Below are 288,358 nucleotides of genomic sequence, written 5' to 3'. Positions count from 1 at the left end.
CAATAACTATAATATATATATAATATAACATAACAATAATTACATGTAAGCGTAAACATTAGATAAGACAACAACTTAAATATTAACATTAACCCCAATAAATAATCCTAAAATAATATAACAATAGTAAGGTATCAGGTATCAGGTCACAGATTCACGGGTGTGTGTGTGTGTGTGTGTGTGTGTGTGTTAACTTCTGTTAGGTCAAAAAGGCATGTTTTCATCACATAGAACATTATTGAGGTCCTTTCTGAAATGAACCTCTGGTCGCCGTAAAAAAGTCCAAGTGCGGAGCGATTTTATTTCCTAGGATTTGGACTCTGTTCATCGTGCTGTGGCATTCGTAATTACTGCTCAGACTTCTTTTCTCGAATAAGTCCCTAGACCTAGTTCCACTGAAGCAGCGTAATCCTATGTGGCCAAGGATGGCTGGACAATCCACCAGTCCTGTTATGACCCCGTATATGAACAGTGCATCCTGAGAGTTCCTCCTGCACTGAAGGGAGTGAAGACCCAGCAGCCCTTTTATTTCGTTAAGGGGGACAAGCCTAAAGGGAAAACCCATTCGACACCCAACAAGCCGCAGGAAATCTGTTTTGGACGTTCTCCATCTGCTTCACGAGGCCCACTTGGTTGGGTGTCCACACCACGCTACAGTACTCAAGGATGGGTCTGACGTTGGCACAATACAACACCATCAAAGTCCGCAAGTCAGTCATAAATCTGGAGGTTCGACTCAACAGCCCCAGCGATCTTGAAGCCCTCAGACAAATGTCATTAACATGGTGTGTTGATCTTAAATCGTGGGTAAAAACCACCCCAAGGTCCCTGACGTCAGCACGACGAACCAATACTTTTCCCCGTCAAGTAATAGTCATGGTTAATCGGGTTCTTATTTTGTAATAAGTAACGACTGAACATTTGTCGATGTTTATCTTCATGCTGTTTTGCTGACACCATTCCTCGACAGCCGTCAGATCTCTCTGGAGATCCGCGCTATCACTCTGGGCTCTGATGTGATGGAAGATCTTGACATCGTTTTGTTAAAACGTACAAAATAGTAATGTGCTATTATCTGCGTTTTATTGCGCAACTTTTTAAAAGTTCATTTCAAAACAATTTTTCTATTGCTGTTTATTCTTTAAAAGAAACTTTATTTTGTTGTGTTTAATGATTTTAAGGGATCACTGGAAGTCCGAGATCTAGGAGTTAACTAAAGGATTTAATAAGAAGTCGATCATGTGTTGTGTCGCCTTGTAAGTATTTTATTTAAAGAATTGTTGTCTTACAAAGATTTTAGACCCCTTTTATTTTTATTTCAACAGCGATTCCCGGTTCTAATATTGTACGATTCCGATACTAGTAGGTTGTTACTTACCCTTTTATTGTAGTAGATGCTCAAACTGATTGCCTGTTACTTCCTGACAGTAGTATAGTCTGTTAAACAAATTCACTCCTGACACGGGTTAGGATTTCTGGTGTTACCTTCCTGCAGGCCTCAGTAATTCTGTTCCGAAGATCATCCACACATGCGACTGGTGTACAATAAATCACAGACTTCAAGTGTCCCCACAAAAAAAATCCAGTGGGTTCAAGTCAGGGGACCGTGCCGGCCATTCTATTGCCCCGCGTCGTCCTATCCACTTCTCACGAAAATGTACATTAAGGTAACCACGAACATTAACATCGTAGTGTGGAGGAGCACCGTCCTGCTGGAACCTTACTTCTTCTCGATTAAACTCCCCACCATTAGTGCGAATTGTATTTTCTATTAATGGATGAATATTATTTTGGAGCATATGTAAATAACTTTCTCCATTTAAAATTTCCGTCAATAAACAGTGGTCCAATCACGTGGTTACCAAAGAGACCTGCCCAAACATTTACTTTCTGTGGATACTGGGTATGATGTTCTCTGTGAACATGGGGATTAGAGTTATCCCATTATCGGCAGTTGTTTCTATTCACTAAACCATTTACGTAAAATGTACTCTCTTCACTAAAGCAGATATTATTTACGGTTGTTGGATTTGCTATAATTAGTCTATCCATAGTTTCACAGAACTGCAAACTTCTGTCCGGGTCATCTTCATTTAATGCGTGATGTAGCATAATTTTGTAGGGATGAAATTTGTGCTTCTTCAGGGTAGTTATTGCTTAGCGTTGTGATACCCCGATATTGTCTGCTATTTGTCTCGAAGAGGTTTGAGGATTTTCCACAACTGTACAAAGAACCTCAAAATCAACTTCTTCTGACAAAGGAGGACGGCCTGAACGTTTTGCATCAGTAACGCTACCAGTCTCTCTAAATTTTGTTATTAACTGCCTTAAATAGGTTCTGCTAACAGGTCTTTCTGGATGGTTTTCATTAAATCGTCTCATTGTTTCGTGGTAATTATTCCCACTATGTCAAAGATTATATTTAAAAATGCAGACCACAGATTCTGTACAAAATTATTATTAACAAAATTAAGAATGATCCTTTTTTTAATTCAGATTGTAGCACCGTTTCCAGCGTTAAAAGGCAATGTTAAACGACACATCACATGACCGTCTTCTTATTAAATCCTTTAGTTAACTCCTAGATCTCGGACTTCCAGTGATCCCTTAAAATCATTAAACACAACAAAATAAAGTTTCTTTTAAAGAATAAACAGCAATAGAAAAATTGTTTTGAAATGAACTTTTAAAAAGTTGCGCGATAAAACGCAGATAATAGCACATTACTATTTTGTACGTTTTAACACCCTGTAATTTTCATTAGGATGAACCTTTTGAGGTCCGGTTTGCGGCATTGTATTCTACTTACAGAGACCTTTAATTTGATGTGCATATCAACCTATGCTTACATTTAAGAATCTCGGCTTACTCCTCGTGGACCGTCCCCCATTGGAGGTGGAGAGTCAATGAACCCATGAAAAACAAGATATTTAGGTCTAACGAATATGTACGGAGTTTAAACCTCCTAACTTATACGGTAAAAAAAAATAGGGGGAAGGGACTTAAAACTCACCCTGTACAATATTACACACCTTAGGAAAAATGTTGTCATCCATTTCGAGTTCTGTAAAAGAGTCCAAATTAAACTTTCAATACTAGACCCGGTGGTATTCTCAGGAATGTTTAAAGGGGAACGTTGTCTGACAGCGACTCTGTCAAGGATCTCACTAACTACTGGTAGCGACGGCACATAATTAGTGCGCTCATTAGTTACTGCTGTTACCGTGTTGTGGCGGAGTTGGTGTCAATCAACCGCTTGAAACACCTCGAGGTGAGGTGGCGCATTTGTTCAGTCTTCTCAGAATGTACCAAACAGTAATAAGGTGAAAGTGTGAAAATAATTATTTTACATACATCCGTACTGAGATTATAAGTTTAGATAATTATATACTTAGTGATAGATAATTTGTCGAACTAATATCAGCATCGAATTGAGGGTTTTAATTAATATGGTAAAAATCCTAAGCAGTTATTACAAATTTATAACCCTAATTTAAGTAATTGAGTCTGTGTCAGCGTCAGATGCAAACGCTGAACTACGAGTAAGTTGAACTGGAGCTTAATACACAATAGATATTTATAAGTAGATTCAATGAAAAGTACAAATAAAAGTTACAGAGGTTAAATACTACAGTTCTTCGCAACAAAGTAGTCCAATATTATTTGGCTCGGTTATGTTATATCGTTGCTGATCATCGGCAATTTCCATTATCGCCATATTGTCCTTAAAAATTAATAAAAACAGTGATATACATAAATTTGTAGACGGTAAAATCTGGTGTTCGTTTATTAAAACATAAACAGACAGATCACTAATTTTCTAAACACGAAAATCCGAAAATAGCATAGATTGCAGGCGTAAAGGGGAAATCCAGATGAACTGTTATAGTCTAAAAATCTTAAGAAACACAATAATGAGTTTTTCATACAAATTAACCAATATCCATTTCAATCACCCAACATAATTTCATACAAAGAACTAATCTTATTATTTAACGCCCTAAGGCACCAGTACGTATAAACTGTATTGTATGACAAATAAAAATCATATCTGCCTTGGTCATACGTTTCAATTACATTGTTTTTAGAAAACTATAATTACAATTGATCCTCAAGTAAATGCTGATACATTTCTCTGTAACTTAAAATGATACAGAGATTCAAGCATATAAGTATAAAATGTACTGGTCTTGCTAATAAAACATTAAAAATGTTGAGTAGTTTTATCTTCTCAGTTTATTACTTTCAGTGTCATAAACAGCAAGTTGAGTAAACCTGTGTTGAAACTCTGTAATTGAATTTCCATGGAAGTTTTTATAACAGTCGATGCTCTGATAACTTTATGGCTAATAAATACAACTATTAATTTTACTGTGTTTTCTGTGGCATAGTCGATATAATAAAATATCTCTTTTGCTGGTCGTATCTCTGAATCGCAATGGGAAATGAGTGACCATCAATATAAAGTGAAGATTTGTGTAATAACAATATATACTTTTTCTTCAAAAAAGGAGTTAACGAAATATATTTGTATTCAAACCTGTAATAATAAAACAACTTCAAACAAAACAAAGCTCCATCACGTAAAAGCTACATAATTTGTAACGTTAACCCATAATAGTATAGTCAACATTCTCTGCTTCATCTCTATTTTTAATATTTGTGAGAAGGGCATAGACATCATGACGATCATGGTGATTGCAGTCAGAAGTCGTAAATTCATACTTATTTCCGGTCATTAGTGAAAAAACGATCATTAATCTTTTCCATCTTACTTTAATGAAAGTTTTATTGTTCCGTAAAATATTCACGGATTTTAATTATATTCATAACGTAGCTTGCACTTTTATATTCAGTTTAGCACTGAATGAAAATTGAATTGAAAATTTAATGCGTTGATAATTAAAAATCTTAGTATAAAATAAAAATGTTTAAATGTGTTAAAATTTAAATTTGGATTGAAATTACTTGGGTATATAAATTAAATTATATAATTAGCTCTTAAATATTTTTATTAATTAAATTAAACTTGTCATGTAAAGTATTTGTCAGGGAGCCCAATCTTAATCAACAGGTCTTGATAAATTTTAATCTATGTTATAATCTAACTTCCTAGGACAAATAAATGTCTTCGTAAATTTTCTTGTTAGCCGACATCATCCATGTCCCTGGAGTTTATCCCCGATATCGTAGACCCTAAGCAGAAACAAAGCCAAATTTCACAGTGTAACTTTACAATTGGCTTAATCCTTAATATTTACACATTTATTTATATTACTGATTGGCTACGTTTTAAAGCACGCAAATTTACACTGCCAACGTTAAGAATTATTAGTATATGTCTAATTCTACGAGGGAAATCGTATTTTTGTAAGCATGAACCTGTTAAAAATAAGAACTTAAAATTGACACGCTTATTTTATCCGCCTTAAGTCACTGCCATTTATACCTAATCAGCTTAACCTACAACAGTGCTTTTCTGTACTATATTCATTTCAGTATGTACTTTAAAATTTTTTATTAGTGCATAATCTAAAAGTTTGTTATAAAATTTTATGCATACTGGTTCTGATTTCGGCACAGTTTCCTAGCAAATAAGAAATTTCGCGTATTTCTAAGAAAGGCAAAATCTCTCACTCTGTGTTAACTTGCTGTTTTTTCGTTCCAACAAAGCTACCGGACAATATTATCTAATAATTGGTATTCCATAATAAATAAAAATCATAAATAATATTTTATTAATTATTAGGCAATTATTAAAAATCTGCTCCTAGATATATTTTTTAATACCTTCTACTGATCGTAAAATGTTTAATGGCTACTGAAGGGTCTCTGTTACTAAGCCAGTTTATCAAAATAGAGTGTTCCCTAACTTGTGACACAGTAAATAAGGAAACCACCAGATAACTTTTATAAAAATGGAATATTTTGCCATTTTCACTTAATTTACTTAAACAATATATCATTAGATTTCAAATAAAGTTTTCAAAAATCTATTTATTTAAATATCAGTTTGTTTTAAGTTTAAAGTTTTAACTTAATTTAAGTTTTAAAACTTTAAGTTTTAACTTACTTGGTTTCAGTAAGTTTTAAAACAGCCACCATCATAAAATGTATAAATATAACATTTTCATTATTTACATTAATTAAGTTTGTATAAATAGCAATAGCCTTATATAATTTTTTTTCAATAAACATTGAATCGCAAAAAGTACTTGCTCCGCTGGGACTCGAACCCGGATCTCTCACTTTCCGGGTGAATGTGCTACCATTACACCACAGAGCCCTCACTTTTTACGATACAATTATTTTGTATTTTGGCCGTTTCTGTCACATATGCGTTTTAAATAACTAAACTTAACATATGATCGGAAAGACCAAATACCGGTCAAACGACTTTTTGTTTACATTAATCAAGTTTGTATAAATGGCAATTATCCTTATATAATTTTTTTCAATAAACATTGAATAGCAAAAAGTACTTGCTCCGCCGGGACTCGAACCCGGATCTCTCAAATTGCCGGGTGAATGTGCTACTATTACACCACAGAGCCTTCACTTTTTACGATACAATTATTTTGCATTCATTTTGTAATGAAAATAAAACAAGTAAAAATCCACTATGGCGATCGCTAAATTTAGTAAAGAGGAACGATCCCTTATAATATTTTTAATATATATTCTTAGAAAAAAGAAATGGTGTCATTAAATAGGTTTATAACGTATAAGTAATGTTTTCTATGATAGCTGTCAGTTCTTTCAAGGTACTGCAGAAAGTGTGTTCTTGAAGCCAGTCCTGCAATCAACGTTCAAAACAGGTAAACGTCTAAGAAGGGTTCAAAAACATCCTGTCCCGACAAAAAACTAACTCCTGGTAATGTTTTACAATCTGGATATGTCACTTACAATCGTGGAATTGATTTAACAAAAGATTACATCGACTGAAGTAAAAAAAAACTGAACTACTAATTTATACAAAGCAACGAGTCAGCCAATCTTACGTAAGAGTAGCTCTATACCCTGCAGTATACCAGCTGTAAACAGAGTAAGTCAGACATTGCACAAGTTTATCCAATGTTATCATGTCAACACCTTTAGTGCCAGATTTACGTTACTGCTGTAGTAAAGCAAACAATTTTTAACTTGGTTACGACTCGTATGCAACTCGTATTCCAGTGCAACTGTAACGGTTCCGTCGAAGATGGTTACAATTGTAACAGTTTTATATGCTTAACTTACGGTAGTAGTTTTATATATTAGAGTTGAGTTTGATAACCCTTCTTACTGTCTCAATACTAAAGTTCATATTTGGACGACACTATTTATTTGCACGAGTTTGAATCTGTAACAGTAAAAAAATTCATCATCTACCCTATGAAAATTAACTTCATTTAGTGTCATAGGGGGTTTGTTATGAATAATACTATACCATGCTCCTAGTAATATCAAAAATAAATACATTTAGTTAAATATTTGGGTATAAATATTTAAATTTAATTGAACCACTGATTTATTCTATGACTTTATCATTGGGCTACCTATGTTAGTATGTCCCATGTTAAAAGGTCAAAAGATTTTACTCAGTTTTTTACAAATAGATTTAATATGCAATTTCATCGTTGAAACTGTGGTTACCCATTCGTATGGGTATTGTTAAATCATTGTGAACATTGTTAAATCGTTTTAAACAATGTTCACTAACGCTCAGCGAAACCCATGGATGTCATGCACTTTTATCAAACTCGATGCTGCCTATATACAAAATAAAGATAACTGCACAATTTTAAGTAAAAATATTAATACGTTCTCAAGATCTAGTCTGGAGTTACCGACATAAATAAAATTGTTAACACGCCCGAGTGGTAGGCTTCGCTTAATAATCAGCCAACTATTTCAAAATAAATAAGAAGATTTAGAGTGTACTTTAAACTTCAAATAAGTCTTCTTTTGAATACAGTTGGAAATATTGTAATTGTCCTATCCAACCACCAAAAGAAAACATTTAAATTATACTAAGGGGTTTTTCAAAGGTATTACATATTTAATGACGATGTAAAGATTTATCAAAGTAATACAAAAGGTTTTATAGTATTATCTCATTTTGATGGATCTCAGATGGGATAAGTCATAGACCTAAGCGTTACATAAAGTATTACCTAATTATTTAAGTGGTTAATATATTCAGGTATATATTCCAATCCCACGTCTTTTTCTTTAACTCATGGGCTGTTAAATCAATCTGGAGAGGTCAGATTCCACAAGTCTTTTGATCTGGCAGTTCAAGTTTATTTCAGGATCATACGTGAGGAAATATACCAAGTTAATATGTTCTGGTGATGGTCCTACTCTCATTTTATCAGTAATGCACTAAATGATACACTAGCATGAATCAGGATGTCTTCATTCACGGTTATAAATACATTTTCACATTTAATACTTTTAAATAAACATTCAAGATCATAACATTAGGTTATAGTAGGATCAGGAATCGTAAGCAGTTTGTAGATTGATAATATAATGGTAATTCGATACATTTCCTACAACACGCAGGGAGAATATGCTAGTATTGATAGACGTGATTTACTCTATCTATTATAATAAATGTTATACTAAAAATTTACTAAGTTTACTTAAAAGTTACAAAGAATCAGTTCCGATCAACTAAATTGTTCGGGTGGCTTCTTAGAGAGAAGGGTGTTCTTATACATTTACATATTTTTAATTATTATGATTGGCTTAGCAAACACATTTTCTACTATTTTGTGAATAAAAATGGATAGCATTTCTTTTGTAGAGAAATATAGAGGATTTAACATAGTTATATCTAAAGAATATATTTAAAACGACTTAATCAAATTTAATATAAATATTTGCATTATAATCTACATTTTCTTTGATTTCTTAAAATTTTTTTACTATTGTAGACTGTCCTTAATACGAACATTTACGGTTTATCTTTTTGAAATACGATGATATGTATGAAATGTTTTTACTTATCCTTTTAACTATTGTTCTATTTTTTTAAATGAAATTAATCTGTAATAAGACTGTTCTTTCTTGCCAATAATAGTCATATTCTATTGAAAATTTATCATAAATCCAGAATAATTTAAGAACATTAAGAATAGCCACCCTTTCTAATTGAAAATGATGCATGACCTTAGCAAAGTGGCAGCCAGCATCATGCAGCATCATACCGAGGTCGATAAACATCGTTTAACTGATGCAAAACTACCCCGTATAAAAATAAAATATTTTTTTTAATTAGAATATAATTTACAAAGGGAAGATTTTCCGACTATATTTACTTCAAAGAGCCAAAACTGTACAATAAATCTTAAGCGTAGGATTATACACCAGATTCGTAATAGATTTGACCAAATAATGTTACTCTTGTTACAAAAAACAACGCAGTTACTAACAGTAAATTAGAATTTATTTTTCAACTCTTAAAACAATCCTTAGAATATAAGCCTCTTGTTGGATCAAAACCGTATAAAACTATTGGTAACACAATTCAAATATTGTTTGAAAATTATGTTCGAAACCCGCCATCTGCAGAGGTACCATGAGCGGGAATGTCGGGGATTATATCTATATTCATATCTTGAAAGAAGGGGAGTGGTACTTTGTGTTCTACTGGAGAGACAATTCATACTTGTAGTTACTGATGTGTTACTGATGTTTTGTTCCCCGGAAATTCATAGAGTTACCCAGATATAAATGACACGTGGGTTTTTGCTATAACATTTGAAGGTTTAAACTTAAATTTAAACTTCAATTAGTAGATATGAGGCGTAAAACATGTATTTACATGCTCTTAATTAGTGACGACAACTAAATAAAAATATTTTACCTGTTTAAAAAATTTACATTCATTGAATTTTACGTACAGAAAGAATTGAATAATAAGGCTTACGAGATTAAGATCGCATTAGTTTCATTATTTATAATGTACCATGCACTATGAACCGGCTGATGTACATTCAACAGTGTTATGGTATGTTCTGGAATACATTAGAGCTTATCTGCATTGCCCTGCCCAAACATGAAAGCTAAAAAAGAGACAGAATATGGTATTAATGCTGTACCTTGTACCAGTAATTACACTGGAATCATATAATTTATATATGATGCCTCATATTTGTTTGACTAAATTCCTTTTAAATTATAGCTGGAACGAGTTCTTGGTGAAAAAACAATATATTGCATATTATGAAAATAATTTCGAAACAAATTAAAATTCATCTTAATTTATCTTATTTTTTGAGTGTTTGCGAAGCTTATCTACAAGAGAGTTTGAAAGATTTAATTTAAAAAAATGTGCTTGTCCTTAATATTTTAGTCCCCCCTTTAACGTCCGTTTTTATTTTTATTATTATTTGATAGTACTTGTGTGATATTACCCTTTATTAACCAGTGTTGAAGATATTTAACTTGGTGATTGTGTATTTATTCCTTAAGTAACGTTTGTAAGTTTGGTTTTGTTTAGATTAAGGCTGTGGAAATATTATAATGTATTGTGAGCAAGGGCTGCTGCTGTGAAAGGATTTAATAATAGGTTAGATTGGCAATGCAAGACCCTCAAATGAACCAACACATATTTTATTTTGTAATAGCATCTCATTATATTGATTAACATTTTATATAACAATGGATATGATCAACCGTCATATTGAGCACAAAATGTAATAACTTAATACTTTGAACACATGATTAATATTAAATTATTCATTACAATTTATGTTTAATTTAATTAACATAGTCATATAAAATTTCTTTTTGAAATATTAATTAAGATCTAAGTAATAGATTTATCAACTGGGGTTGAGTGAGAATAGTAAAACTCGTTAACAGGGTTTGTAACCTCTTTTGTGTGCTTTGAATTTCAAATTACCATATGGCTTACACGTGCGGTCCTGAATCACGTCATCGTTTACATTAATAAGGCATTGAAAGACATAAAACTTAACTATGCAAAATATTAAGTAGATCACATAAATGGTATCCTCAAGAATTGCACGATGATCTGAACATGTAAGCGATGTCTTTGGCAGGTAATCTGAACATGGTAAGTAAACCCGAATTATGTAAGATTTACTGTGAAGAACATTGGTTTCCTTGGCCATATAATAAGTAAAATCACTATTAAAAACATCCTGTAAGAACTTTTAGAATGGGGGAAAAAAGGTAACCACCAATATAAGCTAATAGTGTGAGCATTTTTATTGGAGCGGTTAGTTATTTTGCGAAAGTTATTCCACATTATGCGACGACTGAAAGCCTGCTTAAATTAACTCAGAAAGATGAATAGGAAGTTCAAGTAGGTAAAGGGAGTGCCCAAAGGAGTTTGAGAGTTTTAAAATGAGTGTATTGACTCCGCCGGTTTTAACCATACCATATTAGAATAAACTGAAGTAAGTCATAAAGACACACGATGCTGTTTGATGCAGGAGGTGGAAGAAATGAATAGGCAGAATTTAATGAACGCAGTGCAAAGGACTTTGTGTAGTTAAAGGAAGCCTTGTCACTCGTACATAATGTAAATAAGTTTAGGTTTTAGAGGGTAACACGGCTTACATTAATCACTCACATCAACACACTCACATGGGTACTGAGTACCATAATATACCTCAACTATTTTTACCAAGATTTCCGTAGTGTTTTATGTTATTCATAGGTATAAGTTTGTTTAGTAAGTTTATGGGTTGAAGATTTGTTACTCGAGGATTATTTTTATATATTTGGTGTCAGGTTATAATGAACAGCAAATTGAAATATCATAATAGAATTTTAAAATGTACATTTTCAATCAAATTGTAATTAGAAATCTCTAACGTATGTATTTCTTAATCATTTAACGGTATTAGTAGTTACCTTTTTAGAATTAATATTATCATTCACGTTCATTAGACCCAGGAGGAAAGGAATTCAAATTTGGGTAAAAATTCCTTTCCTAGTAAACATGTTCTTTAGCATTATGGGGGAACACATCTTATCATGCTGCTAAACAAAAGAAACAACCCGAAGAAGAAAATAAAATACATGTGCAAGAAATACCTACTTCTAAATCAATACACATTTGAATTTTCAGAAAAGTTAATAATCAATATAGGTCATTCATTACTCGGATCAATAAATACTTGCACTATAGTTCCGTGCAATGATTGAATGCAGACTGCAATCTGTGCAGTACCTGGATATTGCATTCAAGACTGAACGTGTGCACCATACTTATGCATAGTTGTGCTCGGGAACGTTGCCTTTATTCTACCTTCATTCATCCCAAATACTCCGTATTTCAATGCCTTTGTACGCTGGAACAACAATTGCCTAGTTATTGTGCGAACACTAATCTAACCCGGTGACATGACTTGCACACAGGCTAGCTGATTACGTTATACAGACTAGAAGCCAAGAGTCAAATAATGCAACCCGGCGACTTAATAATAATAGCCAAATAATAATAGCACTTTAACTACTTTAGAGCAGTGCGGAAGACATGTTCAACTCGTTAAAAGAAATTAAACCAGAAAAAGAGTCTGATGTAGTTAAAAGACAACAACAGTTTTCTCAAAAGTAACAAAAAGGTTTTATGTTAGCTTTTTTCACGTAGCATTCATTGCTATACCAACCAGATGATATTAAAATGTGAATTGTGAATCGTTGTCTGAGTAATACACGTACGGATCACCTGTTACAAAATAAAAGCAAACACTATCATAACAGGGACAATAGGATTTTCAGACTTTTGCCATCGTTATATGTTAAAACAGATATAACACAACGTTTCGAGAATTTTGATCTACTCTCAAACGTTGTCTTATATCTTTTTTAATTTATAGCAAGGGTAAAAGTCCGAACTTTTATTTAGTCAAACCTTACATCGTCAATAACAAAAATTTTAACAAAGGACGATCATAACATTGTTATTTTCAGAACCCTATACAAGAGGCTCGACATAGCTGTAAGAGCTTTAGTTTGAACCTTTGACACTTCTGTTGGAATGAACTTGTTATAACACCCTTCTCAAGTGCAACAGCAAGTGAAAGCTGGTAAAGGTCACAGGGTATTGATTCGTGGCTCTAATTTACACTTTAACGACTTCGAAAGCTCGGTCGTCAGTATTGGTTCTCAACCTATAATAACGTTAAACATTAAATTATTCGGGTGCGCTTGGCTTTATAATAGTTATAAGTTATATTTAAGATGTGTGATTATTAGAATATTAAGTTATTTTTCTGAAATTTTATTGTTTTCTCGAGTTACATTTTTCCAATAATAAAAGTGTTTGGATGTGAATTAAAATTAAATGAAAGCAAAAATAATTTCGACATTTCATTTGGATAAAGAATAGTCTTAGAAGGTAGAAATGTAATAGAATTTGCATGCAGAATTTAATGATAAGGTAAGAGTACGCCACACCTCGTGTGGGGCTTATATATCGGGCTTGGCTAAGATATATATATATATATATATATCTATATATATACAACCGCATGTGTAACTGACTGACTGACTGACTCACTCACTCACGTATACTAATTCTAACCTACTTCCAGATGAGTTAGAGACTTGAAATTTGGTACACAGATAGCTTTCCACGTGTAAGCCACCAGGAAAATCCCGAATAAGTGAGAATTTTGTGGGGGGGGGGGGGGGTGGGGGGGGGGGGGGGTGGGGGGGGGGGGGGGTGGGGGGGGGGGGGGGTGGGGGGGGGGGGGGGTGGGGGGGGGGGGGGGTGGCTATTCATTAACAATTTTTTTATTTTATGCCAAATATAATGCCTATGTTTAAGTTGTAAAAAAGAAAAATTGATTTTATATTATTTGTTTTTTTTTTATTTTCGTGCTATGAATAAGTAAGAGTCAGCGGCTCTTCGTATATCAGACAAATTTTTCTATCATGATCCATCACATTGGATGTATAAAAAGATTAACCAATAAATATAAAAGGAAACCTTAAGAAGTAATCGACCAGTATCTCCATTGCCGTACATCACTCTATGAAGATGGGAGTAAATTAATTTAGTACACGAACAAGACAAATATGACTGTCATGGATTCAAATATGGTAGAATAATTTGAGTTAAAATCAAAGAATTTTTAAAATTATAGTGATATATAAAAACTCAGAAGAACTTAGTCGTAATTATTGACTTACTTTTAGCGTAGAATGGAGAGTATTATATATGAAATGAGTCAGAAATATCGAATTTCTCAAACTTGGAATGACTCCTGAACATCTTAACAAAATTCTATTGCAACCCGTTCAGTCCCTAACCATATTATCAAATTTGTAATGTGGAGAATGTCACCCAATACAATGAAAGCGAGCTCAAGTGAAGAGAAAGTCTATTCGGCCAATACTGAATAGACATACAGCATCGTTTAGAAAAGAAATTACAAAGTAGTGGTTCTAATATTCTTATTGAACTATAAAAATACCCATTGACTATTATAGTAGATTTTTCAACCTCATTGAGATGATGGAATGTCCCTTGATTCAGAACGGTATGACTTCTAAAGTGAAGGACGAATTCCAAAATGGGTATTAAGATCCACCAATGTCCAGGAGGGTGAATTTTGTCATTATCGTTTTATTTGAACATGTTTCGATTATTTTCAACATGCTAAGAGTAAGAATGTGTTTGCACGCATTCCCACGTTTATAACCCCGTAGTGATTGTTTAAATGGTCTTTCATACCAAATGTAAATCTCTAATTTAAAAGTATAAATGTTTTTTAAACTGTACGAGACATATAAAAGTTCAAATCCTTTTACATCAAGAATAAAATAAATGTGAAAATAAGGTACAATTATTATATTTGAACTTCATCTCAAAGTATAATGCATTGGGTAAGCACAGTATATCCCAGGCTTCACTGAGGCTTAAACTTGTATTGTTTTTAATATGGGAAAGTACCAGTATAATATAATAAGGGAAAATTTTGTACTTAAAAGGCTATACCTGTTTTGAGATTCTATATTTTTTTTAATGGACTAGAACTATTCAGCTTATGGAGAAAATATTAAACAAAACACCATTACAAACAAGTGATTTCAACATGTTACAATGGATTAGTTTTAGATATGTGACTGTATCATTTAAATTTCAAATGTAATTTTCTGTGATGAAATCAAGGCAAAACAAAAAATAAACGTGTTACAGAAATAAAAAAATAAAATATTTCTATAGTGTTTCCTTCCAAAATATGTTATTTTTTACAATTAAAACAGCTCAAAGTATCGTGTTTTTTGAATAAAAGTACTTTTATGCATTAGGCATAATGTTTTACCGTTATGTCTGACTGTAGTATTATAGGTTAGATTGACATTCAAACACAATTCAAACACTCAGTACTCTAAAATTTCTATGAATTCCCTTCCCTACTGCCATTCCGCTCAATCTCCACTCAATAGCTTCCTCTAGATTTCTCAATAGCTCGATATGTTAATACCAATAAAATACTAACGAGCATTAACAACAATGGTATGATTATGTTAATTGTTTCAATTGACTTCTGACCAGTGTCAGCCAATCATAGAAATATCTCATCCTTTAATGTTCCGCCGGGATTGCCTGGAATGTGGCCTATTGATGTTTCTAAACTATAACTGATTGAAGGAAATATTCGGCCCATAGAAGAAAGAATAGATTTGTTGAGACGAAATAGTATTGGATGTTCAACTGTTTCACGTTTTCCTTGTCTGAACAGATGTTTAAGTTGCTGGTAAACAACCTGGTCAGTACTAACTATCTACAGAGAGTTTACAAAATTCCATGACTGATATTACTAATGTTACGAAAATGAGATGAGAACTAAAATATAGGAATCAATTTTTGGTTTAATATTAATAAATGGTTTTAAAACCAAATAATAATAAACCCAGTATATATAGAAAATTTAAATGTCAAAACAGCTGATGCCTTTCATTTAACAATAACGTTTGTTGCTTCCAGCTTGTGCAAGAATATCTAAAAAAATGTAATATAAATTGAAAAATAGTATACATATATATAACTTGCAAATTTTTAATAACTATATTGCTTTTTTCGTTTTAGAGTGGGTTTTTTAAGCAAAGCACTAACTTTAAGTATGTCTTTACGGGCCAGGGCTTGGGATACAAACATCCTTCTAATTGTGTCAATAAAACATTGTTTCTGTAACAGGGCTCTTTCCCTATTGTGTAATTGATTTATAATACATTTTTTTTGCACTCAAACCATCACGCCTCAAGATTCTGATTGTTTCTGTCATTTATCATCCTTTATATGGCGGCTTTTAATCTGCTCATGCTAGAAATGGTTCATTCTATGCGCTAATTGAATGCAATTCCATTTCACCTTCCGCTTATTGTAGCGTGTGAAATCTGATTCTGTCACATATTTGACTCCTGGAAGTCGACGACAAGAATGTTAAAACTAACTCTATCCATATATTCAACATTAGAGACCCATTGATAGACCACAAAGTAAAATCTACAGGAATTGGTGTTCTTATTGTTTCATCAGGTGCTCAATTCAGTGCACTATAAGATGATGATTGACATGATCTTATAACCAAACAGGGTAACCGGGTTTTCCACACATAAATTAGCTATGGTCTAATTTCAGACGCTGACTGATCGAAAGGTAAAATGGGGTTGAACTCATTAATCGCATTGAATAAACTCTAACATTCACACTTTTTAATTGAAATTAGTCTTGTTATTCGTAAAATTACTTCACTGTAAATTATGATACAACTTTTTTTAATAGTATCACAAATTAGAAACATCTATGTTGAAGTTCACACAATCAATTTAGAAGTTTTGGCATCTACAATTTTTAAAGGTCAATGGTACATATTCTTCATTTTTATTTTGGTTTTTATCAAATATCATAAAAACGGTTTTTGAAATCTTTTATATTTCACATATGTATTTTTATGTTTAATTATATATGTTCAATATGAAATATTCAGTTTAATACATAATGTAAAACTTACCACTTATGTTGCACATTGTAAAACGTATAATAATGCATAATAAATAATATTCTTGTTAGGTTAAATACGATATTTTTAGATAATTATTAAATATCATGAATACCGGTTAAATGTGTACAAACAAATCGTACTAGTTTAAGGCTAAAGGACCATCACGATGTGAAAGTTTGCAATGAGTTATTCATGCAAGCCAGTACTAAGTTTGGGTTTACTGGTCCTGCAGATATTCGTGCTAAACGTCTTATTGTGAAAGTTAGATTGAATTCATTTTACGTGTGTCTTTCGGCAATGTGCAAATATTGGTAGTAGTTTCAAAAGAATTGTTTTGTTGTTCCACATATGGAGTTACGACTTCATATTTTAGGTAATTATTTAAATTTGCGGTATAAATGTTTTATGTATAAAGTCCTTTTCTACCAGTCTTAATAAGTAGGTTGGTTTTGTGACAACTAAAGTATTATTGTTCCGGCCGCTATACTGGGATGAAATGGCGTATCAAGTGGGCCAATTAAATCAGCTGAGATACTGAATGATAATGAATATTTGCATCATTATTGCTATTCATGTATATATAAAAAATTACAAATAATACCACTCATTTGTGACATGCTTGAAACTTGCTTGGCTTGTGTAATCGTACCTTTAAAGTGGTCGTGCTCGATCAAGCATTGACTTTTTTCTTTGAAACAAGCACGGTTGGAATTTTAATAAAAATAATTCCAATTGTTGGTGTCTATTTCATTGTTATAACTATACTGTTTCTTTTTTCATTTTAATTTTAAATCTTAAACAGACGCCATTTTGTTAATATTAAAGGTAAGAACACAGTTTATTTTCTTTCCTTTTATATTTCTGTGTGCGAAATCGGGGCTCTTTAAATAGTTTTAGATATAATAATCTTCCTAGAAAAAATAGCGGGTAGCGGCTAAACAATACATTTTTTATCATTTCATACCATTTATTTGCCTACGTTTTTTCTACATTTATTTTCAAATGATAACTAAGACCACCCACAAAAGTGTGTGACACCCTTTTGTAAACACCCTGCATATGCTAGATAATGCATAAATCCTGAATTTTATGTATAAACGTTTTGACGGGCTAGTGTTGGACTCTTGGAGTCATGTAGACATTTTTGGATAGTGCTGCCACCTGGCCAATTAAAATAAATATATTTTGAATACAAAATCTACCTCAAAGTGAGGAATATAAATGTCGGGCCTTTTTGCAATGCCAACGCAATTACGTAAATTATACACGTTTTATAGATTCAGTGGAAATGTGTACAAGAAATATTGAAATATCCAATATTAATATATGTATGTATCAATATGGCAATGATAAATTTAATATTTTTTCCTACAAAAGTGTGAATAAAAAATAACAGTGTCACTTTTTCATCAGAAAGAAAACGTTGTCAGCACGGGAGAACCAGAGGGTATCAAAGATCTCTGGACAGGCAAGGAATATTCCTTCCGTGACACACGCAAAAAGTTTCATCCTAATTATAATTTTAATAAACATATTGCGGTATTCTGAATCGCACAACATCTTAATAACAATTATTTCTACTCGAATATTTACAGTACAAGAACGTTGGTTATTAATTTTCTAATGTTGTTATACCTTTAAAACAGCTGCTAATGAGTTTAGTTCCATTTCACCAACTGCATAGTGCAGTGTGTGAAATTTAAAAATGTAGCAGATTTCCCTGCTGGAACATCATGTTCCACATCGTTCTGAAGAGATAAAAAACCAAGAGACGACGAAGACGTTAATTTTCCATCGTTTGGTCGACTGGTTTACCCAGCAGCCGTCCACTGTAATATAGATCAAGAGGCGTTCTCATTTTCTCAACTGGTGCACAAATTACACTTTACTAAGCGGGAGGAGAAATGGAGCATAACTAAAAAATTCGCCCTTACGACTATGAATACGTTAAAGAACAGCTATTTTGCTTTAGGCAACATCCCTAAGGCAACTCAAGCAACCCTAGTAACAGGAATTACTTTGCATCCAAAAGGAGTCACACGGTGTTCATAGCATGTGGTGTGAGAATATACCCACCCGAGCTTATAAAGCGTTGATTTAGCATTCTAAACATAGACACTTTTCAATAGACAGTCATTCTGAACTATCGAACTTAACACCTTTAGAGTTTAGTTCGATAGTTCAATAATTAGTGTATTGTTTTTATTAAGTGCATGTTTTAGAAGTAACACACAACAGCCACAGTTACATTTGCTAATACTATGTATAGTTGCACTTTTGAATTTGTCTTGTAGTTGTAGTTGTAAAACTGAAAGTAAATAAAGGAAAGCGTTCACTTTGAACAGTTTTCTCACTTTTCTAATTTTTAGGTATATTTCATAGGCATCTGCCAATTACAATTGCTATCGTAATGGAATTTCTAGGGACTTTTTTTGTTATTTTCTCCCATAAAGACCTTTAGAATAAAAACAAACATAATGAAAAAAATTATATATCATAATTTTTTAAATATCCTGATTCACTTGATACAAAGGCATTACTTGCTTACAGCTTGGATGGGTTCGTTAGTCAGTCTTAACCAATGATAAGTTTCAAAATGGCGGTCATACCTTTGAGCAAAGATATTAACTGTAATAATTCCCAACAAAGACCTATTGTAATACGTTATTATAAAAAACACTATTATACATTCATATTTTATGACTGTTAAGGTTTCAGTATGGTGGGAATTTAAAGTTATAGAAGTATAAAATTGAAATGTTTTAATTAATATATTTAGAAACATAATCTAAAATTAACTGGCTCCTTTTTTATAGTTAAACATATTTGATAACAATTCTTGGTTATGTTTGTCTGTAAGGTTTCAAGGTTATAGACATTCTAAACATTACGATTATATTAACATGCAAACATTAAAGTATATTGTCACTCATCCTTGTTGTGCTTATAAACGTCTAAATTAATAGTGCATCATTAGTTAGACATTTTGTGATAACAGCCTAATGTGAAAACTCCGTATGACCTGGAAAAGATGTTTTAATTTAAAAGATTTGGGATACTATACACGCCATTATTATTAGCATTTCTATATCTAGTGGATATTCCCTCGATATGCAAAGTCTCCTTTACCAAAAAATGGGCATACAATAACCGTGGTCTTAAACAACAGTGAACAAGTCTACAAAGAAAGAGGGTGAAAAAATCGAATGCTTAACACGACACATAAAACCAAGAAAGCCCGGACTCGTCCACACTTAATATTCCGCTGTTCGCTCAGACTGTGCCCTTGTTCACTGCCACTTAAAGCGGGTTTTACTGTCGACACGACGAGAGGACAAATTAGCCCTTTAACTCGTTCTCTGATGCAGTTAGTCGCTGGGATAACATTGTTTTTACTCGGCCAACTCCAACTAATTCGTTTTACTCCAATCGTTGGGAAATTAGTTTATCAAAACTGCGCGCGTAGTTTGCTGCATCATAACAACGTTTTAAACCATGCAGATTAATTTTTGGTTTCCCACCGAATAATTTATCTAATGCAGTTAACTTTTTAGTACCCAAATCCCACTAAATGGAAACCATACTAGACTCTAGAACCCGTTTTAAGTTATTTTCCAACCGCTATATCAATCTAAGCTATTTAAACTGTTACGCAACTTTAGTAGAGGTGTTATGTTACTCCTCTAATTACTCCTGTTACTCCTGTAATTTCTAAAATTTTGGCACAAACGTTATATTAAAAATTACTTCAAAAAGTTGCCGACTTGATAGAAAATATGTTTTGAGGTTAAGTATTGCATACTTGCACGTTTCTGGTTTTGCTCTCATTACCTTAAAGATACATTCTTACAATACAGTGATTTTTTTAAAGCCTATATAATTTCTTACTGTAACACATTCATGAAGGAAAGAACCATATGCGTTGAATTAGACAAAGCAAATCCAAAACTAAATATAAAACACGCAATATTTTTGAGCATAAACATTTTAAAACATAAATTATATCACAATTCGTATCTTGCAAATGGTGGTAACCCTTATACAGTATGTAGGCTAATGACGAACGAAATTCTAACTTGGGTCAGACAAATTAGACACTTCTTGGAATGCTCAGAATTTGTTCCAGAAAGTGAGTCACAATTTAGGTCAAAATAGTTTATAAGATACTTGTTTCATTCTGTTAATTTAAAAATCTGCAACTAAAATAAACTTAGTTGTATTAAAATTCTACTTAGTAGACTGCTTTAAGCTAGCACAGATTTATAAGGTTTAAAAGCTCAACATTTTCTCGTGGAAGATTCCTTAGTTTCTGAGTGTTTTATACCTTCTGAACCACCCAAAGTGTCAGCTCCCTCCAAAAAGTTTTCTATATACGCCGGTGGTTCATACTAAGGACTTTAATAAAAGATCTTATGACAAAATTTGCTCTTATGCCAGTCATCTCTTATATTTACTTCTGGAAAAGTGGATATGGATTTCAGGTACTTGTGTATGTCACACTTCCGCAGAGGAAATAAAGTGATGGTACATCCAGTGGAAAAGTTAGTTCGGACTATGATGCAGATCGTTTGTTCCAACTGGAACTAATAAATCTAGTAACTGGTAACAGTGCGCCAAGTGACAGTTTGTATAAATATTAAGAGTAATAATCCAACTAACATATCGTATCGTCATGTTTTGAATATTTCTCGAAAACATTTAATTCAAGTGTAAACTGGGAAGTTAATAATTACGGTCTCCAGGCTTTGGGTGTTGTGGTCACCAATTGAAACAAATACAGATGTAGAAGTGGAGGACTAATTATTTCATTAAACGAAGACCTCTGTTCCACTCATATTGTAGCTATGGCGTGAAGGGATGAATCATTGCGAATTTTGAGTTTGGCTCCAGATCATCTTTCTTTTAGTGCGGCGTATGGAATTTGACGCTGTTACAGACCTGACTCCTGAGATCTGGAGTCATATTCGTCTGAACGAGTCTGAAAAAGAGTCGGAAAGGAAAAGGCTCAAAATTGACTCTACATAGTTTCAACATAAAAGACAACCAGACTACAAAATATAGTGTAATCTAAGCGAAGAGGTTTTGTCTCATCAGGTGCACAATTGAGAGCAATACGATGTATTAGGCAAAATTAATTTCTAGGTACGGTGTTTTCTACATACATTGTAACTATGGTGAGAATGGTTGGATCAATGTGAATATGGAGTTTAGTTCCTGTTCACCTTCCTCTCAATGCATTGTCTGAAATTTGACATCGTCACATACTTGACTTCTGAAACCTGGAGGAGGTGAACTCTGAGATCTAAGATGAAGGTGAACTAGAGCTAAACTCAACATTCACATTCTGTTCCACTATTCTACCAATACCTAAAAGCTAATAGCTTCCGTCTGTATGAACTCCTTCCAGTCCTGCCTCTGCTGCTGAGCTAAAAGACGAGCTATTTTTAAACAATTATTCCGAACTATTCACAAATCCCCATGGAAGCTTCATCAAACGAACAAATCGCTTTCCATGTTCAAAGTATTCCAATGTGTGCCGGTCCAGTGGTTTAGTACAATCGCCTGTTTGTGCCGATCCAATGTCAAAGATCGCGATTTAGGTCGCAGGATATATCCAAACACCCCATTATATGGCGTGGAATGTGTTTGGTACCAATTGACGATGATTTAAACTGTTATTGATAGACAAAGATTTATTGGATAGTTCAGTTAAAGCTCGTTATAATCCAGTTTGGCCTACTTTCAAACCCATTCTGGTAACTAAACAAATGATTGTTTTTAACGATTCGTGCAGCTGATGTACGCATTACTAGGAGAGACCCCTGACAGCTTAGCAGACCTATCCGTCACGTGAGCACCTATACGCTACGCTTATTGATCTTTTCGGTCTGGTATCTCAAAGTGCGTTACGTCTACCACGTAACTTTGATTTAGAGGAATAATTAACCTGTGAAATAATAAGATGTTCATACAATAACTGTTACAAATAAAATTAAATACATTTCATTCCAAACCAACAAATTCGGGGACACAGTGTTTTCTCTTAAGCAGCCAATATATACGAATAAATAATATCTAATTGTATAGTTAGTTATATATAATTGGTGTGAAGATTATCCATTGATTACCTGAATTCAGGTAGTCACTGAATTAATATATAAATATATCTTAAACAACTTTCCGACGCCAATTTCACAGAATTAACTCTGAAAATAGAATAAACGTAACAACAATTCAATTTATACGTGTTCTAGATGCTATTTATTCATAAAAGTACGCTTAATATACAACACCTGTTATATTCATACATAATATACATATTAACACAGTATCATAAATGTATCTCTAGCGAAGGGTACTATTCCAACTTTTCATACTTTTAACAAGTTTTTCAAGGCAAACAAGTATAATAGGATTTTGGACGATGTCAAATATACTAACGATATCATATGTCCGAAATCACCATTCTTTCAAATTCGGGCAGTTGACTCTTTTTATATTAGATATTTTACTCTTAAATATGTCTCATTAACAAAAAGTGTACCTACATGTAAACATCAGTAGCTTAGTACATTACTAGAAACATTAGTTTCAAGTATTTCATGTCAAATTCAGTGTAATCAAGACAGAGCATTTTACTACACGTACAAGATAAAAATCTGGTATTATAGAGGTATATGTAATAATTTTGTATTATTATTTTACTTGAAGCAGAAATAAATATATTCTATGTAGTGTATATATTTTGATGTATATAAAATCGTACATAAAATACTCGAATATATAATCTGAAAGATTTATTTAATTAAATCTTCACTATCCAAAAATAATTAAACTTGCATACTCGTACTTAACTTAAAGCTGCAATAAAACTTGTATAAAGAAGTTCCAAGATCGGTAAATATATGGTTAGTGCATAAGTACTATTAAATAGAATTTACAAGCTGTCATTTAAATGGCGGAAACTTTTCATAGTTTTCTTTAAGATTTATACTTCAAAGATCAGAATGGTGTTAAATTTAAAAAGAGACTCTATATATCATAAATAAAATAAGTATATTTCACCTAAACAATGATTTGCACCGCATACTAACGTCAAATATATAATATTTTTCTTACAAGTTATGAATTTGCTCGTATACCAAAATCAGTTTTCTGTTAAAACGCTGTAATTTTCTCCAAGGTTTGCCTGTAATATCATTTTGAAATAGTGAGCAGTCATGCGCTGGAGTGTAAATAATATTGGAGGTATTAAAGGTGAGTTCTCGGAAGAAGCGAGATGAAATACGGGCTCTTGCTTTAATTTTAACCAGCAATTATGAAGCTCTGATACCCTAGGCAATGCAATCGTCAAAGTCCCGATCTGTGAATTCATCATCTCATGGCTAGGTTGTTGTAATATTTTTTTAATTATCAACAAAGCTAATATCAATATAATAAAGCTTCATATATTTAGTCCTTCAATTATATTTTGTATTATGAGAAATGTTTAGCTCCAAAAATATTGGTATGTACTAAACTGCATTTTCTTATTTAATATCAAGAATTGTAATAGAAATGTAAATACAATTTTTTTAACACAATACAATTTTTGTGTCACCGGACAATAACGTTGATTTACAACAGAATCCGTCAAAGACAAATTTCATAATAGATTAATTTCGTTCAAAAACATAAGTTAAAGAATATTGACAATTCTGTCCCAAAAATATATTTTTATATTTTGTAGTGTTATCAGAATAATATTAAAATATTTAGTGTCCATTCAAATGTTATCATAACGATGAAGTTTATTCCTTTACTTTATTATAACAGACAGTAACTGTACGCTATTTAACCCCGTGTATTATAACAGACATTAATTGTACGCTAATTAAATATGTGTATTATAAAAGACATTAATTGTACGATCGCTTAACCACGAGTATTATAACAGACAGTAATTGTACGATCGCTTAACCACGTGTATTTTTTAGAAAGTATTAATAGTATGCTAGTTAACCACGTGTATTATAACAGACAGTAATTGTACGCTAATTAAATATGTGTATTATAAAAGACATTAATTGTACGATCGCTTAACCACGTGTATTATAACAGACAGTAATTGTACGATCGCTTAACCACGTGTATTTAATAGAAATTATTAATAGTATGCTAGTTAACCACGTGTATTATAACAGACAGTAATTGTACGCTAATTAAATATGTGTATTATAAAAGACATTAATTGTACGATCGCTTAACCACGTGTATTATAACAGACAGTAATTGTACGCTAATTCAATATGTGTATTATAACATACAGTAATTGTACGATCGCTTAACCACGTGTATTGTAAAATACATTATTTGTACGATCGCTTAACCACGTGTAATATAACAGAAATTAATTTTATGATAGTTAACTACGTGTATTATAACATACATTAATTTTACGATAGATTAAGCACGTGTATTATAGCTAACCAGTAATTATACGATAGTTTAATCACATGAATTGTGCTTATACAGCAGTTGTACGATATTTACCACATTTATTGAAACTAGACAATTGAGTGATTGTTTAACTACATGTAGTAAAGTTAGACAAGAACTGTATGATTCTTTATCTGCTTTATTTTTCTTTAGTAGTCGTATAATAGAACGTATTATAACTATAAATCACTCGTTTCATAGTTTAAATAATCCAAACATTAATTTAACAGCATATAAGTCACCAGCGCTCATTTGAACAAACTTATAAATCATAGTAATAAAGGATCAGTTTTATCTGTAATTGTGATCTTTTGATGGGAAATGCATTAGAGCTTTTCCTTGGATCTAGAGAAATTCATATATCAATTCACATGGGATTTTCTATTATGATTTATTGCATAGAAGTATAGAGAGTTATATGGTTTTACGATGGCCCTGTCAAGTCCTTAATAAGGAGCAGGAGCACATGTTCGAAATCAATAACATAGATTATGGTCCATCCTATCGACATCTATTGTTTCAAACTGGGGGGAAACGAGAATATTTTGGTTTAGGGTGTGTAGTAGTGAATCCACTTTTCACTCACATACAGAGTCTTCCAAAAGTCAGTGGCCCTTGGGGAGCGGGTCCCAACTCAACATTTTCTAATGGCAAATCCCCCACATGGCAAACTTCATTTTCCACCACTTAGCGGCTGCATTCTTGGAACTTTAGATTTTTTTCCAATGATTTGTCACATGAAGGTGGGTTGTCACTTGACAATATTGAGTTTGGGGCCTCGAAGGGGCCCGCCTCCTAACTGTTTGATACGCTAAAAAGTCGGGCTCATTAACCTAGACAGGTTCCCAAATTTCTATTATAGGTTGTCATACCATCTATTAATGACAGGGATGGCCTCCGACTTTGGGTTGACCTAGAATAGTTATAGCTAAAAACTGTCACAAAAGAACTTCACACGAATTCATCGTTTCATCTCAATTTTTAAAATTCATCTAACTTAAACAATGAATAACAGTATTACAATTTTTCGCAAAAGATAGAACTGCGAATTCGAGCCACTTAGTAATATGATTAGTGAAAGATCTCATTGAGGAGCAAAGGAGGTAGTGTATATAAATCATTTTATCCGATCAACTAAATCTCTATTACGGTTTATAATGCTGAAACAATAGCTCTCGAGATTTGGCACGAGGTAAACACGGCACTACTTAGAATACAAAGCATCGCCGGGCCATGACGCGCTGTTTTCAAGCGGAGTTGCCTTCTCCATTTCAGCCACTCGTAAATGTCGTGTAGACCAAACACACAATGGAAGCGTGACCGAGCGGAGGCTCCGCGTGTGAAAACACGCACAAGACGACATAGGACACACGCACATGCGCGAGCACTCTGAATGGAATGTGCCAGTCAAGGTCTAAAGGTTTAGCTAGCTCTAGCATTACTTGACACCTGTGACTGGGCAGAGTGACAGTTACCAGCTAGCAGTTTAGATTACACTGTCGCTTCTGTCACTAATTCTCACCCATCACTTTGGTACAGTCACGAGTATCTGCATTGTGTCTTTTTAATACGAAAACCAATTTTAAACATTAAAATACAGATTGTCCCACGAAGAGATTTAAACGTTTCATATTATATTACTTGCCCATTTATGCATCGAACATTTTCAAAACCTACACAATTAATAAAGTAGGACTTTAAATATTCTGTGAAAATAAAAGCTCCCTAAAAATTCATTTGTTAAGCGCTGTTATCAGTGTGGTCGCTGCGGATAGATTGCAGTTTGAATTATTTGTGGAATGGAATTGTAGGTTTTTTTAATAGACTATGTTCTAATTTTCTGATTGAAATACTTTATTTCTCTAGAATATGACAATACATAATTTTATAAAACTTAAAATACTGTCGTTTTACTGTGTTTAAAGATTTGTTTTTTAAAATTCCACAATTTTGTTTCAACAATTGCTAGAGAGCTGAAAGTTTCACAGAATATTTTCAAATCCTTCTTAATAAATTATTTAGAGTTTGAAAATGTTTGGTGCATAAATGAGCAAGTAAATTGAAATACAACGTTTAAACCTCTTCGTGGTACACCCGGCAATGTGCTTTCTAAATACTGGAAAAGACTATAGCATTGTTGAACGAGATAAATCAAGAAGTACTCAATTTTTAACCTAATATATTGTGCCTGTAAGGAACTAAAGGAATCTTCTTAGTAATTATTCAACATTTAAAATAATATCTTTAGCCTTTTATATCGTGATTTTAAGCTCATAGATGTCTGACTCGGGCTCTACAGTCCAAAGCTTTTATTATCATATTTGGAATTTAATTTTAAAATGTACTAAAACTACATTCTGTACCGAATAAACTAATAATTATCTAAGTTTGATTCTCCATACCATTCTACTTCCTAATGGTTTATATCTTTCAGTTGAATCTATTGTGGGTACAGTAAAAACCCGACTTGTTACTGAAATATAGACAGCTTTATGAATGTCCAGGAGCGGCACATCACTAACAGTAAATATCGAGATATTGGGGTTGCAAGTGTAGATTGATAGGTCTAGGCTACTGCGGGGGATGACTGTTTGAGTTGGCTCCTTAAGTGTTAAAGGCTGTAGATAGCCTGGACCTAATGGCATGTTACCCTCTCTCTGCCTGCTATGACTGGAGAGGCTGATACAGAGCTGAAGTAAAATCTCCTTCTTCCATGGAGATATGACAGAGATTAATGTCTAAAATCCTTCCTGGTGGATTTTGACAGTAGGCGGCCTTTGCTGGGTGCAAACCTTGGATATCCTGAAACTCCAAAAGCAACTTAAAGGTCCTAGGAGTATGTACAATTTCTCAGCGTATTGACTTAAGAGAAAAAGTCTTATACTAATATAGTTTAGAACATTATATACAATTTTCGGTTGTATGTATCCGAATGAATACGGTAATCAATATGAATTACCATTATAAAAATATGGTAATCCATATTGATACCTAAGGAAGACACTCTGGTATTGATTACTATCTACCTATAGGCATCATGGGAGCACACTGTACAGGCAGATGTGAGTTATCATGGTGTACAACAACTCTTTTAAACATTAATCTCAATAATAAAACCTGTACAGCAGAGTAACTGTGGTTTATAGAACTGACACTCTACCTGTGCTTGTACAGACCAGAACAAGTCTATTTACACTAGGTATGCAAAGGTGATCTGTTGAAAAATATACATTTTCATTATGTGTATTCATGAGTTTCATGAATAATTAAGGAACAAAAAGGTTTTGATATTGAATCATTATAACATCATTTAGACTTTCTCAAAATAGCTGCAGACGTTAGCCAGAGTATCTGCCATATTTCAAAGTTATAATTTTACATAATACACATATGCATTTATTGCACTCCATTATCTTACATACTTGGATCTTATGTCTGAAAATCTGGATCAGTACTGTGACACGGATGGATTTCCATGAGTTTTCCTAAAGAGCGTTTTCCCTTGGGAATTGGAAGAATTGTGTTTAAAAAATGTCCCTTCTCCAAACTTTTTTCCTGAGGGTTCTTCTCTCTCTCTCTCTCTCTCTCTTACATGCATACAAACAGCCATTGTCAAGTCGAGTAACAACTGAAAAATGTGGAGTGTGCTCTAGATTGCGACACTCACAGTGATAAAGAAGTCATAACTGTATTAGTGTAGTTGTATCTTCACTTTAATTACAGCTTAACATTGAGGTTTAGGGGAAGAAAGCTATAAATAAGGGATAGTTAATAAGTACTTATGGAACACTCTAAAGGTATTAATAACTAAAAGTAATAAAAAGTAGCAATTATAGTACTTTTAACCACCCCACTTGATAATATAAAAATTATGAAACCGAGTAGAGAAACAACAAATTATCTACATTTGTTTCCAGAACCCATTTAAAATATGGGTGTTGCCACTAGCCCACATTTGGTAGTTAATAAATGTTTTGTCCCTAAATAACTTTAATTGTTTCGTTGAGACCTGGTTACAGTAACTGGTTACACCTAATAACCTGCAATAAATTTAAAATATTACGGTTAATTTTATTAAACTGAATGCCATTTGAGTTCACATAAAAACATAAAAAATGTATTCTCGTAAAGTATTCGTAAAATCCTTGTGTTTTAAAATATTCTAATATTTTTATGTATTTAATGTCAATATGTTTTAATGAGCGCCATCCTAAAATGGGATGGTGTGAGATAGATTTTCATTACACATGTTTTAAAACGACATTATTAGTGTTAACATGCATCGAAAATTTAGTGAACAATTTTGAAAAATCCCACTGTAATTAAAAATATGTTTACTATAACTGTAGAAATGATCCATTAAAATATCCAACAAGAGTTCTGAAACAAACTGTACAGCGATATTGCTTTTAGAAAGGAAGACATCTTAAATAGAAATTGGTATTATTAATTTGTCCGAGACGAGACCACACTAACTTATAAACAAGTGATTATTGTTTGGTAAATGTACTTTCCACTAGACTGAGCTGGCGATTTGTGATTAACCAAATGGAGTTAGTCGCACAACGAAGTGAAACGATTCCAAGTTTCAGGAGTTGTAATTATGTTTTAAGTTTATTCCAAGTTTCGCGGCAATTCAATTTATCGCCATTCCCCACAACTTTGCGGAGGGTGGAGGATTTTGGAGGGATTTGCCTTCATTTGAAACAACTTCCAACTTGGATAAGCAGAGGCGTGGAAACTCGATCCCGTCCTGTCATGAATGGGGGAGGGGTTCTTGTAATTTGATTACTCAAACTGATTAAACTACAATTATCTTAGCAAATAAAACACAATGTGACAGTTTTTTTTAATTACAGCTTAATCGATGTTTATTGGCTGAGTGTTAGCGAAGCCTAACACTCGAGGGGTTAGAGAAATTATAGTTACATATATCTCGAGGACAAACTAACAAGTAGCTTCATTACGGCATTGACAACGTTAATTTCGTGATGTTGCATGTCATACTATGAAATTTGGCTGAGAAGTAGTGTACATTTTTACATTGTTCTCATGGGTACCTATGATGACGGAGAAAACAAACAGAGTATAGTCATAGGTCATTTTAACATATTCGATAATAAAATATGAATCATACGTGAAATTATAGACTTATAATCTCAGCGAAGCCTGTTACGCAACACGCTGACTTTAACCTGTCTCTTTATTTTAGAAGTTATCCTGTACTGTCGACTCAAATGTGAGTTGGAACGGGGCAGGGATGTCCACCAGTACGAGACTAGAGGCAGGGACAACTTCCGACTCGATCAGCACAGAACGACGGCTTATGGACGCTTACCGTCCCAAGTTGGTGTCAGGCTAATCAACAGGCTCCCTGAGGGTATTAAAAACATAAACGATCCCAATCAATTTAAAGCTCGACTAAAACACTTCCTGGTGTCAAAGGCATTTTACTCTGTTGATGAGTTCATAATGGGCCGCTGGGATGAAAACTTTAGAAATTAATGAAGTTATTCAAGATTATTAACACATAACCCGGTTCTGATATAGATAAATGAAGACCGAATGATATCTTTACGACATGCTGTGTGCTTTATGACATACTGTGTTCCATTTTATGACGCATGCAATGCAATTGTAAATATTGTTAATGCAATAAAGAGTATTATTATTATTTATTAGTACGTAATGTGGCGTGTTCTAATCTTGTTACTTAACAAAATCTTTAATACTTGAAACTAAATTACAATAATTTTTAATATTCATACTTAAAAGAAATAATATTCATAATTTCTGTTTTAATTCAAGTTATAATTATTGTAAATAATAAGTGTAGGGTACTTGGTTAACTTTTAGACGAAGCACACAAAAAATGCACTGAACAATTCATCCATAAACATGTCTCATCAAATACATATGACAATCCTTTAATAAATTCGTTAGATATATGCTGTGGTAGATATTTTAAATATTGTTACTAGTGAAAAACTTTTTTTGAGATCTTAACTATGATGCCCCAATATTTAATTTAAAAAAATCAAACAAAATAAAAATAACACCGTTTTGAATATTAAAAATGTGAATTAATACTACAGCTTTAGATTTTTATCTTTGTATATTTAATCCACATTTTATTTGCATTACTGGATTGCTGTAGATACACTCGTACTTATACTTCAACAGCCAATATTATGTCATCAACGAACTGATGTATCAGCAAAACATACAGTTGATCTCAACATACTCAACAATAAGCCAAGCCTTCAACATTTCGTATGTTCTTAAATGTGGATTAGGTGGAAACAGAATTACACATTTGTTACTGAGGTGTAAAGGAGCCTTTTTTACGGTCAAGGAACGTGTGAATATTCTTCTTGAAATAAATTCAAACTTTTTTGACAAGAAGTGGAGAAACTTCTCTTGCACTCTTAAAAGGTCTTTAGCATTTGCTTCCGGAATGACAGGATATTCAGGATGGGTGAGGTTGGAGCTAGGGGCCGCCTCCATTTGACATCCATGATGGGGATTGCGGGCTCAATATCTCAGTCTTGGCAGAAGGGGACAGTTATCTCTGTTCAGCCTCTTCCAGTCTAAGCAGGCACTCCCTCTTCTCCAGACAAGCTACCCTTTAACACTAGGAGAACTCCCACACACTAACATCCATCTCCCGCAGTAGACTACACCTATCGATCTACACTTTCACCCATTTACGGTTAATTTCCATAAAATATGTTAGTACAAAAAGAAAATATTTTGTTTCGGATGTTACTTACAATAATAGCTGTCCTTACATAAATACGACAGCGATTCCTTCAAGAGACCTACGTAACTGATATTCAATGAATTTTCTGTTTTCTTGCAATAAATGAATGGTACGCACCTCCTTACTATCAGTTACGTAAGCCCATGGGGTCAGTATCAACCCTCTCATAGTACAACGGTCTGTTAGAGTAGGTCAGTATATCTGCTCCATATTCTTTATATATATATATATATATATATATATATATATATATATATATATATATGTTAAAGAAGCACTTACAACTGAACATCTAATGCTAACTACCGCATGTGCTTATTCCAAAGAGCAATATATTTCACATTAGCGGATCAATTGAAATTGGTGTCAAATCTGTCAATGCCCCGCCAGTTTGTAAAACTAGGTCACACTTGCTGTGGAAGAATCAGGACCGACTCGTCCATGTAGGCAAGATTGGCGGCAGTGTGTGACGTAAATTTCAGTATTCTTTATCCTGCACTTTAAAAAAGTGGACGTATTTTTTCGCCTAAGACACCAAAAGCCCTAGAACCAGAGCTGGAAAGAAGGAACTGTTTTAGGTCAGTAACGTGACCCCTACACGTTCCTCCCGCCACAATATGCTTTCTTAATGTCTTCTAGCTAAAGATGTAATAGGTTATATCCTATCGTCAATTCAATCCAAATTCATGTGGTCTTAATGATTATGGTGACGTTTCGAAAGTTAACCTTCATCGTCAGACCTCAGTAGCTGTGGTGGTGGATGGCTTTGTCATATAATTAAAATTACACAGCACAACACAGTAACACAGTATACATTTATGATTAAATAAATACCACATTCACAAACACAATCGCGAGCGATATTTCCTGCAGGCTACAGCGCGGTAACGACAGGTGGACGACTGGAGTTAGGTAATGCCAATTTTTGGTTCTGTCCCATGTGTGGTGATATCACTTCGATCAGTCATGTTGATAACCTATTATATTTTAATTTTTTAGTCATTAAAATCGATCCTGGGCTAACCACAATGAATTATAGTCCTCTAGCTGTCTTAGATATTCGAGAAACTAGGGAACACATAGTTTTCTTTATCTAACAAGTGTACAAGATGTGTAACATTTATCACCTCCATTGAGTCACCGGTTTTATTGCTCTTATCATTGTCTGTTTACCTTACTTTAGGTTCTGTGTTCTAGTTATTCTTTCATAGTGAATATAAACTTGATTATTTCTCTATTGCAACACAACTTTTGAGGTTTGATAAACATTAGGCCTATAAGTATTCAAGATAATTTTGATTGTTGGAATATAAGTTAATTTGACATTTAAAAGAAACATGAACTTTATTTAAACCAAAAAAGACGTATAGTAAAGATCTCAAATTTTGCCAACTCTACTATCTAAACTTTAAAACAGAAAACAAATTTTTATTCCAAAACTTTTTATTAACTGTTTCAACATGTCTACATTTTTCTAACTTTTTTTAGTTATAGTTTTGATATTTTTCATACAAACAGACGATATATACAATAGACGTAGAACAGACGTAAATATACGATATAATATCGATGAAATACACAAAAACTGAGTACATTGTTATACTTTACACATACAGATTATAACATCAAAGTCTTTAAGTTCACACTCTGTAGAAACATTGCTTACGCAATTATTTTGTTAAAATAACTCAGCTTCGGTATGGAGATACGTTTTCAGTCAACAGATGTTAGACCATAACTGACAATTATTAAAAGTTTAAGAAGAGAAACTTTATAAATAATCAAGAAACTATAAAACCGTGTCTAATTGTCAGTAGTCGGTTAAGCTTCAGCTAATCACGATAAAACTTTATAAATAATCAAGAAACTATAAAACCGTGTTTAATTGTCAGTAGTCGGTTAAGCTTCAGCTAATCACGATAAATCTTTATAATTAATCAAGAAACTATAAAACCGTGTTTAATTGTCAGTAGTCGGTTAAGCTTCAGCTAATCACGATAAACCACCTCCTAGTATAAGAGCCTCTCGCTTAAGTACTGTGGCTCTTTAAGAATAAGAGCTTTGTGAATCATGCAGCATGTCTGCATTCTGCATACCTCTTCCATGGATTGTATTTTGGCAGTCTTTTTAAATGAGAATACATTGTCAAAGTGTTATAAATTGAAAATGAATCTCATGATGTTTGAAGTTTATTTATATATTGCCTTGACATGCTGCTTCGGTATGCGGAGTACCATTAGCAATGAATTGACAAAAATAATGAATGCATTAGCTGAAACTTTTTATTCTCAGCCAGCAGCGTTCTGAATACATACAGACCCCCTCAGCCTGCCAAGAACACGTTGGGAAACGTGGGTGACATAGTCAGATCACGGTCAAGCACGACACCGAGAGTCTTCACTTATCACAGACAATTAAGCTCTCGCCATGAAGCACGACCGCAATCCCACTCTTGTCAAGGGCACGAACCACATCGTGTTGTGCTACATAAAGGACTGTGCATTTGCTCGCGTTGAATTTCCGACCACTTTTAACTGACCGATCTTGGGTTAGGTGATGTATGACAGGTTCATAACTAAGAATTCACGAGAGCTTCAGGAGTCAGGTACATAGATATCCAAGAAACAGAGGAAGATTGCTTTCCAATGGCGCAGTGTCGCTAGACGTACAGCGCTTATTGCAAGATGACCGAATCAAGCAACGTCGAGCTTGGCTGTGCTTAGACCTCTGAGCGATGCTGTCCTTGCAAGCGGCCCCCCTAAATGGTAGTGATTCGGAAGGCACATTTAAGCCGTTGGTCTCCAGGTGAATTGTTAGGGATGGCTTATTAGCCCTCTCTGAACCTGGTAGAATAAGACATTCTTTGACTTTTGACTTTGAAACTGACTACAGTTACTGTAGTGTTCTGAGATTGGTGATCCAAGGTCGAAGTCAAGCACGAAACGCTTCTACATACACTGTCACTATTCTCGAAGCAACCCGATCAATTTGAATGTGAAATAATATTCTAGTTTGCCTTGATTTAACTGATCTAAAAGTACCTAACACTTATATTAATTCAACATCACCATAAAATTACTACCGTTGGGTAGTTACTACTAGCATTAAGATGGTACAGTTTGGTACAGGATGGTGCAATTTCGGGTTTGGAAGATAATTTTTATGTTAAATTCATATCCCTTTAGGATAATTTCCCTGTATGCAAAAAGAAACCAAAAAATGTATTAATCACTCTTTGTGAAATTACGGAGATTTCAGTAGAAAATTTAGGCAATCTTCATCATTTTTATCAGGGCCTTATTAGATGATTTGCTATGTTGTTTACTTTAAATATTTATAATATCACATGAATCTACAAAATATTTTTACTTTTTCTGTATTCAGGGAATTCATCTTAAAGTGATATGATAAATTCATACGTAAAATATTTTTCCAAGGCCATCATCGATTGCGAAATCTTGTAAATATGCCCTTATAGTAATATTCAAGATGTGTGTTTTACGAGACGTGTGTCTGTCTATCAACTTTTCAAATCACACAGTTTAACTAATACTCTTCAACACTGGACGCAAACCAATTTATCTTCAACTGTGACTATTCAAATATATTTTTGAGTGACTTTATTAAAGGCCCATCAGGGCCTTATTAACACCGTGTCGTTGGCCGTCCATCTTCGCGATAACTCTTAAAAGAAAGATTACGGAATCTTGAAACTTAATACTTAGGTTCCTCTTGGTTCAAGGGATATCTCTATTAATTTAGGACAGTCAGTTTGTCAGTCTATCGTTGTTTGTGGAGGTCTTTCGATATCAATTGTATTGGGTTATTTTAGAAAGTATTTAGGATTTTATAAAGCCTGTGGTCTCCGAGTTATGTGTTAGAGAGGGCTTTTTAGCCCAAACTTCGCCTAGTAAACTTTATTTTTATGATTCTCTTAAAATAGAAGGAACTACATAATGTAAGATGTCATTGTACTTTAAATGTTACTCAACGCAAGTTATTTGTATAGATATAAATATTTATTATTTTAGTCTCAACAGCAACTTGAGCAACGACATTAATAGTTTAAATAATATACCCGCAAATAGTTTAAAACATGCTTGAACTGTTAAGTACTTTATATTTAACACAACTTTTGTACACCGCATAGTGGACAGTCAGTGTATTATACTACAATACACACATTTCCTATATATAAATACGTTGAATACTTTTACTATTAAATTATCTTCAATAACTATTTAAATAATATCAAACTTTATACATTTAACTACTACATCATTCTAATTTATTTAAATTGGATCTGAAGAAAACTTCTGTTTCTACAAACTTAATCTTATACTCACAAAGTTGAGGGAAGGCCAGGGATTTATTTCCAGATGGTACTCCAAGACTCGTCAAGTTTTTGCTTGTGTTGACACAAAACTTTTTAGACAGCTCAGCTGCTGGATTTGTAAGTTCCTGTTTCATCTCTTTTTCTCTAAGGAATTCTGATAATGTAACACTCAAACATATCTTAGAATATTATTGTATAATGCAGTATTTTAACCACACTAAAAGTTAACACATACAATATTTAATGCAACGTTTCTTATCATCTAATATGGAGTTCCTAATTTAATTACCAACAAAATGTAAATAAAATAGTGCTTTCTCTGTTTTTAGAAACACAATTTATTTTATTTTAATTCTATGCTACATACTGTTAAAAAGGTCAAAAAATGTGTAAATAAAAATTACAGAAATCCCTTTACAACCGAATAGACATAGCATAAAAACAAGGCAGTCAAAAAAAATTACCTAAAAGTTGAAAATAAAATTGGTACAAAATAACTAATTAGTACCAACAGTAAATTAACGTCCAACAGGTCAAATTTGGTACTTTATACAAAATTAGTGTAACACTACGAGGGATGGACTAATAAGCCTGCACTCGTTATTCGGTTATTTTTATTGAATGTTCGATTGTTTTATTAAATGAATAGTTAGATTTTACAATTTATTTAACCTAACATATGACTTAAACTTATTAATAAATACAATAACGTTAAATATAAACAATAAACAGCAATAATTTGAAAATGGCTATTAATGTGAGATTGAAAGTTCTTCGCAAATGGTCAGAGAAGAGTAAGTGTGGAATACCCACAATCTCTCAGCATACTATTTTTTAGATTTTTTTGTACCACAGGTAAGTGAGCCTTTCATTTCTCTGTTTCACATAAGTGGTTGATCACCGCTATCGGGATAAGCTGTAAATATAGTAAAGTATATCTGATATGTAGGTTCAAGCTAAATTTGGTTTTGTCATTATTTAATGTTTTATTAAAAGATTGTTTTATTATAGTTTGTTGTTCTTGTGTTTATTTTATTCTAATCCTTTTTCCAAGGATTTAATAATCCAAATTTAATATTCAAGTTGAATAATATATCGAATAAATCGATAAAAACAATCGAGTAACGACTGTAGTCCGATTATTAGTTTTCCCTAAGAAATTTTCGTAGAATCGAATCTTTTCCTGAATATGTAAAGTACTTATTCCGGAAAGGAGGAATCTCGGTTACCCTTCCCACCCCACCCGTGGGCCACGGCTTCTACTAAGACGGAAATCGACGTTGAGTCAGACAGGATATTAGGCAGGCAAAATATCTAGGTAGCTTCAACCAATAAATCCTTAGAAGAGAAATATCAAGTCCTGAAGTAAATAGACGTTACGTTCATATGGTCCAATGACCAAACCATAGTATGGATGTTAACGAGTTTCATTGAAAGCGGAACCTAAAAACAGTGGGAAAGGCAAAGATGGTTTCCGGAGGGGGAGGAGAGTAATGTTGAGGTGCACACGTGTGTGCAAATTCTTTTCTTAGAATATAAGTAACTAAGTATTATTTGGGTTGAGCATTGAATCCCAGTAATTGTAAATATATAGGTGCTCTATAAAATATATCATTAATTGAAGAAAGGTTTGATTTATTGATCTCTCAAAGGTACGTATTACTCAATTCATGTGCGCGCGCATGTGTGTATGTGTATGTAATCATGTGTTCTGTGTAAACATTGTTGTATAACAGCACAACCATGTGTTTAATTAATTTAACCACTATTTTCAGTTTATTTATAATATGGTCTAGAAAGCACAGAGTAAGCTTGGTAGTAACAAAACTTCTTATTTCAACCTTTTCTCCAACCGTTGTTGATATGAGCACTGAATAAATTAATATCCTGATAAAGAAATAAAACATTTAAAAAAAAATGTACTTTTTATTTTATATTTCAGCAAATATTAAGCATGCGGTCCTTGCTAATGTAATTCAAATACTAAGGACAATGTTGTTATCTAACTTTTACTATAAAATTTAAATGCTCATAAAACCCACGTTTGTTGTTCTTTGACAAAACAAGGTTTCTAGGACTTGTGTATGAATATGTTTTTTCTTGTCCAATGAAACTCAACAAAGGCACAAAACTTTCTAAGATTGGAGTAAATTACAATGACCATAAATACATATACATTTTTTGACAAATCTTCTTAATCGCGGCAACAGGGCAAAACTCAATTTGGAAATATAATTAATCCTAGCCATAAGTGTTCATAAGAAACTGCTTGCGAAGCCGCAGGTAACTACTAGTTTCTTTATGTTTTAATACACAGGAAAGACCGCTGCAACAGTATGATGATAAACGTTCCTGGCATCTCTGTCTCTGTTTATAAAACTGTGATATCTTAACTCTTTGAGCAGGATATATGTCATTGACTTGAACTTCAGATCTAACATATGATATTTTTGTACTGGAAGAGATTGTATATATGGAAAAATCTTTCTGAGATAAATGTATCTTTACAATTACTGCTCGAATGTTGCTTGCACGTTGAATATCAAAATCAACCGAAAAATCTCAAAGATTTCGAGAGTAACTAAATTGTTGAGAAAATTCAGACACTAAATGACGATTAAAATGGACAATTCATTTCCATATGTCACTTTACTGGACATGTTAGAAAGCTGTATGGACTGTAAGGTTAATATAACCTTGAGAAGTTGTGATATTTCAAAGGCTTCTTGGAAACTCATCAAAAACAATTGTTTAAGTTATAATGAAATTAAAATTTATCTATCATATACAAAATTCAACACAAAAGTGTTGACCAGTAGTTACTGTTAATAAATGTATCCAATAAGTATTCATTTTTTAGCATGTTTCATCCATTTTTTAGAAAATTTACAATTTATAAAACCTCAAACTTATGGAAGGTACGTTGGGAAACTATGTCAATGTCTTGTTGTGCATTAAAATATTGAGAAGGAGATGAAGGCATATGTTATAAATATTTAGAAGTAGAAAAACACTTGAGAGCTCATTGGGGTAACAGCTCTATTACTGGTTCAAGCGTTATTGAAACTATTCGAGAAATTTGTACAGTTGAGATATAAACTGAAACTTTATCGTTTCTATTTAATGTTATCTATCTACATTTTCAGAATGATTCTCTTAAAATCAATTACCAATTACAATCATTACAGCTTCATACAAAATTAATGAATATCTCAAAAAAAAAAAAAAAAAAAAAAAAAAAAAAAAAAAAAAAAAAAAAAAAAAAAAAATCAGGTTGATTAGGTTTGTGATGCATGTGCTCGCATCACATACCAACGTACAGAAATAGCCTAATACGTCCATACTGCAAAGTGAGACTTTTACGGTATACAGGTATGTTGTAATTTTTATTCATCCTTTTAATCATTCCTGAAGAGGGGAATGATTTTTGTCTGTACGACTACTTGTATCCAACAAAACATGACCATTCCGTATAGTTTATGGACCTGTATTTTTTTAGATTACTTTCATTCAGTTACGTCATTGTTTGAAACTGTGATACAATGATTATTATTCTAATTAAGATAACAGTTAATATACAAAACTATACATCAGATTTAATGTATATTTTATACAAATTTCTCTTATGTATTAAAATATATGAAGCGAAATAAATGCGTATTAATAGTGAAGAATGTTGTGATTGTGTCACATAGCAAGCCGGACACTCCACCTTGGGTGACCTTGACACAAGTATCTGTTATCAGCCACGCGCATGGGTGTGCTTCGACTGTCAGGTGTCTGTTATCTTGCATGCAAGCACTTGCATACTTGAGGCCAACAGGGGTTGACGATGCATCTGCACTTGCCTGTGCACGCATGTATAATGACAGTATTTCCGGCAAGGGAACGGATGCTACCTTATGCAATGATGTTTATACATGATAGATATTACAATATGTTATATTTCCAACAGTTGCATCATTTCCACCGGTCTTCACAAACTATAGCCGTGGATTGAATTAACGAACAACGCTGCACTAAAAAGCAGAATAAATATATTAAGTAATATTTCTTCTATAGTAATAGAAATTCTTATTGTAGGCCTAGAATATAAACTACTAACATTCTTTTTCAAGGCGATGCCAAAATTAATTAATGCCTTAGAAAAAATTTGTTTAGGCTGAGCTTTAGCGAAACATTTCACTCATGGGGTTGCAAAAAAATTATTGATGTCTATTGCTTTATGTTGCTGAATGGGAATTGGCTGAGCGTTAGCAAATATTTTTACAGTGGACTTATGCGTAACTATATTAGCGATAAAGTAACGATAATATAATACAATTTGTAAGAGATTCAAACATATGACATATTAACACGTGTACTCGTAGCTTAAGTATCCTAGCACATATATAATTTTAGTGACATGGTGAGCGTAATTAAAGCCCATCATACAGTCGGTCAGCGCAATTTATCTTTTGACTGCTGGGCGCTGCTAAAATGTCTGTAGTGTATTGTTGAATAAATGTATGTCCGCATGATATTTCAAAATTTAAATGCGCTAGAAATTAGAAATTTAGTATGCAACCTCAGCCAAGCCAGTTACTAGACATGGTGTGTTGTACTCCTACCATAATTATTTAATAATTTCTGATTGAGTAAAGGTTTCTGTGGGTTATTCGGGAAATTCGGCGTCCCTATTTTGACTGTCCACACAACTGCCTTTTTACTATGTGGGATTTACACAACTCCATTGGCTATTTTGTAAATAATGTGACAGAATCCAGTAACATAGGGTGCTAAAACAAAAATGAAGAGGGTTTACGATGAGCAGATGTTTTGTTAAAAGATAAGTAAAGTTATATTACAATGCAATTGTCAACTAAATAATACTTTAACAAGAGTTAAAGTCCTGTAAGTATTCATATGTGTTTTTACGATTCCTATAGAGGAACGATACTGAAGTTTTTTCGGAACATCATAGCGAAGAACGAGTGCACTGGTGAGTTAGTAGATCCCTTCCATAAACAAGGAAGATTCCATGTAAACGTCATGTGCCGTATATACAAGGTTCCATAGAGACAATTCAATATGTACAGTTCAAATCCTTGTAATTCACGATTTTGCAATATACAGTGTGACTGCTAAGCGTGTCAGGCTACTCTAGTTGTACCTATATATCTTGTTGGCTGAGCGCCAGCGAAGCTTATCAAATTAGTGGCAGGAAAAATTTAATTCCTGCCTTCTGTCTGTCCGATAAATTTAAATTGTTCATGAAGCTTCACCTACTGATCATTGTTCACGGGACAGGGGACTCCATTGGATTTGGCTGAGCGTTAGCGAACATGTTTACATTGGACTTATGGGTAAACATAATGGCAACGAGAAAATCACGAGTGAATATATTTTTAAAACAAACTGAATACACGCTTATGGCATTTTAACATGTGGCACATGTAGTACAATGCAATTAGCCATAGACTACAACTTCCACGTCATAGGTCAGTGAAGTCTATTGCGTAACAGGTGATGTGGCGTACTCCTTTCTTGCTATTATGAAATCTCATGCGGTGATTCCTATATTGTGAACGTAACATAATATTTAGGAAATTTTATGTTAATAAATAAAACAAAAACATGGCACTATGATTCAAGATATGCATTTTAAACCTTTAGCGTAATAATAACATTTACAAACTTTACCAAATAATTTGAAGTAAACAATTTGAAATGGGTTCAGAAAACCAATTTAAATTATAAGGAGTGTCTACCAGACGATAAAATTCCAATTTATTATTTTCCGGCTTAAACACAGCAAAGTTGGCAGTTTAAAAAGCTAAAGTAGGTATCTTGCGTATATTTCCGTAAAGAAATGTTCATTAATATATATTTTAGTAGTATGAAGTAGAATAAATAAATATAATGACAAAGCTCTCTAAATACATTAAAGTAACTTGGATCCTTACAGAACATTTATTATTTAGAATTTTAAAATTTAAAATTAAGTTTTGCAACATTCGGCAATGATTTATTTTGAAGATACCTTTGTGAGAATAAGCAGAAGGCTCAGCAGGGATCTTGGACACTTCTCTACATTTAAATTGTCAACATTGTTTTAATTGACGGAAAATCCATTTTTACAAGTTGCAAATATAGTAAAGATTGCATAAATTCAAATTTGTAATGAATATTCAACATATTGTCCTATATTTTACTGAAACACGTCAATTACGTTAAACGGATTTTGGCTGAATATGTTTCGGGAACTTTGAACTATAGATAATATAGGTTATAGCTTAAAATGAATCTAAATTCGTAATAATTTAAGCCTATCAGGACTGAAAATTTTCAAAATTGACACAATAATTATTTTTACACTTAAGTGTTTTTAACTTCGTCTTAGCAAACTCGTTCGTTTTTTCAGTGACGCCTTACAAATAATTTCAAATACGTCCTGAAATTTAGATAATAGTTATCCTGAGACAATTTAATGTTACTGATTATTTACCCAGCAATCCTTTTTAACGCACTGACAACCCATTACACAATTCACACTTTCACACATATACGAGTAGTAACTGTGGTGGGAGTGGTTGAATTAACGTAAATGTAGAGTTTAGCTCTATTTCACCTTCTTATTATTGCATCATCTGAAATTTGACACTGTCACATACTTGACTCCTGGAATCAGTTGTAAACATGATGAGAAAATGAGAATACCTATTTATTTCGTAGTCTAGGCGTCTCTGATGACGAAAAGAGGTAAATAGTTTATTTTGGGCTTAGTTTTGCAAACTTCCTTTGGATCTCTTCAGAAGAACATGACCCTAGATTCCAGGACTCGAGTATGGACTCAAGAGGCGCTAAGGGGAAGGTGAAATGGAGCTAAAATCAACAATCACATTCACACTTTTACATAAACGGTGCAGCAACGGAAGCACTGATACAAAACAATTCAAATGCCTTATTATGACAAGTAGAAGTTGACATCACAACAAACATCTCGTGTTTACAACTCAATGCACACTATCTCTAAAATAAGCACTTAATAAAGCAGGCAGACTGATTACTGCAGCACTAAAGAAGACAATGTTTCCGCTCGTAGCAACCAACCACTGACAACTTATTATAATGTGAGAGGATATCGATGACAAGTTTTTGTTCATATCTTTGACTTCTGAGTGTCGAAGTATATATATATATATATATATATATATATATATATATACACTCTATATATATATATATTGAGTGTTGTAAATTGTTCACTTCAACCAAGTTCGTAGTCTACTAATTAGGTTAGTTATCCACCCGAAGAAGAGATGAGATTGCAGATATCGAAACGTTGTATTTCACTTAACGATAGAAAAGGAATGAAAAATATGTCACCTTTACAAACCATTTAAACTTAAGCAAAGCATACTAACTTTAGTTTGTAAAGTATACTGATGAACTTATAAATATTTACTATACACTGCGTACATTTTAACTAATGGCTGTGGATCGGGTTCGATTTGAATAAGTTGGTTTTACGATCAAATGTATTTAGTATTTAGTTAAAATAAGTTTATATCAAATTACAGTTGTACCAATAACAGTTTATTTTTAGAATAAATCAATCTATGCACTTGATACTATATATTCTTTCCGACTACTTTTTTGCTTCAGCAAAAAAGAGACATTTAAACACTGTTCTTGATATTCTATATAGAAAGTCGTGTATAGGTTAAAAATTAGGTCATGAGAATTTCACGAAGCTTAAACGTGTAAAGCCTGGGAGACGGTGTTTATTTTAGACGGGATTATTAAAATACTACGTTACAAATATTCCAATACCTGACACCTTTATGGCTTAATTTAATTAAAAAAAGTTAAAAACAAACAACACCATACTACGTTAACTTATTTATTACGTTTACACCATACCCGAAACATACAACATTGATGAGCAATATATTGGTAAAAACGTGCTGATTTAATAAAATTGGTTGTGTAGTTATTAAATTGTAAGATTTCTCAGATATAATCATGTCTCATAAAAAAATTGAAGCAGTATAAATCTGGAAGTTGTGTAAAATAGACCGCGGTAAGAACAGAGCTAAAGTACAGTGACACTTTTCACTAAGAAATATTTTCACAACACGGAGTCGACGTTATAAAGGTTTAGTAGAAGCTGTGACAACGAGGCTTAAGGTTGCTGTAGCGCCATTATCCAAAACCATAAATATCTTGAAGACTTTATAAGGCAAAATTCCAGGGCTCTGTGAGTTGGTTTGTGTTACGTCAAGATAAGAGCATTCTTCTGTTATCACGCTGTTCACTCTTACACAGGAATGTGGGGAATTTACCACCTCAACATGAAACACTTGTTTTTCTCGCCGTTATCTCTACCTTTATATCCCCATTGTTAAAATTCCACCGATTGCATTGCTCTTCAAAAATGACGCAATGTTTAAAAGTTTTGTAAGAGTTTAAACATGCCTTGGACATGTTTAGGATTACTTGGAACCATAAACAGTTTCGCCGGGAACAGGAAGTTCGGTCTATTTCGCAATTTACTAGGAGTTAGCTCATAGATTCTTCCCGTAACAGGGCGAGCGTCATATTTGATTCCGAGAAATCTTTTAGACTTACCGATCATGTTGGTTGTTAACCACGATTAAGACTTGCAACGATTCGTTAAAAATGTCTCCGTATAGTAAAAATATACAGGCAGAATTTTTCGGAACTCCAAAATAGTCATAAAGGTCTACATTTTGTTCAGGATCTCTCAATTGCCTTAGTGTAATGAACAAATTTCTTTGATATAATCATAATTGTGCTTCAATAAATAATAAATAACGTAACCATTGACGTAAACAGTTGTTTTCTTGATTTTTTCCATCAATAAAAAAGATTAAATAGCTACTGTTTTTTGCATAATTTAATTATTTAATAACTAATTTCATTCCCCATATGATTCTCTAACAATAAATTTTAAGTAATATGCACTTTAATATGCTATTCTTACTTGAGCATTTAAAGGCGTACTTGAGGCTATTTTGGTGTTTGTTGGTGTTCAAGAAAAGTTTTGAAAAATTTAAAGTATTATTTGAACCAGTGTAATGTATTGCAATGTTATCATGTCACAGTCATCGATATTCTCGACAGGTGGTAAACCATGAAAGCCTGAATGTCCAAAATTTAATCAACTAAAACACAAGTTAGATAGCTTTACAACTTTAATTTAGGCTATACTAATTTCATTTTCCACTCCATCATCTAATTTCCCCATTGAGACCTTTACATTAATATCTTAATTAATTACTATACTATTAATTAGATTAATACGACATTCCAGCACTTTCATTTCAATGTAATTTTATGTCATTAGATGCGCATTATCAGTCAAGATGAAGCTCAAATTTGTTTCTATTGGATTCATGAGTATGAATTCCGTTTTAAGGACACGTTTTGAACGTACATATACAGTTTTTTTGTATAGCTGGATTAGTTCTTTTTGTATGCTTGTGAAAAATTCTATTTGTATTCATATTTAAATCTCATTATTTTCAAAAATAAAGCAGGTTATTTGATTCGCTTCCACTTTATGTATTTCTTGATTTATCTCTGGAATTTAGTTTAAACAGTTAAGTTACAATGAGACCGTTTAAATCGTAGTTTGGTTTGAATTACGAAAAAGATACAGTGTTAAACAGTACGCACACTAAATGCGACGAATTTAACCATAAAAATTACTTCCTGATGAATAATTCTGTATGGAAGTAAGACTTCACTTATTTGTTATTTAAATTCTTAAAAATTACTCTTTGAGATCTTGAACGAAAATCAGCAAATGAAATCGTAATCTGTACACCTTACTAATATTTCAATGATCGCGTAAAATACCATAGAAAATCATTTACTCGGATCTTACGCACGGGCTTGCCTATGTGGGTACTTTTTTCCTATATTTTAAGAAATATTTAAGTTTTAATCATATTTAAAACACATTATAATATAAATTAGTCTATTAGGGTATTTTAATTTCTGGATTTGGAAGATTTATTTAAAATTGATAACTCAACAGCTGTGACTTGTGAATTTACTTCTACTAAGACAATAACAGTCACATATCTGTTATAATTTAACGAAAACCAATCAATTTATAGACCAATATAAGTATAAAAAAATAGCTGTTATTACTGCATTATGATAAACAAGTCTGTTTCAGAAGAGTACCATTATAAAATAACTAATCGTAACTATTGTAAAAGATTCAGTGTAACAACGTTTGTAAGAAATTTAAATTTGTCTAGCAAAGCTAAAATGAGAGCAGTACATGTTTATCCGAAGATTCGCTGAACACAAAAGTTAAAGGATGCAAACAACTGTGATTTAATTTCCAAGGTACCAGAATTAGATTTTTACCTTGTAAAAGTCCTGCATACATAATCCATTATACATTCCCGACCCGTTCCGAACTACCTAGTTAATATTCCCTCAAAAGAAACCTTCAAGGCCCCAACTTAGGTTAACACGCACGCTAGCTCAAACTAAGTTATAAAGAGACTCAGAATTTATAAAGTTTCTCACTGAGTTTACCATGCACTTGGAGCTTCTTAAAGTTCTGCACCGGCAACTTATTGAAACTTTGCTAACTCACTGAGGTAAGTGCACCTACGACATGAGATCACGGATAATCTCATTTTGATTACTATATTAGGAAGTTTAATCGATACAAAACTTTGTTTTCGTAAAATTTTAAACATTTTTATCAAAGTATTTACAGTTGTATTCTCATAATTCCAGAATTACGCTTCATTATAAACCTGCTTTAGCGGGTGGCAATGGGTGAAGGCCAATAAGAATAGGGTTAAACTGTACGCCCTTTTTTTAGTCGTAGAATTACGATATATCTCATTTAAAGATATGATTGATAAGAAATTAATAGCTTATATGTAGTTATTGGTTGTTTAGAAAACAACCTACACATACTGAAAACTATTTTTAGTTGAACTTAAATAAGTAAAGCTACAAATCTTCTAAGAGCGAATTGATCATACATTTAAAATGAGTCTTCTCCTGTAACTCTATGACGAAAAATAGGGGCTTTTAAGTGTTTAACATTGTCCTTATAGGGTAAATTCAACTTTCACTACACCTGACTGGCTGTGAAGAGGATTCGCATTACCTAGCCCATAATAATAATATTATGTAACTTTTCTCATTGACTACAGTACTAATGACAATAAATGTTTATCAGTTCTAGAAATCTCAGTTACAGTTTATAAAGGGGTTACCTAAAATATGCCATTATTGAAATATAAATAAACTCTTTTACTGATCACCAACTGCTTCAATCAGCACTTTTCCATATCGAAAAATGGTGCCTTATGAACGCTATGGTCCTTAATATATCTAAATGCGCTGTGATGACCTTTTCAAGATCTTTTACACCCTGTCTCTTCAACTACTCTCTTTACAACACCGTTCTTCATCGAGTAGATAAAATAAAGGACCTTGGCGTCATCACAACACCAACTCTTCACCCTGCTGAGCACATCCAATACATCTGTAATAGAGCAAACTCAACTCTTGGATTTATCTTCCGCTCTACTCGTAACCTTTCAGTAGACGCCCTGCTGATCCTCTACAAAGCACTTGTTCGTCCTCTCCTGGAATACAACTCTTCCATCTGGTCACCTTCCCAAGAAGGACTCAAAACACAACTTGAAAGAGTTCAGCATCGTCTTGTCAGAACAGCTGGGTTCAGAGATGGCCACCACTACATGAATGTTCCAATTGCTGGTTATCAACTACAGCATGGCCTTGCTCCTCTTGAGGCTCGTAGAAAGATACATGATCTTATCTTTCTCCACAAGATCATCATCGGAAGCATTGATTGCCCGCAACTACTCAACAAAATCTACTTCCATGTTCCTGGGCATACGAGACTGCGAGACACCTTTGCAAGACTGTACTACTCAACGACCTACCAACAACAGAGTACGATACCTCGACTTCTACGCAGCGGAAATGAGATGGGACATCTTGTTGACTTCTTCTCCACCAGCCCTGCTAGATTTCGAGAAGAAATCATCAAATTAGTATATGGCACTCTATAATTCTGTTTCAACTATACCTTTTTTTCTGTTTTTACTCGCCTTTTTTTAGTAGTACTTTGTTATATATTATAGTCTTTGCATTGAAATTGTTCGATATTGTTGTTGTATTTTATAGTTTATTGATTATTTCATGTACATGTATGTAATGGTATTGTAAAAGTGGCGATTGCCGTGGAAATAAATAAAATAAAATAAAACAAGTTTAAATATCCGGGGGAGAAAGAGAATCTTTGGCACAAAGCAAATAACAATGACTTTTATCTCCTATTTCTTCTGGGAACAACGCGCAGCCCCTGTAGCACTGGTGGTCATAAACACTGTCCTGCAAGTTGTAGCCCTTGAAAGATTGTATATTTTTACCACCAACAAAAACTCCTACAAGCTTTACATCGCGTCTCCTGTATCATCCAAAAATTATAGATTATAGAAATTAAATCACGATTTGTATAAAAATAACTTTACAAAATATCCTGACTCGATATGAGAGGATAATAACAACTTGGACGATTGCAATAGTTATATTTACTAAAAGTACAATACCCCGTTTCTAGAATATAAATCTACCCTCTTCTATAGGTGACTAGACCCTAAAATGCCACCTTAATTGAAATTCGGGGCGTATACTATATTATAAAAGTGGAATAATGTTTTTAATCTTATACTTAAAACGAGTGCACTCGTATGAGCACTTCGGGTTCCAATGAATTATATTTCTGACGCAAATTTTAAGTTTGCCTTGTTGCCACCGCCAAGAAAATGTTTTTCAAAGTGTATATTTATGGCCATTTGCAATTTATTCCAGTCCTAGTATATTTTTGTGTTATAGTTTGTTTTACCTTGTGTTCCTGATCAAGAATAAATATACTTGCAGATCTGAGGAGCTTACTTCTGTTAAAAGACAATTAAGTTGTGTTTTTTAACATTCGTTTCATTTATAGTAAAAGTGAGATATTATAACTGAGTAACTCACACATACACGGATACCGTTAGATATTAATATAATTACTCAATATTTCCAGACAATCGACTCAATTAACGAATATTACACGATTCATTTATTGTTATTATTGAGTAAACTCATGATGTAATCAATATCGTGCACATCCCTTCAGTCTGGCAGGTTGTATACGAGTCATATACAGGGTGTAAAAGAAGACCCGCACACGCTTGATAACTCCCGAACGATTACAGGTAAAGCAAAAAATCTACTATTTAAAGTAACTACAACCTTTTTACCATGTCATGGAGATGGCTCGCAAGGAGTCAAAAGGAAAATCTTTAATAAGAGCACAGGTCGAGTAGTACTTCAAATTAAAGGTCTCTATTAGTAGGGTGCAACGCCGTAAATCCGACCTGAAACGGTTCAATCTTAATACATAGTACACTATACTACATCTCATATATACTACATATCACTATACTACATCTTAATAATGTAGTATAGTGATATGTGCAATAAGTATATACCAAGTTTTATTGCTTTACCTGTAATAGTTAGGTAATTATCAAGTCCGTGCGGGACTTTTTACACCCTGTATAATGTAGGAACAGTCATAGTCTTTATCTTTTTCAATATTCGTTCATGTCACGTTTAGAAACTGCATGAAACAAAACTGAATGAAAAGACCACTTTATATAGTTTCATAGAATTTTGTAGATAAACGTAAAATGCAGGATGTTTTGTAGTCTGGGTGGAGCTCAACTTTATCTAATCCCAACTAAGTAAGGAATCTTGTTTGTTGACTTTCTATCACAGACGAGGATTGTCTTCTACGGCAATTTCCTAAGAGTTATTGAGACAGGTGTCAGTCACTGACGGTTCTGCCTGCTCTCCAACGCCTGGTGCAAACATGCTCGGATGTTTGATTTGTTCGTCTCTGGAGAGCAGCACAAACACTGTCTCACTCATTCCTCCAGATAAGATTATCCATTTCGTTATCGCTCTTAGCCGCACGCGCCAAAACTATTCTCTCATACATATACGTACCTGCCTTTTCACTCTTATACATTGTTTAGTAACATTGGTTTTGAGGATTGGTTCACTTGGAAATGCTCGGTTGGAATTCAGTGATCTCCGTTTACAAAAGGCAAAGTCCTGAATCACTAATTATTACTTCTCCAAGTTTCCAATATCTAAGGCAGTTGAAATTTGTCAGATGTAACTGTATACCTCATGCTTTAAACATAAAACTTAGCATTTTCATAAAGATCGAACATCGATGCCTCGTTCTCTTAACAGAAAATAACAAAAGCATTTTCATGAAGGTCAACCACCTACAAGGATTAAAATAGAGTGCAAACCTAGGAAAACTACATTTTTTCAATTTGTAGATGTCTAAGAAAGATCAAATTCGACACATATAGACCTTATGCTCTGAAAATACTAAAGCATTCTCATGAGAAACCACTCATAGGAAAGCAACGGAAGTAGATTTAAAGGTTTGGAACCTTTTTGGTTGAAATAAGTTAAAAAGACCTTTGTATGTGTACATTTTCATGATCGGGGCAATAAGACAAATTATGCTTTGGAACCGCAAATACAGTAAACCGTAAGAGAAGGTAATCAGTCCGAATGGGCACTTTGTCCAGTGTAGAACGATTTTGGGAACGATTTTTAACAAGGCATTTGTCTATATTTGAAAAGCGTATAGACTAAAAACTATAAATTTGTTGGAATTCCGGCCTAGAAATTTTATATTCAATTGTCTTTTAAATGTAACTATCATGGAAATATATTGGATATTCAGTGCTATATACCATATATTTGAAGTTCCTTGAACAGTATCACAGAAGCAACACTGGCGAGGAATTACTTAAGCCAAATATGTTAATTTATAGGCGACAGACCATGTGTCAGTGAGTGTTAAGTGATACGTGGAGTGGCATTGTTGAGGGATTTGCATGCGCTCAGATAACATAATATCTGTATAATAAGTCATTGAGGCTGGTTCTGTATCATAAACCCATTATTAAGGCCGGTCGTAACACTGTGCATTGTGTTTCTTTGTTCGCGTTCAAGTGGCGTGAGATCCTGTCGTCTCGGAGGTACAGTAAATTATTACTTTACTTAAGATTTTATTTCACGTGAGATCAAATCATCTCGGAGGATCACGATTACTTTGAGTGAGATCGCATCATCTCGGAGGCGCACAATCATTTAGCATGAAACCATAGTGACAGAAATAAACGATAATTTTGCGTGAGATCGTATCGTCTCGGAGGTGCACGATTACTCAGAGTGAGATCCTATCATCACCGAGGGACACGATTACGTGGCGTGTGATCGAATCATCTTGGAGGGACACGATTACTTGGCGTGTGATCGAATCATCTCGGAGGGACACGATTACGTGGCGTGTGATCGTATCATCTCGGCAGGACAGGATTACTCAGCGTGAGATCGTATCATCACGGAGGGACACAATTACCTAGCGGAAAATCGTATCATTTCGGAGGGACACAACCATTTGGCATGAGACTACAGTAAAGTAAATGCACGATCATTTTGCGTGATTGTATCGTCTCGGAGTTACCCGATCATTTGTAGTAGCATATCGTAGCAAAGTAGTATCATGTCGTCACTGGGGTTCTGGATCCTTTATCACCTGAATATTTAGGCGGTATATAGAATTTTTTACATGTTCTTGGCCACAGACTCGGACAAAACAGCCCGTAAATGTTTATATACTTCAACTCATCATAACCAAAAAGTGTATGTGAGCTTAATGGTTTCAATGAAATATGAGTCACAGATGGTTAAAATATGTGTGTGTACCAAGCACATTCTTTGATCAATTTCATCAACCATTTCCATCATTTGTCTTATATTGTCAGTTTACATCTGAATCGTTGCAACAATAAAATGTGTAGTTACTGATAGTTAGCTGTGTATTTTCACACTGAAAGGTATTTTACTTGTTAGACACAATTATCATGAAACAAATTAGAATACAAAATTGAGGCACGCCAAGCCCTGACAGACAGAGATGTGCTGTTATGGTTACCGACTCAGTTTTTGTACACGACCAAAAAGCGATCTTATAAACCTGCTCGAAGAGTTTACTCTTTTTCAATTGTTTCTAATTTCGATAACAAGATGCAATTCAAGAGATATCCGTTCTGTGAATCCCACTTTAAATATACTTTCTATGTACAGTGTTTATCCCTCTTGTAGAGATTAAGTGAACAAGGTAAGTTATCACCTTGGGTGTTGATCACTAGTGGACGGAATCATGTCAGTTCAAAAACAGTTAGTCGTATTAAAGTTTAGTTTCCCAGGTTAATTTTACAAAATTACAAGGACATAACTGTTTGTTAAGACCTAGTTTACGCAATCTAGTGTTGCCCACTCTAATAACTGTCAATATCAAACACCATAGGCATGAAAAAGCACTATGTAACGCGTAGGCTAAATATTGACAGTGAATTCATGTGTTACAACGGCATAATACAACGTTTCGAGGATTGAAATCAATACTCTTCGTCAGGTGAGGAGGACTCCAAGTAGCTCTTGGGTATGTTTGATACCTTTTCTTTTCCTTCTATCCTTGTTTTATTTTTGTATTTATTAAGACCTCTCCACCAGACTAAGAGGTTTGATTCCAATTCTCGAAACGTTCTTATACATTTTTTAACATACAACGATGGAAAATGTCCGTAATCCTGTTATCCTTTCAAACTTTCCATCGTCAATAAAGAAATGTAAGCAAAGAAGTGATATCATAAAGGACGACGTGATTTACATAATAGGACGACTTAACTTGTGGAGTTGGAATAAATACAGTAAACACGCGTTAATTAATTAACATAAATAATACAGTTTTCAACTACCTTAAAGACGAATGCCTCCCCAAACCCAGAGGTTCATCTACGGACAAAACCAGTTTATTGAAAAATTTGATTCAAATTTTGTATTTCCTTCTCTAATCGGTCAGTAAGCTTGCAGTGTTCATTTTTAGCGTTACGCATCCAGTGTAATGCCTAATCTTAAGATGTTAGTTATGTAAGCAATGTGGAAGCGGTGTGGACTTCAGTGGTAAACAATTGGTATGGTTCCGTAAATATTAACCGTAGAAAACAATTAGGTTTATAGTTGTGACAGGGTAGTATTAACTAATATGATTAATGATCGTTTAAACAGCAGAAACGTGATCTGAGTAAGCTTAATCAGCAATAATGTGCCTTTATGATTTACCCTAACATAAATAAATAAACAGACGAGGCAAAGTCTGCATATATCTCTATTCGAACTTATTGGTGGTAATTAAAATAAATAATTTTCGGGTATGAAGCGTGAGTAGGTGAGGGGACGCTGCCATTGCAACAGAGCGGCGGTCATCTTGAAATCCGCCATCTTGGATTTTAGTTAAAAATTTTTAAATAGGAAGGTGGTAATGTAGCACATAATTCTAAACTTCCTTGTTTTAAGGAATGCAAACGTAAAATTTTGATTTTGTGAGATTTACGACTTGTTAAGTTTACCCGGAAGGGTAACGATAAATTCTCGAAACACCCCTCTAAAAGTCGAACGCTTCGAGGAATCATTGTGGCAGCTAGTCTGGAATGTCTGTGCGTAAGGATGCAACATTTAGGAGCAATGGTGACAGCGGCTGCTATCTTAAAATCTCCCGTTTTAAATTTGGGTGAAATTTTTAAAACGGGAAAAACTGCGTCATTGTGAGGAATACAATCGTGATTTTTTTAAAGATGACTTAATTTGAGTTGGAGTTATGGCCTGTTAAATTCCGCAGGTTGGACTTTAATAGGCCATAACTCCTGCAATAACAAAGACACTTTAATACAGATTTTACTTTTGTGTTCCTTAGAATGAGGGAGTTCCAAATTATCTGTCATTTTACACCCTTCCCACTTCAAAGTTTCTATCAAAATAAAAATGGCCGCTGCGGTCATAATGCTTCCTAAAGGCTGAGTCCCCACATACATACCAGACCCAATACGATTTCTTATACCGCCCAAATTAAGAGAGATGTATTTTGACTTTTTTCTTATTCTGTATTACATTTTAAAGAACCACACTGTCTTTCGCAAAACTGACTAAAATTAAATAATTACGATTGTAGGCAAACTTCCTCCATCAATAAAAATTATTTCAATTTCTTCCAGACTAATGAAATAAACAAAAATGTCTTGGAAGAAACTTACTTAAACAGCTCAGATGTGCAAATGTTATAATTGGCACAAAGAATGCTCCACTTGTGAGCCAGAGTGTACTTTGGACTGGTTTACTTAGCAGTCTGTGCTCACTGCTCACGACAGGCCCTTGTCAACTGTTGACACTGCTGACGCTATGACGTCATGGATGAATGCAACACAATAGTTGCCTATGCAATTCCAATGTAACTCACATTCCACTTCCATTTATGCATACGTTTACTGGGCTAGCGGTTTTACTCAGTACTCCAATCCATGTTATAATTTAATTCAAATCTGGCTTTGTGAACTGTCTAGGATGACTTCATTAACTAGGTTTAAATTTAGTAATAAACAAACGTTGTATTTTTTGTGGCCTTGTAAAATAAGATACACTTAATGCTGAATAGAATAGTTCCTGTGAAAATAAAAAATAAAATCCTACATTGAAAAAAGACAACTGTAGAGCCAACTTGTTGCACTATTGACTATCGTCTCACAAGTCATTTTAAGTAATGAAATATAACTTTTATACAACTAAGTTTATAGTTTAAGCACATAATTGGACTGAATTTCGAACAGTTCTTTTATTCATTATACACACAACTTGGAAATTGCGGGGTACAATCAATTTCGGGTTTAGGAAACATGATTTATATTAAATTAAATTTTCTATATTATATATTATATTATATCTTCTTTATTTTTTATCACTTAAAGTGACATGACAAGCATTAAAACTATGAAATATATAAGTTTGTAGTGGGGCCAAATAAGGCTGAAGAAAAGAATGTGCGGTATTTAAATTTTAAGTTATACCTTTAGAAAGCGATATAAAAACTCATTTATGACTTAAGGAAATTATATGTTTTTAGTAAAACATAATTTAAAAGAATTACAAATTCTAATTAATTTTTAAGTGACGAAATCGATTTTTTATCAGATTTAAGCAGATTTTGTTATTGTTTTTATACCATACTATAAAAACTTAAAAATTTTACCTTAATAATTATTGCTAGCGTATTCTATAAATTATGTAAAGGCCTATAAGTTTAAGTAGTTTCCGATGCCGCTGTGATGACTACTACATTGATATTCTGTTGGAAGATTACATCGAGTTCCCTAACTTACGTTAAACATGCACGCTGGGTTGAAGGGAACTAAGTTAAAAAAACTCGATTTCATAAAACTTTCTTTACCGAGTTAGCGAAGTAGCTCCTTACAGTTTCAGTTGGGCCAACTGAACAGACTGAAAACTCGCAGTTTGCTCTGCTGCCTCGGATCGTCGACGCAGTAAAAACGTTAGCAAATAAATCCAGAATGTTTCCTTGTTTTTCTTTGGAAGTTCGGCGAGCATCTTTCGACAAATTACGAAGCGTTCGTTCGGTCTCTATACGAGTTTAGAAGACGATTTGAAAAGACGTTCAATCATGTTTGAAATGCACGGTGTTTTAATCAATCAATAGGCATTGTACTGCGCGGGCGGGCTTGATAAGAATGGTAATCTGGTCGGAAAGAGCGAGGCGCCGACGACTTTGAACTTGACACTGGATCTATTATTTCTGTGGGTGAGGCGACGATGTCCGGCGGGCTGCCTATAGACGCCTCGCCGCGCCGCACCATCAGCTGACTGCCTCCTACCAGCCGTCTTCCCTCTCTCTCGCTCATTCTCTCTCCCCAGACTGCCAGTCGAGTGCGAGAGTTCGAGCCGGCAGGTCTGCATCACGCCTCCGACCGTTGTGTGCGCGCCAGTACGCGAACCGTTACTATCCTGCAGCTGTCACAGTTCTGGTTCTGTTGTCCTCGGTCTGGCGAGATGTAAAGTGATTGTGCTAGATGCGTCCCGCAGTCCCCCCGGCCCCGGAGTCTTGTTGCGAATGTTCCGTTCTGTTCTCCTCTCTCCGACACGGTTCAGTCTGCCAGATGATCTGTAGTGTTGTGTGATCCCGGTATTCCAGTGTTGTGTTGTGTTCTAGTGATGCCGGTATCCCGGCCGCCATTTTGCTGACACCTGAACCGCGCAAGTAAACAGTGACGTCATTGTGGCCTAATATCTTCCAATATGGCTACTTTTCGCCGCCCAGCTCTCAGCGCCACCTGTATCCTCCTTTTCTTGGCGATCCCAGTCAAACCAGGTATGTAGCCTGTACCTGACCTTTCACAGCCTTCACCGCACGGTTCTCTTTGCCGCTTACTTCTCTCCAGTGTCCTTGTTATATTTTAATTTTTAACTGAGAAACTCCAGTTTTAATTAAACATGACAGCAAGGAATGATTCGTATAAGTTTTGTTACAAAATACGGTTCAGTACACAACAAACTGGCACTATCATGCTTGAATGTTATTTAAATTCAATTCCAAAACTGTAATTTTTCAATCTTAACAATGTGGTAAATACAACTAGTACGTTAACAAATAATGGAAGTCTTTCATCGGGACACTAGATCGCAGTTATGTTCTATTTGTTATCCCGTTATGTAAACGTTTATTTTGTAAACCGAGTTATCAGCAAAACGTTTATCTCTGTTTAAACCCATTGCTAACAGCCAATTCTGATAACATCTCAAGGTCCCTTGTACCTACCAATGTTGTAAAACATTGTCTTTGCTGATCCGCTAACAGGAAGGTTTCCTAGAGTGATGATAATAAACTGCATGTTTATAAAACATCAGCATCTTTGAACACTTTCCTACCAGATAATATTTTGGTAACAAATTGCATTTAAACAGCAACCAAACTTCATAGATTTATTTATACACGGCCAATGCAATTAATAAAATCAGTTTAAGGCCAGATCGTACAAGTAGATGAGGCTAAGCTAGGTATAAGTACAAAGTAATATAAAGCATAATAAATAATTGCTTTGGTATGCAGAATTGAGTGAATAAATGCCATAGAATACAATAAAAGGTAAATGCAAACTATAAAATAGCCTACAATACAAATAATTGAGATAAAAGCATGCAATGTATAATACAACACAATTAATATAGTTCAGTGATTAGTACAAAGAGAATTAAATGAAGAGAGAAGTTAAACAATTAATTACAAAGTACGAATGACTAAGTGATGCAAATTATTAAAATGTATGGAAAACGGGTCTTCAAAATGATAACAAATTGCGACTAGTACTGACCCAATTACATGTTAATTATGTACAAGATCAAGATAAATAATTTAATAACAATAATGTATAACTCAAAACAATTATACACAATAACATACATATGTTATTTTCATGGGATCATACATATTTTATTTTGAGTACTAGTTAGAATAACTAGACTTAATTGGGATTAAAAACTTTTATTTTTACTGTTCAGTGAAATGTTGCAGCAATGAAGAATTAGAGTAATGCATGTGCAAAATTAATGGCGTTTGGTTCAGTATATATTTTATTAGGTTTTAACCTTGTCCAAAGGGAAGAAACTAAAGCATCTTCTTATGGCAGAAACTGTGATATAATAGAATATTTAGTCTAGCCTTTAAAATAGTTTTCGGTATAATAGTTTTGGATTTTACTGAAACTTTCGAAGCAGGCAATAAAATGTAAACATGCATGTAGGCTACATAAATACGAGGGAAAAATGCAAATTTTGTACGGTTAAATATACTTGTGAACACAGAAGTTTTCCGTAACACACTATAGGTTGATTAAAAAAGGTTTTTAATCGTTGTTGTGTGCCCCTATAGATGTTTTGAAATAAGGATCAATTTTTAAATTTTGTAAACAATATTATTATACGTTTTTAAATGTCACTATGAACAAAATCTGAAACATTTTTGTAGACATAAATGTTACTTTATTAAGTATCGTAAAGTTTTGTAAAAATTGGGGTCTCTCTTGCTCTATTACCTATAAATATGATGCAGAGTCATGGCAAATATAATGCTTGTTATTGCTAGAAACATCAGGTTGGAAATTAAAGGTAATTCTGTATATATGTATATATTCAACAATTTATTTATAGCGAACGATTACTGTAATTAAATATTAAGGACCTGGTATCGACCCTAATTGGAACCTTTTGGGAGAATCACCATTCGATAGCAAATTAGCTATAGGAAAAAATAAAGTCTTGCATGAGAAGAATTATTGGCGTGATCATTACAATAGGTGAAGATGCTAAGCTGGGACGTGATATTGCTGAGCGCGTAGCACCAGCACGACGCGACGTTACACTACGCGACAAGCTTGATTAATCGGCTTAGCCAAGGAACTGGCAGTGTTGAGGTGAAGCCAGCCCTTCTTACTTAATCGCGTTAATTACAATTCGTACGCTTTGAGCTGCACGTTTAGCAGCTCCGTAGAAATATCTTTTGTTGAAATAAGTCTTTTAACGTCTTCATTGGTAGTTTGGCTATTATACGAAGCATCTCTATCCTTGTTGTCTGTCATTACGTGATAAAGTAGATACATACATTCGTACGTATTATAAATATAAAACGTTGAAGTTTTAAACCTTTAAGAGCGCTCACGTGATCTGAGCTTGAATTTGGGTACTATTTCGAGGGATGTTGGATGATCTGGCACGTGACCATACTTAGGGAAATACCGTTCCGATCAGAATGTCCCTCACAAATATTGCCGGCTTTTGTACTGCCATCCTGCAGTTCTGACGATAAAAGAGAAAATTCCCTCGAGAAGGTAATTTTTCGTGCCTAATGACTTTTCATATTAATTAAAATTTATGGAGGATATCTCCATAGTTATACTCCTTCACCAGCTTCCTAAAACACCTTTAAAAATAATAATATCAACAGATGATAATTACGATGAATTTAAGAATTGACTTTCTCTCCACCAAAACTGAGTGCAGGAGGATGACAACTGAAAAGAAGTTTAAGTAGAATGAGCAATCGAGAAACATCTATTAAGGTCTTAACGAAACAAAATCAACGACACAAAAGAACCATTACTCCTCCAGAAATCGGTGCCATTTAAATAAAAAAATATTGAATTTAACAACAAGCTAATAAGAAAGGAGGCAACTTATAAATCATAATAACTATTATGTGGAAGAGAGTTCGATATTCGGAGCTCGATATTGGTACCAATTCAAAAAAAGTTGTTCTACGTGTGAAATTCGGAATGGATATTGAAATGCTTGGATGATTCAAAAGTTAAAACATTCAACCAGGACGAAAGTAATTGTATGGTTCATAAGCCGATTTACACCCGAATGTTTTGTTATATCAAGGTCAAAGCATTATCCTAACTGAAGTGATAGTAAAATATATTAACCATCTTCCGAAGTACAGAATAGGTTAGGCAAGGTCTAGGCGTTATTGATTGTGCTGCTCGGAACAAGTCTACAAGATGCAAATGGCTGGACGGGACCTACACTCGACCCGTGGCCACTTTCCTCGCCCTAGTTTCTGAGCTGGCCTCCTCTTATGCAACTGGCAGTACCTACTCGTGTATTTATTACCTTGTGACCTTTCCACCGCGTATCTGCTGTGTCGCTGGTCCACAACAGATTCGACGCAGCGGGACTCTGTTCCACCCGTGGCCACTTTCCTCGCCCTAGTTTCTGAGCTGGCCTCCTCTTGTGAAACTGGCGGTGGCTACTCTCGTATTTATTACCTTGTGACCTTTCCACTGCCTATCTGATGTGTCGTTGTTCCGCCACAGATTTCACGCAGCGGGACTCTGTTCAATGCATTGTCAATTTCCTCGCCCGGAGTTTGCGTCCCTTAATGTATGGTGTTGATAAATGATGCCTTTGTTTCGTAGTTTTCGTAGGGATTATACTTCTACTATATCAGTGTTTTTCCGAGTGTTCTTTTTCTGTCTTTGCCGTCTTAGGTCGTCCCGACATCAATATCAGTCTGAACATGTCGTGACATTGTCAGCACTGCGTTGCCTACAGCGGTGCAACGGCAGCAGATTTGCCAAACATGACACCAGTCACTATATTTGGATACAGATGGCTGTCAATAGTTTGGTCGTCCCGACATCAATATCAGTATGAACATGTCGTGACATTGTCAGCACTGCGTTGCCTACAGCGGTGCAACTGAAGCAGATTTGCATAACATGACATCAGTCACTATATTTTGATACTGACGCTTGTCAATAGTTAGGTCGTCCTGACATCAATATCAGTGTGAACATGTCGTGACATTGTCAGCACTGCGTTGCCTACAGCGGTGCAACTGAAGCAGATTTGCCAAACATGAAATCAGTCACTATATTTGGATACAGACGCTTGTCAATAGTTAGGTCGTCCTGACATCAATATCAGTGTGAACATGTCGTGACATTGTCAGCACTGCGTTGCCTACAGCGGTGCAACGGCAGCAGATTTGCCAAACATGACATCAGTCACCATATTTGGATACAGATGGCTGTCAATAGTTTGGTCGTCCCGACATCAATATCAGTATGAACATGTCGTGACATTGTCAGCACTGCGTTGCCTACAGCGGTGCAACTGAAGCAGATTTGCATAACATGACATCAGTCCCTATATTTTGTGAACATGTCAATATCAGTGTGAACATGTCATGACATTGTCAGTACAGTGTTGCCGACAGCGGTGGAACTGCAGCAGATTTCCCTAACATTACATCAGTCACTATATTTGGATACTGACGCCTGTCAATAGTTTGGCCGTGCCCGCATCAATGTTAGTGTTAACATGTCGTGGCATTGTCAGCACAGTGTTGCGAACCTGTAGCGACAGGGGTTAAACTACAGCAACTTAGTTTTGATATATTTCGACCTATCCCCACATCAATATCAATGTGAGTAACTCGTAAGACATCGTTAATACAGTGTTGCCAACATTTTGTAGTACGTCATTAGCCAATAATCATGGTTATTCTGGATCATTTTATCAGTGAGAAGATATTCCTTCTGCCAATATATGTGACTTTATACAGTTAGCCATTCATTTATACCTACTGTAATATGTGCATTAGAAACTATAAAAGACATGTCAGTTTGGATTAAGTAAATAAATATAATTATAAGTAAGATATAAAGTATGTAATTAGATAAGTGTTGTTTACAGTTTATTTTAATAGTCATTAGTTTACTAATCTATTGTAATGTATGATTATTGCGTAAGTAATGGATTGTAATAATTTATTCTGTACAATTGTCGCTTGTTTGTATACAAACAAATAATTAACAATTTGCAGCACTTACGTTGATTAAATGCTGGTTTAATTTACATAATGTTATACATTATCTATTAGGTTCTTTTAAGATGCTTATATGCTAGACAATAAATAATTATCCTAGTCACTTACCCGATACATTAACAGTATATGGCTAAACAACAAAACCCTAAACAACTATATAAACTATAAATTGTACTCACCTTTTCCAAAATATCAATAAAATCCTGCCTCTTCCTTTTTTTTTAAAACAAGTAACATTTCGATTTGCAAAAAATTAATTACCTTAATTAATTAAATGGGAACGAATTTAGCTTCCGATCTGTTTCATATTTACTTTTTAATAAAATTGTAAATACAATACACGCAAGAGTAGTTTTTGGGTTATTCTTGTTTGGTAATTTTATTAATATTGAAGGTTCGTTACACTATTATGTTTAAATCTGTAAATATACAATTATAATTTAGTATGATGGTGTACGTGAGGGTACGGTGTGTTTCTATGCCAACAGTTATCTATGTGAGTTCAGTGCCTCTGGTACTTGTGGTGTCGCACAAAGAAATCGAGATAAAAGCTATAAAAGACCTTTGAAAGCAAACAATATGTTCAGTATGTTTTCCCCACAACATTCATTCAAAGCCAACTAAGAGACCAGCCTGTGGGATATCTTTATCCAGAATACGAATACTATCGTGTATTATTGGCTTACCGGTTTTATGGATATTTTGTATCCTTAATTTTTTAATGTTAAGGATCCAACAGAACCTCCATTCATCCGTCTTTCCGTCCGGTCTATGCGCGATAACTCTTGATAAAACAATGTACAGATTTAAAACTTGTAACATTGGTTCTTCGGGGTTCAAGGAAGTACTCTATTACTTTTGAGGTCAAAAGGTCCAAGGGCAGTCCATTCATCTGTATGACTTTTCCGTCTCCCTGTCTGTGCGATAGGATAGTCACAGACTCTCAAAAATTGGTAAATAATAAAAAAATAATTATTTCGCATATTCAAACACTGACTTTTCCAGAAATAAAATAAGAACCGAACGAAGTTAATTGGTTTTTACAAAGTTTCCTTCACTTATTATTAGATTTTTCACCGACCGAAACTCACCATGGGAAAAAGCTGATATTTCTATGTAACAGAAACTAATTCACACATAATATTCCTACACCTTTGTTGTGAGAAAAGTAATATCGTTTGGAGTGATAACGGTCTGTGTACTTTTATAATAATTATTATTGTGTTGATGACATTTATTGGAAAAAACTTCCCAATCTTTTTGGTATTGTACCCTTGTTTTGTACAAAGTTACAAAGCTGAAGTTATTTTTCGATTACTTTTTTATTGATAGATGGACTTATTATGGTGTGTTATGCATTTTTGTAAGCGATTAATTTTTATAAATTTAGTTATGAAATATCTCAAAAACAAAATATACATACTGCTTGTGTATGTAATTTCATATTATCTATTCCTCTTAAACGGGCAACACCATGCAATGTTTAAATGTCCCAGGTTAAGTGTTAGAGAGGGCTTCTTAGCCCTAACTTCGCCTGGTAAAATAAGACATTCTTTACTTTTTTAATCTGTCAAATGTACGCAATGAGATAAATGCATGATTTTAGATTTTTTTCATATTTTTCTCAGCGTTCAAATATTAACAGGGAAAAACGGAAATTTCCTCTAGAAACCAAAACTAATTAAAATATAGCCTCTTCTTTGTATAATTTTTTGTGAGAGAAAGTAATAAACCAAGCGATAATTGTCGGTTTACTTGCCTTGCCTCGTAATAATTGTAATTACAATGTAAAATTAATTTTACTCTCATTAGAATTTCCTGAGGACGTTTTCGTTTTGAAATAAGATGATTACATTCCTGCAAACACAATTTTGAACTTAAAGTGTGAATGTTTACTTAACAATTATAAAATATTGCTGCTCGTGGCTACGTTACTCAATTAATTGGGCCTACGTACGTCAAAGGGTAATTAAAAAGCGTATAGAAAATATATGGAATTAAAGTGTTTTAGTAAGAAACAAAGTCATCCAAACGATAGAAATAATTTCGCATTTATTACTCCAGATAATGTACAGAAAATGGAGAATCTCACGCCCTTTAAACAGACACTAACTAATAAAGTAAATCGGTTTGGTTTATTTTACAAGGTTTAATCTTGTGGAAGAATGAATTCCATCACGCTATTTCTTTAAGAGCCGGCTTTTATAAAATGATGAGTTACTTTCCCATGACAGCAGTGTTAAACCTCATGCAGTTGACGTCCTAATTTTTAGTTGTAAAATTATTGGAGGCGGCTCATTTTAAAGAGAACGTTAATACACATCCAAACGCTTTGTGTTTTTTTTTATTATTGGTTTATTTGGGATAAATCTCAAACGTTGTATATCCATCGTGTATGCATTACCAATTATACACATCCAAAGAAAACCTTTTTTTGATAAATATTAATTATATCGTTAGATGAGTCACCGCATATAACGTTACGGTCAAAAATAAGGTCGTAAAACTGCCTCAGGTTTAACATTGTTCTTATAAGAGAAAACTCAAGGTTATTGTGTTTGTTCTGCAGCCGGTTCCATTGAAATTACCTTTATTTTTTATGCACGAGCCTAACATAATTTAACATAAAATCTAATAATGTTTAAAAGATTAATTTATCCCCCCCCCCCACAATTATAACAGATGTCAAACAAAATTAATAATTCCTTTTAAATATTTTATTAACGAAATTCGCTTTAATTAATGTACTGATTTGTGTTACGAAGACAAGAAAGCTGTTAATAACATAATTAATTTAAATGTTGAGTTTAACTCTAACACTTTTAAGAACTACCACATGTGTTTCCTGCTACTCCATTCCTTCTCCATTAGACTGATTTAGTGAAAAGACTTAAAATTAGCCACTGGCGAAATTTGTTGTTTTCCATTCAAAACTATGCTGGGACACCAACAGTACAACATTTAGGCTCTATGAGCCACAGAGTTAGTGTTTCTCTTTGTATTAATTTGTTATGTAATCTCTTTGGCGAAGAGGAACAATACTTGGCGAAACCATAGCTTTTTGAACTTATCACCTTTCACCTTTGATAGACTTTCAACTTGGTAGAGATTCTTATTTTGCGAGAAAACTCTTTTTATCTAATCCAAATTTGGTTTTTAAACAGAAATATTTCATTAATGAAATTTCCAAAATTTTTTGAACTTTATTAAATTTATTCTAAAATGCAAAAGTAGGCGGCACGAAAATACCACCCTGAGTGAATTACTTTACTATTCTACTTACTAGTTGCCAAATCGCCATTGAAACAAGGTTCATTTAAACCATTCAAATATTTTAATTCTCTATTCTTATATTTTAGAGTTGAACAGAACCCCCTCCTTAAAACATTACTTGATTAATTTAGTACAATTAGATATAAAAAAATAAAACTGAAAGAAAATATTCACTATCCATTGTGAAGAAAACATAACCAAAGTAAATATTTACTCCTTTAGCATAAGTATTCTAGTAACCAGCTTTTAAGTATAGGAGTAGATATAATAATAGATAATTTATAGCGTTAATATCTTGACCTTTTATGAAATGTTTATAGCACTTCCAAATAAGAAATTTCAATTAAACCTCAGATAACGAACATACCAATGTGCTATGAAGGGTAAATTAGGTTGGCCTACGAAAGATAGAATATTGTCAACGGGTTGATATAACGATGTCATTACCTGGAACAGATGTTGAGAGGCAATCGGGAATGTTTAATCAGCCATCAAAACGGCCTATAACGTGGAGAAAGTGCGGATTAAGGATTGGGTTTACGACATTGTGCTATAATTTTTAAATAACAAGCCATAAAGTTGTTTCAAGGCCCAATAATTTACGCAGTTTACAAGCCGCCATAAATTCTCTGGCGATTACGCGCTTGAGTACTTGAAGTTGGTGTAGGCCTGCGGGTATTTTGAAACCTTAATCCCTGGGCAAATATCCATAAATAGAGGCTTGACGGGCCTCAGTCCCTTAAGAACACAAAAGATAACGAAGTGGTTTTGCCTTGTGTTCGTCTTTCTTTTGTACTGCACCTGCTAGGAACTCGCACTAGTTTTGCGAACTACTATGTTACTCTGACAGTTATTTCCAATCTTTAGAAAATATACAAAGATTTTATTCATAATAAGTCCTTCAATGTATAGATGAAAACGTAAATTTTGTGACAGTTCAATTAGAAATACGGATTCCTACTACTTTTGTAAAAAAAATAAACAATTATCCATAGGCGCAAAAATAACGAAGTTGTGAATGGCCGCAATATTGGAACGAAACAGCAAAGCAATCTGGCTATAAACTTAGAAGAGATAGTTTTAAGATGAATTTTAGTACTGTACCAAGTTTCACAAACATGTACACTTTTTTGGGGGACATGTACTGGGTGAGTGGTTTGGACCCTGAATGTCACGTTTAGTTAAGTCGTGTAGAAATATCCTGTAAGTGAGGAATTTCAAATGGGCCGATTTTTAATAAGCAATCCACCTGCAATGGCTGCTATTATTTTGGAACAACTTATTACTCTACAATAGTAAATTGCTCTATAATTTATTTTCTAACCATTGGAACCTCTGGATTAATTGAATGATACGGAAAGTCTGGGATGATATTTTACAGCTGGATTTTACTTACATTCACGTGATTACCTCCTGAGATAATATTTCATTAAACGCGCTTGCGACAGTTAATTATTTTATCCGGTGGATAGCATCTGCGAGAATGTTACTAATTGATTTTATACATATGTTATGTACATATCGATTGTATAACATTAATGGAAACTCTCAGATGATTACTTGTTATGCACAAAATACCATGGCCATGGCAATATTTGAACTCCCTTGAGTCTTTAGGTTTTGTCGTTTTTTGTAGTTTTTTTTAGTTTCTTAGTACAATATATTGAGAAATGCACTTAGTCCTAAAAGGACCATTTCAATGCTTCCAGAGTGGCAGGATATGCTGAATGGTTAAGGTTAGGGTAGGGAAAATTTCCTGTTGAGATCCACGAGAAAGGATTTTTTTAGATGCGGTGGTTGGAATCATCGAGGATGTTACTTATCGATTTTATACATATGTTTGTACTTATCGATTGTATAACATTACTGCAAGCCCCCAGATTATTACTTGTTATGCACAAAATATCATGGATATGCCGAGATTTCAACTCCTTTGAGTCTTTTGTTTTTGTGTTCTCTTAGGACACAATATTGAGAAATGCACTTAGTCCTAAAAGGACCTTTTCGCTGCTTCCTGTCAAGATCCATGAGGAAGGAGTTTTTGCATCAATCTCAGTCATCTCTCATTGGAAGAAGGAGTTTTTGCATCAATCTCACTCATGTCTCATTGGAAGAAGGAGTTTTTGCATCAATCTCAGTCATCTCTCATTGGAAGAAGGAGTTTTTGCATCAATCTCAGTCATCTCTCATTGGAAGAAGGAGTTTTTGCATCAATCTCACTCATGTCTCATTGAAAGAATGAGGTTTTGCATCAATCTCAGTCATGTCTCATTGGAAGAAGGAGTTTCTGCATCAATCTCACTCATGTCTCATTGAAAGAATGAGGTTCTCCATCAATCTCAGTCATGTCTCATTGGAAGAAGGAGTTTCTGCATCAATCTCACTCATCTCTCATTGGAAGAAGGAGTTTTTGCATCAATCTCAGTCATGTCTCATTGGAAGAAGGAGAAGCCAGCTCTGTGCCAGCCCTTCAAGGTCAAAGCAGGCTGGGGTAGCACGCCCTTGTGTTTAGTAGGGAACCCACCAAATCCAATAGTCATCTCACGCAGTAGACTAGACATATCGATCTACCCTTGCACTCCAATATCTCGACAATGCGGTTAGTGATGTGACGCTCCCGGGCAATCATAATGTGCCCAGATTGAAGTAACACATCGGTATTTCTGGATCCAGTGTAGGTTCACTCAATACTCAATATTCAGATCTGAATTGTTAATAAATTAATATTTTTGCATAAACAGTCTAAAAAGACCTGGAAAATGAGACTTTTGTCCGTGTAGCGCAGTGTAGCGGGTACGGCGGTTATCGCAAGATAACCAGATCAAGCAACGTCGAGGGTGGCCACTGCTTGGACAGGTGACCGCTGAGCGATCCTGTCCTTGCAAGCGGCCCGCCTGCCCGGCCATTGGTGGTGGTTCGGAAGTCACCTTTAAGCCGTTGGTCCCCAGGTTAAGTGTTAGAGAGGGCTTCTTAGCCCTAAGTTCGCCTGGTAAAATAAGACAGTCTTTACTTTACTTTTTTTTTACTTTTGAGTATTTATTTAGAGTTTAAAAGTTTGGAAATATTTATAGTTTTATGGTAAAGGGAGTCATTTCCATTAGAATTTTCTTTTGAATAATGGTATTTTATTAAAAGAACGATATATTTTATTCAACTGAAATTGTTGGTTTTACTAATAGTTGTGTGTATTAAGAATAGGTAATTCCTATAATACCTCTAACCAAATATGCACTACTCAGAAGGGATCACTTCTGGCTGGTTTAAACCTTCCAGTTCAACCTATCACTGGGCACAGCAAAAATCGGTGTGCACTTAAATCTGGGCAAAGTTGTGGATGTCCAGGAGCGAGATTCTGAGGTTAAGGGCAGTTCGATAGGTTTAGTCTACTGCAGGGGATGACTGTTTGAGTAGGTGAGGTTTGTCCCTAACCTCAGACATTCTTGCTAGCCTCAACAAGGGTGTGCCACCCCTGCCTACTTTGACTGGGGAGGCTGTTTCAGAGCTGCCTCCCCTTCTTTCGTGGAGACATGACTTTTAAGATTTAGTGCCCTAATTCTTCCTCGTGGGTCTCGATAGGAGGCGGCCCCTACCCCCCTAACCTGGATATCGTGTCACTCCGGAAGCAGTGCTAAGGTTCTTACAGGACTAAGTGCGATTTATAATCTTCTTGTCCTGAGAGAACAAAAAACCCCAAATATGCTTTTGGCTCATTCTTCCGTTGAAACATTTTATACTGCCTTAAGACTGTAATTAAGTATTTTGGAGGTATATGTTTTTTGTATTTTATTTACCAATTATTACAATAAAATGATGCAACAAAATATTATAATACATACATTTAAATATCATAAACGTTTAAAATATAAATTTTTATAATATTCAAGAATTATAATAATTTGATAACTTTTTAAAATGATACACAAATATTGATACGAATATGGGTACGAAGTTTTTGCCAGTAGATAATAAAAACATACTTTATAATCTGTATCGGTTTTTAACGACATATATTCATTCATACAGTACACAAATGTTTCGGCGATATGCTTTTGAACAAGAACATATTAAACTCTGCACTTGTTTGAAATGTTATACTAAATGTCGATGAGCGATGTGCTATTGTAATAAATATAAATTCTCAAAACCCGGCTTGCGTCGTCTGGTTAAACATATAAACAACTCAGAAAAATCTATTTTTGGTAAATCTGAACAACATCAGTTTGAAATACAGGGTGCAGTGTTGGTTATAGTTATGTGTATGTTGCTAATTTTCGCATGACAATCCGCAAAAATATAACGAAACATGAGTGCATTGTCTTGTTGCGCTTCCCATTAAAAATTGAAATGAATTTCACACGATAATTTATATTGTGTATACGTCTCGAATAACAATTTTGAGCTATTTACTTTGGGGCTGTTCATGAGACCCAAGTAAAATAACTCAATAAATAAAAAACCTTTTCTTTGTGGATCCAAAGTTTTTTTAATCTTATGCCTTACCGAATAAAAGAAATGTCAAAATAGTAAACATGTTGAGAATAACTTTTTAAATTTTAGCATAGTAATTTCTACAGTTTAAATTTAATTTGTTCATTTTTAGTAACTAATTAAAACGTTGTATTTAGAATAACTGTTTATTTTGGGGTGTGGACATTGCGGATTAACCGTACGATTTATTTATACATAATTAATTTATACATTACTGGTTCTGCTAAGTTATACAACTTGTCAGCAGAGTCCAATACACAATGTAAATAGTTAAACAATCCAAATAAGTTTGTATTTATTAACATTATTTCATTATCACTTTATTTATTGTCCCTACTTAAAGTCTATGGCACTGGATGGGCTTAAAATAACAATTAAAATAGTGGCTAATAAAGATAACTACCGCAACCAAAAAAATATTAACATATCGTCAAAAATATAACTACTTCATATAACTATCATTTACTACTTAATATTCGAACACTATATAATTAAGTAAAAGTTTCATTAGAGCTAGCCACGCTTACTGGATACCGTGGCTAGTAATTCCTACCAGTACTGATGTTAACTTTTGTTGCTGTACATGTTCTGGAATAAAGTATGTTCTATTCTACTGAGATATTATTATTAAACTAGGAAAATTATGTTCTCATCATTACAGCACTGAAATTACGTAAACGCCCTCAAGAATCACTGTAATTTTCGGGTTAATATCACTCATCTGATGATTGCCTAATAACCTCTAGAAAACCGCAGAGAACAGCGTTACGCAATCACGGTGTGTCGGGGAGCAAAATGTACAGTCATTTGTAATACTCGGCGACCGCAAGAACATTAAAGTGTCTAAATTTGTGCAATAAATAACAAAAACAATTACACATAACGGGCGTTTAACAATCCACGTTATTATGGCGACGGTTAGGCGAGCTTTTAATCAAGCTGGGCCATTTAGTAAGGAATTCTAGCCGGAGAATTGCAATTTTAATGTTCCACTGAAAATCTCTACTGGATTTTCATTGGTGAATAAAAGCAGCTATAATTTCTTCCGGACATTTTGTTTAGTGCAATTTCTGCACGTTTTATGGGTGTCAGCCGGTGATAGTTTTAGTATTGGAATTTATATTTACAGACTAATAAACACGATAGATAAACTATAAAAACGGATTTAAAATAAGATAATTGGTTTTTGTTGATGCCTTTTACAGCATTTGCCATTCTATGACAGATCATAAAAAATATTTACTATTGGTATTTTATTTTCATGGTAGGCTACCGATTTTTAAATCGCCTAAAGTTAACTGCCCAGTATGTTTGACCATTAAAGAGGTTTAGAATTCACATTCAAAGTGTTGTTATTACATCCTTCTGACATTCTAAAACTATATTAGAATTATCGTGTCCAATAATTAACAGAATTGATGCATTACAATCTTTGACTTCATGCCCACATTCTTTAACTAGCGCAATTGCAGTTTCAAGGGTTTTAGTGTATGTATCAGGACATGGCCACAACATTACGGAAGGAAAATGTCGTAGATTTGTATAACAAAACATATATGTAGCCTTCTATTGACAAGAACTTAGCATTAAATCCAATAACTTTATTTAAAAACTAAACGCTTTCGGCGTTCGGTATCTTTAAGCTGAAGCTCAAATACGCAAACCAAGAACGTAGCTAGCGAGGGTTCCAAAAGGTCAAGACCTCCCCCCAAATTTTCAATTTTCAGTTATTATTTTACTAAACGATTATTATCATTTCAATAAATCAGTATTACTGACATGTTCTGCTGAAAGGTCGTTCTCAACACAGATACGGATCAAGAACTTTTTAAGGAACAAAAACTTACTTTCTGTCTACTTTAGGAAAATATCAGTTACCTTGACCCCCCCCCCCTAAATCGTATCCTAACTACGTTCTTGTGGCTATCCTCAGGAAGAGTTGCGAATGTTGGTGTGCTGGACACCGTGCATGTGAGAGGTAGCATGGCAAATTCGCCTAAATTATACAACAACAGGCCACCTCTACCTAGGGTCTCCGACAACCTAAGGCAGCGTCGTGTACATTGTCTGTGTATTCATGACAATTTGTGATTAAATTTGAAACAATTCACACAAGCTCTGAATTACATTAGATTTAAACGTTAGAAAAAATAAACTTATTCATCTTTAAAATTTATCAACTCATTATGGTTTTTATAGTGGTTCAGGACTAAATAAATTTGTATTAGCAACCCAACTTTAATACCGAACGAAACTTTGTAACGAGGTGGTCGGACTCATGGGTTAAATTGGAACTTTTTATGCAATATCAGGGTGGTAGTGAATTAGACTTGTACATTTATTGCTTTAGCCCACTTTTTTTATTTACTATTTAAACATAATTATGAATACTATAATAATATATTGTAAATTCATTTATTAAGTTTTGTTTAGCGCGTTTCTTGGTCATAAAATATTTTTTCCACTTCATGAAATTTGTTGTACACTTTCCATATATTCTCTATATTTAATATATGATATTGAAAAGGACCTGGAAAATTCACCCTCTTTCTTGAAAAAATTTAGATAGGCAAGTAGATACAATGGCATCGCAATGATATTCTTACAGTTGGTTATTGACGATGGATGATTTAAAAGAAGAATATGATTTGGACAAAAAATATACCACTATATTTTAAGGAATAAAATCCAGTTTTGGCTAACGCTAAAGAAGAATCTTAGTCCTTAAAGGGTTGGGGCAATGTAATGGTCCTTAAATTGTACTTAAGGAGTAACCCTTAAAGTTAACAAATTTAAACAATTAAAACGTTCTAAACTGTCTGAAAATTGCATTTTCAAGCTGTTTTGAAAAGGACAAAATTATTATATAAAAGTGTCCTTGTTTAATTTGTTGCTTCATTTAAACAATAGTGTGTGCAATGTTAATTTGATTTGATTTGATTTACTCACGAATAACAATAAAATACTACATACTGATTATAATTATAAATTACTTATTAATTACCAGAAAACGCAAATATTTTCCTACTCGGGTGCTATTATTATTGATTAAATAAAAAGAAGTATAATCGTTATCAAAGTAGTTATTCGCACTCGACACCGGAGTTGCCTTCAGGACCGAATGCATGTCAGTAGTTAGGGCGATGAACCTGAGGTCAACTGTAGCGAATCCCTTTCAATAACTTATTTATGATCGCCAGCCCTTAGGCTATAAGGACAAAGTAACTGCCGTTTTTTGTCCCTCTATTGTATCTGTCGGTATCACAGTGGCACAAATTCAGAAACATAGTCCATTTGGTGCCAGTTTTTTTTAAAGTGAGGGCACGTGAAAAATTCATAAAAGAGTTAATAGTTTGTGACATTGAAGTACTAAATAGATTTTTAACCGAAATACAAGTGAAGAGTAGGGAATAATGTGTGAAGAAAATGTTGCGTTGTTATTGCTGCTCTGTTTTTAGCCAATATGCCACCATAACAAATGGTCATTAGTGGGGTCGTACAATTTTACATAGATTTCGAACCACGGAAAATTCGGTCTCACAATGTTCGGTGGGCAAATGCAATTCAGATTCCGTGTCAACTACCGCACGTGCACTTGGGCATCTTTGTAAGTTCTCTTCCCATCGAAGGGAATACACAAACTATTGAACCGTAACTATGAACCATGGTCACAATCCAATCTCTTAGTATCCGGCTTACAGGGTCGTGCCAACCGTCCACCCCCGCCATCGGCTCCAGTCTGATGCAGTCAAGTTAATTACAACTCTGTTTACAACTTCCAGAGTGATTTCCATAAAGTTAATCAACAATATTAATAACTAATTTGATCACGAATGATCAAACATTCTACGCGAGCATCTAACGGAAAAAAACATTTATAACCGATTGTACTTTAGGAAATAAATTTTTAACCAAAGACACAAATTCTCATTATCTTCATAAAAATGTTTTAAAAAATGGTCGATTTTCATACACCCCTCCAGATAGCTTGTATTTTAAAATATAATATTAATATTAGCTATAAATATAAAAATAATTTTTACGGTTAGGTTTTTTTTTTAATTGTATCAACCACAGTCAGACGACCCGCACACTAAGAATATTTTTCATTCGATTTGCTGCAAAAACCTATCGTAAGATAGTTCCAGCTGTTTGTGTAAATTTATATACAAAATAATTTTATTGCAATTTTTATCATCGTAGCACTTGTAGAAGATTCTGATAAACTTCACCGAACAAAACCTCCAGAGCCCAAAATCATCTCCGTTCAGAACTTGTCAAATCACAACTGCATAAGAGAAAAAAATAAGTGTTCTGGTTGGCTTATAACATATTTTTAACCAACCATTGTAGATTTTTTTTCTATTTCGTGAGGTTTTTAAGATATCCATTAGATGTAAATCGCCTAAAACCTTTCTATAACCCAGCTCTCGCGCTGGCGATGGAAATACTGAGGCAGTTCAAACTCGCTACAAAAATGTATCTTATAAATATTAATTAAAGTTCGTTTGCCAGCATTTTCGTAATTTCGTTTCATTACGACAGAAGTACAAGCTAAAAACTTAGTTATATATGAAGCTACAGAAGGAATAAAAGTGTTTAGGAATGTTAATAACATTTTCTAAGCTTTTTGTTGTAAACTCATTTTGGATCCAAAATTTACAAAGTCTGCCTTCTTCATCCGACTAAGCTGAACCACTTTAACATTTTTGTTGAATGCATAAATTTCGTACAATCATAAAAAATATCGTTAACTACACTTTTTAATTTGTATTTAGTGATATATTTCTTCATAAGTAGGATAATTATTATAGGATCTAATTACTGCTTATGTGAAATATAAATTAGAGGAACAACGGCGCAGTTTCACTGTTAACAGCTTTCCCTAGAAGAAGCAAAGAAGCTTGTGTTAAGTCTGCTGAATATGGATGTTGTGGCGAAGAGGATTTGAAGCACTCGCGGGAACTGGAAGGTGAGGTAATGGAATCAAATACAACTTTCCCGTTTTAAATTCGTAACTTTCCTTCAAATGGGAACTGGAATTACTTCAACTTATAATTGATAAATTATTCAATTATAGAAATACAATATTCAGTGACCTCAATGTTTTTGGTCTATTGATTTCTATTGATTCGGCTCAAAGTTCTTTCATTGGTAGGAGTCATTAACCATACAGCATTAGCCTTAAAATTAAATACTTTCCAAATCACATTTCATCAAAGCAAATATTGTTCGTGAATAGACCACGTGTTCCAGGAACAGAAAGTCAATGTATATTGTATAAATACAGAACTTAATTGTTAATGTAAAACTTGTGTTACATATGACAAGTTTTGTGATGCATTGTAATTTGTTTGGGCAATAAAAGACTTAAAAGAGTTAGAGGAAGTTCCTAAGAAAAAAGTTTATAATCATTCACCCTATTTTTTTGGAAGTAGTCGAAATGGGTGGGTGGAGGGGGCGGGTTATCCAACTTGACAGACTTAAAATAAACCTTCATAAAATAAAATAGAGGATAAAACAGCGTCAGTAAGCCAAATAAAGATGGAAACATTTTTTTGAAATAGCGACTTTTAGTCTAGATGTGTCTACACATAACGCAGCTATGTTATTTCAATATCTATATGTGTCTGCACATAACGATTTCAATATAAATATTGATTTTAACTTTCAGTTAACTTTCCTCTAAGTTTAGCATTTGTAATCTGCCACTGTCATAGACTTGATTCTAGGAATTTGGAGTCATTTTCATCTGAAGAAAACATGAAAAATAGTTGGCGTCGAAGAAGCTCAGAATGAACTCTTTATGTCGTTTCGAGCCTAGCCTACAAAGTGTAGTATAATCTAGGTTGAGAGTTATTCTCATTGTCATTGCACAACCCTTTCGCCAACTTTTTTTGATATCTTCAGACGAATATGATTCCAGTTTCCAGGATTCAAATCTAGAACAGATTCAGCTTACAGACGCACCACTGTGAAGAAGGTGAACAAATGATCTCTACTATTACTACTATAAATACGGATATAACTACTATTCACGTATTAAATCGGTTAAAATAGCCGATGGTTGGTTTTAAGTGCATTGATATTTTTAAACCTTTTGCCAACGTCCCATTTTGACCCTGACTAAATTTTTGACCCTGACTGGTGGTCGACGAGATTCCTCCATCACGTTCGTGCTAATAAAATGCAAATTGCCTCTCGGCTCCTGGGCTATAAAGAATTACGACTACACAATAAAAGCACGAGGACCAAACAGACCACAGCCTTTCACAAAGAGATCGATCGTGCCCTTGTGTGGACAGACGTGTAGATTGTTTAGCAAAAGGCAGTTTTAAACTCGAGGATATAAAAAGTGATCCGCGTAAATGACGAAAATAAACTCCAAAATGACGTTTCTGCCCATTAAAAATGTAGACGCCTCTCGTCTATCTGCGACAGTAATGTCCAGTTTTACTGCTACCCGAATTGATGGCAGTGACACGTTCAGTACGTGTGCTATGTGCTCATGGACAGCCAATTAGTCTTGTACTGACTCTAACTGCCAGGCCATGTCACATACGTCATCTTTTGTGTAGAGGCTGACGAATTGCACATTTTTATGGCACAATGAAATATAATAACGTGTAGCAGTGGAGTGTTCACGTACAGATAGCTTGATATAAATGGGCGTAAAAGTGTGAAGTTTAAGAGCCGGCTGCAGTATAATGATCTTGAGTTTTGTCCATAAGAACAACGTTAGACCTCATTGCAGTTTTACACCCTCATTTTCGTCCTAGAATTATGAGGATGTCTCATTATAAATATATAATGAATAAACATCCACACGCCTTTTAGTTTTTATAAATATTGGTATGTGATATTCCGAAAAAAAAAATGTTTTTCATCATTAAAATGTTAAAAAAGTGTTAAAAAAACAAAAAAGCGTTTGAATATGTATTTTTTAAATGAGACATACGCCATAATGCTACGATAAAAATAAGGGCATAACATTGCATGAGGATTAACATTATAATTATAGGAAAAGTCTCAAAGTCATTTTACTTTATTACTGTATTTTATCTCATGAGGTAAAATCAAAGACTTTTTATTGTAGCCACGTCTTAAGTTGCTGCAATCTGTTTCCAGTTGGAAGGATTGTTTTGTATTTTTGTAGGACACTTTCTGTCAAAGATCCGTAAGATACTATTTTTAGACAGGAAAATTATATTTTTTTTTATCATTTTACAAGGAGTATTTAGAATTTGTAAAAGAATATGGGATATCTGAGAATCGGGCCTAAAAACAAATGGTTGAAGTTAAGTATATTATTTTTTTCCAGTATATGAAAAAGGTTTCTTATGATTCACCTATTTTTAAGAACAAATTTAAGATCCTTAAGGTAAACATAATTTTTCGATTAAATTTCCTTGGCTGTATATAGTTAACCAGTTTTATTTTCTCGCATTTTAAATTAGTAATAAATTTCATGTCACTCCGTGAAGCTATATATATTCTAGCCTAATTACAAAGATTCTAAAATATTTCAGTTTAAATACGCGTAATTCCTTAGATTTAATTTCCTTAAAAATAATTCATAAAATTTGCATAGTTGGCTGAAAATTAATTTTCATGATTTTTTTTGGCTTTTATCTCCCAACGTGGATTCATTGGTTTCTAAGTTATTTCCTGCTGCTTAATTTTGAAAAAGGATAGCTAATTATTAAATCTATTAAAAAATATTCAAGCGGTAGGTGTTTAGAATATATAATTAAATATGTAAAGTTTTAATTAACATTTAACATATTTTATTGTTTGCTCCTAACATAAACTTGTAAAATCAGGTACCGATCTAACTATGAATTTAATGTTTTCAATATTTGGCTATATGATAGTGTATATTACTTTATACAATAATGATTGTGCAATCAGTTCAAGAATCATACCATCTAGATATATTCACCATTATCCGAAACAACGACCACGTGGGAAGTTGACTGTAGTTTTCCAATTATACGCAACTTTGTTGTTTGAAAAGGGTCGAGGGTCGGCCTGATATCGAGGTTTTACAACCTACATTCTCGTAAAACACATCGACAGAGAAGTAGTTCACTGCACCTGTGCTAGAGTCTTCTGTGACGTCAACTGATTTTTTTTATCACTCATGAAAGTAAGCAGAACTTTTACCATGTGGACTGTATGGTAATGACAATGACGAGAATTTAAACATCTAGGAATAACATTTGAAGAATATTTAAACGTTTGTTATTTGGAAAGTTCCAAAGTAAAAACCTAGTATATTCCCTACAAGATACCAACCATATCCTTTAATTTTAATGAATGATTTGGAATATATTCCATTTACTGTTTATGTTATCACGTTACACCGTGATAATGAATAATAGTTTTTCTTTAAGTAAATCGTTTCTAAATGCAATTTGATCTTCGATTTTAGCTTTTAAAATAATCAATAAATGTTAAAAATTAAACTCTTTATACAAAATTATTATGAATATTAGTAATTCGATTGAAGATCGCCTGCTGCAGCGTTAAGTGCCTCAGGGAGCACTCGGAATCTGACAGCAACCAGCGATATGGACCTCCAGACCTCTTAGAATTCTCAGTGATTTAGACTTTCGTACCTCTTGGGACATGCAACATGTTGAAAATTTTAGCCTCTGGAAGTACCCGGTCTCTTACAAATCACAGTGATTTGGACCCCGTACCTCTTGGAACTCCCCACTCGAGGGAGTTAAACCTCGGAAGGCAACCGTTCTCTGATAGCTCCCAGCGATTTGGACCTTCTATACCTACGTTCCAAGAACAAGTAGAATGTAAGACCGTTAAACCTCGGGAATCACACGGTTTGTGACAGCTCCCAGTGATTTGGACTTCTGTATCTTTTGTAACACACAACCTGTGAGAGTTTTCAACCTCCGGAAGCATCCCCCCCTCCTCTGAAAGCTTTCAGCCTCTGTACGTATCCGGTCTCTGGCAGCTCCCAGCGTTTTAGACCTTCTGGTCTCTTTACTCACCGTCTGCAAGAGGTTTCAGCTTCTGTTATTACCGCATGTGGGAGCTTTCAGCCTCCGAAAGTACCCGGTCTCTAGTAGATTCAAACTCATTGGTAGCTACCGCTGTCTGAAAGATAACAAGCATCAACTACAATACGTAACTGCTAACAATACAAGTAACTATGGTAACCATCAAACTACCAACAATAACTACCAATAGTAACTAACTGCTGTGAAACTGTGAAACGTTCCACTGATTGGAGCAACTCCACTGGCATTGGTGGCTTGTAAAGTTCGGCACTTTGTACCGTTTACAACTGTCTGGTGACATTGTCGCGTCGGAGTTATGGGACAGCTAATTACGGCAGGTGCTAAAACTGGGCTGGCCTGCAGTAAACTGTGTTATGGCACAGTGAATTTATCGCTCCGGTCCACGTAAGTAGGGCAGATAAACCGCCACGTGGGGAGCTAACAGTTTATAATTGGTCTACGTATGATTCTCTCACTTTCCTCATACACTCCTTTCTGAGCTATGAGACGTTGTTCATCTTGTAATTGTATTGTCAAAAACTAGTGATGTTTAGTTAAGATGGAGCAATCGGCATTCGCTCGAATTGTGTCTTTTAATAATTAAAAACTTTTTTATCACAGCCATTTATATCCCGTCCATAAGGACAGAAAAAGCATATTTTTGTCATTCCACTATTATTTGTAGTTGCAAATGTGACACTATTTAAAGTTGTACTTTATGATCCAGGCAAAAAGAAACACAACTGAAGATAAATAAATATAAATATGTGTGCGTATGTGTGTGTGTGTATAATATATAAATAAATAAATATATATATACAGGGTGATTCATGAAGTTCTCCCCCCACTTCTACAGCACATTGTACTAGTAAAAATAATGAAAAAATTTTATATAAACATAGGTCCGAAAACGCTTCGTTAGCGAGTTACAGCTAGCGAAAGATTTCGCCTGAATTCCTGGGTAAAGAGTAAAATAAACCCATACTGAACTTTTGGAAAGGTTAATTAAGTAAGAAATATCGTGGATTCTTATGTATTTTTACCTGATAAAGCTAATAAAATAGGTTTCAGAACTGTACCTGTAGTAGTTTTTGAGGGATTCAGGGTTAAATGCAAAAAAACAGAATACCATTGTTGATCAGCTGTTATTCGTGCGTTACCAACTTAGAAATTAATAAAACAAAAACTGCCTTTCGATGATTAGTAAACAATAATGGGAAAATGTTTACTTTATTTATTTTCGAACATTTGATGTAAATAAAAAAAAAAACAACGTAATAAAACATGATATTTTTATTTACAAACAAATTTATTTTACAGTTAATCTTGTTTTCTCAATTTATCTCATCATTAAGGAACAAACATTTTGTTTTATTTTAACTAAATACCGTACGGCATTTCTTTACAGCTAGTAATGTATTATACTGAATAAAATCGATTTTTTGGTACTTATTTCTGTTTTATTTTAGACTTTGATTATATCAATTTTTTCAGAATTAAATTCTCTACAATTAATGTCTGTTGATTTTATGTATTTATTACCAATTTAACAAAGTTATTGTACATCAAACTTAAAAAAACATTGTTTCGTGCCCCAATTTTTTGCATTTAACCCTGAATCCATCAAAAACTACTACAGGTACAGTTCTGAAACCTATTTTATTAGCTTTATCAGGTAAAAATACATAAGAATCCACGATATTTCTTACTTAATTAACCTTTCCAAAAGTTCAGTATGGCTTTATTTTACTCTTTACCCAGGAATTCAGGCGAAATCTTTCGCTAGCTGTAACTCGCTAACGAAGCGTTTTCGGACCTATGTTTATATAACATTTTTTCATTATTTTTACTAGTACAATGTGCTGTAGAAGTGGGGGGAGAACTTCATGAATCACCCTGTATATATATAAATTATGCGTTTTAATACCTTCTTCCCATTTTTGCCACTTTTACCGCAGATATCGACTCCGTACTACCGCTGTTTATTGTTGGTTATCAAATACCGTTACTTCATTTTGATCAAGTTTTATTATTGCCCGTCATCTTGGACCCACGATATCGTAATTTAAAAAAGTTTTTTTTTAATGCAAGGTGTTGTGATAAATGATGTCAGTCTAATTTTTATTAATAATATGTCGCAACGCGTTTTGTAATTTTTTTTTCGTTCTTACATTCTTAATATTTCTACAGTGTGTACTTCAAACTGTACTCTAATAAGTTGTTGATAAGTTATAATTATTTTTATTTCAGTTGTCATTTAGCATAAATTGCTGTACTACTAACCAACAGTTTTTTATAATTCCTAAAAGTACCAATTTCTTAAGAACGAACAAAAATTAACGTAGCATCTTTTTTAGTGAAACACAGTATTTTGAAATCGTAATTGATCAATCATAATTGAAATAATAAATAAACCTTTAAAATAGAACAATATGTTTTAATTCAAATATGGCGGATTAAAGATGGCCGTCCCATCGACTAATTCAAATTAGTCTGAAATTCCCATTTTAAATACTATAATTCTCTGTGACATAAAAAAATATGTTTTGTATTTTATATCTTCAGAAAAGTCATGTGGTCGCGACTCTGAAATTAAAGAGAAATTCACCCACTAAAAAAATGGTAATAAAAAAGTAAAACTAAGTTGCATAGCTTCAAATAATTATTTACTGACTTGGGGTTTTACTTATTTAGTTTCTTCGTTGTTGCAGTAGTGTACGTGTTATGGAATAGTGGGGTTAACTTTCTACAACAACATTATCTTAATAGTTGATTTCCTTTTAATGTAGTAAAATCTAGAGTTCAGTTATATTCATTACTTTATATTTACGAACAAATTACTTGTAACATAAATTATTATAAATTTATGACAAATCCACCAACAACTAATGCGTAAATACGCAATTGTTAAATTAAACCACACTAATACGTTCCGAAATAATAGACTATAAGAACATGAAAATAATGCTTTCAAATTATAAAACAGATGCCTACAAAAGGTGTAATTGAATTGCATAAAATTACGGCCTAAAGGATGTAGTAAAATTAGTAAATGGTGCAATAGACCATTACTCTTTGAACCCAAAGCCACACGGAAGAATTGTTGTGTTTCCTGTGTCCATTAGATTAAGCGGAATACTGAATAATTCGTTCATACATGACTATTTCTCAAACTGCTATTAAAGTCAGAGATTACTGACGTTTACAGTTCAGAAGATTTACGAATGCAGCATTTAATCTGTGCGGACTAAAATTCACAAGATAACTGAGTACGTAGTTTTTTTTACAAAAACTAATTCAGACTTTAAATAAACACTTCAATGTGTGTAAATTTAAAAATATTAAAGTGTACTACAGTTATTTTGTCAAAAATTTTCGTCTATCTTTATTTATTCTTTCCATAAATCAATTTATAAAATTTATTTCTGGTTATGGTGTTTCAAAGATTTATTCATATTCGATGTATATGTAAAATTATATTTAGTATAACATTAAATTGTTTGTATTTTTATCCGTGCAATCAAAATCGGCAAGGAATTGAAAAGATTTGCACTATTAAAAAACTGTAGTGATTAAAAATAACAATTACGCAGTTGTAGTTCCTTAAACAAGTGTATATCTAAGATTGGAAATTAAGTTTCAGAAAGAAATGTGTGATACGTGTGTTATACAGCTAAAATTCACGGTGTAAATTACACTACAGACTTCCCCAGGATTCGTAAATTTGCCATTTCCCAGAAGTTAAACGTTATTCTAATATATGTTTCTTGTATATGAAAGTTTCTCTATAATAAACATGGATGTTAGATCGACGTGCGCGAAATACCTTGGGCACAGACGCACAGTTCACGAGAGATCTTGAGTACAGATAATAAGTTCAGGTGAATCTTGATCATATTTGAACAGTTTACGAGAGATCTTACACACCGACGAACAGTTCACGAGAGATCTTGAGTACAGACGATCAGTTCAGGTGAATCTTGAGCATATTTGAACAGTTTACGAGGAATCTTACACACAGACGAACAGTTCACGAGAGATCTTGAGTACAGTTCAGGTGATTTCTTGAGCATATTTAAACAGTTTACGAGGAATCTTACACACCGACGAACAGTTCACGATAGATCTGTACAGGACAGATCTTGAGCATATTTGAACAGTTAATGAGGAATCATACACACAGACGAACAGTTCACTAGAGATTTTTGAGTACAGTTCAGGTGATTTCTTGAGCATATTTGAACAGTTTACGAGGAATCTTACACACTGACGAACAGTTCACGAGAGATCTGTTCAGGACAGATCTTGAGCATATTTGAACAGTTAACGAGGAATCATACACACACAGACGAACAGTTGACTAGAGATTTTGAGTACAGTTCAGGTGATTTCTTGAGCATATTTGAACAGTTTACGAGGAATCTTACACACAGACGAACAGTTCACGAGAGATTTTGAGTACAGTTCAGGTGATTTCTTGAGCATATTTGAACAGTTTACGAGGAATTTTACACACAGACGAACACTTCACGAGAGATCTTGAGTACAGACGATCAGTTCAGGTGAGTCTTGAGCATATTTGAACAGTTTACGAGGAATCTTACACACAGACGAACAGTTCACGAGAGATCTTGAGCACAGACGAACACTTCACGAGAGATCGTGAGTACAGACGATCAGTTCAGGTAAATATAAAGACCAAGAAGAGAATTTTACAGAAGAAAACAATTGAAGACTTTGATAACAATGAATGGAATAGAAACACATTCTGACTCGCGCGTGACGCAAGACCCACGCGAGAGGTTGGCCCTAGTAGCGATAACAGCCGCCAATCTTTTATGGCGAATTCCAGATTTCTTATCAACATACTCGTACCAAGTATCGGCACGCTGCCGACGCGTCATCTCTGAAACATCCCAGGTCATATCTTAGTCATATTTGAAACTTAGTCATCCCATCTTGAAAAATAGTTACGTATATACTGACTGGCCTGATTGTGCCAAAAAGCCGGTTTGATTTGATAGAATATTCCTTAATCTAATAATTCAGTGTTATTTAACTTGTACCGAAAACATTTAATAAAACTACATTAATTGAATGCACAAAGTAAACTACTATTTTTACATTTTGTAAATTGGAAACAGATTTCTACAGAAATCTTGATCCATTGCGTAACCAAGCATATGTTCCAAAATAACCCAGCAATAACCTAGTTCTCCGACTTGCCCAATAACACATCTTATAGCGAACAGTTGTGTTATGTGATTTATTTATAGTAATGTTGTTTATTTTGCTTTTTCAGTTGCACCCTTAGTTCCAATATATCTTGTCTGTGTTTGAAAATAACAGGTAAGGAGTACGCCAAACCTTGTTGCGTAACAAGTTTCGTGGTTATGTGTGTTTTATGAACGCATCCTCGTCGGATACAGTGAAGTATATTGAAATTTAATTTAGAGGGGGTGTAACACTGGGTAATTTAGGAGGTATAAAATATTCTAAAAACATAGGGGCTCGGGAATTTTCTCTCGGAAAATTCTTGAGCTCTAAAACCCCATGTGTTTTAGCTTAAATCAAACTAAAGGGTGCAATATAATATTCGTATGATTTTATTATTTTCGGGGGGGGGGGGGGTACTTGAGACCCTTGAGGCCCCCCCATAAATACGCTCGTGTGGAATATGGTCCACCTCATTGTCGAAAAAGCAGCGTAGACCTATCTACCTCTAAAAATTACTACGTTACCTTTGTTCATATCAGAAGGGCTGTTGTTCCCCAAACCCTCCCCCCCCCTAAACTATTCCTAGGCAATGGGCTTATTCTTCACGACATCCTGGCGATATAAAGGACATCCGATAAAGGAACATTGATCCTGCCTACTTATATATTAAGTTTCGTCAAAACTTCAATCGCATAACTTCACTCTCGATATATCCCTCTCAGTTCGCTAACGCTCAGCCAAATCCTCTGAAAGATAATTTACCATCATCTAAATCGATTTTGTCTATTTAGAAATGAAGTTTAAGTTGACTTTCAATTCTATATCTCAATTAAATATCGAGATATCCCCTTTAGTACGCCCCGTTACGCTCAACCGAATCTCGTGAAGTTACCTTCACTATCGTCAGAATCGATGTTGCTCATTAGAATTGAGTTTCATGCACAATTTGAAGTCCGTACCTCCATAGCTTGCGAGATATCGTGTGGAAAAACAGACAGCCAAAAGTGAAATTTTTCCAGCTACCAAGAAGTAATGTGCGTACCCTTGAAGATTTCGGGCCCCTTGAAGTAAGTACATCCACTGAAAATAAATCCATATTGCCCATGTAGGAATGAAGTTGGATAAATTACATATCGAGATGTTTCCCTGAGTAGACTTCGCTTACTCTTAACGAAATCACATAGAGGTATATGCACTATCATCGAACTCGATGTCCCTTAATAGCATGAAAGTTTCACCCTAAGTTTGATATCTGTACCCCAATGGTTTTTAAGATATCGAACAGACAAACAGACAGACAGATGTAAAAACTTTCCAGCTCCCAAATGATTTTGCTAACACTCAGCCAATTTATTTTAAGGTTATGGACGTACCCTTGAAGATTTCGGTACATACACTGAAGGGAAATCCATCTTGTCTATGTGGAAATGAAATTCGGATAAATTATATATCGTTATATTTCCCTTAGTAGACTTCGCTAACGCTTTTATTATTTCTACAAAATTAGATTGTGTTTAGTAAAAAGGCAATTCGTGGCGAAGATCCGTACATACCATTGAACTGCCTTGAATTGACTAATCACAGGTTAGATGCCAAGGGCTACAGGTGACATTTACCTACACTTGGAATTGAGCGGTGAATGGACAGTGATATATAAATGTAATGTCATGGTTGGTTGCGAAAGAGTGAGTGAATTTGCATCCTCTCTGGAGCTCTTGTCGTAAAAACACCTACTACAAAATGAGGTGTTTATTTTGGAAGGCGATACCATATGGCAAGTCTGCCCTTACATCCTAAACCTTTGCCTAAAACTCAAAATCTTTTACATGTCAGCATAAACGAGTGGCCTTTAAAATTTTAGTGGATTTCATAGATTTTAAGTCATAGTAGGAAGCCATAGTTTCGGAAAATAGCGGACTACAGAGGTCGTTGTCCTTGTTTTAAAATTAATGACAGCTCAGCGAACACTGGAGTGAGGTGACGGCTTCTCTTCACACGGCTGCCCGGCACTGGCCATTCTGTGTGCTGTTCATACTCCCTTCTTACCTAAAGGCACTGGATTCCACATGAATTAGCACGTGTAATGTGGATTTTTTAGATATGTAAAAATTTTAAAGCAAACCCCATTAATTTTTTTATTCAGTGCCTAATTTTCTTGGACCTTACAATAAATATGTCTTTTTGTTATTAATTATTTTAATTTAAACATATTACGCGGATGAGAAATGTTATTTTCCGTCCGGTTTTATATATTATAACATCCAGTATTGATATTTTTCCACTTTCAAACTGTTGTAATCATAATTTCCCACAGTCTTGCGGGAGTCAAGATACTCGAAAAGTTTATGATATTTTGTATTGATAAGCACTGAAAAATTTACAACTAAAATAAGAATTGAATTTAACTCTTTTGTGTTTCAATACATTTCATTGTTTTAAATATTGTTTGTAGCATCAATTTAAATCCCTTTCCGTAGAAAATAAGCAAAAAAAAGTAATTAAACTTATAATATTTACCAATAACCAATTCATGGTTACAAGAGATTGAGGGTAAAAATGCAATACAAATTTTATTAACTCTCAATTAATTGGGTTAAGTTAATAAAAAATCTTATTTCTCAGAAACAAAACTAAAATAAGATGTAGATTGCGTATGTCAAGCTTACATTTAAATGTATATTAAATGATGATGTATTTTAATTAGGTCTTTTTATTATTTTAATCAAATCATATACTTTGTAAATATTCTAAATCATAAAAAATTTTACTTCCTGTGTGTCATGGAATCCGCTGATGAGTCACAGCTGGCAGATATCGGGGTCCATTACTAATAAGAGTGTGTGTCATAGAAAATATCTATAATCCTTTAGGGATCACGGTCCTTGGATGTATTATGGGTTTTTATGTAGCTGATAATACTCGTACATCATATGGTATAACAAATAATAGGATACTTTGGTGTCATACGGAGTCCACTGTTTACTCTGTCGTTATTACGCGATATAATTAGGTTTAGAGTAGGTTATCATAAATTTATTTGGTACTAGTAGTACCAAAGTTAAAGTTAACCTTTACGAGCTCTACCGATATCTGAGTTTTATTTAAGTACAATCTTGAGGGATGTTTTTTTCTCGGCGCCACCGAAGTCAGCACTGATGGCCTGGGGCATTTCGGATCGGTACTTTTCCCGACCTTAAGTCATGGGCCAGATTCCACAACCTGATCTGAAAAGTACCAATCGGAAATGCCCCTGGCCACTAATGCGGGCTCGGGTGCTTAGATCACGTGAGCGCTCTTGAAGGTTAAATTTAAATTTTCCTATTTAGAACGTACGTATCTATCGAATTACATTGCCTAATAACAAGTAGTAGATAGGGACAGAGTGACCTCCGAATAATACTAATGTACCAATAATAATTATAATCCGGTTAGCATTATTTCGGTAGTTGAGATAGGAACAACGCACGGGGTTCCAATTGATTCTCGCGACGAGATAATTAGCTTTTATTGCGATGGAACCGTTCAGGGACAGAACTAATCCAGCTAGGCCCGCCGCGCCTCCCCCACTAAACGACTGCGACATGATTAACGGCTCGCCTAACTGCCACAATAACGATGCGCGATTGTTAAACGCTCGTTACGTGTAATTGTTTCGGTAATTAATTGCCCGCGTTTTGTCAATTTAATATTCCTGCGGACGCTGTTAATTGGGAACGGCATCGGATTGTGTTGTTTAATAGTGGCAGTTAAAAAAAAGTATGTTGGATTTGATTTCGTGAAAAATTCCATAAAACACGTGTTTATTTTATAAAGCAGTATGAGCTGTATTCGCAATAAATGATTTCACTTCATGATTATTTCTTCAGGACAGCTCATGGAGTTGTTAATTTTTCAATTACGGAAATTTATGATGACGCCATATCAATTATTTAACTTTATAATGATCTTATCACTTCTTAAAAACATTAATTAATTACAAAAGTATATTTAAATTTGAAAATTTGTATTTATTTACGAATGATAGTAATCACTTCTTTGTTTGAAGTTTATCACTGACGATGGAAGGTTTGAAAGGATAAAAGGATAACGGGAAATGTCCGAAATCCTGTATCCTTTCAAACAAATAACGTTATTTAATGAGGCGAATAAGATTTACAGAAACACATAAAACAATTTTCTAATATAATACATTGTTTGGCTGTTCACATCCACTTCTAGATATACAAATTACGAGTCCCATCAAATTTTGTGAATCTGTTTGTCACCTCAAAATAATTTCTGGTTATACAGCTATTTTGTACTTCGTCCAATTCCTCACGCCAATATATGTTCAAAACATCCGAAGAATGTAAGTCACGTTGATTTCAATATTCCATATTGCAAAGAGAGGCCTTTGAATAACAACCGCCCTACTTGAATGTATTTATTAAAGTTAAACGAAGCGTGTAGGAAGGATAACAGGATTTCATATATTTGCCATCGTTATAAATATGCTTCGTCTTTGTTATGTGCTGTATTGCCTTCCGTCCCGTTCTTTTTAGGGTTATTTGACATAAAAATCACGTCATATATACTTACTTGTGTTAAATCTGGAAATTTGAAGTGCAACTGATGAGATAAACTGGGGTATATTTGGGATGATTGGATACAAATTTTAATTCTAATTTTGTTCTGTTCATACACTTTCGATCAAAGAAACTCTTAATTTAAAGAATGCAATAAATCGTTGTAGGGTTTCTAGTGGCAGATCTAAAAACGAAATAATGTGCGATAAAATCGTGGTTCACTCCCCAAACTACTCTATCACATGAGTTGGAAAAAGAATAATATAAAAGATATTTTTTATTCTTCCACAATTTTAATTTATTGCAAAAGCGCTTTCGCCGGCTAAAGCATCATCAGTTAGTTAATGTTTACAGGTAAACATTTGTATACAATAGAAATAAAAAAACATACGATAAAATAAAATAAAATTAAAAACTAATTGTGAAGGAAAAAAACTAATACATTATAGAAGAATTATGTAGAAAAATATGGTTTTCATTCATAATTTTGGAATGGATTTCTTCTTTTACTAATGATAGAAAAATGTCAATAAAATTTACGGGAAGTGGGGAGATTCCACAAAAAAAATTCAAAGCAGAAAAGAATATGTGAATTTCATAGAAATAGAACCGTAGATCAACATGTACATGTAGAACAAATGAGGAACAAAGAGCAGCAAAGCGAGTGACGCTCACACTGCGATAAGCCTTGAGAAAGCAAAGTGAAACCTAAAACCGCCGTGTCAGCTGTGAGCAGACGCCGACCAAACAAAACAAAGTTCAGGCTGAGGCACGGTACAGCACGTTCACTGGCTAGCTCGAGTCACGTACTTGTTACGCGATATATGAGCTGTACTATCCGGTCTCCACGCTCCGACTAGTTTTGGGGGTGTGATGAGATTATTGTTTTTATAAAATACAGACTGACGCACGATACAGCACGTTCACCGGCTAGCTCGAGTCACGTACTTGTTACGCGATATATGAGCTGTACTATCCGGTCTCCACGCTCCGACTAGTTTTGGGGGTGTGATGAGATTAACGTTTTTCCAAAATACAGACTGACACACGATACAGCACGTTCACTGGCTTGCTCAAGTCACGTACACGTTACACGATACATGGGTGTAGTCTCTACGCTCCGACTAGTTTTGGGGGTGGGATGAGATTATCATTTTTATAAAATACAGATTGACGCACGATACAGCACGTTCATTAGCTAGCTCGAGTCACGTACACGTTACACGATACATGGGTGTAGTCTCTACGCTCCGACTAGTTTTGGGGGTGGGATGAGATTATCATTTTTATGAAATACAGATTGACGCACGATACAGCACGTTCACTGGCTAGCTCGAGTCACGTACACGTTACACGATACATGAGCTGTGTAGTCCGGTCTCCACGCTCCGACTAGTTTTGGGGGTGGGATGAGATTATCATTTTTATGAAATACAGATTGACGCACGATACAGCACGTATATTGGATAGCTCGAGACACGTACACGTTACACGATACATGGGTGTAGTGTCTACGCTCCGACTAGTTTTGGGGGTGGGATGAGATTATCATTTTTATGAAATACAGATTGACGCACGATACAGCAGGTTCACTGGCTAGCTCAAGTCACGTACACGTTACACGATACATGGGTGTAGTCTCTACGCTCCGACTAGTTTTGGGGGTGGGATGAGATTATCATTTTTATGAAATACAGATTGACGCACGATACAGCACGTTCACTGGCTAGCTCAAGTCACGTACACGTTACACGATTACATGGGTGTAGTCTCTACGCTCCGACTAGTTTTTGGGGTGGGATGAGATTATCATTTTTATGAAATACAGACTGACACACGATACAGCACGTTCACTGGCTAGCTCAAGTCACGTACACGTTACACGATACATGGGTGTAGTCTCTACGCTCCGACTAGTTTTGGGGGTGGGATGAGATTATCATTTTTATGAAATACAGATTGACGCACGATACAGCACGTATATTGGATAGCTCGAGACACGTACACGTTACACGATACATGGGTGTAGTGAAAGGGTTAGCGCACATTTTAGCGGGCTTCCCTTTTACTTTATGAAAAAAATAAATAGTGCTCTTCTTTGGACCGAGAAAATCCTATGTATCATGATTTAAATCTCTGGGAACTATCTATAAAATGTTATCACACAGATGGATAGGCAGACCTATAGACATACAAACAGACTGCTCTCTGGACAACACAATCTATAGAGGAATTCTATTGGACCGAAAGCTACCCATTTACCAAGTTTTAAGTCCTTAAACCTTTCTATTACTTGCTATTTCACAGACAAACTTGTAACTCTACAATTAATAGCATTCGTCCTTGAAGCAGGACGATCCCATGTACCAAGTTTCCAAACTTTGCTATCAGGAGTTATAGGACAGACGGACGGAACCTTCAAGATTTCAATTACGTCCTGTCGGGTCGATAGTAATAAACTTGAACTTAGTTACAGGTTTTGCGGTCAAATGCATTAAGATTGTAGAATAAAAGATTAGTAGGAGTAAATTAATTTTTGTAAACGGGATTCTTTCCATATAGAATACGTACAATGTGTAGCTTTACATTGCACCGCACCACTGTTACAGTCTGTTACAGTTCAAGAGTGTATGTTACCCCTCTCATAAGGGCCGCAGGGTAGTTTTTCATATTTATGTTCTCTCCGACGCTTTCAAACCACCTGCTACTCGACTTCGTATTGACGGGTCTTATATGTTGTAGAGTCATAGAGTCTTCCATATGCCTGTTACGCAAAGAATGGTCATCTGGATAACACTTTTGTTTACAACCGTGGTTGGCTTGTTCCCACTTGTCAACCAACATTCATAAATTGACCAATACGATTTTTCACTAGGAAATTAAAAAAGCTGTGTATCACTATGTGTACTAGAAATCACTTTAGAGTGAGTGGAAATACGTTTATTAGTATTTAATACATAATACTAAAGCTCATCTTTAGTAAAAGATTTCTAAACGTGATTAAAACACTGATTGTTACCATAATAGGATTGTATGTAGAGTTGCACTACAAATTAATGTTGAAAATGTTTGAGTACATTTTATAATGACATTGGTTATCCAACCAAACTTAGTATTTTTGCTGTAGGGGATATAATAACTTATAAGGTCTAAAACGATGAGTAACAATAAGGATGGTTAGGAGTAGAAAATGCATGTGGAGGAGACAGAAAAGGTCTACATGCCCAATTTCAGAAAAATAAATGTTCTCTGCAAATAATTTAATAGACTTTTTAAAATGTGACTTATCGCTAAAGCATACAAACAAATACAAACACATATGCTCTTACTTACACTAGTTTAGGAAGAACGTAGAAATGTTTTCCATAAATGTTTAAATTTTTTATAGGGCTCATTGAAAGTGTAGCCTGTAAGAAGAGTATAGGCACGTGGAAGTGCGGGAAGTAACTGAAGAAGGGCGCGACCCATGCAGTAAATAACGTAAATAAAAAGCAACGTACCGTGTAACCGCGACCAAGCACCAACAGAGTGTGTCTACGACGTACGCTGCCCATGTCTACACTACGCTGCCCATGTCTACACTACGCTGCCCATGTCTACACTACGCTGCCCATGTCTACACTACGCTGCCCATGTCTACACTACGCTGCCCATGTCTACACTACGCTGCCCATGTCTACACTACGCTGCCCATGTCTACACTACGCTGCCCATGTCTACACTACGCTGCCCATGTCTACACTACGCTGCCCATGTCTACACTACGCTGACCCTGTTGTTGTTACCGGTTTATAGGCGTGTTTAGCCACCACAGTATTATTTTTATCCGTATCAGTTTATTTTGAACCCGTGAGTTCAACTATTCCTTCGGTTTTAGACGTAAGGAAACTCAGATCTCTCCATATTTGTTACAAATATATTATTTACCAATTAAAAATGAGCTTTCAGAATAAAACAAAAATGAATTTAGTGTGAATAACTGAAACGTTAGGACCATAAGTTCCTTTATTCGTATATTTATTGCAACTTAAGAATAATTGAAGGATAGATTAGGAAACTTTTTTAATCATAAACATGTTAGACTTTTCAAATAAAAAATGTATGTTAAAACTGTAAAACACGTTGTTTGGTTTTCAGTATTCTCAAGTAAAAGAAAACTTCAATATATTCACAAAGTGTGATGTGCATTCTTAAGCAATGACAGACTGACTCGGACGCTACTGGGCATGTGAAGTCAGATTTTAATACATTGTCGTCTTTTCCTTCCAGTTAATGTCGAACAGTATACAGAGGGTTATGAACATCATTTAACAATTTTATTGAATCTCGGAATTTAAATATTTAAATTCTCTTATTTGTTTCTATGGTTATTTATTTCATTGCATTAAAACACTATAAATGAAGGATCCTATGAAATTTGAAAATTGTCTTTTATGATATGAAACCAGATTTACCAATAAACGCAGGTGTAGAAGTTTTTATAGCGTAAGTATTATTAATTTTAAATGTTCTTCACCGACAAGACGCCAATTTTCCGAGTACCTATTGCGCGTCATGTTTAGATCTAGCACAAATAGGGCCATCACTGTTCTGTGCTAGATCATCTGTTCTTGACTTCAGCTGCGAGGTAGCTTTCGTGGAACAAATAGCTCATTGTTACTCATTGGCAAATCAGAACCGTTCCTATAAAATGGTGTAGTTGTCGCTGGTGAAATAAGCATGTACCCAAAGATTTTTATCTACGATAGCCTTTCTGCGTTAATTTATTATGCATTAGGTAAGATCTACCTAAGACTTGTCCTACCGAAGACAAGGTATGATCTACCGTACTCATACCCTTTACAACCCGAGAGCAGGAAAGAAGACGGTTGGGGTCCAGCCAATACAGTGGCGTTGTGTGTCGTTGCTGTTGCCATATCGCCTCACACCTTGCAAAAACATCTCACAATAGCCTTGGTTTATAGTGTTAGATAAAACCACTTAGCTTCTTTCACAATTCCTTCATTCGATCCAACATGATAAATGATGAGACCCCTTCCATTTCCTTCCCAATTAAAGTATTTTATAATCAATATAAAATACAAACGTATTAGAATATTTGTGGATTGTCGTTCTGTTAAATTTAATACAGATATTATTTGTTTAACAATTAATAATTTATATATCCTTATAGTATTTTCTCAAATTTGCAATTCGCATGCCTCTTAAGATTAGCTAATAGAAATATAAATATAAATTACATACAGCCAACAATAAAATATCATTAGAAATGTCTGCGAGATACCTTATTTTACTTGATTAAGACCAGCTCTTATATTTTTCTAAGAGCTTAAGCTAACTATAGCGGACGTTACTGAATCAAGGCCTGTGTCTGTCCGGTATAAGGACAGTGTCGCACCGCCGTATGACTCTTGATTGGATGAGGCTGTGATGAGCAGTAGGAGCCACGTTCTTAACTGTCTTCTTTGCTGCACTCTCGTATAGTGTGTACGGTACTTGTAGAATAGTTTACATAACCATTTTTATAAATTAAGGTTTTTTTATTACTCCCGCATGAAAAGTTTTACTTTTTGATTGTCCAGAAAAAACACACCCTTAAAAGCTCGCATTCCTCCATTCTTTATTTGAAGATTTGGCCCCCGGAGGCGCCGGATCTTGGATCTGAGGTAGATATAGCACAGGTTAATAATATACTGTCTTTCCCCGTTGCAATTTGTATCAGTACTGTCGATCTTGTCCTGCATCAACTCTCCTCTTTATTCTGTTTAATAATATCCTCGCACAGGCCCAAAAGGGACAGAATGGATATAAAATGGATTGTACTTTCCGGTGGATTTTTTTGCTTGTAAAATGACCTAAAGATATATCAAGTTCTTCCATGCTGGAAATTTTGAAGGGCCGTGATTATGTAATAAAATTACTGTGGAATTCTGGGTAAATATTTTCCATAATTTTTGGAGTCTAAATGTGGACCATTCAGTATAGTATAACTAATATATTTAAAGCTAGTTATTGTAAAGCTATGTAAGTGAACCGTTTGCAGAATTAGTACACGTGTGTAAATATCAACATTAATTACGGAATTATACATAGAATATCAATTATGATATTTACTCACGTGTGTTTACTCTGTTAACGGTTAGAGCCGCAAATTTTCTCTTCTCAAATATACATAATTGTATTGTTCTGTTTTCAGACAGTGATCTGTTAAGGAAAGCTAAAAAATTTTTTAGTCAGATTTTTAAACAATTCAAAGTTACTCTCAACACGTTTATGATAATTTTTTCTATGTTATTCAAGGCGTGTACACAATTTTTAACGTTTTGGGACTAAATTAATATTTAATATGCTATCAATTTCACGGCTCATAGGAAAAATTACATTAATTGCTTAATTTAGTGGTCGAATTTGTACATGAATGGAAACACAAAATCATAATAAAAAAATTTTAATATTTCAGCGTTCCTTTTCAGTTTTCCATGAAGCTTTCAAGGGTTGTGGGAGATGAGTCATACTGATTTCTAGTAAAAAAAACTGTTTTTTAGTGAATTTACTTTAAATATTGAGTTTCTAGGTCCGCAAAAGTACTTCCAAACATGTTTAATCGTCTAGAGCTCAATATTCTATAATTTTAAAAACTGTTATATTTTCGAGAAGGATAAAATATTGTTACAACAAGTGAATGTTTCTAACAGTAGAGTTGTTCTGAATGAATCCTTCTCAAATTTCCTTTACTAATTTTAAACAAACCCCTCTAAAACGCTTTTATCCTTATCACATTTTACAGTTTAACAATATTTTCCAAATAATAAAAAAGTAGAGGTTTGTGTAAAATTCCAAGTAAATAAGTCAAAATGTACATATGTCTCAAGGCATAATAGTGTAAAAAAGTAAGTATAGAGCTTTCAAAATTCACTCAAAACTTTTTCTAGTTGATGAGATCGGTGCTTATGTCACCTTCATGGAGCTGCTACGATAAAAATAACTTAGTTTCTTTACTGGAATTCATTAAATGTGTGTGTTTCAAGTAGGAGTGTATTGCATGATATGGTAGTCGGACTTGTAATTGCAAACGTTATAAATGTCAGCAGTTTAAGGGGGCTATGACTCATCTCAGCGCGGTGTGGCGACACGTCGAGACGAGGGTGGAGAGGTAATGCCAGTATATTAAAAGATTGTCACTCCCACGGCTCATATATCACGGCCAGGGTCACAGTTACAGAGGAGCTGGTATATTTCTGTCACTTCAAGAAACACTGAGCCTCCATCGCGTCCCACTGAGCCTTCGTCGGCGCCCTTTACCTTTCCAACTGTGATCCTAAAATTTATCTTTGTATTCCGTCGTGAAACATTGCCTAACCATTTCCATAGAACTTCTAAAAACAACGTCTTTAATAAGCAGCAAATTTGAATTCACCAAATAAATATTGATCAGGAATCAGAGAAATTCAGTGGTTAGGTAGATTCACGAGTTGGAACTATATTTTAACTTTGCAATAATATTGTAACAAAACTAAATATTTTGATACATAATCTAACCATTTCTTAAGAACTGCTAAAACAGTGTCTTTAATCAGCAGCAAATTTGAATGCACCAAATAAATATTGATCAGGAATCAGAGAAATTCAATGGTTATGTAGAATCATTCAAGTTAGAAGTATATTTTAATTTTGCAATAATATTGTAACAAAAGTCAAGATTCTTTTGAGTGCCTTTATATTTAGTTTTACACCGGATTTTCACGGAATAACACCAGAGATTTTTAGAGGATAAAAATGTGTGACGTAATAAAAACGTTCCATTAAACAATATTCAATCGAACAATTCGATGGTGAAACGGAACACTTTTGCGTAGCGGAGTTTCAGCCCCGACGAACAGATCCCTATCTTCCACTTGGTCAACTCCGACGCGGAACTTTCCCAGATGTTTTATCGAAACCTTGTTCTCCATTCAGGGGTTTAGCAAAGTACGAGTAAATATCTCTCAGCCTTTTATTTTACAAAATAAATTTTTTTACACACCATCACCACTTAGTTTTAGTAAGTAATAGAACACGCCCATAGTTAAACAATAAAATGTTACATCGTCCATATATCAGACTGATTAATGTTAAAATATAGGCATGATATTTAGTATATAGGTATATCTTATGCCCTGGAGGCGAACTAAGGAAGGATCTTTCTCTCGGACATCAGAGCTCCGCTCCACTAGGCTCTAAAATTCCGAAAGTTCTTATAAGACATACATTGTTTGCAAACACATCTTAGTATTGAAAGAGCCTGTTATTCTGTATAAACATTATGATATGCCATTATAACCTTATTTTAAATTAATTTAACTTCCATTTCCTAATTGTTGTACATTTACAGTATTTTTGTTTGTTGCTCAGGCAGTTATTCTCAATTCACTAACTGACTATCCGCTGTTTTGTTGTAACGTATACTAACCAATTTAATGTCAGCTGAGTTCTTAATGATTTACACTTGTTTGTGAGTACGTCGCTGGCACGACTGCGAAGGCTGTTTGGACATATCCAACCAATTATCTACCTCTGTTTCTGAGTACGTCGTTTGCTCATCTGCGAAGGCTGTTTGGACATATCCAACCAATTATCTACGTCTGTTTCTGAGTACGTCGTTTGCTCGTCTGCGAAGGCTGTTTGGACATATCAACCAATTATCTTCATCCGTTTCTGAATACCTCGTTGGCTCGTCTGCGAAGGCTGTTTGGACATATCCAACCAATTATCTACCTCTGTTTCTGAGTACGTCGTTTGCTCATCTGCGAAGGCTGTTTGGACATATCCAACCAATTATCTACGTCTGTTTCTGAGTACCTCGTTGGCTCGTCTGCGAAGGCTGTTTGGACATATCAACCAATTATCCTCATCCGTTTCTGAATACCTCGTTGGCTCGTCTACGAAGGCTGTTTGGATATATCCAACCAATTTTCTACACTCGTTTTTAAGTACGTCGTTGGCTCGTCTGTGGGGACTGTATGGACATATCTATGTATAAATATTAGAGTATATAAATAGACGATTTTGGGAACAAGAGTTTATTCTAGCACATCACCAGGCGCGAAGCCTGAATCTACTAAAAGTCCAAATGTGCAGATTAGAGACTCCTCTTGGTTTAAAGGAACCATATGTTTATATTGTTTACTTGTTATTATTGTTTATTGTTTAGATTGTTAGCTTCCAGATACAGGTTGAAACCAGATCACAGTGATCCTACGGATCAAATGGAACTTGATATCGGATATGAATAAATTTAGTAAACCTAAATTTAGTATTCCTAGTCTAACTTCTAACGTTAACAAGGACACTACATTGCAACATATTAATCATAACTTAATACGTTTGCTTGAAATGTATCTAACGTTTATTCGTATTTTTTTTCTAAACGTTAAATAATTATATTTTGTACCACATTTGTAAAACTTAATATGGAATAAAACATTTAAATTGGTACGCTTTTAAAACGTTACTGGTGCTGAAATGTTACACGCGTTGGAAGGAATTCAAACAGAACTCATTGTATTTGTTCTTTTTTTTTTCATTAAATGGAATCCAATCCAATGAACCGCAAATTGAGGTCGCCCGTTTCGCATGAGCGGGGCCGTATTGGACAACCGTACTTAATGGAGCACTTATGTTTTAAGGCTTAACTAAGGCTAACTTATTTTGTACAATTTTAATTTTATTTCATATGGATGATTCACATTTAAATCGGCAAAAAAGTAATTAATATACGTAATAACTTTATAGTTTTTGTTGCGCATTTCTCTTGTAGGTATCCTCAACGAAAGGGTATACGTAGCCTTAACCATAAACAATGCCAATAAAACCAAACATACCGCGGTACACTGCTGCGACCCTACAGTGTGTGTTTTTATATTTTTTTCTGTCACCGTATATGAATCTCTTTCTATTGATCGCCACACTGTTAGATTTCACGTATATTTTCAAAATGTTGTTTTCAATTAGTAAGTTAGTTAATAATTTGAATATTTGTTAAGAATTTCAGTTAATAATAATATATCTATAATCTATAATATATATATATATATATATATATATATATATATATCTAATAGATATATCTATTAGATATAATAATATATCTAATAGATAATATATATCTAATATATATCTAACTATGAATATTTGAAAAGATAAAACAACTTCAGGCTTATGTCATCGTTATATGTTACAAAAATATGTAACACAACGTTTCGAAAACAGAAATCTACCCTCTTCTTCAAGTACGTTATAATTATTATTGAGATAATATCCCCCCCCCAATATATTTAAAAGTCCTCTCACGGAATCTGAACTTAATCCTCTGCTTTAATTAATGCAATGTAATTGCTTTGTAGGCCTACTATATGGGGATACAGATAAAATGACCGCTTTTATCCGTCCAACCAAATCATCTGAATTATTCCTACTTATTTAAAAATAAATTTCAAAGTGGACTAGTAAGGTAGTAAGTTGGAACAAAATTACTAAAAAGTTAAATAGGAAATGAATTATGTCTTCTGAAAGTTTATTTTTACTAAGATTAGCAGTGAGCTATTTAAATCAATTATGTTTTAATTTAATAGCTTTCCTTGGGGTGCCAGGGATAAAATGAATGATTTAGAATAGAGATAAGGAAGAGAAGTAGAAAGTGTTTGTATTTTATTCTATTGTACTTCTACCTATAAGACACTATGAATGGAAGTAATTGTTAAAATTTTATAAATGCGACTTAGATGTACAATTCAAGTGCTGTGGATATTTCCCTTAGGTACAGTAGAATAATATATAATTCAAATTAATTTATTTTATTTCGAGATGCAGAGAAAATTTTTTAAGATAGTATGATGAAAAATTCAGATAGGAGTCCCGCAACAAAAGAGAAATTGTGTCCGGCAATTGTGTGATGACACAGCCAAATTCTATGGTTGAGCATGCACCGTCATAGGACTCAGTGTTGCCTTTGTTGAAATGATGTTATGTGCAAAATTTCGTCTACAGGTACTTGCTGTTAATTTTCACAATATCGTGCGGACACACAGAAAAAATTTGCCCTACCCCTTGTGAGATAGTCTTCGTTAACGCTCAGCCAATTAAAATTCAAGGTAAATTAGTTTCAATATACACTAATATAATGTAAAAATATGTGTTAATAATTAATTCCGCGATATGACATTGTTTTAAAGTGAGAGGGAGGGTTGTGGGTACTGACTGTAACATGTGTAATTCGCTGTTATAGTAACTGGAACAGTTTCAGCCAATGGATAAAGGGAAATGTCAACTAGTTGTTGATCGCGTGCAGCTCGGTTGTAACGAATAACAGTTTTAATCAACTCTTTTGTAAAAACAATGTTCACGCTGGTGTTTTTAGTTGGGGTCGAACAAGAATTCGGCCAATATCACTTATTGTTGTAACATAATATTGTATAAAATATAACTTTTAAATCGACTATAAATTCTGAAATGTTATTAAATGCTGTTTTATATGTTGCAGGTAAGGATGAGAACGTCTTGTTGGCCAGTTCGAGTAAGTTATGGTTATTTACTTATTTAGTAATTTTAAGTAAGTAATTCTATAAGAGTAAATACTGAATAGAAGTAAAAGGGTTTCTTAATTGTTTTCTTTACTATCTAGCTAGCATAGTTAAAACTTAACCCTCAACTTTGGATGTATCATTTTAGATACATAATCCTGGCTGTGACTACCCTCTGTCGTGTGGCGCCCTCAGTATCAACTGACAAATAACCTGTTAAGGACCGAAGAGGTCCTTCTTAAAATAACGTCTCTCTCTGTAAAAGTCAAAAAATGAAAAATTAAAGATAAAAATGCTCTGTAACAGTTAACCTGGGCACCAATTGCTTATAGGCTACTTCTGTACCACCACTAATGACCGAGCAGGCGGGCTGTTTCCAAGAACGGAATCGCTTAGTGGTCACCTATCCAAGAAGCAGCAACGCTCGACGTTGCTTGATTCTGTTATCTCGCGATAACCGCTGTACTCACTACACTGCGTCTGGCTGTCTGACTGTTTGTCTCTGCGATAAGTATATAAGTAATAATAGAAAGGGCTTAAATACTTATTATGTAAGTTCCTCTTAGTCCAAGGTAGAAATTCTATTGATTTTGGTATCAAATGGTCAAAGAGCTGCAAAATATTCACTAGAAAGGTGATATAAATATCCAATCACATGGATACGAGACAACGTTGAATATACATGTTTCTAAAGAAAATAAGTACAATTTGCAATTTAGTCTATTAAAATGTGTTTAGTTGGTTAGGCATAAAAAGACAGAACATTTTAACTTGACGAGAAATGTCGCCTGTATAGCACGGTAAAACGATAAAAGATGTTCCACCTTTTACTGTGAGCTTTCTTTACGTTTATCAGTGTTTACAAATTAGTCATTTATATCGGTTTAAACTAGTTTTCAAAAATAACTACTTTTGCCTCATAACGGCTTTTAAAATATGCTTTATACTAGTACGACTGGACTGTTTCTATCAGCGCTTAAGATTGCAACATTCCAATCCTTTAATTGAGTGCAAATTTCGTAAGGGCCATCCCCACCTTAGCGTAGTGATGTATTCCAGGATTTGGAAGATTGAGGTGTTAAGGTGTGACTTCTGCATTCTCAGGTCGTATGCAAGTCTGCGTGCCTTTCCCTGCCATTACGGGTATTTTTAGAGACTGGAGTGTCCGGGTTGACAAAGGGGCGTCAATCTCGCCTCGGACACCGTGGGACTGAAGAATTGGCCTTGTCAAACAGCCAATACTATCACACCTATACCCGAGAGGTTCAGAAACCTCGGATTGTCTGGCAACTGGGCAGTTTAACAGTGATCCATCTCATAGACTTAACAGGACTACGCAGGGCATCTCACTCTCATTCTACAGATTATTCATCTCGCATTAGTCAATGCTTTTGTCGTCCGTCGTATTTGATCTTTAAAAGGGTCCTTTGGGATTCAAAAACCGAAAATCATCATTTCCGCGAAAGTGGCGATGGCCGAGTGGTTAGACGTTGGACTTTAGGTCCGAGTTTGCATATCGCAGTTTCAAATCCTGTGATGTCGTGACAAAAGTGGACTGAGACATAACCGGACATGTGGTGTTCTGTACTATAAGCGACCAGAGAGGAGTCTGGGCTAGATTGACACTTGAGGACATCTCAGGAAAGGTGAGAGGCACCCGGAAGGAGGCTTGATTATCAATATGCTAATTTTATGCACTTATGTATAACATTTGGTTTGTAAAACTTATTCCTAAAAAAGTTACGTTTGCAAATAAAAATCATTTATTTTTCATGGTAATCGAACACCATAACTTATAACGTATTATAGTTATAATTTTCCAAACAATCCTGAAGTATTTCAAATACAATAGGTGTGTGAAATTTAAAAACTATGGCAGGTAAGTCCAGTACTTTGACTACTCTTTATTTACGAATCATTGTTAACGTGTTAACATTCTTCAGACTACAAAAATGATAACACCCACTGAATTATGTTTTAAATTAACGTGTGTGTGTGCGTGCGTGCGCGTGCGTGCGTGTGCGTGCGTGCGTGTGTGTGTGTGTGTGTGTGTGTGTGTGTGTGTGTGTGTGTGTGATTTTAGTCAAAATTACATAGTGACATTCAGAGTGATAACGAAACGAGGTATATTCAGTGTTCGTTTTCTTTTACTATGTGAAATATTTACTAAAACTTGTTAGGAAAGTTCGGATACACCCTGTCTCTTTCTGAAATAATATTAATGAGTGGTTAAATATTTTAATAATTTTTGTCAAACTTACATAGAGACATCCAGAGTGATAACGAAACGAGGTATATTCATATTAGTCTTCTTTTAATATGTGGAATATTAACTGAACTTTGTTAGGGCAGTTCGGAAACACCCTGTATAATCTGTCTTTCTATAATTATTTCATGTTTTGGAATGGAGAGATTTTAGAGCCTAGCAGACAGACAGACATACGAACTTTTATTTTAACCGTTATTCCGTGTTTACATATTTTAATAAATTTTACGTTGTATAGGCCTACCACAAATACCATATTTTTGACGTACAGGTATATTTTATGGCTCGCGTCGCACCCAAGATACAGTGCCTTGCAGGTCGCGTTCGGCGGCAATATAACCGAGGAATGGCGCGGACTTCGCCGTAAATAATGCGCATAAAACCCAACGCTCCGTGAAACCGCAGCGAGAGTACAAGGCTACACGGTCTGGCTACGTGAGACATCTGTCCCTCTACAAACACGCCTCTTTGTTCAAATATAAATACACCACCAATTTCCGATTGTGATGGGTTCACAATTTCAATTTATTTATGGAATTTTTATTATTTAAAGTAGGTAAATTCATTTATTGCAGACATATTTCAGAGTTGAAATCTGAAACTTTAAATTGTGTTTTGGGCTCTTTTTATTCCGTTATAACTTATCAGTGGCTTTATCACACTGTAAGCTGTATTTCACCATGAATGGTCAATATATTTGGTCATAACCGTACTGGATTAGTTCTTTTGAAAGTGTGTAAAATCCGACTAACAAAATCAGAATGTTAGAATGTTTTGGAAACCTTGTTTAAAAAAGTTTCAATAATTGACATGTTTTGTTTGGAAAAAGTCTCTAACATACAAAAATTAACATCGATTTAGTGAATAATAATTATGAGTTATTTACCAGCTGTGCCCGTTCAATATTCTGACACCTTAGGACTAGGTTCGGATTAGGTTTATATGACTATGTTTAGAGATCCAAATCAATTACGCCACGCTTATGAGGTATTTTATGCATAATTTATTATAATTAATATATTACACATGCAAAATGTTTCACTTCACTGACCTTAGTAATTCGTATCGTATATGGGTATCTCCTAGTTGAAACATTCATTACACAAAATTGAAATTTTAACGTATAAAATTATCTTCAGTTAACGGATATAAATAAAAAAAGACCCGTATTACATATCCGCTTATATAGGTGAGTAGAGGGAAATGGACTTTAACCAATCAAGATCCTCCCACTTTCTAGTGATAGCCGACATGTAGAGATTTTTTTAACCACTTTTTTCAAACACCCTGTGGCAAAACTTGCTACAACTGAGGAAATGCTGTTTTGGGGATTTCCTTAAAACAAGCAGAGGGCGAGAAGTAAAACTGCCAGTTATACAAATCCGCTTAATTATGGGTGGCAGAGCAGTATTGTGATTGGGCGAAACTTAACCAATCGAGATCTTCCGACTTGCCATTGTCACTCAACGAGTACAAATCTATAAAGCGAAACTTTCAGAGATAACGACAGCAGACCAGTTAAGTGTTCATACAGCCTTGATGCAGTTTGTAATATTTGGCGAAATTAAGGTCTTACTTAAAACAAGCACTATGCTTAAAGTCACACTAAGTGCAATTTTAAGTTTCTGAAAATCTCTAAAAAGTTGTTTACGTATCGGTCTCAAATAACTATTCTATTTAGAATGAATCGTGCCGTTTACTCGATTAATTTTGAGTGACATTATATAAAACAAGATGTCTTTGATATGCACACTTGGCCTCTATGCCATAAAATTAGGAGGCAATGCCGAAGTGTTTTCTAATAACTGTTAAGGCACGCCTCTTTAAATTGCCTCTTCTGTCGTCTATCAATACAACTGAGTAAACCATAGCGTTGTATTTTCCCGCACTTGCCCTACTTTCCTACTGCTGACAGGGACGTTATTGGCCGGTCTTACACCTCAACCGAGTTTACTAACAGAACTGATAAATTAAACAAATAAGGTCACACATGGTATGGGTTTTGTACACGATATTGCGTTTTGTTGCCCCATGGGCAACAGAGGCTTGTGTGTGGTGACGAGTATATTTCTTCCGATTGTCATACAATACAAATTTGTTTCGTAAATATAATTATCAAAACTAAATAAAGAATGAATTAACTAATTGTTATTTGCATTTTACATTATTATCAGAAATATTAGTATAGGCTAGTATAAAGATGAGAGTAGCGACTCAGCGTGTTCAGCGCCGACCTCCAACTGCTAGATAGAGACATGATTTTTTTATGCGGACAGCGAGACCTGTAGGTTCCCTATGTGATTCGAAATGTTTCTGAGGAGGAAGTTTGCAATTTAATATGGATTGAGGGAGCTATATGATTTTACTTGTATTTAATTGGGCGTCAAATAAATTTAACTGCGTATTAAACTGGCTAGTATATCAGTTGTTTAACCAGCAACAGCCTAGTTATGGTCATAGTTGTACGTGAAGTACGTACATAGAGTATTGTCATTATCAGCACTAAGTCTTATTATTGCCGTTGTAATGGATTCAAACAAAATAAAATTTTTTCTATTAATTTCAGACACACTTTTAAAGACAGCCAATTAAACATTATAGACATTAAGACGACATGTTATCTTGGATAATACGAGGCAAGTATAATGGTCATCCAATTCTATGGAAATATCTAAAATACTATAAATATTTTAATTGGGTCGTCTAGTTTCAAAATTGTACAGATAGAGTTTTATAAATATTAATATTAACAAAAATAAATAAATTTACTATTCGTTGGGACATAACAATATTTTGTACTACAAGCTCTTAGGATAGACACAACATAGGATTTGTTCCAACCCTTTGCATGTGAAAATGCTTTTTATCAAAGACTGCTTATCCAACGTGTTTTCATGCATCCCACTTTCAAATTTATTGCGCTTTTTATATAGGTATATCAAAAGAAGTTTTCTGCGTAAGCTATGTTAGACAAAATAGCACTATTAATGAGATAGTAAGATCTTACTAGGAGCTAAAAACTAACAAGCTAAGAAATGTCTTACAAACAAAATTGTAGTAATAGAATGTTAAAGAAATTACTTCATTGAACCAAATTGCGAAATAATTTCTACTTGCAATGTTTAATAACATCTTTTTCGAAGAACAAACAGTGCTTTTAGACTTCTTTCCAACCATAGTGCTTTCCTGATCATATAATTACGGTGTTACCGCACAATCAATAACCATGCAGCACAAACAAAAATCAGTTTTTTTATAGCAGATCATATAGACACAGATAAATGATCAAGCTAAGTTTAAACTCGTTATGTGCCAAATATTTAAAGAAAATACTTTTTTTATCTACCTGGTTTTGCAACAAAGCTTTGTGATCTATCTGCTTTTACTCAAACTGATATCTACTCTATCTGGAATTGCAACTGACCCCAACTTGTTTCGCCATTTAAATGAAGGAAGTATAGAACGTTTTAAATGTTTTAGTCTTTCATCATGTAAATATTAATGCCAAAAATGAGAATAATAATCTTATAACCTGAAAAAAGTTATCTATCTGGCTTTGAAACCAGAGGACTCAGATGTATGTACCTTTTATCAAGTTCCAAAATTACTGCATCAACCAGTTCATGATTACAGTTTCTTAAGCATTTCTCAACAATTTAAATTACGTATCTAGGATACGTAAAAGCGAATAGAAACAAAATTCGTCTAGTATATCTAAACCAGATTAGTCTTCGAAAGTCAGTAAAAAAATAAAAAAATATAGATTATTCCTAATAATTAATAAACATAAAAAATTAAAATAAATATTATTTTTAATACTAAAAATTCACAATAGAAATGTATTGAAATACTAATAAACACTTGCTTTAAAAATGTATTTTGTCAAAATATAAACCGAGCCTTGCCCAGTAAAGAAACTTTCTCGTAGTATGGTGGTGAAACCCAGGTGTGGTCCCCGTATATCAAATATATGCAGGACAGTTTTTGCTGCCATTTCGTGTCACATTACATATGAATTCTCCTCGCCTCTACTGTAATTCTTTTTTCTTCTCACCATGCACCAGATGTGATAAAGTGATATATTTAAATGACCACAAGATCCGTCTTATACATTTTATAATATATTTGCTATATGAAAATGTTTCAACTTTATATTGCACATTTAAAAGAGGTAAAATGATGTCTAAAATAATATGTTAAAACTTAAAGAATTCTAAATTATTAGTTTTTTTCATTATTAATTTGTTAGTATTTATAACACTATAATGCTTAATGTGTAGTTATAATATGTCAGGGTGTAATATAACTAATACTTACTAGTAAAAATTAAAAAGTGAAAAGAATATTTTAGGCAAATGTGGTGAGAACCGCTAAAAGTAATAGAAAAGGTTATATATGAAGTATTTTTTATTTATTTTACATCAGAAAGCAAAAAGCATTTAATAATACAAACGGTATAAATATTCACAAAATGTCTCATGCACATCGTAGAGTGCAGTTGGCGGCTCACTCGTTGTTTATTATTCAATTATTATTTATGTGGCACTTTCTTCCGTAATATTTCACTATGCGTTATGTATACCGTTTATAGTTCATTTTATCATAATACAGAAAACGAAAATTAATGTTTCACAATAAATTACAATGTTAATGTTGAGTTTAGCTTCAGTTTAAGTTCCTCTTAGTGCAGCTCCTGGAATCTAGAATAATGTTTTTCTAAAGAGATTCGAAAAAAAATTGGTGGCGAAGGAGCTCAAATCGAACTTATTAAATGTTTTCTAAATTTGACACAACTAGACTACAAAATATTCATAATTTTTATCACTCTTCAATAATAGGATTTCGGATATTTACTATTCTGTGTTACTATTCTAGAAAAGTATATTAGAACCTGTTTAGGTTTTACTTCCTTACTCAAACTTTGCTTATGTATGCCCAAACTTTATCGTTTATTGAAAGTTGTAACTAAGAATAGTTAAATATTAAAACAGAGAAAGTAACATGCCGTCGCTGGTAGCTGAGTGCTTAGCATATCAGCTTTGCAAACCCTGAGTCCATGGCTCATATTCTGTTTCGAGCACTGTTTTTCATATGCTAAATTATCAAAAGAAATCGTGTACACTTTACGTAAAGTAAATGTGATTAAGTTTTCCAAAGTAATGCTTCCGATCGTCTCCAGAAAAAATACAGAAATAAGGAGAGATATTTATGTCCAGCTGTAGTGACTAATGTTTACTCCAGTAATGCTACAAATTTTAAACCAAGTTGATAGACAATTTATTTATTCAGTTTCAACGCAGGATTACATGTGAGTGTTGAGTTTAGCTCCAGTTCACTTTCCCTTTAATGCAGCGTCTGAAATCTGACGCTGCTACAAACTTGACTACCGTAATGTGGAATAATGTTCGTCAGAATAAATCCGAAAAAAATTCGGTGACAATAAAGCTCAAAATGAAGTCTACATTGTTTCGATATCAGACACACCTAGACTACAAAATATTAATATTTCTTTCATTACCCTTCAATAACAGTATTTCTGACATTTGCCATTGTTCTATGATAGTACAAAAGTGTAATGATAAAAAATGGTAGAAATCCTATAAACAATACTTTAAACAAATAACACTTCTCTAGACACTTAATTTTTGAAACAAAGATTTAAAAAAAAATAATAACCACGATATCATGACCACTATGTGCTTGTCAGCCTCTAATAATGCGATTTTACCTAAGTAAACGAATATTTAAAGAGCAGTATGTAAATCCATAGCTCAGACCGAGTTCCAGTAAACATGAACTGTTCAAAATAAGTCACAACAAAGTTTTTGTGTATTCCAACTTAGTTTATTTTTGGGTATAATTAAAGATTGAAAGGGTAACTAGATCTAACATCTAATTTAACACAAAATTATAGCTATCCAGCATCAATCAAATTTCCTAAAACGGATTGTATAAATTTATACAGAAAGCAATTAATAAATAACAGAAACTTTAATGTCTAAGTTTACTGTTATAAGTGTCGGCGATATTTTGGTGAGATTTGTATTTTTTTTTTTTTCTAAGGAGAAGCCAGTCCCCTTTTATGCCTTATTCTGCCCGTCCCTCATGGGCCACTGGACTGTGCCAGGATGTTATCAAACAGAATAAGGGGGAGAGTCGATACAGTACAAGGTCGATGGTACTGATAAAAAGTGCAATGATCACAGACAGGATTCGGACCTGCGCTATCTCTAACTCATACTCAAAAGTCCAACGTCTTATACCGCTCGGCCATCGGCACTCCCTGTGCGTTAAGAGATTACTATGATATTATGTTTGCTATGTTGTAACTAAAGGCCATGTCACAGTGCCATGGCGTCGCGTCCGTCCATCTATAGTATATGAACGTCCGCGTATGCCGCGACGGTCTCGAATCCCGTCAAACTACCAGACACGCATCTGCGTCCGCGGCCAACGCCACGTCTTTCTAGGAGGGTGGAAGCTCAGTACACAATAAAACGTCGTCTGTGTCGGTATTTTGTAGTGAACTAGGAGACCCTACTTAACGTACAACAGTTCCTTGGCTGGGTGATTCCAGCAGCGATAATAGCAGCAGTGGTGACGATTTGGTGTTATTATATTCAGTGGCACAAAGAGATCACTGGGTACATCCTATCAATAAAAAACGAAGGATGTTTGGCGAGTACCGTCATTTAATGCATGACCTTGAAGCCGATGATGACAAATTTCGTACTTATTTTAGGCTAAACAAGGAACAGTTTGACGAAGTTTTAGATTTAAGTGATCAAGGTGCTTTATGCGCATGCGTGAGCCATCGTAGCTTAGCCGACGTCGGCCAAGAATCGCTCCAGCCGCATATCCCAGCAGACGGCGGTCGACGCGACGAACGTTGCGCCACGTCGGTTATGTCAGTGTGACTTGTCCTATTTGACAACATGGTTAGCGATTATTTTAAAAATTCCTCCGCAGACGGACGGACGCGACGCCACGGCAGTGTGACATGGCCTTAAGGCTGATACTGTTATGAAAGAGAAATATTCATTAGGCGTAAAGCTGAACAATAATGTATGCGAGCTAGATATAAAATGAAAAAGTTAGTTGGTTAGTTTCGTAAGTTCACATTTACAAGTTCTACAAAGTTGGATTTTTACATTCGCAGGATAACTGGACATCTTAATAAAATGCTTGGAAGTCGGTTCACTCTCCAAAGTACTGAAAGAAACGAGAGATCATTTAATACAATCATTTCTTTAGATTTATTTCATCATTGTTTTTAACCAGACAAGAAATTCGAAAAATGCGATTATTTAAACAATTTTTAAATACATTTGTTTATTAAGTGCGAAAAAAATTTCTTTTAATGTATTTGTAAATTATTTTTTAAATTATTACTTTAGTCCCGCCTACAAAACCTGGAAACCTCATGTTCGCCGTTTCTTAAAATGTTGCTTGGATTCAAAATGTTTCTTAAAGAAATTTCGAATGTTTTTCAACTGAAACTGCAGTAGTTATACTTTATTTACTAAATCAACCTTTGGAAAGCCAAGCGGCAATGGAATAATTTGGTAACTATTTCTTAAATCAAATCAAATTAAACTTATTATTGTTCTTCTTATTATTGTTTTAATAAGAAGTTAATTAATATTAAAACTCTAGCCAGTCTGAGCAAATGTTAAGTCAATTACTATTCTCATTCGATTGTGCTCAAAACCACTTTCAGTGAAAAAAAAAACATTACTATAAAAGTAATCTTATTTAGTTTTAAAAATAGTGTTAACTGGTACATACCCTAACTGTTTTAGGATTTTACAAATTTTTTCGAAATTTTAGAAATTTACTTGATTGGTGATTTGGATCACAATACTTGATTTATAGCGGACAGAATAGTTGTGATAATTTAAATTAATATATAAGATATCTCAATATTGGTTAAAGTATACACTGGTATAAGATAAATAAAGAGGTGTGGTAAAGTCAATAGTTTCTCATAAAGAAAAATCATCTTGCAGCTCTCCCTCAAACCACTACTCCACGAACAGGCCTCTGGTTTGATTGGTTTTTGTAAAATTCCAGAGAAAACAGAGGACCAGGGAAATAAAGAAATTCAAATTAAATAACAGAAATTTAGTAACCGACATATTAATGAATACGCTGAAGGTGATATATAGGCTATAGTGGCGGTAAATGCCCGTCTTCATTGTGGCAGACCACTGGAGGTGCACAGTGTACAACCTCCGCCGAAGCGGTGTGCCGTGTGCTGTGTACACAGATATGGCCTTGTGTGTGTTGTAAATTACGCCAGCGACCTACACTGTGCGCTGTTTGTGTTGTGAAACTGGGCCACACAAGGGAACACACAAGGTGTCGCTGCGAGGTTCAAGTACGTGGTAATGATAGTAGATGCCGGTGTTCATTGTGGCAGGGCACTGGAAGTGCACAGTGTAACACTTCCGCCACACCGTGCCGAGTCCAGCGGTGTGCCGTGTGCTGTGTACACAGATATGGCCTTGTGTGTGTTGTAAATTACGCCAGCGACCTACACTGTGCGCTGTTTGTGTTGTGAAACTGGGCCACACAAGGGAACACACAAGGTGTCGCTCTGAGACCCAAGTACGCTGTGATGGCATTAGATGCCGCTGTACAATGTGGTAGGGCACTGGTGATGTCTCAAGTACGTCAATTAATTATGCTACCAGCTAGAAATAACTGAAACCAAGAGAACAAGCTATTACATAATACATTACAGAATAATTATTTCAATACATCACAGATCAATGCAATTTTGTGAAGCTACTTAAGTTGGATGATATAATGCATCACATTTATATTCGAATTAAAATAAACAACGTCCAAAACGGGCCTATATTCCTTACTCTCAAGGAACAAGAGGCATAATAGGTGTGATATCAAAGAGAGATAACAACAAACATTTATTTTGAAGGAGACTCGAAGATGGAAGAACTATCTGAGGTCACTGAGACGATTCTATTGCATATGCCAGGAACCTTACGGTATTCCATGTACTTTTGGAAAATGGTCGTATTTGTTTTGTAAAAGAGGAACCTGGTAAATACTAAAGAAAATTATTTCAATAATGAAGACAGCGTTAGAATATTTAAAACCTAATTTCCTGTTGTAACTGATCGCTGGTTGGTCAAATTGGTCGTTGACTGGCCAATCACAATAACGCTTTGCAGATCATTGTTTATTGTGAGGAGTAAATGTGTCAGATTTAAAGTTTGTTAGCAATTTACAGGTATGACGTGAAGACTTAGCTAATATTCAAATTTGCAACTGCCAACGTCTCGCTCACTAATTATTGTTATTCTGATAGTTTCAAATTATTCCATTAAATGGCGTGAATTTGTTTTGAGATTTGAGCAAATATGTGTATATTTTATGGCCAGAATAGGAATATATATGTACATATGTTAATGCGTCATCATTAATATGAATATTTAATAATACGGTATAATTGAGAGATAATAAACATACTTGTATTCTTTGTTGAAAGTTTCTATTGGAGATAGAGGATTTGAATGGATAAATAGAATTTCGAACATTTGCCATTGTTTTGCGATATTTTTATAATTAAGCATATTAAGTTTAATCTATTAGCGAACGAGAGAGATCAGCTGTTGTCCCTCAAATTTCAAGTCAACATTTATCACGACCAAACACCCTGAGCCCGCGCCGCTCAGCTGTTAGTGGGGTTGTATCTCTTGAATACCGGTTTACCGGAATACCCTCTTTCGACACGACCTACCTTTCGTTTGTTTGTCCTGTGTCTATGTGTCTCCTACACATATTCACTTCTGTTTTCATTATCCCATCTCACCCTCTCTAGCTCACGAATCTCCTTTATTATTTTACCTATTTGTTATTTCTTGTTTAAGCTTTATATGCCTCGTTGTGCGTGATAAAGTGTATGTTCTCCCGCGAATGTGGATTGGCCTTCAGTAAGAACCTCTGGAGTTCACCCTGATCTTTTCTCTGGTCTCGATTTCTTCAGAATTCGTGCGTGCGCCTTGCCCAGGGATTCCTCCTGTGGCGGTACTCGTGAAAGACATCTTATCTTGGTGAGTGACTTCTTTGGCACGTTCCATGAAAATTCCTAGCCTCAATCTGTCTCGTTTAGAATTGTGGCAAGCTGGAAACCCCGACTGATTCTCCGAACGTAATTTAAAAGTAATTATTATCAAATAGTTCATTCATTTTTATTCGACAAGAACAGGAGTATCGTCCCGCGGTAATGATGGACGATGTTCTCTTGGAAAAGGCCGAATCGGTTAAGTTCCTTGGAATGTACCTTGATCGACAACTGACATGGGACTTTCAAATTGACAGCATCTGCTCCAAGGTTGCTTCTGGCATTTATGTTTTGCGTAACCGTGCAAAATTCTGTTCTATTGATGTATTAAAAACTGCCTACTTTGGCCTATCCATATTTGTCTTACGGTTTGAGATTGTGGGGCAGCTGTTCTAAATACAAATTCGAAAGAGTATTTATAGCTCAAAAGAAAGCTATCAGAATTATTTACAAATTGAATTTCAGAGAGTCGTGCAAAGATACCTTCAGAGAGATATACTCGACGTCGTTCTATACTGTCGACTTAAATGCGAGTTGATACAAGGCAGTGACGTCCACCAATACGAGACAGGAGGCAGGGACAACTTTCGGATTGTACAACATAGAACGAGTGCATTTGAACACTTGCCGTCCCAAGTTGGTGTGAAACTGATAAACAAGCTGCCTGAGGGAATAAAACATCTCATTGATTCTAAACTATTCAAATCTCGATTAAAACAACTCCTGGTGTCAAAGGCGTTTTACTCCGTTGAAAAGTTCATGTTCAGTGCTGGGATGAAAATTATTGAAAACTATTGAAAACAAGAATAAAATTAAACCCCCAGTTCTGTTATATAATTAAGTAGCAATAAGTGCAATGGAACTGTATATTATTATGAATGTACTTGACGCATGCATGCAATGTAATAATTGTTGACGCAATAAAGATTATTATTATTATTATTCTTTTCCCTAATACGACATTGTTTGGCTCTCCGGACGGGATACCTCACTTTCTTGAACCAAACAGCCATCTTTAAATGTTACAAACATATGACACTACGTTTCGGTCATTGAAATCTACCGTCTTTCTCAGGTGTCAAATACATAAATACAGAAAGTTATACATAAACAAAAAATTAATAACTAATAAGTTTGGTGATGAACTACACAGATTAAACTACCTTACATTTAAATTAAATTGCTAAAAAAACAAGTTAATTTCACTTGTTGTTGTAAGTGGATTTTTTCACTTATTGCTTGTTTGTCAAACAAGCAATAAGTGATTGAAACAATAACAGGTTGTAGTCCAGACATGTGTGAATGAAACTAATCAATGCAACAGTACAGAACTAAGAGTACTAGACAACACATGTCACTCGCACCAAGAAGGTGAAAGATTTGGGGAGAAAATCAATGTCGGCATTTCCTGTGGTTTCACGGTGCGTCATCGTAAAGAAAAAAAACGAATGAGATTGCGACTTTGTTTTAGTTTTGCTTCTCAAAGTCATTATGCTGTGTTAAAATGGATTGTTGGAATATGTATTTTTTTATTTGTAAGTTAATTTTACACAATATTGACATACATAGCTTTGAATAACCTCCGGCGTTTGTGCTATAAATAGTGTCGCTGATTATTCTTTGACAAACAAAACCAGAAACTAATGCAATGTGTTGATGACACGTTTCAATTAACGGTTGATTAAACTTGGTTAATTAAGTCATTGTTTTCTGGCATTTCACCGTCTAAACATGCTCAATCGTGGTTTCGGAAATGCACAAATATAGAGTAATTATCATTTGTCAGGTAGTACGAGTATAATTATGACAATATTACTAAAGGATTCTGTGACATGACCATTATCGTTGCTCTTCAGGTGTATGTAATTATTTATTGGGAAAATAAGTGATATATTAAGAAATAACATTGGATGGCTGGTTTTTGGAGTACTTTCTCCCGATAGTGATTAGCTTTAGAATTTAAAGTCATAACATTCACGATTGGTTCGTGGACTCGTACGTGACAAAACCAACTTTGAAAGGCCTCTGGCGTTTCTTGCCTTGCGGCTTTATAGCCATTGTCACTTCCTGGTGAATTGAATGCAGGAATAATCTTTAAAAGTAAGTCAAGTAAAAATGTCTTATTTTACCAGGCGAAGTTATGGCTAAGAACTCATCTCTAACATTTAAACTGGGGACAAACGGCTAAAGGTGACTTCCGAACTACCACCAATGGCCGGGCAGGCTGGCTGCTTGCAAGGACAGGATCGCTCAGCGGTCACCCATCCAAGCAGCAGCCACTCTCGAAGTTGCTACATCCGGTTATCTTGAGATAACCGTTACATGTAAACCTTAGATGCACATTCCGTGGAATTCGTGAATTCATATAAACCTTAATTTGGATGAGGAAAATTGTATTGGGACATTTTGAAACGTAGGGATTTGATAAGAAAGATCATAGGAATGAATAATGGCACCTGGTCTATGTATTAGTTACGTTCATCCGACGTATCAAATAGTTGTATATTGTACTTTTAGTTTGAATAATTGCCGATTACAAGTTAAAGAAACGTATGGTACATAATATTAAAAAGCAACCCCTATATGAGCTGTAAGAGATTATCCAATCTTTAAATACGTAACCAGTTTCGTTCCTAGATGTTTCTTGCGCAATAAAATGGCGAAGTATAGTTGCAATCTATCTTTCTTACTAGTGTCTGAAGGCACTTTTGTTTCATTTGAATTTTTAATGTGAGGAAACAGTAATCAAGTTTGTTTATCGGCTATAAAACCCTCATATACGTCACTTGAAGGACGTTGAGTGATGTCATTTTTTCAATCAATGAAACTGACCTGATAAATAGCTAATTTTCGATAACATTATAGCCTTGGTGATAACAGTCGTGCAGTAAGTGAATTGACCTTTCCAATCACCGCCTCAAAGACCGCACCGCCAGTTAATTCATGGAGATAAACTGAATGGATAAACCTGTTTAAATACCCCAGTACTAGGAATTACTCATCGTAGTTTCTAAATGACGTTATGCTTCGAGGATGTCGCAATCTTAATTTGCTGTTAATTATATACCATGGAATATTTCCACTTAATTTGTGGTTGATTCCTATAATGTCACAGCGTCGACCTCGTTGTGACTTATAAGCCGAAGATGAGGAATTACGGACCGATCATATGCTCCAGAACACGTTATGAATGATTCTTTTTGCTATCGCGTCTTAAGTACATCGCCCAGGACGTCAAGAGTCAATTCCTTGACGTATTATACAGACACTGCTAAGTAAAGTGTTTTTATATCATAATTATTGATGTAACCAGTTAACTAAACTTTTAACACATAACTTACATTCTTGAATTACTCGCGATTAGGTCGTTTATGGTGGAATCTGATTAAAATATTGAATTCCAGGGGTACTGTACTTATTTCAAACAGTTTTTACGCGTTTTATCGTTAAATGTTTATCGACTTAGGCTACTTTAAAAATAAAATTATGCACATGGAATTGTCCTTGTATTGAAACTAAACCAACGATGTAGATAACTTGATTCCGAGAAATTTCCCCTGATGCAGTCTAACGAAACTTTGGGGGGGCTGGATTCATCAATTCATCAGCGCTGTGAGCTAAAAAATTACGAGTATTTATTTTACGACTTGTTGAAATGTAATACGTCTGTTTATAAAATTACTCAACAAGTTTGTTAACGGCTAGCACAGTTTTAGAAACATGTATGTAGCTAAAATATTAATATGATATATTCCATTGATTGTTTTTGATTCTACGCCACCGTCTTTAAAAAGTTTGTAGCCTATATTGAGCGCAGATGCTGCTTTCGAAATCCATAAGGTTAAATAATTAAAAACTTTTATAAATAATATGATTAATTTATATAGAACTTCATAAAAATGTTTACCAACAGTAAATAACTCTTCTTTGGCCACTTGCATTGTAAAATACCCGCATCAAAATGTTTTTAGCACTACATTTAATTTAATTTTACCAAAATATGTTTCAAGATATTTGTTACAGTAGCTACGTATCTTCATATAGTAGCTACGTATCTTCATATAGTAGCTACGTATCTTCATATAGTAATAAAATTGAAATCATATGATAACCTCAAGGGTAGTACCTGTAAATATTCGCCAATAGGGCGTTTGGAATAAATATTCTGTTGACATTTAACCTTACATAAGGATTGTTAGTTTCTCTGACGGCTTAGTAGGACAAACCAATATTAGTAAGCTTAGTAGGTAGTAAAACAATATTTTTGTACTACTCATTTATTATTCATCCTCTCGGAAGGATGCCAACAATATATTTTACAGAAGGACTTCACATCATTTCGACCATCTTGATGAAACAATATTAAATGCGTAGTTTGGACAATTTTGAGAAAGGTAAGACGTACAATGTTTTGGATATCGGTATTAAATAGATCATGTTATTTTAAAAAATTGTATGCTATGACTAAACCACAATGTCGTGTAAATTGTTTTTGAATCAATAATTTTTGTAAAGCTTATTTAATTAAAGTACTTATACTTGTTTTTAGAATGTACCACAGTGAAAAACGTTATTATAGTGTTTTATAGGAATAAAAGTACTATGAAGTTAGATTTGTACGTCTATTTAATATCCCTGCATACATCGTGGGATTAAAGGATGAGGAGTAAGGAATTCCGAAGGTTAAAAAAACATAGTGTTTTATGCACTGTGTTAATATGCAGGCAGCAGAAAGTAACTCATTCAAAATTATTGAAGTTTATAAACAGTAAACGTTTAATTTTTATAATAGTGTAGCTCGATAAGTAAATGCAACGTTTGTTGTTGTTTTACAGTTGTGTATTGCGCAATACAACATTGGCACGTCCGTACGAAAATAACGTCCGTGACGATGATAGAGCGATATTGTCACGGAATCGGGAAATGGGTGGTCACGGAACGGCCGGAAACGGAATACCACATCGATGTCCGGTTTGGGCGCTGGTCACGTGGTTACTGTGTGTGTGCCGACAAACTGATAAATGTTTTGTCAATATCTGCCGACACACTATAATATTTACACTCTATTTTATATCAATTTCTTCCTTGCACTTGGTATTAATAGATATAATTTATAATTGATAAAGGATTTGACAGTTTGTTTTGCTATATTGCAATCATTATAAATTGTAATAACATGAAATTAATTGTTATTACTATTATTAGCCCATTCAGTGATCGTTGCTGACTCACGAAATGACTAGAGTTTGACTTAAAAATTTTAATTTCTGTCTGTCTGTTTGTCCGCTCGATATCTTGGGTACAACAAAACCTATAGGCGTGAAATTTTGCATAAATCTTCTCTTTGCATATAAGCGACATCGAGTACAATGATGGTGCATGTCATTCTCTGAAATCTGGCTTAGTGTAATTGAACCTTACGACGGTCTTACGTGTACTCAAGTATAAATAATTCTGTAAACAGAGTACAATAATATCATATTGTAACTTGTGACATAGTAATACATTCAGTCTATTGATGATTTCAATGATGTGGTCTTAAAATGTTGTACCTCAACGAAGCCTGTTAGGTATTATGTGATATGGCGTAATCCGCTTAATTAACAAGTATGTTTTGTATTAGTGGATGAATTAGAGTATATGTGCATAATTTGAACAGTAGATATCCATTGCGAGGCTTAAATATTTTTAAAATATTTAATGGTTTAAGCAGCGTTTTGATGTGGTGTGAACCGGAAATGTTATTAACGACACTTTCTTCTGAGAACACATCAAATATAGTTCTTGGAAATATAAGGTCATTATTTATTCTTATTATATGACATGTATTTAATAATGCAAATGTTTCTTGAACAATAACTATATTGGCGTAAACCTTCGAAGACTGAACATCTTCATTCTCAGCCTAAGAATTGCTCTTTCATTAGTTGGTGACGGTGGTTGAAATGCTATTTTCGTGTTTGACGGCTGCTATTAAGTTTCTAACAATCCAACAACATTAACTATAAAATAATATAAATTGCCTCAAATGTTTTTGGTAGGTCCCCTTTTTAACTCCTACCAAAGTTATCGTGGGTGACGATCGATTTTTATCGTAGGCAATCTTTACCCATAACGTTGCTATGGTGGGAAGGGTTGGTTCAATGTGAATGTAGAGTTTATTTCCAGTTCAACTTTCTCTTAGCGCAGCCCATAGAGTCTGACACTGTCACAGACTTGCGTTTTCAGTAATGTCAGATTTCACGCCGCACTATGAAGAAGGTGCACTGGAGGTGCACTCATAATTCTGAATCTCTACCGAGTTCACAGAAAAACTGGGTTGTATGCCTACACAATGGAAATTGGTTTACTCCTGGAATGGTGCATTAAAACGTAAAGAGGAAGTAAATAAACGCTAATATGCAGAAGCCATAGTACTTTAGGTATAATTACGTAAAATACGAGTTCCCACTATCATGTGGGTTAAGAGGATGACTTGTATGAGTTTCTTTATTTCCATCCTTTACATTGGAACTTTCCGTGCACTACATACATTAATACATTAGTAGTGGAAATATGTGAGTTATTTTATGATTTGTGTTGCTTGTTTTTCAGAGACGAGTAATCAACCGATTTCTAATTCGTGTTTAGTTTAGCATTCCTTAACACAACTTAATTACTTTGTTGGTTAATTTTGAGTACGTATTTGTAAGCAAGCCTTACTGAGCTCGGTGCAGTTTCAAGAATAATTAAACTGAAATTGCACCAGCTAGACTAATTAATTGTCTAGAATTAAATATCCTATACCACGGCGAAGCATCCAGTTAAATCAGTTTTATTTGCACATGTGCTTTTAGTTTATAAACAGTTATTAATCTGCATCAAATAAGTGTTGTCATTTCGTACATATCAAAACTTTTACAATTTATGATACCAATACAAAATGACGTACTATGTAGAAATTGAAGCTTTGTTATAGTTATTCAGAAATATAACTTTCGTTCTGAAGTGTTTTTTGGTGCAACATGTCGAATTTATTATAAAATATAATAGTGTATTTATAAAATTTTGTCACTATTCAAAAGTATTCAAGTATGAAAAGTCTATTCCTTGAATATAATTAATGAGTAGTACATAACTTTGATATTTGAGGAAAATATATACATTTTTATACTAAACAGTGTTTAAATAAGAACTAACAAGGTAATAGGAATTAAACATTACTTTTGTTTAATCGTATTGCTATAGTTACTTTTAATTGAAAATTCAAAACCTCTATCACTGTATATTAATGTTTATAAGGCAATATGTTGGTTTATAGATTTATTTAAAAAACTTTTCCTACATGTAGCAATTTTAATGTTTTATTCTCACGTTATCCTAAGAGTTACGTCATTATTATCCTATCTTATATTATGCTAGCAGTTACCTCCCGGCTTCGTTCGCGATTTAGTAGGCTTTGCACGTGTATGAGAACTTCTGATTCGAGTGAATTATAATTTCGAAGCCAGTATTGAGTTTGCCTTGCGATGAAGAATATTTGCCAAACAGTGTATTTTTATAGCCATCTTAATTCCCACCGGCCTTAGTATCTTTTCTTCTGCACTTGGGTTTTCCTTGTTTCCAAGAAATTATCCAAATAAGATGGATTGTATAACAGTATTTACATCTATCAAAGTTATCAGGGTTATGGGCTAATGTCGATAGATTACATTTACATTACATTTTATGATAACACGGAGATAACGTAGTTATGGTGGGAAGGTTTGTTTCGATGGGAGTTTTGAGTTTACCTTCAGATAACGTTCTTCTTTTGCATGTTTTGGAATCTAACACTTTCACAGACTTTACTCCTGGAATCTGGAGTTGTGTTCGTCTAAAGAGGTCCGAAAAAAGGCGGCGACGAAGAAGCTCAAAATGAACACCTTACATTGTCTTGACATCAGAGACACCTAGACTTCACGGTCTAAGTCAAGAGATGTTCTTATCAGGTGCACAATGAGAACTTTTTTTGGATCTGTGACGGTGTCAGATTCCAGACACTGCACTAAGATGAAGGTGTACTAGAGCTAAATTCAACATGCACTACAGTGTTATCTAAATATCACAGCCGTCGCTGAAGAAGTGAAGAGTCTAAGGTAAAGTAAACGGTCGGTTATTAAACAATAAATTAATGTGCAGATTATTAAACAGATGAACAATTAACAAGTTATTAAACCGTTCCGATATTGTTCAGCACATCTCCAGAGATCATATTAAATTCTGCTCGTCTCTTACATTTACGCTGGACGCATAATTCAACGCGATATTTAATGGTATCTCTTGAAAATTAATTGCGAGAACGTGCAAGCCAGTTATCTGGTAGATACAGATGGTCTATCTAGCTGATGATATATCGTTCAAATGCCACGGCCGCTGTAAATAATTACTGAGTAGTTGTAATCATTTTAACCAGCTGTTAACTACTCGTAGTGTTTGTTCAAAGTGCATTTAATTACGTATTTATAACTGCATAGGAATATATTTTCGGGGGTCTTTTCTAATATGTCCCCGCATTCACAAAGATCGAAATTAAATATCAGTGATAAACGCGCGCCGCTTGATCCGGGCTTGGACTTTGCAAGCTCGAGTTATTTTTTTTTTTTTGTAAAAGAGCAAGCAGCGCGAAGCGCTGCGCAGCGGGCAAGCATCGCGTGATATAACCCATTCTGAAAATTTTGTTGATCCTACAACAGGAGCACACACACAGAGAATCGAATCGCTCTGGGCGTCGGCAAAACGGCGTAATAGGAACGAATGCGGTACAAGTCGCAACTTGCTAAACTCATACTTGTGTGAGTTTCTGTGGAAACATCGCCACCAAAACACAGATTTGTTCGAACAAATCCTGGAGGACATTAAAGCGTTCTGGCCACCAGAATAGTATATTATTTTAAACATCTTTCATTACTAATTTGTGTTTTTTCGTACAAATTAATAAACTCGTTTTTCAATTGTTTTTAACCTGTCATAACCTCACTAATATTCCTATTTCGTTTTGCATATATAATGTTTAAGACTGTGCAATTGCTCTTTTAGTTGTGAGATATTCTTTAATTTTAAGCCCTTTAAGATTATTTCTCATACGGTAAAGAAGGGAAAAACCTTTATTTTGTATTTCCTTGAAGAGTCACGTGCGTTTATAGTTTAAAGCAATATACAACCAAATAACGAACCAATTAACAACAGCACGAAAATTGTTTAGGGTACATACGAGTACATTAGGTAGAGTGTAAGGTAGGAACATGATTTCAATCATTTATGACGCAAGGAAATAAAAGTTTTTCATTAAATATAATTTAAGAAACTAAGATGGTTTTAACAAATTATTTCCCAAAAAATGTCATAGACCTGAACAAAAATATATGTCAATCCCTTCAGAGGTCATTTATATACATAATGTAAAACATTCATATATATGTCCTTAACCTATTTTATTTGTAACTGATTAGAATATAAGTTGTCCTAAATTTGTTTTCAAACGCTGACGTATCGCTGAAAGCGCTGTTATTAGATTTTTAACCATAACTTAATACATTGCTCCTCGCTCGTGCATTACGGATATACTGAAGGAGAAGAAGGTCCATGCGAGTGCAAACACAATGTTTGTAACTTTCCCAGAGTACGCAACAGTTAACATATTTACTGAACTGGATACGTAGACCATCTATTATCTAATTTCAGTTCTTACCGCATTGAGCAGTTGCTAAAAAATTGAGTTTTGTTTTGTCTTCACGCTTTTAAACATGGCGACCATTCGCCTTTAGGAAAATTACATTTAGTTGTAATTTCATAACAACTAAGGTTTCAAAATGGTTACCATTAAAGTTATAAAGGTATACAATTGATCCGTCATAATTACATACGCTTACAAACATGATTTTTGTATTATATGCAATTAAATCGCGATCATATTGTCGTCTACAATGAAGTTTATATACTTGTAACATTTTTCTACTTGTAAGGTTTCTAGATTATTGAGTTTCTAAATATTTGAAGGGTTGTTATTAATACTACCATGCCAACATTGAGAGTGTTGTGCAAATAAAACATCTAAAATAATAAACCATCTTCAGTTTGGCATTAAGAGATTATGGCTACATTTGAAATATAAATTTCTGCGTGGGAATGAGGCGGAAGGGACATTACATAATGGCTCATTTCATAATTTTGAACACACTTCATTTGCGAAATCCAACAATCGCTGTATAAGAGGTAATAATTTCTAACAATCCTCTTTTGCTAAAGTGAAAAATCGCTGTACAAGAGGTAATCATGTCAAACACTCCTCTGTTGCAAACGGTTAACAATCTCTGTATAAGAGGAATTCCTATCAAACACTTCTCTTTAGCAAAAGTTCAACAATAGCTGTATGAGAGGTAATCATGTCGTACTATTCTCTTTTGCAAAAGTTCAACAACCGCCGTATAAGAGGTAATAATGTCAAAAACCCATCTTTGGCTAAAGTGCAACATCGCTGTATAAGATGTAATCATGTCAAACGCTCCTTGTTGGCTAAAAACCATCATCGCTGTATGAGAGGTAATCATGTCGTACACTTCTCTTTTGCAAAAGTTCAACATTCGCTGTGTAAGAGGTGATAACGTCCGACACTCCTCTTTGGCTAAAGTTAAACAACCGCCGTATAAGAGGCATTCATGTCGAACACTCCTCTTGCTAAAGTACAACAACCGCTGTATAAGAGGCATTCATGTCGAACACTCCTCTTGCTAAAGTACAACAACCGCCGTATAAGAGGCATTCATGTCAAACACTCCTCTTGTTTAAGTCCAACAATCGCTGTATAAGAGGCATTCATGTCAAACACACCTCTTGTTAAAGTATAACAATCGCTGTATAAGAGGCATTCATGTCAAACACACCTCTTGTTAAAGTCCAACAATCACTGTATAAGAGGCATTCATGTCAAACACACCTCTTGCTAAAATCCAACAACCGCTCTATAAGAAGTAATCATGTCGAAAACTCATCTTTGGCTGAAGTGCAACATCGCTGTATAAGAAGTTATAATTTCTAACAATCCTCTTTTGCAAAAGTGCAAAATCGTTGTATAATAAGTATTCATATCAAACACTCCTCTTTTACTTGGTACGAACTTTGGTGGCAATTTAGATTCTCCTAAGAAGCGGCCTGCAACACATGACAACAGCCTGACACTCGCTGGTAAACATAAATAGTCTATTGCAATTTATTCAATGAATGAAACGATTGAATTCCGAGGTAGAAAAATGTATGTAATCTATAATGCGAGCATTAAGCCTCACACGCTGACATCATCCGGGACAGTTAACCCTGTACGTATATTAGCGATACGTTGGGCGTGAATGGAGCAATTGATATGAAACGCAATTATATTATATCATCACACATTTATAGCGAGGGCAAAGTTTTATTGAGAGAGAGGGTCGGTTGTTGTCAGTTGCCGTTTGGCCAGTCCTGCGGATGACACGCTCGGCCCGGCCACTGTTTCGGGCAGATTAATGTTGTCGCTACGCCAAATTTATTTAGCGGATATTCAGAATAACACGGCTGGCTACTTTCATCACTGTTATTTTAACCGTTGCACCACTGGTCTTTAAAAATAAATGAACTCGTTTGAATAAAATAAATGATGTTATCTTTCTAGTATCCTGCAATTCTGAAAATATTTGCAATATACGCCTAATATACACAGTGATGAAATTGAATTATTATTCAATATTTACAATTTTCAATACAAATAAAAATTGTAAACATATTAAAATTTGCTTATTTTGTTCGTTGGCTGAGCGTTAGCGAAGCCTATCACTGGAGGGACTAGAAAAATGTATGTGTCTGTCTATCATTATTAAATATTTAAAATTTTTATTACAAATACAAATTGTAAACTTAATAATATTTGCATATTTTGTTCATTAGCTGAGCGTTAGCGAAGCCTATCACTGGAGGGACTAGAAAAATGTATCTGTCTGTCTATCATTATTAAATATTTACAATTTTTATTACAAATACAAATTGTAAACGTAATAATATTTTCATATTTTGTTCATTGGCTGAGCGTTAGTGAAGCCTATCATTGGAGGGCCTAGAAAAATGTATCTGTCTACTATCTATCTGTCTGAAAGATATCCCGAACTGAAAATCATATATAAAATAGTATGTGAAGCTTAATTTCCATAGAGCCAACACTGTGTTCGAGGATGGTGCATGTCACTCCAAGAGGTTTGGCTGAGCGTTAGCAGATATTGTTACATTTTGTCTTTAGGATATTCAAGAAGGCAACAATAAAATAATACAATAATAAGACTTTTATTTCAGTACACTCTTGCGTTGTAATACCCTCTGGAAATGTTATTGTTTGAACACTACTATGAAACCTAACCTAATAAAAAAAATTAAATGGGCTGTATCATGTGTAAAGGTATTTCTAGAAAGAATGAATCTAAGACTAAAATTTGCATACAACTTCATTTGGACAAAGACAAGAATAAGTTATATAATGGTGCATGCCCAATCTTAGGATTTGGGTGAGAATCATTGAAGCCTACCACTCCGTAGGCTGACCCAGTTTCTCTTTTGTCTGCCGGGGAATATAAAAATGTCTTTACCATATGATTACCTGCCTGCATATATGTCTGCAAAACATGTCGAGAACGGTCTGAAATAGAGATTTTAAATTTTGCATTTAACCTCAACGAAGCCTGTTACGTGACACGTGGTATAGCATAATTCTACCTTGTTCAGTAGAAACCGCAAATACCAATGTTTGATGGCACTTCATATTTAATTAAACAGTCCCTATTTTAATATAACTTAATTTCAGTTGTGTGGTTTATGAACAAAAGAGTAAAATCATATTGAAAATTCCCGCTCACCAAATAATGATTATTGATTTGTGGCTCCAATAACCGCTGATTTCAGGTTAGGAATATAGAAGTAGATTAATTAATATATAATTAAAAGTATTGTGAGGTGTTATTTTGCTATTTAATTTACATACACTCTAACATATATATAGTACTATTGGTTATTAACTTGAAGTCGAAGAATAGGTTGGCTACCAACAATGTTTGTTGTTGATAATTTGTAATTAAAGTGGTGTCATGAAACTTATGTTTGTAAAACAAATCATAGCCATTTAAATTTCCTAAATTAACTTATCTGAATAAAAAAAAACAGTATACTATAAGGAATCAAACAGAAATATATTGTATAGTGGCATAGTATATTTTATGTTGTAATCTATGACAATTTGCGAAAAACTGTATTCAAGGTATGCATACAAACAGCAGTTAAATTTACTAAAATGTGATGACAAAAAAGCTAAAAAATATTAATTATTTTTATATTTTAATTAATTATAAAAATTAATATTAAAAATAACAAATTAATTAATTAAAAATAAATTTTTTTTATTTTTATTATTTTAAATTATATATATATATATATATATATAATATATAAAATAAAAAAAATATTTTTAAGTAATATATGTATATATATATATATATATATATATATATATATATTGTTTTTAGTATATTACTGTACAATTTAAACAAAGTGTTTTTAAAACATTGGCACTATATTTCGGTGAAAACCGTCTTCTGGTGCAACTATTGTATAAAATATAAAAGAAAACAGTACAAACGAAAGTAAATAATCAGTGAATAAATAATAATAATAATAATAAATACATATGACATGAACTAAACAATTGTTCCATATGTTAATTTCAAATTTAGACGTTTTTGGCTAAGTTATCTGATGTTGAGTCCATGTGGAATTTTGCTCTTTAAAACCAATTGGTGTGCTTGTTCTAATGTTCTTAGGTAAATTGGGTTTGAATTTGTATGTACTTGCCGAATAGGTTTGACTGAATATGTATTTTCAAAAGTTTCGTTGTGATTTATACCGTGAGTCACGACAGTTTTCTTTCAAATCTTGGTGTTTATAATCAAATCGGTGTCCTGTCATTCTTATCCTCAAGGTATTTGTTGTTGAACCAATATAATCTGCTGGACAATTTTTACATTGAATTTGGTAAATCACATTTTTAGATTCACAAGACAAGTTGCCGATGATAGGATATGCCTTGCGTGTTTTGCTACTAGTGAATTTTGAAGAATTTGGTAACATTTTACAAATCAAACATCTTGGTTTATTACACGGATGTGATCGTTTTGCTTTTGGTATTGAGTTTTCATTGGTGTTTGTCATTGGTAATTTAGGTTTGACCAATATATCTTTAAGAATAGGAGGTCTTTTAAAGAATACTCTAGGAGATGTTTTAAAAATATCATTAGTTGAACTAGAATTTTGTAAGGTATTAAATGCTATTTTAAGAATATTATTAATTTTGTGAAGCCCTGGATGGTATTGAACTATTAATTTTGGATCACTGTTTTCAAATTTAGAATGTAGTGTTTTCTTTTTTACATTAAGTTTATCTTTAAGTAATTTTCGTGGATAACCTTTTCTTAAGAATGCGTTCATAATATCGTTAATGTATTTCTCCACGTCATTTGTATTACTACTTAATTTTTGAGCTCTGCATGCTAAAAGTGTTGGTATATTCCTCTTGATATGGACTGGATGACAGCTGTCGTAGTTTAAATACTCCAAATTATTCGTTTGTTTTACGTTTATTTTACTTTTTAAATTTCCATTTTCAATAAATACTTCCATATGTAAAAATTTGACTGATGTTGAAGACGTCTCAAATGTGAATTTTAATTTGCTAAAATTGTTTAAATGTTCTAAAAAGTTGGTTAAATTATGCTTCCCATGTGTCCAAATAAAAAATATGTCATCAATAAAACGTTTCCAAAATTAGGCTTGTAATTTTGACTGTTGAGAAAATCTGTTTCTAGTTTTCCCATGAATGTATATATATAATTATAATATATATAATATAATATAATAAAAATATAGTATAAATAATAAACCAATATATATATATATATATAATTTTTATTGGTTAATCAGTTAGCTACAGCTCTATGTACGGACTAAAATTTGAAACACGTACATATTGATTCTAAAAACAACTATAATTTAAGCGATGCCCGCTCAAATACGTGTCGTGTAGACGCATGAGTATACCCGTAGTGCGGCTCTACATGTGGTGAGGGTGGGAAACGTGCGACACATCATATTTACACTGCCATTCATTATTCACATCCTGTGTGATCCTTCCCAGGATAAACGCAGGACTGCCGATCCTGCCTATCATGACTGATGCGGTTTTATATATACTGAATATTTTATCCAAACAGAGTGAAGACGTATTCAAATATGCCCTTTGAAAAGGCCCAGAAAACCTTTTTCGAAGCTGTAGTTAACAATTTACTATATCTACGGTTCCAAACAGATACAATCTTAGCTGTTGGAAATCAAAATGTACAGAATAAAATATTATTTTGAGTTTATGAAACTAATATCGGAATAAACATTCTAATTTTCAAATATTCAATATTTAAACCCCACATTCATGAAAAGTTACACGAAGCAATCTGTTCCCCTCTATGCAGTAGCTAGTTCCATAGTGTACAGTAATTGTTTTTAATTCTAATAGATAGAGAATTAAAAAAGGAACTGAATAAGAGTTGTGGGTTTCTAAATTGATGCGCACAAAAATGGCAAAATATACCAACTAATACATTATTTCATTTGTACTAAATAATTAGGTTTACAAAACTAACAACCCACATTTAGGAACCCATAACAGATGCGGAAAATGTCTTGAAACACCTTAATGTTTTTTAAACTTCAGCCAATAAAGTTTACAAGTTTTACACAATGTTAGACGGCTCTCTTAACTAATGTAATAACCATCACTCGCCTACAATGGGGTGACAGCCCTTGGGCAGTCTGATTGTAATGTAACATGTAATCCTAGGTCAATATGGATATAATTTAAAATGTATTTAAAAAATGACGCAAAACACAATTTATTCAAGCTGCATTTATTACAAATTAGCTGCTGTTGTAGTAAGATCAATATTGAACCTTAAACGACCGCCATCTTGTACAGTTATCATACAATAAACAAATAGAGCACTTTGAATACATACCATATCTTTCACCCAGTAAATGTTGACATTATTTATTTTATTGAAGTATAATCGTCCTTCCACTGTGACAAGTTTAATAAAGATACCTTCAATAATAAGGCTTTTAAAAATGGTTTCAGGGGTTCTGCCTCGTTGGGTCTAAGTGGGTTAAATATCAAAGTTAAGTTTTATTACAGTAAGAGGAGACTTTGTGCTGAACTTAAAGGAAATCAATAGGACTCCCATTGTGTTTACAAACAAAACTGTGAAAAGAGTAAAGAATGTTATATTTTGCCAGGAAAAGTTAGGGCTAAGAAGTCCTCTGTAACATTTAACTTGCTGACCAATGGCTTAAAGGTGACAACCAGTACAACTATCATTCCACTAAATCAAACTTTCTAGAAATAGGCAAAAAAACTGTATAATTTGTTACCAAACCATATCCAACAACTTAGCTTAAGACATTTTAAAATGAAAATTAAATGTTTGTTGTTGGATTTCTGCTGTTACAATATTGAAGAGTTTGTTAGTTTAATAAGTCAGGTAGATGGACTTAGTAATTAGTCAAATAATCATTAAGCCTAAGCATGACGTTGTGTCGCATTTGTGAAAATGTTTACCACAATAAATTTTCTGATTCTGATTCTGACTTCCGAACCACCACCAATGGCCGGGCAGGCGGGCTGCTTGCAAGGACAGGATAGTGGCAAACCATCCAAGCAGAAACCACGCTCAACGTTGCTTATCCGGTTATCGCACTACCTAATTGGCAATCATAAAGTATTTTCGCCACTTATAAATCGAATTTTGTTTTTATTAAAAAAAATTTGTGTAGAAAATAGTTCGAAAATCTTGCATTTAGAGATAAACGCGAGCTGAGTGTCGCATCTTAGGGTTTTGTTTACATTTTTTTAATGGAATACAAATTTGAGTCGCAACCTAGTTTGCAGCAATAAAATGAATTCCTGTTGTAATTAAGAAGTTTCAGTAAGTTTAAAATAAAACTAATAAGCAACGTTAAGATGAATAATATAACTAGAGGTGCTGCATCGCCTCAAGTTCGTCTGAGAAATCTTTACCAGATTGTTGTGAACTTTATCACTGTTACTGCTAAATATAATGAGTCTCCTCGCTAAATTAAAAGAACTGTTTAACTTATTTGTTAAGTATTTGTTAGTATTCGTTAGTATAGTTTTATTAATAATATTCTTGTTTCTTTTTAGGTAGATTTTCGATTCTTTATCCTCTTTGTGATTGACGTAAGTATAATAGTAACTATAAGTTCATTAAAGTTAACTCATTTATTAACTTTAAATGCATTCTTTATGAATCGACGGTGATCTGGATGACGTAAGCTAAAAGCAAATATGATGTGAATGGTGTGGGAATCCTAAAATAATAAGTCTTCCATATACATTCAGGAGTACGCCACGCAACGTGTAGCGAATAGTCTTCTCTGAAATTGCATGCAAAACTTAAAATCCTTAATATATTTTTATCATGTCACATATGTTACTATGTTACATGTCACAATTTGTAATAGTACATCACAACTTGTAGCGAATTTTCCTCTTTAAGATTGCATGCAAAACTTAAAATCCTTAATATATTTTATCATGCCACATATGTTACTATGTCACATGTTACAATTTGTAGGCCTAATAGTACATCACAACTTGTAGCGAATTTTCCTCTTTAAGATTGCATGCAAAACTTAAAATCCTTAATATATTTTATCATGCCACATATGTTACTATGTCACATGCTACAATTTGTAGGCCTAATAGTACATCACAACTTGTAGCGAATTTTCCTCTTTAAGATTGCATGCAAAACTTAAAATCCTCAATATATTTTATCATGCCACATATGTTACTATGTCACATGTTACAATTTGTAGGCCTAATAGTACATCACAACTTGTAGCGAATTTTTCTCTTTAAGATTGCATGCAACATTTAAAATCCTTAATATATTTTATCATGCCACATATGTTACTATGTCACATGTTACAATTTGTAGGCCTAATAGTACATCACAACTTGTAGCGAATTTTCCTCTTTAAGATTGCATGCAAAACTTAAAATCCTTAATATATTTTATCATGCCACATATGTTACTATGTCACATGCTACAATTTGTAGGCCTAATAGTACATCACAACTTGTAGCGAATTTTCCTCTTTAAGATTGCATGCAAAATTTAAAATCCTTAATATATTTTATCATGCCACATATGTTACTATGTCACATGTTACAATTTGTATAATAGTACATCACAACTTGTAGCGAATTTTCCTCTTTAAGATTGCATGCAAAATTTAAAACCCTTCTCTCATTTCATTAGGCCGTATATGATGCTGCCTCACATGTTAAAATGTTATAGAATTGTACTGTTTGCTTACACATTTATTTATACTGTTGTTTTCTCGTTGTTCCCACAGTTACGATCTTTTAAGACCATTGCATAAAATTGTCAACATAACATGCATCATTATCAAATTAAATTTTTTTTTTCAAGTTCAAAGAAATTTATCTTCATTGAAAATTTCAAATCCACTGGTTAGTCTTCGTTTTAGAGATACCAAGCGGATAGACAGATACACCGAAATTAGACTATTCCACCCCTCGATTGATATGCTTTGCTAACGCTTAGCTGATAATGCGGCTTATGGACTCGATAACTGACCAAAAAAGCCGAAACAAGTTGTGCAAAAATGTATTTTAGAAATACGTAAGGTCATTTCGTTGGTCAGATCAGGACTTTATTTCATTTCAACATGGAAGCCGTTAACTTTTAAAAATTCACAACTCCATTATTTATGTACCTAAAGAAGAATAAACAGTGATTTGGAATGCTTATAAAATATCATACACTTCTTGTAATAGAAACCATTGTTGTATCTCGATTTCTCTTACAAAAAGACTATTTTTCAAATTTCGATGATGTATAAATCCCATATGTAATATTTAATATTTTTTATGTCAGAACATCAATCTAGAAGGTCCATCAACTAAGCCGGAAGGAATTTTTCAATCAGCTTAAATCCAGGCGAGGTTAGTTAACAAGCAGTTATTTAATTGCGATTTGGTAGTTTGGTTACAGCACGTGTATAGGATGGTGTTGAACTCCGTGATTGGACTTGAAAACTAGTCAGGCCTCAATATATATATATAGGAATATGTTTGTTTAATACGTTTTTTTTATTTAAATACAATCATCAGACTACTGAACAAATGCACGTGATATTGTTTTGCGGAAAATGATACCTCCAAATGCCATTATTCCTGAAAGTAACCTCATGTGGTTGAACTGTTGGAAAATAGAATTAGAGGTAACAAAGCATCTTTTTTCCGATGATTGTATGTTACCGAGAAATTCCAGTATGTAAAAAAAAGGAATATGTATTCATTGGTATTGACGGTTCGCATTTTTATCCTCAATACCAGGAAAATTACAATTCAGTTTGCACGTAATAATACTTTTATACGCTTTGCCTTGCGTTTCATTACGATACTACTCTTGTATCCACAGAAGTCGTTCCAGGAGAGCAGTGTGGGTATGGATTGTTTAAGGCAATCTTTTAAGAACCTGTTTGTCCATCGTCAATCTATCTAAAAATGCCTTTTCATTCGCTTTTAACAGTAAAAAAACATGTATGAACCCACGTTGTGGCTTAGCTAGATAAAGCATTTTGTTTGGGTAAAATATGTGACGTACTACAATACTTTGCCAATATTTCTTAAATAGACAAGAAGTTATTAAGAAACGTTTTATTTATCAACTACAAATGTATAAATTTTGAAAAGTTATGTTAAATTAGTTATATTATATGGGTCATTTTTGTGTACTGAAATTATTTTCAGTTTGTGAATAACAGACTAATTGTAAACAGCTTATTCAAATGGTTTACCTAGTCTTTATTTTATAGCTTTAGGTTTGATGTCATGCACAATTCAAATCAATGTTCCATTTTGTAAAATTAATCGTTTTTATCAATAGTTAACCATTCCGAACAAGATTTTAAATATTTTGCCGATCTTTTGCAAGTCAATCAGTATGGATGTACTAGATTTGACGTCCAAAATATCTGTTAAAATATGCAGGTAGAAATTGGGTTACCTGCAACCTACTAAATAAAACCTTCAGCCCTCAAGCATGAATACGATTATTGATTTGCCGTTCAACCTATACTTGTCCCCCTGGACATGTAGTAAGTAGAACAATTTAGCCATTCTTAAAACTGTCCAATGTAGCTTACTTCAGCATACCATTGATATAATTCTTATCGTATTTATATAGTACAAGACTGCTTTTATTTATGTATATATCTTCAAAATGTATCTTATTTCCTATACGATACATTTATATATTTTTTATTATACATTCACTATTGAGTAAAGAGGAAAAGACGGGAATTACATACAGGGTAAGTTATATTATGAAGTTATCGCTCTAACTAATGTTTGTGGAATCGGCTATACATTTATGACTTTTAACAAACCTTTACTCAGTGTAAATTGTTAATGTTTTCAAGACAGGTAATATACAGTTGATAAAAAGTTGAGGTAAAGTGAGATAAGAGCCGTAAAGTTTCCTATCTGACCTCTTCCAGGTTACATCACATTCACGGGAAAAATATTTCAGCGTGCCTCAATATTCGTAACTAACGATATTCTCGAAATATCGGACAAATGATATTTTGAACAAAGCCTGTGGCACTTTTTCAGTGCCCTAAATCACGGCGGAAGGATGAGCTCAGCGGTAAGCCCTGATGTTTACGATACATTATGTAACAACGGATCAGGCTGCAATGTTTTATTGAGCTATTTTATCCGGTATTATAGCTGATGATGTAATGAGGATTGAGTATTAAAATCTGGGTGTGATAGAGTATTATGGGTATTAAATAGAAGTCACGTGTTTACCGATATTTTCTAAAATATGTGCACATTTGCCCTAAGCAGGGGCGTATATTTAGGGGGTGCCAGGGGCTCTGGCCACCCCCCCCCCCGAAAGTTTGAAACACAAATGTGACAATTACACCCAGTATTTTGTTTTAAACTACATCTCATTTACGAGAACTTAAAGCTTGACAATTTCCTGGAGTAAAATTCCCGAGTCCTTGTTTTTGGAGGGCATTTTATACCTCCTAAACCACCCAGTGTGTCAGTCGACATAATTTTCTATATACACCACTGGTCAAACTAGCTGTGCTTACTTAATTATAATCAGCTGAAGTGCAACGACTTAAATCTCGTCTACTTTTTTACATTATGAGGGATGTCTCGCTTGAAAGGTTTGATTTTGACGCATCCAAACGTTATTTTAGTTTTTCGTAAAATTGATACTTTTTGGATTCCTATATCAACAGTGAAATATAACAAAGTTTGAGACTTTTTTCTCAATAACCCATACTATAACCTATAGACATATTGACAAACTGTTTGGGCTTTTTTAATTATACAAGCATGTTTTATATTTAACAGGTATATTTCAAATGAGTTGCCTCCAAGTATTCTGCAACTAAAAATATGGTCGTAATAGTGCATGGGGTTTACCATTGTTTATATGAAGCTGCAATTAATATGGTCGCCAGCATAGCCATTTCCTAAATGCTTCTAGACCTGAAAAATAGGTATTTGCCAATTACCGACCAATACAATAATCGGTCCTTTATCATAATTGATGTTCTACAGATTTTAATTCACAAGGCTGCAATTAATTATCCATGTTATAGTCAAAATGAAATTCAATAACTCGGTAATGCCAACCGAAACGAAGAAAATTCTTCAAGATATCGGTAAAATATCAATATTCTAGTGGGTCTGATCACGAAATGCTTAGGAGCATAAACCGTGATCTACACAGATAGTCGTGACCGGGTCGGCGCTGCGGCAGACTTTGACCTGGCGATAAGGACTATTATCGCCGCTTATCTATAAATACCTGACTGCTTTTTGTATTCATGTTTCTTTATCTTTGGTGTGAGTAACATCATATATCATTATGAAAAACATTGCAGTTACAAATTAGTTGTATAATTAACAATATGTTATACAACCCATTGGAGGAGTCCCAGGGAAAGCATTAAGCACAGATAAATAGAAAAGCATTTTATAAATGAAACGCGAACTTTGTTTTGTCTGTAGAAAAATTTCGATGACGCCAGCAAAATGACAACCACTTTCTTTTATGAATCCAGTACACTTGGTGCACCAGACCAATTACGACTTAGTTCTTACAAAATATTTCAAATCTTAAGGTGAAGGTAGCAAAACATTATAATATATTTGGTTTGCAAAAATAGGAACTTATACAGAATTATTTCTTAGTAATAGTTTTCACCATTAGATAAATGCTTTTGTAATGAAGTATACCATTAATTGATTAGATTTATGTGTTCTTCTAGTATGATTAACCAAATATCAATTGAATTCGGTGATACTATTATAATGTGGGCGGTACGAATTAGCCTATGCTTTAATTAAAAGTTATAGTCATACTCTAGCGTAAAAAATAATTGTCCTTAACATAAATGCTATTGTATTAGTACACAACACAGTAAAACGTCACTATTAGTATTGTATAAAAACATTTCATCGTTTCAAGATGCACAGCACGAACAATTATTTAGCACATGTTTGATTAGTAGAGGGTGGTTCAAGGTCACGAATAGAGCGTTACGTGCTCTACCCATTACATGCTGGATAATCTGGTGGACATTGTTGACGTGGCATGGGGGGGGGGGGAGGGTGGCGTCAAGTCATCTGCAGCTGGATGTGTCTATCATGGCCGTATATAAGGGGGGCACAAGGGGATCCTTAAGCCCCTCTCGATAATTTTAAAGACACTCATTGAAATTACTCTCAATAGTTAGTTTTAAGCTAGAACACATTTATGCTGTCTTAAAGCGCAACAATTTCCTAGGGAGAAATGCCCGATCCCCTATGTTGGAGGGTATTCGAAACCTCCTAAACCAGTGTTAGTCCCCCTCACGAATTAATCTTCTTTATACGTCACTGGTGTCCGTAGTGTTAACATTAGAATTTCTGAATTTGGAATGATTGAACTATCTATTATATTTCGAAAGCACATTTTTTAAGTTTTAACGTCAACAGTTTGGTTTTTTGTTTAAACTTATAATGCTCTGTTACAGGTTTTTTTTATTTCAACAACTTTTTCTCCAATTATGTATGGCGTTTTAAAGCTTTATTATACAAGAAAAATCTATTATATTTTTGTGCATTTCGTATAAATTTGCTCGCTTTTCCAAATTCCAAGATCAGACCGGTGTTCCAGCTGTTATCTGTTAAAAGTGTTGTGCTGTATATTATGTTAAACACCTTACAAATATAAATATTATTGTTCAAGCAAGACTAAAAGTTTCTAAGTACAAATTTAAATTTGTCCAATACAATTAAAATTGGAGATATATCGCTGTAAAGAGCCTTTTCCATTCCGCAAGTATTTATTCAAGACTCAACATTTTAATTGTGTTAAATATTTTTCAACGTAGTACTAACCATATAACTTGAGGAATATTTAAGACAATGGCTCCGTAAGCCTAAGAATGAAATTTCTTCTTTTTCCATAGATCACGTGTTCAGCCATATAAAAGAGCATCCTTAGACCGGTGAGCTGCAATGAATTAAGAGCTGCCGCTTGGGCATTTTTTTCTTTTCTTTTGTTTTTTTTGTTGTTTTTTGAAATTGTATACAGCGACAACTCAATAGTGGATCTAAATACTTTATTGAAATTTGGTAATATTTATAAGATTTAGATTTGTGCATATACGATTGCAATGGTCTAAGGGAATTGGGTTCAATTTTAATAAAAATAAGTTGATTTTGTTATGGAACCTATTCCGGAGGCTACGAAAAACGTTAGCTTAAATTTCATGACCTAAAACTGGCTACCCTGCTGACTGTCTTATTTCAGCCCCATAATAACAATGTTAAACCAATAACTTATTTTCAAGATATAATTATTTTTTCTTTTGGAGTCCAGCCTTTTTTATGTTTTTGAAACTGTTCTGTACTTCATTGTTAATTAATGAAAAAGAATGATCTGTACAAAATGCAATACAGCGTTTGGATGCCTATTAATCATATATTTGAAATGATAAATGATTTACGTTTCATCTCGAAGAAAATCTAGCGAGACAGTGTACGAGGTTTTAGTTTCGCTACTCATACTCACTATGTGAAATCGTTAAGAATACGAGATTGGCCGTACGTTCCTTTAGTCGAGTTAGGTGTAATGAAAAATGTCTGCGAAATAAATGGACTCATCTGCAACTTTGGGTATTAGTGCGAGAAGCAGGCCTGGGATGGAAACTTTCCTGTAACTTCCTTTAATGAAGCATTCTCTGCTAAATAATTGTTGCCGCTCCTATACTTTATGCGATTTTGTTTATAATTACTGAAGTTACGTAACTCCTTTCTATTAAACATTCTTTAACAAGCTGCTTGGTTTTTGGAACACCAATAATTCCACCTCCACGCAGAATTTGTACAGCAAATATTATGGTGAACTTAAAGCGTTCTTATTGTAATATAAAAGCTTTAATAACTAAAATAGTAATTATTTAGTACCAGTTGAAATTTGTCAAAACATTTATTTTAGTTTCTACCATAATACAGAGTTTTCATTATAACTAATAGTAAAACAATTTAATTCATTAATTCCTGATTTCTAGATTGTATATAATAAGATTTAACGGAATATATTAGTGTTTATTTTGGACTAGAAACTTTCTTGATTTTAGATCAAATCTTTGGATTTTATCTAAATTTGTGTTAATGTTATTTCAATGAAGAATAATATTTTCTATACTTATATAGTTCGATAGGTATAGAATTATCTATCTATTATATCTATATAGTTGATATAGGAAATATATAGCTTAATCTGGTTTTTAACCTGTTTTTTATTTAGGAAAAGTCATAGATGATTGTCAGAATGGACTAATATCATTCACATAGTGTATCGACACTAATGAATTCATACTGTATATTAGAACATCATACTCTCGAGAATTTGTAATTAACCTAAAACAATGAGATCCGCAACAATGGGCTTTTATCATTTTGGTTATTTTATAGCAAAAGGAGAATGAATACAATGATAATTATTCTTATAACATTTAATGTTTTCATTAAGAAAAACTCAAATAAAAAGTTAACATGGATAAGGATTTGACATTTATTGACACACGCCAACGAATAATTCATCATAAAATGTTTATTTACATCACTCATTTTTAATTTGTATCTTTATATGACATTATTTATCAATTTTTATTTATACGAGAGTAAAAAAAATTGTATTTCTGGAGTTATATTAATAAAAACAATAATTACTCAAAAATAACTGTTAAATATCATTTTTACAAGCTAGTGATTCCTGCTCATAATTATTATTTTACAGCCAAATACTTTAAGTATAAATTAGAATACAATGTTAACTGTAAAAGGTTTACATTGTTATTAAGCACGACATAATTTGTCTGTAACAAAAGAGAGAAGCAAAGCTCCCAAACCTGTACGGAGTGACCTCAAACACTATATTGTTGTCCTTATGGTACAATAAATACAATCTCTTTACAACTAACTCAACCTGTTACTGCTCCTTATCTTAGGCACTGTTTGTTCTATCAGAACCATTCTTGTTTTGATATAAAACCCGCTTAGTTCAATAGTCTTTATTGTTCATTAGGTTCTGAACGACAAATTATAATACGTTGGGAATTCGTAGTGCAGTTGTGTTATTCGCCCATTCGGGAGCCAGGTGTTTTGAAACAATGGCGTTGGTCTTAGCATAATTCCGTTCTGTAGGTAACGCCTTACTACTCTTGATCTTTTACAACACATAATAAAGAACTTTGCTGTCTAGGTTTCCTACAGAACTGAAGGAATTTCAGATATAATTTGTACAACTTTTAGTAATTACTACTACCTCGTGAATTTAGTGTGCTAAGTGTAAGTAACTAAGCAAGACATCTATTTCTAATCGTTTCCTATATTTTGCAATAATAAGTTTAAGACACTTCTCACTTTCAAATCGTGCAAACCTATATTTTAGGCGATCGTTCACTAGCCTCTAATTGTACACCGTGAAAAACACCTCATAAATGCTTTGAAATATTGCACAGATATGCATGTGTTAAATGTTTCGCCTCTTTCACACTTAACTGATAGTTAAGTCGGCTAATTCAAAGTACAGTAACCGATAGTTGGACAGTTTAAGGTACAGTAACCGATAGTTGAGTCAGGCAGTTAGTTAAAGGCACAGTAACCGATAGTTGAGTAAGGCAGTCAGTTAAAGGTACAGTATCCGATAGTTGAGTCAGGCAGTCAGTTAAAGGCACAGTAACCGATAGTTGAGTCAGGCAGTCAGTTAAAGGCACAGTAACCGATAGTTGAGTCAGGCAGTCAGTTAAAGGCACAGTAACCGATAGTTGAGTCAGGCAGTCAGTTAAAGGCACAGTAACCGATAGTTGAGTCAGGCAGTCAGTAAAAGGCACAGTAACCGATAGTTGAGTCAGGCAGTCAGTTAAAGGCACAGTAACCGATAGTTGAGTCAGGCAATCAGTTAAAGGCACAGTAACCGATAGTTGAGTCAGGCAATCAGTAAAAGGCACAGTAACCGATAGTTGAGTCAAGAAGTCAGTTAATGGCTTTTAGTACCGGAATAGTCTGCATTTTTATATTAATTGTTTGCTTAGAATACACATTGAACATTACATTTTTATTTGTTATCCGCATTACACTACGGATAAAGCACTGTACAATAAATTAATATTTTAAAAAATTTACATGTTGACTATTATTTTAGGCTGTATATGTCGAACTTCGGCTGAAAAGTGTCAACATCTATTTAGTGCCATTTTAAATTTGGATTATGGAACTTAAATATTTTAATTTTGTTCATAACTGTAATATATTCCAGGTTTTATTTTTAATATTTCTCTTTTTTTAAAACTTTCCTCTCATTTTTACGAATATTTAACAAATATAATTAGCCACATTGCTCTCGCCGTTCTTGAGATTAGCACTTAGCTACACATTTTTCTATTAATACTTTATTCATACAAGAACTTACAGGATCGTACATTTTTGCCAATCATAGTGGCACCGCATATCCTTTTCTTGTGAATCTGTTTTATATTAGGCTGTAAATATAAGAGGGGGCATTCCCTAAATCTTTTAACTAAAAGAAAATCTAAATGTTAGTGTTCGAATCGTATTTATTAAAATTTACCATTATTTAACTGCCTGTAAGACCGAAATAAGAATTGTATCGGTGGAAAACTTCATTTACATATCGGTCAGGGAACAGAGTTTTGTGTAACGCGTTGTTTCACAATATAATACTAGTACTATTGAAACAACCTCAAGTTAAATATTCTGTTCAATTAAAAACCTGCAATGTGATGAAAATATTTAGGTGCAAAAATACAGGAGGCAATGGCCCCGGCGCAGGAATTAATACCAGTTATAGTCAAGGGGAACAGCTGCATTTAAATTCATACACAGCGTTTAAATGAATTATTAAACAAGGGATGCTGCCAAGCTCCAAGCTCCTTCTGAGAATCTTTACCGGATCGTAGAGAACTCCGTAATTACACAACAAATCTTCCGCTTAAGATAATATTGTATAAACATTGCATATGTTGCCAACTGCAGTTGTAGAAATATTCATCTCATATTTTTTTTAATTCTACAAAATATATTATATTTATTTTTATAATAAATTTTTTAGTGTAAATTAAATAAAAAATAATTTCCAAATGTAATATGAAATGAGTGAAATCAAATAATATGTGTCTTTTTTTAATACGTCAATTACATTGATGTCCTCTTTTTGTTAGGAGCCGCCAGTTTTCATGCTTACCCCCCCTATAAGAACCTTCAAACGCTTTTTACCCTTATTTTTTGGTCGTAGCGTTCTGGGAGAAGTGTCATTGCAAATATAAATCAAATCCGCATCCATGAGCTTTTTAGTTTTACTTGCGCGGTGTACAGTTTTTGAAATATGATGAAATACATGTTTGAAAATTTTTCTGAAAACTACCAAAAAAGTAATAAGCGTTTAGATGCCTTTTAGTCATATTAAAACAATGAGACATCTTTCGTAAGTCTAAGAGTTACAGTCCTAAAAGTGTTTAGAGTTTAACATTGCTCTTATTCTTTGATTAAATTTATTTTTGACGATAGTTGGATTGTGAACGAAACAGGATTTTTGCCGGGCATTTAATATAGCTAACCTAATTGTAGTCATTTGTTAAGTTCTGTCCTATCTCGTGAGGAAGAGATCAGATTGCAGTTCTCGAAACGTAGTGTTACCGATTTGTTGTATCACTGAACGAAGGCAGATGCCCGAAAAAAATCCTGTTTTCTTCATTGGTCCTAAAATCTAGTTTGCTCCCCACTACAGCTGGCTCTTACTGTAAAATTGTGATTTGATCGAATTTAAAATCTTTTAATTAAATTTGTGCTTAAATATGTGTTCTTCTACTCCTTCACATTTTGTTACCAAAGAGCTAACAATAGTCCATTGATGCTGTTTTGTGCTTCATTCTGTAAGGACAATGTTGACCACGTGATGTATTTTCCCATATGCACCTTTTATACATTCGTTTTAAGATCAACTTTCATCAAATTTTATACGTAAACAGGGTTGATCGTTGGTTGTTTTATGTTTTTATTATGATACAAAGAAGTATTTTCAAAATCGAAAGGCTTAGTATTTACGAAATAATAATGAACACTAATAGAGGCGTGTTTTAAAGAAAAATACTATTTGATAGGGTGCATAGGTAAATATTTAATAAAAGATTATTGTACTTTTCATACTTGAAGAAGTGAGAAATACTTAGGTTTGTTTATATAACCTACAATAAAACAATTGTTTTATATTACGTTGTTACAATAATACGTTTTCTCCTTATTTTTTAATTTTTTAAAATCCACATACAAAATTAATAAATACTAAAGATAAACAGCGCTATAATCATCTAGCACGAGTCTCTCTCTCAGTGAGCACTCTATCATCGCTAATTGCACATTTTAACTGGTTTTATATCCCGGTATTTTGATTGCTAGTTATGCTGGCTCATTTGGAGCAGCAATCAGTGCAATCAGAACTCAATGATCGAGTTTACATTTCTCTCGACGATGGCGATTTGTAATCAGCAGGCTTTTCACGCGTTTATAAACCGCAACTAACATTTACTCGTTGCGTGAATAACCAGCGTCATGACTTAGGCTAGGTTAAGGGTGCATTTAACAATTAATTGTGATTAAAATGTGATATATTATACACGGTCATTCGAAAGTCAATGACCACCCTTTCATTTCTAGTTGGTGTGACCAATTTAAGTAAAAATTTCGGAATTTTTGTACATTAATAAGACCTAATTTTTGGCGTATTCAAATATATAAAATAAAGTGCGAAAACAGATACACAATGTTAGCAGAATCGTACTGCTGCATTATGAGTATTTTAGTACAAACGTATATTATACATTTTTGTGCGCAATTATTACATTTATAAGTAATGTGTGTACAAATTTCAGTAATGCTCTTGCTGCCGCATATGGTGTATTTATAACGTCTTAATAATACTCTCCAAGCAGTTCATGATATTCAGTATTTGCTTGACAAAATAATAAATGTCACGAAAAATCTTAAGTAACCAAACAGTTGGCACGATTCCTTTGTTCTTATGGCCAAGGGCTCATTGTAGCGGGTACAACGGTTATCGCAAGATAACCAGATAAAACAACGTCGAGCGTGGCTGCTACTTGGATGGGTGACTGACTGCTGAGCGATCCTGTCCTTGCATGCAGCCCGCCTGTCTGGCCATTGGCCGTGGTTCAATGGTTAAAGTCACCTTTAAGCCGTTGGTCGCCAGGCTAAGTGTTAGAGAGAGATTCTTAGTCCTAACTTCGACTGGTAAAACAGGACATCTTTACTCATACGCTTTTTACCCTTATTTTTTGTCGTACATACTTTTTACTACTTTTTAGCAATTTTAAGTTCAAGATACCGAATAACGTGCAGTTAGCAACGTCGTACATAATTCACTAATACGTGTAAGTTGAAGGAAACAGGATTGTTCCGGACATTTGCCATCGTTCAGTGAAACAAGAAATCAGTAACAATACGTTTCGAGATCTGCAACGAAAGGGCCCATTCCTGTCCCCTTTCCTTTTTATTTCCGCCATCTTGTTTTTGTCTTCCGTGACGATTACCATTGGCTAGTGCCCTCTGGTCAGTCGTAGGTGGTTAGTAGACGAATGAAGTCGTATTGTGACCTGTATTCCGTAGTTTAGTTTTAATGATTAGTGTTGTGTATAGTTTTTTATTAAGTGTATGTTTATAGAGTTAGTGAAGTTGGCAAACAACATTGTGGTTGTGATTCCTGACCTAGGCGTGCCACAACGCTTTGGTAGTTTGTAATTATGTATTAGGTTAGTTCTTTACCTGAAGAAGAGATCAGATTGCAGATCTCGAAACATAGTGTTACTGATTTCTTGTTTCACTGAACGATGGCAAATGTCCGGAAAATCCTGTTTCCTTTACAATCCTTCCATCGTGTACAGTCGTTATTTTAAAGTACACTTGTGTCGATTAAACTCATGAGTTTAATATTAGAAAAAACTTAAAAAATATAATTGTTTAATGAAAAATTTCAGAATTTGAATTGATTATCCATGTAACCATAATTTATAAACGGACATTCATTCATAAGTAGTGTAAATAGTGCAATGGGGTTATGCTTAGCCAATAATTTTGTAACAGTTTTCTAATAACTTAACGAAGCCTACATATCAGCATACGGTGAACTGAAGAATCGTTTTACACTGGAATAATCTTCACTTGTATTATTTCCGGTTCGTTTCAGCCTTTGAGCGATGTCCATAATGTTTACCGTCGCGCCGTTCCGGAAAAGGTTCTTTTGTGCAAATTAATCTCTTTTCAGATGGGCTTGTTATAGATTACCGAGTAGTAATATTACAGTAGATGTGAAAATAATTATTTAATAATACCGAATAATTTTTTATGGAATAAATCATAATGTGTATTGATTTTATGATTGTGAGAGTTCGTAATTTTTGTCTTTATTTAAGTACAGCAGGCATTAATTATTATTTGATTACATATTAGTATTATTGTTATTATTTATTTACACATTTCTTAGTAACTAAACAATTAACAGGAAGACTGCCACAGACACCCTAATTGTGTCTTCCTGTCTTATAAGAATAGTTCTTCACTCATTACAGACCAGCAGTGAAGGTTAAAATTCCCAAATAAATATGATGTAATGTTGCCTATAACCTTTTGTAACAATTATTATAAGTTACTAATATTATCCTATAGGTTTATTCAATCTGCATATTAAAGGCCAGAACAAATATCATATTTATAGAAAATGTATTTTGTTTATGACGTATCCTACGTATTCGTGCAGTAAGTAAAAAAACTTTTTTGTTCATAGCTTATGAACATATCACTTTTAAGTACGAACAAATAATATATTATAAATATCACACTCTAAATAAATTCCATTTACATAATATTTGTATAAATATGTTAGGCAAAGAAAGCTCACTCTTAATACATTTTTAGTTTTAAAGCTTTTAGTTATTTTTGTAAATACATTATCATAATTATGTTTTATATACCCCTCTTCATAATGAATGCAGTGTATCACTTTGAGCTGAGTATAAATAAATCTGATGTAATTTACGTTATTCACCCTAAATGAATATCGTATTCAGTGAACATCATTTGGATTTGGCCCGTATGAATAGTCTAAATGTATACTTCATTAGTCGTTGATACACTGTTTTTACCCGATATATGTGATAGTCAGTGTTCCAGATATACAGGGTATTCCGTAACTCTCTGAACAAAATTTAATAAAAAAATTTATATCCTGAAAACTAATCAGTTGAATCCTAAAAAATTTGGTTCAAATGTTTCAGTTAAGAAGGCCGGCTACAAGAAAACACATTACGATATTATCTTCAATACTATCAAAATAGCGGTAATTAAAAATTATTAACTTTTAATGCCATAAAAATCTGCAATTTTACTAAAGAACTACAAGAATTAATATTTTGAGTGGATATCATCATATATATATATATATATATATATATATATATATATATATATATATATATATATATATATATAAATGTATTTCAATCAAATAATAATTAAGTTACTTACAGAGACCCTGAATGTGGGGGCGGTGTCTTGTCACAGTACATATACACATACGGGCGCATCGTATAAAAAAAACGGGATGAAGAAAGGAAATTAAAATAAAAACCAAAAAGGAGTTAAGTCAGTTCGATATCATTATGTTGTGCATTTAAAGAAATATGCAGTTTGTAATGAAAATAACCACGTGGATCCCTCTGGACTTTCGTAACGTGAGCTATCCAAAATGACCTCATGGGTATTATTAAAATGCATACCTCCTTATGAATTGTTCTTCCGCAATGAGAAACAAAATGATGATTGGTGAAAGAGGTTCTCACAATGAACGTCACTTATCTTATACATGCTGAGATGACTTATCGTCTAGGAGAGTTTCAGAGGAATCATTTTTTCGGCAGTAATCCGTAACCGATTTGTGCTAAGGGAAACAATTACATAATGGTTGGAAATATTGAGAACGGACAATGCTACCTGTATTATGGATGACGAAAACATTGCCTTTCAGGAAATGATGATAAGCACGATGCATATTGTGGGGGCGTGAGATAAGATTTTCCTATTTTGATCACCACTAAATGATTCTGAGTAATTTAATTTTAACATAATAATAATAATAATAAACACAATAGTTTTAACATTATCACACCCTTGAGTTGAAATAATACATTATTACTAAATAAATGAAGTCTTCCTCTTCTTCTACTCTCCTTGCCTTTATTCCATATAAGGAGTCTGCCTCTTAATGGGGCTTTGCCATTCTTAACGATTTTGCGTTATATCTGTAATCAAATCAAATCAAATCTTCAAATTCATTTTATTTTGCATTTTGACAATAATACATTGTTTTGCAACGTCAGTTTAAAAAAGTTAAAACTCTAAACTAATATTTACATCCATCCATACTTACAAGCATCACACACGCACACTCATTCAATTTGGTACACCAGGCCAATACCAATTCTCCCAGCGACTATCCATGAACTCATCAACCGAGTAAAACGCATTCGCCACCAGATGGCGCTTCAGTCGAGTCCGAATGTTTTTAGATTATCTGTTTGTTTGATGTACTCAGGGAGTTTATTAATAAGCATAACACCAACTTGAGACGGCAAATGCTGCTGGTCTGTGCTGTTGTATTCGCAAGTTTTCCCTGCCTCCTGTTCCATACTGTTGATGTCTCGGCCTTGTATGAAAGTACACTTTGTCCAGCAGTACATAACCATATCTAGCACGTAGAGGCACATCTTGAGTTATGTTCTTGGAGTTAGTTGAGTCCAAGTGGTGGACAGTGTCATTTATATTTATGTTTTTACATACTATATTTACACCTTTTATAAACTGATCTCTCAATGATATTAGTTCATTATTTATAAAATCCGGTAGCAAAAGATTTGTATTTAATAAAAAATAGTATTTTATCTTTTTCCGTATTTTTTTAAACGAATGATCAATGTCTGCAAAAACGATAGGGATTATTTCAAATATTTTATAAAAATCTTACCTATGATAATTATTTTATTAGGTTTTATAATTGATTCATAGTATCACAAGAAGAATGAATGTATAATTTATAATAACGTTCTAGTCATAATTTGGTAACTTGAACGGACTGAGAAGTGTGTTTAGAGACTCTTATGAATAATACACTACATTTCAAGATTTTTTAACAAATCAAGAATTAAATTTGCACAGAGATACAGCAGCTCGCAAAATTGTATTCAATGTTTAATTAGGTGCGGCTGTTTTGAAGGATTACTTGTTCCCAGTAGAGACGCTGCCTCAAGTTTCCCTGTTTACACCGGCGGTTTACATTGGCGGTTAATTACGCACTGTACGCTTCTCTGCAATCTCAGAGTGTTCGCTTCAAAAACCTGATTTGCTGTACATTTTTACTTTGTGTCGGCGTATGGTTCCCCCAGGAAGTTCTCTCTATGACAGTATACGGCAATCGATGTAATCTTTTTAACTTTCGACTTTAAGACCTCCCTCGGAAATGGAGCTAAAAGAATTGAGTTGAAATTTTACATAGACTTAGCTTAGTAACTGTAATATAGGTCTAAAGTGTTAAAATCCACTCACTTAAAAATATTCAAAAAAGAACAGGCAATTTTATAACTTTTGTTTCAGCGTAATTCAATTGATTAATTTTCTAGCGTCATTTAAAAACACACTTACCAAGGCTTAGCTAAATATGAAGATCTATACATATTATTTTGAAAAATATATTTAGTGGTGAATATAATGTAGCCTACTGGCAATTGCCACTTCACATGTATTTGATTGTTTCCGCTTAGGATGACGTTATCGAACAGAGAACCCTTAATTTAAATTAGTTCCTAGTTGCTTATTTCATTAGTTAATTAAATGCCACGGTATCTCATACGGTTTTGCCTTTCATCTTATCTGCTGTATTAAAATTAATGTTACTACGTTTAGATAAAAATTAAAAACATCTAAAAAACTAGAATTAAAGTGTTTTTAATACATGGTCATTTTATATTTTACATGGTTATCATGAATTTTTGTTTCAAACGGGTTTGTGTTTTATCCTTGGAAGGCATTCAGAGGTAAGTGCTTTAAAATATGGGCGCTGATGAGAAATGAATTGGACAACTCTCTATGATTACCAACGATTTTGTGGAGAAATTGAATGGTAAAGTGAAAACGATTAGAATATTCAAAATTGTTTTGATGTCAGAAGAGTGTTTCAAGTTTGAAGAAGTGTTCTCTCGACACTTTTATCTAGAAACATGTTTTTCTGTGTGACAATGGCCGTCCACATAGGCAAGTTATTTAGTGACTGTCATTAGTGTTTTCATCAGAAGCATCTTGAAGGTTAGCGTCGTAATAATTAAACGATATCGTTAAAAAGATCGCGTTGCAGTCGTAGTTAATTCAAGCACCAATGTTTTCGACAGCATACAAAAGGTTTTCTTTAGACACGATAAGTGCGTTAACATTGATGGGGAATTATATAGAAAAGTAGAAAAAAGTGTAGAAAATATCAATTGCTACAAAACATTTACTTCAATGTTATATAACCAAACAGTACTTAATAAAAACATGTCTTGCATAAAGAGTTAATGCGTGCATTAGGTTTATGTTTAACTGTTAGGATTAAATCATATATATTTGCAAGAATAATTATCATGGGTTTTGTCAATTATGTTCAGTATACATTTGTTATTAAAAGCTTCATATTGAATAAAAATTATAAACCATTAGCATCAACAAATGCTCGTATTTTTTAGATTCATTACCATCAAAACGTTAAAACCTTAGTTTATACAGTGAAAAATGTATAGCTTTGATAGGAATCCTCATTTATAACGCAGTTTTAAATTTGACAAAGACCCAGCCTCAAATATTTGATTTCTCGGTCAATTTAATTAAATCTGTAAATTCCGAGAATTTGTTGATGATGCGTTTAGTTATTATACGCAATGTTCCCCGTCTTTGTTGACTTATTCAAAGTACACTTTGGAAGGAAATTGTTACCGCTTTTAATAATATTTCAATTAAGGTGTCTGGATTCCAGGAATTCGTTCGTGATGCGCTTAGTTATCATAAAACAATGATCTCTGTCTTTGTCGCCTTATTTAAAGACAAGTAAACTAAGTCAGGAAGAAATTTGTTGGCGCCTTTAATAATACTCGTCCAATTAACACGTACCGATTCCTGGAATCTTTTGGCGATACACTTAAAATTTTCTTTATTTCATAAGGCAATATTTTCTGAAAGCGTTGAAAGACTCAATTATATATTTTATACAACACAATTATGTTTATTTAAATTCAAGATTCAAACATTTATTTTGTCTCAAGGTATATTAATTACCCCAATCTTTTTTACAATCGGTAACATTAAAATTTTATTCATTTCGGAAACAGAAAAAGTTTATTGATCCCAGCGACTTTGTCATGATCTCATCTATGGAATAAAACGTATTCGACAGTAAAATATCTCTTAATGGAGTTTTGAAACCGATATTTGTTGCCGTTGCTCTTTTAATCGACGTTTATCGATTCCCGTAATATGACGCCTATGCGGTTTTATCCTATATTGATAGATTTCTGACACACAACATGGTAGTTGTGATTTCCTGACTTTGGTATTATTTGTTTATTTTATCCTAGTTTGTGGTTATGTATTAGGTTAGTTATATACCTGAATAAGAGATCAGACTGCAGGTCTCAAAACGTAGTGTTACCGATTTTTTGTTTCACTGAACAATGGCTATTGTCGGAAAAAATTCTGTTTCCTTCACAATCCTTCCATCGTCAAAATAAACTTCAAGCAAAGGACTTCTGTATTGTTAACAGGCATATTGACAGAAGAGGAGATCTTGATAAATGTTTCGAAGAATCAGAAGAAGCGAGCGTAATACATAGTCAATAATACGAGCCAAGGTTGGTGTTATTTTCGGTTCCAGGGGGAAATTGGAGGGGAATGTACATTTTGCATCATTACTTGCTGACTTGTACTCTGGGTGTGCGACTTTCCTTGTCACCTCGTACACAAGGCAACAAATCATTGCAGACTTCGGTTTATAATGTTTACCATTACAATAATTCCGAGCCTTAGGACACTAGCCGGGAACCATCAATGGAGTTCATATATGAGCAGAGGAATTTTCTGCATCCTTAAATTTTTATAACAAACACAGGTTGTTTGATGTTTTTAGTATTGATTATTCCGTAGAGGAAAGAAGATACACTTTGTTGAATAACGAATATGTCTTGTATGAAGCGAATAAATCCTTTTTGGAATAGATTTCGAAAAAAAAACTATTTGTTAAAGTGGAGTAATGTTTTTTATAGACTTCCTCAGATTCCTCAGTCATATTTTATCGCTTGCCAATTATATCCTCTCTTTATATCGTCATCCTAATTTAATTTTAATATTACGTTTATAAATCTCGTATTGGCTATACAAAATAGATGTTACCTCTAAAATATTTAACATAAAGAATTATAATTAACATAAATTTTCCTCTATAATCCAGATTTTAACACTTTATGTAATTATTCTTGCCTAATTACACGAAATTTAATCAACGCTTACTTTGATGGTATACCCAAACTGTTAGTGTCCAATAACCCTGGAGAAAAAGGTTTTTTTCTGCTTTGTGTTTTCAAAATAATTTTTTTGTTTTTGAGCATTTATTTTATTTCTGTCTCATTCACTATGGCGTCATATTTTAGCGAAATATGCTATCATAAAAGAGGGCGATTTAAAGTGCATAGAAACACGAATGGAAAAACGTCATTGCGTCAAGGCGACAAGTATTTCACATTGCGGAGATGCGCCATTCAAATGGGACACATATGGGATAAACATCGAAAAAATAGGGTTCGGTGAATTATTTAATGAGGAAAAAAGATTTAATATGAATAACAGATGCGTAAGCGTGACACTGATACAGAGAGTGTCACATGGTTTACTGAGAACAGCTTCAGTCACATGTGCGGTCAGGTTCCGACACCGCTGACTCTGCTATCTCCACCACAGCTATTTTTACACTATGGTGTCATTAGGTTTCGCTTTCTGCGTATTATTATTATAAGATAGATTGACAAACTTTCTTGACATTATTTTAGACTTATAATAAATAAACTTTATAAAAATTTAAATTTAAATACATTACAGGTAGTTTAAGAACATTCTGGAATTCAGTTCAGGAGTATCTCAAGGACACGTATTCGGACCATTACTGTTCAGTCTGTATTTTTATCATAAAACAGTGTACTGTATCTACGTTTTAGTGGTATCACGCGCAAATTCACCCCATCAAATATCAACAGTTAAAGGGAATAGACAGTTTTGGACCTAACGATCCTGAGACTCTCAGTAGAATTAGATAACCTTCACCTATATGCTTCTGAAAAACATTGAACTTTTGTTCTGCATAATAAAGCAAAATTAAAGTATAAAATGTCTTATTTTGCCAGGAAAAGTTAAGGTTAAGAAGTCCCCTCTAACACTTAATTTGGAGACCAATATTTTAAAGGTACTTCCGAACTACCACCAATGGCAGGGGAGGCGGACTGCTTGCAAGTACAGGATCGTTCAGCGGTCACCCATCCAAGCAGCAGCCACTCTCGGTTGCTTGATCCGGTTATCTCGTGATAACCGCTGTAACCACTATACCGATACTTTGGAGATAGATAGTTTAGTTGATAAATACTTGACCCTTATACAATACTTTTCAATTTTGTATTTGGGACCGTTTGTACCACTGCTTGTCGAGGCACATTCAGGCAATTGGGTTAATAGTGAACATTCACTTTCGCTGTGAGACCCTCACAGAGAAGGGCGTTTGAAGGGTCCACAACCCGCACGCTGCTCGGTTTTCTACCATATGTATTGAGTTTTAATTCATATTTCTAAATTCAAAGCTCCAAAATTATTAAATTACAGATTTGTAGTAAGAATCATTTCAAGAGTAAGGCAAAGCATCATTTGGGGAGTTTATTTTCTTCCCCCCTTTTTTTACGAAAATTGTTGTAGATTTCTATAGTTAAAGCATCCAGTATAAGCTAAGTAGCTCTTCAAGAACTGCAATAAATTGTTTCAATTCAATGTTAAATTATTGGAAAACCTTTTTTTATTAGTTATGTAAAGCTTTAATGTTTGCCACCCAAGCTGAATTCGTCAATAATAATCTTTCAATTAGTATTTCTATTTAAAACTAATGCAGTAATACATAATCTGGTTTATTTTGCAACATCTATCAAAGATAATGTGAAACACGCATTTTAACACATGAGTTATAAGTTAATTAACGTACAAATCGCCTAGTGTTAGTAGCGTGTGACATAAAATCCACGTTAAACCCAGTAATATTGAGGGATGCCGTCAAATAGTAACAAAGTCTCGGAGCATGTCGCAGTTTAAGTGGCAATCTATCGGCCGGGAATGTGTGTCATTTGCTTGAATAATGTCGGCTCCATAACAAAGAGTCGACTAGAGTCACTATCGATGTTTTACGGTTTTGTTCTGCTGAAGGTTTTAATATATATTTATATATATGTTTTTTTTTTTTTTTTTTTTTTAAGAAAGAACTTTATTTTTCCCAATATATTAGTTTCAATACATTGTCAAAATAAATACTTAATGAATGCAACATTCATTATAATAGTGCAAAAACTTGGATAATTGTATAACTTGTATCATAATTGTTTATCTTACAAGACTTAAGAATTATTGTACACTCACATATACAAACCTAGACATTTATATATATATATATATATATATATATATATATATATATATATATATATATATAGATACAGAAAGAAAGAAATATTTAACCTTCCAGGCTTAACCTTGTTTGGAAGATCATCATAAACATACAAATCCTTGTTAGTAACCCAGCTACCAAAATGCAAATATTAAATTAAAAACATATATAACGCAACTTAATAAAGTTAACCATAAATTAATTCATGCATCCTATTTTTTATTCTTTGTCAAAATTGCAGATAATGTTGAAATTTTCAGAGTCCATATCCCAAATAAGCTACTCTTTCCCTTAGACCTCTTAGAAATTTATACTACAAGTATTACCGATTGAAGCGTAGACATGAAATTGTGTTGTTATGAAATTAACAATAAATATTGGATAACAATATACTTAGCAAAAAAAAAAAAAAAAAAAAAAAAAAACTAAATAACAAGTCTTACAACAGTTTTTACAAATCTATATAATTATAACTATCAATTTTAGTTGCAGTCAGCTGCATTTTCTACACTAGGTAGAGAAAAACATATGATTCGTTAATTTTATCATGGGAAATACATTGGCTGAGCGTTAGTGAAGCCTGTCATTCGCAGGAGTAGTAAATGCTATTGCTCTCTGTCTATCTTTATGTTTGTCCGCACGATATCTCGAGAAAGAACTGGCATAGGGACTTAAAGTTTTGCGTGAAGATTCATTTCTATATAAACAACTCGGAGTTCGATGATGGGCCATGTCCCTCCACGGGGTTCGGCTGAGAGTTAGCGAATACTCTTACATTTTTCTTACGGTTAAACATGGTGGCGACAAAATTCCAGCTTAAGTACATTTGTAAGCAAACTGAGTACAATCACATACAACATGCGACACGGTGACACGTGTAGATTGCAGTAAAGATTTGAAATTTAGCATGCAACCTTAACGAAGCCCGTTACGCGATACTTGGTGTGGTAATATTCTACCTTGCCGTATCTTGCGGTCATGCCTCAAAGTAAAACACGTGCCTCAAAGTCATTTCCTTATGTGAGTCTGCTCGTTTTTACTTACAAATCATAGCTAATCAACGTCAGAGCTTTGTGCTTGCACGGTTATAAAATGTTGTATGTGATTTACGTCTAATTGAGGGCCAAACTTTTTGCAAGGACGTTGTATAAGATGGTATGAAATAACAAGAAACTCGACACAAGAACAACATGTCGAAAAATATAGAAGTGAAGTTTAATGGCAGAAAGTGTGTCACTTTCAATCTTAAGATTGATCGAAAGTTGATTAAGAGCTGGCCTTAGTATGGCCTTGAGTTTCCCCATAAGAAGAATGTTAAACCGCAAACTCTGTAAGCCCTGATTTTCGTTCATAGCGTTATGGGTAATTTTAAAGACATACGTCCAAATGTCTTTAATTCTTCTTCTATAGTGTTTAATTTTGAAGTAGCCTATTTAAACTGTGAAGTTCGAAAATGTTTCAGATTTTTTTATATAACCATGAAATGTATATGAAAAATTAATCAGCGTTTTGTTGCGTGTTATAATTGTGTTTAAAATGAAATTGCCCATAATTTAGACCAAAAATAAAAATAAAATCGTAAACCTGCGTAAAGTATAATATTGTTCGTACTTTGCTACAGCCTAGATGGACGCCTGTGCCATCGGTTGTTAATGAATTTTACTTATTACTAATTAAATTATGTAATTGACTTTCGTGCAATTAAATTTCAATTCTTAACTAATATTCAGATTAATTTTAAAACACTAGTCATCTTCTAAACGTCTTGTGTTTCAAAAGTGTTTACGTTATCCCATTTTCGACCATTTCGCGCCAGATATGAATAATTATATTTGTGTGTTTTTTTTAAATTATTTCCTATCTAAATATTCTTGAATACAATGTACATTGTATCATTAAGAACCAATAAAAAATATAAGCAAAACTGTGTAAAATTAAGTACCTTTAGACTTACTTATTTTATTTTTATTTATATTAACTTATCATTTCCTATTTCTTGGGAAATTATTATTCCAAAATAACCTTTCACACTCGTAAGAATTTGGCAGCTCTAAAAGGTCTGTTACATGATGAAGTACTCTAGTGTGCCCAAATGTTACGTTGATCGATCGCAATCAACAATCACGGTATTACAGCACGTATTACCGACCGTATTACAGAGCTTTTGCCAATCGGACGCGCGGGATTGATCACCCACTTTAGTTAATTAGAGGCGTAATTGGTACTCAAATTTTGACACTAATCAGGCTTTATTTGCCCCGATTCTGGACAAATCTCCGATCCCAAGGCAAAACCGTTACGATTTATGCTCTCCGTCGATGTTTATGTAGAATGTTGCATTAAGCAACACTTCTGTTTTGTCATAAATGTTAACGTAAAGTTAAAGGATAAATAAATAAAATATTTTGTTTACTGGCGTAGTCTTGGTTCTTTAATGCAGTGAAAATACTAGAAAAATTATCAAAATTGTTGTTATGTTGAAAATTTTTTACCAACAATAGGAGTATTCTCTTTCAGTGAATTCATAAACATGTCTTTGTTACGTTTGAAACGATGTGTAATTTGTTTGTATAATATGTTTAAGATTGTGTACAAGTTGTGTATAAAATATATACCCAAGGCAATTCTTAAGGCAAAGTACACAAAGTACTACACTTTCTTTAATTAATGTCTTAAATTATATACTATTTTAGAACATTCATCCTCAGCCTTTTACAAAAATTAAATTTGAGAGTACCCAATTTTTACAAATAATATTGGATTTTTTATACAAAACACACGGGAAAATCTTTTATAAAACACATTGTTACGTTTAAAATTACTTAATCCAAACTATAATTTAGAAGAGGCTCTAAAATTTAATAAATGGTCAATTTTACGTAATAATATTTTTTTAGTAGTTAAAGGCACTCCTAAATATATTTTCAATAATTACTTTAAGTGTGATATTTTTAATTTTTGTACATGGGCTTCTTATTATAATGTTGATGAGATATTTACATATTCTCAAAGGATAGATGACTTCAGTGGTAAATCCGCCCATAAAAACCACTTTATAGTGAAAATTTCAACGAGTTTCGGTGATAAGCTGGAGGGTTTTAATTATTCCGGTCCCAACAATCCCCACTGCCACATCAAAAGTTCGTCATAGTCGCCTAGAGGCCGATATCGCTCTTTCACTCTCTCCCAGATAAAACGTTATTATCCTAACTCTTTAGATTAGCAGCTTCGCTCTCTGTTGGCGTTATTGCTTTAGACAATGTTATATATGCATTACTAGCGTACTTTATTGAAATTACTAGTAGGAAATAACGTAAATGTGTTTTTAATTACTTTAAGTGTTTGGACGGATCAATTAAATCAAACCTTTGTGAACTGCAACTCCATTAGTAAATTGCTATTCAATATGAAAAAATGGGCTAAAGTATCTGTAAATTTACGTTTATCACTTTTCATAAAAAAACTTAATGTAATGATAATTTTAACATTTATTTTAAAGTAAAGGATTTAAAATTTTAAGATGAGATGACTTTGTATTCTTGGCTTTCATGCAAAATGTCATATGTTATTTTTCAATTATGTTTCTGTGTTCCGTGAACATTTTAAAACGTGAAAAATGTAGGCTTTTGACATTTTGTATGAACTGCAAACGACACGGCGAAAACATTTGTTATAACTACTTGTAAAAATGTCGATGAAGATCCGAGATTAGGCAACGAAGATACTGTCATTCAGTAAGATTTCGAACATTTGCCATCTTTATATATTACAAAACATTATAAAACTACGTTTCAAGGATTGAAATCTACCCCTTTCTTCAGGCGTAAAAAAATCTTAAGGCATTAAAAAACTAAAAAATGGACTGCCACTCAGAGTTAAAATAATTAAGTGATACCTGACGAAATGCTTGAAGTCCAGACAGGAGCAAGCGATGTCACCGGACAGAAATCACAAATTTTGTCAATTCACTATTGGTGTTAATATCTAGGCTCAGTTACATATTATAATGTTTTTATTTATTTTTAAGGTAAACTAAACTCACTGTACCGAAACCTAGTTTTGTAATCGTATGCTTAGCGTATTAATTAAATTCCAAATAAAATAAAACATATATGACAAATATCAATATATTTAGACTATAATATAATTATATAATAAACTAAATATTTAGTCTATCCAATTGAATTTCCTTTTAACATCTCAAAACCATTCCTTGGGTCTGGTAGATTTATCATCAGCATTGTTTATGTAGGTCAAGTAAACGAGCTGCATTTAAATCAACTCAACGCCTTTCAGGTACAGTATTAATCTCTACTTGGGATTTGATCTATTTTGGGAAGGTTCAACAATATTATTAAAACCTTAATCCCGCTTTAACTTTGTTTCAGACGTAGTTTTATATCTTGTTCATATTTTTCCTCTTAAAAGTAGTGCTAGATCACGTGTTATTTTTAATTACATTCTGCGATCATGTTGAATCACTTTTTTGCCTTGGTCGTGAACTGAACTTATTGGATTTGAAGAGATAGTTTTTAAGTTATTTTAATTATTGAATGCAAAATGTCACTATTGCCTTAGAACACGCTATTAGTTGTTTTAATACATGTTTGGTTGAAGTCCAGCCTAAAAATTTCCTATCGTTTAAAAAGTTGCATATGGGTATGTACGTACAAGATAGAAGTAAGCCACACCACGTGTCGCGTAACAGGCTTTGATGACGTTGCATGTGATTAATTGTCTATAGGGTAGCTAATTTAATGAAGCTACTATTTCACAAGTTAAATGATGGTTGTACAGACATATTTACAGACGGACAGAAATGAAGTTTTTCTAGCAACTCGAGTGATAGACATCGTTTACGCTCAGCCAATAAAATATAAACTAGTAACCATATTTCTACATTTAATAAATTCCGTAATAATTAAACTTCTAGTATTTTTTAACTTTAAAAAGACTAACGTAGAAGATTGTAGTTCCGCAAAAACGCTGTTTTGTTATCTTAGAAGAAGAAGCTCAAAAAATTGCTGTTAGTCCTAAAAGAACCTTTAGGTTGCTTCCAGAGTTACAGGATACATTCTAGATAGGTAAGGTTGGAGGTAGGGGCCGCCTCTTGTTAAATCCATGAGTTTCTCATGTTCTGATGTTAGGCATTAATCTCAGTAAAGTATCTACAAGATAATAAGAAGGGGAATTCAGCTCTATACCAGCCTCTCCACTTAAAGCAGGCAGAAAGGGTGGTTTTATCGAGGCTAGCAATAGCCCTTAACACTTAAAGATCCCCACTAACTTCAACAGTCATCTCACGCAGTAGACTATACCTATGGATCTACCCTTGCACTCTAATATCTTGATATTTGCGGGTAGTGGTGTGCCGCTGCTGGACATCTACAAGGTAATCCAGTTTTAAGTGACACATCCGTTTTTACTGTACCCAGTGTAGGCTCAACTTGAAGGCATAAACCAGCTAGAAGTATATCCTCCTGGAGGAATAAATTACTTTCAATTACACTAAAATTAGGGTATACCTTATGAAAGCATTGACAATTAATAAGAAAAATATTCACCTGAAACTTAGGTAGAGATGTTGAGATAAACAAAAGCACGAAACATGAAAGCTTGGTCTAAGAAAAGATAGAACTCAATATTAATGTTGTAGAAATCTCAAGAATGCAAACTTGCACCAAAGCACCAAGCAAGGAACGCTGAATGATCAAGCAGGCCGCGTGCTAGAGGAATGAATGCATGATGCAAACACTCCCTCCGGTCTCGGATCATTTTGTGCCCGCTTTTGTGATTGCTTGTAATTTCTGTTCATTTGGGCCAGCAATCATCTGAAATTACAGCCAAATGTGCGAATCTACATGTTTCCCGGCCTGCCCACTCTGTAATCTCGCCTCTATTAGCCCCCGCAGTAATTAATTCACCGGTTGTTTTACATGTAATTGTGTTTGCCATCGGAACATCAGTAATTTACCGCTAGAGAACGTGATGAGGCGCCACATCGGGTTCGAGTTAATTAAATAACCTGATTATAATATCGGAAATTAGAGTCAGCTGGGGAGCAAAACACTTTTAAATATATTGCTTACTCCTGGTTTTACCGTATTATTATATGGATGAATTGTTTTATCAGACTATGGGTAAATAACTATACATATCTTTTCCTTTAAATTATAATTTGATGCGAATAATAAAATAAATTAATGGAAGCAGCCAATGCCGAAGAAAATTTAATATTAACAACGTTGTTTCTATTGGATCTTTTTTCATTATCTACATTTTCAACCATGTACATCAATAACATGTACACATAATGTCACTATTTTGGGAAGGGTTGATATTTCACCTTCTGCTCAGTACAGCTTTTCTAATTGGTTAAGTGTCTCAGTATTGTATTGTACTTCTGGAGTCCGGAGTCCACTTCCGTCTGAAGAAATTTAAAAGAACTCGGCGACAAAGACGCTCAGAAGAGTGCACTCAATCTTGAATCTGATAAGAGAATGATAACACCTTTTTATCTATACAACACTGAATGGTTGTAGATAAACTAAACAGAGGTCTTTTGTAGTCTAGGCGTATGATGTCGAAACGTTGTAAGGAGTTCGTGTTGCACGCCCTTGTCGCAGGTCTTTTTGCAAGTATTCAGCCGGATGTGGACTCTAGATTCCAGGAGTCAAGTCTGCGACAGTTTCAGATGTCAGACGCTGTACTGAGCGGAACGTGAAATGGAGTAAACGGAACATTCACAATCATTTTTATTCTTTAAATCCAAAGAGAATAGTGTACTTAAGATAACATTTAATAATTCATTTAAAACGTTACTAGTACAAATATAAGCTAAAATTAAGTAGTACACAATTTACAAATGAAAGCCATATATCCCTAACTATTAAATAAATATATTTTATATAATTTTTTTCTATTTAATTTTATTTTTACTTTCTTTATAGTTTTTTTAGAAGGTCACTAAAGGATTATCGTATTTTGATGAAAAATGTGGACCAAAACACGTTTAGATTTCACACTGTGGTGTGTACACCGCTTGGACCAGTCATTAGAGTTCGCCCAAGTGGCTTCAATAACAGTATTAGTCCTTTTCCTCATTTTAGAGGAATTCTTGGTATTTAAAATTAAGCTAAACATTCAAGGTTAATGAACTATCTTTCATTATCTTTCAGCGATTGTATGGTTGACTGCATCATTAATGATGTGCGTGTGTTAAATTCTAAGTTACCGGCTATGAAGAAATATGAATTTACATTCAATGTATTATTGCATTCCTAGATTATTCAAATACCACTAGGAGATTTACTCTGTTTTAGTAATTATTTCAGTTAACACAATATATAAATGTGTCATATAATTATATTGATTAGAGTAAGAGAACAGAATAACCATTGATATTTTTTAGTTCTTTTAAATCACAACGTCATTCGTCAATGTGAATTTTAATGTTAAATAACAAATGTTGATGGCATATATTTTAAAATAAAGCAAATAACGATTTTGACTCTAAGTCTATCCACAATCGAATGCCCTCACAGTCGAGCCCGAACCAAAGAAATGCAGACGGTAAAGATGTGAAGATAGTAGGTGTTAGCGCATATGTGTCCGCCGCAATAAACATGTACTGGCCCGCTATCAGCTCACGGTCTGCCGCCTGATAACGCAGGTTTATGGCCACCACATCTGTCTAGGGGCTTGATTCACGGCTAGCCGTCGAGCGATGAACACAGGTTTGGTGCCAACCCTGATTTTTGAGGTTGAGCCATGACAGTGACTTCCGCTCTGCTGTTACTACGGAGCAGATGCTACAACTATAACAGAATTGTCTAAAATAGCGTACTAACCTGTGAAACTTTTCGTAATCTAGAGCTGTTAATGTTACAACTGAACAAAAAATTATCTGAGATACCGTACCAGCCTGAGAAACGGTTTGTAATCTAGTACTGTTGGTGCTACAACTGCACACATAATTGTCTGAGATACCGTGCAAGCCTAGAAACGTTGTTTAATGTAGTGCTGTCGATACTTCAACTGTAAACATATTGTCTGAGAAAACGTACAACCTGTGAAACTGTTCGTAATCTAGAGCTGTTAATGTTACAAACTGAACAAAAAATGATCTGAGATACCGTACCAGCCTTGAGAAACGGTTTGTGGTCTAGTACTGTTGGTGCTGCAACTGCACACATAATTATCTGAGATACCGTGCAAGCCTAGACAACGTTGTTTAATGTAGTTGCTGTCGATACTTCAACTGTAAACATATTGTCTGAGAAAACGTACAACCTGTGAAACTGTTTTCGTAATCTAGAGCTGTTAATGTTACAAACTGAACAAAAAATGATCTGAGATACCGTACAGCCTGAGAAACGGTTTGTGGTCTAGTACTGTTGGTGCTACAACTGCACACATAATTGTCTGAGATACCGTGCAAGCCTAGAAACTTTGTTTAATGTAGTGCTGTCGATACTTCAACTGTAAACATATTGTCTGAGAAAACGTACAACCTGTGAAACTGTTCGTAATCTAGAGCTGTTAATGTTTACAACTGAACAAAAAATGATCTGAGATACCGTACCAGCCTGAGAAACGGTTTGTAATCTAGTACCGTTGGTGCTACAACTGCACACATAATTGTCTGAGATACCGTGCAAGCCTAGAAACGTTGTTTAATGTAGTGCTGTCGATACTTCAACGTAAACATATTGTCTGAGAAAAACGTACAACCTGTGAAACTGTTCGTAATCTAGAGCTGTTAATGTTACAACTGAACAAAAAATGATCTGAGATACCGTACCAGCCTGAGAAACGGTTTGTGGTCTAGTACTGTTGGTGCTGCAACTGCACACATAATTATCTGAGATACCGTGCAAGCCTAGAAACGTTTGTTTAATGTAGTGCTTTGTCGATACTTCAACTGTAAACATATTGTCTGAGAAAAACGTACAAACCTGTGAAACTGTTCGTAATCTAGAGCTGTTAATGTTACAACTGAACAAAAATGATCTGAGATACCGTACCAGCCTGAGAAACGGTTTGTGGTCTAGTACTGTTGGTGCTACAACTGCACACATAATTGTCTGAGATACCGTGCAAGCCTAGAAACTTTGTTTTAATGTAGTGCTGTCGATACTTCAACTGTAAAACATATTGTCTGAGAAAACGTACAACCTGTGAAACTGTTCGTAATCTAGAGCTGTTAATGTTACAACTGAACAAAAAATGATCTGAGATACCGTACCAGCCTGAGAAAAACAGTTTGTGGTCTAGTACTGTTGGTGCTACAACTGCACACATAATTGTCTGAGATACCGTGCAAGCCTAGAAACTTTTGTTTAATGTAGTGCTGTCGATACTTCAACTGTAAACATATTGTCTGAGAAAACGTTACAACCTGTGAAAACTGTTCGTAATCTAGAGCTGTTAATGTTACAACTGAACAAAAAATGATCTGAGATACCGTACCAGCCTGAGAAACGGTTTGTAATCTAGTACCGTTGGTGCTACAACTGCACACATAATTGTCTGAGATACCGTGCAAGCCTAGAAACTTTGTTTAATGTAGTGCTGTCGATACTTCAACTGTAAACATATTGTCTGAGAGAAAACGTACAACCTGTGAAACTGTTCGTAATCTAGAGCTGTTAATGTTACAACTGAACAAAAAATGATCTGAGATACCGTACCAGCCTGAGAAACAGTTTGTGGTCTAGTACTGTTGGTGCTGCAACTGCACACATAATTTGTCTGAGATACCGTGCAAGCCTAGACACGTTGTTTAATGTAGTGCTGTCGATACTTCAACTGTAAACATATTGTCTGAGATGACGTACAACCTGTGAAAACTGTTCGTAATCTAGTGATGATAATGTTACAACTGAACACAGAATTATCTGAAATACCGTACCAGCCTGAGAAACGGTTTGTAATCTAGTACCGTTGGTGCTACAACTGCACACATAATTGTCTGAGATACCGTACTAGCCTAGAAACGTTGTTTAATGTAAGTGCTGTCGATACTTCAACTGTAAAACATATCGTCTGAGATGACGTAAAAACCTGTGAAACCGTTTCGTAATCTAGTGATGATAATGTTACAACTGAACAAAAAAAAATGATCTGAGATACCGTACCAGCCTGAGAAAAACGGTTTGTGGTCTAGTACTGTTGGTGCTGCAAACTGCACACATAATTGTCTGAGATACCGTGCAAGCCTAGAAACGTTGTTTAATGTAGTGCTGTCGATACTTCAACTGTAAACATATTGTCTGAGATGACGTACAACCTGTGAAACTGTTCGTAATCTAGTGATGATAATGTTACAACTGAACACAGAATTATCTGAAATACCGTACCAGCCTGAGAAACGGTTTGTAATCTAGTACCGTTGGTGCTACAACTGCACACATAATTGTCTGAGATACCGTACTAGCCTAGAAACGTTGTTTAATGTAGTGCTGTCGATACTTCAACTGTAAACATGTTGTCTGAGATGACGTACAACCTGTGAAACTGTTTCGTAATCTAGTGCTCTTGATGCTACAAATTGTACCGAATTGTCTGAGATAGCGTAGTTACCTGAGAAACTTCTTAATCTAGTACTGTTGGTACTACAACTTTACACATTCATTGTTTGAGATAACGTACAAGGTTAGTACGAGTTTTGTGTTAGAAGGAGTCAATAAATATAACCATGCATTTATTTACTACTGGACTGTAAAAATGAAAGTGTTCCTAATAGATTTATTACTATGCAATATAGAACTAGAAAAGCTCTGCATAATTAAAAACAAATTAATTCATGATCCACAGCTTCAATTTACAATGCGAATATTCGCGGTAATTAGTAAAAACTCATTAGTACATAAAATGCATGCTAATAAAAAGCGATGTACGTAATGCATGCATTTAGTTAAACCTTGATTGTATTAATTGCAAAGGAGATAAATCATTCATACGGACGAGGTGTGCTGAAGTCCGGGGATTATTTCTGTTAGTTCTGTGGTCCTACGCTAGTGCAGCGCCACGTAACTTCCGGTTTTATATTATCTTACTCCATTGAGTGCAGTTTGGGCGCTCACTTTTCGTGCCTTAGTTTATAGCATTGTATAAGTTCTCTTGTATTACTGACATTCTGGAAATAATTTATATTATTATTCGACATTAACTTTTATTTATATCGAATTTGTTTGTTACAGGTGAGCAACATATATTAGATATGAAGAGTAACACATTTGGTTGTAAGTATAAAATTATGATTTTCTTTCAAAACCGTTCTTTGTTAAATAATAAAGAAAACTGAGGAACACATTCTTGATGAAACGTATTGATAATGTCTCTAAGTTATTCTAAGAAAACAATTAACGTGTCATTTTTATAGTTTTATATATATATATATATATATATATATATATATATATATATATATATATATATATTTTATATGTATATCAGTAATAAATAACAGAGATGACAGGATTTTTAATATGAACAATCTTTTAGTACCACAACAAATGAAACACGACGTTTCGATGCGGTATCATCCATCTTCTTCAGGTGTAACATTTCTAAAACACAAATAAAAGTATCAACATGTTAACAATAAGTCGCCACATAACAATGAACACAAAACTTCAAAGTTAAACCAGTAAGTTTATATGTAAACATACGTGAATCCAGAACCAGATAGGAAAATCTTAACACAGATGTACAGTTCCATCCTTAGATGTGATTAAATTAAACAAAGAATAATTAGTTGCTGTAACCGCATTAACACGGCCATTCAAAAAAAACACTTTCTCGTCCATTTGTTGTAATCATTTATCACCATTCCATCAATAATGGAATGTAAGTATACATCTAGTTATTTTGAAGTACACATTCAGTAAATACAATCGGGATATGAAAAAATCTTCAGTTTGGAATCAACACAGTCACATTGTTAAACAGTAGATATTCCCATGCGTTAGTAATAAAACTTTACATCTCCATAAGAACAGTGTGATAAAGCACAAACATATGTTCTCTTGTATGTAATCCAGGAGCCTAGAATCTACTTGATTTGTAAAAACAGACAACTTATTATTTTCTTTATACCGATGTAGGAATCTTTCCTTTGAAATAAAACGATCGCCAGCTGCCGTAAGTTTGGAAGGGTGTCGAAATGGAAGGGTATTAAAAGGGATAAACATATTCAATCATATTTTTTAATATAATTCTATTTTTTAGCCTGAAGCCTGTACCGAGTGACAGACGTTAGTAAATATTAAATCAGCTCATCATATATAGACTGTTACAGTGGCGACTTACAGTCGTTTTATACTTGTATGACAATGCTATAACTATTATTTATCCGTCTGACGGTCTATTTTAAGAGCACGGAGGTAAGTAATATATAACATATAAAAATAAAAAATTGTTTCATAATTTTAACCTTTTAAATACCATCTAATTCCGAACTCCACCGAAACTAGTGCGGCTTATGTTCGATTTATTTCTCAGGAAAAGTTCCTCTATCGATTTCAGGAAAACCCGGGTTGTGGGCTTATACAGTGTAAACTGGCTCTCCTAGACTCGTACCTGCACAATCTTGATGCAAATACAAGTACAAGGTTTTCTTATCTATACTGTACCAACATGAATTTCATGGTGTTAAATATTAAAGTAGTCAACTATATCTCCATCTACGAGTATATGTAAATTACGTTAAATGTATTGGTAAGTATAGGTAAGTTACGTCTGTTACGGTAGACTAGTGACGTGGTCTTGCCTGGTATAATTGAATTGATATTGTCACCCTTCATTTGTGGTTAATGAGACAGAGTTAATTATGTGTAGCATTTCTTGACGTTAATTGTCTCCTTTAAAATTAGTAGTATTACTTTCGGTCTGAGTATGATAACGCAGGACATTAGCAGATTAATTACAATTTCAACGATTCTGGGTAAACCAGCGAATAAAGTATTTTTATGGATTTTATAGTATACTATGTTCACACAAAAAATAAAAAAAGCACCGAACAAAAAAATGCTTACGGTAATTTTAAGGTAACGTGAAGTTTCGTTGAATATTAATCCTGGAAAGTTATGAAAGTGATTTCTATTTTATCAAACAGTGTTTTCTCAGTATTTGTCATAATCCTTTTATATCACTTTAATCTCTGTTCACCACAAATAGATCAGCTTCTGTGAATCTTTTATCTCTAGCGATTCCTTTTTGTTCATAACTAACCGCAGTTACGTGATCCTTTCTTGAAACTAGTCATAGCTGTTAACCACAAATCATGAAGCTTTCATGTGACTTGTGTCATCCTTATCCACCGACTTCTGTTAGCTTTCATGACATTCATCCTTCCTGATGACCACAAATCGTACAGCTTCCCATAAAACTTCAAACATTTTTTAATCTGAATCTTATGTTTACCTCAAGTCGCGAATATTTATCTTTCATTTATAATAATATTTTAATGGAGGATGTTACGGAGATGAAGTAATTAGACATCTGCTAAGCATTACATTCCAACTTAGAAAGTTATGCACAGTCAAGAAACGAAGAAGCCGTCATCTGATTCTAATGTTTTCTAGACTAAATTATCATAGGGTGGTGTTCTACCTACTGCAATAAAACAGTTAGAAGCATATCTCAAAGATTTGTTGGAGACCGATGGAGGAGTAAGTTAAAAACTTTTACTCAGTGATAGGGTTAGAATAACAAAAGCTGAAAATAGATTGTACAAGATACAATGGAGGGGAATCCATTAATATTATAGTAATTTTAATAACTCTGTATGTATTTTAACACACTTTGTGTTGTAATTTTATGCAGTTCTTTACATTGTTGTATGTACTTTTTTCAAATTAGCGCTGAATTAAATATGTTAGAATACCACAAAACGTATGGTATACTATGATATTATGCTTTCTTATCATTGACATTGATTTAATACGCAGTAACGTATAACAGATAATTTGAATCTTCTCTTTCACTTTCAGTGTTTTATGTCTAGGTAGATGAGACAGGCGGGTAGCTTTTGTATATCTATATAATGTTAATATATCGAAACATTTGCAGAATGTTTTATTGGAATTAAAGTTTGCATTAAATTATATACACAGTCTGTTGGATCAAAATCTTTTTGATTTTAATTTTTTTACATTTTCCACAAATACAGAAAATATAAACCCCTCCAACTATGGAATTTTTCTTTACCCTCTATCATTATGAGAGCTAAGATTGTTGTCATTATAAATATTATTTAGATTTGGAAATCTCTAGTAAACAGAACAAATTAATGATGTGTAATCCTTGGCTTACAAAATGGTAATTAAGAAATCGCCACAAGTGACATTACATTATTTGTATACATCTTTGTCCTAAGAAACGATGTAAATATTGCATAGCATGAGTCGCTATGAATAAAATATAAAATTACATTAGATTTGAAATTCTAATTAACATTTTTTAAATATCGTTGTTTTTAGTAATAAAACAATTGTCAGACAATAAAATTAACATATATTAAAACATAACTTCGGAATTCATTACCAACCGCACCAACCGGTTCATGCTAGTGACATGGTCAATGAATTTATCAACTGTTTTAAATTAATAAAACAAAACAAAGTACCGTAATACATTTTTAACCGAATTACATAAAAGTTTTTTTTATATTTATTTACGGAGGCCATTTCGAAAATTCACGCCGACTTAAGGAGGAAGTTGCTTGTATCTTCTCAATCTGTATTGAGAAGGTCTAAGATTTTCACAATACCTTGTAACGTAGTTATGAACACGTCCTGGAACCATTGAATACCGACATTGTACAATAGTTTCCGTATATGAAAACATGCCAATGTTAGTATTTTGAGTCCCTAAATTAATTCCTTAATGGTTTTTTTTGCATTATTATATTATTATTATTTCATGTTTCAAAATTGACCACCAATAATTACGTTTTAGTTTACCTACACAATTTAGTAAATATTTCAGCAAAGCGAATGACCGATACGTTATTTACTACGCAATGTTATTCACAGAAAACACAAATTTAATTCACTACTGTGGAACTGGTTGGCGGGCCGCGTAATAAAGCGGTAGGCCGCCAGTGGCATGATTAATTACGATGACAGGCTTGACAGATGAGCGTGGAGTCGGAGCTTCCGCGGCCTTGTAGTTGGTGTGCGGTTATTCGCTCTCCTCCTACGCTATTATGTGCATTTAATGTCCTTACGTACAAATAACATGGGGAGAATGTATTATTTTGAGTAAAAAATAATTTTGCACGTTTTATTACAAAATATTTTTAGTATCTGGCTACAAAAAGTAATCCTCTTACATGATTTAAAAAAAAGTATTGGTGTAATTAAATTTCCATAGCTAGTAGTGGGATCTTCTGTTATTAGGCCTGTATAAGTAATTGAAGCAAAACCACCAAGCAGATTTTAATTTGTTGTGTTTTTTCTACATGTTAAAAACCCTTCACGTAAACAAATTTATATATATATTTTTTTAAGTGTGTTTTTGATTATGGGTGCATCCAAAATATATTAAAATTGCGTTCATTATCCAACGTTTGAAATCATCTCTTCGGTTTGTAAAATTGTACATGTTGGACAGCCAGGCTTTTTGTGACAATTAGACTGTAACAACTAGGTTGTTAAATCTAGACTTTTGTGACAGCTATGATTTGTGTGATAACGGGCTTTATGAGGCAGTTAGGTTATTTATTACAACATTTCCGTGACAGCTAGGCATTTTGTGACAACCAGGTTATATTCACTAAATTTGTACCATTCGTTTGTTTTATAATATTTAAAACTACTTTATCGCAACTTCACTGCAACACAATTTGTTGTTGTTGGTAAATACCGTGTTTTATGTTTCCGCCCTATATAGGACTGATTGAATTAAATTCCAATCACTACCTACTACATTTTATGGTCGAATTCAGCGCTTATTGATAAACAACGTAAATCGAAACAATAGACACATTTAACCGTATTCTTCTTCTTTAATCTTCTTCAATAGACAATGGTCATCAGATTTTAAAATGATACGATAATTTAAATATAATTGCTCAGCCTTAGTAGTGCACGTGTCAGTGGGTGGGAGTAACCTAATTAAGCTAAAATAGAAGTAATTCCGGCGATATCCGTGACGTAATTGCGTGGGTTATTATCTTTATAGTGAGCAAGGCGCCACTCAGTATCACAGACTGTATGCCGCGTGCCGTGTTGGTTTACTGCCTCCCCCCCTCTAACGCGCCAACTACGATATAATTCATGGTCAGGGTAAATTTTTTAGGATCATGCTATTCATACTGAGTTTTACATTATAATTTTTAAATCTAATATCATTTTAAAAAATAGCTGGGTATTGCACTGATTGAAAATGCAATGAACATTTCTTAAGGCAATTGTCTAAAAGCCATTGCAATTATTAATACTGAGAAATAAAAAAAAATATTTTTCAAAAGTTAATAAGACCGTTTAAAACAATGTTAAACAGTGCATTGATTGAATATGCCATGCATATATCTTGTAAAATTTGCCTAAAAGCATTGTTATTATTCATAATGAGTAATATGTAAAATTATTATTTAAGACTTAGTAAGACCGTTTTAAAAAATGGTGGACAGTACACTGATTAGAGATACAATAAATATTTCTTGTAGTATTTGCCTGAAAACCATTGTTGTACTGATTTGTCGATAAATAGGTACCATAATACTACTACATCCTTATCTCTCGCGTTCACACCCTTAATGTGCACCTCAAATCTAGGACCAATGTTGTATTTGAATATAAAAAAATAACAATAAGAACAATAATACATTTTATTTTAACTAATATGCCTAATTACCCGAGATCAGAAATTTTAGGAAGAACAATACGATTCACAGTGAAATGATAGCTAAATCTAACAATTTATGAATACGTGTATTGAAATTTTATCAAGGTGTTAGTTATGCGCAATACAGTAGCAGCTCATGGACGATGGAAATATTTTTGCGTACGAGTATGAGTGTACCCTAGTCATCATTATGCCCCTAATAGTTACCATTTTCCCATTTCCGTTACAAAGTGAAATAGTTGAAAAACTTAAATAGAAAACAAATAACAAAGTAAATAATAAATAAAGAAATAAATAGTTTATTTACAGTAGTGTATTGACAATTATAAATATATTGGGGTATGTAGCTTCATTAACGTTTTTAAACTTTTTGTAACTCACTGTCAATACCAAATAAATGCCACGAAAATAAATTAACTTTGGGGTTTTCGATGACATCCTTAATTGGTAATTCTAAGCAATATATGGGTCAACCTCGATTTTTCTCATATTACAATATAATGTTCCAATAGTCAATTAGAAAAGGAAATGACTAGAATTTCTCGCCGGAAAGCAGTTATAAGGAGCAGGAAACTCATATTACAATATATAATGTTCCAATAGTCAATTAGAAAAGGAAATGACTAGAATTTCTTGCTGGAAAGCAGTTATAGGGAGCAGGCAACCGCGAGAATTACCTATTAGTGATCAGGGGCACTGACGTGATCTGGGCTTCAAATTTGGAACTACTCAAGTTAAATTTTTTTCTAAAAGAGCAAGCAGCGCGAAGCGCTGCGCAGCGGGCAAGCATCGTGCGTGATCTTCGTCTATACTGAATTGATTCAGGCCAAAGGAATGACACAGATTCCTTTACCAGATTTTTACGGAGATTTTGTATTGGGCGGATTATATTGGTTTACTTTGCTTTCCAGCATTTAATTATGTGTTTTAAAATTGTTTTACATACATTACCTACATTATATTGTAATATGTAATAACAATTTATCAGAAATTTTTAATAAAAAAAAGGATTACGCACGATGCCTGCCCGCTGCGCAGCGCTTCGCGCTGCTTGCTCTTTTAGAAAAAAAAATTAACTCGAGTAGTTCCAAATTTGAAGCCCAGATCACGTCAGTGCCCCTGATCACTAATAGGTAACTCTAAGCAATATATGACCGTCTGGTGGTTGCCTGCTCCCTATAACTGCTTTCCGGCAAGAAATTCTAGTCATTTCCTTTTCTAATTGACTATTGGAACATTATATTGTAATATGAGAAAAATCGAGGTTGAACCATATATTGCTTAGAATTATCCCTTAATTAAATAAAACATGAAATCAATAAGTTTCCACGATAGTAATAATACTTAAGTTGTGTAAGCTCATGGCTCAATTAACAGTATAAATCAACTCATATCATCACTCCAACCGGATCTCACCATGTAACTAGTTCTGAACTCATTTTCAATTTTACTGAAGCTCGTAATTTCGGAGTTCATAACATTCGCGAAACACATATTAAAGGGCGATTGAACATTGAGAGCGGAAGTTAAATATCGGCGGCCGCACGGTATAAACAGCTCGCGAGATAATACTCCATTCCAACACGGAAAGTCACTCTTTTCATTTCCCATAAAGCGCCATAAATCACGTGTGGAGCTGGAGCCTAAGTAACATGCGCTGTTTCGCTGCTGCAACATTTCCTCGAGTCCTGCATGCAGTGTGCGTGCTCCACCACTCAGACGTACATTCACCTGTAGAGGGATCAGCTGCAAAATATTTATTTTCGCTGTAAACACTGGGATAAATAGGTACATAACATCAAACAGTACTTAAATACTATAAAAGCTGAATGTTAAAGAATAATGGTTGATATCGAACATGGTATCGTACTTCGTATTTTGGCTTTTTTTCATTTTCCAGACAAATAAACAAATTATATCGTAGCCGTGTAAAGTATTAGTACTCTATATGTGTTTATAGCTAGTTATAACTAAACTGCTAACAAATGAGATAATTAAAATAAGTATTTTTGAGAATACCAAACTCGTATTTTGACAGTGCTTCTTAGATTTTAAGACGAATTAATGCTGCTTCCCACCGTTTTCCGGGATATAACATCAAAGTTCTTGATGTGTTTATGAAAATACTGTTATGGCTCAGTGGCGTATATAGAAAATTATTTCGTGGGGGCAGACATACTAGGGTGGTTTAGGAAGTATAAAATATCCACAAAAAATAGGAGCTCTGGAATATTTCCCCCTGCAAATAGTTGAGCTTTAAAACCTTATAAATATGTTTAAGCTTAAAACTAACTAGTACGTGAACTTTTAATGTTTGTCCTTTTAAATTTCAGAAGGGGGGCTTTCTATTAACCTTCTTATTAATAAAGATAGAGTGATTTACTTTGGGGATGTTTATATAACCAAATGAGGAGTTATTTTATGTAAGAATATAATAGCTATTACTGTGTCTAAGTGGACTGAATGTGTGTCATAGACTAACTGGTAACCAATAAGAGATGACAATACAACCAGCTATTGCTATTCCCAGGACTTCCTAAAGGTCTTCGGCCAGACAAATCAAACATAAAAAATATGTTCAGCATGGTTGTTGATGTTTTATGATTTCGTGTCGTAAGTTCTGAAAATTACTAGTGAATGAATGTTTTATCTGACTTACAATAACTTTAAATGTAACTTAAACCGTGGGAGTTATATAAAACAATTATAACTTTAATTGGCCTCCAAATTTCGTAGTGTGATATTAGAGACCTCTAGTTCGTGCCGTTCTACTTCGTTTGTACCTTTAATATGAAGCCTTACTTCCTACGGGTTCCTATTTTAAAATATTGAATTAACCCCAATGTATATTTTAAGATATTTGTAACAAGTTCTTTTTATCGTTGTTATTGGGTTATGTAGTGTTTGAGTATAGTTGAGCATTTTTAAAGCTTACTAGTTCAAAATGTTATTTTTTAATGTCAATAGTTAGCTTTTTTTCACTAAGACAAACAACCATTATAGGCTATATAGGGTGAAATTGATTCGTTTTTGAACGAAACAATAAGACAGATATTAAAAAAAAAAAAAAAAAAAAAACACACAGAAAGGATCAATCTTGACATGAAAATTAAACCATTTGTATAATAAGAATCAGTTTGGTTAAAATACGTTTTGAGATATTCTTTACGTGGTAACTAAACAAATTATTTGAACATACGCATGTCATCATTATATAATTTTTCATGATCTCTAAAATGGTTTTGTAAAAAAATTGTGATTTGATAAAACATACATTTCTGTAAAAAATATGTTTATGCATTAAAGTACAAAATATTATAGTAAATATAATAGTTTTAATATTTTATGTACGGATTATGCAGTAATAAACATGGCTAAAATATCCTATGGTTATACCGTAAAACAAGAAATCTGCTTATGAAATACCAAATCTGAGAAGATAAAACTAGGGAATGTTAGTAAAAACTCACGTCTAGCTTTATTTATTTGCACTAGCCTCATAACTCTTCAGTTTTATGAACCTTCTAAATCAAACAAATGTTTTACACACATTGTTCACCCTGTTGCGCTTTGTCAGTTTCGGTGTTCATTTTTCAGATCATAATTCCTATTTGAAATTTGTTTTCGTAAATACGTAGTAATTAACCTGTAAAAGTACAGGAGTAAATATTTACTTTCAGTTTATTTTGTAATTCTTACGGTTTATTTCCTTTTTTAAACATTTTAAATATGTTACTAAAATCAAGAACATTTATTTTTCTTTAAAGTATTACAAAAAGTAATCAAAATATAAATTATTTTTATATTCTTTCAGTCTTAATCTCTATAATTGAAATATAATAACATTTTAAACTCAAATAAACGGAATATAACCTTTAAATAGGATTATCCTATGTTTTATTTGGCTTCCATCATGTATAGGGTGTCCAGATAAATCCGACTTACATTTTCAAAAAATTTAAATTTGTAATTTCCCTTTGGGCATTTGTCCCTTTGAGGACATATTTATTGATTTAAAATTTACTCCCATTCCTCTACGCTAACAGTGGATAAACAAAACTAAGAAAATGTATAATATAGTGATGAAATAGTTTCACCTTCACCAAAAAATTAGGGGTTAGTAATACATTATTAGGAGCAATTTCATCGTGAGACAACTGATTTCAAATATTTTGACAAGAAAAGAAAAATGGCACAACTTATTGGTATTCACGTTGATACAATCCAACATAGAGTTTTGGTGAATTTAAAATTTTATCTTTGTTGAAAGTTTGTACAGAGCAGTTAATAGGAATTTTAATAGTGTATATCTTAACTAGTACTTTAATTTTAGATATCATTCGATGGGTGACTCCATTTAAAATAATTCAATTTTGGTTCCATCCCCAGTTTTGGAACCTTGAGGCGTCTTTTTAAATTCATCAAACACATCCTCAGATGATTCCACTGTATATTGTTGAAGGAGATTTGATATTTCTCAACCGTATGAAATACGTATTGTAGAAAACTTGTGGGAAAACTACTAAAATGACTGTGGAAATGGCTTCATCATAGTATTATAATTTAGTTCTCTAAACAGATTAATCTTTTATCTTATTCTAATTAATACAGTTTTGAAGGATTTTATGTATTTTGATGAATACTGAGTTTGATAGTCATACAATTTGAACGAAATATTCTGATTCGTTTTTTCTCTTGTAATTTGTTTCTTATTTAGTTCCGTGCTCGTCGATATATATATATATATATATATATATATATATATATATATATATATATATATATATTCGTTTTTATATTTTATAAGTCAAAAATATTACTCCTGAGCTTGAGTGGTAGAGAAGAATTGATTTATAAAAGACTTTTCATAAAAAAAGTTCAAGGTTGTTTTGTGAATCGAAATAAAAAAAACAACTTAAAAAGCTTTTAGATGTGTATTAGAGGTATCTTTACAATGAGACATCTCTCACAAGTCTACAACTTAAAATCAAACCGTAAAAATGCATGAGATGTAGCATTGTTATTATGGGGATGAAATGACGGTCGTCATTGCAGACAGATGTTAAAGTGTAAATTTGTTTATCAAGTTCTATCATTATAGATAAATAGATTAATTGAAAATTTGTACGTTTCTATACTTCTAAACATAAATCTACGTTCTAAACATAAATCTGTGACTCCAATCGATATTGGTTTCACTATAAAAAAGCAATTCTAATTACGGCGATCACAGAAGGCGAGTAAGTTTACGAGGAACTTCGATCATACTGTATGGTGTTTTAACGAAGTAGATAACTACGTTTCACTTGTCAATTTAGTACGTCATAATAATGCAAGGCACGCGATAAAATTCCAACAGCGGCCCGCTTTATTTCCGGAAATGAAATATCGGTGTAGGTGACGTTGTGAATCATATTGCGTTACGCTACGCAACGTTTCTCCTTTTAATTTACCGTGAAGCTTCATAAATTGTGGACTATCCCAGAAATTAACGAACGGTTTATTGATTGTCTTGATTATGATATTCCGGTGTGTTGAACTGTAGTTAAAATGGATTTGTATGGAATGTATGAGTGGGTTTGATATATTTAATGTCCAAACATTTAAATGTTGTTTCGTCTAAATATATATATATATATATATATATATATATATATATATATATACTTTTGTAATGTTTATTAATTTCTATGGTGTAAGAAACAAAGAATTAAAGTTTATTCAAAGTTACCTAACAAATTGAATGCAAATGGTAACTGTAAACGATGTTTCGTCACAGTAGCAGCTGAAGATAGTAGCAGGTGTTCCCCAAGGCTCTGTACTTGGTCCTTTTTTGTTTTTAGTCGTTATAAATGATTTTCATGTTAATGTTTCATCCGTGTCTGTACTTTATGCAGACGATACAACTCTTCTTTGTTCTAATGTAGATGTGTGGCATCTTCATGTACAATTAATTAATGCTCTTCAACAAGCTAAAGATTTTTATTCAGCCAACAACCTTATTATGGAATGAAAAAATGTGTTATGTTAAAATATATTTAAATATGAAATAATTGAATTATATAGTACATGAACATCCTTAGAGAATGTTACATGTTATCTTTTAAATGGTGTGTCACATAGTTAAATAAAAATGTCTCCCTTCACTGCCAGGCAACGTTTTATTTACATAATTTGGTGGTACCAAAGTGTATCCCCGAGCTAACTCAGACCTCTTTAATCTGGGTGAATATGCAAATGTTGTGGGTTACTGGGGCTTTGTGTTTCTTTGCTCTTAAGATTAACTGCCGTAAATTATGCGTCACTCTTAACGCTGCAACACATTTCGTTCAAATTAAACGCGGTAAAAATACAATTTCCATGGAAAACTGTTATAGTCTAGGAAATGCTTGGGGTAATAATGATTTCGGAAATCAAATGGTAAATTCTACATCATTCTCATACGTACTTACGACTACTTTGGAATTTTTTTTAAAATTACACGTTGTGTCTATTTTCTTTCTTTCTCTTTTAAATCAAAAAAGTCACAGTGACTGTTTGTGATAAGACTTCTCTTAGCGGGTGACATACTATTTTAGTACCCTGAGTTTTACTTAAGACATAAATGCACAGCACTGGTTTAATGAACATTACAATCAAACCATCAACGATAAAGTAATTGTCCAGCCAAAAGTTAAAAAGAAAACTTCATGAGACGCGAGAGGATGTAATGAATAAGGATTTTAGATTGTTGGTTACAAAGATTTATCGCATTAGTTACACAGGAAATAAATCATTCATGTGGACAAGGTGTGCTGAGGTCTGAGCGATTATTCAGTTAGTTTAGAGGTCCGCCGCTAGGGCTGCGCCACCAACTTTAATTTTACCGTTCAAATATTCTCTATCTGGGCCTCTCACTCTACAGTGGCAGATCGGGCGCTTACCTTTACGTGCCTAATTGTATGAGGTATCTCTTGTGTAACTAATACAACCAAAGTTACATCTATTAGTTGGTAACTTAACTAATTGGAAAAGTTTTATGCGATGGCGTCATGCTTTCCGATTACTTTTACTTATGCAACAAGATATACTGGTACTGGTGGTCATTTGGTATAATACTTATTACAGTAACTATTTTCAAAAATTCCAATCCTCCATTTAACATATTTAGAGATCGATGTTTAGTTATTCGTGGAAAATAAAGTAATGTTAATCATTTACATGAATTTCAGTCTACTTTTTATTCAAACTTATGGAAATAATGCTACTATGCAAAATTAACTAGGTTTTAGTGACCAAACGTAGGGCTATACCCTAAAATGCTTATTTACAGTATTTTCACTATATACTCAGCATATTTAAGAGCAAATCATGCTACTTTCGGCATTACTATCCAAAGGTTTTCGAAGAGCAAAGTTTTAGTAGATTTAAAACTTAAAGTAAACTTATTAGAGCCCATTTACTTCTTAAATACATTCTAAAGCTTTTATTATTTATGCCAGAATTCTTATAGTGCATTGAATGTCTTAATAATAATACAGAGAAAGAAATATGCCGTCCCAGGTAGTAGAGGGATTAGCGCATTAGTTCTTCGCACACGGAGTTTCTAGTTCATAGTCTGTTTGGTGCGCTGCTTTTTCATACAACAATTGTCTACACTAGCATGCGGTAAATGTTATAAACGGTTTTAAACTAATACCTCCGATCGTCTTTAGGAAAAAAAAAAGTGATTAATTTTTATTTCAGCACTGTTCCGAATCTTAAACGAATCTGATAGAAAAGTCAGTACAGATTACAGAGGTAACTGTTAGGGACTGAGAAGTAGGATGACAAGAATTAGGTATAAAAACAGAAGATCACGCAGTATATAGGCTAAAAATGGAAGACCTACTTCTGTCTCACTGATAGCTTCACTATTGGTAGTAGCTACTCTTTTCCATTATGGATATTCATAAGTTGTCTTGGAGAAACTAGAGTTGATTTGCATGGCAGCTTGTATCTACGGTTGTATTTGAACAAATATTTCCATTCCTTAACATTTCCCTACATGAGACATTTACATGAAGCATAAATTTAAATTAGTTCATTATTACATGGCAAATGAGTACATACCACCAAGCTGAAGACGCAGTTAAAAACATTTGAACATTTATAAAACGTACTCTGAGATATGTAAATCTTTTGCATGTAATCATAGGTTATGTGAGGTTTAAGTATGAGGAACAATGCAGCAGGTTTCACTGTTAACAGCTTTTCCTAGAAGAGCAAAGAAGCTTGCGTTAAGGCTGCTGAATATGGATGTTGTGGCGAAGAGGATTTGAAGCACTTGCGGAGACTGGAAGGTGAGGTAATGGAATAAAATACAACTTTCCAGTATTATACCCGAAACTTTCTTGCAAATGTATTAATTTTTTGTAACATGCATTATTTTGTTAGTTCATTTATTATTATTAATTATTAAATTACAACCTTAAATAACTTCAGAATACTTCAAGTTCTTTGAAATCGGGTCAGAAAAACTTTATATAAAATTAAAATCTTACAAAATACACTTATATGTTTACACACGCAGTTTTGAAAAGAGAGCTACAACCACATACACATTAAATTGTGTAAGTATACAACCAATCTTTTCTAGATTGATAAACTTTCCATAAGAAAGAAATCAATCGTACAAAATGTAGTTTTTTTGGAGGTTGAAATGGGAATGTATAAAAAGGGTTTCAAATATCATACGGTAATTTTGGTCATATTTCAGATTTTTATCTTTAGATTCAATCCTAAAACATGTAAATAATAATTTTGTCACTGTCATTAGTTGAAGATTATTTTTTTATCATCCAGAACTGACGGTCTTGTACGCTGACACTGATCCGGGATCAACGGTTTGTTTTAAGTTATGTCAAGGTAAAAAAAAATTAATCTGAGAAATAATTTGGTACTCTTAAACATTTCAATACCCTTCCATTTCTGGCCCCTCCAGCATAACTATCGACCACGAGTATCGATTGTTTTAGAGAAATTAATATATCGATTTCTCGGAAAACTAGGTTATATGGTGGCACAATGCAAATTAGCCCCCGGTCCTGAACTAACTAAGGATCACTCCAGAACCAAAGTAAACAGCCTTCACGTGTTCCCTAGGATACCCTTGGCATATTAATTATACAGGTCCTAGGGTCCCATTTGGTGGTCTACATGAAGAGTGAACCCATCATTTATAACTACATTGGTAGCAAGGAGAAAAAAATATCTCGAAATTAAGGGCGTAAACACCGAATACAAATTCAACACGTTGAGGATTATCGATAAAATTATGAATCAAAATCCTATTGAACATAGATAAATATTGGATTATGTTAAATGTATTCAAAGTAGCAGCATTCAGTGCAATGTAAGCGATACAATTTGAGAGTGTCGTTATTTTATGTGGGCCGGAAATGAAATATCATTTCGATATCGCTCGGCTTTGAGTTATTGAATAGACCATTTTGTCCTGGAATGTTTATGACTGCCTCTCGCCATTTAAATGGTTCGTGTTTTATCTCTTATAACCCATAATTTTTGTTGCAAATAAATCGTTACCAACTTGTTAACTTCATGTCAAAGCGATTGATTGTTAATATTTCAAAGAACAAAAACCAAATAATACCATAATTGGCATTAATCTTTATTGACTTTTACACTCAATTCTGTAACACCGGAAGTCTTTTGAGCTCTATAATGTAGTTAAGGACGTTCTGGTTTTGCTAGTTTTCTATAGTGTAGTAGAGGATGATCTATAAGTCAATAAGTATATCATCAAACTCGGATGTCTAGCAGAAAATGAATAAAAGATCAACTCTAAATTTGAATTTGTGCAGGCACAAAAAGATGAAGTTAGAGAAGGCAATTATCATTAGGAAATTCGGTCGGTGTTGGTCAGTAAAACTACCATCGCATCACGCCTTTGCTGTCATTACTGTTCGTGGAAGAGCGTCTGTAAACCACATTAACACGAGTACAGTATTAACGGTACGTAAGCGGTATTAACACGAATCAGGAACTGACAGCGTTTTTTACTACAGTTTTGTTCATTTACGATTAATCTGCCGCTTACGACTACAACGCGACGTGACGTGGCGGTAAAGCAGCTGTGACCTCCAGTTACACGAGTACAGTTACGGTAAGCGATATTAACACGACTCAGTGGCTGACAGCGTTTTAACTGCAGCTGTGAGCAAATTACGACTATTCTGCCGTTTACGACTACAATGCGACGCGACGTGGCGGTAAAGCAGCTGTGACCTCCAGTTACACGAGTACAGTTACGGTAAGCGATATTAACACGACTCAGTGGCTGACAGCGTTTTAACTGCAGTTGTGAGCAATTTACGACTATTCTGCCGTTTAAGACTACAATGCGACGCGACGTGGCGGTAAACCAGCTGTGACCTCCAGTTACACGAGTACAGTTACGGTAAGCGATATTAACACGACTCAGTGGCTGACGACGTTTTTACTGCAGTTGTGCGCATTTACGACTATTCTGCCGTTTACGACTACAATGCGACGCGACGTGGCGGTAAAGCAGCTGTGACCTCCAGTTACACGAGTACAGTTACGGTAAGCGATATTAACACGACTCAGTGGCTGACAGCGTTTTAACTGCAGTTGTGAGCATTTACGACTATTCTGCCGTTTACGACTACAACGCGACGTTTTGTGGCGGTAAACCAGCTGTGACCTCCAGTTACACGAGAGTACAGTTACGGTAAGCGATATTAACACGACTCAGTGGCTGACAGCGTTTTAACTGCAGTTGTGCGCAAATTTACGACTATTCTGCCGTTTACGACTACAATGCGACGCGACGTGGCGGTAAAGCAGCTGTGACCTCCAGTTACACGAGTACAGTTACGGTAAGCGATATTAACACGACTCAGTGGCTGACAGCGTTTTAACTGCAGTTGTGAGCAATTTACGACTATTCTGCAGTTTACGACTACAACGCGACGCTACGTGGCGGTAAAGCAGCTGTGACCTCCAGTTACACGAGTACAGTTACGGTAAGCGATATTAACACGACTCAGTGGCTGACAGCGTTTTAACTGCAGTTGTGAGGAAATTTACGACTATTCTGCCGTTTACGACTACACTGCGACGCGACGTGGCGGTAAACCAGCTGTGACCTCCAGTTACACGAGTACAGTTACGGTAAGCGATATTAACACGACTCAGTGGCTGACAGCGTTTTAACTGCAGTTGTGGGCATTTACGACTATTCTGCCGTTTACGACTACAATGCGACGCGACGGGGCGGTAAAGCAGCTGTGACCTCCAGTTACACGAGTACAGTTACGGTAAACGATATTAACACGACTCAGTGGCTGACGACGTTTTTACTGCAGTTGTGCGCATTTACGACTATTCTGCCGTTTACGACTTTGCATCTCCTATCGAAAAGTCACATTAGCTTACGGTTTAGTCGTCGGAAGGAGAAATAGCTGGATCAAGACTATCCGATCATGTGGTAAGAAGAGTTGTAAATGTCGAAATGTTTAAATTATGCTGTCTACTGCAAATATATATACTTTTTAAAAGTTTTTTAGATAGTTATAAATTGATTTATTTTTCAAAATATTCAAAAATCCTTAAATTAATTACTTCTTCAAATTAAACGTTTATAGTTTCCAAACAATTATTTGAATAATGTAATATTTTGCTTATTCCTTTACGTATATTTGTTTAAAACCTTATAAAATGTAAAAGAACTGTACACGATTAAAATTAGTTTTATTTTAATTCATACCATCAGGCAAGATTACTTAGTATATTAAACGAAAAATACTCTATTACGAGATTCCAAATTACGTAGTCCTTAACTCTGACATTATTAAATATTAACATCACAGCAGACTCGTATATATATGGTCTTTTCTTATTTACAATAATCTTGACACATCACATTTGTTCTTTTTTAACAGCTTAATAGCTTACAAATTGGGCAATAAATCTACTTAAGGTCATAGCGTGCAATGTGGTTGAGAGGCTTGTCCAATACGCTCTAACAAATTAATCCTGTACCTACCGTAAATGAAGTTTTACTCTACCACGGGATAAAAAAAGTGAAAATCTTGGATCGATGAAATGCATATTACTGGTTCATAATTTAGCCTATTTTACATACTTAGCGTTAGTGTAATCTTGAAACATCCATAAGTACGCCCTTAATTATAGGTACTGCTTTTATTGTATGCATTTATAATTTTTCCAAATAGAAACAAAATATGTATTTAACTATGAAACTATTAAAACAGGTTTCAAAATGCTGTATTAAAACTGTTTAAAGCATTGCTGCTGGTTTTTAAGAAATATATTACCATATCATATGAAAAATATTATTTCTTTTCAATTTCACTTTGAAAATTTTATATTCTACAAACTATGTTATACGTAAAATATTTATTGCTTCCATACGAATATGATTGTTTTCATATTCTGTGACTGCTCGTACGATATTCGTCACAAATTTGGAATTGAAATTTTATGTATTAGGATCCACTACACATTTCCTTTTAGAAAAAGTTTTAATTGAATCCTGGAAATATTTCAGCAACGCTATAAAGAGCCATTTAACAGGTGTTTTAGGTACGAAACTGCCTATAATAAGTATACGTCTGTACAGGTAAGTTTAAAAAGGCGAAGTTTTATCGTGAACGGTAGAAGTGTGCACAACAGAGATTAATATGGCTTCTTTATCAGAGTTTGCCAGCTGTTTGATGATCTGACGCTATCTTCTTTTATATATTATTTTCTTTCATAATTACCTCTAATATTTCTCTAATTGTCCGAGCGTAATAATAAGTTTTTTGATGAGTGTTTGGTTCCTAAATTAGTCGCTAACATGGAATTTCCTATACTCCAGGCAGTAAAAACGTGTCCTTCAATGGTCTTGAATAGATCATCGACTTTAGTTAGCTTGAATACAGGTTTTATATTACGTTTCTACATGTCATCTCTATTTTTTCAGTCGTTCCTTTCTCTGAATCCGAGTCTCTGAAAGATTTCGGCAACACTTCGTCTCTATTAAAATACATTTTTGAATACAAACTTCTGAAATCTAATTAAATAAATAAGAAAAATACAAAAAAATTGCATTGAATGTTATACCTGATTGATTTTAGTGATAGAAATATTTTTCAACAACCAGTTTCCTTAGTAGTGATTTCGTTAACGCCTCTACCGTGTAGATAAATTAATTCGATTCTATGAAATTAGCGCTTTAGAGTTCCAAATCGAATTATGTAATTCTTTGTGTTATAAATACGAGTCGTACAGCGGAGTTAAACAAGAACGTACAATTTCCTATGTGCGGTGAAAAATTTGATTATGAAGTGTCTACTACGATACGGTTTTTTAGGTTAGTTCAAAAATAAAACAAATCATTTAGATTTCACCTACCATTTTGTACGTTGAAAATTTACATTATATTGATCTATTTCATTTGTTAAGTTGAAAAGTATTAATGATGAGCACAAAAGTGCCAGATAAATCTGACCTCATAAGTAAATTGGTCCAATTCTTGCTGGTGGATACTTGGTAACCAGTTGACACAACGCCTTGTCTCGTCGTTAACTCTTGTACTTAATGAATATGCAAAGCTCTTGAGAACATGGTGGGGTTTATGTTCTTTGCTGTAAAGATTAATAGCAATAAATTATCATCTCGAGCTAGAGACAATTTATGGTGTCGTTCGCGAATTTACAACTTTTGCACATTAGAAAGTGAGATATAATCTGGAATGTGTGTCAATTTGCGTGCAATAACTCTTTTATTAATTAATGAAATAGATACACAACAGAGAATAGGAGTCAAGCTTCTTGCTTGCTTTATTATCTCTGTCCGAAATAATATAATAAAATAACATTATTTAATAAGTACGAGGTACCTTTCCAGTGTAGGCGATGGGATTTAGCCAAACTATCGGTCTTTAAATAGATATGTCGCGGGTTCTATTCTCTATTCCTGGGGATGTCAACAACAATATGCAGTTAGGATTGTTTTTCTCAAAAAGGTTTAACTTATCGATTCAATTTTGATAGTATATATCTGAAAATACACATTTTTATGTTATAAAAACACACTCATGTTATGAAGAAATCAAATCAGCCGTTTAGATATGAGAAAGATACACGCTTTAGTAAATAAACTTTTATTTTGACGGAGGTGGTGGAAGTTTTCCATAGAGAGGAATCAAAATTGATGGTTGGGTCGTTTCTCTCAAAAAGGTCTAATTTATTGATTCAATTTACTGTCGGTATTGAATAAAAATGTACAGTAATTCAATAAACTAATTAATTTGTACAACAAAAAAGTTGATTATTTTATTCCCACGCTAAAGAAGATAGTATTATCCACAGTGATCCATAGTGTATATATATATGTGTATATATATATATATATATATATATATATACACACACACACACACACACACACACACACACACACACACACACACACAAACACACACATAAGAAAACAAATTCATATTATGAAGAAATCAAATCAGCTGTTTAGATATGAGAAATATTCATGCTTTAGTAAATAAAGTTTAATTTCTAAAGAGATGGGGGATGTTTTCCATGGAGAGGAGCCAAAATAGATGATTGATTTTTAAACCAAAATCTCCAGAAAAGATGTTAATCTCACAAATCTCAGTATTTATATTGCTAAGTTGCATGTTTAATTGATATCATTCATTTGAGTATAACACAGATTCCAAATAATTAATTACTTTTAGAATATTATGGCTCAATTACTCATTCATTTTAGTGTATAACAAAACATTCGTATTTGCGCTTAAACACTTCCATAATGGATCCTTGAGTGCAACACGCATTCAACTTTAATATTTCCAAATTACATAATTTAAGAAACAACTTTGTTACCTTCTAAAGAAACTTTGGGGTTTGTAATAAAAAGCACGTTATAACTTAAATAGTACTTACGGTGCGCATCATATTTCAGAGTTTTAAGAGGGGAAGTTTAAACTGATGTTTATACAGCATGCGCTCTAGCGTCACGAGTTGTAACTTGCAAACTTTTTCACGACTTGCACGCTTTTTCGTGATTTCAAGATTTATGTGCTCACACTCGTTTGTACGTGTGGTTGCGCTAGTATAAAAATAGTAATAATATTCTTTATTGCAAGAAACAATAAAACAATGTTATTGCAAGCGCTATTTTAAAATAAAAGACCTGAGCATTTTTTAAGGAACAAATAAAAGTGTTAGTCTGTTTTACTTCTTTACATACTAATTTGTGACCTGTTATCCAAAAGTGGCAGTGACAGACAAAACAGGTTGGATAATTGTTACCAATTGATGGTGGATAAGGGTTCCCGAAGATTATAACAGAAAATACAAACGACACGAAAAGGCGTAGCTTAAACAAGCTTTAAATGGAGTGAAATTTTGAAGCATTTCAAGAAACCCCTTTAATTAATCCGACACCGAATTGTTTTGGGACCTGAGGGAAAGCGGTTGTTCGAAAGTTGCTCATATCCATTTTCACCTAATTGTGAACCTCCATATCCCTCACCATAGAACAATTTGAGATGGAGTACCGAATCACCTCGTCAATATATAGGCTGTATTAAAATAGCAGCCTGAGCTCTTTGAAAGCATCTCGATTATGCTTCATCTGCAGGTGCTATGCTTTCGCCTTAATCCTGGAAGATGGGATATAATGACAGATATTTCTCAAACTGACCTAAGGTATATAGTTCTTACTATTTTGGTATAGGGTATAGTTACCCGATGGAACCCATCTTGGACCCTTAAGGGGTTTATTGGGTTAAATTGATAGCTTTTCACCCCTATATCTGTGACTACCCTAATGACCCTTGATGTCATTTCGATAACAAATGGGATTGTCCTATGCCGTCCCTATTCAACCTTTTCAACTGGATTTAATGAAACATGATTACAGATATTTCTCCCATTAGCATTGTTCGCTTCAAGTATGCCCTAAGGCGCATCATTATTGTAAGTTGTGTAGTTTGCAAGGTCGAGCTTAGAGATTATTGGATAGACTTTGAGTCGATAAGAATCGATTACATGCAATAATCAACAATTATTATGATTGGGGATAACTTATGAGGATACCAGTGTAAGGATGATCAGTGCATGGTATGAAAATTGAGATTTTCCAGACTGACCGTTTGATTATCTTCATACATAAAATTTAAGTTCTGTTGTATTTGATCCCTTTTTAAACATTTAAAAGTAAACACCACAAGTGACGTCATAAAGTATCAAATACATCTTCTAGAATTATTTAATAATAAAAATTGTATGTTTTCTCAGATTATGAGGTTTATAATAACCTACCTTATATATGAATCAAAACGTCTACTTTATGCGTACTCGGATTTGTATTCATGCTCTATTCATAAACAAATATAAACCTACAATTTTTATTAAAAATATTACCTGCTGAAATAATGAAATTATTCTCTCTCAACTCTTCCAAGCGGCTTTGCTGCAATTTTTTTAACTGTTTTCCATAACTGTAAACTTGAAGTTCAGTTACAAAATAAAGTTTATTATTGACATTAACCACTCGCCAAGCATTTCTTGCAGAAATTCTCTCGTACTAGCTGATGCTGCATCTTGCTGATGACAAGGTGTATGGTTCTAAGCAAACTAAAAGCGCACTTCTGGTCTCGAACATTCATGGAGCACTCTGCTATAATGAGTCATATACACTCTTCTGTCATCATCTTGTTCATTTTTGACGATACGATCCAATGATATTTCGAGGTGGAAACCCCACCACATTGGACACTGGTAGATACAGGTCTCGTCCAGAAAGTATTCCATAGATATCTCCAGAGTATATCCTGCAGTTCTGGCGACGAGTGCCATTTAAATGAATATGCGCTTTATATTGCCCAGTATCACAGTGAATGAAGTCTAGTTCTATCATGAACTGATGGGAATCCGGAGTACTTGAGCATGAGGGACTGCTGATCTTGGCGCTTAAAAACCTGCAGCCCTTGTATGGAAAAAATATTTTTTTAATTCTTTGCAACAGAAAAACATAATGTATAGTACTTAAAACATTACTTTACGAGTAATGTACTTTAATATATGACTGTATATTCCACCCTATGTATGTCAACGCAGAAAGCTAAGGACGCAATCACAACAAACTAGCGTCTCATTTAATGTTGGTGGATGGTGATGATTTTATTGCTGTTATTTTTCTTTACAGCATGCACAGTGTATCGCTTGAATTTTCTCTACAGCTTAAGATCGTACTTAACATTTTAGTGACTCAGCTATGTGAAAAATAATAACCTTGGTGCACATGATCGTCGGATGGAGTTTACTCTTTAGAGACAACACTACTTTTTTACACTAAATCACTCGTAGTACAGTTTTGGCCTAATGATATTAAGTACCTTAATGAAATAAATAGTGATTGTCTCTGTTAATAAGTGTACTGTCAATAAGTGTCCAACAATTTAGAGGAACTCTACCATAGTCGAAGTGACAAGTGTTGTACAATCTTGCGTCTGCCCACGATTTATGAAACGAAGAGGGATGGAGAACAGTGGTTGTCCGTGCATTAATAAGTACTGTGGCAGGGGGGAAGACCTTCCTCTGTCATTGGTATTTATTTGTCATTGGTATTTTATATTTGTTATTTACTGTTTGATACTTATTTGTTTGTTAAATATATTTATATATTTACGCTTGTTGATATTTTTGAAATTTATAATACTCTATTGCTGTTTTGATAATTATTTTTTTTGTTAAGTGTATTTATATATTTATGCCTGTTGACATTTTGAATATTGTTTGTTGATCTTACTGTTTTGGGATGTTCATGGAGATAGAAAGTGTTCTGGCCAAAAGTTGATTTTTGATATAAAATATTTTATTATTTATTTATTTGTTAAAACTTAATATATTTATGCTTGTTAATTTTTTTACCTTGTTTTTGTGAGATGGTTCTTGTTAATATCTGGATTGTATAAGTAGTAAATTAAGTATATGTTATGGACTGATAGTAAGAGTATAGTATTTGTGCACCATGGTGGAAGAAAACATAAAAGTAAGAAAAAACATTGAATTGCCAACTGGATGTATATTTTGTTTATTGTATTGCATTATATTCTAATAATAAGTCACACGTGCTTCCAAGCACCTGACTCTGTAAATTTATGTACATTTTTGAAATAAAGGTTTTTGTAAACTCTGTGTCGAAGTTCCGAGTTATGTACAGTATTACGTCCGACCACCGAGTTATTTAGTGACGTAGTATATGAAAACAGTGATCGCCCATGTAGATATTGTGTATTGTGTAAGCGGAAAATACCCAGTATTGAACAATCTTTACGTCTAACGCACGATTTACGAAACAACGTGGGATATGAAAACAATGATCGGCCATGTAGAAGTTCATTACAGTACTGTAGCAGCAGGCAGGAACTTCCTCAGACTAGAAGTACCGAGTGTTGTAGAGTGTCCCGGGCGTTGCACGATTTATGGAACAACGTGGGAAATGAAAAGAGTGACTTTCCATGTAGAAGCGCAATACTGTTCCGCCAGGTTTAATTTAGAGCTCTGCTGCCTATATTTCATTCTCGTATGTGAAAAATGTCCAGGAAGACTGCACCTGGCTCACACTGACAAGCTGTATTGAAATATTATCATTTATTGTTTTATCGCATTCTTTGATTCTAAAGATATTATTTTTAAAATGTCACATTTGATAGTGAGGAATGTAAAATATTCTATTGTTTCGTTGTAAAATATATACATAGATGATTCAGTTTAATTTATAAGTGTTTTTAAAAGTTGGATGAACCCATCCGCGATCAAATGTGGTAGTGTTTTAAAAGATGAAATAAATCTAAGATTGTATTTAAATATTTTGATGCGTTGTTAATTATTAGCATATTTTCATAAGGGAAATATAATTTTCTCTTATATGTGTATTAATACGTTATCATATATGTTGTGTATCCAAAAGTCTAGAAACACTTAGATATTTTGTTTATGAGTAAACGTTCATAATTAAAACTCTAGAGTACGTTTTTACTATTGTTACTTACAGTCTGGTCAGCTCACGTTCATGTTTTTCTATGAGAGGATGTTCTCTCGAGGAAGTAGTGAAAATCTGAAATGTAAGCGTTAGTCCAATTATGCCTCATTTTAAAGACGCTTTTTAAGAGAACGCATTGTCACAAATCTAAATGAAAAAGAAGTAATCAGTTATCTGCTTCGCACGCAAATTCGTAGGTTTTGCATTAATATGGGCACTTCTCGTGTGACTTCTGAGACGCTACTGTTGAGTTTCCCCTGTAGTCCCGATCAAGAAAATACGTAAAACAGTTGTTGATTTTCTCTTATTTCCCCGATCAATAAAATACATATCACAGTATACAGAATCCTACTTTTTTCAAAAGACAACTGTAATAGGTTTTATAACAATATTAAAATTTATGATAATTGATAAATCATAACTTAGTTTTTCAGATATAATGCTTAATATTGGCTAAAAATGTACAGTTAAAGTACTTTAACTTTGATAATAATTATGTGTTTCTTTTCTTTATACGTAAACTGAAAAATAATTATAACATTAATGCTTGACTAGTATATTAGTTCAAAAGTACAGACCATCGAACCTTCATCTAGAATAGATCTTGCCGGCTGCTTCGAAGGGAGTCTTCGAAGTTAAGTTCTTAGTATCTTATGTTTTAGGACATTTTATAACATAGATGAGTAGTACTTACCTAATCGCTAAAATAAAAAACTGCGTAAAATCTAATGGTTTCTCCTTATAGAATACTATAAATCTAAACAAATTGAAAATAGTGGTAAAATTAATTAAACATAATAATATGGTTGTGATGTAAACAATGTTTACACAAAACAACTGATTACATTTGACAGAATCCTTCAATTAATATTTCGCAACTTTATATATTCATCCCAGAGACCCTAAGAATGTCCATGTAAATTCTCAGTACAATCGGTTGAATAGTTCATGCGTGAAAGTAATAAAACTAACAAAGGTACTTTGGTATTTATGATATTATTAGCATTAAGCTAATCAAATATTATCATTGCTTTTTTAAATTTCTTGTAGGTAAAATAGCTACATAGTACAAGAATGTATTGACAAAGAGGTTAATCCATAAATTAACTGTTTTAAATCTTAATTATACAGTTATTTACAAAACAAAACGTTTAGAATTCCAAGAAGAGGTGAGAAACCGGTTGTACGATCTAGATGTTACACTTGAGGTTAGCGGAATGAAGCGATTGTGTGCTGAGTCACCGGCTCCAGACAATCATTTGAAAGTATAATGCCGTCGAGTAAGCTCGTAGAAAAACCTAAACCTGTTGTGTCGCCGATCTTGTGGATGTCAATAAACAGGCGTGGGATGCGCTATGAGAAGTGTGAGTCATTCAAGGTCCACGAGTCGAGGTGCTGGCGCCTCCGTTCTTATCTTTGCTCACGACTGCAAATCGATTATCCGCCAGGTATTGTTCACTTGTTTGACGATACCATTTTTTTCTAACCCGTTGCAAAATAATCGTATTATATGATGTAAAAAATAAATATTCATTCAGAAAGGCTGGATTACACCCTGTTTACTCTTTTATGGAATGAGTCGCCCTTAATCTATGGAATCAAATAAATTATGTTTACATGATCCTTACAATCAGATAAAAGATGTGGGAATGCTCTATGTAGGCTTTTAGAACACAATGTAAAGTGACATGTAAACGGAAAGTATTGAAGCCAATACTGTAGACTAGCGGGTACGGTGGATATCGTAAGATAACCTATCCAAGCTGCTCCTGCAGCAGGGGGTGGTTCGGAAGTCACCTTAAGCGGTTGCTACCTGGTTTAGTTTCATTTTAAAGAGAGCCTTTCATTCCTAACTTCACCTGATAAATTAAAGACTTAAACTTTAACCAAAAATTGCAAGTTTTATTTAATGGAACCTGCTTAAAATGAACACAGATTGCAGGCAATGTAAATATAAATGAAGAGGTAAAATGCACCGGGTTGTAAAATGATCCTTCATTCACATACTTTTCCGTCAGTACACCTACAAAGTAACACTCTTACAACCTACAATAAAATATTTAAAATTAGCCATTCCTGGATAAAACATAGATGTTCCTAGTCTTGATTTTTTGCGCATAAAGCTCTATAACATCAACCTTAAATGTAAGTAATACTTAAGGTAAAGATTAGCAACAAGAGTAATTCTGGTATTGAGGTAAAACTTCATCCCAAGTTGCAAACTACCAAAATTAAGCCAAATTTCATCTTATCTGTTATAACATTTGTATTTGAAATTAATAAAACATACTGTATGCGTATTTAATTTGTACCGTGTAGCCTGTTAACAGTACACTAGCTTTTGCTGTAATGAAGATACACAGCTCTAGAGAACAATGGTGTACGTCGAACTCTGCCAGTATTCTATTACTCTGTCCAAGTATATTCTGCTTACTCGAAACAACAAAACAAAACAGTACAAACGAGCTCTTTCTCTAACAAGTTAATAATTGTTGTTTACTAATTTCTCAACTGTTCGCTGCTGAAATTTTCTAGTTACCAAACCGATTAGAAGATTAGAGAAAACAAAATTATAATAGCAATCCGCATTTTTATCGTGGTCAGCCAGCAATGAGTGTAGATTTGTCAATTATGTTTATATTTTTACTCTATATAAAATTTGTTTTAGCTAAAACCCGATTATAGGTGTTACTCTCTGGAATAGTAGAGAGGAATTAAATAAAAACATGTATTGCAGTGACATGACTATCAACTAACGTTTGGAGATCTCATTCTGTGTAAATAGAAATTTTGAAATATTTAGGCATCGCTGTAGAGAAATATAAATAATCTGGCAACAAATATTAAACCAAACCTATCAAAACCATTATGCACTCCCATTTGAAAGGTGAAGTCCAATCGTGATTGGCTGAAATTCAACCAATCAGCGATGAAGATCAGAATATCTTTTTAATCACGCGCTGCCAACTCTTCGATAATTTGGCACTGTATGTTTGGTTGAAGTGATATTTCTTCTTAATTATATCAGAAGCGTCTCTTTATTGTTATGAAACTTCTGCAAGTAAACTTATCCTGATGAACCCTATGGTATGTTTGGTTTTCATGTAAGTGTGAGATCTTTTTTCATTTTATACCTTTGATCTACGTAGTTTTATGTTTTGTGCCAAAAATGTTCACGAACTTGTCTATACATTTATCGATTTGTTTCTCCTATGTAGGCTGAATATGGACTTTTGTATGTTTTACTCTTCTGATAACCGTGTATTATGGCAGTTAATGAACAAGGTTTTCACATTATATTCCTTATACGAACTGTTCTTGAATCATCATGCGTTTTACCGAGTGTCTCAAAATTCCACCCTACTCTATTAACTTTCTTAGGTATAGGGATGGGGTGCATTAATATTAATTAGGGACATTTTTATATGACCAACTGAGGAGTTTTTTATGTATAACAATTCTGACCCCCCTCTCCGAAATAAGGTATTTTGGTATTTTGGGGGTAAGTCAAAATTTAAAATAGGAACCACTAGCAACTGACACTGCGTTTTAAAGGTTCTATAAGTCGATATATTTATTGTGTGGCAAAGATTTCAAAATATAATTATTAATTTATATCTGTATTTTTATAATCGTGTATAAATATTAATATTAAAACGTAATACAATGCCTTAAATGCAATACACTGCGTTGAAAAAACTTGGTCATTGTTTTTATTATTATTATTTATTGCATGCTGTAAAACTTTGTGCAGTTTAATAACTATTGCATAGCTAATTCTGCTTTTGCTTTACTACTCTTCAAGAAATGTAATTCCTTTTGCTTGGGTACATCCTTTTATTTTCAGAAAAACCAATATCCTAGTTTTTGACTGTGCCATTAGAAGATAATACAGTTTGATTTACAATTTTATGGCACGTATGGTGTATAAAATTGCTCTGTACTATATGTATACAGTCATGCAGTGTTTTCAGTAAAAGTGTTTCAATACTTTGGAATTGTGTTCTAAATGTAAAAATTAACAAAAAAGTTCATATGAAGGTATGTCCTAAAACATTTACTTTTCCATCTTTCATAATTCTCACGTCCCATAACATTATATTAATTGGTTCAAAAGACATACAGAAAGAGTGTTTAGCACACATAGAGAATTCTGTATGTACTTTTTGTATTTAAAAAATTATATCCTTTGAACTAATTAATAAACATTTATGAAACATGAGAACTGTATTAAAATTTGGTAGACCTTTTGGAAAATAAAATATTAACAAAATCCTTTAACCCGTTTCAAAATGGCGGACATTTAAATTATTCCATCAAAATAACTCAAAATCCAATTAACGTCCGCTATTTTAAATTGGATTGAAGGATTTTGTTAATTTGTTATTTTCAAAAAGGCTTACGAAAAGTTAATATAATTCTCAAGTTTCATAACTTTATCTTTACTTGTTGAAAAGATATACATTTTGTGATAATAAACACATACGACAGATGGACGAAAACTAATTGCTTTTAGCATATTCCTTCATATGAACTTTTGTGCTAATTCTTATGTGTAGAACAAAATCCCAAAACTATTGGAACACTTTTATTATTTTACTGAACTGTTTTATTATTTCAGTTTAAAAGTCTTAAAAAAATATATACAGTTAATAATTGTCATAACTTCACATATCATTAATTATATAAACCACTGCTGTAATATCTGGTTAACTTGTGCTACAAACTAATTTTATTAGTCATAACTGCGTTATATCTGACATATTACGATGTGTATCTGTAGTAAAATTTAAATTAACTCCATTAAATTCTATGCGCATAATTTACTGACGGGGCTGAGGAATGTTCTTAATTTATCGATGCTGTAAAGTGCTTATGAGTGTAACCAGGAAACGGTTTGTCTTGCTAGAGATGCGATAGTGCACCAGAGATCCACCCGTGCCCACTTGAGATATATATAGAGGTAATCTGGCGAGGTATCCTTGTCAAGGCGCGTGTTATCTTTATTGACTAACTGCGTGGAGCGGCGCTCGGCGCCACAACACCTAACCTTGTAGTCGATTAGCCATACACGACGGGCATATGTGTGGCATTGACGACCTTTCCGTCGGCATAGTGGACAAACGCCGTGCCATGAAATCTGTTGCTGTTAAGACGACATGGAACGGATTTTGTCAAGATTTTGACTCGAAGTGTGTAATTTTACTGTGACTTTTAAGTACTACTTATACATTTGTGAGTGTTAAATTTAGTTCCAGTTCACCTTCTGGAACTGGAATCCGACACTGTCACAGGCTTCTCTCCTGGAGTCTGGAGTCATGTTCGTCTGAAAAGATCCAAAAAGTACGCGACGCACAAACTTAAAATTAACTCTTTACATCGTTTCACATATACAATATAGTGTATTCTAATTGATAAGGTGTTCTTATTGTTTCATCAGATGAACAGCTGAGTGCACTACGATATTTAGACGATCTTTAAGCACGGCGGAGCATCCGTGTTTTTCACACATTACTTAGCTATGGTGGGAAGCGTTGATTTGATGGGAATGTTAAGCTTAGATCGTCTTACTCTTAGTGGATCTGGCAACTGACGCTGTCACAGACTTGACTCCTGGAATCATTAAAAAAATGAACTAAGTTAATGTTTTTAGATTTTTTTGCTGACTTGGTCTTAAGGCGTTCTTAATAATATATTGTTGATATATTCACGCACAATTTGTACGTTTGATGACAATTATGCTGTACAAACATATTTTTAATTTTACCGTAGTTGTTTCAAACTACCCGTATTTATAATATAACTGTATTTAACAAGTAAATATTATTATAATTATAAATATATTACGCTAAACTATCAATACACGGCAGTAAATTAGTACCATTTATTATAACAATTGAATATACAATTGAAATTTAAACATGAGGGAGAAAGATTGCCGAATGATCAATGACGTCAGACATTTGTATCTGAGTTACAGATAGCGTTGGTTAGAATCCTGTCTGTGGCAGTAGCACATTTTATGTCGATATTGTGTTGAGCACGTTTTATGTCGATCTTGTGTCGACTCCTCCCCTTGTTTTTGATAAGATAGGCACAGGCCAGTAAGTCATGAGAACGGGCTAAAGAGAGGCCTCTCGAAATCTGAGAGAGGAAAATGCTGTGACACATGACCTGGATTAACTAAGTTACAAGCCTCTACAGTTCAAAAGGGAACTTCTCCGCTCTCTTTGTGTGTAATTGTAATTTCTTTTGGTTATCATCAGTGCTGTCACGAATCCTTGGCGCCTTTAAGGGTCAACAATAATTGTTTAACATGTGTTTTATATTGGTATCAAGGCATATTCCTCTACTTCATGTAGTATTGTTCCTGTTTAGTCTCAATTATTCATGTAATCAGAATAGAACATTTTACTGAAACAAATTTCTGGACTTAGCATAGTTAATATTCTATGTTTATATGGTTTAAGGTAGTTTTAGTTATTACCTATTTGGTTGTGCCTTCATAATTTGTATTTAATCCTTTCTTTTGTTTCGAACGTTACGTATACATGCTTGTGTTATTAATTTATTCAGTTAATAAATATTGTAAAATTACAACTGAAGAAACAAGTTTCTGGCACACGCTGTATTTTAAGATGGAATATTGCTATTTAGTTCCACATAATATATTCTAAATGACCGGAGATAAGGCGTTTTCCTCTGTTAGGTACTTTCCCCATAATGGCGTTAATAGTAATCAAAAGGTTTAACTATCACACGATTTATTATTCACGTAAGTTACTCGTGTAAATATATAAGATTATTATAGCATAGTTAATATAGCCTGTATATATGTTTAGTGACTGTTGAAAGCATTGTAAATAAAAAAAAACGTTGTTTAACAATATACATTTTCAAGTCACGGATTTGATTGGAAATCCTGGATTACATTGTTCACAATACCTTTTTCAGCGATTTTACTTTACAAACACATTCCTGAACTAAAGCTGTTGAACTATTATATAATTGTTCCTCTGATGGATACTTGGTAAAAGGCCTTGAGAACCGGTTATGAATGTAGAGAACGTTGACATTGATAATGCTAATTGGCCAGCTTCGTGTTTAGAATGCAATGGTGTTGAATGACCGCGCTTGCATGTAAGATCACACTTCACACATACGTTTTATTGTGAGCAGAATTTAAAAGTTAGTATTTTATAGTATGTGCGACAATAGGAAGCGTTTCTGAGGACTGCCGAAACTATGAATAGCTTATTACTTGGTAGACCTATATTGAAAATTTAAAGAGAATTTTCCGAAATCGTTAACCTTTAATTGGACTGCAATGCTATATGTGGAGTGCTGCCTAGCGGTTTAAAATGTCTGATTATAGTTCTATGCTATAGATAGCAGGTTGAAATCATAACTGTGACCGAAGAAATTTCATCAATACCAAAGACCTTTTATGGTATCGACTCTCACCCTTATTCTGTCCTTGCACAGGCCAATGCATGAGGACGGGTAGAATACGCCTTAAAAGGAAAACGGCCTCTTTTTCAATTAAAAAATTGCAGACTTTTTGAAATATTTATTGGCTGAAGAGATCTCTCCAGGTTCATCATCACTGGGGTCAACAGAATTTTCTTCATTCTGGCATCCTATTATGTTTCGCTGAAGGAGATCCATAAACTAGGACAGCTACGTAATCAAGAATCTCTAACTTTTATTATATGTATCCAAACATCAACATCCACTAGATTAGTGATGTCATGCAGTAGAATAAATGTTATCAAGTTCATATGAGTTACATAGAAAAATTACGACCTCCAACGAAATCATTACCGGGATACTTGCGGCAGAATCACAAATCCTTCTTGGGGATATTCTAGATCCCCATTCTGAGAAGTCCACATCACAAACTTTATTTGGTGCAGCAATTCTAGGAACTAGTTGGAGACCCCAAACAGAAAAACATTCAAGAGTTAATTTTTGGATGGTCTGATATATTATAAATCCCCTATTATCAGTATTGTCACGTTTCGCTTTTGTAGCCCATGAAAGCGCATGGAAAAGATCCAATTATAGGAGCTTAACGCATCAGGAACCAACTATCATGAAATTGTCACTAAAGATCTTTGTTAACAGTTTTATTCAAACTCTTGCTGAATATGGTAGATTCTGGAGTTCCTCTTTTTTTTAGAAGTAATTCACGATTTCGTAGTGAAAATAATGTTTTGATGAATTTTTATTTCCTCAATGTATAAATTGTAAATATAATGTGGTTTGGATAAACAATCTCATCCAGTATTATTTGTTAAGCACACATAGTGTCTTTTAATATCCAACAATTTCTTGACATTTTGGATTGGTGTTATTAGGTTCATTTTTCTATTGTTATTCTTCTGTCAATGATCAGTCTGTAAATGTTGATTACTCTTTTTCTCTATTTATGTACGAATTATTTAACTTTTTCCTAGGCCAACCAACGTAAAATGGGGTACGGTTGACAAATAACTTAACGTAGTATAAGGAATGTCTAATTTTACCAGGCCAAGTTAGAGCTGACAAGCCTTCTCTAACACTTAACCTGGACACCAACGGCTTAAAGGTGACTTCCAAACCACCGCTAATTACAGAGCTTGCTAGGACAGGGTCGCTCCGCAGCCAGCCATATCCCGATAACCGCCATAGCCCCGCTACATTGTAACATTGGTACCATGGAAACAAAACATTGCAACATTCCACTAATTTAAATGAAAACATAGTTGGGATGGATAATATTTTCCAGAAACCATCATTTGAATCAATCCTTAAAATTTAAAGTTGATTGTATAAATCATTACTTACTGAATTAAACCATACAAATCTGTTCATAAATACCATACGTCATATATTAATTTTGTCGTGAGACTGCGAGTAATAACGTTATAATTCATGTTAGCCTGTGTGTGTTCTACGCATAACGTAGCTATGGTGGGAAGAGCTATACAAATGATTCAATATAAATGTTGAGTTCAGCTCCATTTCACCTTCCGCTTAGTGCAGCGTCTGAAATCTGATGCTGTCTCAGACCTTGCTCCACCGTAATGAGATATCGTGTCTGGAACATCGTGCACTCAATTGTATATCTGATGAGACAATGACAACACGTCTTAATCTAGATTATTTTGTAGTCTAGGTGTCTCTGACGTCGAAACGATAGAAAAAGTTCATTGTGAGAATTTGGAAATCACCTTTAAGCAGTTGTTCTCTAGGTTAGGAGTTAGTGAGGGTTTCTCATCCTAACTTTGCCTCTTAAAATAAGACTTTTGGATCTCTTCAGACGGACGTTTATTCCAGATCTCAGGTATCTAGTCTGAGACTGTGTCAGATTTTACACGCTGCACTAAGCGCAAGGTGAAATGAAGTTGCACTCTCAACATTTGTAGCATTTAAGTTATTACAAGACTAAAAGAAAAAGTGAATGCTCATGATCCCAGTTTAGAATTCATCGTAAATCAGAGAACACGCACACGTAGTTTGCAGTCTAGTTTATTTATAACGATCGTTTAACAAATGGCGGAGTGTAGTGAGGAATGTTGTACCGAGTTCAAATGTTGAGTGAACAAGTTTACAGAACAGATCAACTGCACTCTCACAGCCCGCAGGCTGCCAACTCCCCGAGTCCATTTCGCGGTTTTATTGCGCCGACAGGCCTGCCAACCTAAAGCTAGGCAATTAAGTCGGGTAACTGTGAATTGCTATAAATGAATGGGTTGTGTTGGTAGTAAAACGCCTTGTGGACTATTGCATGGCAAGAATTTGTTTTCGGAAAATGTGTCAAATGGACCACAGATTAGTGCAATTGGCTGAGCGTTAGCAAAGCCTATCACTCTAGAGCCTGGGACAGTTTTTTGCCGTCTTGTCTGTCTATCTGCACGGTATCTTGAATTCGTGCTCGAAGAAAACGAGTTCGATTAGAGTTAGAGTTCGAGGTGCAATAATGGGATATTGCCGAGCGTTAGTGTTACATTTTTACATATATGTTAAAGGTAATCTTAATGGCAACGAGGAAATTGCACGATAAAAAAATATAGAAATTTTAACACTTGACTTATAATTATATATATATCCTAAACATCCGTGTCAAAGATTTTATCTGTAGGCTTGACATTTTGCACGAAACTTCAATTCAGTACAGACAAGAATGACTTGTGTGATGATGCATGTTAATCTTATTACTCGTCATGGCGGTATAATTTTTCTTGTATCTGCCGGGAGAATATAACATTTTACCGTCTGTCTGTTCGAAGGGCATCCCAAAAATAAAATATGTAGACTTAAAATTTTGAATTCGACCTTTGGTTCTGGCATTGTCCTCATTTTAACTATAGCTAATAAAATGTCGGCAAATCTATGGATTGAGATCGTACAATAAACAACTGAATCTTCTGCATCTGAAAAGTTAATTTAATAGCATTTGAATACCGTTAAAATAAGTTTATCTGTATTAAATACAATATATACCATGAGAATGTAATATTTATATTTATCTTTACTTAAGTACGTTTTTTGATTTAGAAATTCTTTCAGTTTGTTAAATATTCTTTCCTAATTTAAAAATAAATAGTACGTGTAATCCTTTTTGTTCCAATATTTCTGCGACTAATGCAAATCATAATTATTTCAAAACCACTTGTAATTTTGTGCTGTCATCTGTGGTGTAGTGTTTGCTAAATATTAATTCTTTGAAACGCAACGCATTTTCACAAATTTATGCTACGAGACCTGTTTAATATTTAAACTTAGAGGTGAAAACCTGTTACATTTTTATTTAAACAAATTCTGAAAAAGTCTCCAGATTTTGCATTCAATAAAAAACAAAGTCGAATTTCTGTGAATGTAAAATTATTTTCGACACTACATTAAAACAAAAAGCAACTTAGGAGCGACCAAGCCCGCACTGTTATAAATCCCTTTTAAATGTTCACCACATTGTCCGCGGAATAACTGTAAAAGTACATTAGGCGGAGTTAAACCCCGGTAAATTCACAAGTAGGAAGCGACGAGGCGTACTTAGTTGTTTCCAAGCGCAGACGTGGCGTATCGTCAGAAAATACAGAGAAACTTTTAATTGTTTGCCCATTACATCAGTGGTAAGAGGTTTTGTGTAATCTTCGCCCACAATCATGTTCTGACTACCAGGTAAAATAATTAAGACGCTTTTGTTGAACACAAAGTTAGGTTTTGTTTGTTGTTAACACTATTGTTTCCAGGTGTACGTTCATTATTTCCGTAAAACGCACGACTTTTTAAAACGCGTAAGAGGAATTAGGGCCTTAGGGTTTCCGGAGAGTGGTTTAATGACTGCTAAATACTGTTGTAGAAATATAATCTATACTATTCAAAAATAATGTTTTTGATTTTTATATGGTATATTATTTTTGTGATGTGCAGTGGGTACGCGCGCGCGCGCGCGCACACACACACACACACACACACACACACACACACACACGTCCGCGGGTGTCTCTAAAGTCTCACCCTCCCGCCCCCCAATAAATTTCTCATGAAAAGAGATGAAGCGATTTACTGTAGGGCATGTTTATGTGACCAACCGTTTTTTTATGTAAATTATATTTTTTAAAGGCCTTATGCATAATAAAACTCCTCAGTTGGTCATATAAACATGCCCAAAACTAAATCACTTCACCTCCAATCCTTAGAAAGTTAATAGGGGGTGGGATTTTAGTTACACCCGGTATATATATACTCAATTATGACAAACATGACTTCAGATACCAAGAGTCAAATATGTGACAACGTCAGTTTTCAGATATTGCACTAAGAAGGTGAACTAAAGATAAACTCAACATTCATAACTCAACTGAACTCAACTACGTTATTTGTATAAAACTCTGTTATCCTTTCTTACACACAGTAATGTACTCAACGTGCACCTGATGATACAATGAGAATAACTCTTCGTCTAGATTACACTATATTTAGTAGTCTAGGTGTCTCTGATTTCAAAACGATTTTAAAGTTAATTGTGATTTTCTTCGTTGCTGCCTTTTTTGGATATCTTCAGACGCCAAGTGTCAAGTCTGTGACAGCGCCATATTCAAAATAGTCATCTAAAACTGTTATTTTATATACATATTTGGTATCAATTGAATGCTCTTACACTCTAGATTCCACTCTAGATGCTCTTGTGTAGATTGGAAACACAACCTACAATAGGGATCTCTCATCGGGCTCGATAGTTCAAATTTTTACGTTTCGCGTGAAATCATTTGTGATCAGTTTTAAACATCTGAGTACTTATAAAGTAGATATTGTAAGAAGGGTTGATTCCATGAGTACATTGAGTCGAGCTCAAATTCACCTTCCTATTAATACAATTAAGAGGAAGGTGAATTGGAGCTTAACTCAAAATTCTCATCTGATTACTGAAACACAATATGTTCCTCAAGCGGTTTATTCTCAATCCACTTACAAAGTAAATATCAGTTAGTTTCCTCATTGGTAGTATACACTCTTCTCTTAAATCTTATTACCTACGTGCACTGAATGAATGTAATATTTTTAAGAAAATAAATAAATTATTACTAATCTACTATTCATCATTGCAACTATTAAGATACATTTTAAATTATATTTTTTTACGACAAATCTATAAAATACAATTTTAAATCACAATGTATCACGTGAAAATCAAGGAAAACTTACGGTTAATGTAATATATCGTTACAAACGATCTCGAAAACAAACTGAACTATATATTTAAATTTTGCATAAAACATTATTTCTATATACGCAACACTAAGTTCGGTTATGGTGCATTTCACGCAATGGAATTTGACTGAGCGTTAGTAAATATTTTTACATTGGTCTTATGAGTAACAAACCAAGAAGGCAATGAGAAATTAGCATAATCAATAATTTTTTAAACAAACTGAGTACAATGATTTGAAAATTTTACATGCGATAGTTTTATTTATTGAGTAAAATTAAAACGATTATTTTGGAAAGTCAATGTTAAAATTCGGTGACAATATTTGATTCCATCGCTGTATAAGAGCTCCCTAGATCACCTAACCTAAGCCCACGAACAAAAATTCGAATGTATCATATCGCAAAATATCTCAAGAAAGATTTAATATGTAGACACTTCACATTTTGCAAGAAACATCATTTCTACATAGACAAGACTGAGTAAATGTTGAACCACGGAAATTGGCTCAGCGTCATTGAAGGCCGTCACTCAGTAGGGTGACACAGTTTTTCTTTTGTCTGCATGGTAAAAGTTGCTTTTCATTGCGATTGTCTGTATGTCTATCTGTTCGCAAGACATCTCAAGAATGAAGTGAGGTAGAGAACTGAAATTCTCCAAAGCAACCTCAGTTAGGCCCGTTACGCCATACGTGTTGTGGCGTACAAATTCATGTAAATTTCAGCTTGGCGTTGACATAAATAAATAACGTAGCAGTGCAGGCAGAGTTAGACCACGAGCTCCTCGTGGGCCACCTGCAAGGACTGATCATACACCTCGAGTGTTAGTGGGGGTGGATGGGCTCCTCCTGCCAACTACAGGTAGGCCGTGTATTGGAATAGTGGAGTGAGCGGTCACAAGCGTTCTCGCTCCATACTACTCTGGATTTAATTTAGTTCAGTACTTGGCAAACCTATTTAAATGTACCACTGTGTTTTCAGCTTATACTCTGAGTTGAACACCCTTCAGTAGTTTCATACAGCCTACATATATTTCAATTACATTATGAAGCTTGAATCTTGCAGGATACAGCACAATTACATTTATTTAATTTAACCTTGATTTTAGAACGTTATTAATATTCATAACATTAGAGATCAGTAAGACTAAAATATTTTCATCATATGTAGGCTATTATATAGACATTTCTACGCAACCATAAATGTGGTATTTAAAATTTTAAACCATACTTATACTTGTATATGATCTTAAACTGAATTTGTCAGTTACATTACTATATACTAATTAGAAAAATGCTGTATTTGTTAACGGCGTCACGTGCTAAGTTAGGTAGTTGTGATTGCTTTTTTCATATTTCCATAGTAAAGTTTTTGTTGAACATTTGCTCACTTCTTTTTTAATCCACTTATTTTCTAGTTTTTAACACATCTACTGTGATAACTCTTTATTATGGGTTTTTGTAGCGTAATTATTAATGTATGTACTACCAATCAAGGACTCTCTATTTAAAAATATGTTGCGATTATGCTTATTAATGTTTTCCTTTGCCCTTATTAATTTAAGGAATATAAGGAAATATATGTACCGTCGTTTAAGCCTATATGCAAAATATGATGGAATTTTAACACTTTATTCGTTGTGCACCATCTCACATTCAGTCAAGTGTCTTTGGAGGTATAAAGAAAGTTCAATATTAATATAATTAATTGAATAAACATTGTTGTAGTATATTATGCTCTATATATTTTATATTTCTTTAAGATATGTTCGGATATAAAACGACTCATTAATTCGTAATATATAATAGAATTCAGAACTGTTCCGGTCCCTGATTAGCCAAATGTTTGGGGTTTGTCGGAAGTGCTCCGAGGTGTATGATCGGTCAATGTAGGTGGTCCACGAGGGGCTCGTGAGTAAGACCGACCAAACTCACCTTGAACGGAAATCAATACCAGTCGTTAATAGCGAGTGGAACCGCACGCATTGGTGGGTCTATTCAGGAAAGCAATTTCTTGTGTTAAATTGCTGGTAGTGATGGGCGACGGTGTGTTGCATGAGTACACAACGAGGATATTGCTTCCTTGCTGTACTTACGTGCTTTCTGTGGAAATCGGTTTGCGGAAAAACAATCCAAATTCGTCGAATCGTGTTCTTGGTTTTTTGCTGATTTTTTATGTTCCATTGAGAACTGGCCAGAAATTGAAGCGTTCGCCTCATTGAACATACATTTCAATAGTTTAACTTTGAAGTGAAAGTGATTGCCAAATACATATGTTTATCACCATTTGTTTTTCCAAGTTTTGTGAGTGAAAGTTCCTTAAACGATTTTATACTTTTTAACATGGATTTAATATTTAAAAACACTTATTTATTTATCCACCCAATCACTTTATAATATTAAAGCCATCTTTAAGTAAACGTATATCATGCAGTAAACATATATAACAATATTCTGCCTTAACATACATAAGTTTCTAGGCATACAATTAACATTGATTAATTGAGCTGCTATGTCAACTAAAACGCTTGTGGCAGGACTCGTCAGATTGCGTAGAAGGCGCAATCCGGACATTCACGTTTTAATCTTGTTTAAGATTAAGAAGAAGATTATTGTACATTCCCAAGGCCGAGTACTATGAACAGGATAGGATGAGCCACTTATATTTTTATAACGGTGAAGATTGTGTGACGAGCAGGAGGCAGCTTTTTCACACCTGCTCTTTGCCTGTCCTGCAATGGCAAAGGAGCATTACCATCTTTGGTAGCCTGGAAAAAAGTGGTGTATTTCCCTAGGAGAACCTGATTTGTTGTTTTAGGTTTGTCGCTGTAATTTCAGAAAATGGAAACTGGCTGGCCTCAACGTATACAGTAATATGGGGAGAGTACAACTTTAGTGTAATAGGCCGCCACTCGTGAAGAACGGGGAAACTATTTACTCCTCCAAACGGATTTTTCAGTTTCTTTCAAAGTTAAAAAGAAGAAAAAACCAATTTTGGCGCCAAATAGACAGTTTTATAATTGTTGTCACCACTGCCTGCTGTTACTAAAACATAAAAAGCAATATTTCCACATCTGGATTTTTCTAAGATACTATTGAACATCATCAGGGCTGCGAGCAGATTATATGTGATAAATATTGGGATGAACGCCCATAATCAATACAAAGAACATAAAACGACATAAAAACTTGGTTACAACTGAAGGGTTATTTATTCTAAATTTTATAAAACGCAACCCCTTCATCTCTGTGTAAAGCTTACCTTCGTGATAAAACCCAAAATGTTTTGTAGCTGATTTTTGTTTTTGAAGTAAATTATTGTAGTTCCCATACTTCTTCAAATATAGAAAACATTTATGAAGATGTTAAAAGGCATATTACAAACGCTTGAACAATTTGGTATAAGATTATGAATGTGCATTTCAATTATATACGGTTTTGTAAACATTATTATTCATTTCATTAACACTTTCGAAGTTATCTATGAGTTAGCTGTTTCAATTTATGTATCGGTTACAAAATATTGATACGTTTATCAAGTATACATTATGCACATTTGTATACAATAAATAATGTTTAGTAAACCTGTATTGTGGCTTCAGAGCAATTAAAATAATTAGTAAAATACGTGTTTGCTTTCAAAAGTAATTAAATACATAAAAAGTTGTACGCACAAATTTAACCTACTTACTACCTATTTACTACATTTACATTATTAACCTATTTACTAGTACTTATACATATTTTAATGAATGGAAAAATGAATTGTGTGTCATGGTTTAACTATGTTCTTATATAATCCTAATTACGTAAGGAAATTTAGAGAAAATACCGAGAGTTTGCAACTTTACACACACACACACACACACACACACACACACACACACACACACACACACACACACACACACACACACACCATTTGAAGCAACGAATTGCGTGTTTGTAGAAAATACTAAGAAATTTATTTAAACAGGAAACGATAAAAAGTTGAGCGACTCAGAGCACTGTCACAATCACTGTCACAAGTGAACGCCTACATATTTCTTCTTGTTTGCTTTATTTTTCGAGTCATAAACTATTATATTTAGAGCTAACACACCTAACACATGCTTAATACAGATCCACTTACAATAACTAACAGCTACGATTGTATTAATTATTGATGATTTTATTAATGTTATAGCATTGGTCAACTATTTATTTATCGTTGCTGTTACTGTATTGTTATTATTCCTTATTATTTATTGTTGTTTTTGTTATTCATATTTATAGTATATCACTCTGTTATTGCCTATGTTGTTCAAGTTAGAGCTTACATAAGACTGTGTATATTGATTATGATTTGTCATCGTGATTGCTAAGTATTTGATTTGTTGAATTACTTTTGTAAAAATGGTGGAACCGTAGGAAATAAATAAACATGAAGCTGCTTAGAAACATTTTCCACTAATGCTAAATTATGTTATTTTCATAATTACACGCAGCTGTAAAATTATGTTTCAAAAACAGTCAATACATTCATATATTAGGAATTTACAGTTTGAGCGAATAAGGAAAGGTTTTCATATAATTAATTATACCCGCATTTTTGGGAAATCTATTAATAAGTAAGACATTAATTATAAGGACGTTATTTACGAGTCAATATATTATTTGTCCATCAACGCTACTTGTTCTTAGTATAAACTTCATTTTTTGCCGATAGTAGGATTATGAAAGGAGCAATATTTGCTCTGACATTTGCTTTCGTTCAGTGATTCAAACATATGAGTATTTTGTAAATTATAGTATTAATTCGTTGTGGACATCGTTTCATTAAAAGGAAACTAATCAGAGCTTCTTACACAAATTAGTGGCAATCATCAGCTGAAATTCGCCGCCTTAGCCTAATTCTGAAAAAACGAGCTAAAAGGGAAAAATATGAAATCAAAAGAAAATCATATTTCTAATAAAGTAAATATGGAGTCACAATATGGCTTTAATAATGGATAAAACTACGTCATTGCTGTTATCTCTCTATCTGGGTATGACTCACCTAACATAGATGTAGAATGGGCCTACTCTTCATTCCTTAGTTTGTCACCATCTTGTTTTTTTTTTCATTAATAATCTATATTTAATATTTCCCACTGATTAGTGCGTGCAGTTTAGGCTAATAGTTAGTGATTGTTTTAAGTGCATATTTTTAGAGATAGTAGTTATGGAGCTAACTACATCTGTAGAAAGTTAGACATGACTACGTACTCAGTATTACAATACATAACAAGATACAGTTTATGTTATAGTAAAACGACAATTATATGGTGGCACCCCGGAATGTCCCTAACCACAATCAAATTATCTGTGATCCCAGTCGCTCCGCAGATTATCAGATACATATTATCTATTGCATATTACATGTTACATAATATCTATTACAGATTGTCTTTTACAGATTATCCTCAATCCAGTTTTATTAGTAATGATGTAAATTGTTACACATCTGCGTTATGACGATTTCGATCTAAAATACATATACTCACGCTGTCTTGTCCAGTCTGCATTAAGAAAACGTTCAGAAATATATTATTGTTTAGCTTTTGTGATATCTTTACTATATCTTATGTTTGGAAAAATTAAATGAGTTATAAGTTTGAATTTTATTGGTGTTCTAAAATATCAGTAACCCTTAGGAAAACATAAATATCTGTCATGTATTGTAATTCAATAACACCAATAAGTACTGTTCGTGGTAAATCTTTCAGTGGAATTCTTATTGGTATGAGCACACACCAACAAAATCCAAAGTATTTTATTCGCAATTATAAATGCCCTTGTCAAATAACATTCGAGTATTTCAAATTAGTGTAAAATAACGCTTTCATTGTGTGACAACTTTAATGTGTATTCTGTGTTACTGATTTTTCACACTGCACATTTCAATATAAATCGTAGAATTAATTCTCGTCGAATGAATATTTAATTGTTGAAATATTTTGTTCCGGTCAGACTTATACGTTTATAAAACTGTGGATAAACTAATGAGTAATTTTTGGGTTTTATATGCTTAGTGGCATTTTAATCATTCAATTATGCCCTCATTTTGAGGTGTATCAAATACAGACTTGTCATAAAACTTGAAATTGTATTTATGCATTACTAAAATTTAAAATTTATGTAAAAACCTTAAAATATTTGTTTCACCTAATTCACTAGAGGGGCTGAAAAATTAATACTGGATTAATAATTAATAATTGGACTATGTGTTAGTAAGATTATTTTGAAAACAAATTGACCTATAGACTTGTAATGGTGCATTAAGCTAGCTTCATTTCTATATAGGCAACATACAGTTCCATGTTGCACTCCATCGGATGTGGATGAGCGTTAGCGAATTAATATTACATTGGTCATATCATCATAACGATAAAATTACAGAGTGAATACATTTGTCAACAAACAAGAGTTCAATCATCAAAGGCGTCTGAGTATCTAGAGACTCCTTTTCTGTTAAAACCCTGGTGCAGTTTTACTGCTGTTTCTTTCGCCAGAAGATCGAGTACTGTTCTTCTGTCTGGTTAGCCTTCTATATCATAGTAAAAAACTCGAATCCGTGTAGTGAAGAGTCATACTGCTGATTGGGTTAAGGATGGGCTACCGATACTTGGACTGCCTTGCGATACCGTCGAGTCTCAGGATGGACTTTCTCCACTGAGATCACGCCGTGAGATTGCGGACTATGCCTCCTATACAAGCTGCTATCTGGAGATATCGACTGTCCCGCATTACTTTTGTCTCTGGAGATAAGGATTCCTTCTAGAACGCGGTCCCAAGCGTTATTTGCGAACCGTTCCCGTCCTACGAACTACCAAAGTTACGCAGCTATTTATAGATTTATGCGGCTGGGTAATGGTTCTAATTGGACCTTTTCGGGGCTTCAGTCACGCCAGTTTCAGGAGGCAGGTTACTTCCATTCTCCAGGATGCTGACAGGGCCTGGCTGTGGGACAGGTTTGGGAATGGGTGATTCCTCAGATTAAGATCCACGAACGCTGTCTAACATATTTTGTCTGATTTATTTCCGATTTTTGCAATTATATTTTTCAATCGTCTATCTAATTAATAATATATGTTGTCGGTGGTTATTTACGAATTATATTTATTACTATAATTGTTGTATTGTGTTATTTAATCTTATATTCATTGTTTCAAGTAGCCTTTTTTCAGACTGTTGTCACCATTATTATTGCAGTAAATATCACTTTAAAATTACCTGTTGCCTGTCAATATCGAATTGTTATTTACTACTGCGCCGTTATATATAATTATATTATTTACCATATTCACTATATCTACTGCAGTTATTTTTATTCTCTTAATATTGTATGTTAATATATTACTGTATTATTTTTATTAATTTATTATCTAATTCTGTTGTTTTAATTTATTATTAATATTGTTATTACTATCTTATTGGTTTGTTTTCATTATTTAGTTTGTATAAGTACAAATGCTTTCTCTAACATTATGGTTGTTTCTGTCTTGTTCCATGCATTGAATGTTGTACCCGATATGTAATGGAGTTTTCCGTTGATAAATAAATAAATCGTATAATATTTTAACGTGTGACATTGTAAAAATGTAACTTAAAGATATGAGCTATAAATGTGAAATGTAACTTGCAACCTCAAAGAAGTATTTAACAGATGCGTGATGTGGAAATGGGTTTTTTGTGCAAACATGACAATTTTCATTAGGAGCTATCAATTTGTCTTTTCAGCATAGAATCCCTGAAACACTTTCTAGTATGATAGGTTGTTTTCTTGTGCCCGACAATCACGAGTGTTTGTCAGTCTATGTAAGGATTAAAATAGAGGCGATCAGTGGGTGACATTATAACAGAGGATGTAAGGAAACACCGAGAACTCAGTGATTTCACGTCGATACAAGCGAATAGCCAGCAAAGAACACTTGGAAAACAAGTCAAGTGCGTCAGAAACATTGGCATTGGCAGAGGCTATTGGTAATTGTCGGTGTGAGCGGAATACTGGACAGGCTGTACTCTAAGCGTCAAGCTGTCCGCCCTTGTATGTCTTCTCCAACTTACAATATAAATACAAACAATACTTATTATAAATACAAAAAATATCAGTCTTATTAGGTGTTTGTTATTCATCCTTTGTTGTTTGACTGTAACAAATTATTTCTAGATTTTCCTGGCTTTGAGGAAAATATACAAATTAAATTAGTATACTAAATTTTTAATCTCTTTCTCTTAGATTTCTAGAATATTTACCACAAATAACATTGTCTACATGTGTTAAGGTATGATAGAATGATAGGATTTCGGACATAGCTTGCCATCGTTGTATGTTGCAAAAGATATAACAGAACGTTTTGAGGATTAAAATCTGTCATTTCGTCAAGTGCGTTAGTCCATATAGGAGAAAATGAACCCAAGTTGTCACTGCACAGGATGGATGTTACGAGCACGAGAATTGAAAAGTATTTTTTTTTTTTTTTTTTTTTTGCCTTATTCTGCCCGTCCTCATGGGCCACTGCCTGTGCGAGATCTTATCAAACAGAATAAGGGGGAGAGTCGATACAGTGCAAGGTCGATTTATTATTACACTGATATTTATTAAAAGTACTCTGATTTATTACAGACAGGTATTTATTTGAAAGTACCTACGTGTCTATCTCTGATTGGACTCAGGGATTCAAAGTCCAGCGTCTCAGTTAGAGAGCCATCGGCACTCCCTATTAGTCACTGCACAGGATGGAAGTTAAGAGCACGAGAATTCAAAAGCACCAGCACACGTTATACCAGCTCAGGTGAAAGTGGGTTACTAACAACAAAATCAATATGGCATTTCCTGCGGCCTCGCGGCCTGTCATCTGTTTAAGATTGTAAACAAAGATATAGATAAGGATTAAAAAAGATATGTTTAAGATTAAAACACGTATAAAAAATGAGGGCAACGTGCCGGGATCAGGCCGCTAAATAGACATTGTTTTTCTTTAAATTATTTTCATGTGTTTAATCGTATTTCTATAACATGTTACGTTTAATCAAATATATTTAACATATTTTGATTATGGTCATACATGTTTTTCTAAGAAATGTATCCAAGGAGTTACTTAAGTTAAACCTATTCTATGACTAATTATTAAAATCAATATTAAACAAAATATTAAATAAATATTTGTTAAGGATATAAAACATTTTACTCTTATATTATAAGTACACTGTATCATTTAGTATCTCTTTCCATATCATGTTAAGATAGCGTTTTTTCGGAGTGATGGATGCTTAGTTATACGATATTGGTAAATTGGTTTTCATAAAAAATTATGAGTACGTTTTTACTTGTTGGAGACGCTGCGTACTAACGGAGTATTACTTTTTCATTCCTTTCTCAGGGACTTCAATGAATAATTTTAAAAAAGTTACAGCCTTGGTGCGCGAATCATTTATTGAACAATTCTTTTAAAACATATATTTTGTTCTGCATATGTTTTTTATATTTTACACATTTTCTATAAATAGAAAAAGGTCTAAGAAATAGTTTGAAGAAGTATTTAATTTTAAATGCAAAATCAGCACTCCCATACATTTTTGTATGATTGATAATTACTAAATTTAAATGTATAATTAAATAGTAGTTATAATAACAAGTTAAAATAATTATATTTTAAATATTAAGTACATTATAAATATCACTAATAACTCCGTGGCGTAACAAGTGAGTTCAGTGACAACAGTGTGCAGTGTAACAGTTTGCCCTTAAACAATTAATTCAGCTTGTACCCAGGAAGGGATTAGCGTTGGTTTTGCTAGTTATGCACCTTATTGCTGTGTAAATTTGCCCTGACAGAACATTACGTGCTTTGAAGCTATTATAAAAACTTTGCAGTCATTTATAGTAATATATTTTTCGTAGAAGTTTTGTATGAAAAATGATTGTATATTGTGAAAGTTCTGAGTCGTCGCTTTAAATTGATGATTAAAAACGATCAAACTGTTTGCTGTGGTTTTTTAATATATTACATTTATTTTTTTAATGAATTACAATTGTGAATAATATAAAGGCCTTTCGTACAGAGAGTGTATACTAACATAATCAGAGTGTTTATTAATTCTGCTGCTAATTGAACCATTATTTTTATAAATACTAGGCTTCTACCTTCCCCGTGTGTATAACCTGCCTTTCTTAGTTGTCTTGGGTATGTTGCAGAGGCGTAGCTTACTTTCATTCTAAACACTTTGGACTTAATACTGTCTACATATTCTGTAATTAAATTTGGTTTGAAAAGTACAGACACATTGTAGTTTCAAGTTTTTGTGCCCGTTTAACCTTATGCCATATGGTTTATATCTCACTTAAGCAAGAGCGTACATCTCAAGGCTTGAAGCGTAGTTTTCTATTGTCTTGGGTGTGTGCAGAGGCTTAGCTTAGTTTCATTCTAATCATTTTGGACTTAATACTGTTAACATATTCTGTAATTAAATTTGGTTTTAAAAGTACAGACACATTGTAGTTTCAAGGTTTTTAGCCCGTTTAACATTATGCCATATGGTTTATATCTCACCTAAGCAATAGTGTATACATCTCAAGCCTTGAAGCGTAGTTTTCTATTTTTGTGTCTATAACTATAAGAAATGTCCAAAATCTTATTATCGTTTTAAATCAACAATCGTCATTCGTTTCGTTATAATGAAAAATAGATACTGTAAGTTCTGGGATGACTAACAATGAGAACAAATCTCTTATTGAATCAACCCTTCCCACCATAGCTTCGTTATGTATAGAAAACTCGGTTGCTCCATCGTGCTCAGAAATCGTGTCCCAAACACCATAGTGCACTCACTTGCGCACCTGATATAAAGTGCACTCACTTGCGCACCTGATATAAACGACATAAAGAGCTCATTTTTATCTTCTTCCTCTCCGGATATGTTTTGGATCTCCTCAACGATTCCAGATTTAAGCCTGTGGCAGTGTCAGATTCCATACGTTTCACTGAGAGGAAGGTGAACTGGAGCTAAACACAACATTCACAATTAAAACCTTGAAATATTTGGACCTCTCCATTGAGTTCTATTTTCAGTCAACAAATGCATTGCCGAAACCGCCAGTAATAATATACGCTTATACAAGCGAGATAAGGAGGGTGGAACTGTATCGTGATCGGATTAAACGTAACCGGATAACTTCTCGACCGACAAAATTAGGATAAAAACCTTTATTCGTCTGAAATTGAAGTTGGCATGACGGTAGTTACAATGTTTTCATCGCATTAAAGGAGGTATTACAGGACAGGAGTGGCAGCAGTGAGAACATGACTGGTCAGGTTTCCTAACGGGGCAAGAACCGGTTCAGCAGACATTGACATTTGATGATACTGGCAATGACAGGTTGTGCGGTTGTTGTCCATTTCCGTCTTCTATTGAAGTGTTTTGTTGTGTCCAGCCTTGTTATACACTAGGAAGCTGTCTTATCTAATGGGTTTTACTCTTAGTTGTGACACATTTCTGATTTTTATTTTCAAGTTTCATAAACATCATGGACAAAATCTTCAAAATGTTAATGTTCTTTAACTAAATTATAAGAATCTGCAGTTGCTTAGTTTGCAGTGTTGTACCATCTCGGAGAAAAAATTATGTATACTTAAAAATTGTGAATTGTGTAAAAAGTAGTGAATTTATTTGGTATTATTCGAAATGTTTTGTTACATATATGATAGTTCTTAATAAAAATACAGTGTTATAGATAGATTTTAACACCCAAATAGCCAAATTTGAGAAGACATATTATTTCCTTTACGTGTAGTTTGTGCCTGTAGGCCTTTCTGTTGAACAATTCTGAATTCACCGCATTAAATTAAATTCATAATAATTCCATACATGTTTTTAAACTATAATACTCTTAATAATCTTACTCGAATTTGTATCGCAAATTCATATAAAAATATGAAAAAATAATTATTGTATTACGAAAATTATATACTACAAAATTATATAGAAAACAATGTATAGAAAATACAGTACAAGGGATTTAGGGAATTTCGAAAGCGATCTGAGCACATTAAATAACTTCATCTTCAATTAAAGCATGTAACAGACATAGAAACTAGGAAACTGACCAAATGTTGGTTAGTGCTGTAAGTGCTTTACCAAGTTAGAATAGTGGCTGTACCAAGGCCCCACTATCTGCAACTGTTCCCAGGCTGCTGTCGTCTCCAATGCGGTTGTAATGGTTTTATTGTACCAGCAGTCCTGCCAACCTAAATCTCAGTAATTAACTGAACCCAGGCTGACGTTATATCCATTTCATACCGCGGTTTTATAATGCTTGCAATCCTACCAACCTCTCACTAAGTAATTTCTCCAATCATCAAACTGTCAGCATATCCGATGCACATAGGGTCGTTATATTGCTTGCAGTTCTGCCAACATAATTGCAGTTATTATCCAGATATCCAGCATACCAAAATATGCAGTGCTCATCACGCTTTTATCATGCTAGCAGCCCTGTCAACATAAATTAGAGTAATTACCCATATATACAGCCGTTCAAAACATGCATTGTTCATCATCATAGTTTTATAACGCAGCAGTCCTGCCAACACAAATCTCAGTAATTATCCAAATTCCCAGGATGTCAACATGTCCAGTGCTCACCATGCAGTTCTACAAACTTAACTCTCATTAATTAACCCAGTCCACATTCTGCTAACGTGTCTGGCATTCCTCGCCTTTTTATTGTGTCAATTAACAAAAAAAATACCCGGTTTGGATCTTTTAGTGAAATTGTATGACAGTTTTGATGACCTTTGAAAAGTATGACATTAACATTGTTGAAAACGTGATAATTTGTGTAATAAAAGGGTTTATTTGATACAAACCCGTGAATGCTAATTTTGTGGTAATGTAATTTAACTGTTAAGGTATTAAAGCTAAGTAATTATGTTTAATTGTCATCCATATGCCTGACGATTGGCGTTAAAATTGGGAAATTACATAATTTTTGTATAATAAATTAAATATAACCTACTGCAAGTAACAACTATATTTGAACGATATGTGGCAGTTTCATTCGTTCATTTAATTGAATCTTTTGTTCCACAATTTTATCGGTTATTTGTCTGTTATAAATGGAATAGTTCAATCGAGATTAATAAATGGTTTTTTTTACTTTTACTTCATAAGACTTTCCGAGCAAAAACTAAGCAATTGTGCGTGTTTTAGGTTGCAAACCCTCTTTAGGGAACTTAATATTATTTGTTGCATTGTTTTTATATTAAATTATGATGTATGCTAAAACCTTAAGCAACGCTTGGAGGATCTACATCGCTCAACAAATCTCTGTATATAAAAATTAAATGACATTTGTTAGTCTCACTAAAACTCGAGAACGGCTGGACCGATTTGGTTAATTTTGGTTTTGAAATATTTGTATAAGTGTTTAAAAATAAGTTTCCACTAATCCAATTTTTACTGCCCCTAAACAACTGTTGACACTGTCAACTGAAGTTCGTCAAAGTGGCAGAAACATTTGCTCAGTGTAATGCGGATTGCAAAGTCAAAGTTCCTACCTAATTTTTATTTTATATTGCACCAGTGATAATCAATCAAATACATTGAAAAAATAGTTCCACAATGTTCTAAAAACCACCTTGATGAACAAAGCTGTGATTTTTTCACATAATGTTATCGAAACTGGTTGTCTCCCTTAACAATTTTACTCTAGTTAAAGGGAAAAAAAGGGATGACAGAATCTCACCGCTATATCAGAGGCAGAATAAAAGTCATGGAAGTAGATACAATTTAACTTACTTACATTCAAACACATAAACCATTATTTAAAACTTTTATTTTTTGTGAGGCCTTTCGATAGCAAAGCTATCTTCATCAGACACATAACAAAAGTCTCATCACACATCACACCAGAAACATCGCAGACCGTAAATACACGCTTTTAAATCTAGATTGGATTTCAAAATCCACATTTGGGTTTATTTTCTCGGTATTGCAAAAAAAAATAAACTCAACTGTGGAACCGTAAATAAATTAGAGCGGAAGTGAATTTATTGGGTCGTACCTGATTCTTTTCGGCCGCAGTAACTTTTCAGTCGTAGACACTTTTTAATCGCAGTTGGTTTTGTTGGAATACATTTTCTTCATCGGGCCACAAGTTAAGCTCAACTGTGTCACTTGAAATGCCTTAGATAGAAAATTAATCTAAACAGACGGAAGTTGACACTGTTTGACCAAATTAGTTTACAAAACTAAATAGAACCATTCAAAATTGTATTTACAATTTGAATCTCACAACTATGGATACCAAAATAATATGTACCCGATATGTTTACTTATCTTTAAACAATGTAGGGCTCCATCATATTTCATCATAAATGCCTTCACTAAAAAAGCTATGGCCTTTGATTTCTAAAATTGCCTGTGAAGCCGCTGTTGACTACTAGTTGAATTATTTCTTATTAATCTGTAAATTATGTATTTATATTTAAATTATTTAATTGTTTTGTTAAATAATTATTAATTGTTAAATTATCTAACAAATATATTTAAAGTTTCGTTGTTGTGAATGTTCAAAATGAGGAAACTAATTCAATACTCAATGGTTACTTTATATAAAACAAACCTTAAATTCTGTGTAACAAAAAAAAAAAAAATACTCGTCACTGCTTCACACGACAAAAAAAATTGATTTTCAATATCCAATTCTCAGAAATTGAAGGTAATTGAGAAATCCCGTTATTATTACGCGCAAATAGTATTTTATAGTTTTATAGTGTAGTACATTTTATTGCGTCACTAAAGACTTATTCGTGTGATCAGAGGTTCTGTAGTATTACTGAGTATTATTAGTATAATATAGTATAAATATTTTTTAATTTGGCATAGTTAATTAATTGCTAAAACTGCATTAAGATTTTTAAAGATGTAAGTTAGTAATACTTAACAATGTCGCCAGTTTTGTATCTTTGCTATGCACTTATGATGGAAATCTGGCAATGAAGATATTTTAATTTGAATTAAATTTGTGCCCAATGTTCAGTAAACAATGAATTTGACCAATAAACAGTAATGGTAACTCTTAAGACGCTGTAATATTGTTATAACCGTGAAACAACCTAATAATTGTGCCAAATATACAGGGTGTCCAAAAAGTCCCGGGTCAGTTAATATTTTCAAAAATATTTAAAATAGAGCTACAAAACCTTACACAAAGTTACTGGACATAAAGATCTATTTTATCACATATTCAGTGATCAGCTACTTCCTCTGGGAGGCGGCCCCCTAGGAAACAGAAGAAAATCTTAAATGTAAGAATAGGTTGATATCTTTGAACGGCTGTCATGTTTGACTCGGTTATCCGTTTGAGGTCGGGTTTCGGCTCTGTACTCTAATAATAAAGAACTTTTATTTGATATGCATATCAACCTATGCTTACATTTAAGATTTTCTTCTGACTCCTAGCGGGCCGCCCCCCAGAGGAAGTAGCGGATCACTGAATATGTGATAAAATAGATCTTTATGTCCAGTAACTTTGTGTAGGGTTTTGTAGGTCCATTTCAAATATTGTGAAAAATATTTAACCGACCCGGGACTTTTTGGACACCCTGTATATTTTTAGTAAATATAGTTTTACAGTTGCTAAGATCGGAGCACCTATTAGTAACTTGGTTCGACATAACAATAAATAAATTTACGCGATAATGTTGCAGAAGCCGTCTTTTATAAACAAAGCAAGCGAATGAGCTGTTTTCTTCAAAACATAATGGCTCGTTAAGTTGTACGCTTGACGATTATTTGGAATAACAAGCTTAGTCTCACAGACTAGTGAAATTTATTATGGCCCATGCGGTCTGGTTGCCAAACATTTTTGTCACGGACACGCTATGCTAATTGATCTGTCGTAAGTTCTATTCCTGTGCATGGCAGTGTAGTCTGAATATTTTCTATTTTACTACAAAAAACGAAAATATTACATTTTCAAACTAACAATTAGACATAACTGGAAACTAATGAATCAGTTCTTAGCGTCTAATATCATACACACAAATGTGTAATAAGCGATTTGGTTTTATCGATTCTTATATTCATCTATAAATTAAATTGCTGACTTTTTTACAGTCGGAAATGTGTTATGTTGAGAACAATAAAATCCGAACAGAGTTTTATAACTTTAGTTTCAATTTAATTTTGTTGTATTTAAGTAAATTTGGCAAGAACATTTTCAATAGTGATATTAGTATACTTTTACAATTCACTTAACTAGAACAGTAAAATAACGATGTGTAAGTATAATTAAAAACATCAGTCACATGTGTATGTACAATCATTCCATATGTGTTTCTTTAAATTTTATGTAAAATATATAACACCGATTAATCTGCTAACTTGTTCAAAAATAACAATCACCGCCTAAAAATGTTGGTTTTTAAAAGTGAAAGTTTGTATTGAGTTCTTTACATCAAACGTTTGTTGATTTGCTGATATTTTCATTACTAAGGTTTGGTTGGATTTCATTAGCCACTAAATTTAAAATACAGAATGAAAATTTTAAAAAATTTAGGGCTCATATAAAATAAGATTGGCTCTTTTTTAATAGAAAAAATGACGAATTAAATTCTGTAGAAGGTAAGCTGATTTTTGTGATGTAATGTACAAAGAGTATTTTGTTTAATGCAGGATAATTAGATTAAATTGCGAGTTTAAACCAACCTAATGCTGACAAAATTTCACCAACAATCTAATTTTCCATTACAGAGCTAAACCGTTTTAGTTATTAACCTGTAAATACCGTTAAAGTGAATAATACTAACAAAAACGTCTCTCATAACTTGTCACTCTTAAGTATTTCGTTACTTATCACATGTTACATTAACTCGTCACATACAAGACTGATATAACTTGTCACAAGTATGTCTTCGCTAAAATATCACAAGTAAGACTATGATTACTTGTCGTAAATATGCCTTTGGGAAACTATCACAAGTAGACTACGATTACTGGTCACAAGTATTTATCTTCGGTAAAATATCACAAGTAAGCCTACGATTACTTTTAAAATGTAAGACTGCTATAACTCGTCACAAGTATGCCTTTAGTAAAATATCACAAGTATGTCTTCGGTAAAATATCACAAGTAAGATTTTGATTACGGGTCACAAGTATGTCTTCGGTAAAATATCACAAGTAAGACTACGATTACTTGTCGTAAATGTAAGACTGTTCGAAAACTCGTCACAAGTATGCTTTAGTAAAATAGTCGTAAGTAAGATTACGATTACTGGTCACAAGTACGTCTTTGGTAAAATATCACAAGTAAGACTACGATTACTTTTGAAATCTAAGACTGCTATAACCCGTTACTAGTATGCATTTAGTAAAATATCAGAAGTATGTCTTCGGTAAAATATCACAAGTAAGATTTTGATTACTGATCACAAGTATGCCCTTGGTAATACTATGATTACTTGTCGTAAATATGAATTTGGAAAAATATCACAATACTACGATTATTTGTTACATGTAAGACTGCAGAGATTTGGTAACTGCTTTAGACTGTCGTAATATAAGTTTTCAAAAGTAATACTACAGTTGCATGTCACACAAAAGGCGTTGATAATTCATCTAGAGTCGACTGCTGATAACTTTTCACTCGCAAAACTACGGATAGTAAGATTTAGTCAACCTTTTACGCGTAAGGCTGTACTAACTTATCGTAAGGCTCAAACTTGTCATGCGTAACACTGCTCAGATTTTTATGACTTTTCATTAGTAAAGATTGGGTAACTTGTCACAGGTTATATTGTGGTAGCGTATTACGCGGAAGTCTGAAGTAGCTAGTCACACTAGGGACTGTAGAACTACGCTGAGTTTTACTCCCACAATGTTTACGCAAGCACCGTTTACCCGTAACGCAAATGTAGCTTTGATCTCGCCACAATTTTACGCCGACCTTGCCTTCCGAGTACCTATTTTATTCGCGCTGCGTCTTTTGTTTACACCGTGTTATTTGTTCGCGCGCTTCTTATATTTGCGCCGCGCCTTTTGTTCGTGGACAACTTTTGTTTGCGCCACTACTTTTATTCCTACTTTGCCTTACCGAGTTTTATCGTTGTTTGTTCGATCCTCCCAGTTCTCCCGATCCCGCTTTACGTTTTTTTCCGTTGAAAATGTTATACATTTCTGTCCGGATTCAAAAGGACAAATAATTTGGTGATGTTCTGTATCCTATTCATGCTAGTTTAATGATTATTTTTGTTTGGGTTGATTGAATGTAAATACTATGGATGTGTAGCGATAGATTATCTAAAGTGGTATTTGATTAACAGTTGCATAAATAATCGACAGTTTTAATTCGATAGTCAGGTGTAACATAAAAAGCTGTACACGTATACAATGTTTATATTAATATTTGAAATACTTTTTAAAATCTCAGTAGAATCTGCTTTAGATGAATAATTTAATTTTTCTGTTGATTGAAGATACGTTTAAATTTTTACTTTTCTAATACATTTTTCATAAAAAATTGATGTTTGAGTTATTAAAGGTAGATAATTTTTTATTGAGACCATTTTAAAATATATAACGATTTGTTAACTTTAAAAAAATATCTTATTAGACTAAATGTTTTATAAAAGTTTGAAATCTATATTTTATTCAATACAAGTATATACTTTTTCCTCCATAAACATAGATAAATAAGGTAAACTAAGCTATAAGTAATGTTTTATTTATTTTGAGCCGAGGAACCAGATGGTGAAGTTTGATTTAGTAATTTATGGATACATTGTCAAATAATTAAGGAGTAATTTACATTTTAGTTTACCCTGCTCATTTAATTACATTAGAAAGTGTTATAACAGATGTATCGATAAAAACAGGATATATACTGTGCACCATAAAGACAAACGTAAAGTAGATTTCCAACTTTAAACTTTTACATGCCAAAACCATTTCGCCGGTTAGTGTTTGCACGCGATTCAGTACTTCCAAGTGAAGCCACTAACTCGTGTAAACTGTATGCAAATAACTCAAGCTCGGCAAGTCGGTCAAGTGATTGTAAGACTTCAGACTCGGAGAACGTTACAAAATAATTAAAGTTTCTTCATTACGAGTTTAGTTTTCCAAGTATTTAAAGCCTAAGACAGTAGTAATTACATTGCGGTGAATGTTTCCTATAATTTTAATTTAATTCTAATCAAATCTTTAATAATTAAACAAACATAATTTAGCTAATCAATTGCTTTTAAATAAGTTTTTCGTAAGAGGCATGAGTGTTTGTTTAAAAGTGCATGTGTAATAATAGGTTATGAATTAATGCACCCACACCAGTTGACTATATTTGCGGTTCTCTTGATGACTCTTTCAATAAAATTTGGATTAGAGAGTTCTTATGTTAACGTAGTTTTCAAAATTAGTGGTGACATGTTGCCTCTCAATTAGAGGTGTTAAGATGTACTACCTATTAATAAGTTTCTTAAAACGACATTTATTTTATTAATTCAATTTTAACTTTTAATCCCATTTTATAGAATTCTAAAATGTAGCCTTCTTACATCTTAAATAATTGGTATACGCTATGTAGTATTGAATTTGTGTTGAAGTTAGCAATCACTTTCAACTAATTAATTGTTTTACATGATCCAAAGTAACTGTTTAATGCTAACCTGTTTTCTACCGAGTTTTTATATTGATAACAAAAAAAATAATTATTATCATGAATGTATTCGTTACTTTGTATAAAACAGCGACCAGTTCAAAATAACTACGTAAATCTTTCGAGGTTACGAGACACAGGTTAGATAGCTATTTATTTGATTTTTTTCGCGTACTAGAACAATAATGTTTTTGTTTCATATCACGTAGATTCATTAATAACGCAATTATATTGTTATATATTTAAAGTGGGCTATGAAGATCTTCAATCAACCAAAACTGGAATAGCCAGTCATAGCGGCCTATTTTATGTCAGGTGAAGGACGCAGAGCTGTTTGTCGAGATTGGCTCGAACTCCAATCACCGACCAATCTGCAGTCAATATGGCAGACAAGTTTTGATAATATAATGTTGTCTTCTATATTGACATTATTGAACTTTTTGATTTCTTCAGATTTTCTCATTGCAGTTGGATAAAAGTATGGATTTTTCTAGTACTAATGTTTTTTTACAAAATCTGTTGTTCATTGGTAGGATTAAAGACAATGCATAATTATTGTCCAATGAAAACGAACTTTATTTATTTTATACGCAATTACCACACTAGATAATTCTCTTGAAGTAATCCAGTAACATTCCGAAAGTAGTTCTTAATACTCAAACTGAATTTCCATATGTATACAAGGTTTGTTAGGTGCTTAGTAGTATGTGTTTTAAATACTCTTTATCTGATACTGCAATCTTATAAAGATATCATTTTAATGTAGTCGATTCTTACTTTTACACCGGTTTAATCTTCACAACATCCGGTGCCCTCTTACGTTTTTTGTGACACTCCTTAAACATTACTGCTATCACATGCAATATTAAGCCGTATAAGTCTATAAAATAATAAAGTGATAATGACTACTGTGTGAGAAATCAACATACCATTGTGTCCATACGTAAATACTCGGTTATTAAGCGTTAAACTATTAATTTGCTATCTAGTTTAATCATTTAATTATGTTGTACAACTTTGCTCTGAAGTATGTAAAATCATTGACCTTTTTAAAAATGTTGTAATTTAACTTATGAAACTCTTGACGTGATAATATTGGCACTTATATTTATACTGTCAAAGGCAACGTGTGCCCAGTTAATTAATTACAATTAGTGATTTAAGTAATATGTTCTAAATTCTTGAATAGACTGACACGCTATTTTATATTACGATCCTAAATTAACGTCTTTCTTGTCAAAAACTGTTTTACCAATGATAATTATTGAAAAATTGCTTTGTTCAACGTTAATGATTAATTATTTTAACGCTGAAATCACGTAGAAACATCAGAATAGAAAGTGTTTAACAAATTGAATACTCGTAGGCAAGTTTAGACACTCTCCACCAAGTTTAGAGAAGTTTCGAAACGCAATTTGTGGCTCTGAATCGCGTGTAAATATCGAACGCAAACAAACTTGTTTTGAGTAGAAAACAATCTAAAGTTAAAACCAACGTGGGCGTTCGTAATTATCTACAGTACATGTTGCTGACTTCATTTGCTGAATGGTACTTTCTTGTACCAATGAGTTCGTTAAATAAACCAAATTAAATTTAGTTATTTCAGACTTTTCACTGTACATTCTAAAATAATTCATAGTGACATAGAAATTGTTTTACTATCGTATGACGTTACATAGTTACAGCATATGCTAGAGTAACATGACGTAATATGGTCATACACATTACTTACACACTACTTAAACATTACTTATTTTAAGCTTTTTAGATGTTTTATGACATTTTAACATTTAAAATACACTCCATAAAGTAGCGTTCTGTAGCAATCTACTGACTAATTTCCCTAAATATAATTGAAACAAACTAAGGGCTACGAAATGTATAAGTGGAACGATAAAATTTAATTCATAATTTACAAGAATTAAAACTCTTAACATAATAAGTTAATTTAACTTTATTTAACGTTAGTAATTAATTTTGTTCAATGCTATGATTTATTCTATAGCAAATAACATACCTTATTTTTTTATAATTTGTATATCAACATAATTAGACTATTCAGTATTGTGGCTTAATTAATGTTGTCTGTGGCCTACAAATTATAGTTGTATATATTTTAGATTTCATATATAATAATTGTTTTTAAAATATACAAAATGTTTTATTATTATTAATGATAACTATTATAATGCCGCTGTGCACAACAACAACAAAAAAAGACTCGACACCACGCACAAGCCTCTGTGACCCATGTGGGACTAATGTCATGTATATTACGTGTACTATGTTTGTTTGTAAATTATGAAATAAATTTGATTTTGATTTGATTTTTAAAAGATATATTAAAAGTTAATACGGGTTGTAAAAGGGAAGAAACAAAACCCCTATATAATAAAAATTTGCCTCACCAGAATCATTGAATGATCTTATGTAGAGAAGAGCAGAGTCGAACTATACGCAACTTCCAAAGGAATTCCTGAGGGTTAAGATTGAAGAATCATTTTCGATAAATAGATTTAAAATATGTTATGGTCATACATTAAAGTTATAACCGTATAGGTTTGAAAGACGTTTCAATTTTTCATTCTGTTAATATCATTAACTTTAGTAATGTACTTTAATTCTGTTTCAGGTACGGATCGGACAATTATCTCACCATTCCTGCTGATTTACACATGTAAGTTAAAAATATTAAGTGGACACAGTATTTATTATTTTAATCATGTTTATATGAATATCAAATCCAAAAGCACAACATGAATCGACGGCCGCTGTCCCGGTGCTATTTATCTTCATCATTCATGCTGTCAGTTTTGAGTGTGCTAATAACTTCATGTCGCGCGACCTTGGATCTAAACAACCTACCTATTACTTATATACCAAGATTCTGTGTTGTACAAGGCCACTACCCGCTGTCCCGTTACTATTATCCTCATCTCAGTTGTTGACTCAGTGCGCTAATAATACCGCGCTGCGCGACCGTTGACCTATGCAACCTATTATTTTAGTAACAGAATTCTGTTTACGACCGCTGTTAACTCGGTATGCTAATAATACCGCGCCGTGCAGCGGTTGACCTACGCCACCTATTACTTTTGTAACAGAGTTCTGTGGTGTACATGGCCGCTGTTAACTCGGTATGCTAATAATACCGCACCGTGCAGCGGTTGACCTACGCCACCTATTATTTTTGTACCAGGATTCTGTGGTGTGCATGGGCGCTGTTAACTCAGTGTGCTAACTCAGTGTGCTAATAGTACCGCGCCGTGCGGCTGTTGACCTACGCCACCTATTACTTTTGTACCAGGATTCTGTGGTGCACATGGCCGCTGTTGACTCAGTGTGCTAATAATACCGCTCCGCGCGGTCATTGACCTACGCCACCTCTGACAGTACCTCGGAACCAGGTTTTTGAAGTTTACATGGACGGCCAATGACTGCAACACATATCACTTAAGTACGTATCATACCGCCTTGCTTTGTGTTGGTGGAATCTTGTAATCTAAAGACAAAATTTATTTTTAGTTTTTAAAATTAGTAATACATTTCTATGCCTGATATCTTTCTAGTATCTCGGTTCTTTTTAGACTTAAGTGATATAATTCTTTATTATATTCAGCACTAACAATTGAAAACAATGATGGAAATAGCCATCTACCAAGACGATTAATAGTGGATGCCACAGGGTTTATTAGCTTAAAAATCCGTAATATGTTTGTTCCTTAATATCTGATTGGGTTATCCGAAACAAAAATAGGTAAGATTTGTTAATTTGTGTGAGAATGGTCAATCTTAATCTGTTAATAGTTATAAAATAAAGTAAATTATAAATTCACTGAGGAAAACATAACAGTAAATTAAGTAATTTATACATGCATGCATGTGTTTATACAGCATTCTTGAAATCATAAAAACACAACAAAATCTATATTGTGTCCTCATATTATATACCACGTGTTTGATTTTATCGAGATACTCACAAACCGACCATGTTTTACTGAAAATTAAGTGTAACTTCATGATAAGAAATTATGACGTAAGCCAAATAGTTGATTTTATATTCGAAAACATCAATTCCGAGGTTTGGTATTGGCTCTTGGAATGCTATAAGTTTGAATGAATAAACATTCTTTTGTACTTGAACTACACACTTACGCACATTCTTTTAACCGCCTTCAGTTGGATACAATCTAGAAGACCCAATTTAACGAGAATGGCTCTGAATGTTTTCTTGGTATTTTGTTCAGAAGAATTTCTCGATCAGAGAGTCAGAGTATAAATTTACAGACAGGTGGTTGGCTGTGTTTGTTGAAATACTCAACCGTTCACAGACATAAAGGTGCGACGCTGTTCTTGATTTGTGTAGAACAACGCTAAACACGGCATGCTGTGTTGTAAAGCTTAAGGAATGGCTAGGCTGGTCGAGGTGAGCAGAAAATAGCTCGGCAAAGGCCACTCGCAGAGTCAAGTGCGGCGGGAACACTGACATTGGCATCTGGTGTGGTAATTCAACCGTACATGGTAGGTCTACTAGTCGTCTGAACACCATCAGACCATCAGCTCTCTCCACAAGTACTTGTGCATCCAGTGAAAACTGATCTTTTAAAACGTTGGAAAAATGACTTTTAGGTAAATATGGATATTAGAAGGAATAGGATTTCGGGCATTTGCCATCGTTATATGTAACGTTTCGAGGAATTCTACCTACTTCTTCAGGTGCCATAAGCCCTAATACGTAAAAAAATTCCAAGATTACACTCACTGTGCAGTAACTTTGCTTGGGTAAACATACCTTTAAATCGCTGTCCATTGCCGCACTTTTTACTTTATAAGTTATTTATGTACTAGGACGTTTTACACTTGAAGAAGGGGGTAGATTTCTATCCGCGAAACGTACTCTTTTGTAAAATAAGTAAATGGATTCCCACATTAGAATAACGTGCGTGCACACTCGCCAAAAGCTCGAATGTAAAACTAGATTCGTATTTTGGTTTGTTCTCTTGACAAAACTAAAGTAGCTGAACGATTTATTATGCTGCAACCTTTCAATTTTGCGAGAATGTATTCACACAAGTAAAACACAAATCCAAGAGTATACATATATGATGGATAAATTATTGTAAAATGTACATTATAGAACATATTGAGGGTATTAGCTACTCAAATCCCTTATATTTACATCCCAAGTGTCCTTACATAAATTAATGTTATGCATTTTTCGTAGTAAAATATACAATTTAGTTTCTTTTTATATATAATTTGATTTAAAGCCACAACTAATTTTTGTAGTGGAATTAACGTTTTACTGTCAAGGTGATATGGAATGTACATTTTGTCTACACTTAAACAGGTTAAAACAATTTGTCAAGTCCCCCGTCCTGTTTTAACGGAGTACATTGTTTCTCAGTCAAGTATACTGAAATAACGTTTTCAAAACACGTGTGTGATTATGTTTTTATACAGAAGGTATGAAAGTTTTCTGGTTTATTTTAGATTAAAAGTACGTAATTTTCCATATCGGAATGTTTTATTATTAGGCAAGGTTTATGTCTAGCACAAATCACGTAGGCTAATACCTAAAATGAAACAAAAAAACAAACAAATCACATCAGTTTAAAATGAATCTTAGTAAAATACAAAGATTATTGCCTTTTTGTAAAAGAAAATTTAAAATGGACTCTAATATAACCGGTTTATCATTACAATGAACCAATTACTCGGCTTTGAACATAGAACAGACTAGAAAATCTATATTATATATTCATTCTGTATATAGTAATAAATTATATTTTTCTGAGCCTGAGCGCCATCAGTCTTTGTAAAATACAGGCCAACGTGCGCGCGGAAAAAGATTTCTTAATCCTCTAAAAGAATTTCTACCGTTAGCAAGATGTAAAAAAACCTTGCCCTTTGAAGTTCTGATTGTTTTACAAAGAATCAGATATGGCAGTACGGGAAGAAAGAGCGATTCTCTGGGTTGATAGTATAGCTAAGAGCACTTTAGTGGTCACAGTTCTGCAACAGTTGGCTCACGACACAGTGACAGAAGATATTGCGCATTACTACTCTCATGCATATGCAGCTGGATGAGGGGGGCCTTGCATAATAAGCAGTGGTACCAGACTCCGCCCACATGTTGTGCAATCGTGGCAGTTGCCAAAACTTTAATTTATATACAATCCTTGTGGGTGGAACTCCGTCTATTGTTTAATTCTATTGGAATAGTCACTGCGTCTGTATTCATTAATACTGTTTTCGCTACATTATAGTACAATCGCGTTTGTGTTCAACTATTGAAAAATAGACGATGACAGTTTTTACCAGCACTGTTGACCTTTTACTGTACCAACTCTCTTTGTTCTTTTGGATGAAGCCCTCGCACAGGCCGTGGAACATGAGGACGGACAGAATAAGTATTAAAGGGGAATTAGCTTCTTCTTTAATAAAAATGTAAATACTAAAACTACTGCATCAACTACGTCGTCTCAACTCGAATCCAGGAGCATGAAATGGCTACGAGTTCCAAGCTCTCGCTATGAATCAAACCAATCTTAACTTCTAAAGTGTTCAGAATTGACAAACCTTCTACTCCCCCCCCCCCCCGAAAATGGGTGTACATAAAAGGTTTGTAACAAAAACCCCGTCGTGTTGTAACTCCAAACAGAAAATGAATAATGAAAGTTTGAGGTTTCTAGAATCCATTGGACGTTGAGTATAATTGAAGTTAGAGTTTTTCCTTTATTGAAACAGTATCTACTTTGGAAAGAGAGGTAAGACACTGGAATTCTTGGTGTTGTTAGTTTTGTCTTATGTCTTATGTAGAAATTTCCCAGAAGTGTTACAAGAGGGGACATTAAAAATGTATGAGTTTTTTTCCCCCTAGCGTCCATTTAGGAGGAATTGATTCCATAAAAGATATTTATCAATTATCATTATTACATATCTATAAAATATATCTAGCAAATGAGTTTCGTTGCGCAAAAATCTTACTGTGTTAGTCCATAATTTATTGTTTAAGGCCTGAAATTATAAATAAAACAAGTTATAAACTCTGCGTTGCTCATTTTTTTATAAAACCGGTATAGGTATATTCGAATTTAAAAAAATTTAAATTGGATTTCTTAATAATATCTGTAATAAATTACTAATAAAACATACAATTTATGAATGAATTATGTAAAACTATAATTCTGAACAATTTGATGTCAAATCAACAGGAGACAAATGTATTTATATTAGTAATTCGGTTTATTAAAAAATATTAGAATATATTAAAGAACAAAAAAATGTCACAGGCTTAAAACAGCTGACTTCTAAACGATTCTGTTGAATTTAAATATCTCAAGTGAAAAATTTGGCTTCATTTCATAAGTTTGTTCAGTATTAATTTCCTACATCATTCACTTACAAATTGTATGCCTTCACTAGTATGATAATTTCAATTTAAACATTATAAACCTAGATTTGCCCCAAAAGTAAGTTTGATTTAGCTATCGTAACATCTAGAGATTCAGTTGGTTGTTTAAAATCATTCAGATCAGAAAAGGAAGAAACTATTAAAGTTTCATTTCACTCTTAGAAATTTTGTCTTAGATCGATTTCATTTTACCCTAACATTAATATCAAATCCTTATTTTCGTGTACATAGCTTAGCGTTGTTAAAACTGTTTTTGTTTTATGATTCAATAGTATAATAAATATCCTCATTTTTATTCGTTTTATGTATTGAGTAACTTCAAAACATCCGTACTTTGGTTATATGGATGACATTCTGTCCATATCAACTATTTGTTACTACGCGATATAAGTACGTATAGATTAGGTTACCATAAACATGTTACTAGTACAGAGAAAAGTTCTTTTACGTGCACTTATGTGATCTACTTGACAAATCGTCCTTTTGAGGTCGAAAAAGTACCGATAAGTAAGCCCGCACTTTTGGCGAAAATAGAAAAATATCCCTCAAGTAGTTGTCAAATTCAAGCTCAGTTCATGTGAATGCACGTAAAGATTAACTTTGACCTTGGTACTATTAGTACCATATTTATTATAACCTAATCTAAACCTAATTATATCGCGTAACAGTTAGTAATGGGGACAGAGTGGTCTGCGGATAAACGCAAAGAACAAAATGTTTAAATGCCACCGGAATTAAAACAAAATAAAAGTAATTTTGTGATAATAGATAGGACGAGGAGTGTCACATTACACTGGATCTCTTATCTAACTGATTAATTAAGTTTTAAAGCGAACCACGTGCGGTAATTAATTATCAGCTATTTCCATTCAGTCCTGTTTCATAGTCAATAGTCAATCAATATCCATTTCAATTAAAAAAGTGTAGAGTGTCTACTAGTTATCCTTTCACGTGACACAGTTCACTAATTACCCACTTCACTAATTACCCAGTTTCCTCTCTGACCCCGGCTAATTATGTATGTTCGGTGACCCATATACGAACTCAGTCGCGAGTCTGGGAGAGGGAAACACCTGAACCAATTACTGCCACATGTGGATCGGGAAGTGAGACAGCTGCCGGTTTGTGCTTGTTCATCAGCCGTCAATACATCAAGCTCTCTGTTCCGCCTGGATTCCAGTCGGAAAAACAAGAAGAGTTCGGTATTGGTGCCCAGATAACGCTTTGTTACGTTGGGTTTTATGAATACGCTTTATGGAAACTTTGTTAACTGACCTTTCCCTTGCCCGGTGGCCCTAGTAACTAGCTCTTTTTATGAAATGCTCTTGGTGAAGTTTTGTTTTTCGAATTCTTAATGAAGAGCAAAAGAGTTTAGGCTTTTTCGAGAGGAATTGAAAAATTATCTTAATTTATAAGGAATAATAATTTACTGAAAAGAAAGAAAATTATTTTTACTCTAAACAAAATATCTTTAAAAACCTTTTAAATAAAGTGAATGCTTATTACGTTTAAGATCATTTTCCTACTCAAAGTTATACTAACTAAATAACTGTCATATCCGAAAATACTTTGGTAGCAAATTGTATATTTTTCAAATAACCAAAATTAATAAACCTTGAAATCTACGTATTTTTGTATGAACCATGTGATGCTTGGTATGTCCATCTTCTTGTACCATCATGATGCGTGATATTATTACGGTTTCTTATACAGCATTTTGATGCTTATGTGGCTTCCTTACCTTATACAATAATATGATGGACGTGGAAACTCTCTCATGTACAGCATTATAATGATTTACCTAGCCACTATCTCATTTAGTTAGCCACCTACTTGTAGTCAACTTCTAGTATAAAATATTATGATGCTCTAACTACATATAGCCAACTTCTTGTATAAAAGAATTATGGTGCTCCTGGAGTGCAAATCCCAATAGACCAGAGTGAAACAGTTTTAGTTTCTGTATATAAGTAGGAGTTGTTAATATAGGAGTACAACATGAAGTTTCACACAAAATTTCAACCCTCTAAGTCAACTCGTTTAAATATTATGGTGCTTTTTTAAAGATGTCGTATGACAGAGACAGAAATCGGAATTTATTCATCAGCCACTGACAATAAAGGCTTCGCTAAACGATCAGCCAATATTTTTCCAATACTCATCTAATATGCAGGGTATTCTATAAACTAAAATAAAAATGCTGGTAAAACGTAGTTAATTAATTTAACATTAATAAGATAATACTCAATACTGAATAGTTATTACTGCACTGAGAGAACAAAATGAATAAATCAGCACGAATACATTCAAATACGAGTGTTTAAATTACCTCATTAAACAACGTAAACAAGGTTTATTTACATATTTAACACGTCAACGTGATTGTCATTAAACTAATTCTGCTTAAATGTATTTAAAGGGTTTTTATAAATCACGACAGTGGCATGTAAATCTGATAATAATTATATAGAACATGACATGTACAACTTTGTTACTCTCAGTAAAAATCTTTGTATTTAAACCAAACACTGGTTGTGAGTTAAAATGTATTTAGAAATGTTATAACTCTGTGACACCCTATACCGCAACATTCATTTGGATATACAAAGTGAATTAATAGACTAAGTTGTAGTTTTTCTCATTCTTCAGAGACGTTAAGGCTTTCCTAACACTAATTTTCGTTTATGGAATGCTCCGAATTTCAAATGGTATGAAATTGTTCCATTACAATAAAATCGTGACGTTTTAATTGTTTTAACAAATACAATAGGCGAAAAATATTGTAGAAGATAAATAATAAGGTTTCCATAAAAGAGCTTTTTTTATTTTTTGTATATTGCACCGACGTTTTGTATTGCTCTGCGTACGTCGGTATAGTTTTAATAAAAGACCTTGCGCTTTGTATAGTATCTATGAAAATTAAAAACTGAGGGAATAAATTATTAAACCTGCTTTTATGTTTTATAGACTAAAGCCATTATATTGTAAGTATACTGTTTATAAAGCTCAACACTCTAAAATATTTAGGTTGTTAAAAGAGCAACATTAAAAAAGGGTTTTTTTTTGAAAACTTGATTTTTTTCTCCTCTTTTCCCGGAACAATCAGAGCCATCAGTAATGGCGGCCTAATGGATTTCAGCCCGTAAGATCAATGTTAAATATTATGTACTTTTACGACCTTATGTTTAGTCTTGGAAGTATGGAAGGTGTCTCATTTTAAATGTATCATCGATATACCCAATTAAATAATTGAATAACGTACTTTTATATTTTTACTTATTCAGAAAGAAATGTCAAACCTTATTGCACTTCACCATATTTAACAATTTAAAAAGAGCTTTAATTGGGTTTGTATTAATTACATGTTAAAATTAAGACACCTCCCATAACGCTACGACTAAAAATGAGCTTGTAAAAGAGCATGAGGTTTAACATTGTTCTTATAAGGAGACCCCACACACGGGGTAAACAACTTTTTCACAGTGTACAAAAAAGACAAATCAATGAATCAGAAAAAGTAAACTATATTATCAACTAAAAAAAGCTACCTGATTTGCTCTATTTAGAAAAGAACAAGAGTGGACGTAAGACTGAACCTTGCCACCCACCACATACAGTACCTTGGAGGTCAGTCATTGGCATTCTATTCATACAGTTTTTGCTCTTGTATGCGCTGCTCAGTCTGGCCGGTCGACTGCTCTGACCTTGGAGAGGTACAAGGTCACACACATCAGTATTCCGCTCGCTGGCCGGTTAGTATTGTTGACACGTCTGTAATTACGCCCGTTTGTTGCTTTGATTAACACTGTTATGTTGTAGTGTACCGGTTATTTCCGGCATGCAGATCGAGTCGGCTCGTGTATATGACGAATGAATCTGGCTGATGAATCTTCTAAGATTTCTTAAATACTGTTAGTGTATTGTTGGTTGCAGCATGCAATGATGTCAAGTCAAATACAGTCTGCTCGAACGTGGAAATGTTAGGATCAACATACTATAATTTACTATTTGCGAACATACAAAAAAACCTCGGCTTGGTGTGCTCATATCTAACTTAGCACTTAATATATTGCTGCACCATTTAGAGGCGTATGACATCAAAAATATGATTCAGTATGCAGATGACACGAGCGTGTTTCCAAGCAAAATCAAAGGAAGAACCAAAAATATTTGCAAGAGAGATTATTATTCGGCCCGCGGTAATGATTGATGATCATCCTGGAAGAAGCAGAATTCACAAAGTTCCTGGGACTGATCATTGATCGGGGTCTGAACACCAGTTAGAGGCGTATGGCACCCGCGGTTACCCGCACTGATGGATATCTTACCTTAAGGGAAGATGTCAGTGTGGACAGATTATGAATGCTGTATCTTAAAAAGTACAGATTACTCATTTAGTCCTCCAGGGATCAATTCTTGGGCCTGTTTTGTTTTTATTTCATAGTAATATAAAGTCATCAATTCGGAATGGGAAGATGATTCAGCATGAAAATGACACGAGCCTATGTTTCCAAGCAAAATCAAAGGAATAATTAAACATTTTTGCAAGACAGATTACTATTCGGCCCGTGGTAATGATTGATGAGATCTACCTGGAATTCACAAAGTCCCTGGAACGAATCACTGATCGGGGTCTTACCTGGAACAACCAGATTGACCAAGTCTGCAGTAGGGTTACGTGAGTTTTACGCCTTACGTAACCTTGCTTAATATTGCTCATCTGATACATTTAGATTGGTCTAATATGGGATCATTTACCCAAATTTTTCTTATGGAAATGCAGTTTCTGACAGCTGTGCTAAATATAAATTAGACAGACAATTTCAGCCCCAGAAAAGAGCTATCAGAATGATTTCAAAACTAAAATTTAGAGAATCGTGTCACAATACCTCCGAGGAGCTGCAGTTACTCACTTTGCCTAGCCTTTACTTCTTTGTGAGGTGTCAATTTATTGCTGGTTGAAGTGTGCTATGGCACAAGCGAGAGATTTTCATCACTATGAGTCAAGGGGCAGAGACAATTACAGAACACAACAACACAACAGCAGAGATCTGTAGCCTTTGAAAGGCTGCTGCCCGCAGCCTGGTGTCATATTTATCATCCGACTTCCTGAGGGTATTAAATACTTTGTCAAAATAAGACAGTTCAAAGCTTGAATGAAATTCGTGTGTAAGGCATTATACTCAGTTGATGGGTTTATAGATTGCCGCTGGGACGATTGAAAACCAGTTTTAGGCCCCGGTGCTTATTGTAAATGGCGTGTTTACTGCAAAGTAAAATTTTCCATAATAGAGTTTCTCATTTGTTAATCGTAATCATATTTTTTGAAATTTTATATTATTACTCACTATTATTATTAGATATTGTTTTATGATACACACGTCTTATAACTGTTAACTAATTTCAGAAACATTTTTACTTCTATATAGTTTTAGTATTGACATCAAAACAACGTTTTGCTTGTGCGCATCAAATATTGCAAAGCTATGCTACTGTCTAGCTCTAAATGTGTACTATTTTAATTAATATAGACTAATTTTGATGATTGCAATACAATTCTTTAATTGTTCTAAGCTAAAAATATTTCTTGTATTCTTACCCTGAAATTTAATAAAATGAATAAACAACGTTTCTTGATTTTCGTCCGTATCAAACTTTTGGGTCGCTCCCAATTTACTATGATCTAATTTTTATCGTGTTAGTATTAGAAAGATTATTTTCCACGCAGAGAATTGATTTTATCAACGTGGACACGTTATTATTTTTATTTTATTTTCTGCGAACATATTAAATGTTTTTTTTTTTTTTTTAGAGGGATTTGTAAGATTTTTCTAAAAGTTTCATTTGGGTCACGAAAAATTTATTATTCCTTTTAAAACGACTATCCACTTTGTTCCTGAAAATATTTTCTGATCATCATGCAGTTATAGAAAGAATAGGCGTTTTTTCCAATAGACATTCTTTCCTCGAAAGTCCCCTTCTCCTTTCTTTTCATCATTCTCTCAATCTAATCATGTTACTGTACCAGCTCTCGTAGAGTTATTAGTGAACAAAATATATTTGTTGCGTAGCCTTTTCTTGATTTTTATAAGGCGACTTTCAGTTATTTAAAATTACGCCTGAACTAAAATGCGTATCAAAGAAAGCATACACCACTTTAATTCAAATCTATTGTTACCACTTCGTTAAATTCTGCCAAGTTGGTTTCTAGTTAAAGACCATTAAAGTTCTGATTTATTTCCGATCGGAAGGTTAAATTGTTATTTCTAAAATGCCATACAGTTTTTCATATTAATGTTAATGTGACTAAAACAATGCATGTTCAACAATTTATTACATTAATAAACCAATGCAAAACAAGTAGAAGGACATGTTGTTGTGCATACATAATGCATAGTGCAATCTAACTATATCCATATGTGGTAAGCAACACGGCATTGATACCTATATGCCGTCAGAACATTACTAACTAACTTTGCTGACCTTTGACCTTTTGACCCCAAAATCAATAGAGTTCGCCTTTGTGTCAAGAGCAGCCTATGTATAAAGTTTCCCACATACTGATAGACAATCAGAGAATGACATGATTTTAGAAAAAACCTGGACTTTCAAACGCTGTAGTGGCTAGTTAAATTCATATTTTTTTTTTTTTTTTTTAAGTAGAAAAATAGATGATGTCTTATTTTATCAAGCGAAGTTAGGGCTAAGAAGTCCTCTCTAATACTTAACCTGAGGACCAAGTATGGCTTAAAGGCGACGTCCAACCCAACACCAACGGCCGGGCAGGCGGGCTGCTTGCAAGGACAGGATTGCTCAGTGGTCATCCATCCAAGCAGCACTCACGCTCGACGTTGCTTGATTAGATTATATTTTGGTTTAGACTATTAAATAAAAATATATCTCTAGTTTTGATTCGTAATGCAATAGGAGTAGTTTTAAATCTAAGTGGATGCTTTTTCTCTAGAACATCTGTCTTTTGTCGATATCAATGCCGCAAAGTCCCATGACATGAAACTCATAGTTATATTTCTTTTTTTGGTTTACATAAAATTAAAACTATATACGAAAAAGTTTTAACCCAGAAAAGTTGGCTACTTCATGTTAAACTGCTTTTAAAAAAATCCTAAAGCGAGGATGTGGCAAACTTTTGTCGGAATTTGCTACTTAATGATCTCCACCAAGATAGTAGACGAAAAATGTTCTGTCGAGTTTGGGATACACAACATTACATACACATGCGCGTGCGTGTGAATTTAACTGTGCCAGATGAGTTCAGTTTATGAAATAAAACTTAATGGTGTGTTTCAAAGTAAATTCTTCTACTTATGTACTGACTGTTTCTTAACGTATAAATTATGGATAATAATGCACACTAACATTATACGAGAAAATTCTGTTTTAACACGTTCATACATGAACATCAGTGAACAGAAGTTGGTAGCATCGGGTCTATTGATCAATCGGTCACTAATCGCTACAGGCCAGTAGCAGAACTAATTATAATTACCTTTGTAACGTACCAGTTCATTTTTTGCCTCCTACTGTTGGTACCACTGTTTCCCCTGAGCCATTCCGTTGTGAGCGTTTGTAAATGCATTTCACTAGCCTGTGGTACAAACCTTGGCAAAGTCAATTCTCATTGTGTGATTATTCCGTACGGCTTTATCGTTATACTTTCATTATTATTCTTTACTTTAATGTAGTGAAATCTTTTGACTATGTCACTTTTAATACTTGGAAATCTGTGTTATTTGTTGTAATGTTCTTAATATTGTGATTGCAGTAGTAAATTTTCTGAACATGTTTACTTAACTATCTTTTATTTCACTTTTAAATGTCGAGCTGTTTGTATATTTCAGTATAGGAGGTGACTACAGGGGGATTGTGTCTACTGGACACAATATTTATTACTCTGACCTGTATGTTGCATTCTTGTATGGCTTCTCGATTTCACGATATATTGGAATTTCCAAGTAACCAGTAGGCCTACATTCATTTTAAACCAACGCACGTTGTTATTTTCATTTACAAAGGAAAAATATGTATATTTTTGGTGCTATTCTTTGTTATGTTTGACTGGGTCAAGAAGACGAGGAAACCTCATATTAGATTCACTTTATACTATACAAATTTTCGGAATGAAAGGATTTCATCTTGGAGGACGTTGGGGATTGAGCTAAACCGTGGGTTAGAACAGAGCGATCTGTTGATGTGTTGTTTTTTCTTTGTTTTTTATAACCGTGTTCTAGGTGCGAGGTTAAAAAAACTAGAAATAAAGAATCGATTCTTTGGTTATCGTATACAAATGTTTTCTCGTATTTGGAAAATGTGATTGCATATGACAAGCCTGAGTGAGGTGAAGCAGGTGGCATGTCAGGGCCTGACTTGAATACGACTATTTGCACAGGTTTCTCTTGTCCAGACTGGACCTGATAAGAAAACCAAGGCTGTCATTCCTCTAAGGTTTATTTTATAAAATGATGCGTTAATGACAACGATCTAAAACAAAGTACCAACTTTGGTGTCGTCTTCAATTTTTACTTATATCTAGACCAGGATATCCACATTACAACAAGACGGTTTAGGGTGCCAAATTGGCGTCACAAAGTACGAACACATATTTTCATGTTTACTTACTATGACATAATTTTGTGCTAACGTAATAATTAAAGCCACAAAAAATTTATTTATATATTTAATGTATGTCAATGGAATTTGTTTCGATCTCTTCCCATTCCACTTCATAATATAAATACCCAAATTTCCTAATTTGGATAATATTTGCGCCATTGGTTGATTTTAATACGTCTTGTGAATTTTTCATATTTTTAGGACAGAAAACAGCTAAATCCATAATTTCCGGAGACAAAACATACGTTTTATTGTTTCCCGTACTAAATTTGGCACACAGTTTTTTCGCCGAACTCTAAAGGAGATTATTTAATAAATAGGCCCTATTGCCAACTTGATTGGTATTGTGTACAATAATAATAATTATTATTATGGTTTCACTCAACGTTTTCAGAATTTCAAATACCGTTTTAATATAAAGTTATTGGGTTATTTGCTTTCTCCTCCCTTTACAGCACAAAAATAAGCAAAACTTTCGTCACCAAGCTCCAGAATACCAAGAAAGACCGTATTCATGTTATAAATTGATAAAATTATGTTTTTAAGTTTTTGATTGAGATTTCGCTCGCCATTGTACGACAAGATTGAGATTACTCCTGGTATATGAAAACATCAATTTAGATAGCTCTTAATAATAAATGGAATTTCCCGTGATAAACTTGTAAAATGTAAAGACATCGCTTATAGAGAATGAATATAAATATCTCAGGGTATCTGAATTACCGTTCAGTGCGATCAGGAGAGATATAAATAAAAAATTCACACAAGTGAGAAATCAGTGACCTCATAGATATCTCAGGGTAACAGAGTTTACCGTTCAGTGAGATCATGAGGAGAGATACAAATAAGATATTCACACAAGTGAGAACATCAGGCCACAGCCAACCAAACCGCTGACCTCATAGATATCTCAGGGTAACAGAGTTTTACCGTTCAGTGCGTTCATGAGGAGGGATACAAATAAGATATTCACACAAGTGAGAACATCAGGCCATAGCGAACCAACAGCTGACCTCATACATATCTCAGGGTAACAGAGTTTACAGTTCAGTGCGTTCATGAGGAGAGATACAAATAAGATATTCACACAAGTGAGAACATCAGGCCACAACCAACCGCTGACCTCATAGATATCTCAGGGTTAGAGAGTTTACGGTTCAGTGAGATCATGAGGAGAGATACAAATAAGATATTCACACAAATGGGAACATCAGGCCACAGCCAACCAACCGCTGACCTCGTAGATATCTCAGGGTAACAGAGTTTACCGTTCAGTGAGATCATGAGGAGAGATACAAATAAGATATTCACACAAGTGAGAACATCATGCCACAGCTAACCAACAGCTGACCTCATAGATATCTCAGGGTAACAGAGTTTACCGTTCAGTGAGATCATGAGGAGAGATACAAATAAGATATTCACACAAGTGAGAACATCAGGCCACAGCCAACCAACCGCTGACCTCATAGATATCTCAGGGTAACAGAGTTTACCGTTCAGTGCGTTCATGAGGAGAGATACAAATAAGATATTCACACAAGTGAGAACATCAGGCCACAGCGAACCAACCGCTGACCTCATAGATATCTCAGGGTAACAGAGTTTACCGTTCAGTGAGATCATGAGGAGAGATACAAATAAGATATTCACACAAGGGAACATCAGGCCACAGCCAACCAACAGCTGACCTCATAGATATCTCAGGGTAACAGAGTTTACCGTTCAGTGATATCATGAGGAGAGATACAAATAAGATATTCACACAAATGGGAACATCAGGCCACAGCCAACCAACAGCTGACCTCGTAGATATCTCAGGGTAACAGAGTTTACCGTTCAGTGAGATATCATGAGGAGAGATACAAATAAGATATTCACACAAGTGAGAACATCAGGCCACAGCCAACCAACTTCTGACCTCATAGATATCTCAGGGTAACAGAGTTTACCGTTCAGTGAGATCATGAGGAGAGATACAAATAAGATATTCGCACAAGTGAGAACATCAGGCCACAGCCAACCAACCGCTGACGCGAGGAAACTTTCCTAATATCTGATGCACCGAACTTAGTTAATTTCCCTTCGGGTTTTACACTTGCATTAGACACACCGGCGCGCTGATTATTAATGTCAGCAACGTTATCAATTCTCGCGGTTAAGTTTCCAAAATCTTCTCCCCCGTTTATTAAACTCATCTCAATGTTTTATCTCTCTGAGTAATCTTTCTCAAACATTTTTACAATAACGTGATTATTTCTTTGTTTTCTTAATGATATTTGTGTGGTTCATTGCGTGGTGTAAATTAAATCTTAAAAGTGTCCTTATTTTACCAAAAATATAGTTTAAAAAAATTGTTTTAAAATATGAAACATAATTTTTTTAAGATTTATTATGACACACTTTAAATTAGTAGTATGTATACAGGTGTTCTCATATTAAGTACAACAGGTATTACTTTTTGTGGTAAAATAAAAAAAAAATTCTAAAAACTTTTATATTTAGTTGGTAATAATTTCAATATGTTACTCCAACATTCTTACTATAAAAAATAATACGTTAAATAATTTTCAATTGTCAGCCATACATTTTAGTAACAGTTACTGTAGGTCTTTTTATTTAGGACGAGTACTTTGTTCAATCTCTTTATAGTATCTAGCGTCCGGATTAATTATACTGGTTTCGTAATATAAAAAGATGAACACTTTTAATGTGCATGATGAGCTTCAGTTGTCTTCCTCTTAGTGCAGCATCTGCAATCTGAAGATGAACTTAATCTAAACTCAACATTTCTATTAAACCAACGCTGCCCACTCACTATAGCTACATTGTGTGAAGCGCTTTTATTATACTTTTTTTCCATTTTAGTAAGTTTTTTTTAAATAATAATAAATTTTACACGTTTTTAAGCTTATGTGGTTTTCCCATTTTATAAAAAGCCCCTTTTTGCCTTTAACTCGCTGACCTTTCTACAACATATGGCTGGATGGAGTGTGTTACCAAGTACAATAATAAATTGTGTTTAATTTCTAATATTATGGCTTGTATCTTCTTATTCCTCCTGATTCATTCCAAATATTTAAATACATGTAACGAAATATAGTTCAGATAATCAACTTTGTAATTAGTAACTAATTACTGAACTAATATCTTGCCATATTCGGTGCCGTTTAATTTTGGCTTTCTCAAAATGATCAAATTCATAAATAATTAGGTTTTGTTTGTTTAGTCAGTAAATTATATTGAAGATTTGAGATTTTATGGTTTTATTTCAGGGAAGAACTGTTGCCTTATCATTGTTCTAAAAACATTATCTACCAAAAAGCATGTAAAGTACAAGTAAGTCGCTGTTTCGCAAGCTGCAAACGAATGAGCACAACAAGCGGTAAGCGGGTTGTACCCAGTAGTAATAAGGTATCATATTACTAGTAACGCCTATGAAATGAAACACTGTTAGCATCAAATGTTCAAAAGTCTGGCAGACGAAATTGTTTATTATAAACATAATATAAGATATATGTAGGTTTTGTGTAACCTAAAGTTTGCCAAAATGTTTAAAAGTTGCCAGTTCAAATTCTTTGACTATAAATATTTAAAATGTCGCCATCATTATAATTTTCCGATTGGGGTGCGTTACCGCTACAAACTTAATCTTTGGCGCTACTAGTTTTGTTGCCTCCTACGTCACATTGATTAAAAAGTTGCCAAAATTTAATTTTTTAATAAAACATCGCTTCACAATTAAAAGGATTTATATGGTCGTCGTATATGGTGGTCGTTATGGCAACGGAATACTCTATGGCAAAGATTAATCCTGAATATATTTTAAATTGAAAGCGGTATGCAAACAGTGCTTGTTACAATACCGAGTTGATAACTGTCAGTTTCAATTTCCGGATTGAAGTGCACTTGGCTAAGGAAGGCAAAATTCATTACGTAATTGAAAGATCAATTATACCGCTAAACACGTAAGCCGTGCTGTAATCCTAATTAAGTAATTTGTATTACAATGCAATTATCTCTAAGCTTGTAGCTGCTTCTGAGTAATGTGTACACGAGAATCAACATCCACACCTCGTGAGTTCAGCAAATTATCTAATTATCTCATTTAAAGTGTTAACCGACATGATTTTGAAATCAAACCAACCGTGATTATGTATTATACATATACGTATATAGATGTGATTTAACGTGAAGCTTGTTCGCGCAATATAAACCACGAATGATACATACTCGGTGTACAGCATGTGTCAGAAGTATCGTAGTAAAATTAGGAATTAGGTGTCAATCCATTACTGTATAAAAACTAAACATAGAGCCTGATATCTGTATTGTTTTTTTGTTTATCTTTGAGTGAAAAAACATATAAGGTGTGTTTCGTGAGAGGTTGGCACCATTTCAGGTAATAGTAGAACACACAAAAACAAGCAAAAATGCAAATCAATATTTACCGTAACTCGGTTCGTTTCGTGACTGTCTGTCCATATGAATTATTTATTTTTTTAAATCACATTTAAAAACCCGAAATACTTTAAACTTGGCATTTATTTTAGTCTAATGACAAGGACGTTAAGAAAAATTAAAATAAATCATATTACTTCCGTTTAAAAATTGCGGCATTTTCAAATATTCACAATTAAATATGCCAAAAACGTATTGGCTTGTTTGTGTGTCTGCTACCATTTTTTAAGTTTTGCCCATCTTTTCCTAATATATAATTGCTTTCTTTGTGCAATTTTGAATTATGTGCAAATTTAATCCAAGAGAGTCGTGCCGCGATGCTTTGAGGGAGAATGGTTTTCTGACTTTACCCTGCCTCTATATTTTGGATGTAGCTCTGTATTGCCGATTTCTATGTGAGTTAGTGCGGGGCAGAGACGTCCACAGGTATGGTACTAGAGGTGGGGACAGCTACAGGATATCAACATCATAGAACACTGGCATCTGAACAACTTCCTTCACAAGCTGGTGTCAGATTAATTAATCATCTCCCTGAGAGCATAAAAAATGTCAAAAACCCAAGCCTGTTTAAATCTCGATTAAAGGACCTTTTAGTGTCTAAAATGTTTTACTCTGTAGATGAGTTCATGTTACGCCGCTGGAACCACTAATTTTTCGTAACTTAGTACCGATACTGAAGCCATGTATGAATGAGAGGGAGAATGTAATTTAATGTATGTAGGCGAGCAATGAATGATTCTTAGAATAGCAAACTGCAAGATGTTTAGTTTTATTTATTGACGTTTGCCAATGCAATGTATAATTGTTTGGAAGCAATAAAAATATGATTGATTGAAATGTTTGTGTTCCTTTAAATATTTTGCTATTTTGTAACCTCTCTAAATGATTTTAAACATCACAACAAATATCAGTTTTGCTTTTCGTCACCGACACAAAGCAAAAAGCCTAACCGGCAGAGGCTTTGAAAGATGTGGGGGACCCACCCCACACAGTCACAGCGACTTGGACTTGGCTTTTCGTTTTCAAGGTCGTGTGATTTATCCTGAGGTATAAATGGTGGAACACATGGTTCTATTTATATCTGGCGTTGCGCGACACTACAAAACTGCCATTTAAGGCGATAGAAGCATGGAATTAGTCGCAGTGTGGAGGAGGATAATGGTTACTTTTTGTATTTATATTTTACCCATCTGCCATATTTATTGATTTGTTGGTAAAGAATACTAAACACAAACTCGGCTCCAGACTTCATCAAAGACCTCCACTTGTTTATAAGATTATCTGAGACGCACATTCCAGTGTTAATGACCAGCTCGTGGCAAGGTTTGGGTTTAATAGATATCAATAACAGCTGCCGACAGATCGCCCACGGATGTCGGAAATCAACCCGTGCTATTACTGCCCACGGGGAGCCCACGTTTTCTGTCTTCCTGTACGGCACACCCTACTTAACGGTTTGCATCCTGAACGTTCCCTTTCCTGGTGATTTTCGACATTAGGTTATGTAACAGAACTTTTGTTCATCTAAATCTATTAATCAAGTGTTAAAATTAGAAAAATGAACAAATCTTAAAAAAGTAAAGAATGCTCTGATTTTACTAGGCGAATTCAGGGCTAAGAAACTCTCTATAACACTTAACATAGAGACCAACGGCTTAAAGGTGACTTCTGAACCATAACCAATGGCCGGGCAGGCTGGTCGCTTGCAAGGATAGAATCACTCGGCGGTCACCCAACCAAGCAGCAGCCACGCTCGACGTTGCTTGACTCGGTTATCTTGCGATAATCACTGTATCCGCTACACTGTGTCACTGGCTATTTCAAAAGAATAATTTCAGAGAGTCTTGCAGAGAAGCTTTCGAATTATTACAGTTGTTTACTCTGTCAGGTCTCTACATTTAAAAAATTATGTATTGTAAACGTGTAAACCAGGTATGATTAGTGGCCAAGATATGAGACTAGAGGCAGGTTTAATTACCGAGCAGACACCCACAGGACGGTGATTTATGAATACTTGCCCTTATAGGCAATTTCATCATTATGTTGCCTAAAATGTGATAAAAAAAATTCACTACACCCAAGGCATTTAAAACTCGCCTGAAACGCGTTTTAGATTTACAAGCATTTTCAAATGTGAACGAGTTGGTTGTTGGTTGAAATAATCAACAGTCTGTATTTAATTTATCATTGAGGTTAGAATGATAACTAAAGGGTTAATAGTACGTTGTAGTAGCAAAACACAGGTCTCGAAACAGGTTCCCTGCAAGTTCGGTAGCTAGCAATACGTTCTAACAAGGTCGTGGGTGGAACAGGTCGACTCACCAAATCTGCTCCCGGGGTCGGTCTGCCCGTATAAGGCTGTGGCGGAGGTGTCGGAATGTCATTAGTCCAACACGGGTCGAACTTTCCGGTTTTCCATTAAAGGAATGTGTGATGGTCGTTCACTCATTGGTGACTCACTCGGCCAGTGTCCAAGTGCCTATTGGAGCGGAGAGAGATTAACTGGTAGATCCTCGCAATAGGCCACAAGTCATGCCAGTGTGCATTGAATACCTGAAGCACACAATCTGTTATTTCATTAATTTGATAGAGAAATCGCCTCCAAGAAAGAAATGATCTTCGTGCTACTAATGATGGAGGTCGATATTGTAGGGTTATAATAGGGTTAAAAAGTATAAAATAATATGTTTTCTCAGAACATACTATCAAACTAGATACACTTAAAATCAAACCGGCGGATAAATTTAAAAAAAATTAAATTAACGTCAACCAATCATATAAATATGCTTTAGTTGTTAGTTTTAGCCTCTTATGTAGTTATTCCAGTGTTATTTATGTCACTGAAGGACGGTGTTTATTTATTTATTTCCAACGGCAGCAGCCAATTTACAAAGACAAGCATAGAAGGTAGAATACAGCGGAAAAAATAAAATTAATACAATCATATGAAAAATCTACATAAAGTAACAAAATAGGTATACAAAAATTTGATAGATAATAAGTATCCAAAGATATAACAAGTTGTAAATATCCAAAACATAATAAAAAATAAAAAATAAAGATTAACAAACAACAATAATTACTCAAGTATGGAAACAACTCAGAAAATTGATTTAAATAAATTGTACTTTACATAAAAAACAATCAAAAACAACTAAAGTATAGGTAGATATCAACAAAAGTAGAATAATAAATACGTAAAGGAAAAAATATTTATAAAAACTCTCTGTGCAACAGGAACAAGCAATCAACTAGCTAACGAAATTATAAGATTGATAAGAGCGAACATAAATAAATAGTGCTAATAAATTAATATAATTTTAAATTAACGTCAACCACCCATATTAATACGCTTAAGTTGTGAGTTTTAGCCTCTTATGTAGTTATTCCAGTGTTATTTATGTCACTGAAGGACAGTGTTGAGCGTATAGAGCAAAGTAAAAATTATCCAAGGAAATATTTATCATTTAATATTTGTAACCCTTTTGATACCCTCGTATTTCGACTCCCGCCAATACTAGCGTGGCTGATGATCGGTTTCTTTTTTAGGAAAACTTCCTCTGTCCCCCTCAAGAGAAACTATTTTGGCTCATATTGGGAATATTGGCTCATATTTACAAGAGTCATATTTACAAGAAATACCATATGTACAAGGTATCTCGGCCGAAGGCTATGAAAGGCTTTGCTGAGGCTATTTCAAAATGTCAATTCTATAGCACATTTCACTCTCGAAATATACAGACCCACAATCATTTAAATAAATAAATGTTTACTTCACTCAGGCAGACAAAAGAGAAACTATCACACTACCGAGTGATAGGCTTTATCAGCCAAGTTCCATGGCCATCCATGAACCATCATAGGACTCAGTGTTGTGTAAATTAAGTTTCATGCAAAATTTAACTTAAACAGATAAAATATTTTCGAGATGTCTTGTTACATTATAAATTGACACTTATGGTCATTAATTAAGGTTTCATTGTAGGGTTCAAATATTTCTTTTGATCTCACCATCATTGAACTCAGTAACTATAGAAATGAAGCCTCATGCAAACTTTCAAGTGTATAGGTCATATTGTTTTCGAGTCATCGTGCGTACAAACACACATACAGATAGACAGAAATGACATGTTACAACCCTAACGCTCAACCAATGAGTGTTCACCCTGTTTCTTTGATCGTATATCCAAAATGGACAGGTAGAGTCACTACATGTTATGTAGGTTGGACTATTCATAGCGATAAGGCATGCTAGATATCCAGGCAAACATGTTTGTTCAATCGTTGGATTGCATGTAGACGAAATACCCATTGAATTATGTCACGGGATCTCCGTCAACAAAGGACATTGATTTATACATAAGAACAATCGGTCCACAAGTTGTTTTCTGACAGACAGACGAACATGTAGATATTGTCATGTACACGTGTCGGTCTATTAAAAAAAACATGCATGTTAATAAATGGTGTGAATAGGTCAGCGCGTGTTGTAATCGACTCGTGTTGCATTAATCGTGCTGTCAGTCTGATCCTATATAAATAAACGCGTAAATTGGTCGGACTATTTTTAAGAACTGTTCGTGCCAAAATTCTGGCATTGGTCTACATGTTTAGGGGAAAAGTAAGACAGACACATGCACACGTAGACATTCGGGTATGTATATTCACAAAAACCATCTCATGTGAATCAGTCATCGCATGATATTGTAATCGACTCGTTTTGCACTAATCGTGCAGTCAGTCTCATCGTATATAATATACTAGAAAATTCTTGGCCTATTTTTAATAAATGTTCATGCAAAACTCCTGGCATTGCACTACATGTCTAAGGACGAACGCGTTTCAAACAGACGCACATGTAGACGTACCGGTCTATTCACAATGACTATGCATGTAATAAATCGTGTGAATCGGTCAGAGCGTGGTGTTGTAATCGACTAGTGTTGCATTAATCGTGCTATTAGTCTCATCGTATATAAATATACTCGTAAATTGCTTGGCCTATTTTTAAGAAAGGTTCGTGCCAAAATCCTGGCATGGGTCTAAAGGTTTAGGGTTTAGGGGAAAAAGTAAGATAGACAGATGTACAGGTAGACATTTGGGTATATCTATTCACAAGGACCGTACGTGTAGTGAATCGTCCAGCGCGTGGTGTTGTGATCATGAGACTCTCGTGTTGCAATAATCGTCAGTCCCATCGTATATAAATATACTCGTAAATAGTTTAGCCTATTTTGAAGAAGTTTTCCTTCCAAAATCCTGGCATTAGTGTAAATGTTCATTCGGAAACGTGAGGCAGACCTCACTTTGCACCACAATTTTACAAAATAATAAAAGTATGCAACATTCAGTATTCAACGTTACTCGCCGTAGCAAATATTCATAGTAAAATATTTACTTAAATCAATACCCAACCGGTCACATATACACTGACAAGCATATTGTTTATCTCAAGCGAACACAACATATGGAGGTTGTAATGAGTATATTTTATAGCGTATGACGTGATACTAAATGTGTTCTTTTATCCACGAATACGGTTAGGGTTAATTTGAAATCTAAGGCCTGGTACACTATACTATCAATGTTAATTTGCTAGAACTAATATTACTGTTGTAGACTGTAGAGAAATAAATCAGATCAGCAAATAATATCTATTAGGCCTACTAGAACAGATATTAGTTGCCATTGGTATTTTAGAAACGCCATATGAAAACTATGCCTCAGGGACAGCAAAGGTTACTTACATACTGACCTGAAATTTTTTTTTGTACAGACTAGGATTATTCCACGCTGACTTGATTTAAACACAATCTGAGAAAATGAGCTGCAATTATCTTTCGCACAAACGTTGAGCCTTCCACACGTACCTGAAATTTTAGGGTAATTTGGTTAAATTCACCAAAACATCAAATATAATATACTTCTTTTTATATAGTTTATAATTGCATTTCATATTTTTAGTAAAAAATCGTTGATAAAATGGCATTGCCATTACATCAACAATGGCATATAATAGAACATCGCATTCTTAGTGTTGTCCAATTTAAAGTGACGGCTTAAGTGTACCAGATATAGCGTAGCTATGGTGGAAAGGTTTGATTCAATGTGAATGTTGAGTTTAGCTACAATTCACATTCCTCTTAGTGCAGTGTCTGAACTCTGACGCTGGCATTGATTTGACTCACAGAATTTGAAGTCATGTTCGTTTTAAAAGATCCAAAAAAAGTCGACGACGATGAAGCTTAATATGAAATCTTTACATCATAATCTAGTGAATAGGTGGAGGAATGTCATTGTCTTACCAGATGCTCTTTCACCTAACCTCTTCAGCTAGATTACCATATTATGTGGTTTAAGTGTCTGTAACGTCAAAATAATGTAAGGAGTTCTTTTTGATCATCTTCGTCGCCGACTATTTTTTGGATCTCTTCAAACCAACATGACTCCAGATGTCAGGAGTTAAGTCTCCAGACTAAGAGTAAGATGAACTGTAGCTAAAATCAACATTCACAGCCAAATATTGTTACAGTTGGCAGTGAAAGTTTTACGAAAGCGCAAAGAACCCGGAGTGGGTTATCGGGTACAGCGGGGGCCGTCGTACAACGCACGTTGTTGCCAAATGCCGCGATTATGACTGGCCCAACTCCAACGCCTGTCCAGAGGTGGGCGTCAGTCGAGAACTGGTTTCCTGCGAGCAGACCAATCAATCAGGACCACCCAGCTGATTGTATCGCGTGACCTTGCCAATACCCTCTCACAACAAAGGTCGCCTTGCTTGAGGCGCACAATCCCCATTGTCTGGCCGGGCCGTTCTTGCTAATTAATTTATACTATTGTGTCTAACCTGGCCCCGATTACTACCGAGCTCGTGCGATGAATTTGGCGATGGAAAGTTTTCAAAGAGTACATGAGCATTATTATAAGTAGCGCAGTATGAAGTCTCTTCAGACACTCTTTGCGATGATCTCTGAAATGTTGGGCGTTGTAATTGCACCCAACGTCACTACTACTGCCAGCTATGATCATTGCAGAGTTCTACCCAAACCTTTTCAGAAAAGAGGTCTGTACTAAATCTAATTGTAAAGTGTTCTTGTTTTAAAACTAAAAATTAAAACAAACTTACTGTTTTAGAAGTGATATGTGGTAAGCTCTTCCACCAATCCCAGAGCCAGGACGAAAATCTTGACGATGGACGGTGTAGCTCCAATGGCGGCAGGTCGTAACGCGCGAGTTCAAAATTTACAATTGCTTAATTAACTTTCAGAGTAGAACCCACTGTATTTATTACTGTACTTGAACCTTATCAATGATCCCCCTTATTAAGGGGAGGGAATCCCTATTTGAGTTGCCTCGTTTGACACCTCTAAGCATCGGTCCACCCGTTTTATGTTTATACAGTATTATTAACATGTTCATAGCTTTAATGGTCCCTTAAAAAATTTTCAAAACAACTCTACGTTGTATCTCTAAATGTATTATGAGTTCAGAGGCTGGATTAAATAGTAAAAATAAAACGGAGGTTTGTGATTGTTTGCCTATAAAGGCTAGTTCGCGTTTCATCAAAAAGTTGCCAAAAAAGTAACCTCTAAAAACATTTGGGTTTAATCATATCTATAAAATCGGACAGACACCATACATGTAAGGCCTAATATAAAGTCCTAAAGGGGTTTGAAGTTTTGCATTGTTCTTATTTGGCTCCAATAAAGATGGCCACCAGTACTGCAGCTTCTTAATGTTTACATTTCATTGCCTTACTTTGTTAACTGTTTTTGGATAATCAATCTACCATTACAGTACAAGCATTCTTGGACAAAACCTGTCTAGGTACAATATAGTTTAGACAAGGCAAGAGCACGCTACACCACGTCGAGTAGGCTTCACTATCATGTCGATTGCATACTAATTGCATACTAAAGCTCATCTCAATCTTGAGACGTTCAATATATACTGTCGGCATTGAATAAATATGTGTGTATATTTATACATAAGTGTGTGTGTGTGTAGGTGTGTTACTGATTTATTTTGGTACTTTACACTTTGTTGGGTGTATCTGAATAATTCATTTGAAATAATCACGAAAAAGATTGGTGCATTTATTCTTCAAAACAACAGCAATATATGAAGTATGTTATGATTGATGATAATTCTCCTTCTATTGTTCTATAATAACAACTTTGTAAGTATAAATTTATCAGTTTGCAACACGTACTGTGTGTGTGTAATTATGTAAATGTGTCTGTGTTCGTGTGAGCAGTAATACACAAGTAGGAACTGTTATTCCTTGATCAATCCATTGCAACACTTGTACCTGCAATGTAACACCGGACCGCGCACAGGTGTACGTAATGGATAGACAGAAGCTCGCCTAAATGCTAATGCGCTCTGCATGTCACAGTAATAGCCTGCATGCATCAGATCACATCGAGGTTTGAAAACTGAAGTTTTAATATTTTGGAACTGTCGGTTCCCTGGCCATCGTTACATTGCGACACATGTACCTGCAATAATACACAGACCACGTCAGGTGTAGGTAATGGATGGGAAAGGCCCCACCCAAATGCTAATGCGCCCTGCATGTCACAGTAATAGCCTTCGTCAGATCACATATAGGATTGAATACTGGCGTTGTAACAGTTACAAACTGTCCATTTTTCGATCCATTGTAACACGTAATAGCCTTCGTCAGATCACATATAGGATTGAATACTGGCGTTGTAACAGTTACAAACTGTCCATTTTTCGATCCATTGTAACACTTGTATCTGCAATGTAACACACACTACGTCAGGTGGAAGTAATGGATGTGACAGGCCTCATCTAAATTCTAATGTGCCCTGCATGTCACAGTAATAGCTTGCATTAGATCACATCTAGGTTTGAATCCTGGCGTTGTAACAGTTGGAAACTTTCTATTCCTCGATCCATTGAAACACTTGTATCTGCAATGTAAAATATGTACCGCCCAACTTGAGATAATGGATGGATAGGCGTCCGCCTAATTGCTAATGCGCCCTGCATGCCACATTAATAGCTACCATCACACACGTCTAGGTTTGTACGTTGGCGTTGTAACGGTTAGAAAATGTCTATTCCTCGATCCATTGCAACACTTATACCTGCAATGTAACTCATGGACTACGTCAGGTGTATGGATGGACAGGCTTCGCCTAAATGCTAATTAACCCTGCATGTCACAGTAACAGCCTGCATGAGATCACCTCGAGGTTTGAGCACTGGAGTTTTATATTTTGGAACATTCGATTCACTATTCAACACATTGCGACACATGTACCAGCAGCGTAAAACACAGACCTCGTCAGGTGGTGGTAATGGATGGCAGGCCTCGCCCAAATGCTAATGCGCCCTGCATGTCACAGTAATAGCCTATAGATCATATCGAGGTTTGAACACTGGCGATTTAATAATTTGAAACTGTCGGTTCCCTGTCCACTGTTACATTGCGACACATGTACCTGCAATGTAACCCACGGACCACGTCAGGTGTAGGTAATGGATGGACAGGCTTCGCCCATCAGATCACATATAGGATTGTACCCTGGCGTTGTAAAAAATTTCCATTCCTCAATTCATTGCAACACTTGTATCTGCAATACAACACACGGACCGCACGAACTTGAGGTAATGGGTGGATAGGCGTCCGCTTAAATGCTAATCCGTCCTGCATGTCGCATTAATAACCTGCATCAGATCACATTGAAGTTTGAAAACTGGCGTTATAACTGTTAGAAACTTTCTATTCTTCGATCCATTGCGACACCTTTACCTGTAATGTAACTCATGGACTACGCCAGGTGGTGGTAATGGATGAGACAGGTGCTAGCCCAAATGCTAATGCGCCCTGCATGTCACATTAAAATAGCCTTCATCTGATCACATCGAGGATTAAACACTATTGTAGTTGATCAACTTGAAACTGTTTCCTCGATCCTCGATCCATTACAATAGTTGTATCTGCAATGTAACTCATGTAGGTGGAAGTAATGGATGTGACAAGTGTCACCCAGTATGCATGTCTCAGTAAAATAGCCTTCATCTGATCACATCGAGGATTAAACACTATTGTAGTTGATCAACTTGAAACTGTTTCCTCGATTGCTCGATCCATTACAATAGTTGTATCTGCAATGTAACTCATGTAGGTGGAAGTAATGGATGTGACAAGTGTCACCCAGTATGCATGTCTCAGTAAAATAGCCTTCATCTGATCACATCGAGGATTAAACACTATTGTAGTTGATCAACTTGAAACTGTTTCCTCGATCCTCGATCCATTACAATAGTTGTATCTGCAATGTAACTCATGTAGGTGGAAGTAATGGATGTGACAAGTGTCACCCAGTATGCATGTCTCAGTAAAATAGCCTTCATCAAATCACATCGAAGTTTGAACACTGGCGTTGAAACTTTCTATTTCTCGATCCATTACAATTGTTTTATCTGCAATGTAACTATGTACCACGCCAAATGGAGGAAATGGATGTATAGACGCCCGCCTAAATGCTAATGCGCCCTTCATGTCACATTAATAGCCTGCATAAGATCACATTGATGACGGAAGGCTGGAATCGCGCTATTCCCTCGCCCCACTGCGCGATGTGGATCTCTTGATCACTCCAGAGTCGTTGATGATCCTCCCATGTTCCAGATGACCTGAATACCGACTGTCCCCTCTGCCCCCCGGACTCGACACTCGATATGCCGGGCGCGGAAGGTCAGTGCGTCTGTGACCCGACGAAATGCTCTCCTCCGCCATCCTGCGAGTTGCCCGCCGTCCTCTCGACCAAGCCGGTCTCTGGCGTCCCAGGGGACTGTTGTGACATTGCAGAGTGTGTCGTGCCTTCAGGTAGGCACCGTACTTTAACACAACTTCTTTCTCAGACGTAATATTTGATTTATTCCGTTTCCAAGAGCTAGCTTCTTATATTTATGTTTACATGAAAGGAAAAAAAAGATTTCGGACATCGTTTTTTATTAAAAAAATAAACCTCTGCGTTTCGAGGATTGAAACCTAGCCTGTTCCTTGCGTGCCACAAACACATTACGTGTTAATACATTATCAAAACGTAATAAAATTTAAGGCTAAAAGGTTTGGCTATGAACTTGGCAGAGATTGAACTAAGTGACTATAAAAAACCAATAACAGAAAGAACATCAAGAACAAGCAATACCTAACTGGCATGAATCCAGACTGGTGAGAGGGAACCCATGCAATGTCACTGCACAAAATAAAGAGCATTACACAACACTCATGTCACATGCACTAGAGAGGGTGAAACAGCGGAGAGAAATGTCAATGTTGGTATTTCCTGTGGTATCGCGGCGTGTCATCTGAAACAAAGAGAACATCCTACGAAGGTCGGAAGGGAGAGAAGTCTATTGCTCATTTTATTTGGTGTAATAGGGTTGAAATAGCTTTGTTTGCATTTATGAGTATTCTACAAGTACAAGTAACACAAGGTAAATTTGTTCGCGGACGTTCAGCCTAATCTCACGAAGTAGCATGCACCTTCATCGAACTCGGTGTTGCTTTTATAGAAATGGCTTCATGCAAAATTTCAGTCGTAATGCTTAGCCAATTAAAGTACTACACATGTGTTATAAATTAGAATAGCAGCTGTTTTATTGTTGATTTATATTAGTCACTATTATTTTGTATGGTCTTAAAACAATGTTCCGGTTTCTTACAATGATTATCCTTGGCTGGTTACAGTTACTTGCTTCAGATGCTGTATACCTTCTACATACTGTATTGAATATTTAATACTAATCAGTATTACCTCACTGTTTCAGAACGGAACTGCACTGAGGACTCCTGCCCTGTAGAAAAGGACTGCCCGGACGACAGCTACCGCCACAGTGACGGCTGTCAATGTCTGCCCACCCCTTGCCCTGGCAAGGCCTGTCCTCAGGGCACCTGGGCCAAGATCATGAGCCCTGGCACGGGCAAGCCCGGCACCTGCTGCCCTGTCTACGAGTGCATCTCGGCCGGTAAGGACATACAATACGACACTATCTATAGCTCATTTCATACTTGAGACGTCCTGGCGTAGTGTAGCGGGTACAACGGTTATCGCAAGATAACCGGATCAAGCAGCGTCGATCGTGACTGCTGCTTGGATGGGTGACCACTGAGCGATCTAGTCCTTGCAAGCAGCACGCCTGACCGGCCATTGGTGGTGGTTCGGAAGTCACCATTAAGGCGTTGGTCTCCTGGTTAGAGAGGTGTTAGAGAGGGCTTCTTAGCCCTAATTTCATCTGGAGTAAAGACATCTTTACTTTACTTTTTTCCACTTCGCGTCCTGTGCTCAGATGACAGATCTAAAATATGTTCATTGAATAATTTAACACACACATTGAGAAAAATACCAGATTTTACTTGTCAATTTTGAAAATTTTGCTCTTGTTTTTATGTAAAAACAGAGCCACTCTTAAACGAAAGGTATAAACCACATAGAATAGGAGGAATTCTCAGCCAACAAGGTGAAAGACTTTTTGACATTCTTCATTTTCAGCCAGTCCGCTTGATATGGTTGGCTGACACTGATTTAATAGCCGGTTGCCACCTTGGGTTTGGTCGTATAAAAACAATATTAAATTTCAAGCACTTTTATGGCCTTACTTTTAGTAGTAGAATCATGTGGAAATGGCATATTGACTGGTGTGCATCTAAATGCTTATTGCTTTTTTTATATTTTCATGAATTATTTGGAAAAAAATATCACGAACTGTGATACTTCTACATTTTAATATACAAAACGTAAACACGTTACAAGAAATGCTAAACATAGGTTTGATGTGCATTAATATCTTTGAAATGATATGTTTCCCGTAATTAGACGAATAAATACATAAAAGTGTTTTAAGTATAAATCATTGTTATTCGGTAAAAGTCAAGCTCGTATCAGAAAACCCGATTCTCCATTTTCGCTTATGACTCCGGTAGTTTTTTTGGTATGCACCCAAATTAATTTTACTTTAGTGATAGTTTTATTAATTATTTGGAAAAAAATATCACAAACTGTTTTGTACTTCCTCATTTGAATATGCAAAACGTAAACACGTTACAGGAAATGCTAAACATTGTTTTGATGTGCATTAATATCTTTGAAACAAGATGTTTCCCCTAATTAGACGGATAAGGGCATAAAAGTGTTTTAAGTATAAATCATTGTTATTGGGTAAAAGTCAAGGTCGTATCAGGAAACCCGATTCTTCATTTACACTTATGACTCCGGTAGTTTCAAATGTAGTTTAAGCTGAAAAAATATAACTTGAAAACAAAATAAAATAATTTTTATCCTCTTCAATTTCTCCTCCCTCGACAAAATTAGCGCGGCCAACAATCGGTTTCTTTCTTCGAGAATGTTCACGGGAGCTAGGATGTAGCTTACGGCTTCTCAACAAGTCTTTGATAATATCAATTAGGTAATCACGTAGCTATGGTGTGAAAGGTTGATTCAATGTTAATGATGAGTTTAGCTTTTGTTCACTTGTGCAGCGTTTGGAATCTGACGCAGTTACAGACTTGATTCCTAGAATCTAGAGTTATATTTGCATGAAGAGATAAAAATAAGTCGGCGACGAATAAGTTCAAAATGAACTCATTATATCTTTTCGGCATAGGATACACCTAGGCAACAAAATGTAATTTAGGTGTAGAGATATTCTCATACATATGTAAAGAGTTCATTTGAGATTCTTTGCCGGCTATTTTTGTATCTCTTCAAAAGGAATATGACTCCTAATTCTAGGATTCACTGTGATAGCGTCAGATTCCAGATGCCGCACTAAGAGGAAGGTAAACTGGAGCTAACCTCAACATTAAAAAAGTTAGGTAATTATATGTATTAGAGCAAGAATTTTGAAATCCAATTTTGACATGAAATCCTAAATTGGGACCAGCTAAGTCTTGCAATAAAATCGTTGTGTAATAGAGTGAAACAAACTCGCGGTAGAAATACGGTGGCTTTTGCGTAGAAGTTTGCACCAGCGGCTTGATGGACCTGCTATTTCCGAGGTACCGTGTAAACCAAGACTATCGCTGTCACCGGTGCAGTTTCACTTGGCACAGCCGTGTGCCATTGAAAGTGTCAGTCACGGTGTTGGATGCCGGCAGTGCCACGGTCCAAGTTGCTGAGATGCCAGAGAGTACGCTGCCAGCGAGAGGGGCGGAGCGCTCACCGATTGGTCTTGATGGACTTCCTCTATACAAGAATAGCCCACCGGTGTTCTGTTCGGTCCTGCATCACTTTTAGTTGGCATTGAAAAACATTTATATATCAAAATAGTTTGGTGACAAGCAAACTAGTCAGTAGGATGTTGAATAATTCGCAGATATTATCTAACTGCAGCGTAAGATACACGATGTATTTAAAGTATACATTGTAACAGCTCTAAGGTTTAAAATAGTACCAGTATAAAATTGTACCAGTTACCCGTGGCTTCGTCGCACTTTTGTAGGCTTTGCAGGTGTATGAACACTTCTGGTTTCAGCGAATTATATTTCTGACGCCAACGTTGAGTTTGCCTTGTTGCGAAGATCAAGAAAAATGTCAAAAAGTTTCTCTGGTCATAGTATTTATTGTGCCATAGTTTATTTACCCTTTTTATTTGATGAAGAAAATATGTTTACATAGACGGGTCTGAGAAGCCTACTGTGAAAAGACAACTAATATGGGTTTCATAAAAGTCTTTAAATTTATATGGTAATTAATATGTAGTAAAAGTTAGACAGTAATGTTTTCTTTGATATGTGCATTACATACTCACCAATCACTGTATAATTAATATTTGATAAAATTTACTTTTAGAGTGATATCTATACTAAAAGCTTCAATTTAATTAGCTGGACCGTATGTTCTTACATTGTGCAGAAAAGGTTGAAATAAAAAGTATTGTTACTATCACGTTTACTGTATGCTTTGAAGACCATAAATGTAAACAAATTGAAAATAGTGGTTACACTAATTAAGCATATGGTTGTGCTGTCATAAAATAATGTTTGCTTGGAACAGTTGACAACATTTTACTCTTTAAATTAATAATATTTCTTGTTTGCTAATGCAAATTTAGAGAACAGTGGATGTTGGCTCAAGCGATTTCTGAAATAAGAATAGGCTTAAACAAGGATGCTAAGAATGTCCATGTAAAATTGCATTACAATCAGTCCAGTAGTTTTTATGTAATTGAGTAAAACACACACACACACACACACACACACACACACACACACACACACACACACACGATCACACAGACAGACATTAATAGATTTTTAAATAATACTATGCATATAACAGTATAAAAATAGATAACAGTAGTTTCATAGTATAACATACATCTGTGATGGTGCTAAATAACTACATCGTATTAATTCGAATGCCTTGATAATTTATCTAAACGCCTGTCCGAAAGGTTTCTAATATGGTTGACTCTTCTAAAGTAATTAGAGCTCTAAAAAATAAACTATAACCTTAGTAGTATACATCAGTACATAACTTTAATGCGTAATATATGGAACAATAGTACAACATATACAGCTTAATTCTTAATGAATGGAGCAATATTACAACAATATACTGTACTACTTAATTCGTAATGGATGGAGGAACATTACAGTAATTTATAGCTTCACTTCTTAATGGATGGAACAACCGTACATAAATATACACCTTAATTCTTAATGGATGGAGGAACTATGCAGCAATATACATATTCAATTAATTATTAATGGATTGAACAACAGTAAAACAATATACTCCTCAATTCTTAATGGGTGGAGGAACAATACAACAATATACTGCTTAATTATTCGAGGGTGGAGGAACATTACAACAATATACAGCTTCAATTATTAATGGATGGAGCAACATTACAAGATTATACGGCTTCAATACTTTATTGATGGAGTACAGTTCAACAATATACAGCTTCAATTGTTAATGGATGGAGCAACAGTTAAAATAATATACAGCTTTAATTAATTAATGGATGGAGTAACAGTAAAACAATATACAGCTTCAATTATTAATGGATGGATCAACATTACAGTAATATACAGCTTCAATTCCTAATGGATGGAAAAAGAGAACAACAATATACTACTTAGTTGTTTATGGATGGTGCAATATTAAAACAATTTACGACTCCAATACTTAATGGATGGAACAACAGTACAACAATATTGTTTAATTCTTAATGGATGGAGGAATATTACAACAATATACAGCTTCAATTCTTAATGGATGTACCAACATTACAACAATATACAGCTTCAATTCGTTATAGATGTAGTCTAGTAACAGTACAACAAGATAGAGCTTCAATTCTTTATAGATGAGACAAGAATACAACAATATACACCTGCAATTTCGATTAAAGGAACAGCAGTAAAGTATACAGCTTAATTTGTAATGAATAGAGAAACAGTACAAAAATATACAGTTTTAATTTTTAATGGTTGGTGCAACAGTAAAAAGTATACAGCATTTATTCTTGATAAACAGAGCAGCATTACAATAATATACGGTTTTGATTGTTAGTAGATGGACCAACAGTGCAACAATATATAGCTGTAATTCTTGTTGTATGGAACAACAGGACAACAATGAACAGCTTTTATTGTTGATGGATGGAGCAACATTAGAACAATATACAGGTTTAGTTCTTGATGGATGGAACAGCAATACACAGTTTTCAGTCTTTTTTACTTTTGCCTCAACACAAATTGTCTAATTGTATTTACTTTAGATGTCTGTAATTTCATGTGGATAATAAACAAATTCCCTGTTTTTTTCTCTACTTGGGGAGTTATCTTAGAGATACGAGTTCAGAAACAAATATTTTCCAAACCTAAAATTGATTGCACCACTTTAACACTGACAGACCACAATTATCAGTTTATGGTTTCAGGTGTTATAATCTAAGAATATCTTAGTATGAACCCTAATGAGTTACCTTACCGTCTCTTTACTCTGCATTCACTTTCAGATTCGAATAACACGTGCACCGACAACGGTATTCTAATGCAGAACGGCTCCTCGTGGTTCCGCGAGGACTGCTCCAGATGTCGCTGTGACAGCGGCGTTATCTTCTGCGACTCCGTGGATGGACTAATGAGCGACTCCTCCGCCTGCCCTGCACTGCCTCCGGACTGCTCCCTCAGCAGGATACCCCCTGGCCAGTGTTGTCCCGTCTGCGTCAAAAGTACGATTCTAATCGTTAAATAGTTTTTTAAAGTATAACATCAAAATCAACTGTTATTAACTTTCCAGGTGGTTAATTATCTCCATTATAGTGATAATTGTTTCCATTACAGTGATATTTTATTTTTGTTTGGGGAGGTCTTTTCAAATCCACATTACCTGGTCTAATTTATGCCCACTCTTGGGAATTGTTCTTGACCTGGCAAATCATGTAAAAAGTCTAATAAAATTGAGTTCAAATCGAAGGTCCTTGTCACGCCACCGCTTCCTGGAAGCTGTGTCAATGGGCTCTACGGAAAAGTGGTTGCCAACGGTGACAGTTGGAAGGAGGATGAATAAACTACCTGTGTAATATTTTGCTTAGAAAACCATGGTACTATTTGCCTTGTTACAGGCAAGTCGGCAGACCTTGACACGCCGCCTCCTCCTGGCAGCTGTGTCACGGGGCTCTACGGGAAAGTGGTTGCCAACGGTGACCGTTGGAAGGAGGACGACTGCACTACATGTGTGTGCAAAGAGGGTCAGCGGCAATGTCAAGCGTACATGTGTGAGGCGTGCGCCAACCCACAGTACGAGCCGGGCGAGTGCTGCCCTAGGTGCAACGGTACGAGCACTTTTGAATTATTTCTTATCGTAACTGGTTTCTATATATAAAGGATAACTAGAATACAATAATATTGATAATCACATTGGAAACCTTGACTTATGATGTAACCGTGTATTTGTACAAGAATCATTTCTTATATACTAGCTTGAAGTGATGCAATAAAAATTAAACTCCCGTTTCAGACGGGAGGTAAGGCCATCTCCTTGTCTATGGAAAGCTTCCTGACTAGCCATATTTAGTTCTGTTAATTCTCCAGGAAATGGATCGTAGATGATTCCCATGCACTTTGTGAGTTATTACTATTGTCAGAATGCCGCTTAACAATGGCAAGACGTGTGTTTGGTCTGTTCCTATCACAACTCCGTTCCAGTAGTTACACCTACAAAGTCCAGTCCGAAATGTCCAGTCAAAACATCCATTTTTTGGTTGCCGGCCGTAATTTTGTTGGTTCAGCTATTGCTATCAAGTGATTGTTGTGACATTAAAGTAAATCCCTAGCTTTTACCAAGCTGAATTTAAATCAAAATCCATCGACATGTAGCCGACAATCTTGAGGTATGTAGGATCCCAATCGGTTTTTCGGAAAGAGGAAGATTGTATCAGATGAGATCTTACAAAGCTCCCATCAAAGTTTGCTTGCACCTTTCAATGGCGCAGTGTAATGGGTACAGCGATTATCGCAAGAGAACCGAATCAAGCAACGTCGAGCGGCTTGGATATGTGACCGAGGAGCGATCCTGTCCTCGCCTGTTCGGCTGTAGTAACCTCTAAGCCGTTGGTCCTCAGGTTAAATGCTAGAGAGGGCTTCTTGCCCTACCATCGCCTGGTAAAATAATATATAATTTACTTTTTTGTACCTTACATTATTAAAATTTATATTCTTTAGGTACCGGGATCTATTGAAGTGGAGTAGTCATAAGGTTACCAGTCACCTTTAATAACCTTGCTCTTTTTAGTACTTTTCCCGATAAATTAAGAAGTTAAAAGGAATAATTTAAATTGGATATGCAATCGGAGAGACCAGGGGTTAATTTAAGCTTGATGGTGGTATATAGGAGGGTTTAGGGCAGCTATAATTGAAAATCGAACTAGAGTCTCTCCGTGTAGTGATTTATTATTTTTCTTTCAGCTGTGATTATATATGTTATCCTTGTCCAGGTTCAACGGTAGTAACTGTACCGTCTCACTGCCCCACCCTCGACGACTGTTCCCTGCGTTGTGTCCACGGGTTTGTCAGGGATGTACACGGCTGCTTCACCTGCCATTGCCAACAAGGTGGGTGATACAGAGTTTAATTATAACAGCATTATATCCTTGTGTGAATGGTTTATTGTGGGGTATAGTAGCAGTAGTTTCTTTTAAGTAAATGAATGAAAAGTTCTGAGATATTTAGATAACGACAATGAGAGGTGTTGGAGCTATATGGGTTCATCCTTTTCACTTGTGGAAATTCAGAAAAGGAAAATACTGCTGTAGTAACGGAAGATACTTTTCCATACATGCGACCTTTATTTCTACATCCGTTTTTTCTTTTTCCCATTGGTCTGGCTGGTTAATTGCTTAAGTTAATCCTACATCTAAATTAACTTTTCTAATACTATCATATATGTTCGTTTCACGACGCGTTGAAACATCCCTCACATAATAAATATCTTGAGGTGATCAGAGACATCTTTAGTTAAACCTAAACTGGCAGAACCAGTAGTTCTTATCCGCTTATAGAAGTGAGTGGAGATGTTTTGTGAGAGGCTGAAGTTCAACGAATTAGCGATCAATTTGGCTACATTATCACAGGTCGCCGTATTTTGCTTTTTTTGTAATAGATTTTTTGTAATCGGTTGTGCTCGCTATTTGGTTACGCCGCAGAATCAACTAACTTTTCAAGCAGATGTGTAGTATTGGTTCTATCATAGTTCCTTTTACACATGTTGACTGAACATTACGTTCTAGAGCAAGCCCGATTATAAATGAATATTTTAATTGTATCAGAAATGTTTCGATTCTATATGAGGCGAAAATCCTAATCGTAGTCTTCATACCTCAAATTTTAGCATAAAAATATTGGTATGTCACTGCCAAAATAAGTTCTGATAATTGTTCAAAATTGACTCAACTCAATTTTGCAACCGGTTTTCAATAGAACACAGTTAGGACTGATCCACTTGGATACATCTTAGCCAGCGTAATAATTCTAAATTAAAATTTGTGAAATGGCCTGTCTGCAGACGAGTGTCTCCTGGAGTGTCAACACGGATACGCGCAGGACTCTCACGGCAACAAGCTGTGCAAATGTGACTCCCCTCGGTGTCCTGCGCTCACCAACTGCAGGAAGAACTGTCCGCACGGCTATCGCACCAACAAGCTGGGCTGCGAGGTCTGCCGCTGCGAGTCCTGCAAACCTTTGGATCAATGCACCAAGCGATGCGCCCACGGTCTGGTGCTAAATGCACATAACTGCGTCATCTGCAAGTGCATACGTAAGTAGACAAAGCTGGTTAAACTAATTAGTACCCTTGTTTGAGAAGGTTCATTACTACCTTTCAACACTCCTTTGTTAATTGCACACCTAAGAATATCGATGAGCAAGAACTGTGATTTAAGAATATTTATTGTTTCAGCCCATGAAGGACGTTTGAAGGGCGCCTCCAACACGACCGACACTGCAGTTGGTACACCTTGCATATCAGGTAACAACACCCAACACATGTATTATTAGCTGTTATCAAATTTATGATTAAGACTTCTTACAAATATTTGGTGAATTACAATGTTCTTCTCTAGGCAATAATGGTAATGGTTACTATACTCTTGTCACAAGATCTTGGTCCCTTAAGGATTGCGTTATTGGGGTATTGGGACTATTGGAAACCCAAGTACTTACGCATGCGACTAATACATACGTGGCCCGTTTTTACTTTAGGGCCCAAACCTCAAATGTATGGGGTTCCTAACGACCGACTGCCCTTTTTACTATCGACTGTGTTCGCGGTGCAATAACCGGGTTGTTTTCTTCTGTTAAATGTATTAGCCGTATAAAAATACTAAAATAAGTCTTACACACGAAATACCTGTAAATAGTAAAGCTGGTGTTTAAATCGTCAAGGCTACATTTATAAAGTACACTTCTCTACTATATCATACCACGCCCATGCCATCTGACTCATTTTCTTTATATTTCTTCTAGATAACATATTTATTAAGATAATTTAAATGAAAATTAAACATATGGTTTCTGTACACAATGTTTTCATTTGATACACGTAAGAGGCACGTTTTTTTAAATGTTAAATCAGTAGCTTTTTAAAACAACTTCTCTGAATATAGAAAAAGTGGACGCAAATTTTGATCACTCCTCGTGAAATTACTTTAATTAGGCAATTTAGGTCATTGTACATTTAGGTGGGTTCAAATAAAAGTGGTTCAAGATAATAATGTGAAGTTTTTACAGAATAATTTATAGCCTCAAGGAGTGATATTTCTGTTATCCTTTACTTGTGGAAATAATATTTTTCATTACATTAAATATAATAAAATGACGTGTTTTTATTAATTGTTTTGTTAACAAAATTAATTTTTCATGAGTGATATAGATATCGCTCCGTGTAGGTATAACCCATGTACAGTAGTAATTTCACATGTTTATCTTGAGTCGTTTTTATTTGGGCTGAAAGTGTCTACTTTTAATGCTTTTCATTTTCATGTGAACTGATAAAAATGTCTTCTGTTATGCCTTTAGTTATTTTTAAAGGGATAAGTATTTACAAACAAAAATATTCTTCAAACCGTAAATCATGGGGATTGCAGGCGGTTAAGGTATGTTTTAAGCGCCGAGCGTAGCTGCTGCTTGGATGAGTAACCGCTGAGCGATCCTGTCCTTACAAGCAGCCGGGCTGATCGGCCATTGGAGGTGGTTCGGTAGACACCTTTAACTCGTTGATCCCCAGGTTAAGTGTTAGAGAGAACTCCTCAGCGCATTGTAAAGAAAAGACGTTCTTTACATTCTCGCGTCTATTAAGTATACTTTTTAACAATAACCCACCACAACTGTCCTCTAGGTGTCTACTCTGCATGAGGTAATGTTTTTACATTCTGAGACAGCCAAAATATTGTTTCAGACAGTAAAGTGTGGCGAGACGACGGAGAGACTTGGTTCGACGGTTGTCGACAGTGTTACTGTCTCGCTGGTCGTGAGATGTGCTCTCTGCTCAGCTGCCCTCCTGTCACTTGCGCCTCTCCTGTTTTCAACTCTTCCAAGGACTGTTGTCCTTCCTGTCCAGGTACTCTTCATAAAGGTGAACTGTGCATGGTGTAGTGCATTTTACAGTGTATGGATAACTCTGGAGATATTTAATTCGAATAAAGTAATATTTGGCTAAGTATCGTTATCAGATCAAATCAAATCAAATTTTTTAGTGTTCATTAATAATACAACACTGCATGGAACATTGTCATGATCATATATGTACAATATTTATAAAAAATATATTACATATAATCTTATTTATAAATGCTGTTTCAAATTTAATAAGATAAAAAAAATCACTTAACATGTCTATTGAAAAATACTATTTATAAGCTACACAGTCAGAGACAATCCTCCCAAGAGTTCCTCCAAGGTACAACATACTCTGTTCATGAGATAATCATTTAGTCTTTTTTAAATATTGTAGGGGTTTCACTAGTTTTTATATAGTCTGGAAGAGCGTTAACATATTTTGGCCTAAGATATGTGGTTGTTTTTTTTTTAAGAATTAATGGTGATGCTTTGGAACCATAGGACAGTTTGAAATGATGAAAGATTTTTTAAAGTAAACACACAACATTGGATATTTGAGTAAGGATAGATAGATAGGTAAGGAAGGGTAAGGGTATCCTTAAATAAGTAAGAATTCATTGAATTTAGCATTTACAAAATTTTAACTGCTCTGCTACTAACATCAATGGGATTCCTTGAAGTTGTACTAAACAGTCTAAGGCTCACTTCATTCTCACTTACATTTTTTTCATTTATTTATTTATTTATTTCAAACGGACATACTCTCCATTTTTACATTCAAGATCCATATACTTAACTATTATAACAACTTAACGTAAAGAAGAAACTCTACAACAAAACATGTGAAAGGCCGAAAAAAATGATATTAACATAATACACTATTGCAAGGCATGATATATAACAAGAATAAATATGTATATACATGTTTTAAAACTGTAACAATACCATCATGAAAGACCGCAACAATAAATAAACTATAACAATAGAAATAACATAATAACAGAAATAAAATAATAAACTATTAAATAATATAACAAGAATATTCATAACAACGTTTCAAAAAAAGCAACAGTAAAAATAACAATAGTGATGAGATAAACTATTGCGTACAATAAACAGGGAATATGAATAAATCCCCATTCATATAGCTAGGTATATATTCATTGAGCTAGATTTCATCGCAATGTTTGAACATTAAATGCCCCAATAATGTAGCGTGGCTACAGCACAAGAGTACGAAAAACAAAATCTTGTCACCAACTTTTAATATGGTTTTTCCACTTTATTATTTTTTATTTCCTATATGAATACTCTAGCTAGTTTCCATATGTTCTCAGCTTTTTCACGAGTTTATTTGTTCTGTTATTTCCTCGTTGCCATCAGTGTTAATAATCGTTTAAGACCAATGTAAATGTATTTGCTAACGCTCAGCCAAATCGCATGGAGAGACGTACACCATAATCGACCCCAGTGTTGCCTATAAACAAAAGCTTCATGCAGCATTTTCCAAACCGTATTGTTTAGTTCGTTTTCAAAAAGAGCAACCAATGACAATCTTCTCTATCGCTCAGCCAATCAGTTTATGTATTGTAATTAATTAAAAATATCACATTTTAAAATATAATTCTAGGATAAAATATACCTCAAATTATTATTTCAGAGTAAATTCAAGGAAGTTCATTGATTCTGTTATTATCCGTTGCCATTGTGGTTAATATTCCTTGAAGACCAATGTGAATGTATTTGCTAACGCTCAACCAAAACGCAGGGGGTGACGTGCATCATAATCGACTCTAGTGTTGCCTATATATAGAAAAGATTCATACTGTATTTCAACTATATTTGTTACTTCGTTTTCCAAGACCCACCATTGACAAGCTTCCCTAACGCTCAGCCAATCAGTTTATGTTTTGTAATTAATTTCAATTATTAAAATTTTTAAATAGATTTCTAGAATAAAATTATTATTTCAGGGTAAATTCAAGCACGAGTTGGATCGTGAGGCCACAAATCGGAATGTACCCAATATCCAAATATAAATAGCACAGCTTAGTATTAAAACACTAAATAAAAAAACGATATTCCCTGGGTATTTTGAATATTTACAAGTGATTGCTATTATATGCAGTGACATGCAAAATTGTAATCCAAACGTACACAACAGACGGCACCCTTCCCCACTCCCCTCTACCGTAGAAGGGAAAACACCGACGCCTTCATAATCTCAATCAGAAAACGTGCAATCGGCACGTACAAAACAGTAATTCCCTATCGGGTACCTTTGTGTAAATACACATTTACCCAGCACCTGATCAACACGTTTTTGTTCATAAATTGGTACGTGTCTGAAGTTGGTTCTAGTTATATCTGTGAAGTAAAATATTATCAATGTCTATACAGTATTTCAAAATATTAGCTAATCGCATGATTTTCAGCATACATTTTAATTCAATTGATAGAAATTAAATTAAATAGTTGTGATATAAAAATTTATCATTAAGGAGGTACAACCTGCTTTCGTTAAATACTTATTTATTTTAGAGTTTCATCCCTGTATGTTAACACCCCTTTAGTCAGATCAAACATAACAAATTTTTGATGATTCCACATTTTGCGTAACTTAAGGCATTGCAGCTATAAATTATACGTAATTTTGTAATAATATAAAAATACGGTGCTCATGAAATTGTAGATTTTATAATATATTTTTTATGACATTCTAAGATCGACAGAGAAATTATTTTTAATGACATTTTAACAAACGAGTATGACATTTTTTTAATAAAGTATTATTTACAATAGGCAATAAGGCTTAAACAAAGAAATTACATTTTTACATGCAAAATATACGCAAATCTGGAGTGATTTTCACTTATCTTTTACATACTGTAAAATGTTAAACACATACTGTAAAAGATCATACCCTTTTCTTCAGTATTTTTCTGTATGTTTTAAAGGGCCTACTTTTTATAATGCCATATGAATTTCGTGTTCATTTCACCTCCTTTCATGGGAGTTATTTTCAAATTTTTTAAGTTAAAAAAGTAACCAACCCAACTGGTCACCGATTACACCACAAGGCTTTGTGTAGTTGGTAACGTGACATGTTCAGTCATGTAAAACCGTCTTGTTCCAGGCACTGACATGGTGGCTGCCTCCCACATGGTGTGTCAGGGCGAGGAGCCTGGCAAGGTCTACGTAGAGGGTGAGATCTGGAGGCTTTCTTCCTGTGTCGAGTGCTTGTGTCAGAGTGGCCGTGCCCTGTGTCACGCTGCATCCTGCCCCCCAACCCCCTGCAAGCGGCCTGTGCCACCCCCGCCAGGGGAGTGCTGCCCTGTCTGCCACCATCAACAGCTGACCAACGTCTCGTGAGTCTCTTTCATTCTTCGGGAATTCCTTCAGGTTTTATAATTTGTCTGCTGTTTCAAAATCCCCATAGGATTACAAGGCGAACTGCACACACCGTCACACGTTTAGCTGTGACCATACAGTAGGCCTTCGAGTGTAAAGGTAATTTTCGAGGTCAATATTTTAGTAATTTTTAAAATATGCATTTTATTTCATGAAAACAGAGTCCAATAACGAAATAACTACGACATTTCTGACATATCTTAGAAACAAAGGGGTCAATTATCAACTTAACTGACAAGAGTCAGGATTATCATGGTCATTTCGTGTTTGGACTCTATTCTCATTAAATAAAATGTAGAATTCAAATATGATATGAATATTAACCTAACATAAAAAAAATCAAATATAACATTTTTGGAGACTAATCCTAGTGAGTGCGTCATTGAAAGAAAAGCCAAGTAGGCCGGGCTGCGCGTGTGACGGTGTGTGCGCGTTGGGGCGCGTGGGTCTCCAAATCCTCAGGGGTATTGAGGCTTCGGGCAAACTGTAACAATTGATGCAGTTTTTTTCAATCCGGCCAATTTTCACGCTGTCCAGGTTGTCGGCCGTTTGCGAGAGGCGGCACGGAGAGACCATGTGGCGGGAGGGCAACTGTGTGAGCTGCCTGTGCGACGACGGTAAGCCATCCTGCTTCACGGAGCTCTGCGAAGAGCAAGTCACCTGCACCAACGCCCTGCAGGTCAAGAACCAGTGTTGCCCCGTGTGCCTCGGTAAGGACGTTGACATAGCTAACTCGGACTTCACGTTGTTGCTAAGACATTAGTTTCTAAGATTTTACTTTGTGTTTAGACGAGCCTGAAGCGTTTGGAGAGGAAGCAGTGTACTGTCGACAACATGACGTACTCTGTAGGTGACGACTGGCGGGAAGACGAGTGTACCACGTGCATGTGTATTGCTGGGGGTGAGATCTCCTGCACCAAACTCGTGTGCTCCATCAACTGCCCCAATCCCATCCGGAAACCCGGCATTTGTTGTCACGTCTGCCCAGGTAACATCTCAATATTCCCTGCTAAACATGCAAGATTTGTTATGAAATATAAATTTAGTTCAGGATAAATTATGGAAACTAAACTTCTAACCCATTATATGTTATATAGAAGGAATCGGTTCTCATTCATTACATTTACTAATTAAGATTACCTCCAAATTGATCTCCATCTAAATAAGTTCAAATAATCAGTTAACAACAGCTTCCCTAATTATCAATATTTATTCTTCCTGTTAAATACCACAATTCATTTAATTGGATTAATTGCCGGATCTAATCACTGAATTCCTTTTAACGAAAGCAAAATATTTTGCTCTAGTTCCATAGTAATGAAGTATATTTCTTTTTCGGTATCGTATTGACTGATATCATTATAATTCCTAAATGGCATTTTGTAAAATGCAATATTTTTAATTGCTTAAATTATGAAAAGATCTCATGTCAGTGAAAATTAATTGAATAGATATATTGTATAACAGGTCAGATTTATTGAGATTTAATATCACTTTAATTCAACAAGTAATGCAGTAGGATCTGTCATATCCGGCTTAATATGTCGGTGGAGTAAGTAGGATATGGAATTGTGATATGGAGAACATAATTTTACTAACGTTATTTATAGTACATGAACTGCCAATGTTATGTTAGTTTTTTTTTGTGTGAAAACCACCATTGCCGGGGTGTTGGCTTTTAGGCATGGCGGTTACTCCTAGATAACTGATAAACAACGTCGAGCGTGGCTGCTGCTTGCATGTGTGACCGCTGCGTGATATTGTCCTCGCAAGACGTCAGTCTGCCCGTCCTTTGGGGTGGTTTGGAAGTCGCCTATAGGCAGTTGGTTCCCAGGTTAAATGTTAGAGAGCGCTTCTTCGCTTCGTACATTCCCTACACCTAAGATTCTTTACGTTTTTACTGTCTGTACCTATTTGCAACATTAAGTTCTTAATAAAACAATGCTCTATAGCAACATCCATGTAATGTTTCAGACAATAAATCTTTCGGCTCCGGAAGGGAGGTGGTGTACATAATCGTGCTGTCCGTGGTGGCCTGTGCCGCCCTCTGCCTCAGTGTGTACGTCGCGCGCCAGTGTAGGCTCAAGCGGCACCAGCTGAAGCTACACAGCTACGGTTGTCCTCCCCCACAGTACACGCAGTACAAGTACATGCCGACCTACGACACCCCGCAGCCTCCTCTAGCTACCTCCGAGAAAACTGCGCTGACCCCCCTGTAGTCCTGTACTTATTTATCATACCCAGTATTTCTCCATGACTCAGAATGGGCTTCTCACCCACTTAGCATGGGTCAATATACATTCTCTCATAAGATCTTAATGTTCTTTATAAAAATATGTAAGCCTCTTCTACCATTGGATATGATTATACGTTAAAGGGTTCAGTTTTAAAACGTTGATTATTGCAATTACGAACTGTCATTGAGTTTGAACAAATACGGTATAAACACACTGTACAAGTTACAATTAAGAATGGTTTCCAAGAAGAGTTTAAACCTCCAGTAATTTTATCAGTTTTGTTTGTGTATTTTTTATTTTTGTAATGGATCACAAAATAAGGTTGGCAGCATGATGGACCTGTAAAACAATCTGTAATCTCTTATCGCTTATGGTACAAGACAAGACTTTCCTCTTAAGGCTATATGTGAGAATTTATATTTATTCAAGTAATTCGTGTGTATTTTGCATAGTATTATTAGATCATCTGCCTGTAAGTAGTAGGGAAATCAAATGTTTTATCACTATGTCTAGTTTTTACCTCGTGAGCTACTTTATACAGGGTGATGGAGTAGTCTAGCTTCCTGCTATTGTTTAATGATTGTTGATAGAAAAAGGAATAAATCAGTGAGGATTGTTCAGCAAATCAATTTTGTTTTTTTGTAGTTTGGCTTTTTCATATTTAACTAAAAGTTATGGATTTTATGATGCATCAAAATTTAAATTTGTGTTTGTAATATATAGATAACTAATAAAACCAAAGACCTAAAGTTTGGTTCAAAGTGTTTGGTACTATTTTGTTTCCCGTAACTTACTTCCAACAAATTTGAAAATTCTAACTTTGGGAGTTACAATTTGAAGCTTTGGGACTAAATCTGCTACGCCTCGAAGTATAGGTGTGTTAGACTTATATGTACTATCGAAATTTTCTCTTTCTATGTGCTTTTATTCTAAAATCAGGACAGGACGACTATTCGATCACCATGTTAAAAACCGAATGATTTACAGTTGGATCTGATCGTACTACAAAAGGTGGAATCGTTGCGCATTGAAATTCCAATATTAAAGAGGATTGCTTTTACAACCAAGAAATTAAGTTCTATATACAAAATACCAGACCCTTTCTTCTGTTTTCACGATCAATTATCTCTTAAGTAGTGTTATCCAAAAGAGCTACTTTTACTGATGTGGATGTATAAAAATAAGTTATACCAACTGAACAAATGTAAAATAATTACTATTATTATCAGTCAGAAATCTCTTGCATATTAGTATACGTGCTAACTGCAGCTTTAGATTTAAATCCAATGCAATATTTTTAGTAGGAACAATTAATGAGTCTGTCTCTATTTTACGTTCTGTTCTCATCTTGTAAATATTGTAATTATGTTTATGTACATTTTGTTTATGCAACGTTGTAATAATTATTTTGATCTCCTGTTACATCTAAATTAACTGAGCACACTCAAAGAGCGTCATCTCAAGTTTGACTCTAAGGTTCCTGTTGTTTCTCTATAGCATTCCTTAACGTTGAAACTGTTAGTGAGCTATCAAGAACTGGTTTTAGAGTCTTTTCCAGAAGCTTGTTTTGTATTCTGCATTGTTGTAAGGTAGCCGGACCGGTGCTGGTGATATTAGTGAACGATATATTATTTATTTTTAGCACTACAATATTTTGAAGGCTCTGTTTTTTATATAATACAGTTGTGTTTGTGTTTACCCTGATGCGACGTACCGAAGTGAAACTAGGTTGGCGTCCTTTTACATTATGCAACTTCTAAAGTAAAACTGTGTAGGTTAAGAATATTTGTAAATAGTAACTGATTTGTTGCCTACATAAGTAACATATTTATAAGAAATGTAGATACGAATGAATAAATGTTTGTACTGAAATCGTGAGTGTTCTTACCCCCATATTCTTACTTCTTACTTCCCATTAGTATAGATGGTCTTTAGAGGCCGTTGTGAAAGGAGATCTCCGTAATGCCTAAATTGCAATTGTATATGTTTAAACACATCCATGTTTTTCCTTTAAATTTGAAACACAAATCTCCTAATACCCTCTCCCTCAGAGCCCAAATGGTATACATTTCAATTTGCGTGGTTAAAATTTTACAAACGTACAAACAATAGTACAGAAAATAAATTACTACCAAATTTTACTCACTTCTTTTTTCAGTTGCCCTGTGTAAAATGAAAAATGAAATGAAATTGAAAGTTGTTTATTTAAACAGGCAAAGTTAGGACCTCATGGCCCTTTCTTACAATTAACCTGTCTGACCACTAATTATTAACAAATATTAACAAAATTAATATTAACACTAGTCTACTTTACTAAAGACATTAAATTAAACAATTATCTAAACACTAAAATATTATAAATATAATACTTCTAAAAAATATATATAGTTATAATCATAAAACAAAATAATGTTACAACTTCCATTTTTAATTAGAACCAAAAACTATTAATAATACCTAATAACAATAATTGATAAATAAATAGTAAGAATAATTTAGAAATAAATAATATTTATGGTGTTTTATCTCACTCACACTCCTCACACACAATGCCAGCACCACACCCACAGACCCCTAGGACGGACCAGCCCCGACCAACTGTTCATGATACAAACGTCTCAGTGCCGCCAAAACCGCCGATCTTCCTCAATGGAAGTGAATTCTGGGGGGAGGGAGTGTACAGCTGATAGAAAGACAGACAATCGTACAGAAACAAATTTACACACAAATATGCATTATGCATAGAATACGTTGTTATCTGTGTAGAAATGAAGTTGTATGCAGATATTAAAGTCTACGGAAGTATTTACTCCAATTTCTCGACACGTAATACATACATATATTATTTTTTCATGAAGTAAGGTTTCATAGCAATGTTCAAATAACAGAATTTCTAGTGAGCTAGGGAGGTAAGTACAAAACAAAACTGCGCAGAATCAACTCTCAACTACTTTTAACATAGAATATCAACTCTATTTTTTCATTTACTCTATGAATAACGATTTTATGTTCAAATATCGTTTTATTGTACCTGGTTTGTTTACAAATTGATTTATTCTGTCATTATCTCGTTGTCATCACCCGTAAGAGCAATGTAAAAATATTCGGTAACGCTCAGCCAAATCCCATGCAGTGATATGAACATTGAATTTAGGTCATTTTAGGAAAATAGTATTTAGGTCATTTAATTTTCGAGATATCGTGTAGACAGATAAACAGAAATTAAATTCTTTCAGCCTCTAGATTGATATGCATCGCTCAGCCGACAAATTACACAACAGCGTTGTGGCACTTAAGTCATTAATCACCAATATGTTGTATGGAATTTTATGCATCCTAAATCTAAAACATGGACTTATTAAAAACAAAAATTGTACTAAAGAATGCAGGTTACGACAGGTCTGCACTGAACGACCAATCACGGACAACTAACCATAGGCTTAGACGAAGTGGCGATCGTCACAGCAGGAACAAGTTGGTGGTAAATCAGGAAACTGGATTGCGCCTTTTACTCTCATTGGTCCACTACAAAGGACTTCTGAAAAGAATACTGTAACTTCACATTGATTTACTAGACATCTCTAATCTGTACAATTATTTAAATTTCCTTTTTGGGTAATATTTACGATGTTGCCATTTGTCCATGAAATCCAATTTTAAGGTGGATGGAGTGAGAAGTTCTATTAATGTGATCCACCAAATCTTCAGTTTCAACTGAGCTAAAACTACGGATTTTTGCTCAAATACCTCTATTAGAAATAGGACAGTAAATGATTCAATGCTATTGAATTGATGAAGTGTCACAATTGAACGAATCAATACACAATTCGCTAATATCTTTACTTATATTCTAAATAGTTATCAGCTATTATGTAAGGCTTTCAATATAAATATACACGCTTTCATAAAGGCTATTAAGGCAATTTTTAGGGATTATTGGAGGGTATCTTTTATCAAATTGGCAGTACTTTATTTAGTACTTCAGTTACGAGTATGTTGCTGGTAATTGTTGAAGAGGTACAAAAAGTGGATTTTTGTAGATTTTGGAAAGATAATGAACAACAATATCAATTTCCAAACGCAGATTCAAACTGAACTGTGTTGTGTTAGGAATTATAAAGTGAATTGGTACGGTGAAGGAGGATGCAAGGAATGTCCTAAGAGTTTTCTGGTGACGCAGCTGGTGTTGAAACGAGTTCGCACAAATCCGCAAGAACTTTTCGAAGAACGACGTAATAGTAAGGTTATGAAAACCTAAGTCAATGGAAGGCCAACTATTTTTACTAAGCCCCGCGGCTCAATCGGCGTTTGACCTCCAGCCTCCAAATAGACCGCCTCCAAAACACATAAATCCACCCACTTGGCACCGGCAGCGGCTCGCGGCCGCGGAGGTCGGGCACAGCATTGATGGCCAAGAGTTCTTGTTATTGTTTGGTTCTGCAATGAGACGTACCGTCTCCCACGCGCATCGTGACTCAACGCTGACCCGATTATGTCCTCTAGATGAAGCGAATTGTTCGCAAATACCTTATAAGCTTCCTTATACGAATGTTAAAGTACGAATTATTATCATGCAATATGTGTGGTTTATTTACTTCTTTCTAAAGAATTATCTTAAATTTGAATTAATCTTAAACTTCTCTACTTCTCATTAACATGGGTTTTACTTATTTTTTTATTTATTTTTACTTTTACTTTATTGAACGGTTGACTATAAATCATTTAAATGTAAAAATGATTTAAATTTTTATAAGTATTTCCAAATATGTAACAGTTTTGTGTGAAAAAATACGATATGAGTAATTAGTAACACAAACTATTCTAGGTGGATTTCTTTATAAAAAATACACTTCAAAGGGCACGTAGAGAACGTATCCTTCGTTCATTTAACTTCAAAACATCGTTTTCATTTCTTAAATCTTTATTTTTTTATATTCATGTTGTAATAGTTTATTATTTAAAATTCAATTATTCTCTCTTTAGAAAAAAATTTCTAAATTGTAATTAAGGTACTGTATAATTTAAATCACGTATTAACAATATGTGTTGTTAATACATTTAATTTTCAACTAAATTTAGTTGAAAGCATAGGAATATAAACACTTACAGTAATGTTATTTATTTTTGACATATCTTCATGGCATTTGTATATATGCGATAGGCTAATGCCCTCAATATCCAAGCCCTACATGGACACAGGGAAGTGATGCAACACCCAAGGGCTCCGCCTGAGATCTTGCAGACATTGACTGTTGTTGTCGAATATCACACATCATGCCATTTGTATATAGATACGCGATAGGTTAATGATCTCAATATCCAAGCCCCACATGGACACAGGGAGGTAAGCAAATCCAAAGCGCTCCGCCTGAGATCTTGCAGATACTGATGTCGAATGTCTCATGCCATTTGTATCATGATAGGTGTTGTGGACGCAGTGTGGCAGATACTGACTGTGTTTTCACACTTCATGCCATTTGTATATAGATACGCGATAGGTTAATGCCCTCAATATCCAAGCCCTACATGGACACAGGGAGGTGATGCAACTCCCAAGGGCTCCGCGCCAGATCTTGCAGATACTGACTGTTATTGCTCTCGCATGTCAGAAGTCGTGCAGTGGAACCGTGAGATTTGCATGTTCACAAATAAAAGACCAGACCGGTTTTCTCTGATAGTAATCGGTCCATTAGCCGACACCGCGCAGCGTCGAGCAGTTCCTCCACCGTGCCGAACCGGTCTCGGTCAATCTGTATTTTAGTGAACCAGATCATGGTCTAACCGAGGGTATTCCCAGCCTAATATGGTTATGTACCTATTATTAGGCTTTGTGAATAAATAAACCATCACACAAGTCTTTATTGAAACCCTTCTTTAGACAATAAAATAATTATCAAAGATTCCAAGACTATCATTCACTACAAATACAATACTCTGTGCAGAGGCTCATGGATCCAGAATACGGAACTTCAGCGATTCAAGCACGTGCACTAACAGCCCAAACGGGCTGCTCTCTAAGTCATATTTGTTCCTTATGACCTTCGACCTGTTTGTTTAATATTTATAAATATATAATTTTAACATCAAAATAAAGAGGTTCAGGTCAAATACCACGTGCTTATGAAGTAAAGGTGACATTTAAATGTATAGGGTTAGGCCTGCATGGAAATCGTCATACCACTACTGTAATACATCATATTTATGACGTGGTTACACTCATTTTTGGGATTATCATGCAGGTTATATTAAAAAAGAGTGTAAAAGTTTAAGAAAAATTGCGCTTTCACAACACCATGATGCCAGTTGACGACGCATACCAGGTAGTGTATTTGTAGTGGAAAAGGTTTGTAATCCCTCAATTTGTGGCGTATATAGAAAATTATTTTGGGAATGGGGCTGACACATTGGGTGGTTAGGAGGTTTAAAATACCCCCCCCCCCAAACAGAGGCTCGGGAATATCCCCCGTAAGTAGTGCTTTAAGGCCTTATAAATTTGTTTCAACCGAAAAAGCTATTAAATACAAAATAATAGAACTGTCATTAAATAATTCATTGCACAACGAGTAAGAATTTGCACCTTATGGGTTCGCCCACTTTGCCTTTGTCAGTCTGTTTTAAACATTTTTAACAATAATTGATAACACATTTTCTCACTCCTTTAGTTTCAATTTACATGCCAAATGTAACCTTAATCGACCATCTGAAAAAAACGATTACTTGTTAAGTTTCCGGTACAAGAATGAAGTTCAACTATGGATTGATCCATGTCTATAGTGGCTTTACTTAACCACAAAAGATAGTGTTGATAGATATTACTCCTCTGTTTATGTCACCGGATGATTTCCCATCTAATAAGGTAATGTCGTCTAACGGAATGTACCAGCAAACACCAGGAATTAATATAAAAGGCGCTTTTAATTCTTCTACAATTTAATAAACCATTAAAAGAACTTTCGCCAATTAAGGCATTATTAGTTATTGTTAACAGAAAACATATGCATGAAATATAAAAAAACATATGATAAAATTGTTAGAATAAAATTTAAAACTAATTGTAAAGACCAAAAACTAAGAAATTATAAAAGTATTATGTAGAAAAATATGGTTTGCAATTCATAATATTGGAATGGATTTCTTCTCCTACTAATGGTAGAAAAATATCATTGAAATTTACTGAAGGTTAGGAAATGCATCCATCTTTCAAAACCGTCATACATGCACTTTGAATTTTTTTTCTTTTAGTCCAAGAATATTATTTAAAAACTACACTTGATATTCAAATTTTATGTGGTGATTTTCCTTTATACCATGTTCAACTAATTTAGATTTTTCAATATTTTTTTTGTTTGTAATCATAAATATATGTTCTTTTAGACTTGTTTCCACAGGTTTAGACGTTTGTCCGATATAAGTCTATTTGCATTTACATTCAATTTTATATATGACATTCTTGGTTTCCTGTTGTTTGTTTTTTAACTGTGTTAAGTAACTTCTTAGATTATTTAGGGACTTAAAAACCGTACGGATGTTAAATTTACAATTTACCTTACGAAAGTTTTCTGATGTTCCTTTTACATATACAGAACCGGGAACTTCTGCCGCACACTAAAACACCAGTTAAAGCCTACATGGTAGAGGTGAGAGGCAGATATGGTGAATGTTGGCTACACTGTAGTGGTGTAAATGTTTTGTTTCCAAGTTACTAACCTACGTTTTATTAACATAATTTTTTTAATTTAATTTAATTTAGACAGGCACTCACTAGTAAGGGGAGGCCTAACTGACAATAATAATAGAATTACGAAGCTGACCATGGTCCCCACAAACCTCATGAGATACCCGGAACACAAAGATTTATGTGTATCCGTGCATGCAAATTTTGAGCAATAGACTCCAGGGAAACTTGTTACTTGATACGTGTTGTAGCGTATTCTACTTTGTAATATTAACATTTTGCTTTAGCTCATAACTCAATTGTTCCCTTTTATAAATAATTTGCTATGTAAATATAACCAGTAATACGAGTACATATTAATATCATATACCGGAATACCACTCATAATATGTTTATTACTAATAATTAATTTAATGACAATCAATTGCAATTTATGTACTTCAGTAAAATATCCTTCATAAAACTATTTGATTAAAATTATTTGTAAATAGTCCACTAATTAATTTTTAGAACGATCTCTACTTTGAAGAGAATTGGTTATAGTGCATTAAAAACAAGTATTGTCATGTCCATCACAGTTATAAAGCACGGGACTGTCGATAACGTTTAGACAAAGTATTCGCTGGAAGGACATGAATATTTGAGGAGACGGCCTGCCGACCGATATCTTATCGGTGTCGACAGCTTGACTGATTTGACAGTCAGACAAACGGTCAGACAACTCAAGGTCACGTGACCTCACACCACGGCCTTTCGGGCCTGGCTATTTCCGAGTCATAAAGTAGGTAACGGTATAATTGTAGTCATTAGGGGCTAATGTTAATTAAATAGCAATTTTTTATCTTTATTTTCAAAACCTTTACAAAACATAATTCAAGCTATAAAATAAAACAATTTAAAATTTATTTTATTTTGTCATTGCGATTGTTTTTAATTCTTCTTAATCACTTTTTGTAATTCATTGTGCCATTCGGGCTGGTTTATACCTCCCAGTTGAATCTAAACTGTGTACAGTAAAACTTAAGTATCACTTAAATATGGACATGCTTATGAATGTCCTTATCACTTACCGCAAATGTTCAAATATCAGCGTGCATGGGTATATCAATAAGTCTAATCTACTATTGGAGATTACTGTTGGAGTTGGTGGGGCTTCATAAGTGTAAAGGGCTGTTACTAGCCTAGACATAAGGGCGTTGCATCCCTTGCCTGCTTTGACAGCAGATGTTGGAGAACTGGCTTCCCCTTCCTTCAAAGTAGACACGACTTAGGGTAATGCCCAAAATCCTTCCTCATGGATCTCGGGAGGATGTGGTCCCTACCGAAAATCTTATCCATCCAGAATATCCTGCCACTATGAAAGCAACGCAAAGGTTTTTTTTTGGAATAAGAGCATTTTCTCAGCTTTTTGTCCTTAGAGAGCAATAAAAAGATGGCTTCGAGAAAAGTCAGTAAAATCAAAAGACATTATCATGTAAGTTACTCATGTAGCCTAATTAAATTAGTTATAAATTTGAAGTTATGATTGCAACCTTAGCGGCAAGTTAAGTAGCGTAATCCTACCTTCTTATCAAAAGTCTAAAATAATTCTACTTGCCTTAAGGGAATAAAAAATTAATGGTGATTGAAAATAAAGTAAATTCAATTTAATTAAAATACCTCGACATCAGATTAGTGAACAACAATAAATTGTTTCTTCAAATGTTTTGGAATTGTTTCAGCTGTTCACTAACTTGCTAGTAATCCATAGTGTGAAGTAAAATTCTAAAGATTATCGCTATTTTGACTTACAGATGTGTCAAACACTGTAGAACATCATTGCCATAAATACCAACCTATATCAAGACATACCTTCAACAGGACGCATAATTCCTAAATGAATCATCAAATTAGGTTTGCAGCAGTTGGTTGAAGAATTGAAACACTTCATCGCACATTTTTGATCGAAGACAGGATATTTGCTTTAGATGCTGTTAATGAAAATCTTTTCGTCATTGGAGCCATACAATATTTTATTATATTTTATTATTTATTTCCTGCTTAATTTATTTATAACAGTAATAACTGTTAGTCTAAGAACAAGAAGCCTATACATCTTTATAGTAATATAGGTTATTCGTAAAATAATATAAGCATTCCTAAAATGTGGTGTTTTTTTTTCCTAAAATATGAGTTTATTTAGCAACATAAACTCATATCATTCTTGACTTTTGAAAGAAAGTTACGTTTGTACAAAGTATTCTGCGACATGATTAGCATCTGTAACTCAAAGTCAAAAAAGGTCTTATTTTACCAGGTGAGTTAAGGGCTAATAAGCCTTCTCTAACCTTTAACATTGGGGCCAACAGCAGGTGTTTTCCGAACCACCAAAAATGGCCGGGAAGGCGGACTGCTGCAAGGACAGGATCGCCCAACGGTCAGTCATTAAAGCAGCAACCGAGCTCGACATTGCTTGAGCTATTCAATAGTTTGCGATAGCCAACGCATTAACTACACTACACCATTGGCTAGCAAGATTTTGTTAATTATTATTTATATATCAAGCGAACTTTCACTCAAATAATTTATATTCCTCTCAAAACAAATGCAATATTACAGATTTTCAGTAACTCGCAGAATAGAATACAGTGGGATTACCCCGTGCTGTGGAAGTGGTTCCTAAACTAAGAGTGTTGATAAACTTTTAAGTGTTATTGGAGAGACAAGTTGGATCGGAATCAGGCCGAGTAAAACTTGGTTGCAAACCAGAACTTGATTCCTTATACTTACTTATTCAATGAAAACCAAACTTCTCTTCGTTAATACCCGCAAGAAAGTTTATAATTTGTGTCTTGAATGGTTTTCATTAGCCACTGAAGGACTTAAATGACATTACATAATTTTTATAAAAGGCATTTTCAGCATTCTTATCATTAAATACACTAAATTAATTATTGTAAAATATAGATTTTAACACCTTTAACAAAAACTATTATATATTAAACAAAATATGTATTGTATTTTTGGATTTTTGTTATACTTTTTTTAAATTTTGTTAGAACCATAAAAGGTTAGAAAGAGTAATACGATTTTGGACATTTGCTTTGGTTACATGTTACTACAAAGCTATAAGAAAACTATTACACTACGTTTCGAGTATCGAAATCCTCCCTCTTCTTCACGTGTTCTGGGCTCCTGTAAAGTGATATCGCTTTGGTTCATTCTCTATGGTCTGGACTTTATGCTGTTTGTCAGGTATCACTTAATTATTTTAACTTTGTGTAGCTGTACATTGCCACAATTGGTGATTTTATGGCATTTTTACACCTGAAGAAGGCGGTAGACTTCAATCCTCGAAACGTAGAGTAATAATTTTCTTATAGCTTTTACACTATCTCATTTGAAGGATACTTCGACTTTTGTACTTGATTGTTACAAAATTTATCCTTAAGAAAAGAAAATGCATCCATTCATAGTTCGAAGTGGTTGCAGCAACGGGAGTGCTTTAGGGTTCAGTTTGGGACATCATTTATGCAGCTGCCCCAACCAATTAACTCTCAAAATATTTAGTAGTTAAGAGAAGGGGACTGTTTTACACAACTTTATTGATACGTTGGGTCTTATACCTAGGGAATTGAGGATTTGACTTAGGGATTTGGATTTAACGAATTTACAAGTCATCTGGCCCATCTAGCCATGAAAACCTATACGAAAAGCTGTATTAACGGAATGACGACCAGAAAGAATATACCAATGGCTCTTCTTCAGCTCATAATGAAACAAATTACTTAAGGCTCTGTCAGTAGACCTAAACGCATAGAAGCCAAGGACAGCTCAGGTTGCCATGCATTTCATTGATGGAGTAATAGGTAAATTAAATGTGTTAAAGAGGTTTATTTAGTAATCACCCTAGATTTGTTTTGTTTCTGTTAGACATAACCAGAATTGTCTCTGAGCAGCACGTCAGAAAATTGGATTCAGAAAAAAAGAGAAAAAATAGTAAAGAGAAGGTTATTAAAATATATTAAAACAATGAAAGTGATTCTGGCTGCCCCGATGGCTTTTGGGAAGTAAAAAAGACAATGTTTGATTGACCAAAACTTAAAATGCGTTTTCCTAAAAGTTCTTTTTATCCCAATTTATTTAAACAATTCTACAACAATTTTACAGCTATGGCAACTACACACTTGAAATAGTGTATAAAACAAGCCAGCGTAGCTGAAAACTGAGGCTTTAAAGAGATAAGAAAAAATTACACATATTCTTATCGTTAGCGTTAATCAGTATAATTTTGAAGGTATGGGTCTTTTAAACATAAAAAAGTGTTGCTATTATAGAATAAACAGTCATATATAAATAGCACATGTTAAACAACAAATATACGTATTAGGAACTATTTTGGATACCACTATAATAGTAGTCCTTAGTATTAGATAATACCAGCAAAAAATTTCCATAATTTAGGCATATTATCTTTTCAAGCGAACCGAACTCTTTTAATTGACGTGTAAGTTGAAAGTACCGTTTCCCTATAATTTTCCAAATATTTTCCCATTTCCATGATAAATTCCTTCTTGGGTTCAAACCATACAATCGAGTTATTTATGGGATCACCTTTAACAATCTTCATATTGTACAAGAAGTACATATTTCTGCCCAATTCCCAGTTCAGGCTCGGCTTCCGGTCAGCTTTTTCATTCTTTTAGGACTGGAAGGTGAGAAACTGCACTTAGTTCTAAAAGGACCTTTACGCTGCTTCCGGAGTGACATGATATTCTGGATAGTTAAGGTCAAGGTTAGGAACCGCCTCGTGCTAAAATACACGAGTAAGGGTTTTGACATTAATCTCAGTCATGTCTCTTACTGAAGGTAAAAGGGTGAAGCCAGCTATGTACCAGCCTCTCCAGTCAAAACAGACAGGAGGTGGCACGCTCTTAACTCTAGGCAAGCAACAGCTCTTAATCGCCAACTCCAACAGTCATCTCCTGCAGTAGACTAGACCTAAAGATCTACCCTTGCATCCCATTATATCGAAATTCGTAGTTAGTGATGTGCCACTCCTAGACATCCATAAGGATGCCCAGATTTCATGACACGTCTATTTTTGCAGTGCCAGTGTAGATTTAGCTGGAAGGAATAAACCAGCCAGAAGTGAACATTACTGGGGAACTTCATGTTGCTTACCACATATGAGAACTCAAATATTATTGCTCTAAATAAGCATATACTCGTAATACTAATGTCCCAAATGAACTATTTTTATAGTAAAATACGTTGAAATATATTAACGTGTTACAAAATTAATTTAATAAAAATACGCAATTAATTTAGTTAAAAAGTAACAAATTACATCAATTAATGTATGTTAAATTAATTAATTATTTTACTTATTAGTTCTTATAATCCTTTTTATATTTAGTTTTTAAATTATTCTTTCTTTAATCAAATTTGTATTTTCTTAAAATTTTTCTTAGCTTTCTCGTAAAAAATATATCATTGTTTTGACGAGATTAAGGATTGTCTGGTCCAATTCATCCTAATTTTTAAACTATTTGCTGGTTGATGAACTAAATAGATTTTGTCACTCCACTGTAGGTGTAAAGATCTCAATCTTATCAATATAAGTTAGTTATTCAGGATGTATCTTGCGTTCTTTATAAACAAAAATTATAAGATGGAGCCTATACAAACTGGAACTTCAGAAAATTGGAAGCTACTGGAATTTATTTGCATATTTAATTTGTTACAGCCTTATCAAGACGTGTTTTTCGCTGGGTTAATTGTCCATGTCATCAACGTCAGTACTAAACATTAGACAATTGAGTTTTGTAGCATTATTATTGTGCTAAAACTCCACTTCAAGTATAATTGTAAACTTGATAACAGGATTGTCTGCGTCCCACGATATTTGAAAACCAAAACCTAACCTCAAAATGTAAGAAACACAAACAGCAATACTGAATCAGTAATGTTGATCCAGAGAACTGGCAGGAAGCAGCAGCGCCGTCGCTAACCGTTAGTTCAGCAACAACTTATTCTCGTCAGCAGTCGAGTTACCGGATGTCAAGGGAACTTTACTAATATCTGATGTTAACGAACTTGGATAATTTCCCTGCGGGTTTTAAACAACCATTAGACACGCCGACATCTGGTTTATTAACATCGGGGCTGGGAACTTCTGATTTCTGTCTCTACAAGTTACAGTTTCCCGTGATGCGGTAGTGCAATTTTAATTTGGATGAAGACGCTAACTGACTTCAAGTTTTAGGTAGAGAGTTTACTTTACACTTCCTTAACAAACATTAGTACTGTATTTGTACCGAATTTGCATTTAAATATTTTAGCCTTATTTTATTTATAGCATTTTTGTAATCACGTCAAGTAGATACGTTATATTCAATCTGGCTGTTGAAAGAAACTTTCGAACTTATTGTGTGATAAACGCGTATTCCAATTCTATGTATGTACTTACTAACGAGTGATTGTCAAGTTGTCAAGTAATAGAAAAATACATGAAGAGCATTACTAAAATGAACGAAGGCTTAATGTATTTTCTATTAATTGAATACAAACATTATTTATTTATTATTTCAAACACGTTCAAAGATGCATAACCTCCATACAATACAATATTCAGAAGCAATGAGAATTAGCAATTACATTAATGTCCAATTCGAGTCTATTTTCATTTTTTAGACTCAGCACATTGTGTTGTTGGTTTTAATGACTAATTGAGGGTAAAACTCGATCCAAAAACCAAATAAAAATCACGACACACTTCTATTGTGTATACAAAAAGCCCCATGTAGAATTTTTCTTTCCTACAGTGATACAGTCTCATATACATTTTGTTTTTGGGTAGATTTAATATCCTCCCAATATATTTTATACTAATAGTAAAGTTGTTAGTGAAGGAATTTCCAGAATAATGGTACATAAACAGAAATGTTTCTACTAATAAAAATAAGCTAAGTATCCCACTCATAGCTCTAAGGCCTAAAAGGGCTTTAACAGATATTCAAAATGGGAAATGTTGTGGGTAGGGGCCGAGGTGGCTAAACATTTAGAAAATCCTAAAATTTCAAAAAAATTTATGTCGAAATTTCATGTGAAATCTACCATGAGTAGCAAACAAGTTTTCTTCACATAACGTAGCTAAGGTGGGAAAGGTTGATCCAATGGGAATATTTAGTTTAGCTCCAGTTCACCTTCCTGTTATTGCAGTGTCTTGAATTTAACATTGTCATACACTTGACGATTCACAATTTTGCAGCTGATGTGAGAATTAGAATACACCTTTTCATCTTGTTTCAAAAGTTTTTTTTATTCTAGTTGTCTTTGATGTCGGAACGATGTAAAGAGTTCATATTGAGCTTTTTATCGTCGTTCCTAAACCAACAATATACTAGAATATCAATTGGTAACGACATTTATTCAATAAAACTCTCAAATACACAACAAGACAAAAGGTTGTAATTGCACGAACTGCCAATGTTCGCTCAGCAGTGTAACAATGCTCAGATGTTTACACAAGCTATCCAACTTCTGCCAAAATACGTTCAGCTGTGCAAAAATTCTCCAACTGCTTCAAGAATAATTCTCCGCAGTAACAATAACTTAAGATTTGTGTTTAATGATGTCCCGCTCCTAGAAATCCATGGATCACATCGATTTTTTTAGCTTAATGTAGATTTGGCTGAAAGATATACACCATCCACAAGTCAGGGGAATTTTAGTTTTCAAGCCTAGCATAATATTCTACATTCCTTTCTTCACGTAGTTGGAATTCCCTTTTTGCCAAAGCTTCCAGACTATTTAATATCTCAAACCATCCCGTTTGTAGATTACTTCCTGATACATTGTAGGTATATGCTCTAAATACGATTGAATTTATCTCCCAAACCTACGTCGATACTTCCATACTTCCATGATCAATCGTTTGGTTCTCAAGAAGACATGTTTCTGGGAAAACAATGAAACCACAAAAAAAGTAACAGACCATACACAAGATATGAGTTCAATGTCAAATTAGCCAATAAAGTGTAACATCAATGTTTTGTGTAGTTTTAAAAATGTTAGACGCAAGAAGCTTTGTTCAAAAGTGCTTGATTAAGTGCCTCGAGCTACATCAACATCACAGAGGAGACATCAAAATACAGAACATTCAGTCCTCTATTGTAGACGAACAAAATATCATGACAGTACTTGTAATTTGTAATTAACTAATTAGTTAAGTTGCCTGGAGCCTGTAGTCTTGTAAGGGTAACTAATTGTCTGTCAGACCTCGGAGATTGATACATTACAACCACGGAGCTTCTGTAACAGTGTGAGAGGAGGCGATATTAACTCGAGTTTCTATATTTTATCAAATACAGTGTTTAAACAGAATAAAACTTTGATATTTTATCAATACATAATGCAATATACGAAAATTATTTTAAAGCTAAAACGTATATCATCATAGCTTAATCCGCATTTACCCAAAGTATACCAACAAAATAGAAACTTTGTTATTTCTTAGTTATAGTATGTGAGACACATTCAGTCCAGTTACAGTGTCTCCTAGTAACTAATAAATGGTAACATGGTAAAACCAGCCATTGGTATTCCAAGGACTTCCTACTGGGCTTGGGTCAGACTAAACAAAACCTAATAAATGTTATGTTATTTGTGGTTGTTGATGTTTGTTGATTCTTGTAATAACTTGTATTAAGATTTTGTGTCGTAACTTCTAAAAATAACTAGTGAGTGAATGTTTTATCTGCCTTACAATGACTTTAAATGTTACATAAATTGTGGAGTGTTTTATAGAAACAATTCTACCTTGAATTGAAGACCTCTAGTTACTTGCATTCTTCTTCTTTTGATAATGCCTTCAAAAAGATGTGTCATTTGCTATGGGTTCCTATTGAAAATTTTGACTTATTCTCAAAATACCTCAATTCGTGGGGGGGGGGGTGGTTAAAATGATTATACATCCAAAACTCCTCATTTGGTTATTTAAACACCCCCCAAAGTAAATGGCTTCATCTCTATTCATACTAAGTTAAAAGGGAGGGACTTTTAAGTCATATGGTTTAGTTACTACTATCTAGTTATATACGTGAATTTCTACGTGTGATCTCTTAACAACAATGTCTAAGGCATTTAGTCCAAATTAAAAGTTCAATGTTTAAAGAAAACAATGTAAGAAGGTATTAAAATACTATATTTAAATACGAATTAGATTACAATCGATACATTTCTATAGTTATGGCCTATATTCAATATATATTCAGCGTATAGAAAAATATAATTATGGGTATTTCTTATGAATCCCACGTATTAAGGGCGAAGATCCAAAAAAACTTATTTCTTTATTATTAATAGCACATTTTATAACATTAGGATCCTTTATGTTATCCTGTAAATAACTACATACACGGTGACAAAATCAAATATTGTATGTATTATTGTAACCTAAACTTGAATATATAGATATAATAAAGACTTATTTAACTACAGAAAAATTCAGAATCACGTAAAACGGTTTATGCCTAATCTATACTTCACTGGCTCCTTAAATTTTATAAAGAGAAGTACAAAGCAGTTTGTTTGGTTTAAGGATTGTAGAACTTCGCTAATCACTCCAGTGGAAGGTGTAAAGGATGTTTAATTAACCGGAGAGTTAAGCTTCAACTTGTTGCTCTTCTTTTCTTTCGTTTAGATCTGATTACTTGTTTATCCGACGGGTTAAGAGATTACCTCCAGCTTTGAGCCTTTATATAAACTGTAAAGTCAATCCTTGTTTCTACGAAATAATCTTTTCATTCATAATCTTTGGATATTGGAAGTAAATCTTTGAGAAAAACACTACATTCAGCTAGGCACATTCTAAAGTATAAAGGATAACAAGACGAATTGTTCTCACCATTCTTGGTTTAAGGTTTCTTTTTGACGATGGAAGGATTGTGAAGGAAACAGGACCTTTCCAGACATTTGCCATCGTTCAGTGATAAAAAAATCTGTAACACCTAAAGTAACACCAGTGTTACTGATTTTTTTTTCACTAGACGATGGCAAATGTCCGGAAAAATCCTGATCTCACCACTTCCCACACTAAAGTAACAGTGTTGTAAATACAGTTTTGTTGGGTCTGAATATCTGTCATATTCAAAGGGTAAGATATGTCACAAGAATTAATTGCCTCCTAATCTGTTATATGAACAAACTGTCAATTCTTGAATTGATTTCGCGCGTTACAGGTTGAGTGTTAGCAAGGCGTATCATTCATAGGCTGGCTAAACTTATCTCCTGCCTGACTGATGACTCGCACGGTATCTCAATAAAGAATTTTGCATGAAACTTCCTTCTACAGCTGTAAGGATGAGTCCGCCTTCTGTTGGTGCATGTCCATTTATGGGTTTAGCTGAGCGTTATTGAAGCCCTTCGCTTGAGCCTGTGTCTAGATTTCGCTTCTGACTGTCTGCCTTCTGTTGGTGCATGTCCATTTATGGGTTTAGCTGAGCGTTATTGAAGCCCATCGCTTGAGCCTGTGTCTAGATTTCGCTTCTGAATGTCTGTCTTCTGTTGGTGCTTGTCCTTTTATGGGTTTAGCTGAGTGTTATTGAAGTCCATCGCTCGAGGGTGTGTTTAAATTTCGCTTCTGACAGTATGTATTCTTTTGGTGCATGTCCTTTTATGGGTTTAGCTGAGCGCTATTGAAGCCCATCGCTCAAGGGTGTGTCTAAATTTCGCTTCTGACTGTATGTATTCTGTTGGTGCATATCCTTTTATGGGTTTGCCTGAGCGTTATTGAAGCTCATCGTTCGTGGGTGTGTTTAAATTTCGCTTCTGTCTGTCTGTCTTCTGTTGGTGCATGTCTGTTTATGGGGTTTAGCTGAGCGTTACTGAAGCTTATCGTTCGGGAGTTTGGTTAAAGTACGCTTCTGTCTGTCTGTCTTCTGTTGGTGCATATCCGTTTATGGGTTTAACTGAGCGTTATTGAAGCCCATCGCTCGAGATTGTGTCTAGATTTCGTTTCTGACTGACTGTCTTCTGTTGGTGCTTGTCTTTTTATGGGTTTAGCTGAGTGTTATTGAAGCCCATCGCTCGAGGGTGTGTCTAAATTTTGCTTCTGACTGTATGTATTCTGTTGGTGCATATCCTTTTATGGGTTTACCTGAGCGTTATTGAAGCTCATCGCTCGTGGGTGTGTTTAAATTTCGCTTCTGTCTGTCTGTCTTCTGTTGGTGCATGTCTGTTTATGGAGTTTAGCTGAGCGTTACTGGAGCTTATCGCTCGGGAGTTTGGTTAAAGTACGCTTCTGTCTGTCTGTCTTCTGTTGGTGCATATCCGTTTATGGGTTTACCTGAGCGTTATTGAAGCCCATTGCTGGAGGGTGTGTCTACTTCTCGCTTCTGGCTTGCTGTCTTCTGTCAGTGCTTGTCCGTTTATTTAATTTAGCCGAGCATTATCAAATCCTATGGCTCGGGGGTGTTACTTAATGTCGTTTCTGTCTGTTCGTCATATTTTGGTGCATGTTTGTTTCTGGGGTTTAGTTTAGCGTTATCGTAGACAATCGCTCGAGGGTGTGTCTAAATCTCGCTTCTGACTGGCTGTCTTCTGTTAGTGCTTGTCCATTTATAGGATTTAGCCGAGCATTATCAAATCCTATCGCTCGGGGGTGTTACTTAATGTCGCTTCTGTTTGTTCGTCATATTTTGGTGCATGTTTGTTTATGGGGTTTAGTTTAGCGTTATCGTAGACAATCGCTCGAGGGTGTGTCTAATTTTCGCTTCTGTCTGTCTGTCTTCTGTTACACATATTGTATCCTTAGCGAAGCCTGTTACGCCACTATTCCTCCCCCGCACACTGTCTTGCAGACCATTCCAAATATTGGCAGATGTTAAAATTGATACCTGTGTAAATATTAAAACCTGGAAAATATCTAAATGTTCTATAATAGTCCATTACTCTATTAATAATTAAGTTATATTATTTGGTTACCACTGCGTTCAATTTCGGTTTGAACAAGAAAATACTCATTCTGTGTATAGCTTGTCTTCCACATACTGCATACTCATACTGTACTTTTTACAAAATAAAAATAATTAAATCGTAGTCATCTTTGTTCAAAAATCTTAATTTTTACATGT

At 34.2% G+C, this 288,358-nt stretch overlaps 1 protein-coding gene across 3 annotated transcripts; it reads left to right on the top strand.

The window, feature by feature from the left end:
* Nucleotides 1-56,807: 56,807 nt before the first annotated feature.
* LOC124364314 (cysteine-rich motor neuron 1 protein-like) lies at nucleotides 56,808-267,318 on the top strand. 3 transcript variants are annotated; one of them, XM_046819692.1, is made up of 12 exons: nucleotides 56,809-56,930; nucleotides 251,478-251,675; nucleotides 252,623-252,820; nucleotides 257,822-258,037; nucleotides 258,431-258,640; nucleotides 259,802-259,918; nucleotides 260,869-261,120; nucleotides 261,262-261,330; nucleotides 262,759-262,920; nucleotides 266,056-266,287; nucleotides 266,868-267,040; nucleotides 267,120-267,318. In XM_046819692.1, the coding sequence occupies exons 1-12, from the start codon at nucleotides 56,858-56,860 to the stop codon at nucleotides 267,182-267,184; spliced, it is 1,965 nt and encodes a 654-aa protein (XP_046675648.1). In that variant the 5' UTR covers nucleotides 56,809-56,857; the 3' UTR covers nucleotides 267,185-267,318. The 3 variants fall into 3 exon arrangements, with proteins under 3 accessions (XP_046675649.1, XP_046675648.1, XP_046675647.1); XM_046819691.1 differs by having other exon boundaries at nucleotides 262,759-262,935; XM_046819693.1 differs by lacking the exon at nucleotides 251,478-251,675 and having other exon boundaries at nucleotides 56,808-56,930; nucleotides 262,759-262,935.
* The last annotated feature ends 21,040 nt before the right edge of the window (nucleotides 267,319-288,358 follow it).

The sequence above is a fragment of the Homalodisca vitripennis genome, chromosome 6 (genome assembly GCF_021130785.1).
Source record: "Homalodisca vitripennis isolate AUS2020 chromosome 6, UT_GWSS_2.1, whole genome shotgun sequence".
NCBI classification, from domain to species: domain Eukaryota; kingdom Metazoa; phylum Arthropoda; class Insecta; order Hemiptera; family Cicadellidae; genus Homalodisca; species Homalodisca vitripennis.
The sequence above is the reverse complement of the archived record's forward strand: the minus strand, read 5'-3'. Positions and strand labels throughout refer to the sequence as shown.

Bases quoted from the DNA above. Each gene is read 5' to 3' on its own strand.
- LOC124364314 (XM_046819691.1), top strand. From the start codon at position 56,858: ATGGCTACTTTTCGCCGCCCAGCTCTCAGCGCCACCTGTATCCTCCTT. The intron at 56,931-251,477 runs GTATGTAGCCTG...CCCATGTTCCAG, and splicing joins GGCGATCCCAGTCAAACCAG to ATGACCTGAATACCGACTGT. The intron at 251,676-252,622 runs GTAGGCACCGTA...TCACTGTTTCAG, and splicing joins AGAGTGTGTCGTGCCTTCAG to AACGGAACTGCACTGAGGAC.